This window comes from Hyla sarda, chromosome 4 (genome assembly GCF_029499605.1).
Source record: "Hyla sarda isolate aHylSar1 chromosome 4, aHylSar1.hap1, whole genome shotgun sequence".
In the NCBI taxonomy this organism is placed as follows: domain Eukaryota; kingdom Metazoa; phylum Chordata; class Amphibia; order Anura; family Hylidae; genus Hyla; species Hyla sarda.
In genome coordinates this window covers 66,075,825-66,364,182 of record NC_079192.1, presented here as the reverse complement: position 1 = coordinate 66,364,182, position 288,358 = coordinate 66,075,825, and the positions used below count along the sequence as shown (strand labels likewise).

The 288,358-nt window shown below is 46.2% G+C and overlaps 1 protein-coding gene across 2 annotated transcripts; it reads left to right on the top strand.

Annotated features, from left to right (window-relative positions):
* The first annotated feature begins 91,641 nt into the window (after positions 1 to 91,641).
* On the top strand, positions 91,642 to 252,824 carry LOC130368054 (uncharacterized). 2 transcript variants are annotated; one of them, XR_008892280.1, is made up of 10 exons: positions 91,642 to 91,774; positions 128,455 to 128,641; positions 134,772 to 134,918; positions 139,588 to 139,712; positions 144,595 to 144,862; positions 145,524 to 145,705; positions 149,543 to 149,754; positions 222,374 to 222,538; positions 223,408 to 223,532; positions 252,442 to 252,824. XR_008892280.1 is itself a non-coding variant. In XM_056571279.1 (7 exons), exons 2-7 carry the CDS (start codon positions 128,455 to 128,457, stop codon positions 149,543 to 149,545), a joined length of 912 nt encoding a protein of 303 aa, XP_056427254.1. In that variant the 5' UTR covers positions 91,642 to 91,774; the 3' UTR covers positions 149,546 to 150,029. The 2 variants fall into 2 exon arrangements, 1 of the variants encoding a protein (XP_056427254.1); XM_056571279.1 differs by lacking the exons at positions 222,374 to 222,538; positions 223,408 to 223,532; positions 252,442 to 252,824 and having other exon boundaries at positions 149,543 to 150,029.
* Positions 252,825 to 288,358: the final 35,534 nt, after the last annotated feature.

Sequence of the window (288,358 nt, the reverse complement as noted above, 5' to 3'; positions counted from 1 at the left end):
ATCAGTGTACCATATACCTATTTATAATAAGTGTACCATATACCTATGTCCTATAAGTGTACCATATACCTATTTATAATCAGTGTACCATATACCTATGTCCTATAAGTGTACCATATACCTATATCCTATAAGTGTACCATATACCTATGTCCTATAAGTGTACTATATACCTATATCCTATAAGTGTACCATATACCTATTTATAATCAGTGTACCATATACCTATTTATAATAAGTGTACCATATACCTATGTCCTATAAGTGTACCATATACCTATTTATAAGTGTACCATATACCTATTTATAATCAGTGTACCATATACCTATGTCCTAGAAGTGTACCATATACCTATATCCTATAAGTGTACCATATACCTATTTATAATAAGTGTACCATATACCTATTTATAATAAGTGTACCATATACCTATTTATAATAAGTGTACCATATACCTATTTATAATCAGTGTACCATATACCTATTTATAATAAGTGTACCATATACCTATGTCCTATAAGTGTACCATATACCTATTTATAATAAGTGTACCATATACCTATTTATAATAAGTGTACTATATACCTATGTCCTATAAGTGTACCATATACCTATATCCTATAAGTGTACCATATACCTATGTCCTATTAGTAGACCATATACCTATATCCTATAAGTGTACAATATACCTATGTCCTATTACCTATGTCCTATAAGTGTACTATATACCTATTTATAATAGGTGTACCATATACCTATATCCTATAAGTGTACTATATACCTATATCCTATAAGTGTATAATATACCTATGTCCTATTACCTATGTCCTATAAGTGAACTATATACCTATGTGCTCTAAGTGTACCATATACCTATGTCCTCTAAGTGTACCATATACCTATGTCCTATAAGTGAACTATATACCTATGTCCTACAAGTGAACTATATACCTATGTCCTATAAGTGTACTATATACCAATGTCCTATAAGTGTGCTATATACCTATTTATAATAAGTGTACTATATACCTATGTCCTATAAGTGTACCTTATACCTATTTATAATCAGTGTACCATATACCTATGTCCTATAAGTGAACTATATACCTATGTCCTATAAGTGTACTATATACCTATGTCCTATAAGTGAACTATATACCTATGTCCTACAAGTGAACTATATACCTATGTCCTATAAGTGTGCTATATACCTATTTATAATAAGTGTACTATATACCTATGTCCTATAAGTGTACCTTATACCTATTTATAATCAGTGTACCATATACCTATGTCCTATAAGTGTACTATATACCTATATCCTATAAGTGTACTATATACCTATGCCCTGTAAGTACCATGTTTTTTGTCAAGATTTTTATCCCAAAGTTTTTCACTGTGTTATTTCTTCTCCTGGTTTTGACTACAAAATACTACATGCGGTTGTGTTGCAGTTGGCCATATGCAGTAAATACTTTTGAAACGCTGCTGTTAGGATATATTCGGACATACTGTATCCTCTGCTGATTCGATGCTGTGTTCAACTATTTATTTATGATTTAACAGCATGAAATCCACAGCAGATCCGGGACGTGTGAATGTACCCATATAACCTGTTTTCTTTTTTTTTTAATACTTGCCAGTTTTTGCTATTAAACAATTCTGGTGTAATTGCTAAAACTAGCACATATTGATAAAACGCAGGTTAACAGCAGTATTTCTGAAGTCCTTACTGCAAACAGGCAATTGCAACGCAACTGCAACGTAACCACATCATTTGTTTTAACCTTTACCCGCCAACATTCTACAGATAAAAACAGGTATACTTTTGGGTGAGTTTTCTGCGTTCAGTCATCCATAAGAGTACACTGCTAGCTCTAGAGAAGACAACTGCTCCTTAGGCTGGGCTCACACTGTGGAATTTCTGCCAGAGATCAAGTTGGCGGCTATAGGACCACGCGGACTGCATTGTGCCGTCCCCATAGATGTCAATGCATTTCTGAGCAGACATCCCAAAAGATCCACCTAGAAATGCATTGCTGTCTATAGGGACGGCAATGCAGTCCTAGTGCCGCCGGCTCGATCTCCGGCAGAAATTCCACAGTGTGAACCCAGCCTAAGGTTAGGTTGACACTATGGAATTTCTGCCTGCACTTCTGCTTTGAAATTGTATAGTATAGTGAATGGGTTTCCGTTCATAAATTCACACTTCGGTATTTGTGAAGCTGAATTTGTGAACGGAAAATCTGTTTATAAATTTCAGCCTGAAGAATGGCGTTGCTCATTCATCAGACTGAAATACTCGGGGAACACATGGCAGTCTATTGGAGACTGCAGTGTCCGCGCGGTCCTAGTGCCGACTGATTCAGTTGGCGCTATCCGCATTCGGAATCTCCGGGTGGAAATTTTCTGCCCGGAGATTCCGTAGTGTGAACCTAGCCTAAGGGTCTAATCACACGGTAGAATTTCCACTTGCAGAATTCAGCCTCAAATTAACCCCTTAAGGACCAATGCAAATAAACCTGTACGCCCCTGAAAGACCAGGCCTGTTTTTTCAAATCGGGGATGTCTGTCTTTATTAGAGAATAACTCTGGTAACGTTTTGCCAATCACGATAATTCTGAGATTGTTTTTTTGTCACAAGTTGTCCTTCATGTACATAGTAAAAGTAAGCCGATATCATTTGCAGTTTTTTTTTACAATGCAAAAAATCATGACATTTTTACAAACAATTTAGATTTTTTGCTATTTTAACACTAATAGGTTCCATATATGTATACTTACTGACCAAATAGTTTATGAAACTTATACTTTCAGATGTCTAGTTTGTCTACTTTATTTTTACGTCATTTTTTTGTTTTTAATTGACATTTTAAATTAGTTAGAAGCCTAACAATTTAACTTGAAATTTAGAAAATTTAGAAAATTTGAAAAGTACATCTTTTTTTATGTGCTATGCAAGGTTTGCAGAAATTAAAAGGTAGTAGAACATAGGAACACCCCCCCCCCCCAAATGACCCCATTTTAAAAACTAGACCCCTCAAGATATTCGCTAGGGGGTACAGTGAGTATTTTAATACCATAGTTTTTTGGCAGTAATTATTACAAAGTCAGTGTTAAAAATTAGAAATTTGCAATTTTTAACAAATGCATCATTTGGGGGGCATATTTTTTGTACATCACTTCTGATATTGAAAGAAATGCACCCTATATTTTATTTAGCTGCTTGTCCCATGTTCGGAAATATCCCCGCTTAGGCCATATATGGTTCCTTGGCCGCGTGGTAGGACTCAGAAGGAGAGGAGCGCCATTTTTCTTTCAGGGCTGAACAGTACCCCCACCCCCACAAGTGACCCCATTTATATACCGCACCCCTACAAGTTACTGGCTGCACCAGGGACCTCTCTGATTGGTCCTTGGTCGGCTGGCAGTATAACGCGTCTGTCTGTGAAAGTTAAGGCTCCTGATGGATATATCCGCCATGTTGTGGGAATAAGCACCCGCTCATGGCGAATATATCCGTCACTGCTGCGGCTGGGTAGCTCAGTGTGTCCGCTCATGACTGCTGGCGGGAAATCCGCCGCTATGAGTGGACACACAAAGCTACCCAGCCGCAGCAGCGAGCTCATTACCGTGACTGCTGCATAATGTGTAGGATCACATGGTGGACATCCGCAGCATATTACATGCTCCGCCATGTCCGCCAATGCGATCCTACACATTATGCTTTTTTTTTATTAGATTCATTTAATAAATGTATTTTATATATATATATATATATATATATATATTTTTTTTTTTACACTTTTATTACATTTTTATTTATTTTTACACTTTTATTTTATTTATTTATTTTTACACTTTTTAATGCTTTGGAATACTTAGTATTCCAAAGCATTGCAGTTATATGCTGCCTGACAGTTTTCACTAGCAGGCAGCATATTAGGACGTGCCTCTGGCATGTCCTTTCAGGCAATATCCTGGCTGCCCAGGTATGCAGCAGCACCCCGCGATGCTCCGGGGTGCTGCAGGAGAGACAGAGGGAGCCCCCTCCCTCTGTCAGAACTCCTTACAGCGCGCGGTCACTTCTGACCGCAGCTGTAAGGGTTAAACTGTCAGGAGTGAAGTGAACTTCACTCCCGGCAGTGCGGCAGGTCCTGGCCAGCCGCAGCCACACACAGCACCCCGCGATCGCGATGCGGGGTGCTGCAGAGGAGACAGAGGGAGCCCCCTCTCTCTGTCATAACACTTACTGCCCGCGGTCATTTCCGACCGTGGCTGTAAGGGTTAAAACTGCCGGGACCGAAGTTTACTTCAGTCCTGGCAGTGCAGCAGGGTCCCGGCTGTGTGATACAGCCGAGTCCCTGCCGCGATCTCGTGGGTGCACTGGGCAGCACCCACAAGAATAATGGACGAGTATAGACGTCCAGGTGCGGGAACGGCCGAAAACCTGGACGTCTATACTCGTCCATGGTCGTTATCGGGTTAAAGCCCATAGACTTCTATGGGATTCCGCACTTCCATTCACACTACTGAATTTCCGCTTGCAGAAATCCGCAAGGGGAAATTCAGGAGTGCTGAATCCCATAGAAGTCTATAGGCTTTAATTTGAGGCGGAATTCTGCAAGCAGAAATTCTGCCATGTGAATAGACCCTTATGGAGCTTACACATTACATTATAAACTGCTAAAAAAAAAATAAAGGGAACACTAAGATAACACATCCTAGATCTGAATTAATTAACTAATCATATAAAATACTTTGGTCTTTACATAGTTGAATGTGCTGACAACAAAATCACACAAAAATTATCAATGGAAATCAAATTTATCAACCCATGGAGGTCTGGATATGGAGTCACACTCAAAATCCAAGTGGAAAACCACATTACAGGCTGATCCAACTTTATGTAATGTCCTTAAAACAAGTCAACATGAGGCTCAGTAGTGTGTGGCCTCCACGTGACCGTATGACCTCCCTATAACGCCTGGGCATTATCCTGATGAGGTGGCGGATGGTCTCCTGGACAGTCTGTGGTGCAATGTGGTGTTGGTGGATGGAGCGAGACATGATGTCCCAGATGTGCTCAATCGGATTCAGGTCTGGGGAATGGGTGGGCCAGTCCATAGCATCAATGCCTTCCTCTTGCAGGAACTGCTGACACACTCCAACCACATGAGGTCTAGCATTGTCTTGCATTAGGAGGAACGCAGGGCCAACCACACCAGCATATGGTCTCACAAGGGGTCTGAGGATCTCATCTCGGTACCTAATGGCAGTCAGGCTACCTCTGGCAAGCACATGGAGGGCTGTGCGGCCCCCCAAAGAAATGCCACCCCACACCATTACTGACCCACCGTCAAACCGGTCATGCTGGAGGATGCAGAAGGCAGCAGAACGTTCTCCACAGCATCTCCAGACTATGTCACGTCTTTCACATGTGCTCAATGTGAACCTGCTTTCATCTGTGAAGAGCACAGGGTGCCAGTGGCGAATTTGCCAATCTTGGTGTTCTGATGTACTGGCCTGTCTCCTGGTAGCGCCTCCATGTTCTGGACACTACGCTGACAGATACAGCAAACCTTCTTTCCGCAGCTTGCATTGATGTGCCATTTTGGATGAGCTGCACTACCTGAGCCACTTGCATAAAAAAATGACAAAAACATCAGCCAGGAAGCATAGGAACTGAGAAGTGGTCTGTTGTCACCACCTGCAGAACCACTCCTTTATTGGGGGTGTCTTGCTAATTGCCTATGATTTCCACCTGTTGTCTGTTCCATTTGCACAACAGCATGTGAAGATGATTGTCAATCAGTGTTGCTTCCTGAGCGGACAGTGTGATTTCACAGAAGTGTCATTGACTTGGAGTTACATTGTGTTGTTTGAGTGTTCCCTTTATTTTTCTGAGCATTGTATATCCAATTGTATTAATCATCATAGGTATTTAGAGAAGTCCAAGAAGGAATCTCATTAACCTGATGGCTTCTGGAATCTGAAGGAACCAGCTCTGCCAGTTCCTCGAATATGTGGAGAAGATCCCACATCTCAGCAGTAAAGTGCATACAGTTGGCCCAGCAGGAGGTATGTAGGCAGCACGTGTCCAATAACAACCACTTGATATTATTAAGGGTAGGTTTACACTATGTTAGTGCACCCATTAGTCATATCCACCAAAAATGGGATGCCGAATTATACTGTTAACGGGAGCATCGGATCCCATTGATTTCTATGGCCTAATGGAGTGACTCCAATTGGGCCCAATACACCCAATACACATTAGATGGTCAGTTGATCCTGTCAAAACTTGGATATTTGGCCAACATTAATCTATTGTGTATGGGCAGCTTTAAGCTTGTCATGCACATTAAAGTTGACCAATAGATTTTGGCTGGATTGGCCAACCATATCCTTTTTTTGGAGCCTCTCTTGACTCCCCCTACAGCAGATGTTGTGGAGAGAATGGTCAGTCATGTTAGATTTTAACTGCTCAATAATTTAGTAGTCCTGTAGGAGTCTGACAGAGGCTGTCTCCCTCTCCCCATTGACAAAACATACACACTTGGCTGAGCCGAACATGCATGTGTATGATATGGGGGATATCAGGATAGAAAGCCTTTGGGTATTAGCAAAAAAGTATTTAGTCAGCCACCAATTGTTCAAGTTCTCCCACTTAAAAAGAGCGAAGAGGCCTGTAATTTCCATTATAGGTATACCTCAACTATTAGAGACATAATGAGAAAAAAATTCATAAAATCACATTGTCTGATTTTTAAAGAATTTATTTGCAAATGATGGTGGAAAATAAGTATTTGGTCAATAACAAAAGTTAATCTCAATACTTTGTTATATACCCTTTGTTGGCAATGACAGAGGTCAAATGTTTTCTGTAAGTCTTTCCAAGGTTTTCTCACACTGTTGCTGGTAATTTGGACCATTCCTCCATGCAGATCTCCTCTAGAACAGTGATCTTTTGGGGCTGTCGATAGGCAACACAGACTTTCAACTCCCTTTATGGGATTGAGATCTGGAGACTGGCTAGGCCACTCCAGGACCTTGAAATGCTTCTTATGAAGCCACTCCTTTGTTGCCTGGGCGGTGTCATTGTCATGCTGAAAGACCCAGCCACATTTCATCTTCAATGCCCTTGCTGATGGAAGGAGGTTTTCACTTAAAATCTCACGATACATGGCCCCATTCATTCTTTCCTTGACACAGATCAGTCGTCCTGGTCCCTTGGCAGAAAAACAGCCCCAAAGCATGATGTTTCCACCCCCTATCTACATCAGTAGGTATGGTGTTCTTTGGATGCAACTCAGCATTCTTTGTCCTCCAAACACGACGAGTTGAGTTTTTACCAAAAAGTTTTACTTTGGTTTCATCTGACCATATGACATTCTCCCAATACTTTTCTGGATCATCCAAATGCTCTCTAGCAAACTTCAGACAGGCCCGGATACTGGCTTAAGCAGTGGGACATGTCTGGCACTGCATGATTTGAGTCCCTAGTGGCGTAGTGTGTTACTGATGGTAGCCTTTATTACTATGGTCCCAGCTCTCTGCAGGTCATTCTCTAGGTCCCCCCGTGTGGTTCTGGGATTTTTACTGACTGTTCTTGTGATCATTTTGACTGTGATTTTATGGATTTTTTTTTTTCTCATTATGTCTTTCATAGTTGAGGTATACCTATGATGAAAATTAAAGGCCTCTCATCTTTTTGAGTGGGAGAACTTGCACAATTGGTGGCTGACTAAATAGTTTTTTCCCCACTGTAAATTTTTGTTCAGCTCTATACAGGGACACATCCTATTGACATGAGAAATGGTCACATCCAGCTGTCTAGTTATTTGTACACTATCTTTTGTTCATATGGGGACTGGATCCAGCCAGAAATACTGTGGTTTTCAGACCGGCCAGAAAACTGGATATGGGGCAAAAATGGACCGACCGGAGTCACTATCGGCTTATTCAAATTAATTTGATGGGGACCGGGTCCGGCTGGGATACAGGAGCTCCCGGTTTTCCAATCCCCCAGCCAGATCCAGGCCCTGTATGGACAAAACATAGTGTGAACCCAGCGAAATGGCATAGAGTTCTCATAGCTTAACCAGTTGCCGTCCTAAGACGGCAATCGTTGTATGACTTGAGCCGGCACCATATCATCCGGCCCTCAGCTGATTCCTGTAGCTGGGGGCCAGCGATAATAGCAGATATGCAGCAGTGGGGTGGATCGACCCCCCCCCCTCCCCCCTCCCCCCCCCCCCCCGCAGCGCAATTGCTGTGGTAGCCAGAGGGCGATCCATTGCTGAGGTAGCCAGAGGGCTTTCCTCACGTCCTGTGCAGGCTGCTGCACTATGAATGATAAAGCCTGGCAGGACCAGGCTTTATCAATCGAGTGCAGAGCACACGGATCAATGTGATTCTATGAAACCACATTGATCTGTATGAGGAATCTAATGATTCCTCCTAAAAGTCCCCTAAGGGGACTAGAAGTGTAAATAAAAAGTTGAATAAAAAGTAAAAAAACTAAACAAAAAAAACACTTATTAACCCCTTCCTTATTAAACGTTTAAATCACCCCCCTTTTCCCAAATTCCATATAAAAAATATGTAAACATAATAAAAATAAATGTGGTATCACCGCATTCGTAAATGTCTGAACTATAAAAATATATTGCTAATTAAACCGCACGGTCAATGGTGTATGTGCAAATAAATCCAACCTAGCGGATTTTTGGTCACTTTTTATATCCTGAAAAAATTCATAAAAAGCGATCAAAAAGTCAGATCAAAACAAAAATGTTACCGCTAAAAACTTCAGATCACGCAGCAAAAAAATTAGCCCTCATACTACCCCGCACGTGGAAAAATAAAAATGTTAAAGGGGTCAGAATGACAATTTAAAACGTATTCATTATTTTTGTGCATGTAGTTATATTTTTCCAGAAGTACAACAAAATCAAACCTATATGAGTAGGGTATCATTTTAATCGTATGGACCGAAAAATGTACAGTGACCCCCCCCCCCCCCGACCTACGATAATTTCAACATGCGATGGCCTCTAAGAGGACATCGCATGTTGAAGGCAGCATCAACATACGATGCTTTTTTATGTCGGGGCCATCGCATAAACGGCTATCCGACAGGGCTGACTGCTTCAGCTGCCGCCGGATAGCTGTTTACGGTGCCCCGTGAGCTCCGGTGATGGTCACTCACCTGTCCTCGGGGCTCCAGTGTGTCCTCTTCGGGATCCCCTGCATCGTCGGCGCTCTTCATCGTCGTCATCACGTCGCTGTGCACGCCGTCCCATCATTCAAAAGGAGCGGCGTGCGTAGCGACGTGATGGCGGCGACGGAGAGCGAGGATGTCGCGGAAGCAGAGGCCTTGCCGGTGCGTCGGGGATACCTCGGGGATGCGGCGACAGCGATGGACGGCGACATCCAGGGCAGCGGTGGCGAGTGTTGATGGTCCGGAGCGGCGGGGACAGGTGAGTACAACTTCCTCTAATAGTGGTCTACAACCTGTGGACCTCCAGATGTTGCAGAACTACAACACCCAGCATGCCCGGATAGCCAATGGCTGTCCGGGCATGCTGGGTGTTGTAGTTTTGCAACATCTGGAGGTCCTCAGGTTGTAGACCACTGTCCTATACTTTACATTACACGGATCCCTCAACATACGATGGTTTCAACAAACGATGGTCCACTGTACTGCGTAGAAACGGAAGCCCCCAAAAAGTTACAATTCTTCAATTTCTTCAATTTTGTCGCACAATGATTTTTTTTTTTTTTGGGGGGGGGGGGGTTTCACCGTGGATTTTTGGGTAAAATGACTGTTGTCATTACAAAGTAGAATTGGTGGTGCAAAAAAATAAAATCAGCCATCATATGGATTTTTAGGTGCAAAATTTAAAGGGTTATGATTTTTAAAAGGTAAGGAGGAAAAAACGAAAGTGCAAAAACAGAAAAACGCTCGGCCCTTAAAGGGGTATTCTGCCCCTAGACATCTTATCCCCTATCCCCAAAGGATAGGGGATAAGATGTCAGATCGCCACGGTCCCGCTGCTGGGGACCCCTGGGATCCCCGCTGCGGCACCGCGCTCTCATTACAGCACAGAGCGAGTTCGCTCTGCACGTAATGATGGGCAGTACAGGGGCCAGAGCATAGTTACGTCACGGCTCCGCCCCTCGTGACGTCACGGCCCGCCCCTTTCAATACAAGTCTATGGGAGGAGGCGTGGCGGTCATCACGCCCCCTCCCATAGACTTGCATTAAGGGGATGGGCCGTGATGTCACGAGGGGCGGCGCCATGACGTCACGCTGCTCCGTCCCCCGTATCGCCCATCATTACGCAAAGAGCAAACTTGCTCTGTGCTGTAATGAGAGCGCGGTGCCGCAGCAGGGATCCCAGGGGTCCCCAGCAGCGGGACCGCGGCGTACTGACATCTTATCCCCTATCCTTTGGATAGGGGATAAGATGTCTAGGGGCGGAATACCCCTTTAAGGGGTTTTAGAGCTCCATTTTGAAAGTCCATACATACCTGTCCTAGAGGAGTATGGTGAAGCTGTGGGCACTGATATAGCAGTAATATTAGTCGCTGCTTGCAGTCTGCAGTGTTCCTCCAGGTGGATACATTATACCAGCGTACACAGGAAGATTACCGCTATTATGGCTGGGTCACTGTTTGGTATTGATGAGCTCTTAATACTTTAGTACATGAACAAACATGAAGTCATTGTTATTATACAGTTCCTCCTGGCATCCGTTTTACAGGGTTTCTCTGCAAATAAGCCGCTGTATACTTTTAACACATGAATGCCAAGTGTATTTACTTAGGCCTGTATCATTCTATTTGTCTATGGCAGTAATAATCGTATACGGCCTCCATAAAGGAGAACACATTGTCATGCACTGACTGCCGCAGCAATAATCCTTATCACTGTGTCACTAGTGAAAGTGACAGCTAGCAATGTAAACTTTCACCCTGCCAGCCGAGGTCATATGTAGTATATGTCACACCTGAAGAAGAATGAAGTGGAGCAAGTCATCTTAATAGAGGGGTTGTCTCACAAGAAGGAAGCATATGACCGCTAAGGACATGTGGACATACCAGTGGTGCAACCTGTGCCGCTACACAGTGGCCTTATAGGTAAGGAAACCTACTGCCATCTTAAAAGCAGCTTCCTGGTTATTAGATTACACGGAGGGGCCCAAGCTAATGGGTGTATAGCTCACGCTGTAAAACAGATTCTACTGAACAGCGCCATGCATGTATATTTACCTTCTTAGACTTACAAACTGCAACTTAAATAGATTTAAAATAGACTTTTACAATTTGATCAACAGAACACACATAGTACTTTAACCCCTTCATGACCCAGCCCATTTTCACCTTCATGACCTGGGCATTTTTTGAAAATCTGACCACTGTCACTTTAAACATTAATAACTCTGGAATGCTTTTACTTATCATTCTGATTCCGAGATTGTTTTTTCGTGACATATTCTACTTTATGTTATTGGTAAAATTTCACTGATATTTGTATCCTTTCTTGGTAAAAAATCTAAAAATTTCATGAAAATTTTGAAAATTTAGCATTTTTCTAACTTTGAAAGTCTCTGCTTGAAAGGAAAATGGATATTCCAAATAAATTACATATTGATTCACATATACAATATGTCTACTTTGTGTTTGCATAAAAAAATTGACAAGTTTTTACGTTTGGAAGACACCAGAGGGCTTCAAAGTTCAGCAGCAATTTTCCAATTTTTCTCAAGATTTTCAAAATCGTAATTTTTCAGGGCCCAGTTCAGGTTGGAAGTGGATTTTAAGGGTCTTCATATTAGAAATACCCCATAAATGACCCCATTATAAAAACTGCACCCCCCAAAGTATTCAAAATGACATTCAGTAAGTGTTTTAACCCTTTAGGTGTTTCACAGGAATAGCAGCAAAGTGAAGGAGAAAATTCTAAATCTTCATTTTTTACACTCGCATTTTCTTGTAGACCCAATTTTTGGATTTTTACAAGGGGTAAAAGGAGAGAAATCATCCTAAAATTTGTAACCCAATTTCTCTTGAGTAAGGAAATACCTCATATGCGTATGTAAAGTGTTCGGCGGGCGCAGTAGAGGGCTCAGAAGGGAAGGAGCAACAGTGGGATTTTGGAGAGTGAGTTTTTCTGAAAGGGTTTTTGGGGGGCATGTCCCATTTAGGAAGCCCCTATGGTGCCAGAACAGTGGACCCTCCCCCACATGTGACCCCATTTTGGAAACTATACCCCTCATGGAATTTAATAAGGGGTGCAGTGAGCATTTACACCCCACTGGCGTTTGACAGATATTTGAAACAGTGGACTGTGCAAATCAAAAATTTTATTTTTCATTTTCACAGACCACTGTTCCAAAAATCTGTCATACACCAGTGGGGTGTAAATGCTCACTGCACCCCTTATTAAATTCCGTGAGGGGTGTAGTTTCCAAAATGGGGTCACATATGGATATTTATTGTTTTGCGTTTGTCAGAACTGCTGTAACAATCAGCCAACCCTGTGCAAATCGCCTCAAATGTACATGGCGCACTCTCCCTTCTGGGCCTTGTTGTGCGCCCCCAGAGCACTTTGCGCCCACATATGGGGTATCTCCGTAGTCGGGAGAAATTGCGTTACAAATTTTGGGGGTCTTTTTTCCCTTTTACCTCTTGTGAAAATGAAAAGTATAGGGCAACACCAGCATGTCAGTGTAAAAAATTTATTTTTTTACACTAACATGCTGGTGTAGACCCCAACTTCACCTTTTCATAAGGGGTTAAAGAAGAAAAAGCCCGCCAAAATTTGTAAGGCAATTTCTCCCGAGTACGGCGATACCCCATATGTGTCCCAAAACTGTTGCCCTGAAATACGACAGGGCTCCAAAGTGAGAGAGCGCCATGCGCATTTGAGGCCTGAATTAGGGATTTGCATAGGGGTATTCTATGCCAATGATTCCCAAACAGGGTGCCTCCAGCTGTTGCAAAACTCCCAGCATGCCTGGACAGTCAATGGCTGTCCGGCAATACTGGGAGTTATTATTTTGCAACAGCTGGAGGCTCCGTTTTGGAAACAGTAGCGTACCAGACGTTTTTCATTTTTTGGGGGGAGGGGGGCTGTGTAGGGGTATGTGTATATGTAGTGTTTTTTACTTTTTATTTTAGGTTAGTGTTAGTGTAGTGTAGTGTTTTTAGGGTACAGTCACATGGGCAGAGGTTCACAGCAAGTTTGACGCTGGAAGTTTGAGCTGCAGCGCAAAATTTGCGCCATCTCAAACTTGCAGCACTCACTGTAAACCTCCGCCCATGTGAGTGTACCCTGTACATTCACATTGGGGGGAGGGGGCAAACATCCAGCTGTTGCAAACTCCGAGCATGCCCTTTGGCTGTCCGTGCATGCTGGGAGTTGTAGTTTTGCAACAGCTGGAGGAACGCTGGTTTGGAAACACTAAGTTAAGTAATAAACTTTCAAGTGTTTTGCAACCAAACTTAGTGTTTCCAAACCAGTGTGCCTCCAGCTGTTGCAAAACTACAACTCCCAGCATGCATGGTCTGCCAGTGCATGCTGGGAGTTATAGTTTTGCAACAATTGCAACAGCTGGAGGCACTGAGGTAGGAAACGGACAATGTTTCCCAACTAGTGTGCCTCCAGTTGTTGCAAAACTACAACTCCCAGCATGCCCAGACTGCCCAGGCATGCTGGAAGTTGTAGTTTGGCAATATCTGAAGGATCAGATGTTGCCGAACTACAACTTCCAGCATGCTTGGGCAGTCTGGGCATGCTGGGAGTTGTAGTTTTGCAACATCTGGAGGTCCACAGTTTGGAGACCACTGTATAATGGTCTCCAATCTGTGCTCTTCCAGATGTTAGAGAACTACAACTCCCAGCATGCCTGGACAGACTGAGCATGCTGAGATTTGTAGTTTTGCAACATCTGGAAGAGCACAGATTGGAGACCATTATACAGTGGTCTCCAAACTGTGGACCTCCAGATGTTGCAAAACTACAACTCCCAGCATGCCCAGAAAGCCAAAGGCTGTCTGGGCATGCTGGGAGTTGCAGTTTTGAAACTTTCAGAGGCAGCAGTGAGATCGCTTTACGGCGATCTCACTGCTGCCAATGAAGATGCCGCACTGCTGCCGGAAACTCACCTCCGGGACGCAGCGCAGCCAGGACCGCATGGAGGACGCCGGGACCGCTCGGGACACCGCTCGGACGGGTAAGTGACGCCGGGGGACGGGTCAGGGACACTTAGCAGAGCGGTGTGTGTCCCGATCCCCGTGATCGGGACTCACACACCGCGCTGCTAAGTATTTTCATAGCGAAACGCTGCTATCAGCTAGTCAGATTTGACCAGCTGATAGCAGCGATCGCTGGGGGGGGTGGGGGATGAAACCCCCCGTGGTCGCACGGTAAGATGGCTGGCTAGCAGTGATAGCCACCATCTTTCCGGGCGCTGCGGGATGCCGCGAGTAGCGGCAGTAATGTTCATGACGTACCTGTATGTCATGGGTCGGGAACACCTTGCCACCCATGACGTACAGGTATGTCATAGGTCGGGAAGGGGTTAAAAATGCAAAATACCTCTTATTGTGACACAATAATGAGAACAAAAAAGTTGACGTTTGTTGAATGCAAAAGTATTGACCTTACTGCAACTCAGCATACAAGAGAGAGAGCAGAGGTTCCACCCATGGCTTATATGGGGGTAACTCTGAGGAGTCCCATAGGACACCCTTAGGTCACATGGTCACTGATACCTCACTGGGTGAACAGGTTAACCACATGACAACTGGTCTTAAAGGCATAACACATTTCAGGTATAATACATTTATATAACAGGCAAATAACTTAATAGACAATGGAACAGGTGCAGGGGGGGGGGGGGGGGGGCCTGGGGACACTGTATGGAGGCTGCCTGACAGGGCAGCTAGGGTACAGGGGTGCAACTCCTGTACTGGTCCACCACAAAATCCCCTTCTCAACAACAGCCATCCTTGGCACTCAGTCCTTGAGGGAGGACGACATAAAAGGAGGACGACATAAAAACAGCATATAACACTAGTGCTGGTGATGGACAGGGACTGTGTGCCCAAACTTCTGCTATATTGTGCGTATGAGTCCCTGTGTCTCATACTAAAGAGGTGTACTATGTATATGAAAAAGACAAGAAGCGCTGAATGGGACTTAAATTAATATATTATTATAGCGTAGCTGTAGATAGTGGTGGCGTAAACAGGCGGTAGAAAAGTGAAAGGGTGCTTTTTTCAGTTTTTTTCTCTGTAACTGGAGAAACTTTATGTATAAATATATCAAGAAATAGCGTAAAGCTATAAAATTAGGAGAGTAATACTTCGGCAGATTCGAGGGAGTATGCTTCGGCCGGTGGCATCTCAACTGATGAAGGAGATCGTTGTACTGTCTCGAAACGCGTTGGAACACTTTTTGGTCCTCACCAGACCTCGTAGTGACGTCACTGCATAGCCGGAACCATCAGGCAGACTCCAAAGTCAGAGACACTGCGGTTGAGATGCCACCAGCCAGGGCGTAATCCCGCAAATCTGCCAAAGTATTACTCTCCTACACAGTGCCTGCCAGCACTAAGAAGATTACCGGATTGCAGGACTTCTGCATACACAGCGGATTTCAGGTACCAGGCGCACATGGAATTTAGATGCATGGTGCGCATATTATGCTATCCACGCGGAAAGCATCTGAGCGGATACTGATGCGCATACTGCTTGTCTCTTACCTAAATTGAGGATCGTTTCTTTATACTATAGGACTGCACCTCCTTTTAAAACATAATTTATAATTTTATAGTTTTATGCTATTTCTTGATATATTTATTTATACCATTTCTCCAGTTACAGAGAAAAAAAAATGAAAAAAGCACCTTGTCACGTATGCACTTTTCTACCGCCTGTTTGCTCCAACACTATCTACAGGTACGCTATTATTATATATCACATTAAGTCCCATTCAGTGCTTCTTGTCTTTTTCATAGACATAAAATTGGCCACTGGGGCCTGGTGATGCAAACAGTTCCTGGGGCATTGATATTGAATGTCATTCACAGGTCTGGTGTACAAATAGGAAAGAACTGGGGACGAGTCCATGTGGCATGAGTTGGCAATGTCCTTACATGCTCCTTTGTTTAGGGTATAAAGAACTGGCACCATAATATACACACATATGAGACCTTTTGACCTAGAAACTGCATACCTGAACACATTTAAAGGAGATGTCCGGTACGGACTATCCCTATTCCATCCTGCCTGGGCTACAAAAAAAAACAACAAAAAAAAAACTTTCACTTACCTTCCTACGTTCCCCCGGAGCTCCACAACAGCTGATCGGTCGGCTGGGCTGTCTACTTCCTACTTCCCTTAGCCCGGGACCTCACACGGTGCTTCAGCCTATCACCGGTGGCAGCAATGTCCCGGTTCGGCCGGTGATAGGCTGAAGCGCCGAGTGACGTCCCGGGCTTAGGGAAGTAGGAAGTAGACAGCCCGGCTGACCGATCAGTTGTTGTGGAGCTCCGGGGGAACATAGGAAGGTAAGTGAAAGTTTGTTTTCTTTTTTTTTGCAGCCGGGGCAGAATGGAATAGGAATAGTCCATACCGGACATCTCCTTTAAACACATTTGAACCAGATCGGGCTGCCGTAGGCTTTCTTAGCGAATGCCTTAGCTGCTGGGGCCCATTGGCAATAGCTACTTCTCCCCAGAAGACTATACACATTTTTAGACAATATTACAAGATTACCTTTATATGACAATTCTGTCACTACACATGTTTCACTTATGATTCAGGGGAACCCTCTGATCAGTAGAGTACCCTGTACACGATGGACAGGAAAAATGGTTAGACTTTTGACTATGTATGGAATATGTTTTGTTAGCTACAGTCCTAACTAGATATTACATTTGACTAGTTTATGCACAATACACTATGTACTCCATTAGACTTGACTGTACAAGATGACACTCAGCATTATCTATGCTAGACTGACTAAAAAAGGACTACATTTTTCACTAAATGTGACACCAGGGCATGGTTTATCTTCTACACCACCCGAAGGAATACCACTGGATCCTGGGCTAGGCATGGGGACAAATAATGACTCCGACGCCAAATTACGGAACAACGGCAGCTTTACTGGATCAGACAGGTGTAGCAGTCTATACAGCTTGGCTAGGCCCATGGAGGTGACCAGTGACTTCAGAGAGCTTAGGGCTTGCTGGGACTTATAGTGGACTTGGACTATTTGGATGCAGGCCACTCTGGCTTGAGACAGGATGACTTGGACTGACTTGACTATGACAGACTATGACTGACTTCACCCCTTCTGTAGCTTACCAGGCTTTGACTTGACCTGTGGGGCAATGGACTTGAGACTGACTGACTGACTTTAGGCCTCCCCTGGACTCCAGACACACACTGACAGGACCTGACCTCACTGCAACTCCGCATACAAGAGAGAGAGCAGAGGCGGTATCCAGGACTTATATGGGGGAGACTCTGAGGGGTCCCAATTTTGATCAAAGTAGGGGACAGGATAGGGTCAAGAAAAATTGAAAAAGGGAATTGATAAGATTTAGTTTTATTTTTGCGCATTTTCCTTTAAAGAAAAGGAATAGAAATGTTAAAAGGATCCTTTAACATGCACAAAAATGTAGAAGCAGAGATACAATCACTAGAACATGGGATGTACTGATAAGAAATTCTGATGTCAAAATTCTCTTAGGCATAGTGTTATCACCACTACAGTATGTGCAGATGCAAGTCACCAAAAACAATGATGTTCTCAGCCTCTGTACGTATAACAACTGTAATGTCCCAGTAGAGGATGTAACCCTGTACAATACTTAGGCCCTGTCAGGTTAAGTCCCTCAGTGTCCTGGGGGCTCTCCTGCAGTGTCTCCCCCATAGTGCAATCACTCTTGTATCTGTATAGTCATAATGTTATGTATAATGTATAGACAGTATAAAGGACCTTTGGAGGACTTCTGTAAATATATAAAGGACCTTAAGCTTGTCACATGTTTTGTTCACATGATCTGTTATGTTACCCAGAGAGCACCAGCTAAACACATGACCCGCAGCTTGACGAATGGGCTTCTGGCTCAGCCCCCCCCCCCCTTTATAAAGGAGGGGCAGCAATTACAATCTCTCTCTTGTACCATCATTGCTGCTAAGGAACAGCAAACACCAGAGATTTCAGTGCTAGTGTCCAGCTACCTGGAAGGCCTCAAATCTACAGCCACTTCAAGTAAGTCAAAGTCTATTTCTGCTACAGTCACTACAGTCTAATCAAGCCTACAGTCAACTATCTAAAGTCTATTACGAGTATAACTAGTCCCAGCAAGCTGCGAGGTCCTTCTGTGTTTCTGGCCACCTCTCTGGGATTCTGGCCTAGCTGTAAAGACTATAGCAACTGTCTGGCCTCCGTTAAACCATAATCTGGACTCTCATTTCACTGCCTAGCCATTGGGATACCGGAGATATCTTTCGTGTGGTTACCGATACCCAAAACCACACCCTGGCGTCACGAACATTAGGGGTTAATAACACCTTGCCCCTGGGGTTAATACCATCTTACCCCATCCACCTACACCGCTACACCCCGTGGTCCCGCCATTCATCGTGGGTCACCACACAAACGATGAAGGCTGTACAGAAGTGATCTTTAAATTGTGGACCTCCAGATCATGCAAAACTACAACTCCCAGCATGCCCGGACAGTTTTGTAGTTTTGCAACCGCTGGAGGACTATAGTTTGGAGACCACTGCTGTACAGCAACACAGTAAATAGTAAAAGTATTTGCATGGTTGGAATAAATTATCAAAGGCAATATGATATTCAGATGTCAAAACTTTTTTGGAAAGCTACCATTGCAGTTTTTGAGCCAAAGCCAGAAGTGTATTCAAAAGGCATGGGAAATATTAAGTAAGGCTTTCTACTACTTCCTCCTACTTGATCCGATCTGCCTTTGGCAGTTTTCAAAAAAGATGCCAGAAAAAAACAGCTTGGAAACCTAGCCTTGTGTAAACAATATGCCTGATGGTTTTAGGAACAGTATGGTTGGTACTGTTGTTAGGAACAGTGTTAAATGGGTTATCCAGGAATTAAAAAACAGAGAAAATTTCTTTCAACAACCGCTCCCTTTCTGTCTCCAGGTTGGGTGTGGTTCTGAAGCTCAGTTCCATTGAAGTGAATGAAGCCAAGTTGTAATACCGCACCCAAAGTGGAGACAGACAGGGAGCGGTCTTTGAAAGAAAATAGGTCAGTTTTTCAATTCCTGGTTAGAGCACTAAAATAATTTCTGTAAAAGCAAATAATCAAGTAAAGGCATAAGTGTGACGGGCACAAAGTTTTGAGATTCAGAGTGTCAAGGTGAGCCTGGCACAGTTATGAGGGCACTGTGTAAATCACTACTGTAAGTTACTTGCTCTGTTATCCGTGGGGGGACATATAAATGGAGTCTGAAATTGTGTTTAGGCTTAAAATGTCCCTGTTTATCCCAGTTCATCCAAATGATCGGTGGGTGTCCGAGTGTTGAGCCCCTGCAAAAAATATATTATAATGCTTATCATATAGAGATGGGCAAGCAGCATAACAACAGTCAGAGACAGTGACACTGTTCAAAGGCAGAGCTTCTCCTGCTCTCTATTGTTCCAAAACATAATATACAGCCGTATTCATACTGGCACAAAGTAAAAAAAAAAAACTGCTTGTCTAAACACTAAATACACATGTTATCTTGCCCTCACTTTACAGGTGGCTTACTACAGGATACCTGAAGAAAACAAACTTCAAATATATAAGTTGTGACTGTCCCAGAAGAGGCTAGCAGACTTCAGAACTCGACCTTATGTCAAGTTCCTTACAGCCTCTCAGTTCAGACTGCCTCAGATCATTTTAAGCCCAGTAATGAGCTGTCTTCAGCACCTGTGCTGATCTGGGAAACCTGGCTGGGCCCACAAAGGGGGGGGGGGGGGGGGGGTTTGAAAGGAACCACTACCAAACTTTCCTTTCATCCTATTAATCTAGGCCCAATAACAAGATTTACCAACATTGCTGGCAGCTATGGTCTGCTAGAAATTGACTTGACTCGATTTTCCCATATCTCACACAGTTTTCCCTGATGAGATAGTGTTTCTCCTGAATCCTGGTTGCTACATATGACAGCTACCTTGGGGAAATATCGCGATCTTAGACCTCCAATTCTGTCTCACACCACTTATACTATTGATTTGTTTAAAATTTGTTAAAAAGGTTAGTGACCATTTAAATATTCCAGAGCAAAAAGTGAAAATGAGGGGAGACCTAGGGATAGATGGGATGGATTGCTTTCTCCCCATGTGGAGCATGTGTGTTAACTGCCAAAGTACATTTCGATAGTTTGCAGTGATAACATTTATTTTACTTCTAAACTATGTATGTGACTGTGTCTGGAGGGGATGTGGTTAGAATTTTTCTCAACAGCCTTTATAGCCATTTCCTGCAAAGAAGATTGTGTAACACAAGCCCTTGGTGCTTTACATGCTTCACTTACTTGCTTCAATTTACTGACCAAACTTCCAAATTACATCATAAAAAGGGGAAATCATACTGGCATCACATTTATTCCAAGCGTCACACACTCTTCTTGGGTATGGCCTAGTGTTTCCCATACATCCCCAGACGGTCACGTGTTCAAGATTTTATTATATTTCATAGGTGTTAGCATTACTGTCAGTTCATCCGGCTCCTGGCGTATAACAAGCCCATAGGGATCAACTGGCCAAACATACCCCAAAACGTCCACAAGAGTAAGAACTAAGAACCGTTGTCATATCTATGGGGGAAGGACACCGGACAGCGAGGTATGATACTGGGTAAAGTCTCAACAGCTCATCCAGGGAAGCCACTGTGTGTAGAAAGCAGAATAAGTATATATTGTTACCATATGGCCTGATTGTAATGTGAACAGTGCTCAAATTGCCACAGGGGTTTGTGGTGAGGGTGTTGCAAGGGTAGATGTTGTTAACCCTTAGGGCTGATGGTATTAACCCCTAGTGTTCGTGACGCCAAGGTGTGGTTATCCTCTACATCACGCGAGGTATGGCCGCTGGTTCCTGGACCAGGTGCGGGGTAAATAATCACTAGGGAAGAAGGAGCTGACATTGGCCAGGTCAGTGCTGGTAACACATCATGTAATGTACTGAACTGGCTTAATGTAGAGATGGTACAAGGTAAGTTAAGTGATATAAATGTAAGCAAATCCCCAGGGCCGGATGGACTACACGCAAGAGTTCTTAGAGAGGTAAGTTCAGTAATATCTGTACCCCTGTTCATGATATTTAGAGATTCTCTGGTGTCTGGTATTGTGCCAAGGGACTGGCGCAAGGCGAATGTGGTGCCAATCTTCAAAAAGGGCTCTAGGTCTTCCCCAGGAAACTATAGACCGGTAAGTTTAACGTGCATTGTGGGTAAATTGTTTGAAGGTCTTATAAGGGATTACATACAGGAATACATAGGGGATAATTGTATTATAAGTGATAGCCAGCATGGGTTTACTAAGGATAGAAGTTGTCAAACCAATCTAATTTGCTTTTATGAAGAGGTGAGTAGAAGCCTTGACAGAGGAATGGCTGTGGATATAGTGTTTCTGGATTTTGCTAAAGCGTTTGATACTGTCCCTCCTAGACGTCTGACAGGTAAGTTAAGGTCTTTGGGTTTGGAAATTTTAGTTTGTAACTGGATTGAACACTGGCTCATGGATCGTACTCAGAGAGTGGTGGTCAATGATTCGTACTCTGATTGGTCCCGGTTATTAGTGGTGTACCCCAAGGTTCTGTACTGGGACCGCTGTTGTTTAATTTATTTATCAATGATATAGAGGATGGTATTAACAGCTCTGTTTCTATCTTTGCAGATGACACCAAGCTTTGTAGCACGGTACAGTCTATAGAGGATGTGTATAGGTTACAAGATGACTTGGATAGACTAAGTGTCTGGGCATCCACTTGGCAAATGAGGTTCAATGTGGATAAATGTAAAGTTATGCATCTGGGTACTAATAACCTGCATGCGTCGTATGTCTTAGGGGGGATTAAACTGGCAGAGTCACTGGTAGAGAAGGATCTGGGTGTACTTGTAGATCACAGACTACAGAATAGCATGCAATGTCAGGCTGCTGCTTCCAAAGCCGGCAGGATATTGTCATGTATCAAAAGAGGCATGGACTCAAGGGACAGGGACATAATACTCCCCCTTTATAAAGCATTGGTACGGCCTCACCTGGAATATGCTGTTCAGTTTTGGGCACCTGTCCATAAAAGGGACACTGCGGAGTTGGAAAGGGTGCAGAGATGCGCGACTAAACTAATATGGGGCATGGAACATCTTAGCTATGAGGAGCGATTAAAGGAGTTACAATTGTTTAGTCTTGAGAAGAGACGTTTAAGGGGGGATATGATAAACGTATATAAGTATATTAATGGCCCATACAAAAAATATGGAGAAAAACTGTTCCAGGTTAAACCCCCCCAAAGGACGAGGGGGCACTCCCTCCGTCTGGAGAAGAAAAAGTTTAGTCTCAAGGGGCGACACGCCTTCTTTACCGTGAGGACTGTGAATTTATGGAACGGTCTACCTCAGGAACTGGTCACAGCAGGAACAATTAACAGCTTTAAAACAGGATTAGATACATTTATGGAACAAAATAACATTAATGCTTATGAAGAAATATAAAATCCCATCCCTTCCCCAATATCGCGCCACACCCCTACCCCTTAATTCCCTGGTAGAACTTGATGGACATATGTCTTTTTTCGACCGTACTAACTATGTAACTATGTAACTCCGATGCAAGGCTACAGAACAACGGCACTTTACTGAGACAGACAGGATATTCAAGTCAGTTTAGGCCCAAGGAGATGCTCAGTGAACTTTAGGGAGCTTGTTGGCTTGCTGGGACTTGTAGTAGACTTGGACTGAGTTGTGCAACCCACGCTGGCTTTAATAAATGACACTTAACTATCTTGACTAGACTTCTCCCCTGTATTTGTGATTACCAGGCTTTGACTTTCACCTGCAGGGGTTACTGGTAGTAGCTGCATGGCTGCGTGATTAGGCCTTGGTTTCCCTCAGACAACTCTTGGGTCTTCACTTGATTGTACGTCAGCTAAGACTGCTCAGAACTCCACTGGCTCCCAGGTATATATGGGAGCAATTTGGAGCAATCCAATAGGTCACCAACAAGTCACCTGTTCCCTTACACCTTCCTTGGTTACAGAGGTCCTAACAACAATATTTAAAGGCACAAGTACTTCAAAAGAGTAACCAGCATATAATATAAGACATTATTAACACTTTAGAGTCTGTAGGAGGGATGTAGACCCAGGAGAACAATGAAAGGGAATCCGTCACTCAGGCCGGACAGGTGTACAGGAGGACAACTCCTGTACTGGGCCACCACAGGTTCCCCTTATAGTGTTGACCCCTTAAGGACCAGGGGTTTTTCCGTTTTTTGCACTTTCATTTTTTCCTCCTCACCTTTTAAAAATCATAACCCTTTCAATTTTGCACCTAAAAATCCATATGATGGCTTATTTTTTGCGCCACCAATTCTACTTTGCAGTGACATCAGTCATTTTACCCAAAAATCTATGGCGAAACGGAAGAAAAATCATTGTGCGACGAAATTGAAGAAAAAACGCCATTTTGTAACCTTTGGGGGCTTCTGTTTCTACACAGTACATTTTTCGGTAAAAATGATAAGTTATCTTTATTCTGTAGGTCCATACGATTAAAATGATACCCTACTTATATAGGTTTAATTTTGTCGTACTTCTGGAAAAAATCATAACTACATGCAGGAAAATTTATACATTTAAAATTGTCATCTTCTGACCCCTATAATTTTTTTATTTTTCTGCATATGGGGTGGTATGAGGGCTCATTTTTTATGCCATGATCTGAAGTTTTTAGAGGTACCATTTTTGTATTGATCGGACTTTTTGATTGCTTTTTATTCATATATTCATTATATAAAAAGTGACCAAAAAGAAGTTATTTTGGACTTTGGAATTTTTTTGCGCGTACGCCATTGACCGAGCGGTCTAATTAATGATATATTTTTATAGTTCGGACATTTACACACGCGCCGATACCACATATGTTTATATTTATTTTTATTTACATGGTGTTTTTTTTTATGGGAAAAGGGGGGTGATTTGAACTTTTATTAAGGAAAGGGTTAAATCACATTTATTAACTTTTTTTCTACACTTTTTTTTTCCAGTGTTATAGCTCCCATAGGGACCTATAGCACTGCACACACTGATTGCCAGCACTGTTCACTGCAAAGCCATAGCTTTGCAATGATCAGCGTTATCGGCGGTCGATTGCTCAAGCCTGAATCTCAGGCTTGGAGCAATCAATTGCCGAGGGGACACGCCGAAGGCAGGTAAGAGGACCTCTGCTCGTGTCCCAGCTGATTGGGACACAGCATTTTCACTGCGGTAGTCCTGATCAGCCCCGCTGAGCAGCCGGGCAGCTTTCACTTTCAGTTTAGACGCGGCCTTCAACTTTGAACGCCGCATCTAAAGGGTTAATAGCGCGCGGCACCGTGATCGCTGCCACGCGCTATTAGCCCCGGGTCCCCGGCATCAGATATATGCCGGGACCGACCCAATATGACCCCGCGTTATATCGTGGGAGCCGGCCAAGGACGTAAATATACGTCCTTAGTCGTTAAGGGGTTAAGGTACATGAGCACTGGCCTTTTAGACAAGCAGGACAACCTACACTACTAGCTTCATAGGTATATGTAGGTGTAAGTATTAGGTAATATACACAGTGCATTTTAGCTTCAGTATGGATCTACTTCATGTGGGGTACCATATCTTGGGTAAGATTTTCCTGAATAAGATGTGAAACACTGAAAGGATCTTGCTGTAGTTTTTTAAGCAGACCCCCACTTTGGTGTTATGGATCTTTACCCTGCCATGTTCAGGACAATAGAAATGTCTGGCAGCCACTTGTCCCTCTTATGTGTGTGGTTAGATCTAGAGATTTTTCATTAGTGTTTTTCAGACTTCCTAATAAATAATTTCTTACCCATCCCATTAGCTAAGCATTAGCTAGAATATAATCTTCCCCGGGACGTCCTCTGGCTCCATCTAGCTACGACCTCAGCTGTTGCTAGAACCTTTCACATGAGGACATGTAAGGTTTTAGTAATGTTCACACGCAGGAATTTTATTTTTGCAGACATTTTGACAATATAAAATCCATCCCACACGTTGGAGTCAGGTTGTTTCAGCAGCATGTGCATAGATTTTTGCAAGCTTTAGTCAGAGAAATGGGACAGCTTAGAAATTTCTACAACAAATCTGCCACATGTGAATACAATAAATGCTTATAGTTATTTATTCCTAGATACTTCTGTAGTTAGGAAATCTGATGGATGGTTTTAATGCATCAAGAACATGTTGTTAAAATGGAATTAAACTTTATGTACAGTATAAATGTAATGATGATATATGTACGTTACTACAATATTGCAGCAGATGAATACAATCATTGTAGAAAACTGTACAAGTAAAAGGAAGCGCTAGTAGCCTGGATACAAGATAAGGTACAGCTGGGAATGGAGGCTTACAGGTCCCATATGGCATCCAGTGGCACATTTGCCCAAAGATGTTACAGCCGGGCCTGTAGATCCTGCACACTCATAGGTTACAGAAGCTGGTGATTGAAGATAAATCTTGGGGACTGGACCAGGTAGGCAAAGGAAGGGTTGCAATCTGGTGAAAACATTCCTGGGAAACCCTTGCTGTTTGTGGACAAGTTTTATCCTACTGAAATATGCCAGCTGGAAGTCCTAACATGAGAAGCAACACGTGGCTGCAGGATGTCCCGCTAGATCGCTGACCGGTCAGTGTGCCTTGTATCACTACTAGGGGTGACCAACTGTTGTATGTGATGGCTGCCAGATAATCACACCAAAGAAAAAAAGGGAAAACAGAGCGCTCCAATGTGTAGGATGAATAATAGGAAGGGGAGAGCCCCTGGGTTTAAGAAGGACTCACCAGATAAAGTTGTGCGGCAAATAGAGGCACAACTCCCATAAACATGATCTCCTTTCGGAGGTGAAGGTGGATCCAATGTGGACTGCAGCTATTCCCGCCTAGGCAGCAGCGTGGGAAGACAAGGAAGCAAAAGTTCCCACCGGTCCGGTGCAAACAGAATGGGGATGTTTCACAGCGCTGTCCACACTCAGGTAAATGAAAGTTCTTTTAATTCTGTATTTCAGTACATGTAACGCGTTTCAAGGACGCTCCGTCCTTTTTGTCAAACATGTTTAAAATGGATAAGAACAGGGATTATATACTAACTGTCGGGCAAGACCGTAGGAACGGAAATTACCTCACAAATGATTTGCATAAAATAACGTCTTACATGTAGAATCAAAAATATTAAATAGTACAATAAAAAAATCAAAAAATGAATAATAAATGACAAATAGTAATAAATAAATACATAGAAATACATAACTTATTTCCTATATTGCTCCAAACATATTATTAACTAGTTTTTTCTATGGTCTCATTTAAACCCCTCGGCCACAACGTGTTGAGGGAATAAATCAAAAAAGATTCCCTATTAACTAGCTTTTGGAAGCGATCGCTATGTCCTGAAGAGATGCTTTCCAGGATGATCCATTTTAAACATCTGTGGTTACTGTTATGCTGAGCCATGGTATGTCTCGACACACTATGTAATACAAAATTATTTTTAATATTATACCTATGTTTATTTATGCGAGCTCGTACAGTTTGTATTGTACGGCCCACATATTGAAGGCCGCATCCACATATGAGGAGATATATAACAAAAGAATCGGAGCAATCTAATTTTTCTTTCAGAGAAAAAACTTTGCCCGTAGAAAAGGACGTTACAGAATCGCATGGAGGAACCGCAATCCATTCACAACACAAGCAGCGTTTATTGCCGCAGCGAAATGTACCGATCAAGGTGGGCTCACAGGAATTATGTTTACTAGCTTTATTTTTTAAATTACTTGGGGCTAAATGATTTTTTAAAGTTTTGGCTCGTCTGAAAGTTAAAAGGGGACGTTTTGGAACTAAAGGTTTTAAAATAGGATCCATCCTGATTATTGGCCAATGTTTACTTAATATATTTCTTATTTTATTTGTGGCACTATTAAAAGTGGTGATAAAATTTCATTTAGGTACATCATTTTCCTTTTGTTTTTCACAATATTTAATCAAATCAGTCTGTCTCAATCCCTCTACTTTTTTATAAGCCTTATTCAAGATTTTTCTGGGGTAATTTTTCTCCCTAAAACGTTTGTATAAAATTTTTGATTGTTCCTTAAAATCTTCAGGGAAAGTACAGTTTTTTCTTATCCTCCGGTACTGACCGTAGGGGATATTTGTAAGTCATTTTGAATAGTAACAACTGTCAAAGCCAAGGAAACTATTTACGTCCACTTTTTTGAAATGCGTTTTTGTGCATATTTTAAAATCCATATTTTAAAAAGTCGAGAAAAACTATAGAATTAAATGAAAAATTCATAGTAAAATTTTAACCCCAATCATTATTTTTTTTAAATTCCACAAAAAACCGTGTCCCCTTCCATAAAATAAATCATCAATAAATCTCTTGAAGTATATAATATCCCCCCAGCATTTTAATGGTAATATTTTATACTTCAAGAGATTTATTGATGATTTATTTATTTTATGGAAGGGGACACGGGAAGAAGCCTCGGTTTTTGTGGAATTTTTAAATAATAATGATTATTTTACTATGAATTTTTCATTTAATTCTATAGTTTTTCTCGACTTAGAAATCTAAAAAAATAAGGATTTCAAAATATGCACAAAAACCCATTTAAAAAAAGTGGACGTAAATAGTTTCCTTGGCTTTGACAGTTGTTACTATTCAAAATGACTTACAAATATCCCCTACGGTCAGTACCGGAGGATAAGAAAAAACTGTACTTTCCCTGAAGATTTTAAGGAACAATCAAAAATTTTATACAAACGTTTTAGGGAGAAAAATTACCCCAGAAAAATCTTGAATAAGGCTTATAAAAAAGTAGAGGGATTGAGACAGACTGATTTGATTAAATATTGTGAAAAACAAAAGGAAAATGATGTACCTAAATGAAATTTTATCACCACTTTTAATAGTGCCACAAATAAAATAAGAAATATATTAAGTAAACATTGGCCAATAATCAGGATGGATCCTATTTTAAAACCTTTAGTTCCAAAACGTCCCCTTTTAACTTTCAGACGAGCCAAAACTTTAAAAAATCATTTAGCCCCAAGTAAATTAAAAAATAAAGCTAGTAAACATAATTCCTGTGAGCCCACCTTGATCAGTACATTTCACTGTGGCAATAAACGCTGCTTGTGTTGTGAATGGATTGCGGTTCCTCCATGCGATTCTGTAACGTCCTTTTCTACGGGCAAAGTTTTTTCTCTGAAAGAAAAATTAGATTGCTCCGATTCTTTTGTTATATATCTCCTCATATGTGGATGCGGGCTTCAATATGTGGGCCGTACAATACAAACTGTACGAGCCCACATAAATATACATAGGTATAATATTAAAAATAATTTTGTATTACATAGTGTGTCGAGACATACCATGGCTCAGCATAAAAGTAACCACAGATGTTCAAAATTGATCATCCTGGAAAGCATCTCTTCAGAACATAGCGATCACTTCCAAAAGCTAGTTAATATGGAATCTTTTTGGATTTATTCCCTCAACACGTTGTGGCCGAGGGGTTTAAATGAGACCATAGAAAAAACAAGTTAATAATATGTTCGGAGCAATATAGGAAATAAGTTATGTATTACTACGTATTTATTTATTACTATTTGTCATTTATTATTCATTTTTTTATTTTTTTTATTGTACTATTTAATATTTTTGATTCTACATGTAAGACGTTATTTTATGCAAATCATTTGTGAGGTAATTTCCGTTGCTACGGTCTTGCCCGACAGTTAGTATATAATCCCTGTTCTTATCCATTTTAAACATGTCTGATAAAAAGGACGGAGCATCCTTGAAACGCGTTACATGTACTGAAATAAAGGATTAAAAGAACTTTCATTTACCTGAGTGTGGACAGCGCTGTGAAACATCCCCATTCTGTTTGCACCGGACCGCTGTGAACTTTTGCTTCCAGATAATCACACCAGGAAGGGACAGTATGTCTCTCCATAGCAAAAGCAGGATTTAAGTGCTTCCCAACACCTCCTAACAGCATGGTCAGAACGGCCTAGATGGTGGGAAGTTCATCGAAATAACCACCCGGCTTCTCTCAGCACAATAATGCACCCCAGTCAATGAACTCTCACCAAGAGGTTTACTACCCAAAAGTAACCTCTGAGAGTCTTTTTATAAGGCAGCATTGTACACACTTGTGGCAAGACCCAGTGTCTTATTAGACCACACCTGTAATAATTTATATATCTGCTCAAGTCTAAACTTTATGCTAAGGTTTGCACCACTCTGACACTTATTTCTGGGTGTCATGTCCAAGGTAGGGATCAGTGCAGACCTGATTCTCGCCAAAATTACCATCCATACCTACTTGAATGTGCTACCCAAAATGGTGGCCCCCAACAGGGCAATGGACAGGGCATCAGGGAAGTCAAACAGGCCAGGTCAGCAACACATGAGCAGACAACAGGGTAAACCAGGGACAAGCCAAAGAGTCAGGAACAATATCAGACTCAGAAACAGAATCAGGACAAGCTAGGGTCAAACCAGGAGGGAAGCATAGTGCAGTCAGCAGGCAAAGGCAGGGTCAAGTCACAGGCAGAGGGGAGGTCAGGTTAGGACACAGCAAACAGAAGGTACAAGTATGCAGGTGAAAGGAAGAATCCACAATCACGTGCATGGAATTTAAGCAGCTGAGAAGTTTATTTCTAAATCTTGTCTCCTCGTTGGCCAGATCAACCACGTCACAAGTGACAAACAGCCCTGCGACGTGTGGGGCCGCCTTCATGACAATGGAAGATGCTGCATGGTGCACCGAATGGAGCAGGTGCTGGAACCAAGCTGGGTGAGTTTATGACACTGGGTGTTTTTTTTTTTTTTTCAGTGAGTCAGGTAGGGGTTACAAGCATCTTCACGGTCATACCTAGATTTGTAATCAAGGAAAGAAACACTGAGGGAATCTCTGCCCGTAAGATCTTCAAGAGTCTTTAGAAAAAACAGATGTCTCCTATCTTAGTTTTATAAAATAACATAAGGTTTTTATCGGACAACGCAAGTCAAGGATCCAACTGTTTATCGTGGGCCTAATGAAGAGGGCTGGGCCCTTAAAAACGTGCTGTCTGATCTCTATTCTAATAAAACCTTTGTTATTTTATGTCTTGTCCAGACATAAGGTAAATGGGACATCTTTAAATCAACTCTAAATAACTATACAGCTAAATATATACCAAAGGGGAACAAATATAAACGATTAAAACTTAATCCTACATGGCTGACACATGATGTTAAAAGAGCAATAAACAACAAAAAAATAGCCTTCAAAAAATACAAATCTGATGGGTCAGCTATAACATTTAAACAGTACAAGGAGCTTAATAAAATCTGTAAAAATGTAATAAAAACAGCAAAAATTCAAAATGAGAGACAGGTGGCCAAAGAAAGCAAAACTAATCCTAAATATTTTTTTAGATATATAAATGCAAAAAAACCAAGGACAGAGCATGTAGGACCCCTTAATAATGATAATGGGGAGGTTGTCACGGGCGATCAAGAGAAGGCGGAGCTACTGAATGGGTTCTTTAGTTCTGTATATACTATGGAAGAAGGAGCTGACATTGGCCAGGTCAGTGCTGGTAACACATCATGTAATGTACTGAACTGGCTTAATGTAGAGATGGTACAAGGTAAGTTAAGTGATATAAATGTAAGCAAATCCCCAGGACCGGATGGACTACACCCAAGAGTTCTTAGAGAGGTAAGTTCAGTAATATCTGTACCCCTGTTCATGATATTTAGAGATTCTCTGGTGTCTGGTATTGTGCCAAGGGACTGGCGCAAGGCGAATGTGGTGCCAATCTTCAAAAAGGGCTCTAGGTCTTCCCCAGGAAACTATAGACCGGTAAGTTTAACGTGCATTGTGGGTAAATTGTTTGAAGGACTTATAAGGGATTACATACAGGAATACATAGGGGATAATTGTATTATAAGTGATAGCCAGCATGGGTTTACTAAGGATAGAAGTTGTCAAACCAATCTAATTTGCTTTTATGAAGAGGTGAGTAGAAGCCTTGACAGAGGAATGGCTGTGGATATAGTGTTTCTGGATTTTGCTAAAGCGTTTGATACTGTCCCTCACAGACGTCTGACAGGTAAGTTAAGGTCTTTGGGTTTGGAAATTTTAGTTTGTAACTGGATTGAACACTGGCTCATGGATCGTACCCAGAGAGTGGTGGTCAATGATTCGTACTCTGATTGGTCCCCGGTTATTAGTGGTGTACCCCAAGGTTCAGTACTGGGACCGCTGTTGTTTAATTTATTTATCAATGATATAGAGGATGGCATTAACAGCTCTGTTTCTATCTTTGCAGATGACACCAAGCTTTGTAGCACGGTACAGTCTATAGAGGATGTGTATAGGTTACAAGATGACTTGGATAGACTAAGTGTCTGGGCATCCACTTGGCAAATGAGGTTCAATGTGGATAAATGTAAAGTTATGCATCTGGGTACTAATAACCTGCATGCATCGTATGTCTTAGGGGGGATTAAACTGGCAGAGTCACTGGTAGAGAAGGATCTGGGTGTACTTGTAGATCACAGACTACAGAATAGCATGCAATGTCAGGCTGCTGCTTCCAAAGCCGGCAGGATATTGTCATGTATCAAAAGAGGCATGGACTCAAGGGACAGGGACATAATACTCCCCCTTTATAAAGCATTGGTACGGCCTCACCTGGAATATGCTGTTCAGTTTTGGTCACCTGTCCATAAAAGGGACACTGCGGAGTTGGAAAGGGTGCAGAGATGCGTGACTAAACTAATATGGGGCATGGAACATCTTAGCTATGAGGAGCGATTAAAGGAGTTACAATTGTTTAGTCTTGAGAAGAGACGTTTAAGGGGGGATATGATAAACGTATATAAGTATATTAATGGCCCATACAAAAAATATGGAGAAAAACTGTTCCAGGTTAAACCCCCCCCAAAGGACGAGGGGGCACTGCCTCCGTCTGGAGAAGAAAAAGTTTAGTCTCAAGGGGCGACACGCCTTCTTTACCGTGAGGACTGTGAATTTATGGAACGGTCTACCTCAGGAACTGGTCACAGCAGGAACAATTAACAGCTTTAAAACAGGATTAGATACATTCCTGGAACAAAATAAGATTAATGCTTATAAAGAAATATAAAATCTCATCCCTTCCCCAATATCGCACCACACCCCTACCCCTTAATTCCCTGGTTGAACTTGATGGACATATGTCTTTTTTCGACCGTACTAACTATGTAACTTCAGTATTTTATACCAAAATTCAGGACAAGAGCCAAATGATTCCGGACATGTGGAAATGATCAGCAAGTGCCTACAGGGCAGGACCGCTTACCCAAAATGACCACAGGGCAAAATTGATTGCCCCAAGTGACCACCTACCTAATAGGGGAAGGGGAGTTAACTACCTACCTACTGGGCTATCTAACTAATGGGGTCATTATGTACCTACTGGGGGCATGCACCTAATAGGGAGGATTACCTACTAACCACCCCCTAATCCACTTACCCTTCCCCCCCCCAACACACTTGCCTACTCACTCATACAATGTAGGGCACCAAGGGGGCATTTTTTGGGGGCACTATGGGTAGAAAAGACATGGGGAATGTGCTGGAAAAGTGCAGATCCCCAGATGTTTGTTGTCATGGTTGGAGACAAATCATGGTTGGAAGAAGTATTCATTACAATCTAAGCCAGATATAGAAGGAAAGAAAAGAGAAGGATGGTCTGAAGCACCTGTGTGGAGCTGGAGTCACCACTATATGATCACTGTATGGGGGCATATTGGTCTGTGTATAATGGTTTTTATTCAGTATTAGTATAGTGGTATTATTCATTCAGTGTCCCTCTTCTCCTTAAGCATCAGTGTGTCTCCAGCTGATTTTTGCACAAATTTCTGTGACTAGAAATATGTTCCTTTCCTCTGAATGGGGATACTTCAAATGAATAGGATGAAAGATGGACCAAAGTTTTTCTGCTGTTTTTGCTTGTGGACCATTTTTTCTTCTAGATAAACAGCTTAACCTGTTAAGGACACGGGGCGGACCTGTACACCCTGCGCCCGCTCCCTTGATATAACAAGGGGTCATGCTCTGACCCCACGTCATATCGGGTCGGTCCTAGCACCTAGCAATGGCTGGGACCTGTGGCTAATACCGGACATCACAGAGCACGGTATTAACCCCTTAGATGTGGCTGCATTGAAGGGTGGACTTATGCTGGGGTTTGGGCCTCAGTTACATAATCAAAGTTAATCGCCACGTCTAAAATAAAAAAAAATGCTTCCTGTCACCTTAGTCGGGCTGATCCGGATCACCGCGGTAAAACCGCGGTGTCCCGATCAGCTGAGGACACACGAGGAGGGTCCCTACCTTCCTCCTCGGCAACCCATTGGCAATTGATTGCTCCATGCCTGAGATCCAGGCTGGAGCAATGGAGCGCCGGTAACACTGATCAATGCTATGCTATGGCATTGCATTGATCAGTGTCTGCAATCAATGTATTGAATGTTATAGTCCCCTATGGGGGCTATACAAGTGTAAAAAAAAAGTGTGAAAAATTGTTAATAAATGTGATTTAACCCCTTCCCTAAAAGTTTGAATCACCCCCCTTTTCCCATAAAAAAAACTATGTAAATAAAAATAAATATAAACATATGTGGTATCTCCAATTGTGTAAATGTCTGAACTATAAAAATATATAATTAATTAAGCCGCACGGTCAATGGTCAATTCCGAAGTCCAAAATAACGTGTCTTTGGTCACTTTTTATACCATAAAAAAATGTATAAAAGGCGATCAAAAAGTCTGATCAAAACAAAAATGGTACCGATAAAAACATCACAGCACAAAAAATGAGCCCAAATACATTCCCATATGCGGAAAAATAAAAAAAGGTATAGGGGTCAGAAGAGGACACTTTTAAAGGTATAAATTTTCATGCATGTAGTTATGATTTTTACCAGAATTAAAACAAAATCAAACCTATATAAGTAGGGTATCATTTTAATTGTATGGACGTACAGAATAAATATATGCACTGCATAGAAATGGAAGCCTCCAAAATTTACAAAATGGTGTTTTTTTTTTTTTTTCAATTTTGTCCCACAAATATGACTTTTTTTTTTTTTTTGGTTTCGCCATAGATTTTTGGGTAATATGACTGATGTCATTACAAAGTACAATTGGTGGTGCAAAAAGCAAGCCCTCATATGGGTCTTTGGGTGCAAAATTTAAAGGGTTGTGATTTTTAAAAGGTAAGGATTTATTTTCCCATTATAATTTTTCTGTGTTGGCTCCACTCCTGGTTTTGGTTACAAATACTGACCAAAATACTATGTGTAAACTCTATCATTTTTTTCTTGTCTTGCAGTACAAAACATTCACCACTAGATGTCACTTGTGCTGTTTGGTTTGATACTAAACTGTATTTGAATACAAGATGGAAATTTTGTTCTTATTATTATGAAATTATGATCTTATTATTATACAAAAGATAGGGAATAAGATGTCTGATAGCGGAAGTGTGGCTTCTGGGACCCCCCGCGATCTCTGGAGCGGAACCCCAGTCATCTTGTGCATGGAGCAAACTCCACTCCGTGCCGGATGACAGGTGACCACAACCATCATGCCCCCTCTATTCATGTCTATGAGAGGAGGCGTTATCGGCTAGTACATAGCCTCCCATAGACATGAATATAGGGGGTGTGGCGTGATGTCATGGACACGGAAGCTCCAAACTTTCTTGTTCAGTCCGTTAGCGGAATTCCACAAGCAGAAATTCAGAAGTATGAATGGGAGTGCAGAATCCCATAGAAGTCTATGGGATTTAATTTGAGCCAGAATTTCACAAGGGGAAATTCTGCCATATGAATAGACCCTTAGGCTAGGTTCAGACTGCAGAATTTCTGTCTGCAGTTCCATTTTGAAATTGCAGGCAGAAATTCCGCTTACTAAAATGTATTATGCTTTCACACTTCTGAATTTTTGAAGCAGCATTTGTGAACGGAAAATTTGCTTTAAAATTTCCTCCTGAAGAATGGTGGTGCTCATTCTTCAGGCGGATCTACTCGTGGAACACATTGCAGTCTATTTGGGACTGCAATGTCCGTGCGGTCCTAGTGCTGACTGATTCAGTTGGCGCTGGCCACACTCGAATCTCTGGACAGAAATTTTCCGTCTGGAGATTCCATAGTATGAATCTAGCCTTAGGGTTGCTGCATTTTTCTGTGTTAGAGCTTATATACCGTACCCAGGTATAGCATTGGAGGGTGTTCTCTTTTAAAACCTGAAATAAGATCTGCGGGTGAGAAGGGTTCTACTTGATTCTATTAGGCCTCACACGTGTAACCATATAACATCACTGTTATATGTTTGACAGCTTCTGTGTTCATGGAATACAGGATTTTTATATTTTATCATAGGGAATGGATAGAACTTTGTGCTGGTGTTTATCCTAAAAAAAGGAATATGCAACTCAACCATATGAAAACATAAAATATGGTGGGTCGGTTGACATGTAAAGCCAATTATTTGTCAACAGCAGAGCTAGCATCAGCACAAGGAAAACCAGGGCAGATGCCAGGGTACACTGGGTTTTTAGTTGAGCATGTTAAACCCAAAATGCCCAAACAGACATTGTCAAGCCGTTGGCGTAAGGCCCATAATGATCTCAAGCAAGCCCAGTCAGGTCAGCCATGATCAGCTTTATTACAGGATAAAAGAAAGGTAATCAGTATTTAAACAACTTGAAATTTCTGGTCTTAATGCAAATTTGCAATAGGTCCCCCAAATACCACGTGCCAATGTAAACACCTCCTAGTGTCTTCTTATGTGGCAGAGGGCCTTTAGAGTCTCCTCAAGCACTGGGTCCTGAGTGCAATCTATACTTCTGTACAAAATACAGAAAAAGTAAAGGAAAACCTTGAAAAATCTAAAATAAATTTCGACGTGTTTCAAGCTTAGATAGCTCTTAATCGGGGGCCATGATTAAGAGCTAAGCTTGAAATGCGTAGGCATTTATTTTCATTTTTAGAGACATGTCTAAGTTTTTTTTTTCATTTTAACTATGATCTAATAAAGTTTTTCTTTTTTATATTACTTATGGTCTATTCCTTGCGGAATTACGCCTCAAATGAAAGCCCAATAGACTTCTTTGGGATTCCACACTTCGGAATTTCCGCATCAGTTCCTTGCTAAATCCGCACAAGCCAGAAACCACGCAAGGAAGCAAAAGCGGAATTGGTGCGTAAAGGTAAGAGAGTGCTTTTTTTTTTCTTTTTCTTTAAATAACATTTTTATTAAAGGAATAAGACTACACAAAATGATTCTAATAAAATATGAAACCAACAGATGGCACTAAATGCAGGAGTGTTCTTTGTTTTACTTATCTTCCCCCTGACCAGATAAAAAAAAAAGGGTTTTGCCCAGACAACCTCTTTAATGACAGATTGATGCAAACAGTCAGGATTTTTGAGGAATGTAAGTAACTACCATATGTGGACAGTAGATGGTGCACTCTCTCAGTATTACCTGAATGTATGCATTTTTTTATTTACTTTTTTTTATTTTTATTTTTTTTTAGCAATAAGTCAATGTCAAACTGGCATTACAGGACATCCTGTCTTTCATCATGGTCACAACAGGAAAAGTATACGTAGTGATCTAACGGTTTGGTATTATGGCGACAGAAAAAGTGCGCTGTGGTTACCCAGAGGATTTATTAATGATGCCAGGAAAGCGTGTGGTGTGATCAGTGGCGACTCCAGCTTTATTTATACATTTTTTTGTCTTGTGTAAGGCACAAGACAAAAATGGGAGGGGCAATTATAAAACGCTACATATACAGTGGGGATCAAAAGTTTGGGCACCCCAGGTAAAAAAATGTATTAATGTGCATAAAGAAGCCAATAAAAGATGGAAAAATATCCAAAAGGCATCAAATTTCAGATTAGACATTCTTATAATATGTCAACAAAAGTTAGATTTTATTTCCATCATTTAAACTTTCAAAATAACAGAAAACAAAAAAATGGTGTCTGCAAAAGTTTGGCAGCCATATACTGTATATGTCTGAAGGCTATATGTCTGTGGGGGAACTATACTGCACCTAATGTGAGGAACTATATTGCACCTAAGGTGGGGGAACTATACTGCACCTAAGGTGGGGGAACTATATTGCACCTAAGGTGGGGGAACTATACTGCACTTAATGTGGGGGAACTATACTGCACCTAATGTGTGGGAACTATACTGTGCCTAATGTGGGGGAACTGTACTGCGCCTAATTTGGGGGAACTATACTTCACCTAATGTGGGAGAACTATACTGCCAACCTAATGTGGACGGAACTATACTGCCAACCTAATGTGGGGGAACTATACTGCACCTAATGTGGGGGAACTGCATTGATATTTATATGAGTACAGGTCTGTTTATGTATGTGTGCATGCGAGCAAGAGTATGTTTATGTGTGTATATGTGTGTGTGTGTGTGTATGTATGTATATATACGCACGCACTCGCGCGGCGTGAGTTTGTGCTTTAGGGTGCACACCCTAATGCAATAGGCTGCGCACGCCTATGAACGCCAGTGCTAACATCTACCACTGACATGTCCTTCTTCTAGGAAATCCACCATGAAATTGCAGTTTTTTTAATTTGAACCCCATCTTGACTCACTCTTATACACTGCTCAAAAAATAAAGGGAACACTAAGATAACACATCCTAGATCTGAATGAATGAACTAATCGTATTAAATACTTTTGTCTTTACATAGTTGAATGTGGTGACAACAAAATCACACAAAAATTATCAACCCATGGAGATCTGGATATGGAGTCACAATCAAAATCAAAGTGGAAAACCACACTACAAAGTGGAAAACCACACCAACTTTCATGTAATGTCCTTAAAGGGGTAGTCCAGTGCTGAAAAACTTATCCCCTATCTTAAGGAGAGGGGATAAGTTTCAGATCACGAAGGGGGGGTCCAACCGCTGGGGCCCCCTGCAATCTCCTGTACGGAGCCCCAGCTTGCTGGCCAGATAGCAGGTGTCGACCACCATCCGAAGGCACACGACCACCACACGAAAGTGCTCCGGCTCTGCCATAGAGTTGTATTGAGGGGGCGTGTCAGCCGCCACTTCGTGCCGTGGTCAACACGCCCCCTTCCCGCAGGCTGCCGGGCCCTGTACAGGAGATCGCGGGGGGGAGGGGGGGGGGGGGGTTTGCAGCGGTCGGACCCCCCTGTGATCTGAAACTTATCCCCTATCCTTAGGCTAGGGGAAAAGTTTTTCAGCACTGGACTACTCCTTTAAAACAAGTCAAAATGAGGCTCAGTAGTGTGTGTGGCCTCCTTGTGCCCGTATGACCTCCCTGCAACGCCTGGGCATGCTCCTGATGAGGTGGTGGATGGTCTCCTGAGAGATGTCCTACCAGACCTGGACTAAAGCATCCGCCAACTCCTGGACAGTCTGTGGTGCAACGTGGCATGGTGGATGGAGCGAGACATGATGTCCCAGATGTGCTCAATCGGATTCAGGTCTGGGGAACGGGCGGGCCAGTCCATAGCATCAATGCCTTCCTCTTACAGGAACTGCTGATACACTCCAGCCACATGAGGTCTAGCATTGTCTTGCATTAGGAGGAACCGAGGGCCAACAGCACCAGCATATGGTCTCACAAGGGGTCTGAGGATCTCATCTCGGTACCTAATGGCAGTCAGGCTACCTCTGGCAAGCACATGGAGGACTGTGCAGCCCTCCAAATAAATGCCACCCCACACCATTTCTGACCCACAGCCAAACCTGTCATGCTGGAGGATGTTGCAGGCAGCAGAACGTTTCCTGAATCTCCAGACTGTCACGTCTGTCACATGTTTCAGTGTGAACCTGCTTTCTTCTGTGAAGAGCAAAGGGCGCCAATGGCGAATTTGCGTATCTTGGTGTTCTCTGGCAAATGCCAAATGTCCTGCACGGTGTTGGGCTATAAGCACAACTCCCACCTGTGGACGTCGGGCCCTCATGCCACCCTCATGGAGTCTGTTTCTGACCGTTTGAGTGGACACATGCACATTTGTGGCCTGCTGGAGGTCATTTTGCAGGGCTCTGGCAGTGATCCTCCTGCTCCTCCTTGCACAAAGACGGAGGTAGCGGTCCTGCTGCTGGGTTGTTGCCCTCCTACGGCCTCCTCCACATCTCCTGATTTACTGGCCTGTCTCCTGGTAGCGCCTCCATGCTCTGGACACTACACTGACAGACACAGCAAACCTTCTTGCCACAGCTCGCATTGATGTGCCCTCCTGGATGAGCTGCACTACCTGAGCCACTTGTGTGGGTTGTAGACTCCGTCTCATGCTACCACTAGAGTGAAAGCACTACCAGCATTCAAAAGTGACCAAAACATCAGCCAGGAAGCATAGGAACTGAGAAGTGGTCTGTGGTCACCACCTGCAGAACCACTCCTTTATTGGGGGTGTCTTACTAATTGCTTATCATTTCCACTTGTTGTCTGTTCCATTTGCACAACAGCATGTGAAATTGATTGTCAATCAGTGTTGCTTCCTGAGTGGACAGTGTGATTTCACAGAAGTGTCATTGACTTGGAGTTACATTGTGTTGTTTAGGTGTTCCCTTTATTTTTTTGAGCAATGTATAACACTATATATTGTCTATGTGACCACAAATACATTTATATGTGTTCTGTTTAAAGTGACATAAGAATCAAGACTCCTTGGCCACTTTATTAGGTATACCTGTTCAACTGCTCGTCAACACAAATCTTAGGGGAGGTTTATCAAAACCTGTACAGAGGAAAAGTTTCTGAGTTGCCCATAGCAACCAATCATACAACTTCTTTCATTTTTCAGAGGTCTTTTTAAAAATGAAAGAAGCTATCTTTTCCTCTGGACAGGTTTTAAGAAATATCCCCCAATGCATTTAGGGATGTAGACGTGGTCAAGACTACTTGCCGAAGTTCAAACCGAGCATAACAATGGGAAAGAAAGGTGATTTAGGTGACTAGAATGTAGTATGGTTGTTGGTGCCAGACGGACTGACCATAAGTATCTGCTGTTTCTGCTGTATCACTTGTTCGCTGACCATAATAAAAACACTGACAACTGTTTAACTTTTGCTGGACAACTGGAGGTCGGCCACAGCGTTTATTTTATGAACCATTTAAATAAACCATTTAGTTCCAACTTCTGTTTAGACACTCTCGGAGGTAAGCGGTCTGCCGGCCGCCCTCTTCGACGGGCATAACACTCTACCCCCCGGGAAATTCTTATCCCCAATTCTCCTCCACTACGGAGGATTCCGGCAACGAACTAAGCCGCACTCCAATGCCCACCGAGGAGAAATAGTGCCTGCTCCACCCCGTCCTGAAGCCCCGAAAAAACTATCGTTACCAATATCATTCAGATGAACACCATCCGGTATCCTGAGGTGGCGGTTATCACTTTCCAGTTGCCTATGACCCACAACCACACGCCCCCGTGACCTAACATATCTAGCAAGCCTGGAATTAACTGTGCGACAGGCCTTCTCTATCGCCTGGGCATCTCTAGCCCCCTGCCAGGTGACCCTGGGAACCATTTCAGACCAGACTATGACCAATTCCTGTATCCTCCCCACATCCGCCTTCATCAAAGTATCCTATTCAGCCATTCTCAAAGAACAAAGGTCATTGCCGCCTGCGTGAATGACTAACACCACTGGTGAAGTAGTCATCCGGGCAATACCCACCGCTTCCATGAGCACCCGAAGCCTCTTCAGGCCACCAATGCCCCTCCACTGTACATCGTTTGCAAAGTCCAGAGACTGCCCCCCTGGCCTGCACGCAGCTCTCTGACCGGCCCTGAAGACGAATGACCAAGAAACACCACGACAGGGGAACGAGAACCTGAAAAGGAAAAACAGTTAGAGCAACAATTCCCGGCGAACATAGGCACCCTGATTTCCAGCGACCAATCCTCCTTATCTCTGCCGCAGGCAGCCCCGCCCACACGGCCTCCGTAGCTGCCCCAATTCTAAAGGAATGTGTACCATATTCCCGTTCCAGAAAACCCAATGCCATGAGGCACTTCTTAAAAACAGATGCCAATTGGAAACGAGAAAGAGGAGAGCCCAATTCATGCAACAGAAAATGCAAACCCGCCTGGCACAACTTTAGAAAAGAGCCCACCAGCCGCACTGAGCAAGCCAGACCAGACACGGCACACAGAGACAACCACTCACCCCTGCCAAACATATCCGTCTTGGATCTCCGAACTCTATCCTGAACCACTGACTCAGTCAAGACCACATCCCCTTTCAACAAACCCCCAGAACCCCCAGATGACCTGGGAACCAACTCGCCCACCCTAAAAGCCCCAAAGAAACCAAGGAAAAAGCCACCTGAAACAAAAGGGACTCATAGAATGAATAACACACACCTTCCACCGCCACCATCAAGGAGAGCAGCAAAGAAAAAGAGACGTGTCTCCTGGAATCCTTAACTCTGGGGGCCCTGTCCCAACCCTTGAGGGCCTGCGTAATGCAAAACTTCTTAGTAACATCAACCCACCCCCTGAGTTTAAAATGAAAACTAAGTCCAGACAATCTACGCCTGGCCACCACCACTGATCTGCTAAACTCACGCATGTGCAGCAGATAATCCATAGTCACCCTCATTCCCAGCTACATCACGATCCCCAACCATCCACTCACCCCACGCCTTACCATGTCCGGACCATGTAGTGGGAGTCACTGACGAGGACACCAGTGGCATCAGACGCTGCTCACCACATCCCAAAGGAAAGAGGGGCACCGCAGGCCCTCCAAGGCTGCTCCTGAGCACAACTCCTGGAACTCCTGGAAACAAAATCAAGAGAGAGCATCAGCAATCTTATTCTCAACTCCTGGAAAATGGCACGCCTTAAAAAATACATTCAGCTCCAAACAACGGAGGACCAAGCGGCAGAGAAAGTTGATTGACACAATGAACAACACTGAGATTATCCGTCCAAAAACAAACCTTGTGATTCTGAAAACGATCCCCCCATAACTCCAAGGCTACTAATATGGGAAAAAGCTCAAGAGGGGTTAAATTGCGACAAAAACCATTGCTCTCCCAATGTACCGGCCACCGTTCAGCGCACCATTCCCCATCAAAATAAGCCCCAAGACCCACTGAGTCAGCCGCATCAGTGAACAGGGACAGATCAACACTAGAGACCAGTGGAGCCTGCCAGCAGGTGCAACCGTTGTACCGGGGCAGGCATGCCATCCACACCGCACAGTCAGCCCGCAGGGGGGAAGTGACCTTATTCTGTGCTCCGGCCTACGGACACCCCTGGTGGCAAGAGACAAATGCCTCGAAAAAAACCCGCCCCATGGGCATTATTCTACAGGCAAAAACCAACAAACCCAACAGTGATTGCAGTTGTAGAAGCGTGACCTTGCTGGCAGCACAAAACCCCGACAACAACTCACGAAGCCGGTTTCAATTTGTCCGCAGGCAAGCGAAAAACCATGTCCACGGTGTCGATTTCAATGCCCAGGAACGACAACTGCGTGATGGGGTCCTCTGTCTTATCCAGGGACAAAGGAACCCCAAACCTGCACATAAGGGAACTGAAACTATCCAACAGAAATTGACACTGGGAGGAATCCCCTGGGGCCACAAACAAAAAAATCGTCCAAATAGTGTATTATGGAAGCAGACCCAGTCTCAAAACGGACCACCCATTCCAATAAGGAACTGAACAATTTAAAATAATGGCAAGAGATCGAGCAACCCATTGGAAGGCAGGCATCAAAATAATACATGCCGTCCACCATACAGCCCAAGAGATGATAACACTCGGGATGGACTTGGAATAGCTAGAAGGCAGACTCGATATCCAACTTAGCCAAAAAAGCATTTCTGCCACCAACATGACCGCCTGATCAAAAGACACGTAGGAAACTGAGGCATCTTCCTTAGAAATGCCATCTTTCACCGATGTGCCCTTAGGGTGAGATAGGTAGTGTATCAAGCGAAAACTACCCACTTCCTTTTTCGGAACAACCCTGAGAGGGGACACCCGCAAGTTCTCATGGGGGGGGGGGGGGGGGGTTACGAAAAGGGCCCATAAAGCGGCCCAAATTCACCTCCTTCTGTACATTGTCTCTGAGAACCTGAGGGTGCTCCCTAGCAGACTTCAGGTTATTAGCCAACTGAGGAAAATGGGAGGGAACAAAAGGGATAAAGAAACCAAAAGAAAAACCCTCCAAAATATGTGTTGCAGCCACCCTGTCAGGGTACCTATTTAGCCACAGCAGCATCCCGTCCACCGACACCGGAGTCCTTGACCTCAACCGAACCTGGAGGCCTACCGATTGGCTAATTTTGTTTTGTACATCGCACTGCAGCGTGGGCACCCACACAAGTGGAGCACTCGTGCTTGAATTTACAGAGGCTGAAAAACTTACGGTGGCCCTCAGTTAAAACAACCAGCAGGCTCCCGGGTGTCGGACGGCCACTAAACCTAAGGCAGCCTGTTGCCCCCCAGTGGCCCGGACTGAAAGGGGGGAACCTTCTGTGACATCATCAGTCGTAACCAAACGTCAGTGGCTTTCACGCCCCAACCCAAATCTGGTTGCAACCTAAGGCAGTTGCGAAACTCCTCATTGTACTGCCACCATGCGTTGCCACCATAGGATTTGTGCGCATTATAGATAGCATCCATATACGTAAAAAGCTCTGAGCAACACTCCGGATGCCGTTGACTCACAACACAACCCAGAGCAGCGAATGCCTGGAGCCAATTCCCCATTGTCTTCGCTACCCGGGGTCTGCGGTTAACTAACCGGTCTTGCGTGTTGGGCCTACGTTCTCTATCCACCGCGTGCTGATCAACCGACACTTACAACCAAATATCAATGTACTGATTGGCCCAGATCTTTCCTCGCACTCCCTCATCAATATGAGCCCCCAGAGGACTGAGACCGCAAAAAACAGCCTCCTTGTCTAAACTGGCACGAGCTGGTGAAGCTTTCCTCTGCGGAGCGACGCAGGGTGGCACAGAGTCTGGGGATTCGAATTGAGACAGCAAGGCCTTAAGGGCCGGGATAAAACCCTGAACCCCCAAGCCCCAGTGAGGGTGCACTTACCAGACACAGGAACAGGAACCGGGACCGTAGGAGGAGCTACAGCCGCAGCTGGCACAGGAGCCGTACGGGACCGATTGTCTCCGCGAGTCGAACGATAGGATGACCTGGAGGCACCCCTCTGAGAACCCCGACAACTTGATCTCCTGTCCGGGCTCAGCGAGCTATCAGAAGAGTAATCCGAAGAAGAAGGTGACCTCTAGCGAGACGACCTGGAACGACAACCATAGCTGCAACACCTGGATTCGTGGCCCTTGCGACCACGGCGGCATCTCCCGGAACCGACAGCCTTGCCACGGTGTTCACAGGCAGAGCCCCTGGAGGACCTTGAGGAAGACCGCCTGCGCCCACTAGAGGGGCCAGCAACCGCCAGCTCCACCGACAGGGGTACCGGATTCGTCTGCTGTTTCATGCTTGGAGGCTAAGGGGGGGAGGGGGGGAGACAAGGAATCACTAGGAGCAGGTACAGCCGTCCCCTGATAAATAAGCCCCCCGACTACATCTAAAGGGGTGGGCAGGGGGTTAGGGGGAGCACTAGTAGGTGCCACAGGACTTGGCTGGGGGATCCCTGAGACAGGTTCATCCCCCTGCATTGACGAGGATGAGGATGCCTGCTGAGTGTTGCCCATAGCCACAGGGGTTAACTGCACTGCCAGGGAGCTATGGGAACGAGCATCCGCAATAACGGGACTGTGCACTGTCGCCACGTGTGTCTGAGCTATGATGGCAGGCAGCGGAGGGAAGGGGGCAGAGCCGGCACCGCAGCATGAATGGCCCGGGAACCACACACCCCTCCATGCCTTGTGCTTGCACTCTGTCCAGAGCGGCCTCGCCGCCTGGAAACAGGGAGATTGGGGCTGAGCCTGTTCGGCGCACCGATCCCGAACCCTCCGCCAAACAGACAGCTGACTCGGGGAGGCGTGAGGGAAAGGTTCCCCAGGCCAGTAAGCAGCCGGGTCAGGAAACCCTCCCCACGCATCACTCTCTCCCGGCATCTCTCATAGAGGTCGTCGGCCATTAAGCTACCTGCTGCACATAAGCTGTTCCCTCACTGCCGGTGACGCCACAAAGAGGCTGCCGGAAACCTAACCCTTTACTTTTATTAACCTTTCGCTCCACCTCTTCCTGCTGTCCCTGACCTATCACTAACCCTGGTACCTAAAAACCCACCTCCTATAGCCAGCTCCTGTTTAACTCTTTCTCTCCCTATTCTTAAACCCCACTGTCAGTCCGTGCCACCGCATCCTAGGCGACGCGGCGCCACACAGACTAGTCTGAGTATTTTAGAAACTTTTGATCTACTTGGATTGTCACACATAAATCATCTCTAGGGTTTACAGAGAATAGTCAGAAAATAAGAAAATATTCAATGAGTGGCAGTTGTGTGGATGAGAATGCCTTGTTGATGTCAGAGGACAGAGGAGAATGGGCAGACTGTTTCTAGTTGACATAAAGGCAACAGTAACTCAGGATAGTTTCACATCAGTGTTTCTGTGTTCCAATTATGTTATCCCCTCTGGACCCGGCCACACCCCATTCATTGAGTCAGACGGAGTCAAATAGTGACTTTTGTTGCTGGACTGAAAACCACAGTCTGCCACAGTTTTTAGACCAGCAACAAAACTGATACGATCCAAAAATCATCTGAGTCACTATCTGACCCTGACCGGCTCATTCAAATGAATGTGGTACGGGGGGGGGGGGGGGGTAGACGGCAGTGCCTGTTTTTCAAATTCTACTACCGGACTCGGCTGCCGTATCCACAAAGTGAGATGTGAACGCACCCTTATCCGGCAAAGTAAGAGAAAATAGACATGAACTGATCCAATTGATTTCAGAGGGTTATTTTAGTGACCAGTTTATCTCAGTTTGCTTCAGTTTCGTTTGCAGTCAGTTTCTTAGCACTAGTTTTGTTGGTATACCATTTTCATGTATGGTAAAATGGTATAAAAAATATTTCCTTTGCATCTGTTTGTGTCTGGTTTTTAAACTGGGCATGCTAAAATAAAATTGGATAGGGAATAAGATGTCATGGGGCGGAGTACCCCTTTAACACCTTAAGGACGGGGGTTTTTTCTATTTTTGCATTTTCGTTTTTTCCTCCTTACCTTTAAAAAATCATAACTCTTTCAATTTTGCACCTAAAAATACATCTGATGGCTTATTTTTTGTGCCACTAATTCTACTTTGCAAAGATGTCAGTCATTTTACCCAAAAATGTACGGCGAAATGGAAAAAATAATCATTGTGAGACAACATTTTTGGGGCTTCCGTTTCTACGCAGTACATTTTTCGGTAAACATGACACCTTCTCTTTATTCTGTAGGTCCATACTATTAAAATGATACCCTACTTATATAGGTTTGATTTTGTCGTACTTCTGGAAAAAATTTATACGTTTAAAATTGTCATCTTCTGACCCCTATAACTTTTTTATTTTTCCGTGTATAGGGCGGTATGAGGGCTCATTTTTTGCATCATGATCTGAAGGTTTTAGCGGTACCATTTTTGCATTGATAGGACTTTTTATTCATTTTTTCATGATATAAAAAGTGACCAAAAATGCACTATTTTGGACTTTTGATTTTGTTTGCGCGTACGCCATTGACCGTGCAGTTTAATTAATTTAATTATATATTTTTATAATTCGGACATTTCCGTATGCGGCGATACCACATATGTTTATTTTTATTAACACTGTTTTTTTTTTTAAATGGGAAAAGGGGGGTGATTCAAACTTTTATTAGGGAAGGTGTTAAATGATCTTTATTCGCTTTTTTTTTGCAGTGTTATAGCTCCCATAGGGACCTATAACACTGCACACACTGATCTTTTACATTGATCACTGGTTTCTCATAGGAAACCACAGATCGATGATTCTGCTGCTTGACTGCTCATGCCTGGATCTCAGGCACTGAGCAGTCATTCGGCGATCGGACAGCATGGAGGCAGATAGGGACCCTCCGGCTGTCATGTAAGCTGTTCGGGATGCCGCGATTTCGCCGCGGCGATCCCGAACAGCTCCCTGAGCTAACCGGCATTGTTTTACTTTCACTTTTTACTTTCACTTTTTTCAGAAGACTTATTTCAGCTGCAGCTAATTTCTTTTTGGAAAGATTGAAAATATATACGGTTTCCTATATTGACTTTTTGTTTGGTTGTGCGTTAGTTTTTTCCGTTCCTGTGTTCTTCCTTTTTTGGCCACCACAACAACCTCTTTTTCCTCTTCTTTTTTTCTATTTCCACTCTATGGGGAAAATAGATCCGGAATTTTGCGCATATTGACTGGACTGAATTCTAAAAAATATTTCTGTTGGTTGCCTGAAGTTGATGGTTGCTGACTTGATGTTGACAGTGATTTTATGGTGTTAAAAACAGCAGGGGCAGATGAAGCCTTACTAGAAAAATTTTCATCAAGATTAATCAGAGGACTAGGAGACGAAAAGGAATGATCGATGGTGGTATCTTCATTCATGGAGAGGTCGAAAGGCTCCAGAGTGAGATGTATGGATAGGGAGGATAGATCCAATGTAGAAGTGCAATACTTGTCAATACTTGGAGAAGAAATGTCCTTCTGTGCCAATGCAAGGGATGTGCAGGAACGGGAACTATCAAAGGATTTATTTACTAGACTGAGACGTTTATTGCACTCTAAAGTATGGATGTTCCTTCTTAGATTTTCACTGGCTTTTAGGAGAAGCAGTGCCGGTGATGCTGTGGGAGTATTATAATCTCAAGTATGATGTGAGACAGGACTCATTTGATGTGTTGATGATGATGATGACAGGTCAGTATGTGTAATGGAGGGTTTAGTAGGCATGGGATTGGAAGTGTGGTTGTTAGTAGTAACAACATTAGTGTGACTGTTGGTGGAGAACATAAAACTGCGTTTATATTTGGAATTGGGAAAATTCCTACCATTGGTGTTGGTAGGTGCCTGGATGCTATGGATATACTTGGATTTGGTGATGGCATCTGTATTGGTCTGATTTGTAGTGGATGGTTTGTGGTGAGAATGCCAGGACCACGGTTCACCTGTTGCTGATAAGTTCAGTCTCGAGCTTACGCAACCTGGCTGAGATGTTGTTGTTAATTTTATTGTAGTCAGTATGATGTAAGTACGTATTTAGTATTTGAGAAATAACAGATATTTGGTTATTCAAGGTGTCACATAAAATATAAGTTTTTTGCATAACATAGTCAACATTTTAAAAGAACAATCATCCCTTAGTTTGTACCATGGATTAGTATAGTCTGTATCATCTATAAAAGTGGAGTTAAATGTAAGTCTCAACTCCCTAGGGGTAATTCTCTCTGATAGGTAGAGATTTAAAAGGGTGATATCAATTTGGTGCTGTAGTTCTTCTTTTAAACAGTATTCAAGATCATGGAAAAGGGAAAGCATTACCTCAGTGTTCAGTTTCTTTGCTTGCCCCTCTGCTTGTGCATGTAATGCATTCTCAGTGGAGGTGAGCATGCAGGTCACGAATTTTGGGACAAGAAGGTCTCGAGGTAAAACGATTGGCATAATATTCCATGGTAATCTGTGTCGAGGGCTGCTACCGTGGACAATCTAGTCTCTTAGCCGGGAAAACCGTGCAGGGATTTCCGTAAATTACTGAATAGATAAAGATAAGAAAAAAGGATGCGCACCTCATGCAGATTACCAAGTGGGACAAGGTATATGGAAAAGAGCCATGTAGATGGCCCCTTACCTCTAGGAGTTATGTTAAGAGCATAAAATTTGGTAGAGCGTGGATAGGAGAACGCAGCCTCTGGATCCCTCCGGTGATCCTGGGATGGAAGCACGTTGCCTTCGTTGCCAGCAGATCACTCAGGGGCACACAGAATTCACATCATCCTCAACAGGAGAAAAGTTCCATATCAAGTTTAAATGGGCACTGTCACCAACTTTATTTTTTGATATGTTGTAGTACTTATGTACTACAACATATCTCTAATATACTTTTATTATTATTTTTTTCATTAAAAAGGTTTAATTTACATTTAAAAACCGGCCACTGAAAAAGGACTGATTTTGGAGTGGCAATCAGTCCTTTTTCAGTTAGGCTGCACTCGCTCCCTGCCTGTCAATCAGACAGGCGGGAGCGAGCGCATTGGCTCCCCGGCCACTGGCTGGGAGGTCACTCCTCCCGCACATCGCCACCGCCGCCGCCGCTGTCCCTGCACGCCCGCTGCCGGACTCTGCAGTAACTGCAAGTGTAATGAGGGAACGGGGTATGCGGGGCAGGGGGGAGGAGGGAACGGGCTAGTGGCGTAGCGGGGGGGGGGGGCTAGCAAAAAAAAAAAATAGGATGGTGGGAGCTACCCTTTAATCTTACCTGTCAGACAGATCATGTCATATATATATATATATATATATATATATATATATATATAATTCAATGCCTGAACTGTCCATTACAATATATAGGGCACTACCCGCCATTTACATTTACGACTAAATCAACATAGACAGAATATCAAAAATAAATACTTATTGCATGGAGTCTCCAAACATCTCGCTTTGATGCATCCTGATAGTGATCACTCCATTTTCATTACTCCGATTGACTTTGTTCCATCTACAGTAAATAACAGATTTGAACAATTCAAAAGGTTAGAGATGTTCTGGATATATAAAATGCATACCTTATCTCCTCATGGCCTCAATGAAGTGCGAGAAATCATCTCCTAATTCCTTGTCCATTTCTGTCGGCATCTCCTGCCTTCTTCTTTCCCCACATCAGAAATTATGAGACACCGTCATTCCATCCACATCCTACTTAGTCACTCCGGTCATTCTCTATATGCATCAACACGTATGCACCACCATACTATTCCTTATGTCCATGTGTAACACTTTCATTCATACTTTCATTTTACTGATCGCAAGCTCCGTACTGCGCATGCCCTACAATCAAAGCCACATACAGCACTCGTGAGATTTAAATGTATCTAATATTTTATGAATTCCCATTTTTTAACGCGTTCTAATTTTATGATTTCCCTTTAACCTACTGTTTTTAACCGACTATTTTTAGCCATTATTTATATATTACGATTATGTAACACTTTCATTCATACATTTTACTGATCGCAAGCTCCGTACTGTGCATGCTCTACAATAAAAACCACATACAGCACTCTAGTGAGATTTAAATGTATCTAATATATTATAAATTCGTACCATTTTGTAACATGTTATAATTTTATGATTTCCTTTTAACCTACTGTTTTTAACCGACTATTTTTAACCATTATTTATATATTACGATTATGTTACAATGCATTTCTGCTTCCGGTTTACAATCCTGGTGTATCCACCCGGAAGCAATCTAATTGTTGTTTTAAAATGTGTCATGATCTGCACTTTGTTACTGCCTGACAAGAGCCCGGTCCGGGCTGGAAACGGTCCCCAGTTTTAGCGTTTCACCTATCTCCTAATAAATTTTTGCACTTTCTCCATCATCCGTGAGTCCTGCGCCCTCATTGATGTTCCACCTTTTGGAAGTAATCTCCATCCCATTGTTCTGCTTTCACATCAGTCTTCCATCCCAGGATCACCGGAGGGATCCAGAGGCTGCGTTCTCCTATCCACGCTCTACCAGATGTTATGCTCTTAGCATAACTCCTAGAGGTAAGGGGCCATCTACACGGATCTTTTCCATATACCTTGTCCCACTTGGTAATCTGCACGAGGTGCGCACCTTTTTTTTCTTTCCTTTATCTATTCAGTAATTTACGGAAATCCCTGCACGGTTTTCCCGGCTAGGAGACTAGATTCTCCATGGTAGCAGCCCTCGACACAGATTACCCTGGAATATTATGCCAATCGTTTTACCTCAAGAGACCTTCTTGTCACTAAATTCGTGACCTGCACGCTCACCTCCACTGAGAATGCATTACATGCACAAGCGGAGGGGCAAGCAGAAAAACTGAACACTGAGGTAATGCTTTCCCTTTTCCATGATCTTATAAACTGTTTAAAAGAAGAACTACAGCACCAAGTTCATATCACCTTTTGAAATCTCTACCTATCAGAGAGGATTACCCCTAGGGGGTTGAGACTTACATTTAACTCCACTTTTATAGATGTTACCGACTATACTAATCAATGGTACAAATTAATGAATGATTGTTCTTTAAAAATGTCGATTATGTTATGGAAAAAGCTTAATATTTTATGCAACACCTTGAATAACCAAATATCTGTTATTTCTCATAAACTAAATACGAATTTACATCATACTGACTACAATTAAATTAACAACAACATCTCAGCCAGGTTGCGCAAGCTTGAGACTGAACTTATCAGCAAAAAAATGTTGTTGCGACAAAGAGTATTATGCCACAGGTGAACCGTGGTCCTGGCATTCTCACCACAAACCATCCCCTACAAATCACACAAATACAGATGCCATCACCAAATCCAAGTATATCCATAGCATCCAGGCACCTACCAACACCAATGGTAGGAATTTTCTCAATTCCAAATATAAACGCAGTTTTATGTCCTCCACCAACAGTCACACTAATGTTGTTACTACTAACAACCACACTTCCAATCCCGCGCCTACTAAACCTTCCATTACACATACTGACCTGTCATCATCATCATCAACACATCAAATGAGTCCTGTCTCACATCATACTTTAGATTATAATACTGTTACGCCTAGCGCTCCGGGTCCCCGCTCCTCCCCGGAGCGCGTACGGCGTCTCTCTCTCCGCAGCGCCCCGGTCGGTCCCGCTGACCGGGAGCGCTGCACTGTCATGGCCGTCGGGGATGCGATTCGCACAGCGGGACGCGCCCGCTCGCGTGTCGCATCCCAGGTCACTTACCCGTTCCCGTCCCCTGCTGTCATGTGCTGGCGTGCGCGGCTCCGCTCTCTAGGGCGCGCGCGCGCCAGCTCCCTGAGACTTAAAGGGCCAGTGCACCAATGATTGGTGCCTGGCCCAATTAGCTTAATTGGCTTCCACCTGGTCCCTGACTATATCTGACCTCCTCCCATGCACTCCCTTGCCGGATCTTGTTGCCCTTGTGCCTAGTGAAAGCGTTTTGTGTGTCCAAAGCCTGTGTACCAGAACTTCTGCTATCCACCCTGACTACGAACCTTGCTGCCTGCCCCGACCTTCTGCTACGTCCGACCTTGCTTCTGTCTACTCCCTTGTACCGCGCCTATCTTCAGCAGCCAGAGAGGTTGAGCCGTTGCTAGTGGATACGACCTGGTCACTACCGCCGCAGCAAGACCATCCCGCTTTGCGGCGGGCTCTGGTGAAAACCTGTAGTGACTTAGAACCGGTCCACTAGCACGGTCCTCGCCAATCCCTCTCTGGCACAGAGGATCCACCTCCTGCCAGCCGGCATCGTGACAGTAGATCCGGCCATGGATCCCGCTGAAGTTCCTCTGCCTTATATCTCTGATATCACCACGGTGGTCGCCCAGCAATCCCGACAGATCGCCCATCTAACCCACCAGCTGTCGGAAGTGTCCACCATTGTGCAGCAACTTCAGTCGCAACTTCAGCAGCAATCATCTCCTCCGCCAGCTCCTGCACCCCTTCCGCAGCGAGTGGCCACTCCTAGCCTCCGCCTGTCCTTGCCGGACAAATTTAATGGGGACTCTAAGTTTTGCCGTGGCTTTCTTTCGCAATGTTCCCTGCACTTGGAGATGATGTCGGACCAGTTTCCTACTGAAAGGTCTAAGGTGGCTTTCGTAGTCAGCCTTCTGTCTGGAAAAGCCCTGTCATGGGCCACACCGCTCTGGGACCGCAATGACCCCGTCACTGCCTCTGTACACTCCTTCTTCTCGGAAATTCGAAGTGTCTTTGAGGAACCTGCCCGAGCCTCTTCTGCTGAGACTGCCCTGCTGAACCTGGTCCAGGGTAATTCTTCCGTTGGCGAGTACGCCATACAATTCCGTACTCTTGCTTCTGAACTTTCCTGGAATAATGAGGCCCTCTGCGCGACCTTTAAAAAAGGCCTATCCAGCAACATTAAAGATGTTCTGGCCGCACAAGATACTCCTGCTAATCTGCATGAACTCATTCATCTAGCCACTCGCATTGACATGCGTTTTTCTGAGAGGCATCAAGAGCTCCGCCAGGAAAAAGACTTTGATCTCTGGACACCTCTCCCACAGTCCCCATTGCAATCTGCGCCTAGGCCTCCCGCCGAGGAGGCCATGCAAGTGGATCGGTCTCGCCTGACCCTGGAAGAGAGGAATCGCCGTAAGGAAGAGAATCTTTGTCTGTACTGTGCCAGTACCGAACATTTTTTGGTGGATTGCCCTATCCGTCCTCCACGTCTGGGAAACGCACGCTCGCACCCAGCTCTCGTGGGTGTGGCGTCTCTTGATGCTAAGTCGGCTTCTCCACGTCTCACGGTGCCTGTACGGATTTCTTCTTCAGCCAGCTCTTCCCTCTCAGCCGTGGCCTGCCTGGACTCTGGTGCCTCTGGGAATTTTATTCGGGAGTCCTTGGTGAATAAATTCCGCATCCCGGTGACCCGTCTTGTCAAGCCACTCCACATTTCCGCGGTCAACGGAGCCAGGTTGGATTGCACCGTGCGTTTCCGCACGGAGCCCCTCCTAATGTGCATCGGACCTCATCATGAGAAAATTGAGTTTTTGGTCCTCTCCAATTGCACTTCTGAAATTCTCCTTGGACTACCCTGGCTTCAACACCATTCCCCAACCCTGGATTGGTCCTCAGGGGAGATCAAGAGCTGGGGTACCTCTTGCTTCAAGGACTGCCTTAAACCGGTTCCCAGTACTCCCTGCCGTGACCCTGTGGTTCCTCCTGTATCCGGTCTCCCTAAGGTCGTTATGGACTCTGCCCGCCTTAAGAAGTGCCTCTCCCCCCTCCCAGTCCAGTCAGGCAAGCCTCGGTGCCTCCTCGTGTCCCTCGTCCTGGTGTCACACTGCCCCGTGCCAGGCCTCGCCCTCTGCCCTCCCTCCCCATTCCCACTCCTGCTGTACTGCCTGCCGTTGGGGAATCCCTCCATCCTTTCCCGGTGTCCTCATCCCAGGGGGGGCAGTTACCGGACAAAGAGAAGGGGAGACCTAAGGGGGGGGGTACTGTTACGCCTAGCGCTCCGGGTCCCCGCTCCTCCCCGGAGCGCGTACGGCGTCTCTCTCTCCGCAGCGCCCCGGTCGGTCCCGCTGACCGGGAGCGCTGCACTGTCATGGCCGTCGGGGATGCGATTCGCACAGCGGGACGCGCCCGCTCGCGAGTCGCATCCCAGGTCACTTACCCGTTCCCGTCCCCTGCTGTCATGTGCTGGCGCGCGCGGCTCCGCTCTCTAGGGCGCGCGCGCGCCAGCTCCCTGAGACTTAAAGGGCCAGTGCACCAATGATTGGTGCCTGGCCCAATTAGCTTAATTGGCTTCCACCTGGTCCCTGACTATATCTGACCTCCTCCCATGCACTCCCTTGCCGGATCTTGTTGCCCTTGTGCCTAGTGAAAGCGTTTTGTGTGTCCAAAGCCTGTGTACCAGAACTTCTGCTATCCACCCTGACTACGAACCTTGCTGCCTGCCCCGACCTTCTGCTACGTCCGACCTTGCTTCTGTCTACTCCCTTGTACCGCGCCTATCTTCAGCAGCCAGAGAGGTTGAGCCGTTGCTAGTGGATACGACCTGGTCACTACCGCCGCAGCAAGACCATCCCGCTTTGCGGCGGGCTCTGGTGAAAACCTGTAGTGACTTAGAACCGGTCCACTAGCACGGTCCTCGCCAATCCCTCTCTGGCACAGAGGATCCACCTCCTGCCAGCCGGCATCGTGACAAATACTCCCACAGCATCACCGGCACTGCTTCTCCTAAAAGCCAGTGAAAATCTAAGAAGGAACATCCATACTTTAGAGTGCAATAAACGTCTCAGTCTAGTGAATAAATCCTTTGATAGTTCCCGTTCCTGCACATCCCTTGCATTGGCACAGAAGGACATTTCTTCTCCAAGTATTGACAAGTATTGCACTTCTACGTTGGATCTATCCTCCCTATCCATACATCTCACTCTGGAGCCTTTCGACCTATCCAAGAACGAAGATACCATCATCGATCATTCCTTTTCATCTCCTAGTCCTCTGATTAATCTTGATGAAAATTTTTCTAGTAAGGCTTCATCTGCCCCTGCTGTTTTTAACACCATAAAATCAAGTCAACATCAAGTCAGCAACCATCAACTTCAGGCAACCAACAGAAATATTTTTTAGAATTGAGCTCGGTCAAGACACGCAAAATTCCGGATCTATTTTCCCCACAGAGTGGAAAAAGAAAAAAAGAAGAGGAAAAAGAGGTTGCCGTGTTGGCCAAATAAGGAAGAACACAGGAACAGAAAAAACTAACGCACAACCAAACAAAAGGTCAGTAAAGGAAACAGTATATATTTTAAATCTTTCCAAATACAAATTAGCTGCAGCTGAAATAAGCCTTCTGAAAAAAGGTTTGTCTTTCTGTCCCAATGCTAACAGCAACAAGTTTGATTTATATCTGGACCTTCAAAAATTCATTCGAAAACTTACCTTACAGCGCCACTTTGAAATCCCAAAAATCTAAAATCCTATTGCATCCAATAATTCCGGCTCATTTAATGATCCCAGCCTAACGGATTCTCAAGTTCCACCTGTCAGAATTAAACACCAATCAGTCAAAGCACCATCCAATTTCTACCTGATTCAATCGCAAGGATCACGTATTGAAATTTTTCATCAATTGGTCAGCAATGACCTAAATAGTAAACTGACAAAAAAAAACTAATCACATGAAAGATAATCTTACCAAGGAAGAGAGAATTGCCCTGAAAAACCTACAGACGAACACAGAAATTGCCATCCGCCTGGCGGATAAGGGTGGTTGGCTTGTTCTTCTAGATTACGACCAATACCACATGGAGCCATTATGTATTTTATCCAAGTGATTACTACAAGGTGGTTCAAACTGACCCCTTCAATAAGATAACAAGAGATTTGCATGAACTTGCCAGCAATGACAAGAAACAGAGCATCCTCAATAAGGACGAGTATAATTTCATTTTACATACAAACAATAATAAACCTTATTTCTATTATCTACCAAAGGTACACAAATCGACTGAAAATCCGCCGGGGAGACCAATCATTTCTTGCACGAACGGTTTACTCAGCAACTTGGCTCATTACTTAGACCTTTAACTTCAGGTCTATGTCACTAACCTCCCTAGTTATTTAAGGGACTTGTCACAATTAATCGAGCACCTTATTCCCTTACAATGGAAATCTAACTACATTCTCATTACTTGTGATGTCTCATCTTTGTACTCCAATATCCAACACAAATTGGGATTACCCTGCATTACGGAAGCCTTTGAAAATGATCCCTCCATCACCACATCCCAATGCACCTTTTTTTTTTATAGATTCCCTTTCATATATTTTACACAATAACTATTTTATATACGATGGTTCTATATACCATCAGCAGCTCTGGACCGCGATGGGCTCAAAAGTCGCACCCACTTGTGCAAATATTTTAATAGGGGCTTTCGAGTCTGAATACATTTGGGGAAACTGAACCATCATGGAAAATATAGCCACATGTTACAGATATATTGATGACCTCTTTTTTATATGAGAAAAGAAAGAAAAAAGCCGAAAGCAGCGCCTTGCGTATTCAAGCAATAAAGCTTTAAATTTTACTTGAGATCTACTCTTAGCCTTCTTTCTCCCATACTGATGACCGAACGGGCAGCGCCAGGACAACAAAGGTCTTTTTTCTTGCATCTGGACAGACTCTTTTTATATGGATAGGCCCCCAGGAGGCTATCCCAACATTTTTGCAACACTTGAACCAGAATTCCTGGGGTTTACATTTTACCTTGGAGTACAGCAGAGTGAGCATGCATTTTTTGGATGTTTGCATCATGCATGATGAAGAATCATTCCACACTTTTTTTAAAAGGTTGATGCTAACAGCTACTTGGATTTTAATAGCACTCATTTAAAAAAATGGTTATTAACCCCTTAAGGACACATGGCGTTCTCATACGTCTCCATGTCCGAGTCCTTAAGGACACATGACGTATGAGAACGTCATGTGTTTTGCCGGCCCCCCGCAACCATCTGGAGCGGAGCCGGCGCCCGATGCCTGCTGAAATCGATCAGCAGGCATTGGGGCATATCATGATGACCCCCCATGTCGGCGATCGCGGCGCATCGCTCGTCAATTCAGACGAGCGATGCGCTGCGATTCCGTTCCCCGCCACTCGCCGGGCGGGGATCGGAGCCGGATGTCTGCTGATTTCTATCAGCAGACATCCCGGCAGTGTGCCGGAGGAGGTCCGGAGGACCTCCTATACCGGCGATCGCTGCAGGACGCCGGTAACTACTAACCGGCGTTCTGCAGCGGTTCCAGGTCATCAGGGTCACGTATGACCCTGTGACCTGGATATAGATGGTGACTGGTGGTGTAGTATACACCACCAATCACCATCCATGCTGTACTGGGGGCTGGCATTGTGGCCACCCCCTCAGTACAGTTGTGACTGGGTGGCCAAAGTGGCCACACCAATCACATAGTAATGGGAGGGGATCTGGTGGGCTAGGAGCATGTTGCTCCGTTCTGCCCGCCATTTCACAGAGATCTGGTGTGCAGGACGGAGCCCCGTGCTGCCCACCATCCCCTTAGTTAAAAAAAGTGCCCCTTGCCCCCTTTCTGTGGCCCCTTGGCACAGAAATCCCAGGGATAGCTTTAGATTAGGTAGGGACAGGTTAGGGTTTAAAAAAAAAAATAGTTTTTAATTTTTTTTTTTTGGCGTACCTCAGTGGGTGTCCGTGGGTCCGTAGCACCTTTAGCTGCGTGACCCCGGCCCTGCTGGGTCGCTGCGGTCTGCCGTCAGCCTTTTTTTTTGGCGCAGATCTTTTTTTTTTTTTTTTTCACTAAGCGTGTGTGCGGACCCTCTTAGTTATAAAAGAGCGGTCCGCCACCGTTTGTTAAAGCCCACCCGCCGCTGATCAGTCCCATAGTACTGATCAGCGTTTTTTTTTGTGGTGCCGGCGCTTTTTTCCGGGTTTTCTAGCGTGTTTTTGCACCCATAGGCGGTCCGTGCCACCAGTAGCAGGCGTGTACTGTGTGGCTGGACCGTACCTGTGTGTGCGGCGTGCCTCACCGCTGTCAGTGATTTATCACTGATCAGCTTTTTTTTGTGGTAAAGGCACCTTTTTCGGTTAACACGGATTTTTTTTTGCACCCATAGGCGGTCCGTGCCACCAGTAGCAGGCGTGTACTGTGTGGACGGACCGTACCTGTGTGTGCAGCCTGTCCCACCGCTGTCGGTGATTTATCACTGATCAGCGTTTTTTTTTTTTGGTTCAGGCGGGTGCATTTTTTTCGGGGTAAAGCGTTTTTTTATTAAATTTTTCAGGTTTTTTGTGTGGGGGTCTGTGAACAAGCCACCAGCCACTGTCCTGGGCTGAGTGGCCGGACCCCCCACTGACTTCTGCGCCCCCTGCCGCCACAAGCGCTAATCAGTGCGCACACCACTGATTAGATAAGCGCTTATTTTTTTGGTGCAGGTTTTTTTTTGCGCTAGAAGTCCCCCTTTTTTTTTTAAAGTCCCCTTTTTATTTTATATTTTTTTCTGTTAGGCGGGTTAGTTTAGTTAGGTTAGGCTAGGGCGGGTTAGGGCGGGTTAGGGAGGTAGTATCGCACCACACGCAGCACACACACCAATAAAGTTTTCCCCCCCACACACACACATACCCGTATCCCCATTAGAGTAGGGAAATGGCCTGCAGAGTGTTTTCGGCGGAGGAGGCATATGACCTAATTGCCTCCGACTCTGAAAGCATCTCAGAGGACGATGAAGACCCCACCTTCCTTATTTCATCGTCCTCCTCATCATCTAGTTCAGATGATGAGCCACCAAGGCGTCGAACTCGCCGCCATGCGGTGCCGCAAACCTCCTCTGTCCTTGAGCCTGTGCCCCATGCTAGTATGAGTCCCCCTGGCGCTCATCCTAGTGAAGCCCCCCTGCCAAGGTCACTGGTACCTCGTACCGGAGAACTTGACTGGGCTGAGCCAGCGGACCACGAGCCCGTGATTCCTGAGTTTGTTGGCGACTCAGGAATCAAAATTAACATCGCCGGGTTCACTGAAAAGGACTTTTTCGGTCATTTTTTCAGTGACGTCTTTGTTAATTTGATGGTTGCACAGACGAATCTGTACGCCCAACAGTTCGTCGCCGCTAACCCGGGCTCACTTTTAGCTAGACCCGGCGGCTGGACTCCAGTCGATGCAGCCGAAATGAGGACCTTTTGGGGCCTTGCGCTGCATATGGGTATAGTTAAAAAACCCAGTGTCAGGCAATATTGGAGTGGGGACGTCTTTTACCAGACACCCCTCTACAGTATGGCCATGACACGTTCCCGGTTCGAGGCCATTCGGAGATGTTTGCATTATGCTGATAATGCGGCATGTCCCCCCCGAACTGATCCCGCGTATGACCGCCTGTATAAAATCAGGCCGGTCATCAATCACTTCGGGGCCAGATTTTGGGAGGCCTATGTCCCGGGGCGGGAGGTCTCTATTGATGAGTCGCTCATCAGCTTCAAGGGGAGACTCAGCTTCCGGCAATACATCCCGACCAAGCGAGTGCGGTATGGCGTGAAGATGTATAAACTTTGCGAGAGTACCTCCGGGTACACTTGCAAGTTTATGGTGTATGAGGTACGAGATTCCCCCATTGAACCCCCAGATTGTTCCCCCACTCTGGGTGTTAGCGGGAAAATCGTTTGGGGCCTTTTGCACCCATTGCTAGATAAAGGTTACCACCTTTACGTGGATAACTTTTATACTAGTATCCCTCTCTTTTCATCCCTCGCCGCCAGATCCACGGTCGCTTGTGGGACAATCCCGAAGAATCAAAGAGGCCTTCCGCCCCATCATTCCCTACATGCTCCTATCCCCCGGGGTGAGTCCCGTGCCTTTTCCCATGAGAACCTGTTGTTGGTCCGGTATAAGGACAAGAGGGATGTCCTTATGCTCACCACAATTCATGGGAATGGCAGCACCCCTGTCCCTGTGCGAGGTACCGCGGGACCGGTCCTCAAGCCCGATTGTATTCTGGACTACAATCGGTATATGGGGGGAGTTGATCTTTCTGATCAAGTCCTCAAGCCATATAATGCCATGCGGAAAACACGCGTATGGTATAAAAAGGTTGCGGTCTACATGGTACAGGTTGCCATGTGCAACTCTTTTATACTGTACCAGAATGCTGGCAACACAGGGACATACCTGGAGTTCCAAGAGGTAGTTCTAAAGGCCCTCATCTATGGTGATCGCCAAAGAGCGGGTCAGAGCACCTCTGGAACTTTAGGTCCCCGGATCGTCCCCGGCCAACACTTTCCAGGTGTGATCCCCAACACTGGAAGGTCGGGACGAACCCAGAAAAGATGCAGAGTGTGTCACAGGAAGGGGAGACGGAGGGACACCACCACTCAGTGTGACACTTGCCCCGATCATCCGGGCCTCTGCATAGGCTGCTTCAGGGAGTATCACACTTCCATGGAGTACTAAATTTTCCATCCTTTGCCCTAAATTTCATTCCCCAGAATTCGGCTCCAATGTACCAGTCCAGGGTACATTATCTTCCAAATTTTATACCAAAATACCCTACCCCCAAAAAATCAAACCCAAAACCTCTTTCCCAATGCCCCTCATAATATCTTTGTCCCCCAAAAATGGGTCATGGAACACAGAGTCAACAGCATTGGAGGTTTGCAGTTGCCTCAAATGCGCAACGCTCTCTCTCTCCACCTGAGCGGGTTGCGCATTTGAGGTAACAGAATAGGGACGGCCCCACACATCCCCTTCCCAGAATGATGATTCAGAGTATAGGGTTTGGGGCGGGCATCATTTTTACTTTTGGCTGTACTCTGGGTCATCATTCTGGGAAAATAATTGGCATATCAGTTCTAAAATTGCAATTTTTCCCCCCCCCCCATAGTACTCTTCATCCATTCCTGGAAAATAAATGAAGGGAACACCCGTCTGTTCCAAATCTCCACTTCACCCTATACACCTTCCCTAGGGGGTGTACTGTTTGTAATAGGCTCACATGTGGGTGTTCCTTTCTTGTATTTTCCTCTGAATGTATGTAACTGTTAGGTCCGTAACAAACATCCGCCTCAAATACGAAGAGTTCTCGCTGAGCTCTGTCGTATTTCCAGGCGACAATTCGGAGTCACATGTTAGTTGTTCCCAGAAAAATGAAGCAGAGTATAGGTTGAAAATTGCAATTTTCAAAAGCTACCCTTCATCCATTCCTGGAAAATAAATTTAGGAAACACCTGTGCATTAAAAATGTCCTCTTTACCCCTATACCCAATCCTCAGGGTGGGTACTTTCTGTAATGGTGCCACATGTGGGTGTTTCATTTTTGTATTTTCCTCGGAATGTATGTAACCGTCAGCTACTGATATGCCAAAGGTCACAAATACAAAGTGACCTCTATGACTTCTGAGCCTTGTTGTGCGCCCGTCCAGCACGTTACCCCATATGTGGATGTATTTTTATAGTCAGGGGGAAAAGCCCTCCAAAATGTGTAACCCAATTCCTCATATTACCCCTTGTGAAAATGTTAATAATTGGGTAACCCCAGCATTTTACTGTAAAAAAATCTAATTTTTCAATTTATGGCCCACTTTTCAAAAAACCTGTGAGGTGTAAGTACTCACTGTAACACTGTTACGTTCCCCAAGGGGTCCAGTTTCCAAAATGTATGCCATGTGTTTTTTTTTTTTTTTTACTGTCCTGGCACCATAGGGGCTTCCGAAATGCGGCATGTCCCCAGAGCAAAATTTGTAACTCCTCTTCTGAGACCTGTAGTGCGCCAGCAGAGCACTTTTCACCACCATATGGGGCGTTTTCTGAATCGGGAGAAATTGGGCTTCAAATTTTGGGGGGTATTTTCTGCTTTAACCCTTTGTAAAAATGTAAAATTTTAGGTAAAATGTATTCATTTTTTTTTGCATATGCCAAAGTCGTGAAACCCCTGTGGGGTATTAAGGTTCACTTTACCCCTTGTTACGTTCCCCAAGGGGTCTAGTTTCCAAAATGGTATGCCATGTGTTTTTTTTGTTGCTGTCCTGGCACCATAGGGGCTTCCTAACTGCGGCATGCCCCCAGAGCAAAATTTGCTTCAAAAAAGCCAAATGTGACTCCTTCTCTTCTGGGACCTGTAGTGCGCCAGCAGAGCACTTTCACCCCCATATGGGGTGTTTTCTGAATCGGGAGATATTGGGCTTCAAATTTTGGGGGGTATTTTCTGCTTTAATCCTTTGTAAAAATGTAAAATTTTTGGGAAACCAAGCATTTTTGGTAAAATTTTTTCTTTTTTTTTTTGCATATGCCAAAGTCGTGAAACCCCTGTGGGGTATTAAGGCTCACTTAATTCCTTGTTACGTTCCTCAAGGGGTCTAGTTTCCAAAATGGTATGGCATGTGGGCGGTTTTAGCTGTTCTGGCACCATAGGGGCTTCCTAAATGCAACATGCCCCCCAAAAACCATTTCAGAAAAATATACTCTCCAAAATCCCCTTGTCGCTCCTTCGCTTCTGAGCCCTCTACTGCGCCCGCCGAACAATTAACATAGACATATGAGGTATGTTGTCACGATCCCGGCTGGTAGGAGGTGGATCCTCTGTGCCAGAGAGGGATTGGCGTGGACCGTGCTAGTGGACCGGTTCTAAGTCACTACTGGTTTTCACCAGAGCCCGCCGCAAAGCGGGATGGTCTTGCTGCGGCGGTAGTGACCAGGTCGTATCCACTAGCAACGGCTCAACCTCTCTGGCTGCTGAAGATAGGCGCGGTACAAGGGAGTAGACAGAAGCAAGGTCGGACGTAGCAGAAGGTCGGGGCAGGCAGCAAGGTTCGTAGTCAGGGTGGATAGCAGAAGTTCTGGTACACAGGCTTTGGACACACAAAACGCTTTCACTAGGCACAAGGGCAACAAGATCCGGCCAGGGAGTGCATGGGAGGAGGTCAGATATAGTCAGGGACCAGGTGGAAGCCAATTAAGCTAATTGGGCCAGGCACCAATCATTGGTGCACTGGCCCTTTAAGTCTCAGGGAGCTGGCGCGCGCGCGCCCTAGAGAGCGGAGCCGCGCGCGCCAGCACATGACAGCAGGGGACGGGAACGGGTAAGTGACCTGGGATGCGATTCGCGAGCGGGCGCGTCCCGCTGTGCGAATCGCATCCCCGACGGCCATGACAGTGCAGCGCTCCCGGTCAGCGGGACCGACCGGGGCGCTGCGGAGAGAGAGATGCCGTACGCGCTCCGGGGAGGAGCGGGGACCCGGAGCGCTAGGCGTAACAGTACCCCCCCCTTAGGTCTCCCCTTCTCTTTGTCCGGTAACTGCCCCCCCTGGGATGAGGACACCGGGAAAGGATGGAGGGATTCCTCAACGGCAGGCAGTACAGCAGGAGTGGGAATGGGGAGGGAGGGCAGAGGGCAAGGCCTGGCACGGGGCAGTGTGACACCAGGACGAGGGCCATGAGGAGGCACCGAGGCTTGCCTGACTGGACTGGGAGGGGGGGAGAGGCACTTCTTAAGGCGGGCAGAGTCCATAACGACCTTAGGGAGACCGGATACAGGAGGAACCACAGGGTCACGGCAGGGAGTACTGGGAACCGGTTTAAGGCAGTCCTTGAAGCAAGAGGTACCCCAGCTCTTGATCTCCCCTGTGGACCAATCCAGGGTTGGGGAATGGTGTTGAAGCCAGGGTAGTCCAAGGAGAATTTCAGAAGTGCAATTGGAGAGGACCAAAAACTCAATTTTCTCATGATGAGGTCCGATGCACATTAGGAGGGGCTTCGTGCGGAAACGCACGGTGCAATCCAACCTGGCTCCGTTGACCGCGGAAATGTGGAGTGGCTTGACAAGACGGGTCACCGGGATGTGGAATTTATTCACCAAGGACTCCCGAATGAAATTCCCAGAGGCACCAGAGTCCAGGCAGGCCACGGCTGAGAGGGAAGAGCTGGCTGAAGGAGAAATCCGTACAGGCACCGTGAGACGTGGAGAAGCCGACTTATCATCAAGAGACGCCACACCCACGAGAGCTGGGTGCGAGCGTGCGTTTCCCAGACGTGGAGGACGGATGGGGCAATCCACCAAAAAATGTTCGGTACTGGCACAGTACAGACAAAGATTCTCTTCCTTACGGCGATTCCTCTCTTCCAGGGTCAGGCGAGACCGGTCCACTTGCATGGCCTCCTCGGCGGGAGGCCTAGGCGCAGATTGCAATGGAGACTGTGGGAGAGGTGTCCAGAGATCTAAGTCTTTTTCCTGGCGGAGCTCTTGATGCCTCTCAGAAAAACGCATGTCAATGCGAGTGGCTAGATGAATGAGTTCATGCAGGTTAGCAGGAGTATCTCGTGCGGCCAGAACATCTTTAATGTTGCTGGATAGGCCTTTTTTAAAGGACGCGCAGAGAGCCTCATTATTCCAGGAAAGTTCAGAAGCAAGAGTACGGAATTGTATGGCGTACTCGCCAACGGAAGAATTACCCTGGACCAGGTTCAGCAGGGCAGTCTCAGCAGAAGAGGCTCGGGCAGGTTCCTCAAAGACACTTCGAATTTCCGAGAAGAAGGAGTGTACAGAGGCAGTGACGGGGTCATTGCGGTCCCAGAGCAGTGTGGCCCATGACAGGGCTTTTCCAGACAGAAGGCTGACTACGAAAGCCACCTTAGACCTTTCAGTAGGAAACTGATCCGACATCATCTCCAAGTGCAAGGAACATTGCGAAAGAAAGCCACGGCAAAACTTAGAGTCCCCATTAAATTTGTCCGGCAAGGACAGGCGGAGGCTAGGAGTGGCCACTCGCTGCGGAAGAGGTGCAGGAGCTGGCGGAGGAGATGGTTGCTGCTGCTGTAGCTGAGACTGAATCTGCTGTAGCTGCGACTGGAGTTGCTAAGTCATGGTGGTCAAGTACGACAGCTGGTGGTCTTGTTGGGCAATCTGTCGGGCTTGCTGGGCGACCAGTGTGGGGAGGTCGGCGACAACTGGCAGAGAAACTTCAGCGGGATCCATGGCCGGATCTACTGTCACGATCCCGGCTGGTAGGAGGTGGATCCTCTGTGCCAGAGAGGGATTGGCGTGGACCGTGCTAGTGGACCGGTTCTAAGTCACTACTGGTTTTCACCAGAGCCCGCCGCAAAGCGGGATGGTCTTGCTGCGGCGGTAGTGACCAGGTCGTATCCACTAGCAACGGCTCAACCTCTCTGGCTGCTGAAGATAGGCGCGGTACAAGGGAGTAGACAGAAGCAAGGTCGGACGTAGCAGAAGGTCGGGGCAGGCAGCAAGGTTCGTAGTCAGGGTGGATAGCAGAAGTTCTGGTACACAGGCTTTGGACACACAAAACGCTTTCACTAGGCACAAGGGCAACAAGATCCGGCCAGGGAGTGCATGGGAGGAGGTCAGATATAGTCAGGGACCAGGTGGAAGCCAATTAAGCTAATTGGGCCAGGCACCAATCATTGGTGCACTGGCCCTTTAAGTCTCAGGGAGCTGGCGCGCGCGCGCCCTAGAGAGTGGAGCCGCGCGCGCCAGCACATGACAGCAGGGGACGGGAACGGGTAAGTGACCTGGGATGCGATTCGCGAGCGGGCGCGTCCCGCTGTGCGAATCGCATCCCCGACGGCCATGACAGTGCAGCGCTCCCGGTCAGCGGGACCGACCGGGGCGCTGCGGAGAGAGAGACGCCGTACGCGCTCCGGGGAGGAGCGGGGACCCGGAGCGCTAGGCGTAACATATGTGCTTACTCGAGAGAAATTGGGCTACAAACACAAGTAAAAAATTTCTCCTTTTACCCCTTGCAAACATAAAAAAATTGGGTCTACAAGAACATGCGAGTGTAAAAAATGAAGATTTTGAGTTTTCTCCTTCACTTTGCTGCTATTCCTGTGAAACACCTAAAGGGTTAATACACTTACTGAATGTCATTTTGAATACTTTGGGGGGTGTAGTTTTTATAATGTGGTCATTTATGGTGTATTTCTAATATGAAGACCCTTCAAATCCACTTCAAACCTGAACTGGTCCCTGAAAAATATTGAGTTTGAAAATTTTGTGAAAATTTGGAAAATTGCTGCTGAACTTTGAAGCCCTCTGGTGTCTTCCAAAAGTAAAAACTCGTCAATTTTATGATGCAATCATAAAGTAGACATATTGTATATGTGAATAAAATTTTTTTTTATTTTGAATATCCATTTTCCTTACAAGCAGAGAGCTTCAAAGTTAGAAAAATGCAAAATTTTCAATTTTTTCGTAAAATTTTGGGATTTTTCACCAAGAAAGGATGCAAGTTACCATAAAATTTTACCACTATGTTAAAGTAGAATATGTCACGAAAAAACATTCTCGGAATCAGAATGATAACTAAAAGCATTCCAGAGTTATTAATGTTTAAAGTGACAGTGGTCAGAATTGCAAAAAACGCTCCGGTCCTTAAGGTATAAAATGGCCTGGTCCTTAAGGGGTTAAACATTCCTTTTAGTCAGTATAACCGTATATGCAAAAATTGTACTAAACCTGCCATTTTTAACTGACAACAAGGGGTCCTGGCAGCTCCCATACACCATTATGGGGGACGCCAGGCGCCGTTATGAATATTGGGAGAAAAAGACAGCACAAGCAGTAATTTTTCTCCCACTATTCTGCCCAGCTCTCCCAACGGCCGTCACACTGCTGTGCAGGGCCGGACTGGCCATCGGGCATACCGGCCATTTTCCCGGTAGGCCAGGCTGTCCCCCTGCCTATCTTAAATACTGTGGAGCTGCAGCCCGAGGCTGCCACCTTAAGTGCTGGGGCTGCCACTTTAGAAGCTCTGCACAGAGAGAGAGAGAGAGAGGCCTGATCTCCTCCCTCTTCAGTGATCACGGAGCTGACATAAAGGAGAGACAGCTCGCCGCTGAGGAAGCTAGGCCGACTCAGTCTAGTCGTATCTCCTCTCTGGCTGCTCATGTGTTATTTAGAAGATTTGTTTATACCAGCAAGTTTAACACTTACACTGCCTGGCAGAGCAGCCAGTGAGGGGGGTAGGGAAACCTATAGTGCCATCAATGACACACAGTATGTTCCTTCTAAAGCCTTTTGTTCACCTCACCAAGCCCCCCTTGTCCTCTCTAGACCACTCTGTCCATCCCTGATCCCTCCATCCAACCATCCCTGATCTTTCTGCCCATCTGCGCTAACTTTCTGCCCAGTTACTGCGCTAACTGAGGCGCAAATCTACACCAGCCCTGACTTGGCTTACAGAACAAACTGCAAACAGCATTATTAAAAAGTTGCATATTTTGTTGCACAAGCTGAAAAGTTGCAGAGGGGTAACCATACAAATGGCATACTGAAGTCAAAGATGTGATCAGGTGCACCTCTTTTTACCCCATTAATTTGTGCGGTGGGAACTGTGTACCTGCACCAATTTTATCAAATGGCGCAGGACATGTGATAAATCTGGTGCTGATCAAATTTCTTACATCAGTACTCCACTCTGTATGGTGATTCCTCTACGTTTTGTAAGCTAAGTCAGGGCTGGTGTAGATTTGCGCCTCAGTTAGTGCATTTGGGCCAAAAGATGCAACATACTGAAAAGTCGCACATTATACTTTCTGACCACTGCATGATATGAACTAAAAATTATGGCTTGGTATGTTCTTTTTAAAAAACCTTCACAATGAAAAGTCGCTAAACTTTGGCACAAAAAAATTCTGTGCCACAGAAAAGCACCAAAGAACAGCAAAAAAAAAAAAAAAGTGGTAAACATATTCCCAAATTTCCCCCAGTGTGCACATATTTTTCATTACTTATCCTGTACTGGGCCTGAGTTATATCCTGTATTATACTCCAGAGCTGTGCTCACTATTCTGCTGGTGGGGTCACTGTGTACATACATTACATTACTTATCCTGTACTGGTCCTGAGTTATATCCTGTATTATACTCTTGAGCTGTACTCACTATTCTGCTGGTGGGGTCACTATGTACATACATTACATTACTTATCCTGCACTGATTCTGGGTTATATCCTGTAAATCTTTTATTAAAATTTTAAACATAACAATAAATAAGTACAAAACATAAACATACCATATCTGACAGAACATATCAATATAATGAATCCACCCAACACTCATTCCTCCACACAAATATATACAATATTTACAAGACATTTTCCTATAATACCCATAACATACTAATAAACTATATAATCTATGATTAAATGTGAATTCCCTGGCCCAGTTGCAATACCAAAAACCAAATAATTAAGCAAAACCCAATACCAAAATGAATAACAACAACAATAATAATACATACATACAAAAATAATACAAACCAACACAAACCAAATAACACCATTTTGTTTTGGCCCTGAGCTGGTCCCGCATCCCATGCCCCCAGTACATGTTACCAGACGTCCATGAACCAGTCCAGGATTTCTGTATATATATAAAAGTCCCATAGAACCCCCTCCCCCCTTTTAACCCACCACCCAACGTAAACGAAACCCAAACCCCAAGTGGCATCACACGATATATGCAATATTTACAGTACATAAAATATACACAGACTAACCAAATATACAGTACATAAGTATACATTACAACAATAAATACCATGACAAATACATATAACACTAAAAACCAAACAACAGAGAGGCTTTTCAGCCACACAAACCCCTAAAGTTCAAGTTCAGTGCCTGCAAGCCCTATATTACAATATACCTACAGCACAAAACAAAAAGACTAATGTGTCATCATCAGCCCACCACCAGGGGGAGACAACAGGCTAAGACACTCTAAAGGCAGAGCCCCTCCACAGACGAGAAGCCCTGCCAGCACCCAGCCTCCATGTGTAGTACCTGACCACTGAGCTAACTAGGAATAAAGTGCACTGGTCCCCGCCTCCAAGGTTTCTGAATGCCCCATAGGCCCATTCCACATAGGAGAGACTGGCCAGCCTAGGCCAACCAATGGAAGCGCCCACCCTGTTGTAAACCTCTGTGTTAAAGGGACAATGAAGCAGAAAATGCTCCATGCTTTCCAGCATGCCTCCACACTCTTCACAGGGACATCCCGGTCCTCAGAGCTCCTGCACTTCAGATTGTCCCTCACACACAGTTTCCCATGGAAGCAGCGCCAAGTCAAGTCCCAAAACTTCAAGGGGATCCAGATAGAATTCAAAATCCCTAAACCAACCTCCAGATCCCGACTTGGGCAATCCTTAAGCGCCAATGGCCTCTAGAAATGAGAAGACAGAACCCTCTTGTCAAGGAATTTCCTTGACAGAGTCCTAATCTCCCACATCCCCAGACCCCACCGACGAATAACCTTCAGAACTGGGGTAGCATAAGCCGGGAGATGCCCGTGTGGTGTGCGAAGATCCCTCACTTGTCCTCCTGTCTCCCATTCCTGGAAGAAAGGCCAAAACCATCCCCTACAGGAGGATACCCACGGAGGAGCCCTCTCTTTCCAGAGGTTTGCAATATTGGTCTTAAGAAAGGTATTCACTAGGAATACCACGGGGTTGACCATACACAACCCCCCTAGTCTCCTCGTACGGTAAGTAACCTCCCTCTTCACTAGGTTCAGTCTATTCCCCCATAACATTTGGAAGAACACACTGTAGACCCGGGTCCAGAGAGGTTCTGGCAACATGCATACACTTCCCAGATATATCAACAAAGGAAGCAGGAATGTTTTGATCAGGTTAACCCTTTCCCTGAGGGTCAAAGACCAACCCTTCCACTGATCCACCTTCTGAGCGGTGATCTTAAGCCTGCTGTCCCAGTTTGTTTGGGGTAATCCCCTAGGTCAAATTCGATGCTGGGGCTCTGGAAGGGTGTCCGGGAGATCAAAACCAGGATCCCCCCCTCCCTGCCAGAGACTCTCGCACTTATCCCGGGTTGATCTTGTACCCGGATGCCTCCGAGTAGCAGTCCACCTCAGACATCACCCATCGGCCCTCCTCTTGTGAGGAGACGAACAAGGTGACATCATCAGCATACGCGACTGCCCTCAGAGCCGAATCCGGCACCGCCAGGTCCATTCTCACCCCCGCCAACGGTCCACAATCAATCCGCTTAAGGAAAGGATTAATTGCAAACACTTACAGCAAAGGGCTCAAAGGACAACCCTGACGGACGCCAGATCCAACCTCAAAAGAGCGACCAATCCAACCATTCACAAGTGAGAAACTCTCTGCCCCTGCATACAAGGTCTTAAGCCAATCAACAAACCCCCCTGGCAGGCCATATCTCAGAAGAACAGACCAGAGGTACTCATAGTTAACCCGATCAAACGCTTTCGCCTGATCCAAGGACAGCAAGTACCCCTACCAGTGGCCAGCCCTACCCTGCTCCACAGCCTCTCGGACACTGAGCACAGCACTAAATGTACTGTGGCCTGGAACAGAGCAATGCTGAGCCCCCGAAAGAAGCTGGGGTGCAAACTCCACCAGCCGGTTAAACAGCACTTTTGCCAGAATCTTTCGGTACGCATTGAGAAGTGCTATGGGACGCCAATTCTCAATGCAGGACGGGTCTTTACCCTTCGACAGGATGATCAGCGCTGACCTCCTCATTGACTTCGGCAGCATGCCCGAGGATAAACACTCAATACCAAAGTGTCCTTAAAGGTCTTATAGAACTCAGATTTTAAGCCATCTGGACCGGGTGACTTCTTGAGGGCAAGCCCATCAATAGCCATCCTGACTTCCTCTTCCCGGATCATCTCTGTCAAAACGTCAAGAGAGGGGTTTACTCCTGGTTCAGGGACAGTTTCAGCCAAGAAAGCAGATACCTTATCTCGATCTAGATCCTTCCTTCCCAAGAGGTGCGAGTAAAAGGATCTGACGACCTCCAGGATCCCTGATCTGGACCTTTTATTAAACAGTGGTCCGAGAACTCCACCTCAACAACAGACACTGCTGAAGAGACGGCTTCCTCCTTCAAATAAAACCTGTCTATTCTAGACCTACAACTACCCCAATGATAGGTGAATCCCGCGTGGCCTGGGGTGTGCCGGATGTGGACATCCACCAGGCGAGCCTCACTTGCTACGCTATTAAGGGCGACGCTATCATAAGTCAGCTTGTCTCTGGAACCTCCCCTGTCTTGGGGCCTCGTAACAGCATTAAAGTCCCCTTCAAAGACCACCTGCCGACTTATAAAAAGATAGGGCTTGATCCTCATAAAGAGACACTTCCGGTCCCACTTAAACTGTGGGCCGTAGATGTTAATAAGGCGAAGTTCTTGTCCCTTCATGAGGACATCTAACCTCCCCATTTCTAACTCGATAACGCATCGGCATTCTACCGCTGCGGTAAAAAGGACCGCCGACCCGCTATACGGCGACCCTCCACTCTCTTTTAGCTTTATATATAGATGACATGTCTGTAAGCCTGGTCTCCTGCAAAAATAAACTATCAGCATTAATATGGGCAAAAAAATCATAGGCTGCAAATCGAGCCATATCTGACTTAATGCTGGCAATGTTAATAGATACCAGAGTCAACGGAGAGGGTGCCTCCATCAAGGGTGATTGAGTTAGACAGCTTTCTTTTTCCCACCATCCTTCTCATCCACCCCACCCCCTTCCTCATCAGATGATGGTTTACCCCTTTTTAGTGAGATGGATGTGTCCATTTTCCCATTATTTACATTTTCCTTGTCCCCTGACTCCAGACTATTTCCCCCCCTGAAGACATAGGTTCCACAGGGAGAGAGGACTCAGCATCTCCTGTGGGCCCAACCGCAACATCCAGAACCTCACCCCCAGCGTCCTCTTCCGAAGAGGAAATGTCGCGGAGGGCTTGGAAGCTGTTGGAGAGACCAATCAGAGGGGGGTCAGTTGTACCTTCCTTTGGCATCTGGCGGGTGGGAGAAGATCTTAAATTTCCCTTTTTCTTATTCCTCCGAGTACCCTGCTGTCCTCATCCGTGCTCTCACCATGGGAGGACAGTGAGGAGACGGCATCCTCCTCTTCGTGGATCCTCCCAAACTCCTCATCCAGTTCACTATCCCCCAGGGCCTCAGCAGTAAGACTGATCGCAGGGACAGGATCAGAAGTCACCTCAGTTGGCCGATGCTCCTGTGACTCCTGAACCTCCCTATCCCTTTGACGCTTCTTGAGATGCCTCAGTTGGGCAGGCGTCTTCTGCTTACTTTTCTTCCCTGGCCCCTGCACCCCTTCATCCCCGCCAGCCGTCCCCCCAGCAGAGTCCACCTCATGGTTTACCCCCACCGGGGCAACAACCGCGTTGACAAAGGAATGAGGGCAGCGACTGAATGGGTGACCTAAGTCACCACACAGGTGACACCTAATCTCCACAAAAGATTCAGCGAGATGGCCTATTTCCCCACACAGAGTGCACTTCTGCACAGTGCAACTGGCACTAAAATGTGTGGGGTCACCACATCTGTGACAGAGCTTCGGCTGACCCTGGTAGAAGATCTAAATACGATCTCTTCCGAGGAAGGTTGCAGATGGTATATGGGTAACGGTGTTTCATGAACGCCTAAGCTTGCCCATAAATGTCCAGGCCCCTGACCAGATGCCCAATTCATCCCCGTTCTTTTTTGGGACCTCCACCACCTCTCTATACCAACCTAGTCACGTCATGATGTCAATACAAGAGAGTGATTCGTTACGGGTTAAAACGGTCACTTTCTTGACATTGTTTTGGCGAGACACCGCCTGAACGGCAAAGTTTCGCCAGCCGGGCTCGTTCTTTACCAGCTCATAATTCGACCAGAAGAGCTAAAGCCCCTCCGGCCGAACAAAGCTGATATCGAACTCAGGGGTACCATAAGGATGTATCAAGGTGTAGATGTCAGCTGTCTTAAAACCCAACTTCAGCAGAAGCTCAACAACTTTAGATCTTGGAGGACATGTATCACTGCCTCTCCACCTCAGCCGGACCACATTCCTCCGGAGACCACCTGGCCCGGCTGTCGGGAGGGACCACACAGTATCCCCCCCTCTTTCCTCTCGGAAGGCTGAAAGACCATGTCTCTCTCTCCAAAAGGATAGATTAACCTCCCTACCATCTACATTGATTGATCTCTCCCCTCTCCTTAAGGCCCCCAGGAGACGCTGCTGCAACTTGCTCCCCCCAGAGCCAGAAGACGAAGAAGGTGCCCCCCTCCCCCAGCGGCAACATTTGCATAGCTGCGTACCGGTGCTGCTACCGCTGGGGGTGCAACTGGACCAGGCCCTACATCCCCACCACTAATCTGTGCCCCTTCACCACCCTCCTCCGCATAATCCATACTCATATCATTATTACCTGTTTTAGCTGATGTGCCGCCCATAACTCCACCCGTGCTACAGCCCATACCACCATTCAAAGCACCAGACAGATTTTTATTACCAGATACATTTTTTCGCACATTCACTCCTTCATTCACTCCAAAATTAACCTTCTCATTCATACTGGCTGGACCGGTGCATTCTGGTGCAGATATTGTATCGTCAGCATCACTGGGTACCAGAGCTGGAGCAACCGCCACAGGACAGGTCACCGGTCCCTTATACAAGGACCGGGAAGCCTGCCTAGCCTGTTTATTAGCAGCCCCAGCCCTGTTTTTACTGGTACCCTCTGCCTCATCACTACTGGAGTTTTCTGCTCCTGGGCGCCGCTGATCCGGATAAGCGGCGCCAATACAAAATAAAGGTTTAAGTCCAGTCTTTCTGGGAGGCAAAGACATCTTAGCCCCAGCAGCTTTTTCAATATGACACCGCTGCTCCAAAGGAGCAACAGTGCCAGCGCTCAGAGCCACCGGAGCTCACGCAGCCGACTCTGGCACAAAGCCCCCTCCAGAGCCTTTACTGCCCATCGCTGGGCCAATATTACTGTCCGACCTCACAGCCGATACATTGTCTGCTCCACTACTGTTACTGCAAACAGCGACAGAGCTCACAGCCACACTAGACTCCATACTCTCCCCACTCTCCTGCACCGAGTTCACAGCAGAACTCAGGCTGGGCTGAGAAATGGGGTTCACACAGTGAGCTGACCCTGGGGCCAGTCCGGGGGGCATATACAAATGTTACCTGCTTCTGGAGCTTGGTCTTCTTTAGCTTCTTCTTTTTCCTTCCCCCAGGTGCCTCCTCTGGTAACTCATTTCCACACATGAAGTCCTGGAGGCGACCTGGGGACTCCAGGAGCTGGATCTAGGCCATCAGCGCCCCTCCCTGGTGACTGGTGCTGCTCTCATCCACCGAACCGCCAGAGCCATGGCCAGATGACATTGCCACTTGCCCTGCAAGGAGCCCACTGTATAGGGTCAGATGTTGCAGACCCCCGGGTGGATTCGGCTCAACACTATTGGCCTCCGCAGCGTCTCCTTCCTCCTCCACCCGTGGCTGAAGCCCACTCAGCCGTCTCTGCTTCTCTCTCTCCATTGTCACAAAGCGGTCGTCATTAAAAAGTTTTTCTTTAAGTGGCCCACTGTTCTCTAAAATAAAAGTTCTCTTTTTCCCCAGATTCCAAATGTCATTTTTCAGCTGTTTAATCTTGGCTGACAGCTCAGCTTTCTTGCGTTTGGGCACAGTTTCAATCAAGGCTTTTGCCTCCCGTACCTCCTCCTGGAGCCTATACAAGCTGCTTCTTGCTTCCTCATACCCACGGATGTATTCTGCCACCTGGGAACTATGGGGGACTCCAGACTCCCGGGCCCTAGGCATTCCCCAATCCTCCTCCACACCTCCGTGGGCATTTAGCTTAGCTCCAGGACGAGTATCACAGTCCACATTGTCAGGCCTTGTTGTCACAGTACCTGTGCTTCCGTAACTTCTTGTACTTGTAGTCCCACAACTTGCCGGGCCAGCCTTGCGGCTGCTCTTTGTCTCTACAGGTTCAGGGGGGTCTGGAAATGCATCGCTGCCCCTCCTGGCAGAGCGCCTCAACCCGGAGACCTCTGATGTACTTCCTGAAGCTGATCCCTCCATAACTGGTCGCTGGCTCCCCCTGCCCCCCGTGGACCTGATTCGGGGGGGCAGGTGTTGGGGTTCTCCTCTCCTCGCTCATGCCCAAACACACGCTCTCCCTCTGGGGAAGGAAGAAAGTTGTCCGGCACAGATGTTCAGATGCAGAGCTCAGAGCACACACTCACCAGACAATTCACCAAACGACCCACACACCACACTCAGCAGACTTACAGGAAGATGCTCCCTCTAGTGGCCAGACTCCAGAGCTGGACTCACTATTCTGCTGGTGAAATCACTGTGTACATACATTACATTACTTATCCTGTACTGATCCTGAGTTATATTCTGTGTTATACTCTAGAGCTGTACTCCCTATTCTGCTGGTGAGGTCGCTGTGTACATATGCTACACTGTGGTCCACTGGTTGTTACAATGTGCCCGCTAACCACTGCCTGCCAGAGCTGCCACTGACGTAACAAGGAAGGTGAGAGCCTGCAGAGAGCACAGATTTGGAGGTACTTCTGGTTAGATATGTGGTGTCCCGATACAGGACATGTCCCTTTTGTCTGGAGTCCCCTCAGCCAGAGTCCTTCCATGCTAATGGGTTCTCCTGAAGGGCTAACCCCTAGTCGCCTCTTAATATGCAATATTCAATGTATATAATTATATATGTAATTACTCTAGGATTCCTCTGTATAGGACTTTAGAGGTCACGTGCCTTTAATTTTTGTTATGCTATGGTTTAAGGACCTTTGGGTCATGTGAGATACCCAGATTTCCAGAGGTCAGGACTGACAGGTTTGTCCCACCCCTTTGAGCTTTGTTCCACATCTTTAATATATAAGGTTCTGCTGCCACTTAATTCGCATTCTTGGTTCCAGATTATCATAGAAAGCACATCTCAGCACAAATCATCAATTCAAGCTAGGCCTGAAGCCTTTTCTTCCGCAGACACTAAACCGTGAGTCATCCAGCTCAAAACTACTAAAATCCTGTGTGACTACTACAACTCAATTATCTTCAAACCAGTAGCACAGTGGCTAGCAAATCAAAGCTCATTATACCTAGAAGTCCCAGCAAACCTGCGAGGAACCTGAACTACGGTCCTCTATAGAAAGACTGTTCTGTTTCCTGCAGTTGCATAAAATATGCAGTAAAGTTTGTTCTGGTTTTCATCAAATATCTGCTGTGGACAATCCATTATTTCTCTCTACTGTTTCTGAAATGGTTGGTGGTAGGACTATTACTATAAGGAAACCACACCCTGGGGTCACGACAATTAAGGGTTAAATACCAACATACCCTACACTATTACCTGCACCACCTAGTCACCACAGATAGAAGCGTATTCTTCCTTGTATACTGCTATTATTGCTAATATTGGTCTCAGTATACAGAATTTGGTCAGTAACAGTACGATGGTAATATGTAAGGTCGTAACCCTCCTTTGTTACTGGCATTATTGATAATATTGGTCGCAGTATACAGGATTTGGTCAGTAACAGTGCGATGGTAATATGTATGGTGATAAGATTCCTTCTTATATACTGATTTTATTGGTAATATTAGTCTCAGTATACAGGATTTGGTCAGTAACAGCATGATGGTAATATATATGGTGATAATATTCCTTCTTGTATACAAAGTGCCAGCTACAGATATCCTCCTAAGTGCCAGCCACAGATACTCCTCTGAATCCCTGGCACAGATCTCCCTCACAGTGCCAGTCACAAACAGGGCCGGACTGGGGATAAAAAGCAGCCCTGGAAATAATTTCCTACCAGCCCCACAGCATTGCGGCACTGTGGCAGCCGCCGCCAGGGCTGCGATCAGAAATTTCGGGGCCCCTTACACAGCTTAACCCGAGCCCTTTTTCACCTTAAGGACCGGAGCATTTTTTGAACATCTGACCACTGTCACTTTAAACATTAATAACTCTGGAATGCTTTTACTTATCATTCTGATTCCGAGATTGTTTTTTCGTGACATATTCTTCTTTAACATAGTGGTAAAACGTTGTGGTAACTTGCATCCTTTCTTGGTGAAAAATCCCAAAATTTTATGAAAAAATTGAAAATTTAGCATTTTTCTAATTTTGAAGCTCTCTGCTTGTAAGGAAAATGGATATTCAAATTAAATTTCTTTTTGGTTCACATATACAATATGTCTACTTTATGTTTGCACCATAAAATTGACATGTTTTTACTTTTGGAAGACACCAGAGGGCTTCAAAGTTCAGCAGCAATTTTCCAATTTTTCACAAAATTTTCAAATTCGATATTTTTCAGGCATCAGTTCAGTTTTGAAGTGGATTTGAAGGGTCTTCATATTAGAAATACCCCATAAATGACCCCAATCTAAAAACTACACCCCCAAAGTATTCAAAATGAAATTCAGTCAGTGTTTTAACCCTTTAGGTGTTTCACAGGAATAGCAGCAAAGTGAAGGAGAAAATTCCAAATCTTCATTTTTTACACTCGCATGTTCTTGTAGACCCAATTTTTGAATTTTTGCAATGGGTAAAAGGAGAAAATTTTTACTTGTATTTGTAACCCAATTTCTCTCGAGTAAGCACATACCTCATATGTCTATGTAAAGTGTTCGGCAGGCGCAGTAGAGGGCTCAGAAGGGAAGGAGCGACAAGGGGATTTTGGAGAGAACATTTTTCTGAAATGGTTTTTGGGGTGCATATCACCTTTAGGAAGCCCCTATGGTGCCAGGACAGCAAAAAAAAACCCACATGGCATACCATTTTGGAAACTAGACCCCTTGGGGAACATATCAAGGGGTAAAGTGAACCTTAATACCCCACAGGGGTTTCACAACTTTTGCATATGTAAAAAAAAAAAGAATAATTTGACCTAAAATGCTTGGTTCCCAAAAAATTTACATTTTTACAAAGGGTTAAAGCAGAAAATACCCCCCAAAATTTGAAGCCCAATTTCTCCCAATTCAGAAAACACCCCATATGGGGGTGAAAAGTGCTCTGCTGGCGCACTACAGGTCTCAGAAGAGAAGGAGTCACATTTGGCTTTTTTGAAGGAAATTTTGCTCTGGGGGCATGCCGCATTTAGGAAGCCCCTATGGTACCAGGACAGCAAAAAAAAAACACATGGCATACCATTTTGGAAACTAGACCCCTTGGGGAACGTAATAAGGGGTAAAGTAGACCTTAATACCCCACAGGGGTTTCACAACTTTTGCATATGTAAAAAAAAAAAAAAAAAATTACCTAAAATGCTTGGTTTCCCCAAAAATTAAAATTTTTACAAAGGGTTAAAGCAGAAAATACCCCACAAAATTTGAAGCCCAATTTCTCCTGATTCAGAAAACACCCCATATGGGGGTAAAAAGTGCTCTGCTGGCGCACTACAGGTCTCAGAAGAGAAGGAGTCACATTTGGCTTTTTTGAAGCAAATGTTGCTCTGGGGGCATGCCGTATTTAGGAAGCCCCTATGGTGCCAGGACAGCAAAAAACCTCCCACATGGCATACCATTTTGGAAACTAGACCCCTTGGGGAACGTAACAAGGGGTAAAGTGAACCTTAATACCCCTCAGGGGTTTCATGACTTTTGCATATGTAAAAAAAATAAAATAAAAAAAAAATTGACCAAAAATGCTTGGTTTCCCAAAAATTTTACATTTTTACAAAGGGTTAAAGCAGAAATTACCCCCCAAAATTTGAAGCCCAATTTCTCCCGATTCAGAAAATACCCCATATGGGGGTGAAAAATGCTCTGCTGGCGCACTACAGGTCTCAGAAGAGAAGGAGTTCCATTTTGGCTGTTTGGAAGCAAATTTTGCTCTGGGGGCATGCCACATTTAGGAAGCCCCTATGGTACCAGGACAGCAAAAAAAAAAAAAATCTAGACCCCTCCGGGAACGTAACAGTGTTACAGTGAGTACTTACACCTCACAGGTTTTTTGAAAAGTGGGCCATAAAAGTGAAAAATTTTATTTTTTTTGCACTATATTGATAGTGTTACCCCAAAAGTTTCATTTTCACATTGGGTAATAGGGCAAAAGGCCCCCAAAATTTTTAGAACAATTTTGTCCGAGAAAAAAAAATACCGCATATGTGGATGTAAATTGCTCTGTGGACGCACTGCAATGCTCAGAATAGAAGGAGTGAAAATTTTGTTGAAATTGAAGTCGGGGGTCATGTGCATTTATAAAGCCCCCAAAGGCAAAAATAAACCCACATGTGACACCATTTTAGAAACTACACCCCTCAATGACGTAACAAGGGATACAGTGGGAAATAACACCTCACAGGTTTTTTGAAAAGTGGGCCATAAATTGGAAAATTAGATTTTTTTACACTAAAATGCTGGGGTTCCCCAATTTTTAACATTTTCACAAGGGGTAATATGAGGTATTGGGTTACAAATTTTGGAGGGCTTTTTCCCCTGACTATAAAAATACATCCACATATGGGGTAACATGCTGGACGGCCGCACAACAAGGCTCAGAAGTCATAGAGGTCACTTTGTATTTGTGGCCTATAGCATATCAGTAGCTGACGGTTACATACATTCCGAGGAAAATACTAAAATGAAACACCCACATGTGACACCATTACAGAAAGTACTCACTCTGAGGAATGGGTATAGGGGTAAAGAGGACATTTTGAAAGCACAGGTGTTTCCTAAATTTATTTTCCAGGAATAGATGAAGGGTAGCTTTTGAAAATTGCAATTTTCAACCTATGCTCTGCTTCATTTTTCTGGGAACAACTAACATGTGACTCCGAATTGTCGCCTGGAAATACGACAGAGCTCAACGAGAACTCTTCGCATTTGAGGCGGATGTTTGTTACGGACCTAACAGTTACATACATTCAGAGGAAAATACAAGAAAGGAACACCCACATGTGAGATTATTACAAACAGTACACCCCCTAGGGAAGGTGTATAGGGTGAAGTGGAGATTTGGAACCGACGGGAGTTCCCTTAATTTGTTTTCCAGGAATGGATGAAGAGTACTATGGGGGGAAGAAAATTGCAATTTTAGTACTGATATGCCAATTATTTTCCCAGAATGATGACCCAGAGTACAGCCAAAAGTAAAAATGATGCCCACCCCAAACCCTATACTCTGAATCATCATTCTGGGAAGGGGATGTGTGGGGCCGTCCCTATTTTGTTACCTCAAATGCGCAACCCGCTCAGGTGGGGAGAGATAGCGTTGCGCATTTGAGGCAACTGCAAACCTCCAATGCTGTTGACTCTGTGTTCCATGACCCATTTTTTGGGGGACAAAGATATTATGAGGGGCATTGGGAAAGAGGTTTTGGGTTTGATTTTTTGGGGGTAGGGTATTTTGGTATAAAATTTGGAAGACAATGTACCCTGGACTGGTACATTGGAGCCGAATTCTGGGGAATTAAAATCAGGGAAAAGGATTAAAAATGTAGTACTCCATGGAAGTGTGATACTCCCTGAAGCAGTTTTTAATGCAGAGGCCCGGATGATCGGGGCAAGTGTCACACTGAGTGGTGGTGTCCTTCCGAATCCCCCTCTTGTGACACACTCTGCATTTTTTCTGAGATTGTCCCTTCTTTCCAGTGTGGGGGACCTCACCTGGAAAGTGTTGGCCGGGGACGATCCGGGGCACTGAAGTTCCAGAGGTGCTCTGACCCGCTCTTTGGCGGTCACCAAAGATGAGGGCCCTTAGAACTACCTCTTGAAACTCCAGGTATGTCCCTGTGTTGCCAGCGTACTTGTACAGTATAAAAGAGTTGTACATGGCAACCTTACCATGTAGACCGCAACCTTTTTATACCATACACGTGTTTTCTGCATGGCATTATATGGCTTGAGGACTTGATCAGAAAGATCAACTCCCCCCATATACCGATTGTAGTCCAGGATACAATCGGGCTTGAGGACCGGTCCCGCGGTACCTCGCACAGGGACAGGGGTGCTGCCATTCCCATGAATTGTGGTGAGCATAAGGACATCCCTCTTGTCCTTATACCGGACCAACAACAGGTTCTCATGGGAAAAGGCACGGGACTCACCCCGGGGGATAGGAGCATGTAGGGGATGGGGCGGAAGGCCTCTTTGATTCTTCCGGACTGTCCCACAAGCGACCATGGATCTGGCGGCGAGGGATGTGAAGAGAGGGATACTAGAATAAAAGTTATCCACGTAAAGGTGGTAACCTTTATCTAGCAATGGGTGCAAAAGGCCCCAAACGATTTTCCCGCTAACACCCAGAGTGGGGGGACATTCTGGGGGTTCAAAACGGGAATCTCGTCCCTCATACACTATAAACTTGCAAGTGTACCCAGAGGTACTCTCGCAAAGTTTATACATCTTCACGCCATACCGCGCTCGCTTGGTCGGGATGTATTGCCGGAAGCTGAGTCTCCCCTTGAAGCTGATGAGCGACTCATCAATAGCGACCTCCCGCCCCGGGACATAGACCTCCCAAAATCTGGCCCCGAAGTGATTGATGACCGGCCTGATTTTATACAGGCGGTCATACGCGGGATCAGTTCGGGGGGGACATGCCGCATTATCAGCATAATGCAAACATCTCCGAATGGCTTCGAACCGGGAACTTGTCATGGCCATACTGTAGAGGGGTGTCTGGTAAAGGACGTCCCCACTCCAATATTGCCTGACACTGGGTTTTTTAACTAGACCCATATGCAGCACGAGGCCCCAAAAGGTCCTCATTTTGGCTGCATCGACTGGAGTCCAGCCGCCGGGACTAGCTAAAAATGAGCCCGGGTTAGCGGCGACGAACTGTTGGGCATACAGATTCGTCTGTGTAACCATCAAATTAACAAAGTCGTCACTGAAAAAATGACCGAAAAAGTCCTTTTCAGTGATGTTAATTTTGATGCCTGAGTCGCCAACAAACTCAGGCTCGTGGTCCGCTGGCTGAGTCCAGACAAGTTCTCCGGTACGATGTACCAGTGATCTTGGCTGGGGGGCTTCACTAGTATGAGCGCCAGGGGGACTCATACTAGCATGGGGCACAGGGTCAAGGGCAGAGGAGGTTTGCGTCGCTGCACGGCGGCGTCTCCGCCGCCTTGGTGGCTCATCATCTGAACTAGATGATAAGGAGGACGATGAAATAAGGAAGGTGGGGTCTTCATCGTCCTCTGAGCCGCTCTCGGTGTCGGAGGCAATTATGGCATATGCCTCCTCCGCCGAAAACGCTCTGCGGGCCATTTCCCTACTCTAATGGGGATACGTGGTGTGTGTGTGTGTGGCTGCTCCAAAAAAAAAGCGTTTATCTAATCAGTGGTGTGCGCACTGATTAGCGCTTGTGGCGGCCGGGGGTGCAGAAGTCAGTGGGGGGTCTGGCCACTCAGCCCAGAACAGTGGCTGGTGGCTTGTTCACAGACCCCCACACAAAAAAAAACGAAAAATAAAATAAAAAACGCTTTACCCCGAAAAAAAATGCACCCACCTGAACCCCCCAAAAAACGCTGATCAGTGATAAATCACTGACAGCGGTGGGACAGGCTGCACACACAGGTACGGTCCGTCCACACAGTACACGCCTGCTACTGGTGGCACGGACCGCCTATGGGTGCAAAAAAAAAAGCGCGTTAACCGGAAAAAGTGCACCCACCTGAACCCCCCAAAAAACGCTGATCAGTGATAAATCACTGACAGCGGTGGGGCACGCCGCACACACAGGTAAGGTCCGGCCACACAATACACGCCTGCTACTGGTGGCACGGACCGCCTATGGGTGCAAAAAAACGCTAGAAAACGCGAAAAAAGCATCAGCACCACAAAAAAAAACGCTGATCAGTACTACAGGACTGATCAGCGGCAGGTGTGCTTTAACAAATGGTGGCGGACTGCTCTTTTATAACTAAGAGACACACGCTTAGGAAAAAAAATAAAAAGATCTGCGCCAAAAAAAAAAAAACGCTGGCGGCAGACCGCAGCGACCCAGCAGGGCCGGGGTCACGCAGCTAAAGGTGCTACGGACCCACGGACACCCACTGAGTTACACTGAAAAACAACAAAAACTTTTTTTTTAACCCTAACCTGTCCCTACCTAATCTAAAGCTAACCCTGGGGCCACAGAGAGGGGGCAAGGGGCAATTTTTTCAACTGAGGGGATGGTGGGCAGCACGGGGCTCCGTCCTGCTTGCTAGATCTCTGTGGAATGGCGGGCAGAACGGAGCAACATGCTCCTAGCCCCCACCATCCCCTCCCATTACTATGTGATTGGTGTGGCCACTTTGGCCACCCAATCACAACTGTACTGAGGGGGGTGGCCACAATGCCAGCCCCCAGTACAGTACGGATGGTGATTGGTGGTGTATACTACACCACCAGTCACCATCTATATCCTGGTCACAGAGTCACACGTGACCCTGATGACCCGGAACCGCTGCAGAACGCCGGTAAGTAGTTACCGGCGTCCTGCAGCGATCGCCAGTATAGGAGGTCCTCCGGACCTCCTCCAGCACACTGAAATCAGCAGACATCCGGCTCCGATCCCCGCCCGGCGAGCGGCGGGGAACGGAATCGCAGCACATCGCTCGTCTGAATTGACGAGCGATGCGCTTCGATCGCCGACATGGGGGGTCCCCCTGGGCGATATGCAGGGATGCCTGCTGACAGATTTCAGCAGGCATCCGGCACCGTCTCCCCTCCGGCTAGCGGCGGGGGCCAGGAATGCGCAGGGTGTATCCATACGCCCTGTGTCCTTAAGGACTTGGAAACAGGGGCGTATGGATACGCTCTGTGTCCTTAAGGGGTTAAGGCATGGGCCCCTCCACTTGACTCTCCCCCCCCCCCCCGCCCCCCCCAAGGGCTTGCCCGCTATTTTCCCCAATTATCAATAAAAAAAAATGTAAACCACCGGACAAGAAAAACAAGAGCCCTTTAGTTCAATGGAGAAAATGGAGAAATACGGAGGAAATATTATCACCATACATATTACCATCATATTGTTACTAACCAAATTCTGTATACTGAGACCAATATTACCAATAATTCCAGTATACAAGGAGGAATATTATCAGCATACATATTATCATCATACTGTTACTCACCATATCCTGTATACTGAGACCAATATTACCAATAACAGTATACAAGGAGGAATATTACCAGTATCATATCATACAGTATCATATTGTTACTGACCAAATCCTGTAAACTTAGACCAATATCACCAGTATACAAGGAGGAAATATTCCCCCCATACAGTGACCATATAGTGGTAGATATTAGCTCTACACAGGCTCTGCAGACCATATAAGGGATTACTTACAGTTACATCAGGTGACGTCTTCTCTGATTGGAGGCATTCACTTTCCGTTTTCTTCTCCTTCCGGCCCCCACCATCATGATGACTTCTTCCTTTCACAATTCGTCCACAGAACCTGCCAGACAAACATTTTAGGCTCCACACTTTTCCTGCACCTATAACGTTCCATACAGTAATATCAGAGTGGCTAGATAAGTGTGTTGGGGAAGAGTAGTTAGGGCCGCCCCCCATCCATTAGGTAGTTAGGTCGCTCCAGAAAGTAGACAGGTCCCTTCACATAGTTTCCCTCATTACACAGGTGCCCGGAGTAGGGAGGTACCACCTGTAGGTAGGTCCCCGTGTACATAGCTGCCCCCTGTAGATAGCTACACCCTGTATGCAGTAGAAGCCCCCTATAAGTAGGTGTTACCCGCTGTATGTAGATCCCCCTGTATATAGTTGCAGTCCGCCATATACAGTATTATCCTCCCCTTTAGGTGTTAGTAGCAGCCCCCTTTAGGTAGTAATAGCCAGCAGCATCCCCCTTTAGGTAGTAATAGCCAGCAGCAGCCCCCTTCAGGTAGTGATAGCAAGCAGCAGCTCCCTTTAGGTAGTGGTAGCCAGCAGCAGCCCCCTTTAGGTAGTGGTAGCCAGCAGCAGCTCCCTTTAGGTAGTGGTAGCCAGCAGCAGCTCCCTTTAGGTAGTGGTAGCCAGCAGTGCCCCCTTTATGTAGTGGTAGCCAGCAGTGCCCCCTTTATGTAGTGGTAGCCAGCAGTGCCCCCTTTATGTAGTGGTAGCCAGCAGTGCCCCCTTTAGGTAGCGGTAGCCAGCAGTGCCCCCTTTAGGTAGCGGTAGCCAGCAGTGCCCCCTTTATGTAGCGGTAGCCAGCAGTGCCCCTTTTAGGTAGTCGTAGCCAGCAGTGCCCCCTTTAGGTAGTGATAGCCAGCAGCAGCCCCCTTTAGGTAGTGGTAGCCAGCAGCAGCCCCCTTTAAGTAGTGGTAGCCAGCAGCAGCCCCCTTTAGGTAGTGGTAGCCAGCAGCAGCTCCCTTTAGGTAGTGGTAGCCAGCAGTGCCGCCTTTAGGTAGTGGTAGCCAGCAGTGCCCCCTTTAGGTAGTGGTAGCCAGCAGTGCCCCCTTTAGGTAGTGGTAGTCAGCAGAACCCCCCTTAGGAAGGAATAGAAGGAAATAAAACATATTTACCTGGCTCCCTCGTGGTCCATGGCCTCTTCTCTTCTGTCTTCTTCAGCACATGATGATGACCTCATTCATGTGCCGGAGCGCAGAGGATGGAAGCCCGGGCCTCTTGTCGGCGTCTTCACAATGTGGGCGGCCCAAAAGAGTGATTGACAGGGTGAGGAGCCAATGGCTCTTTGCTCTGTCAATCAGCCGAGCCCGAGCGCCGCATTGAACTATAGACGCATCTGTAAGACGCGCCTGTAGTTCACTGCGTCCTGGACCGGTAATGGAAGCAGGAGACTGCTGTGTATACAGCGGTCCCCTGCTTCTGTGCTGCGGCATCTGCAAGGGGGTGCAGCGGGGGCCCGGGACCCTTACTGGAGTACTGGCTGTACCCCCCCTAACGGCGGCCCTGGCTGCATACAAGGTCCTGATATTAGTATCAGGCCCTTGTATGCAAGTGTGCATGGGCAGCCCGACCGCGGTCCGATCTATAAGAACGGGTCAGGCCGGCCACTGCGGCCCCAGGGTGAGCGGCCTCCAGGTATTTTCCCAGTATCCCGGTGGGCCAGTCCAGCCCTGGTCACAAATATCCTTTACAGTGCTAGCAAGATATATCCCTCAGAGTATCAGCAATGCATAATGCTCAAAAGTGCCAGCCACAGATCTCCCTCACAGTGCCAGCCACACATCTCCCTCACAGTGCCAGCCACACATCTCCCTCACAGTGCCAGCCACACATCTTCCTCACAGTGCCAGCCACACATCTCCCTCACAGTGCCAGCCACACATCTCCCTCACAGTGCCAGCCACACATCTCCCTCACAGTGCCAGCCACACATCTCCCTCACAGTGCCAGCCACACATCTCCCTCACAGTGCCAGCCACACATCTCCCTCACAGTGCCAGCCACACATCTCCCTCACAGTGCCAGCACCAGATCTCCCTCACAGTGCCAGCACCAGATCTCCCTCACAGTGCCAGCCCCAGATCTCCCTCACAGTGCCAGCCACACATCTCCCTCACAGTGCCAGCCACACATCTCCCTCACAGTGCCAGCCACAGATCTCCCTCACAGTGCCAGCCACACATCTCCCTCACAGTGCCAGCCACACATCTCCCTCACAGTGCCAGCCACACATCTCCCTCACAGTGCCAGCCACACATCTCCCTCACAGTGCCAGCCACACATCTCCCTCACAGTGCCAGCACCAGATCTCCCTCACAGTGCCAGCCACACATCTCCCTCACAGTGCCAGCACCAGATCTCCCTCACAGTGCCAGCCACAGATCTCCCTCACAGTGCCAGCCACACATCTCCCTCACAGTGCCAGCCACACATCTGCCTCACAGTGCCAGCCACACATCTCCCTCACAGTGCCAGCCACACATCTCCCTCACAGTGCCAGCCACACATCTCCCTCACAGTGCCAGCCACACATCTCCCTCACAGTGCCAGCCACAGATCTCCCTCACAGTGCCAGCCACAGATCTCCCTCACAGTGCCAGCCACAGATCTCCCTCACAGTGCCAGCCACACATCTCCCTCACAGTGCCAGCCACAGATCTCCCTCACAGTGCCAGCCACACATCTCCCTCACAGTGCCAGCCACACATCTCCCTCACAGTGCCAGCCACACATCTCCCTCACAGTGCCAGCCACACATCTCCCTCACAGTGCCAGCCACACATCTCCCTCACAGTGCCAGCCACACATCTCCCTCACAGTGCCAGCCACACATCTCCCTCACAGTGCCAGCCACACATCTCCCTCACAGTGCCAGCCACACATCTCCCTCACAGTGCCAGTCACACATCTCCCTCACAGTGCCAGCCACACATCTCCCTCACAGTGCCAGCCACACATCTCCCTCACAGTGCCAGCACCAGATCTCCTTTAGAATGCCAGAAACAGATCTCTCACAGTCTCTGCCACAGATCTCCCTCACAGTGCCAGCCACAGATCTCCCTCACAGTGCAAGCCACAGATCTCCCTCACAGTGCCAGCCACACATCTCCCTCACAGTGCCAGCCACACATCTCCCTCACAGTGCCAGCCACACATCTCCCTCACAGTGCCAGCCACACATCTCCCTCACAGTGCCAGCCACACATCTCCCTCACAGTGCCAGCCACACATCTCCCTCACAGTGCCAGCCACACATCTCCCTCACAGTGCCAGCCACACATCTCCCTCACAGTGCCAGTCACACATCTCCCTCACAGTGCCAGCCACACATCTCCCTCACAGTGCCAGCCACACATCTCCCTCACAGTGCCAGCACCAGATCTCCTTTAGAATGCCAGAAACAGATCTCTCACAGTCTCTGCCACAGATCTCCCTCACAGTGCCAGCCACAGATCTCCCTCACAGTGCCAGCCACAGATATCCTCGTGGATCAGCTGATCAGTGCAGCAGTGGTACTTGAAATAAACAGCTTTATATAAAGCTCCCTCCAGTTATGGCTGTGCCACACAGCCTGGTGTCTGGAGGGTCAGACATTGGGACGCATCATCCCACAAACATATTCTGCCATTGGAGAGTATATACATTCCAGTGTACACTACAGTGTTTCCAAACCCGGGTGCCTCCAGCTGTTGCGAAACTACAAATCCCTGCATACTAGTCGAGTTTTTCATTTAATCTTTACTATAACTACAATAAAGGAGTTGTTAAAAATATGTTTTATCACCTATGTGAATGTAACATGAGACTTATTTGCTTCAATTTTTTATTTGTTATATTTGATATATTTTTGTTTTAGATTTTCTTGAAAATGTAATAAAAATTACTTGAACGGGGAAAGTATGAACGAGTGAAAGTATTTGCTGCACAAAAAAAGAGTTTACACAACCTCAAATATTTAATATTTACAACAAATAATATGAAACTATGGGGGGAGATTTATCAAAACCTGTGTAGAGAAAGAGTGGTACAGTTGTTCATAGCAACCAATCAGATTGCTTCTTTCCTTTTTCACAGGCCTCTGAGTCAATCAGAATCAATTTAAGTGCATGTGGCGGGGAAGGGGGGGGGGGGGGGGAATCAATTGAAATTACACCCACGGGGGATCAACTAAAATAGCACAGGAGGATTTGGGGGTATCAGAGGGGGGGGGGGGGGGACTGAAATGGCACAATGGCCCTATGTCATTTTAAAGGGGTACTCCGCCCCTGGCATCTTAACACCTATCCAAAGGGGATAAGATGTTAGATCACCGCGGTCCCGCTGCTGGGGACCCCCGAGGATCGCCGCTGCGGCACCCCACCATCATTACTGCACAGAGCGAGTTCGCTCTGTGCGTAATGACGGGCGATACAGGGGCCGGAGCAGCGTGACGTCATGGCTCCGCCCCTCATGACATCACGGCCCGTCCCCTTAATGCAAGTCTATGGCAGGGGGCGTGACGACCACCACGCCCCCTCCCATAGACTTGTATTGACGGGGGCGGGCCGTGATGTCATGAGGGGCGGAGCCGTGACGTAACGATGCTCCGGCCACTGTATTGCCCGTCATTACATGCAGAGCGATCTCGCTCTGCGCAGTAATGATAGCGGGGTGTTGCAGCAGCGATCCCAGGGGTCCCCAGCAGCGGGACCCCGGCGAGCTGACATCTTATCCCCTATCCTTTGGATAGGGGATAAGATGTCTAGGAGCGGAGTACACCTTTAATCCCCCTCTTTGATCCCCCCCCATGCCATTTTAATCCCATTTTGTTCCCCTTTGCCATTTCAATCTTCCCTTCTGATCACCCTGTGCCATTTTAATCCCCCATCTGATCCAACCTGTGCTATTTGAATCTTCCCTCTGATCCCCCCTGTGCCATTTCAATTGCCCATCTCTGATCCCCCCCCCACATGCCATTTTAATTCCCAGCAGCAGGACCCCCGCGATCAGACATTTTATCCCCTTATCTTATCTATCTTTTTAAGTCTACTATATTTTTATTTGACATAAGTAACATGTGACTAAGTTTCATAAAAATATTTTCAGCCATTTGAAGTTATGCTGGAACATAGACACATAAACACGTATGTACACACTCATGCATTAGGGGAGATTTATCACAACCTGTGTAGAGGAAGAGTGGTGCAGTTGCCCATAGCAACCAATCAGATTACTAGGAAAGAAGTGATCTGACTGGTTGCTATGGGCAACTGTACCACTCTTCATCTACATGGGAAGTGATGAATCTCCCCCATTGAGTTATATATATCTCACAGCCACACGTACATGGTTGTCGGCCTGTTTGGCTTAGATACGGTATAAGTAACTGGTATTTTTCTACACAACATGAAATCTTCTGTAGTTCTGTATTAATATAGCAATTGGATTAAAAAAGCCCATCCTATAATGTCATCATGTATAATGTGTATAATGTAGATACTAAGCCCAGTGCAGATACACATGATACTAAGGATGATAATATCTGTGTGTGCTGTGGCCACGCCCACTGATGTCACACATGTGATGTCATAACTCTATAGAATCTTGGGGCTAACAAAAACGGCTGGCGCCCTGACTTTGTTGAGGGAGTTGTATCACAGCAGTCATGGCGAGTAGTGGAAAGCGTATAGCAAAGCGGAAGTATGACCAGGTGACCCAGAACACCACCAGACCGGCTATTCTATTCCAGCCGACACCGGCCAAAAGATCTGCACCCGCTTTGGCTCCTAGATCAACCCCGGCTTCAACATCACAGCCGGAGGACATGGAGGTGGAGGGGAGACAATTCCCTGAGGATATTGAAATGTCTGATCCTGAGCCAAAGAGGGTGAAATTCGCATATGATGCCGATGGATCTTGTGTAATGGCCGATATGACCTGGATATGGAAGAGGAGAAGATAATATTCTATTTCTCCAGGAACATCAATAACATCTATTGGGGGACTCTCTAGAGGTAAGAACTTTACTTCAATGATCTCCTCTTCTCATACTCTTCTACTATTGCTCAAATACTAAATATGTCTTTATTTCTCTGCTTTCTATGTAGTTCCCCAATAACATCTATAACATCTGAGACTCTCCTGAAGACTCATCTGGTGAGGAGACCTCAGTGTAGTAGATTAGCAGCAGCCGGCACATCGGATACAGCGCTTTCCAGCCTCTCCATAGAGAAGACATCTCTGTGATCCAATCTGACAACATTTGAAGATACAGCGCCCTCCAGCCTCTCCACAGAGATGACATCACTGTTCTACAACCTCAGAAAATCTTACATTTTCAGATATTTGTTTAATTATAAACATATATATATATATATATTTTTTTTTTTACCAGATATTATTGTGTCTTATTGCATTATTACTAAGTCTAATACTCAGGGGACAATGTATAATGGCATGACATAGAAAAGTGACATACATTTGCACAAGGCTTGTTTAAGTGAAAATTTGCAACCAACCAACTTTTTGTGCAGGCCGGTATCTTACCTGCACAGCCAGTATTTTGGACTCCCTGCCGGTATGAATTACATTAAAATACCGGCAATGCAATGGCCATTATTTATCTAAGCCCTCTGCGCTGTGAGGGAGAGGAGAGATATTACCCCGCCCACTCACCTTGCCAGCTGAGCTGTGATTGGTGGAGACGTCTGCTAGCTGAGCTGTGATTGGTGGAGACTTCTCCCTCACACACAGGCCTGTCATCTGCCTGCACAGAGCTCAGCACAGTAGGGAGAGATTTATCAAAACCTGTCCAGAGGAAAAGTTGCTGAGTTGCCCATAGCAACCAATCAGATCGATTCTTCAGAGGCCTCTCCAAAAAAAATGAAAGAAGCGATCTGATTGGTTGCTATGGGCAACTCAGCAACTTTTCCTCTGTACAGCTTTTGATAAATCTCCCCCATAGTGAGAGAGAAGATGAACCCCTTCCTGGACTCCCTGATCCTACATTAAGTGACTGCAGCCCCCCCTGTAAGTACTCACACAGTCTCTGATAAGAATAAGAATGGGGGTGGGGGGGGGGGGGGGGCAGGAGGGGAGATGGCAGAGCAACAGAACATGTCTAAGTTTCTACTTGTTTTTTTGTCCTGGGTTTTTTAGTTTTTGAAAAAAAAACAAAAAAAAAAACGCAAGAAAAAAGCCTGAAAAAACGCCAGTGCAATTTCCTGCATTTTTCGCCCCTCACAAAATTTGATGGGTACCAAAAAAAAGTAAAAAAAAAGGATGCAGTAGTGATGGGGGAAAACGTTTTTTAACAAAATTTATATTTTTTATAATGAAATTTTTTTTTTTTTTTTTAATAAAGTGTGTGTGTGTGTTTGTTGAAATTTTTTAGGTAGTACTACTACTCCCAGCATGGAACAGACTGTTCAATGATGGGATTAGTAGTACCTGTGCTAATTGACAGATCGCCCGATGCGATTGTCCATAATATAGCAGAGATGCTGCTCTATACCGCGCTCACATCTCTGCACTATACTCCGGTAAGTTATGTGAATAGAACATTACTCATTCATATTTTCCGCCCAGAGTGGGGATTGGCCGGATGGTTGCAGCCAATCACAGCTGGGCGTACCAAGTGCGATTGGCTTCATCATCATCGAGTTGTGTCTGCACGTCACTGATATCCTCCTCATGTTCCTTAACAGTGTCTGCTTCAGGAACCTGAATGCTCGCAACACCGCCTCCCACGCCACTCTCCTCATCACTCCTTGCCCGCCTAGCTGGGGAAGTGGCGGATGTCTCCTCCACTTCTTGGCTGGGCAGTAGCTGTTGACTGTCCTCTAGTATATCGTCCTCACTAAAAAGTGGAGCTGAACCCACAGCATAAGATACTTCTGTGCGGGAGGGAACAGCATAGGACAGTGGCAATGGGAGGACACGGACTGCTCCCGGGCCATGCCAACTGAGGGTTGTGTCTGAGAAACCCACCGACTGTTGACTGGAGGTGTCAGATGTCACTTGTGATGAAGTGGATGACCGTCTTAACCAATCAATGACGGCATAACCAATCGATAACACGACCGCTAGCTGATACCGGGAGCTCAGGCCTCTCACTGCGACTCCTGTTCACCCCTAGTCTGCTGCGACCTCTGCCTGATGAACTTAGGCCTCTGCACTCCTCTGTGCACGTCTTGGCACTTCTCTTCCTGACATACTTAGTACGTATGTAATAGGAGTACAATATGCTCAACTACGCTTAAAACAGTATTTGTGTACAACACCAGCAGGTGTGTACTTTTGCCTGACCTTTCACAATAACTAGGCCCTTAACACTTTAACAGGAATAAAATAGTACACCACTTAGATGTGGTTATGTGGTGTGATATAGCGGGGTGTAATGCAGGGCAGATGTTGTAACCCTGGGGGCATATGTTATTAACCCCTTCTTGTTGTGACATCAGGGCGTGGTTTAGCCTTAACCACCCGAACGTAATACTGCTGGTCCTGGGCTAGGCACAGGGGCAATGAAGACACAGATGCCAAGTTACGGACAACGGTAGCTTTACTGAGGGTAGACAGGTGATACAGTCTATGCAGTACAGCCAATATCCCAAGGAGGTGACCAGTGACACAGGGGGACCTTGCAGGCTTGCTGGGACTTGCAGTATGTAGAGACACTTTAGTGCAGGCCACAGTGACTATATAAAATACTTGACTTGGCTCACTTGACAACTGACATGAAGATGACTTTGAGCTTACTTGAGCTTACTTTGTAGCTGCAGACTTTATTCTTGAGGCCTCCAATGCTCTGGACACACTCTGAGATGTCTTGACTGAACTGGACCTTAGAAACAAGAGCTAAGAGCTAAGAGCTCCAAGAGAGCTAAGAGCTCCAAGAGACAGATTGCAGCCCCTCCCCTGGTTTTTATAGGGGAGCTTAGCAAGGATCCCATAGGTCATTTGGGGGATCACCTGGTCACTAGTGCTTCCTGGGTATGATATTTAAAGCAACAGTACACTAGTAATACAAACATATATACAATAGGGGTTACACTGTAAGGGGGTCCTGGGGACATGGAGGGACTCTGCCTGACAGGGCATGCCTGACAGTGGTATGCACTTATGAGGGGAGGACAATGCACTCCAGTATGCTTAAAACAGTATTTGTCTACAACGCCAGCAGGTGTGTACTTTTGGCTGGCCTTTCACAGTATCTAGGCCCTTAAGACTTTAACAGGAACAAAATAGTACACCACTTAGATGTACGTATGTGATATGCACTTTAGAGGGGAGGACAATGCACTCCACTACAGTTAAAACAGTATTTGTCTACAACACCAGAAGGTGTGTACTTTTGCCTGGCCTTTCACAGTATCTAGAACCTTAAAGGGGTACTCTGCTGCTCAGCATTTGGAACAAACTGCTCCGAACGCTGGAGCCGGCGTCAGAAGTTTGTGACGTCATAGCCCCTCCCCCTCATGATGTCACACCCTGCCCCCTCAATGCAAGTCTATGGGAGGGGGCGTGATGGCTGTTTGTTTGTTACAAATGCTGAGCAGCGGAATAACCCTTTCAGACTTTCACAGGAACAAAATGATACACCACTTAGATGTACACACAGGTTACACTTAATAGAGGACTATATGCTTTTAGTGCTCTGCTCACCCCAACTGGCTGGCTACTATTAGCTTTTCAGTTGTTGTACACACTGCTCTCTGTCCCTCTCTCTCTCTTTGCAATATAAGGCTGAAGTGACTGGCTGCAAGATTGCTGCTGATTATATAGGGCTGTGACATCACAGGGGTGACTAGCTGCTAATAGGCTGCATGCTGCATATGATTCAGGGTCATCCAACCTACCCTTGTTCCCACTTCCCAGGATTCCTTGCCCCATGCCCTCACATGTGGATCTGCCATTTTAGATGTCCTGGAGCCTGGACCTCACTAAATGGAGTTTAATGAAGGGATTCGCGCGATCGAATCGCTGCGATATTCGCATTCGCTGTGAATTAAATTTTTTCTGAAATTCATAACAAATTCGGATTCATCAGATTTGATTCATTCATCCCTAGGTGCTAGGAAAGGACAATGCCAATGTCCACTGAGACACACATGCTGGACACTTCAGTGGTTAAGTAAAGTGCCTCAGACTGCTGTGTTCTCCCCCCTATCCCCCTACTTAAAAGTGTCCCATGTACAGTGGCCTATCAGGAATTTTAATTCTAGGCCAATCACAGTTTATCATAAGGTATATTACCCTCTGTTTTTCCTTGCTCCCTGTGGGCACGTAGGCAGACTTGCACCCTGGGAGTACGGGTGCATAACACTGTGTGCCCATGTTTACATTTGTATATATTTAATAAATAATTTATTAAAGCTGTGGCCCACCCCCACCCATCAAAGAAACAGTTGTTTGTGTGGTTACTGTATGTTAAAGGGGTACTCCGCCCCTAGACCTCTTATGCCCTATACATTTCGGCTGTGGCACCCCATACATCCGGTACACAGAGCGCACTTAGCTCCGTGCCGGATTACTGGCGATGCAGGACGGAGGCTCGTGACCTCACAGCTGTGCCCCGCTCATGACATCATGGCCATGCCCGCTCAATGCAAGTCTATGGGAGGGGCGTGATGGCCGTCACACCCCCTCCCATAGACTTGCAATGAGAGGGCGTGGCCATGATGTCACAAGTGGGGCATGGCCATGACACGAGTATCCGGCGCTGCACCCGACGCTCTAAATGAATGCCGGGTGCAGCAGGGAGATTTATAATATCTTATATCCTTTAGATAGGGGATAAGATGTCTAGGGGCGGAGTATCCCTTTAAGGTTTATAGTCATAAGAAGGTGCCTCCTTTTTATTTTCCCTTTCTCGTCCTAGTTTGTAAATCACAGCAGTCTAGATGGGCATTGGTTATTCTGTGCCAACCATAGGGAAACAGCCCACTGGAGACAAAGTGGTTCAACCATTCACCAGAGTGAATCTAAATATCGACGGGTAACAGTGGTTAGAACTCTTCCCATCAGTCGTTGGGATATTTTATACATGAGCTATTTTTTATTACTTTACAAAGCAGCACAATGCTGTATTTATGGATGAGGAACAGAAAAAAAACATTATAGTATGAAGCATTACATTTGTAGCATTTTATGACTGGTATTTGTTAATCAATACGAAACAGAATATAGAAGGGAAAAAAACACATGTTATAATAGGTAAACAGAATAGTATTTTCATTGTAAGGGATCAGTCTTGTTGGCTCACCTAACCTGTTAGATGGGAATATTTCTAGATATATTAGCTATTAAAGTGGAGATAGGTGCTGCTAAAGAAGTGAGTCACCCACTCTAAGAAATCACAGCAGAAGGAAGTATGAGTTGACGTAGATGCTGGGGAGTCCCCTGTTTCTCACAATACCCAACAATGAGCAGGATAGTGACACCATATGATTTTAGAGCTATACTTAGAAGGCTAGTATTTCATTTATCCTGGAAGATTTTATAATGCAGGCTCAGACTGGCCTACTAGAGAGCCAGAGGATTATCCATTAATAATGGAGTTCTACAATAAGAATGCCCCAAAGGTCCAGCAGAAGATGAGCCCTTAAGGAGGGTTAGTTTGGAGCCCAGCACTTGCAGATAACACAAATAGCCTATTCATCCTTATTGGTTATATATCCTGTGCGTACAAGTGAATTTGCACAGTAGGCCTATAGGATTATGTCATGACAAGCGTTCCGGTCTCTGCCTCTGGACTGAAGCGCTCGCCACCTGCTGCAGCTGTGCGCGCCCCGATTCTTCACCCTGACCGGGGGCGCAGTGTCCCTGTGGTCTCCAGCGGGGATGCGGGTCGTGTCGCGGCTCGTCCCCGCACGCGATCCGCATCCCAGTCTCATTTACCTCTCCCCGCTCCTGTGTACACCGGCCACGCATCCCTGCTCTCTGGGGCGCGCGCGAGCTATGTTAAGTTTAAAGGGCCAGCGCACCAATGATTGGTGCCTGGCCCAAATGGTTAATTAAGGGCCAAATTATAAAAGTACCCTGCCCCTTCCTACCCTTGCCGGATCTTTGTGCCCTTGTGCCTCTGAGAAAGTGTTCCCTGTAGCCTAGTATTGCCTTGCCTGTTGCTGAACCCGTTGCTACCGTCTAATCGCCTTTGAACCCTTGCCGCCTGCCCTGACCTCTGCTACGTCCGAATATGCTCTTGCCTGCTCCCTGTGTACCACGCCATATCAGCTGCCAGAGAGGTTGAGTTGTTACTGGGGGACACGACCTGGTAGTTACCGCCGCAGCAAGTCCATCCCGCTTTGCGGCCGACTCTGGTAAAGACCAGTAACTGCTTAGAACCGATCCCTCAGTACGACCCGTGCCATCGCCTCTCTGGTCTAGAGGATCCACTACCTGTCCTGCCGGTTCGTGACAGTAAGATCCGGCCATGGATCCCGCTGATGTTCCCCTGCCAAACCTAGTAGACCTCACCTCCATTGTGGCCCAGCAGGGTCAACAGCTGGCTCAACTGACCGCTATGATGCAGCAGCTTCTGCCTTCCCAGCAACAGCCAGCCCCTCTGTCTGCATCTGCTACTTCACCTCCGCCTGCTGTAACCACCGGTTCCAGAATCCGTTTGTCCCTGCCTGACAAGTATGACGGAGGTCCGAAGCAATGCTGTGGGTTCCTGTCGCAGTGCTCTCTACACCTCGAGCTACTGTCCAACCAATTTCCTTCTGAGCGAGCCAAGGTAGCCTTTATCCTCAGTTTGCTGTCCGGGAAGGCCCTGGCCTGGGCTACTCCGCTATGGGACCGCGCCGATCCAGCCACCTCTTCCGTCCAGAGCTTCTGCCAAGAGTTCAGGAATGTTTTTGAGGAACCTGCCCGGGTTACCTCCGCAGAGACTGCCTTATTAAACTTGACCCAAGGAAGTTCTACCGTGGCTGACTATGCCATTCAGTTCCGCACCCTAGCTTCTGAATTGAACTGGAACAATGAAGCCCTCTGTGCCACCTTCAAGAAGGGACTTAACAGCGAGATTAAGGACGTTCTAGCTGCACGTGAGCTACCTTCCACCCTTAGTGATCTCATCTTGCTGGCCACTAGGATAGACAAGCGTTTCACCGAGAGACATGAAGAACTCCTCCTGGAAAAGGAAAAGGCTTGTCCTAGACGCAACCCTCATCTGGCTCCTGTTTTTCTGCATCCAACTCAACCCGTTACTGGGCCTCCTGCAGTGGAAGCCATGCAGGTGGATCGGTCACGCCTGACTCCGCAAGAACGAAGCCGTCGCAGAGACAAGAACCTGTGTCTTTACTGTGCCAGTACCGAGCACTTCCTTAGAGATTGTCCTCTACGTCCACCGCGTTCGGGAAACGCTCGCACCTAATAAACGTGGGAGAGGCGCTGCTAGGTGTGGACTCTTCCTCTCCATGCCTCATCATACCCATGCAGTTGTCCCTCTCTTCCAAGTCCTCTTTCTCCGCTGCCGCCTTCTTGGATTCCGGTTCAGCTGGCAACTTCATCCACGCCTCCTTGGTAGACAAGTACCGTATTCCAATAGTCCGTCTACCCAAGCCGCTCTTCATCTCTACTGTTAACGGAGAGAGACTCTCTGCCACGGTGCAGTACCGCACCCAGCCTCTGCAGATGGGCATTGGGATATTTCATACTGAGACTTTGGAGTTCTTTGTCCTTCCCTTCTGCTCTTCCGAACTCCTCCTGGGCCTGCCGTAGCTTCAACGTCATTCTCCTGTCCTGAATTGGTCCACCGGGGAGATCTTGCGTTGGGGTTCCTCCTGTTCTGACCGTTGTCTCAAGTCTGAACTTGTCAAATGGGACCCGCAAGTTTCTCTGCCTCCTGGCCTGCCTGAGCCATACCACTCCTTTGCGGATGTCTTCTGCAAGAAACAAGCCGAGGTCCTTCCCCCTCACAGACCCTATGATTGTCCGATCGACCTCATACCCGGTTCTACTCCACACCGTGGCAGAATTTATCCTCTCTCACCTCTTGAGACTCTTGCCATGTCCGACTATATACGAGAGAACCTACAGAGAGGATTCATAAGAAAGTCTTCTTCCTCTGCCGGAGCAGGATTCTTCTTCGTTACTAAAAAGGACGGTACTCTTCGGCCGTGCATAGACTATCGGCGACTCAATAGCATCACTATCAAGAACCGTTACCCTCTTCCCCTGATTGCAGAACTCTTTGACCGTCTGCAAGGTGCCAAGTTCTTTACTAAGTTGGATCTTAGAGGGGCCTACAACCTCATTCGGATACGAGAGGGTGATGAATGGAAGACTGCTTTCAATACCCGAGATGGTCATTTTGAGTATCTACTCATGCCTTTCGGACTCTGTAATGCACCAGCCGTCTTCCAGGAGTTCGTGAACGACATCTTCAGAGACCTGCTCTATACTTGTGTGGTAGTTTACCTTGATGATATCCTAATATTCTCCTCTGATCTGGATCAACACCGTACTCAGGTTCGCCTTGTACTTTCCCGTCTTAGGAAGAATCGTCTTTATTCTAAATTTGAAAAGTGCCTGTCTGATCGTACTAGTCTCCCCTTCCTGGGGTACATCATTTCTGCCAAGGGACTACAGATGGATCCTGCCAAGCTTTCCGCAGTCCTGGACTGGCCTCGTCCCTCTGGCCTAAGCGCCATACAGCGATTTCTTGGATTCTCAAACTACTACAGACAATTCATACCACATTACTCTACCCTTGTGGCACCTATCGTGGCTTTGACCAAAAAGGGAGCTAACCCTAAGACTTGGCCTCCACAGGCTGAGGAGGCCTTTTGCACTCTCAAATCTGCCTTTGCCTCTGCTCCAGTCCTGTCCAGGCCCGATCCCTCCAAACCTTTCTACCTGGAGATAGACGCCTCCTCCGTGGGCGCCGGAGCTGTGCTCACGCAGAAGACTGAGAAGGGCAAGTTGGTTTCCTGTGGTTTTTTTCTCTAAAACTTTCTCTTCCTCTGAGAGAAATTATTCCATAGGAGACAGAGAACTACTGGCCATTAAGTTGGCTTTGGAGGAGTGGAGACACTTACTTGAAGGATCTCTACACCCCGTGAACATTTTTACGGACCATAAAAACCTATCCTACCTCCAGTCGGCTCAGAGACTGAACCCCCGTCAAGCTCGCTGGTCTCTATTTTTTGCCAGGTTTGATTTCCTGATCCATTTTCTACCTGCGAGCAAGAACATCAGAGCCGATGCACTTTCTCGCTCCTCAGATATCACTGGAGAAAAGGTCAAGCCCCAGCACATCTTACCTCCTGAGCGGTTGGTCACTGTGGCTCCTGTGGACTTGCAAAATCTCCCTCCAGGAAAGACCTTTGTTGCCCCTCGTCTCCATTTGAGAGTACTTTAATGGAGACATTCATCCTTGGTTGCTGGCCATCCAGGAATCCGTAAGACTATGCAGTTGATCTCCAGAAGATACTGGTGGCCTTCTATGGAAAAAGATGTGGCTGATTTCGTCAAGGCTTGCTCTGTCTGTGCCCGAGACAAGACCCCTCGCCAAAAGCCGGCAGGGTTGCTTCAACCCCTTCCAGTTCCTGAATCTCCCTGGTCCCATATCGCTATGGACTTTGTGACGGATCTGCCTCCATCCCACAGTAGAACTGTTCTCTGGGTGGTCGTGGATCGCTTTGAGCTCTCTACCTTCTGCACCATTGCTGGCTAAACTATTTCTACGCCACATTTTCCGCCTGCATGGACTGCCTTCTCACATAATGTCCAACAGGGGGGTACAATTTGTTTCTAAATTCTGGAGGGCCCTCTGTGGACAACTAAGGATCAAGTTGGACTTTTCATCCTCCTATCATCCCCAGCCCAACGGCCAAGTAGAGAGGATTAACCAAATCCTGGTAGATTACCTCCGACATTTTGTCTCCTCCGGACATGATGATTGGGTCGACCTTCTTCCCTGGGCGGAGTTCTCCTACAACCACAAGGACTTTTCTGCTTCTAATAAGTCACCGTTCTTCGTGGTGTTTGGTCGTCACCTGTTGCCACCCCTGCCCATCTATACTACTTCTGGAGTACCTGCGGTGGATGATCTGGTACAAGATTTTGCTTCCATCTGGCGTGAGACGTGTCACTCCCTCTTATTGGCCTCCTCCCGCATGAAAATCCAGGCCGATAAGAGACGTCGGGTTCCTCCTCTCTATGCTCCCAGGGATAAAGTCTGGCTTTCCTCAAAATACATTTGTTTCAGGGTAGCCAGTTATAAATTGGGCCCCCGTTTTCTGGGACCCTATAAAGTCAAGAGGAGAATTAATCCTGTTTGCTTCCAGCTTCATCTCCCCTCCACTCTAAGAATTCCTAATTGCTTCCATGTTTCCCTCTTGAAACTGGCAGTTTTTAATCGCTTCTCCCCTAAGGACAATTCCCCTGCTCCAGTGACCAGGACTTCGGACATCTTCTCCGTGAGGGAGATCTTGGCTTCTAAGTTTGTCCGAGGGAGAACATTTTTTTTGGTCGACTGGGAGGGCTGCGGTCCCGAAGAAAGATCTTGGGAGCCAGAGGAGAACATCCTGGACCGCAGTCTCATCCTCAAATTCCAGGGTACCAAAAAGAGGGGGAGGCCAAAGGGGGGGGGGGATACTGTCATGACGGGCGCTCCGGTCTCTGCCTCTGGACCAGAGCACTCGCCTCCTGCTGCAGCCATGCGCGCCCCGGTTCTTCCATGTACTGGTGAATTGCACCAATCAGAATCGCCACGCCCCCTGCCCACATAAGGGAGCGGCGGCCATCTTCTCGCTCTCTTTCTCCTGGCTCTTGATGAAAGAAGACCTATATCGCAGTAATCGCAGTGAGTTAGGCCTGAGCCTTGCGGCTGAATGATCTAAATTATAGAGTGTGTCATCTCCTAAGCACTCTGCAGTATCCCCGGACCCAATATTTCCCCTAAATCAAGACGGATCTGCACATCAATCCCTAAATTCAGAGACTATAAGTTTAATGCAAGGTCCGCAACTTCTTCCAGTCGCTAAGCAACCTAAGAACTGTTATATGAGACTGTTACTACGCATTGGATATTGCAAGCACTGCAGTAAAGTTATTCAAGTTCAAGTTAAATCTGCTTGTGGACCTTCAGTCATTTCATTGCACCTATCGCTTCTGGGAAGGGCGGCGATAGGCCGGAACATAGATTCAGCATACCAGCCCTCCCCCTGGCATCACGAGTGACAGGGTTAATATTAACCCCTCATATATCCACACCATACCATCCCTACCATACACCCCCCAAGGGCTACCACAAAGCCTTTTTGGCATTGCACGAACAGGATTCTGGTGTGTGCCTACCTTTGCCACTAGTGAAAGTGTACTCCCCCCTAAGAAGTGAACTTTATTAATGTACTGTGACTTATACTCCGGAGTAAGGGGTTGCGTGCACGGTGCTGTGTGGAGGAAGTGCGCATGTAAAGTAAGGGGGGAGGCGAACAGTACTGCAGAGTTACAAGTCAGCGCGGGACATACCAGCGCACGTGATCCAGAGACCCCGCCCACCGAAGCCCTCGGTGCCGCGGTGGCCATTTTGTCGGAGCCTAGGGCCAGAAACCAGCAAAGAAAGACAGCCCAGCACGGGAAAAGGCGCAGAGTGCGCCAACAGAGGCTAGAAGCTGTGAAGAACCGGAGCAGTACTGGACTCTGAGACATCAGATTACCGAATTGAAGTCCTGCATAGAATCGCTCCAGCTGCCGATCAACGCACTCAAATTCCAATTAAAAGCTGTTGAGTTTCAGGTCACCGCTCTCAAGTTTGAAATCTACGCTCTCAAGTTCCAGATTAAAGAACAATTGCGTATTTCACTGGGACCTAGGAATCCAAGGTCTATTTAAAGGGCCAGTGCAACAAATACGAAAATGTCGGAACCTGCAGTCCCACAGTCCCCACCTGAACAGCAAGGGGGCGATGCTCCAGCCAACAGGGTCTCCACCCTCAGCTAGAAGAATATTGTCACCCTCACCAGCACTCTCGATCTCCCAAGGGCATGCCCTGCCTGTGATGCCGGCAAGACCTCCAACACCGGCAGAACAGGAACCAACCAGTCCACCCTAAGTCTCTCCCTATGTGTTGGGAGCCCCAGTTGCTGCACCTGTCTTCTTGGGGAATCCTGTACTTCCCACCTACAATGGTGACCCTTTTACACTAAGAGGGGGAAATTTATCAAAACCTGTGGAGAGCCAAAGTTGACCAGTTGCCCATAGCAACCAATCAGATTGCTTCTTTCATTCTAAACAAGGCCTGTGAAAAATTAAAGAAGCGATCTGATTGGTTGCTATGGGAAACTGGTCAACTTTGCCTCTCCACAGGTTTTGATAAATCTCCCCCAGAGACGTTAAAGAGAAATTCTACAGCCTCTTTGCATTTTATGCACTTCCCCCTCATCAACAAGTACAACTGCTTCTGGGACAACTCCAGGGACCCGCCTTGGAAGAACTTCGCACCTGGCCAGTGGCCGATAAGTGGGACAGATTTTTGAAGGACTTTCTCAAGTGTTTGAATCTCACTCCCCCTCAGAGGTACGCCTCCGACTCTAGGAATGATGCCAGAAGCCAGGTGAGACCCTCCGAGCATATGCAGTGGCTTTGCAGAGCTTATTAGAGGCAGTACAGAAGTTGGACGGCATCACGCCCGATCAGGGCAATCGAGTACTGATGGACCATTTTATAGAGGGGGCGCTAAACAAATGGGACAAGGCCCAACTTAGGATGCTGGCCGTACAGAATCCCGACATGGCCTTCCCAGCCTTTAAGAGACTAGCAGTGAAAGTAATAGAATCGGGGCCTCAGACAGAAGAAATTTGTGTCCCTACTACAGATTGTCAGGGTCCTTCGCCCCAACCGCCTGTCCCTTCTCAATCTGCCCCACCAACATCTAATCCTAGCCCTTGGACAACTTACTTACAAGACATTAAACAGTTAGCCAAGACTTTCAAATAAATGGCAGTATGGCCAAACCCTTCCAGATCTGCAACACCATCACCTAAGAAGGCTGACCCTCGCCCTGTCACACCACCTAGTGTTCCTCCTGTGAGACCACCTGGAAGCCAAAGACCTGTTTGCAGTTATTGTAACAAGAATGGACACTGGAAGAGCCAATGCTGGGCTTTAAACGGGCGTCCCCTGGGGTCGAGGACCGCACCCCAGGAGTAGAGATTGAAGGTCCAGAATCAACCAGCGACAAGAAAGGACTATCTATGTATGTAGCTGCTTGCCCCTATGTACAGGTGATGATTGAAGGTGTCCCGTTACAAGCTCTGATAGATACGGGGTCTCAGGCATCCACTATCCCACAGGAGGTTTTCTATAAGTACTGGGGCCCAGAAAGGTTGTGTGACCCTCAGGAAGCGGACTTCAGAGTAATTGCAGGGAAAACATGTGTTAGGAAGGTGGGAAAACATGTGTTAGGAAGGCAAGGGGTGATTGTCACAAATGTCAGAGATGAGGGAGCGGCCGATTTCATTTTAGGCATGAATATTATGAGGCACTGTTTTGATGATATTGTCTGTGCACTGCATGCATCTCTCCCTCACTTGTCACCCCCAGGCCGGCGAGCTGCCCAACACCACCTCAAAACCCTTCAAGCAGAACAGAAGTTCGTGAATCATCATGGAGAAATCTGCCGAGTAAGGACTCAAGATATCCGAGCCATTAGCCTACAGCCACAGACAGAGACAGTTATTTGGTGCCGTGCCCGACCCGGGGTGAAAAATCAAGATTACCAAGCGCTCTTGGAGCGATGGCTGCAAGTTGAGTACCCCTGGCCTAGGTCTTATTTTCGGGGCAGGGCTTATATTGCAGCCCACCCCGATAATCCAGCTAGGGCTTATTTTCGGGGTAGGGTGTATTTTCGGGGAAACAGGGTATCAGGAACACCTGGATCACCTGAAAGAAGTTTTCCAAGTTCTTATCCGACATGGACTCAAGGTTAAGCCTTCCAAATGTCACTTACTAAAGCCTCAAGTGCACTACTTAGGACATGTCGTCAGTGCTCCAGGAGTCCAGCCTGATCCAGACAAAGTGAGTGCTGTGAAAGAGTGGCCTACACCCAGGACGGTGCGAGACGTCCGAAGTTTCCTGGGGTTTGCTGGATATTACCGGCGTTTCATCCCTCATTTTGCTCAAATTGCCGGACCCTTGACCGAATTACTGAGAGGGACTGCCCAGGATAATTACAATGGGAGGCTTCCCATCCAGTGGGCTGAAGAACAAGAGGATGCCTTCCGAGCCCTGACGTACCTCCTCACGGAACCCCCCATATTGGCATATCCTGACTACAGCCTGCCGTTCCGCTTATACACAGACGCTAGCTTTGAAGGTCTGGGGTCGGTCTTATCTCAAATGCAAGATGGCAAGGAGAGGGTGATTGCCTATGCCAACCGGCATCTTCGAGGTGCTGAGAAGAATGATGCTAACTACAGCTCCTTCAAGCTGGAACTCCTGGCCCTGGTTTGGGCTTTTACTGAGAAGTTTAAAGACTATCTGGCTGCTACTCCCTTCACGGTCTACACTGATAACAACCCCTTGGCCCATTTGAACACTGCTAAGTTGGGAGCTCTTGAACAGCGTTGGGCCTCTCGGTTGGCCAACTATGACTTTAACATCAAGTACCGCAGCGGAAAAACCAATGTCAACGCGGATGTACTTTCTCGCATGGCCCCGGGAGAAGCACCTCCTGCTGAAGATGTGTGCGAAGATGTAGAAATGCCTCCCTTCTACCGAAGGTTCGTGAGCCAGAATGCTCTAACTACCCAGGCGGGTGACGGACCTGAATCTCCCAAGGCCTCTGAAGATTTGTCTACCTGGAAGACGCTTCAGGAGGAGAGCAGAGTTATCGGGGACCTCCTTGACTATTGCCTCCACAAGAAAGTGCCTACTCGGATGCGCAAGTAAATATACATCCTGCGTCGTTAAGGGGTTAAAGCGCAACTGTCATGAAATCTTGGTGCAATAACCTGCACGCAGCCTTTGAACTGTGTGCAGGTGGTGTCTATAGCAATGTTTTTACCTGATATTTGCAGGCTTGTATGATGCCAAAAAATGTTTTAATCAAAGCCACTGACGGTCAGATTGGCGTGGTGCGAGGTACGGATGCCCCGCCGCCGCCACCACGCCCATTCCCACACCTTCCCAGTATGTCAGCACTGGGACCGCTGTGTGATTGACACACAGGTCCCAGCGCATGTGCCCTTCAGCTAATCTAACGTCCTTGTTGCTGTGTGTCATCCAGCGAGCGCTTGCTCCCACCCTCGTCTTCCTCCTTAGTCTGCCTGCACAGTGCTGGGTGCAGAGAGCGCACTTCCTCTCTGCACCTAGTATTGAAAACTAACCTGATTGCGTGCTGCTCTGTGCAGGCGCATTGAGGAGGAAGACAGCGGCGGGAGCGAGCGCCAGAGGCTTGTGAAGTCATCGACACGCCCTGCTGGTGATGTCACAACCTTGCCCCCTCAATGCAAGTTTATGGGAGGGGGCGTGATGGTCGTCATGTCCCCTCCCATAGACTTGCATTGAGGGGGCGTGGCAGGGCATGATCATGACCTCACGAACCTCCGCCCCACATCGCCAGTCATCCGGTGTGGAGCGAAGTTCGTTCTGTACACCGGATGTCTGGGGTGCTGCAGCCATCTCTGGGGTCTGGATGTCTGGGGTGCTGCAGCCAACGATCAGACATCTTATCCCCTATCCTTTGGATAGGGGATAAGATGTCTAGGAGCGGAGTACCCCTTTAAGTATGAAGGATGTTCTTCACCTCCTGGAATCTTTTCCCTGCAAACTGTGATCATCCAAAAAAAAGGGAACCAACAAGTTATTAAGTGTTTCTAATGCAGTCAGTGTTCAGTGTATATGTATGTATATGTTTATTAGGCAGTCATAGACAGGTATTAGTGAGGGGAGGACATGCATGAAGAAACAACTGAAATTCTGCAGAGTGCACTAGATGTAGTTTCACTTTATTTTGTAAGAACAGGCAAACATTATAAAGCCATAATGGACTTAAAACGATTGCCCAGGGACAGAAAACATTTTTGTAATATGGCTGGGTGCATTTCAGGAATCCCAGGCCCCATTCATTTCCCCTTATTCTTGGTTCCTATTGGCACATCGTCTCACCAGGAACGGCCCCACTCAGCGAGTCACTGGCCATGGTGGTGTCCTGCTTCACACAGAGATTGGCTGATCCTTTTTTTTAGGGGAGCAGGGGGGGGGGGGATATAGTAAAGAGAGACAAGTAGATTAGGAGCTCCAAAAGTTGGAATCTCGACTTAAGTGACCAAGTTCTTGAAATGCGTGTTGCATGAGGTATGTTGAGATTTCAGACAAGGCAGAACCACAAATTGTCTAATCTGGATGTTGCACAACCTGAACTAAAGGCCAATTGAAAGAAGGCAGGAGATGGGAAAATCATGGGAGTATAAAGCAATGAATCATGAGTGGTGTAATCTTCCTCTTATTTCTAGGAGGGGTTAAGTGGTTTAGATCAAGTGGTAATTCCTCGAAAGACATTAATACAGTGAAAAGTATTTATCAACAACTTGTTTTATCAGATTCCATCAAGCTAGGTGTCAGTCAGCCATGAATGATGATATTTGGAAAGCTCTATAACTGCAGGTTGTTGAAGTGACTACAATCTAATGTATTGGTTGTAAAGAAGAGGCATTAGAGTACATAAGGCTATGTTCACACTATTCAAGTGTCCTACACTGGGGATATACATCAACATGCTCCCAAAGGGGTTTGCTTGTATTCAGTATGATTTTTTTTTTCAAATACAGTGATCCCTCAACATACGATGGTAATTCATTCCAAATGAACCATCATTAGTTGAAACCATCGTATGTTGAGGGATCCGTGCAATGATAAGTATAGGAAGCTATACTCACTTTTCCCCGCCGCTCCAGACCGTCACCGCTGCCCTGAATGTGGTCTCCCCATCGCTGTCGCCGCGTCCCCGGGTGTCCCCGCCGCTCCGGATCATCACTGCTGCCTGGGATCATCGCTCACGTCACTGCACACGCCGCTCCTATTGGATGACGGGACGGCGTGCGCGGCGACATGATGACGACGAAGGAGAGCGACGGCAATGCAGGGTATCCTGAAGAGGACGGTCCGGAGCGCCGGGGACAGGTGAGTAGTCATCACCGCAGCACACAGGGCACCTTAAACGACTATCTGGCATCAGCTGAAGCAGTCTGCTCTTCCGGATAGCCGTTTTTGCGATGGCCCTGACATACAAAAGCATGGTATGTTGATGCTGCCTTCAACATGCGATGGCCTCTGAGAGGCTATGATCGTATGTTGAAATTATCATATGTCGGGGCCATCGTAGGTCGGGGGATCACTGTACTATAAATACTGTATGTTAAAGTCAACATAGCGTTACACTATTTACTCAGTTTAATAATACTGTATACCTCAAAATAATAGTCATAAAATTACAAAATAATACCAGTATACAAAAAACAAATATCACCATGCTGTTACTGAAGAAATTCCAATATACAAAACCAGTATTACCAATAATACAAGGGGCAAATAAACCCCCCAAACTATGGTATCCCCTCCCCACCCCCCTAAACTATTGTATCCCCCCCTCAAAAAAAATTTATATTTTGGGGAAAACAATCTTGAAATTTTTGGGGGTTTAGTTTTTATGTTATGCACTTTACAGTAACACTGACATGTTTTTTTTGGACTTTAGTATTGTTTTGCATTTACACCATTCACTGTATGGGATCAATAATGGTACAAATAATTCAACATATGGTGATACCAAATATGTTTATTGTCATCTTTTTTTTAAGGGGGGGGGCAGGGGGCTGTCACTCACTGCCTAGAAAGCGAGCGAAGCTCCTGCACATACTTCATAAAACTGCACAGGTGTGACTTAAATGTACAGCGTTACATTTACGTCAGATGTCACCTCGGGGTTAATGTCCAAATGATCAAAACTACTGGACAAGGATCTCACGGGAGGTGAACGTGGTAAAATGTAGAAATGCCGACTAAAGACTTCACTACACTTACTTTTGTGGAAAACTCTTACACAACCCTCGGAGAGGCATATCCAGGAGAAGTCTCCTTGACTTGTCAGACAGGTTGGAACTGGTCTGACCAGAGGCCACAAGAGAAACCAGTGAAACAAAAGCAAGGTCCTTGTTCAGCTCTCTACTTGCTAAACTTCTTAATGAAGTGCAAAATGCTGAAATATTCTTGCAGCAGGACTTGGGCTAAGTTCAGAAACTATTTACTTGCAGACAGGAATAGTGACTGATATGTGGCCTATACGTAGGAGGTATGCCTGACATTAGCAGTGCCTAGGCTCACTAGAAAGTTTGGTCTCCTCATGAACTGACAGAATTAAGGAGAATGGCATTTGCTCCTGGCCATAACCAGGAAGTAACTTGAAAAAGGATCAGCCTCTTCTCCTAGGCTAGGGGAGTGGAGTTGCAGCTAAAACAGGTGGAAAAGCTGTGCTGGGCCACCACACAAGTGTCTTGGTCAAAGTTAGTGATGTAATTGGCTTTGTTGTTGTTGCTTTTTTGTGTTCAGTTTTTTTTTACAGTTTGCTGTTATTTGTGTTCATATTTGGCTTCTTATTAAGAAGGGCATTGCAGGTGAAGAAATAAACTTGGCACTCCACGGACAGTGGGTGATGCATTTAGCGGGTGGTGCATGAAAGAAAATCTATATCCGGCATCTCAGGGGTGCACTTACATGGATAAAAAGGTAACATTACGGCATTCATAGAAGAAAAAGAGTAATGCACTCACCTAGGTATGATACAATAACAGTGCTCTTTATTTCATAGTCCTGTGTACAGTAACGGGGAGGGGAAGAAAAGGAAGATCAGGAGATTGTGGGTCTGACAGTCCCATTTTGTGGGTGATCCACTTGGTCACGCCCCTCATTTAGAAGGGCCATGTATTTTCTTCATCTAAACTACTTGCTAATCTAGGGGGGATTTATGCTATCTCTTTATCCAGTTCCAACTCTTAAAAGGGTGCTCCGGAGGAAAAATGCTTTCAAATCAACTGGTGCCAGAAGGTTATACAGATTTGTAAATTAATAGAAAAAAGTTGCCCGGACCTTCTAAGTGAGTAAATAATAGTATGGATATTAAATGAGAAATATTAAATGAATGATTGTCTGGATCGTGCTTCAATGATAATAGTATAAACAATTTAATAAAATAGGATAAATAGACTGTAGTTAGTTACTTCTCACAGGGCCCATGTGAGAAGAACATATACAATAAAAACAACCTTTAGGTAATAATGTACATGAAAATGTAAAATGACAATAATACCAAAAATTAGAATAATGTTAATGGCATAATAATATCACTGGCATATAGTGAGTGCAGCTGGTATTTAACCGCTGATATCTAGGCACCCACTGCGCAATATGTTCAACAATTTATGACAGTTTCAAATGAGTGTTACCGGTCCTTTAGGTAGCAGCCTGGGTAAAAGGCGCTGTTTTCACAGTGTGTAGATGGTGCCGGCACACTGCGTCCTCTGTGCAACGTTCCAGATGGTGTTGGTAGAGTCCAGTAAGGTCCTGGCGAGAGCGGAGGCGATTGGCGCTGGCAGGCGCCGGTGATCGCAGATCGCCGGGAGGACGTTGGCGCTGGCAGGCGCTAGAGATGGTAAGTCCTCACCGCTGGTTAGATGGAATCAGGGCCATACACTGGATACGAGGAGCTCACCTCGTGTTGTCGGCGTGTGACGTCAGCTGCTGCTGGAGCCGAGTTCGTTGCACTGGAGGTAGTTGGCAATAGTGGACCGGACTGATGTCGGACTGGATGTCCTGATGGTCTTAGTGGTTTGAAAGCGATAAACCAGCCTTGGTGGATATGCACAATATATAAAATTGATATGCCAGTGATCATGCCCAAGTGGACTAGACGCGTTTCAGGGTTATTTAATGTAACCCTTTCCTCAGTAGTCAAGAGGAAAGGGTTACATTAAATAACCCTGAAACGCATCTAGTCCACTTGGGCATGATCACTGGCATATCAATTTTATATATTGTGCATATCCACCAAGGCTGGTTTATCGCTTTCAAACCACTAAGACCATCAGGACATCCAGTCCGACATCAGTCCGGTCCACTATTGCCAACTACCTCCAGTGCAACGAACTCGGCTCCAGCAGCAGCTGACGTCACACGCCGACAACACGAGGTGAGCTCCTCGTATCCAGTGTATGGCCCTGATTCCATCTAACCAGCGGTGAGGACTTACCATCTCTAGCGCCTGCCAGCGCCAACGTCCTCCCGGCGATCTGCGATCACCGGCGCCTGCCAGCGCCAATCGCCTCCGCTCTCGCCAGGACCTTACTGGACTCTACCAACACCATCTGGAACGTTGCACAGAGGACGCAGTGTGCCGGCACCATCTACACACTGTGAAAACAGCGCCTTTTACCCAGGCTGCTACCTAAAGGACCGGTAACACTCATTTGAAACTGTCATAAATTGTTGAACATATTGCGCAGTGGGTGCCTAGATATCAGCGGTTAAATACCAGCTGCACTCACTATATGCCAGTGATATTATTATGCCATTAACATTATTCTAATTTTTGGTATTATTGTCATTTTACATTTTCATGTACATTATTACCTAAAGGTTGTTTTTATTGTATATGTTCTTCTCACATGGGCCCTGTGAGAAGTAACTAACTACACTATCCTATTTTATTAAATTGTTTATACTATTATCATTGAAGCACGATCCAGACAATCATTCATTTAATATTTCTCATTTAATATCCATACTATTATTTACTCACTTAGAAGGTCTGGGCAACTTTTTTCTATTGGCTTGTCTTTTTGTGCAATTAGGGTATAGTTGCATGCCCTAGCTTGACCTCAGTGTGTACTATTATTGTGAGCTACACATACACCCCTTTTTTCCTTTTAGATTTGTAAATTACTTCTATTTAAAAATCTTAACCCTTCCAGTACTTATCAGTTGCTGTATGCTCCACAGAAAGTTGTGTAGTTCTTTCTAGTCTGACCACAGTGCTCTCTGCTGACACCTCTGTCCATGTCAGGAACTGTCCAGAGCAAGAGCAAATCCCCAAAGCGAACCTCTTTTAATATTTTAATCTTGATTCTATAACCTTGGAAACACACACAGTAGCTGTGCATATGAGCTGTGTACACAAAATAGAAGTAGAAATTCAACTGCATAAAAGTTTCATTTCTATATTCATTTTAGATACTTTGAAGGGGTTAAAAAAAACACTTTCTCTTTACTATGTCTTGTCTGGTCTACTGGCAGAAAAGTAGCTGATTTGTGCAATATATACAGTACAGCCCAAAAGTTTGGACACACCTTCTCATTCAGAGTTTTCTTTATTTTCATGACTATGAAAATTGTAGATTCACACTGAAGGCATCAAAACTATGAATTAACACATGTGGAATTATATACATAACAAAAAAGTGTGAAACAACTGAAAATATGTCATATTCTAGGTTCTTCAAAGTAGCCACCTTTTGCTTTGATTACTGCTTTGCACACTCTTGGCATTCTCTTGTTGAGATTCAAGAGGTAGTCACCTGAAATGGTTTTCACTTCACAGGTGTGCTGGTGTGGAGGAGGAGGTGTGATGGTGTGGGGGTGCTTTGCTGGTGACACTGTTGGGGATTTATTCAAAATTGAAGGCATACTGAACCAGCATGTCTACCACAGCATCTTGCAGCGGCATGCTATTCCATCCGGTTTGTGTTTAGTTGGACCATCATTTATTTTCCAACAGGACAATGACCCCAAACACCTCCAGGCTGTGTAAGGGCTATTTGACCAAGAAGGTGAGTGATGGGGTGCTGCGCCAGATGACCTGGCCTCCACAGTCACCGGACCTGAACCCAATCAAGATGGTTTAGGGTGAGCTGGACCGCAGAGGGAAGGCAAAAATGGCCAACAAGTGCTAAGCATCTCTGGGAAATCCTTCAAGACTGTTAGAAGACCATTTCAGGTTACTACCTCTTGAAGCTCATCAAGAGAATGCCAAGAGTGTGCAAAGCAGTAATCAAAGCAAAAGGTGGCTAGAGCCTAGAATATGACATATTTTCACACTTTTTTGTTATGTATATAATTCCACATTCAGTGTTAGTGTTAATTCATAGTTTTGATGCCTTCAGTGTGAATCTACAATTTTCATGTCATGAAAATAAAGAAAACTCTAATATGCAAATTTTGCTCCCTATTGTGTGACACAACATTCTTTCGACTGTGACCAAAGTTTGGATTTTAATTTTAGATTGTTAAAGAAATTTACAGGAACTTATAAAAAAAAAAAAAGACAAGTCAGCTGAACTATAAGAGGAACTTCATTTTTCCCTTATGGTAAGCAATTAAACCAATTAATATATTATCAAAAAGAATTCTCAAAATGTGTGGACTCATTCCGTGTTAGAACTTATAAAATTTCCTGCACAAGAATTTATGTATGTGTACACAATGTATAATGATGTTTAAAGGGGTACTCCGGCGCTTAGACATCTTATCCCCTATCCAAAGGATAGGGGATAAGATGTCTGATCGCGGGGGTCCTGCACGCCGCACCCCGTAAAAATCAGTCCCAGGAGCTTGTTCGCTCCGGGTCTGATTACTATCGATCACGGGGCCGGAGCATTGTGACGTCACGGCTCTGCCCCCTTGTGACATCACGCTCCGCCCCCTTAATGCAAGCCTATGGGAGACTTGCATTGAGGGGGCGGGGCCTGATGTCACAAGGGGGCGGAGTCGTGACATCACGACCTTCCTTTCCTGTGGTTGGGAGCCAAAACCTCCAGCGCTGCCGGAAGCAGATACAGGTGGGTGCTGCATGCTATATTGCGGGGTTCCCCAATGGCAGGACCCCAGCGGCGGGACCCCCGCGATCAGACATCTTATCCCCTACCCCTTTAAGCCAATGATATGAAATGCTCACTATATTGAATTGTACTCTGCCTTCATCCTATAGCACAAAATTCACATGAAAATATTTATTGCGGTGCATGTGCAAAAATACTCCTGGAGAAGTATACACTAAATGCAGGTGGTAACATTTGTTTAGTAACAGCATGGTGATATTTGCTTTTTGTATACTGGTATTATTTTGTAATTGTATTGCTATTATTTATACAGTACTATATAAAAAAAAATATTTACTTTAACTTTAGAATAATTTAACTTGTCCCTGTCATTCCAAAAAAAATAAATCTTCTGAATGGTCGGGGTCTTACCACCGATCAGCAGAAAAAAAAAAACAAGTGGAAACTTAGCCTAACAGAACTGCAAGAGATATGACAGATACATATTCTTTTCACACTAAACACAATTCTTAAAGGGGTTATCAAGGAATAGAAAAACAAAGCTACTTTCTTTCAAAAACTGCTCCCTGTCTGTCTCCAGGTTGGGTGTGGTTCTGCAGCTCAGTTCTATTAAAGTGATTGGAGCCAAGTTATAAAACCACACCCAACCTGGAGATGTGGAGCTGTTTTTGTAAGAAATTAGCTGTGTTTTTCTATTCCTGGATAACCCCTTTTAACCCCTTGTGCTACACCAAACACTATACAATTTGGAGTTTTAAAGTCCATAGGGATAAATTATTGTATTTAATATGAAAAGAATGTCCCTGGTTATTCTACTGTTTTCTGTTCTGACCCGGCTAGACAACCATGCTACATGCTGCCAGGGCCTCTGTGATAGTTTGCAGCCTGCTGTCAATAGTGCATCTATTCTCCATCTCAGTGCTCCCAGCTAGTAAGCCAAGGCCGTCCAATGCCAGGGAAGGCCCCAGTAAAGTCACAGGGGTAGCCTTAGGCCAGGTTCACACAATAGAATTTGCTGTAATTCAGGATCACACCCACACCTATCATTACATCAATTAGCCACAGACAACCTATAGAATTATTTCAGACTTTTCCTTGTTTCTAAGCTATTTTATCATATCTATATCCTGGATTACATGTACATTCAGCAGGTAAATTTCAGTTCGTGTAAAGATTTACATATCTGTGTAAGTCATTGTTGGTTACACTAAACATAAAGCAGGAAGGAATATCAGTGAATCACAGGCATCTAAAAATACAGTATCTGGAGGTTGAGTATCATAGGCATCTTGTGTCACTAAAAAAATTGTTGTATGGAAAGACTTCTTTGTAGATGTTTGGTGTTCACCATTTCCTTTATATGACTCATTGTGCAACCTACTATAGTAGACGAAAATAGCTAAAATATCATGAAAAACCTGCCATCAAGGCTGCCATCAGAAATGCTGGGGCCCCTTACACAGCTCAAGGCTAAGGCCCCCCAGTCCACCCCCAGGGCCCACTCGCTAACTTACCCATCGTCTATGAAAACTAAAAAACATTTTAAAACACAGGACAGAGCCTTTTAGTTAATTAAGGAAGGAAGGAGGATTATTATCACAATACATATTACCATCATACTGTTACTGACCAAATCCTGTATACTGAGATCAATTTTACCAATAATACCAATATACAGGGAGGAGTATTATTACTATACATATTACCATCATACTGTTACTGACCAAATCCTGTATACTGAGACCAATTTTTATGTAACACTCACGTTTCAAAAGACAGGAACCCCGGTGGATGTGGATCCGCTGGACCTGTGTGGCAGATGACTCGGACCGTACCAGGGAGCGGAGTCTAAGGTGCCGCTGGTTTTCACCAGAGCCCGCCGCAAAGCGGGATGGACTTGCTGCGGCAGGCAGCACCCAGGTCGCTACCCCTGGCATGGTTCGACCACACAGGTGGCTGAGGAGATGCAAAGGCACAGGATGGATAAGGCAGCTCGTAGACTGGATAGCAGAAGGCCAGGGCAGACAGCATGGTTGCGTAGTCAGGACGTAGCAGAAGGTCAATAGGCAGGCGGCAGAGAAGCAAGCGAAGGATCAGATACAGGGCAAGGCAGAAACAGGAATGCTTTGTCTCAGGCTCAAGGCAACAAAGATCCGGCAGGGGAGTGAGGAGTGTGGAGGAATATATAAATGAGCCACAGGTGAATCACACTAATGAGCGCACTGGCCCTTTAAATCTTAGAGCTGCGGTGTGCGCGCGCCCTAGGGGACGGGGACACACACGCCAGAGCGGTGAGGCAAAGGCTGGTGCAGGAGAAGCACCAGGTGAGTGACGGACTGGGGCTCGCATGCAGGAGCAACCCGCAATGCGAGTCCCAGCCCCGCCGGCAGCAGCAGGTAACGGGCCCATGTGCTCATGGCCAGCGTGTGCGGCCAGGGCGCATTACATAACAGTACCACCCCCCTTTGGTCTCGCCTTCTGTTTTTGACTCAGAAAACTTCTGAGAAGGTCACGGTCCAGGATATTCTTCTCAGGCTCGACCCAAAAATTTTTTTTACCTCTCACAGTTTTTGTAGCAAGAATCTCTTTAACCTTGAAGATGTCAAAAGAGCCGGAGACAGGTGCGGGGACAAGATTCTTCTGAGAAAACCGGTTTATGACAAAAGGCTTGAGGAGAGAGACGTGGAAGGAATTAGGAATATGTAACGTAGCAGGTAGACAGAGTTTGTAGGAGACTGGATTGATTTTTTGTAGAATCTGAAAGGGACCAAGGTAGCGAGGACCGAGCTTGTAAGAGGGGATCTTGAAGCGGATGTATTTCATGTCACCAGGAGAGAAGGACGGAGGAGGTCTTCTACTTTTATCCACATGTGCCTTCATGCGTGAAGAAGCCTGGGATAAAGACTGTCGGGTCTGTTGCCAGATAGTAGAGAAGTCACGGACCAGCTCATCAACAGCAGGCACATCGGAGACTGGGAGAGGAAGAGGAGGACGGGGATGGAGTCCATAGACAACGAAAATGGGAGATGACCTTGTGGACTCGGAATCCTTATGATTATATGAGAATTCTGCCCAGGGAAGAAGGTTGACCCAATCGTCTTGGCGAGCTGAAACAAAATGGCGAAGAAAAATCTCTAGGATTTGATTAACCCTCTCCACTTGACCGTTGGACTGAGGGTGGTAGGCCGAGGAGAAGTCCAGATTGATGTCCAGACAGTTACAAAGGGCTCGCCAGAACTTAAAACCGCACACCTCGGTCCAAAACGATATGCTGAGGAAGACCACTGTTAGGATTTGGCAGGCTGGATGTGGATCCTCTGCATCAGCGAGGGATTGGCGTGGACCGTGTTGGTGGACCGGTTCTAGGTTGCTACTGGTATTCACCAGAGCCCGCCGCAAAGCGGGATGGACTTGCTGCGGCGGTAGCAACCAGGTTGTATCCTCCGGCAACGGCTCAACCTCGCTGACTGCTGAGAAGGCGTGGGACAGAAGGACTAGACAGAGGCAAGGTCAGATGTAGCAGAAGGTCGGGGCAGGCGGCAAGGTTCGTAGTCAATGGAGATAGCAAGAGGTCAGGAACACAGTTATGGAAAACACAATAAACGCTTTCTCAAGGCACAATGGCAACAAGATCCGGCAAAGCAGTGAAGGGGAAGTGAGGTTATATGAGCAGGGAGCAGGTGGAGGCTAATTAGACTGATTGGGCCAGGCACCAATCATTGGTGCACTGGCCCTTTAAATCTTAGAGAGCTGGCGCGCGCGAGCCCTAAGGAGCGGAGCCGCGCGCGCCAGGACGTGACAGCCGGGGACCTGGACAGGTGAGTGACTTGGGATGCGATTCGCGAGCGGGCGCGTCCCGCTATGCGAATCGCATCCCCGCCGGCAGTAACAGAGCAGCGCTCCCGGTCAGCGGGTCTGACCGGGGCGCTGCAGAGAGAGGAACGCCGCGAGCGCTCCGGGGAGGAGCAGGGACCCGGAGCGCTCGGTGTAACAACCATGTAAACGAAAGACAAGAAGTACTTCGCCAGCTGTAGGGCAGAAGGAAGACCTGGTAGAGGAATGAAATGAGACATCTTGGAAAACCTATCTACAATGACCCAGTGTTATTATGAGATGGTGGCAAATCGTTGATGAAATCCATGGCGATATGGGAACAGGGAGTCTCTGGAATTGGTAAAGGCTGTAAGAGTCCTGCAGGTCTCTGTCGAGGAGTTTTGTCGCGGGCACAAGTTTCACAGGAACTAACAAAATTAGAAACATCATGTTCAAGATGGGGCCACCAGTAATGCCGGGAGATAAGAAGTAGAGTCTTGCGTATTCCAGGATGTCCTGCTGTCAAGGAAGAATGACCCCATTTCAGGACCTTGCATCCCAATCTGGCGGACACAAAGGATTTTCCAAACCAATGACGTCAGAGGACATGGAGAGAGCATCAGCTCTGATGTTCTTGTCTAATGGACGGAAATGAATGAAGAAGTTGAACCTAGAAAAGAATAGTGACCACCTTGCCTGGCAGGGGTTCAAACACTGAGCAAACTGAAGGTATAGAAGATTTTTATGGTCGGAGTAGATGCTGACCGGATGAGAAGAACCTTCCAATAAATGTCGCCATTCCTCCAAAGCTAGCTTGATAGCGTGGAGTTCACGATCTCCAATGGAGTAATTCTTCTCAGCAGGAGAGAAGGTCTTGGAGAAGAACCCACAAGTTACAGTCTTGCCCTTGGCGTTTTTCTGAGTAATAACGGCACCTGCTCCAATAGATGAGGCATCAACCTCCAAAGCAAAGGGCCTCTCCGGATCAGGTCTTGTAAGCACGGGAGCAGAAGCAAATGCAGACTTTAAAACGGGAGAAGGCCTCTTCAGCCTCTTGATGCCAAGACTTAGGATTAGATGCCTTCTTAGTGAGAGCCACAATTGGAGCAACCAAGGATGAAAAATGTGGGATAAATTGACGATAATAGTTTGCGAACCCCAGAAAGCATTAAATGGCACGTAGACCCGAAGGACAAGGCTAATCCAATACTGTAGACATTTTATCTGGATCCATCTGTAGGCCCTGGTGATAGACAATGTAGCCAAGAAACGGAAAGCTAGATTTCTCAAACAGGCATTTCTCCAGTTTGGCATAGAGATGATTCTTCCGTAGTCGCTGAAGAACCAGACGAACATGAATATAATGCTCCTCTAAGTTGGAAGAGAAGATCAGGATGTCATCTAGTTAGTGACAACACAGGTGTAGAGAAGATCACGGAAGATATCATTGACAAACTCTTGAAAAATGTCTGGAGCATTACAGAGACCAAATGGCATTACTAGGTACTCAAAATGTCCGTCACGAGTATTGGAGGCCGTTTTCCACTCATCTCCCTTGCAGATAAGAATGAGGTTATACGCTCCACGTAAGTCCAATTTGGAGAGGACCTTGGCACCACGTAGATGGTCAAAAAGTTCTGAGATAAGAGGTAGAGGGTAACGGTTCTTGACCGTGATTTTGTTAAGTCCCCTGTAGTCGATGCATGGACGGAGTGAGCCATCCTTCTTTCCTACAAAGAAGAAACCTACTCCAGCAGGAGAAGAGGACTTATGAATAAATCCCTTTTGGAGATTCTCCTGGATATACTCAGCCATGGCTTTGGTCTCAGGAACCGATAGAGGGTATATCCTCACACAAGGAGGAGTGGCACCAGACTGAAGATCAATAGGGCAATTGTAAGGACGATGTGGAGGCAGAGACTCAGCCTGTTTCTTGCAGAAAATGTCAGAGAAATCTTGGTAAGGTGGTGGCAGGCCAGGTAAAGGAGGAAGGAGAGAAACAACTTTATGCAGACCTGGTTGGAGACAAAGATTTTGACAGGATTGACCCCAGTGAATTATTTCTCCAATCCAGTTGCGGGGAATGACGTTGCAGCCAAGGAAGGCCAAGAAGAATCTCTGAAGCACAGTGTGGCAGAACATAGAATTCAATCTTTTCTTTATGCAATACACCCACTTGCATGACAAGAGATTCAGTACAGAAGTGAACAATACAGTCCATTAACAGAGTCCATTAACAGAGGAGATGAACAAGGGCTTGGCAAGGTGAGGGACAGGAAGATGATACTTGTGGACCAAAGAAGCATCAATAAAGTCACCTGCTGATCCAGAATCCAAAAATGCTGTAGCTCTGAAGGAAAACTTGGCAGAAGCGAAGACTTGTACAGAAATAGTTAAGCGAGGAGAGGTGGTATTCACACTTAAGGACGCCTCTCCTACGTGCCCTAGGTACAAGCGTTTTCCCGGATACTGTGGACGAATAGAACAGTCTTTGAGGAAGTCTTCGGGGCTAGCACAATACAAGCACAAATTCTCACTGTGTCGTCGTGATCTCTCCTGTTGCGTAAGACGGGAATGATCCACTTGCATAGCCTCTTCGGCATGAGGCGTAGGAAACTGTAGAGGTGGACGTTAAAACACGGGTACCAGGTGAGGGTATCTCCATGTTCGGGCAGGTGCCATCTCTATGCGCAATTCTTCCGGCCTCTCAGCAAAACGCACATCAATACGTGTGGCCAGGTGGATAAGTTCAGTCAGAGAAGAAGGAAGATCACGTGCAGCAAGGGCATCTTTAATCCTGCTAGACAGTCCTTTTTTGAATGTGGCACACAAGGCCTCATCATTCCAGGCCAGGGTGCGGAATTGAACCGCGTAGTCACCAACGGAAGAATTCCCTTGACATAGGTTCAGCAAAGCTGACTCGGCACGTGCGGGTTCCTCAAAGACACAGAGAAATTCTGCCAGAAAAGCAGTTAAGTTGGAAGCTACTGGATCACCGCGGTCCCAAAGGGGCGTAGCCCAGGCCAGGGCTTTGCCGGACAGTAGGCTAATGACAAAGGCCACCTTCACACGTTCCATCGGAAACAGTTCAGACATGAGCTCCAAGTGCTTTTCAGCACTGTGTAATGAAGCGTTTGCATGACTTGGAATCCCAATCATACTTGGGAGGTAAAGTCAGGCGTAGCTTGGAGCCAGAAGAAACTGCAGGAGCTGGTTGTGGGAGTGGGCCAGGTTGCGGTACCTGCTGCTGTTGCAAGGTCAAACGCTGTCGCATCATAGCTGAAAGTTGAGAAAGTTGCTGCGCCTGTTGGGACAACTGCTGTGACTGACGTACCACAACGGAGGAGTACCTCAGCGGGATCCATGGCCGGATTTTACTGTAACACTCAAGTTTCTGAAGACAAGAACCCCGGTGGATGTGGATCCACTGGACCTGTGTGGCAGATGACTTGGACCGTGCCAGCGTACCAGAGAGCGGAGTCTAAGGTGCCACTGGTTTTCAACAGAGCCCGCCGCAAAGCGGGATGGACTTGCTGAGGCAGGCGGCACCCATGTCACTACCCTTGGCACAGCTCGACCACACAGGTGGCTGAGGAGATGCGAGATACTGGAGGGATAAGGCAGTTCATAGTCTGTATAGCAGAAGGTCAGGATAGTTGCGTAGTCAGGACGTAGCAGGAGGTCAATAGGCAGGTGGCAGAGAAGCAAGGTCGGGTAACAAAGCGAAGGATCAGACACACGGCAAGGCAGAAACAGAAATGCTTTCTCTCAGGCTCAAGGCAACAAAGACATGGCAGGGGAGTGAGGAAGGTGGAGGAATATATAAATGAGCCACAGGTGAATCACACTAATGAGCGCACTGGCCCTTTAAATCTTAAAGCTCCGGCATGCGCGCCCTAGGGGACGGGGACACACGCGCCGGAGCAGTGAGGGAGAGGCTGGTGCAGGAGAAGCATCAGATGAGTGACGGACTGGGGCTCGCATGCGGGCGTGTCCCGCGATGCAAGTCCCAGCCCCGCCGGGAGCAGCAGGTAACAGGACCATGCGCTCACGGCCAGCGTGTTCGGCCGGAGCGCATAACCTAACATTTTACCAATAATACTGATATACAGGGAGGAATATTATCACCATACATATTACCATCATACTGTTACTGACCAAATCCTGTATACTGAGACCAATTTTACCAATAATACCAGTATACAAGGGGGGAATATTATCACCATATATATTTTACCATCACACTGTTACTGACTAAATCCTGTATACTGGGAACAATATTACCAATAATACCAGTATACATGGAGGAATATTATCACCATACATATTACCATCATACTGTTACTGACCAAATCCTGTATACTGTGACCAATTTCACCAATAATACCAGTATACCTGGAGCAGGGGTGTTCCTAGAGCATTTGGCACCCGGGCGGACCCTTTGTTTGGCACCCCCCACCCGGGGTGGACCCTGTGTTTGCCCCATCCCCCCAACCCAAGAAAGTAAGAAACCACGCACAAACTTTTTAAAGTGTTTTCAATAATATTTATTGCACAAATTTGTAAACTCTATATCAACTTGAAAAAACTAGAACTATGAAAAATTAATTAACTTAGAAATAAATTAAACTTAAATAATTGATTACTGAACAGCTAATACGCTTTCTAGAAACAAAAAAACACAGATCCAAATGACCATCTTGGTGTCTACTCAGCCGAGATAATTTGAAAGGATTTAAATCCTGCACCCCCCTTAATTACACCCCTCCCCCTTAATTACACCCCCTCCCTCCCCCCCTTAATTACACCCCCCTCCCTCCCCCCCTTAATTACATCCCTCCCTCCACCCCCTTAATTACACCACCTCCCTCCCCTCCTTAATTACACCGCCTCCCCCCCTTAATTACACCCCCTCCCTTCACACAGTATTATTTACTCACATTTTGATGATGCCTCCATCCAACCGCTGTTGATGGATCTTTCCGCTCCTTCAAAAGATCCATGAAGGCGGCATCGGCGTCGTGATGTCACATTGCGCGCCGCCTCAACACTCCTCCCCCTGCTGCTCTGACTCCACAGATGCAGGCACTGGGCGGAAAATCAGCGGTCTGGGTATAGCAGTGGATGGGGGGGGGGGGGGGCGACTCAGTTATGGCACCCCTCTTGTGAGTGGCACCCGGGGCGGGCTGCCCCTGCCCCTTGGTACGCCACTGACCTGGAGGAATATTATCACCATACATATCACTATCATACTGCTACCAACCAAATCCTGTATACTGAGACCAATTTCACCAATAATACCAGTATACATGAGGGAATATTATCACCATACACATCGCTATCATACTGCTACTAACCAAATCCTGTATACTGAGACCAATTTTGCCAATAATACCAGTAAACATTGGTCTGGGTCTGACCAATGTCTATGATGACGGAAATGTCTGCATGGTCAAAGCAGATTTTTCCTTTGGCTGTCAGGCATGCTGGGAGTTGTAGGTTTGCAACAGCTGGAGACACACTGTTTAGAAAACACTGGCCTATGGGATCATCTCTGTCCTCTAGCAATCTGTCATTCGCATTCATGCTACTTACAGTTTTATTTAACTACATTTCTACTGTTTCTAATATGTCAACCTCTATAAGGTATACAGTACACTGTTCACATTAACCATTTAAAATGCTTTTAAAAATGTCCCATTTAGCTTGTGTATTTTTACATGAAAATATATCGGAACTGTGTTGGAACACTGCAGAACATTTCATAATACAATGAATAAGCTTTAGTTACATCAGACAGTAACACCTCTTTTAATACCGAGCCATCCATTAAAGCATTAAACATTTTTGGAGAGTGATGTTATACATTGAAGTGCGTACCGCCCACTTCAGGACAAATAAATCGGCTGAGAGACACAAAGACTCAGAGACTGAGAGACACAAAGACACAGGAGTCCAGGGAGCGAGAAGCGAGAAGGAGCAGGTAAGTTGCTGGGATGGGCGTCTGTGATACATACTTCTGGTTTCAGTCAACAATAAAGTCAGAACCCTGAGGGTACATTCACACGTGCATATTTTCTGCTGTAGATCTCCTGTAGCAGATTTTTGCTACACATTGAAGTCATTAGGGTCTGCGGCGGATTTTCAACAGCGGAGATTCCGCTGGCGAAAATCTGCTGTGGGTAGTGCACAGAGACTCTGTCCCTTTTCAAACTCGCAGCGGGAGATCCACTGTGAGTTTGAAAAGAAATCAGCTTGTGTGAACGAGCCCTAAGGGTTCGGTCCCATGTGCCGTATTTTGCTGGTATTTGCTGCTGCGTATTTTCCTACCCATTGAAGTCAATGGCAAGCAAAATACCTAACTGATTTTGCTACCCATTGACTTTAATGGGTAGGGAAACACGCAGCATCAAAATACAGCATGTGTGACCCTACCCTGAGGATATGTTCACATGCGCTGATTTTATAGCGGGTTTTCCGCTGTGTATTTGAAAGTGGGCGGGCTATTCTCGGCTGTCCGCAGCAGATTTTCCACAGCGTAAATTCCGCCGTGGAAAAACTTCTGCTGGCAGCGGAGAAGAGCTCGCCCACTTTCAAATACGCAGCAGAAAACTAAAAAATCTGCTTTCGTGTGAACATACCCTAAGGGTTTATTTACCACGTACAGTATTTTGCGCATATTTGATGTACAGGATTTAAAGCTGCAGATTTGATGCTGAAATCTGTGCACCAAAATGCGCAGGATACTAAACGTGTGAATAGACCCTAAATGTGAGCTTCATGAGAAACCGTGATTGAAATCTGAACGTGTGCTGGTTCATGCTTTGTTTACATAATGTATATTTGCTTGTTTTTTGGCTACTACTAAGAAATTCTGTTGAACTCAATAGTAAAACCACAGTTAGGGCACACAAATTATTTTAGGGACATAAATTATTAGACTTTTTATTTTTTTACTGGTTATGGACAAAAAATAGCTTTTTGTATTTGCAAAAGAATACTGTTTTTCATCGACAATTTTTTCCCAGCTATTTTTTTTCATTAACATGACTGAAAATATCAGCTATAAGCACTATGGGGGAGCTTTATCAAAACCTGTGCAGAAGAAAAGTGCTAAAGTTACCCATAGCAACCAATCAGATTATTTCTTTATTTTTAAAGAGGCCTGTGAAAAAATGAAGGAAGCGATCTGATTGGTTGCCACGGGCAACTGCACCATTCTTCCTCTATGCTGGGTTTGATTGAAGGACTATTCTGAAGTTTCCTCCTATGAGCCCTGATCTGAATCCTAATGAACATCTATAGAAGGAGTTGAAACCTGCCGTCTGGAGCAGACACCTTCACACCTGAGACATCTGGGGCAGGATCTTATGAGGAGTGGGCCAAGATATCTGCAGTCTGGAGAAGACACCATCACACCTGAGACATCTGGAGCAGTATCTTATGTGGAGTGGGCCAAGATATCTGCAGTCTGGAGAAGACACCATCACACCTGAGACATCTGGAGCAGTATCTTATGTGGAGTGAGCCAAGATACCTGCAGTCTGGAGAAGACACCTTCACACCTGAGACAGCTGGAGAAGGATCTTATGAGGAGTGGGCCAAGATACCTGCAGTCTGGAGAAGACACCTTCACACCTGAGACATCTGGGGCAGGATCTTATGAGGAGTGGGCCAAGATACCTGCAGTCTGGAGAAGACACCATCACACCTGAGACATCTGGAGCAGGATCTTATGAGGAGTGGGCCAAGATACCTGCAGTCTAGAGAAGACACCTTCACACCTGAGACAGCTGGAGAAGGATCTTATGAGGAGTGGGCCAAGATACCTGCCGTCTGGAGAAGACACCTTCACACCTGAGACAGCTGGAGCAGGATCTTATGAATAGAGGGCCAAGATACCTGCCGTCTGGAGAAGACACCTGAGACAGCTGGAGCAGGATCTTATGTGGAGTGGGCCAAGATACCTGCTGTCTGGAGAAGACACCTTCACACCTGAGACATCTGGAGCAGGATCTTATGAGGAGTGGGCCAAGATACCTGCAGTCTGGAGAAGACACCTTCACACCTGAGACAGCTGGAGAAGGATCTTATGAGGAGTGGGCCAAGATACCTGCCGTTTGGAGAAGACACCTTCACACCTGAGACAGCTGGAGCAGGATCTTATGAGGAGTGGGCCAAGATACCTGCAGTCTGGAGAAGACACCTTCACACCTGAGACATCTGGAGCAGGATCTTATGAGGAGTGGGCCAAGATACCTGCAGTCTGGAGAAGACACCTTCACACCTGAGACAGCTGGAGAAGGATCTTATGAGGAGTGGGCTAAGATACCTGCCGTCTGGAGAAGACACCTTCACACCTGAGACAGCTGGAGCAGTGTATTATGAGGAGTGGGTATAGATACCTGCAGTCTGGAGAAAACACCTTCACAACTGAGACAGCTGGAGCAGGATCTTATGAGGAGTGGGTATAGATACCTGCAGTCTGGAGAAGACACCTTCACACCTGAGACAGCTGGAAGAGGATCTTATGAGGAGTGGGACAAGATACATGCAGTCTGGAGAAGACAACTTCACACCTGAGACAGCTGGAGCAGGATCTTATGGGGAGTGGGCCAAGATACCTGCAGTCTGGAGAAGACACCTTCACATCATAGACAGCTGGAGGAGGATCTTATGAGGAGTGGGTATAGATACCTGCAGTCTGGAGAAAACACCTTCACAACTGAGACAGCTGGAACGGTATCTGATGAGGAGTGGGCCAAGATACCTGCAGTCTGGAGAAGACACCTTCACACCTGAGACATCTGGAGCAGTATCTTATGGGGAGTGAGCCAAAATACCTGCAGTCTGGAGAAGACACCTTCACACCTGAGACAGCTGGAGGAGGATATTATGAGAAGTGGGCTAAGATACCTGCAGTCTGGAGAAGACACCTTCACACCTGAGACAGCTGGAGCAGGATCTTATGAGGAGTTGGCCAAGATACCTGCATTCTGGACATGACACCTTCACACCTAAGACATCTGGAGCAGGATCTTATGAGGAGTGGGCCAAGATACTTGCAACCTATAGAAGATACCTTCACATCTGAGAAAGCTGGAGCCGTATCTTATGAGGAGTGGCCAAGATACTTGCAGTTTGGAGAAGACTCCTTCACACCTAAGACAGCTGGAGCAGTATCTTATGTGGAGTGGGCCAAGATACCTGCAGTCTGGAGAAGACTCCTTCACACCTAAGACAACTGGAGCAGGATCTTATGAGGAGTGGGCCAAGATACCTGCAGTCTGGAGAAGACACCTTCACATCTGAGACATCTCAAGCAGGATCTTATGAGGAGTGGGCCAAGATACCTGCAGTCTGGAGAAGACACCTTCACACCTGAGACACCTGGAGCAGTATCTTATGAAGAGTGGGCCAAGATACCTGCAGTCTGGAGAAGACACCATCACACCTGAGACAGCTGGAGCAGGATCTTATGAGGAGTGGGCCAAGATACCTGCAGTCTGGAGAAGACACCATCACACCTGAGACAGCTGGAGCAGGATCTTATGAGGAGTGGGCCAAGATACCTGCAGTCTGGAGAAGACACCATCACACCTGAGACAGCTGGAGCAGGATCTTATGGGGAGTGGGCCAAGATACCTGCAGTCTGGAGAAGACACCATCACACCTGAGACAGCTGGAGCAGGATCTTATGAGGAGTGGGCCAAGATACCTGCAGTCTGGAGAAGACACCATCACAACGGAGACAGCTGGAGGAGGATATTATGAGGAGTGGGCCAAGATACCTGCAGTCTGGAGAAGACACCTTCACACCTGAGACAGTTGGAGCAGGATCTTATGAGGAGTTGGCCAAGATACCTGCATTCTGGAGATGACACCTTCACACCTAAGACATCTGGAGCAGGATCTTATGAGGAGTGGGCCAAGAAACTTGCAACCTGTAGAAGATACCTTCACATCTGAGAAAGCTGGAGCCGTATCTTATGAGGAGTGGGTATAGATACCTGCAGTCTGGAGAAGACTCCTTCACACCTAAGACAGCTGGAGCAGTATCTTATGTGGAGTGGGCCAAGATACCTGCAGTCTGGAGAAGACTCCTTCACACCTAAGACAGCTGGAGCAGGATCTTATGAGGAGTGGGCCAAGATACCTGCAGTCTGGAGAAGACACCATCACACCTGAGACAGCTGGAGCAGGATCTTATGAGGAGTGGGCCAAGATACCTGCAGTCTGGAGAAAACACCTTCACACCTGAGACAGCTGGAGCAGGATCTTATGAGGAGTGGGCCAAGATACCTGCAGTCTGGAGAAGACACCTTCACACCTGAGACAGCTGGAGCAGGATCTTATGAGGAGTGGGCCAAGATACCTGCAGTCTGGAGAAGACACCATCACACCTGAGACAGCTGGAGCAGGATCTTATGAGGAGTGGGCCAAGATACCTGCAGTCTGGAGAAGACACCTTCACACCTGAGACAGCTGGAGCAGTATCTTATGAGGAGTGGGCCAAGATACCTGCAGTCTGGAGAAAACACCTTCACACCTGAGACAGCTGGAGCAGGATCTTATGAGGAGTGGGCCAAGATACCTGCAGTCTGGAGAAGACACCTTCACACCTGAGACAGCTGGAGCAGGATCTTATGAGGAGCGGCCAAGATACCTGAAAACAAGTGCAGAAGACTCATTGAGAGTTACAGAAATTTCCTGGTTGCAGTGACTGCCTCAAAAGGTTGTGCAACCAAATATTAAGTTCAGGGAACCATAATATTTGTCAGGGCAGTTTGCTCAACCACAATTCGTAAGCAATGTCTGATTTATTTTCAGTACATTTTTTATTCATTATTACTTGTGAGTATCAAGTTATTTCAGGGGGTCTTGTGGGTATTTCTGTGTTTAATGGAAGGGTACCAACAATTTTTGTCCACGTCTGTATGCACGTCACTGCCATACACAAACACAAGTGAATCTTAGGGTGGGCAATTAATTCAAGGACCATAAAAGACCATCACTTGTCAACATTATATAACATTTTCTTTTTTTTGTGTATTTCAGATGAGGAAGAATCTAGACATGTCACCAGTGATGAACCATTACTCCTTTCGATCTTTCATTCCTGTAAAGCAAATCATTTACCCAATACCTCCGTACATGAGCATTAGAAGGGATGGGATTGAAGTGTTCAAGCTGCCAGTGTCAAGGCGCAGATTGATGGATATGATCAAAAAATTTGATCCAAATGGTAAGAAATTATATAATTACTGGAAATAATTGGCTTCAATGAACCTATTCCTGTATATTAGAAGTTAGAATATTGTGGTAGCCTGGGGTTGTAGGGTATATGGGATGCAGCTGTGCGGTAATTAAAGGGTGCTTGTTTATCCCTTATCACTCTTGACGCCAGGGTGAGGGCTCCTCTGTATATCGCCACCCGTCCCAAGAACGATAGGGAGGTATAATAAATGATTGCCCACAATAGGAGGTTTTCAGAAAACTGTCGGAACCTTTACTGCAGCTTTTATGCAACATTTAACAGGAAACAGTCTTTGTACAAGAGTCTATTTGGAGTTTGACAGTTGGTTGGGACTAGAGATGAGCGAATTTACAGTAAATTCGATTCGTCACGAACTTCTCGGCTCGGCAGTTGATGACTTTTCCTGCATAAATTAGTTCAGCTTTCAGGTGCTCCCGTGGGCTGGAACAGGTGGATACAGTCCTAGGAGACTCTTTCCTAGGACTGTATCCACCTTTTCCAGCCCACCGGAGCACCTGAAAGCTGAATTAATTTATGCAGGATAAGTCATCAACTGCCGAGCCGAGAAGTTCGTGACAAATCAAATTTACTGTAAATTCGCTCATCTCTAGTTGGGACCTCGTGAGTTCTGAGCTTAGAAAAGGAATAAGTGCTGTTCCGCTGGATTTAGGGGATTGAGTTTAGGTTCAGCAGTCACACTAGCTTTAGCAATGATTGATATCGTAACTCACGATTAGATTCAGGCTGAGGCTGGCAATCTTCAGGCCTAAGCTTGTCTTTGTAGGTAACATGGAACTCCTCTCTCTCTGATTGTCTGGCAGCCAAGAGAGCGATCATAGGTTGCAGCTCCCTTATATGGGCAGGGGCTGGCCTTGAGCTCACTGGTCCATACCATCTGTCATTCACTTTTACAAGGAATTATGGTCTAACCATGTGACCACACACAAGACCTCCAAAGGTCCTTCAACATACTTTACTAGAATGTGACCTAAGGTCCTGCGACACTATATAGCCAATTAAACCTATAATTATTTATACATATAAACATCACAGATTTGCATAAGAAAGAGGCAACTAGGGGCTATCATATCAGGAGGATCCTACTGGAACAAAGTAACTCTGACTTTGGGGACCACCACACAAGGTACGGTATGCAATACGGTACCGGACACCACAATATCAATGATAGCAAAAGCATATAGGAGAATTGTATTCTAGGCAATTTTATATTATACGGCTCCAGCTCCCCTAGTGAGAACCTGTTAGATGACTTGTGTCCTAGCACCATGAATAACACATCTAAATCTGTAACATCACTCTGCTGGGGTTCTGGACTACATTCCTCATTTCAGTTTCCCTCCTCATCTTATGATGTACACCTTCGTATCCAAGCCACGGCGTGGAGATTTCTGTTCCTTAATGTATTATTACTTTTAATATAAATAGGTGTTACGCCTAGCGCTCCGGGTCCCCGCTCCTCCCCGGAGCGCTCACGGCGTCCTTCTCCCTGCAGCTCCCCGGTCAGCGCTGACCGGGAGCGCTGCTCTGCCATGGCCGTTGGGGATGCGATTCGCACAGCGGGACGCGCCCGCTTGCGAGTCGCATCCCAGGTCACTTACCCGTTCCCGTCTCCTGCGGTCATGTGCTGGCGCGCGCGGCTCCGCTCTCTAGGGCGCGCGCGCGCCAGCTCCCTGAGACTTAAAGGGCCAGTGCACCAATGATTGGTGCCTGGCCCAATTAGCTTAATTGGTTCCCACCTGTTCCCTGCTTATATCTAGTCTCCTCCCTTGCACTCCCTTGCCGGATCTTGTTGCCTTAGTGCCAGTGAAAGCGTTCTTTGTGTGTTTATACCCTGTGTACCAGAACTATTGCTATCTCCCCTGACTACGAACCTTGCCGCCTGCCCCCGACCTTCTGCTACGTCCGACTTTGCTTCTGCCTACTCCCTTGTACCTCGCCTATCTTCAGCAGCCAGAGAGGTGCCGTTGCTAGTGGATACGACCTGGTCACTACCGCCGCAGCAAGACCATCCCGCTTTGCGGCGGGCTCTGGTGAAAACCAGTAGTGTCTTAGAACCGGTCCACTAGCACGGTCCTCGCCATCCCTCTCTGGCACAGAGGATCCACCTCCTGCCAGCCGGCATCGTGACAGTAGATCCGGCCATGGATCCCGCTGAAGTTCCTCTGCCTGTTGTCGCCGACCTCCCCACACTGGTCGCCCAGCAAGCCCGACAGATTGCCCAACAAGATCACCAGCTGTCGTACTTGACCACCATGACTCAGCAACTCCAGTCGCAGCTACAGCAGATTCAGTCTCAGCTACAGCAGCAGCAACCATCTCCTCCGCCAGCTCCTGCACCTCTTCCGCAGCGAGTGGCCACTCCTAGCCTCCGCCTGTCTTTGCCGGACAAATTTAATGGGGACTCTAAGTTTTGCCGTGGCTTCCTTTCCCAATGTTCCCTGCATCTGGAGATGATGTCGGATCAGTTTCCTACTGAAAGGTCTAAGGTGGCTTTCGTAGTCAGCCTTCTGTCTGGAAAAGCCCTGTCATGGGCCACACCGCTCTGGGACCGCGATGACCCTGTCACTGCCTCTGTACACTCCTTCTTCTCGGAAATTCGAAGTGTCTTTGAGGAACCTGCCCGAGCCTCTTCTGCTGAGACTGCCCTGCTGAACCTGGTCCAGGGTAATTCCTCCGTTGGCGAGTACGCCATACAATTCCGTACTCTTGCTTCTGAACTATCCTGGAATAATGAGGCTCTCTGCGCGACCTTTAAAAAAGGCCTATCCAGCAACATTAAGGATGTTCTGGCCGCACGAGAGACTCCTGCTAACCTGCATGAACTCATTCATCTAGCCACTCGCATTGACATGCGTTTTTCTGAGAGGCATCAAGAGCTCCGCCAGGAAAAGGACTTAGATCTCTGGACACCTCTCCCACAGTCTCCACTGCAATCTGCGCCTAGGCCTCCCGCCGAGGAGGCCATGCAAGTGGATCGGTCTCGCCTGACCCTGGAAGAGAGGAATCGCCGTAAGGAAGAGAATCTTTGTTTGTACTGTGCCAGTACTGAACATTTTCTGGTGGATTGCCCAATCCGTCCTCCACGTCTGGGAAACGCACGCTCGCACTCAGCTCTCGTGGGTGTGGCGTCTCTTGATGCCAAGTCGGCTTCTCCACGTCTCACGGTACCTGTTCGGATTTCCACTTCAGCCAGCTCTCCCCTCTCAGCCGTGGCCTGCCTGGACTCTGGAGCTTCTGGGAATTTTATTCGGGACTCCTTTGTGAATAAATTCCGGATTCCGGTGACCCGTCTTGTCAAGCCACTCCACATTTCCGCGGTCAACGGAGCCAGGGTGGACTGTACCATACGTTTCCGCACGGAGCCCCTTCTTATGAGCATCGGATCTCACCACGAGAGGATTGAACTTTTGGTCCTCCCCAATTGCACCTCGGAAATTCTCCTTGGACTTCCCTGGCTTCAACTTCATTCCCCAACCCTGGATTGGTCCACTGGGGAGATCAAGAGTTGGGGGTCCTCTTGTTCCAAGAACTGTCTAAAACCGGTTCCCAGTAACCCTTGCCGTAACTCTGTGGTTCCTCCTGTATCTGGTCCCCCTAAGGTCATTAAGGACTCTGCCTGCCACAGGAAATGCCCCTCCCCCCCTCCCAGTTCCATCAGGCAAGCTTCTGTGTCCCCTCATGGCCCTCGTCCTGGTGTCACACTGCCCCGTGCCAGGTCCCGCCCTCTGCCCTCTCTCCCCATTCCTACTCCTGCGGTTCTGCCTGCCGTTGAGGAATCCCTCCATCCTTTCCCGGTGTCCTCATCCCAGGGGAGGCAGTTACCCGATAAAGAGAAGGGGAGACCTAAGGGGGGGGGTACTGTTACGCCTAGCGCTCCGGGTCCCCGCTCCTCCCCGGAGCGCTCACGGCGTCCTTCTCCCTGCAGCTCCCCGGTCAGCGCTGACCGGGAGCGCTGCTCTGCCATGGCCGTTGGGGATGCGATTCGCACAGCGGGACGCGCCCGCTTGCGAGTCGCATCCCAGGTCACTTACCCGTTCCCGTCTCCTGCGGTCATGTGCTGGCGCGCGCGGCTCCGCTCTCTAGGGCGCGCGCGCGCCAGCTCCCTGAGACTTAAAGGGCCAGTGCACCAATGATTGGTGCCTGGCCCAATTAGCTTAATTGGTTCCCACCTGTTCCCTGCTTATATCTAGTCTCCTCCCTTGCACTCCCTTGCCGGATCTTGTTGCCTTAGTGCCAGTGAAAGCGTTCTTTGTGTGTTTATACCCTGTGTACCAGAACTATTGCTATCTCCCCTGACTACGAACCTTGCCGCCTGCCCCCGACCTTCTGCTACGTCCGACTTTGCTTCTGCCTACTCCCTTGTACCTCGCCTATCTTCAGCAGCCAGAGAGGTGCCGTTGCTAGTGGATACGACCTGGTCACTACCGCCGCAGCAAGACCATCCCGCTTTGCGGCGGGCTCTGGTGAAAACCAGTAGTGTCTTAGAACCGGTCCACTAGCACGGTCCTCGCCATCCCTCTCTGGCACAGAGGATCCACCTCCTGCCAGCCGGCATCGTGACAATAGGTCTAACATTCCACTATCCTAATATATATTTTGGGTACGGTCCCATGTATTTAAAGGGGTATTCTGGCTTTATACATCTTATTCCCTATCCAAATCCCCGCCTCCAAATCTCACTGAGCACACAAGGCTACAGCGGGGGAAGTCTTATGTGTATGCTCATTGAAGAATATGCAGTGTATTTTCCGCTGCCCAAAAGATTTTGTGCAGCGTGAAATACGCTGAGTAAGCGCTATGCGGGACCGTACCCTTATAGTGATTAGAGCTCCATTTATCTGATACCACATACTGGGGCAGACTTACTTTTTCAAATATGCCAGGATTCTGTTGCAATTTGAACCAAAAAAAATAAGTGGACATGTTTTACACTACATTTATTATGTGTTTTAGTTATTTTTAAACACTTTTGTGCCCCGCTCGATAAGGAGTTTGGCCTCACTAGAAAGGGGTAAGGTTTAGGCTAGGTTCCCAAAGTAATCTTCTTTGACAATCCATTATAACGACTGGAGTTTAAAGGAGTACTGTTTGGAACAAAATGTTCCGAATGCTTAGAGCCGGAGTCGGGAGTTTGTGATGTCATAGCCCTGCCCCCTCATGACATCACACCCCGCCCCCTCAATGTAAGTCTATGGGAGGGGGCGTGATGGCTGTCACACCCCCTCCCATAGACTTGCATTGAGGGGGCGGGGCGTGACATCACGAGCTCCCGTCGCCGGCTCCAAGCATTCGGAACATTTTGTTCCAAACGCTGAGCAGCGGAGTACCCCTTTAACGAAGAAATAAATTGTGCATGTCCTATTTTTTTTCTCCAGTAAACTACTGGATCCCCAGAGCACATCGGCAATGTTTACACTGTGTAACAACTAGACAGTATGAGACAAAAACTGTCTGATTTTCCCAAAACCACCAATCACAGTTCAGTTTCTATTTTTCCAGCCATCATTTACATGTGAACGCTGAGCTGTGATTGGTTGTTATTGGCAAATCGGACAGTTTGATAAATCTGGGCCAATGTGTTATCTCCAGACTGCAGGTTCATGGTCCATATAAAGCATCAGATTCTATAGGACAGTATTCTCAGCATGTCCTGGTGGTGAGAAAATAAGGACATTTAAGCCCAACTTCTGAGGCTTCTAAGGGAACCCACCTGAAATGGCCAGAAACACTCTCTTTTGGGCAAAAGCTGCACAAAGTATGGCCCTTTTGGAATCAGGTTTCTAGAATTGTCCAGGTAAAATCAGGACTGTTACAAATATACAGGAAGTGTCCTCCTATTATAAGACATAAAATCTATTTTTTATATTAATGGTGACAGTGAAAAAAGATAACCACCAAAATGTGAAAAAATAAAGACTATGGGCAACTTTATGCTTAGGAGTTACAATTTTGCAACAGTTGGAGAGCTACAGGTTGGGCATCACTAACACAGACGACTTTACTTATCATAATGAACCATTGGGGCTCTATGGTTGGTGGCCCCCTGGATCTCCTCTTCTCTGCCATAAAGTAATAATTGCTGTTTGTTTCCTTTCAGATATCACGTACATCGATGAAAGCAGTTACACACGTTTCTCAAAAGTAGACAACACCTCCATTCGAGATCATTTGAATAAGTATTTTGTCATAAATAATGACACTGTGTGGGCAAAGCATTTGGCAGGTGAAAATGAACAGCTCAAAGGTATGGACTATATATATATATATATATACTAGCTGAGTACCCGGCGTTGCCCGGTTTTTCCTTCCTAATCCTTGTTGGGGAGGAAAATCAACAAAGAAGGAAGCTTTTGACTTCATATCCTATCCTCATATATTGTTGTCATATCTCAACCCCACATCCTGTTCCCACATCCCGACCTCATATCTCAACCTCATATGTCATCCTCATATCCTGTCCACATATCCCGTCCTCATGTTCTGACCTCCTATCCCGACCTCCTATCCTGACCTCATATCCCGACCTCCTATCCCGTCCATCTATCTCGACCTCTTATCCATCCTCATATCCCATCATCATATCCCGACCTCATATCCCGTCCTCATATCCCATCCTCAGGTGGGACTGATTTGTGATGAAGATATTGTAAGCTGAAAATAGAAGGGGATGTGGCTTTGTGGGACTGGGCGTGATTTGCAAGCCAGACCGATGCACAAAAAGGGTAGATAATAAAAGGGGTGGAGCTTAAACATTGGGCATGTCTTTGTGAGATGGGGTGTGGCTTTCAAGCCGCATTGACATATTCAACAGGAGATGCAGAGCGGAGCTTGTGGAGTAAGGTACTGGAAGTCCCATATACTTGCATAGGACTTGAAACAAAAACCCATTTTTTATATAAGGGTGTAGGTAAGGGTTAATTTACCTATCATATCTTTTATTTGACATATAAGTAATATGTGTACCAGGTATTATTGAAATATCTCCAGCCGTACGGAAGTTATATGGGAACATACATTTCCCATTGATTTGCATGGGACTTTAAACAAAAACCCCGACCCTCACAAATGGGGGTGAGTAAGGGTTAAATTACCTATCCTATATTTTAAGTGGACATATAAGTAACATGTGACCAAGTATTATCAAAATATCTCCAGCCGTTTGGAAGTTAGGCAGTAACATAAATTTCCCATAGACTTGTATGGGACTTTAAACAAAAACCCCGACCCTCACAAATGGGAATGGGTACGGGTTAAATTACCTATCCTATGTTTGTTGTTGACATATACATAACATGTGTGCCAAATTTCATGTTAATATCTTTAGCCGTTTGGACGTGATGCTGGAACATACACACTAGACATGTGCAATTCGTTTCGTAACGAACACGGAACGAAACGAATTTTCCCGTTTTCGGATGTTCGTTACGAAAAGAATGCACAAAAAAAAAATTACAAAATCCCCAAAAAGCATACGAATACGAATATACAGTTTTTTGGTTCTGCACATGTCTAATACACATTGGGGGAGATTTATCAAAGGATTTAGACTGTTTTTTCCTGTCTAAATCTGTCACACAGAAAGTCGCCGTCTAAATATGTGCAACTTTTTTTGCGACTTTTGCTCTAGAGGATTTTTAGAACATAATGCATTCCAGTCTATTTTAGATGGAAATGCATTGGAAAATGCATTGGTGCTGAATTTATCAATAGTGACTTTTCTGCAACAAGTCGCATTGGCTGAAAGTACGCCGAAATGTCAGACCATGCTGGAGCAGGTTAAATACAGTCTAAAGCATAGATCACGAAGTCCGTGCGCAGGATTTATCAAGAGCCGTGCGCCTTTTGATAAATTAGGCGCACAATAGACCAGCCTAACCCTCTGTAGTTTGGTCTATATTGATGCGGGAAATAGACAGCTTTGATTAATCTCCCCCATTGAGTTTTATTTACAGTAACCCCCCAACATGCGATGGCCCCGACATATGATCAAATCGACATACGATGGCCTCTCAGACATACAATGCTTTTATATGTCGGGGCCATCGCATTAACTGCTATCCGACAGCGCAAAATGCTTAAGCTGCTGTCGGATAGCAGTGTAAGCATCCCCGACAGGTTCACTTACCTATCCCCGCTGCACCGGGTCCACTTCGCGATCCTCCGGCATTTTCTGCATCTTCTCTGGGGTCCGGGCCTCGCTTTCTGGCGTCGTTATTACGTCACTGCACACGCCGTCCCGGTGCCGCAACATAATGACGTCACCAGAAAGCGAGGCCCGGACACCGGAGAAAATGCGGAAAAAGACAGAGGATCCTGAAGAAGACGAGACAGCATCGGGAGCCCCTGGGACAGCATCGGGAGCGGTGAGGATGCGGTCCGAAGCGGTGGGGACAGGTGAGTATAACTTCCTACACTTTACATTGCATAAATCCCTCAACATACGATGGATTCGACAAACGATGGTCGTTTGGAACGAATTACCATCGTATGTTGAGGGACCACTGTATATAGATATATCAAATCTCCCTTAGTGGACACCTTCCAATAGCAAACAGTATTTAATTCCCCGGCAGAGTCCCATAAGACTTAATGTATTTGCACTCTCTGAATAGGGGACACTCCCAATAGCGGACACAGACACACCCGAAAGGGGACAAAACCCCCCCATTAGGGGACAGAATACTCCCAATAGGGGACAACCAGGCTTATGTGCCGGTCATACCTTGTACACAGGGCCGCCGTCAGGGGTACAGCCAATACCCCAGTAATGGGCCCAGGCCCCCGCTGCACCCCCCTGCAGAAGCCCCAGTACAGAAGCAGAAGACTGATGTTTATACAGTGGTCTCCTGCTTCTACACATCTGCCGGCCACATCACTCACTCCCCTCCTTCCCTGATCCCTTGTGCCACTTTATTTCCCTTGTGCCAAATCACCCCCCCCCCCTTTATTATCCCATGTGCCAAATAATTTCTTCTTGATCCACCCCCCCTGTGCTATTTCATTCTCCCTTTATTACCCTTTGTGCAAATTCATTGCCCTTTCTTTACCGACCCCCCCCCTGTGCCATTTCATTCCCCCTTTATCCCCCTGTGCCACTTCATAAAGAGGGGGTGATGAATTTAGACAGAGGGTGATAAAGGGGGAATGAAATAGCACAGGGGGATCAAGGGGAAATGATGTGGCACAGGGGGTAAGGGGGGGATAATTTGGTACAAGGTACAGGGGGAATAAGGTGGCACGGGGTATAATGGGGGGGAAGAAATGGTACAGGGGGTTGATAAGGGATGGTTAAACATCACTGGGAGATACTACTGTAATATTCCTTTTTATCATGTTTTATAGGTAATTACACTCTGGAGTGACTACAGAACAGTATTCGGTCATTTAGAAAGATCTTTGAGCCTTTTTTCCCAATAGGGGACATCTCTCAATATCGGACCCTTTTTTATTCCCTTTTTTATTCCCCGTGAGTGTCTGCTATTGGGAGATACACAGTACAGACCAAATGTTTGGACACACCTTCTCAATCAGAGTTTTCTTTATTTTCATGACTCTGAAAATTGTAGATTCACTCTGAAGGCATCAAAACTATGAATTAACACATGTGGAATTATAGACATAACAAAAAAGTGTGAAAATATGTCATATTCTAGGTTCTTCAAAGTAGCCACCTTATGCTTTGATTACTGCTTTGCACACTAATTCTCTTGATGCCTTCAGTGTGAATCTACAATTTTTATGGTCATGAAAATAAAGAAAACTCTGAATGAGAAGGTGTGTCCAAACTTTTGGTCTGTACTGTATATATATATATGCTTGAGAATGGTGTTGTGAGGACACCGAAACATTGCACCAAGTTTTGTTCATGGAATAAAGACAATTTTCTTTTTTAATCTATGGAGTGCTGCGGTCATCCCTTCTGTTTTATGCTATATATATATAATTATTATTTTTTTCTCTTTATTTATTTTTTTATTATTATTCTTATTTTTTTATTCAGTACATTATTCTTGGATTATATATTTTATGAGCCTGTACATGTTGTTGTTATCATTGGTAACTGAACTTATCATCAAAGTCTTATAAGTATTTTATGAATCAACCTATAAGGCTAGGTTCAGAGTACAGAATTTCCGCAGGAATTTTCGCTTTGAAATTTCCGGCAGAAATTCCGCTTACTATAATGTATAGTGTAGTGAATGGTTTTCCGTTCACAAATTCACACTTCGGAATTTGTGAAGCGGAAAATCCGGATAAAAAATCGGTTGCCCTTTCTTCAGGCGGAAATCCTAGCGGAACACATAGCAGTCTATAGGAGACTGCAGTGTCCACGCGGTCCTAGCGCTGACTAATTCAGTCGGCGCAGGCGGAACTCGGAATCTCCGGGCGGAAATTTTCTGCCCGGAGATTCCGTAGTCTGAACCTAGCCTAAGAAATAGGCCCAAGTGATGAGTGATTGTTTCCAAAGGCGTCTCCAAATATAGTCTTCTTCTCATCCTTTGGGGCCCATTACTGTTCAAAAAACAGCCACACAAGAGCGGTAGTCCCCCACCCAGTCCTCAAGGCCCACCAAGATTCAGAGTCTTTTCAGTTACACCACCGGGACAGAACAGGAAAACATTGAAATCTTGGACTGTTGGTGGGCCTTGAGGACTGAATTGGGGACTTCAGCACTAGAGGACACTGTGATGGGCCATTCTGATTCTGATGACAATCCCTGCAGTTGATATAATGGGGGCCATTCAAATGTTTTGCCAACCATCAGGAAATGGGGTATATTCTATAACTACTAAGATCATAAGGAGACATAAAGTTATTTTTTAAAACAAAATATCCCTTTACAATAATCTTATTGTGTTGTCTTTTTTTTATTTATTTACAATATGCAACTTTTTGTATATTCAATTTCATAGCACAATTTAAGATTCAAGTACACGTCAAATGGAACCCAGCAAAGCCTCCCATTACTCTACAAGTCCAAAACCAGGACCTGTATCTCTCATATGATCCTAATGCAGAAAGACAGCTAAAATTGTTGGTGAGTTTTTGGTGGACTTGCATTTTCCATTTTCCATATGTGGGGAGCCTGTAGTTTTGGTTGTTAAGAGGAGAAATGAATGGGAACTGCTGAATGTTCTGAATGACAGAGTTCACTGGGACCATCTACATAAAATGATGGGGAATTTTCAATCCAGTCTATTTGCAGAAATTCTTTATATTTTTACATGCAATAAAGCTGTTCAATAGTGTGCATAACCTGTAAGTACTCATTCTACACAGGTCACGAAAACTTTGGTCAGATGTGTGTGGTTTGACAGATGAAGGCCATAAAGCATGTCATATATAGAACGGACCACTGGGCCAGGGGTTCATGCCAAATTTCTCTGGGTTGGTGGCTTAGGGTGGGATCACATGACGGTTTTACCATCCTACTTTTCCTCACGATTTTGTACCTTCAAATCCTATAAAACTTATTGCCAAATCGTATCTATTGACTTCCATTGAGTAATCATATCTAACAGATGCATCAGTTTTGATCCGCATCCGATTTTGCACAAATTTAAGTCGGGGGGGGGGGGGGGATTGGGGTTGACCACGATTTTTTGCCCAGATTTGAAATCGGTCTGAAATTGTGTCCAATTTATAGTATTTGCAAATCGTATTGAATCGCGTTACTGTGCGATTTCATCACATGCGCAGTAGCCTCGGAATACTCTGGAAAGTGCTGGAAACTTCAAGATTCTTCCTCCTGCTACATACAAGTATTTTAATAATCGGGTGAAAAAGCTTAACATTTTCTACTATACGGTTTTTGGATATGATTTTAAATAGGATGCCGATACGATTGTATACGATTTCATGGAATCAGTTTTTGTCCGATTTTACTGTTTGTTAATCGGATGGTAAAATTGTGATGTGAACCAAGCCTTATCTCTCTAACAACAAAATATTTAGGCACTTGAAATCAAACATATCCAATCATCATCTGTTGGAGGGAGAGTTTGGAGTAGGGATGAGTGAATCAAATCTGATGAAAATTTCAGGAAAAATTTGATTCGTAACAAATGCGAATATCGCCGCGATTCGAATCGCTTCATTAAACTCCATTTGATCCGGGTGTGTATATGTAGTGTTTTACTTTTTATTTTGTGTAGGTTTAGTGTAGTGTTTTTAGGGTTTATTCACACGGGCGGGGGTTTACAGTGAGTTTGACGCTGGGAGTTTGAGATGCGGGGGAAAATTTTGCACATGTCAAACTTGCAGCAGAAAACTCACTGTAAACCCCCACCCATGTGACTGCACCTTGTACATTCACATGGAGGGGGGGGGGGGGCAAAAAACATATGGGGTACTTGGGAGAAATTGCATTACAAATTATGTTTTTTTTTTCTCTCCTTTTACCTCTTATGAAAAGGTAAAAATGGGGTCTACACCAGCATGTTAGTGTAAAAAAATAAAACATTTTACACTAAAATGCTGGTGTTGCCCCACACTTTTAATTTTTACAAGTGGTAAAAGGAAAAAATTACCCCCAAAATGTGTAACACTATTTCTCCTGAGTATGGAAATACCCCAATTGTGGATGCAAAGTGCTCTGCGGGCACACAACATGGCTCAGAAGTGAAGGTGCACCATGTACATTTGAGGTCTAAATTGGTGATTTGCACAGGGGTGGCTGATTTTACAGCAGTTCTGACATAAACACAAAACAATAAATACCCACATGTGACCCCATTTCAGAAACTACACCCCTCAAGGCGTGTAACAAGGGGTATAGTGAGCCTTTACACCCCACAGGTGTTTGACGAATTTTTGTTAAAGTTGGATGTGAAAATGAAAAAAGAAATTATTTTTCACTAGAATGCTGGTGTTACCCTACATTTTAAATTTTCATTAGGGAAAATAGGGAAGAAAGACCCCCAAAATTTGTAGCCCCATTTCTTCTGAGCATGGAAATACCCCATATGTGGATGTAAAGTGCTCTGCGGGCGAACTACAGTTCTCAGAAGAGAAGGAGCGCCATTGGGCTTTTGGAGAGAGAATGTGTCCGAAATTGAAGGCCATGTGTGTTTACAAAGCCCCCATAGTGCCAGAACAGTGGACCCCCCACATTTTGGAAACTACACCCCTCACAGAATTTAATAAGGGGTGTAGTGAGCATTTACACCGCACAGGTGTCTGACAGATTTTTGGAACAGTGGTCGGTGCAAATGAAAAATAAAAATTTTCATTTGCACAGCCCACTGTTCCAAAAATCAGTCAAACGCCTGTGAGGGGTGTAGTTTCCAAAATGGGGTCATATGTGGGGGGGGGGTCCACTGTTCTGGCACCACGGGGGCTTTGTAAACACACATGGCCCCGACTTCTATTCCAACCAAATTCTCTCTCCAAAAGCTCAATGGCGCTCCTTCTCTTCTGAGTATTGAAGTTCACCCGCAGAGCACTTTACATCCACATATGGGGCATTTCCTTACTCAGAAGAAATGGGGTTACAAATTTTGGGAGGCTTTTTCTCCTATTACACATTGTGAAAAGTGTAAAGGTTCACTGTACCCCTTGTTACACGCCTTGAGGGGTGTAGTTTCCAAAATAAGTTTAACTAATTTTTTTTGCTGTTCTGGCACCATAGGGGCTTCCCAAATGTGACATGCCCCCCAAAAACCATTTCAGAAAAGCTCACTCTCCAAAATCTCATTGTCGCTCCTTCCCTTTTGAGCACTTTACTGCGCCCGCCGAACACTTGACATGCACATGAGGTATTTCCTTACTCAAGAGAAATTGGTTTACAAATTTTTGGGGGGATTTCTCTCCTTTTACCCCTTGTAAAAATTCAAAAACTGGGTCTACGATAACATGCGAGTGTAAAAAATGAAGATTTGGGATTTTCTCCTTCACTTCGCTATTCCTGTGAAACACCTAAAGGGTTAACACGCTTTTTGAATGTCATTTTGAATACTTTGAGGGGTGCAATTTTTATAATGGGGTAATTTATGGGGTCTTTCTAATATGAAGGCCCTTCAAATCCACTTCAAAATGGAACTGGTCCCTGAAAAATTCAGATTTTGAAAATTTTTGTGAAAAATTGGAAAATTGCTGCTGAACTTTAAAGCCCTCTGATGTCTTCCAAAAGTAAAAACATGTCAACTTTATGATGCCAACATAAAGTAGACATATTGTATATGTAAATCAATATATCATTTATTTGGTATGTCCTTACAAGCAGAGAGCTTCAAATTAAAAATAAGATGCAAAATTTTCAAAATTTTCATGAAGTGTTAACATTTTTCACGTAGAAATTATAGTTACATAGTTAGTACGGTTGAAAAAAGACATACGTCCATCAAGTTCAACCAGGGAATTATGCAAGTATTGATAAAAATTTACCACTATGTTAAAGTAGAATATGTCATGAAAACACACTCTCTGAATCAAATTCATAAGTAAAAGCATCTCAGAGTTATTAATGCTTAAAGTGACAGTGGTCAGATGTGCAAAAACTGCTCTGGTCCTTAAGGTGAAAATGGGCTTTGTCCTTAAGGAGTTAATATAATTTAAATAAATAATTGCTATACAAACCGTATACGGGAACCGTATTTAAGAAAACGTGGTGTGAACCCAGCCGAATGAAAAGAAACTCTTACCACATTCTCATAGCATGAAGGACATTTCCAAAAGAATCTGAATAACAATATTTCACTAACACAGCACACACCCTATGCATGTTAGCACAAGGCAAAGGGTTCTACACCCCTACTGAGGCTCTCTGTAGGCAGAAATAGCCGTTTTTAATAGCAATTCATCGCAAATAAGTTCAGACCGAAACAAATTTTGGGGGAAAATTTGGCGAATCGTCCGAAACGAATTTTTCAAAAATGCGCTCATCTCTAGTTTGGAGGCCTGATACACATTAGATGGTTGGAGAATGCTGCAAATATCTAGGGGGATTGGGATTCATGGGTATGGAGGCTTTTTAAATCAGTGTGCTCTGGTTTTTCAGTTGATGGCATCTTATTATGAGTAAATAATTAATAAAGGGGTTTCCCAGCGAAAGAAACAAAAAGCATAATAAATAAAGATACTAATATAATGTTATTAGCCATGCTGCACAGATCTTCCATATGAGCTGAGTTGTCTGGTTTGTAGCTGTGACTTCCCATCCCACTTTCTGAATGCAGTGGGTCCTGTCCCTACTCCCCCTCCCTTCCTGTTGGCTGAGGACCAGACCATTTATGCAAGAAGGGGAGTTCATATTACTGCTCATTAGATTTTAAGGTAGTAGGAAGGGTTTTTCAGATATGACAGCAGCAAGTCTGTTCTAACTGAAACTACTGTGATTAAGAACGGCTTCCTTTTGCCTTAAATTCTAATATAAGCTGGAATATGAGCTCCCCCGCCACATTACTGGTCTCTCCCTGGGCAGACAGGAGGGAGGGGAGTGCATGGAGGGGAACTCTGTGTGAAATAATGTCACAGCTACAAGGGAGGGAGCAGAGCTGATGTGGAGAGATCTGTGCAGTATGGCTAATAACATTATATTACTAAGTTGCTTTATTATACTTTCTGACACCAAACACAAGTTGTTTCTTTCACCGGACACCACCTTTAAGATCATCTTAAATGAACAGTAAGATAAGACATGGTTTTGCCTCCATACAGTAATCACAATAAAGCATCCGTCCCCCCCCCCCCTGTCTTGTAAGTTATAGTTCCGAGACAGAAGTGGAGCGCCAGGGAGTATGGAAAGGTAATACCTCGTTTGTCTCCTGGATAACCCCTTTAAGGATAGATAGAGGGTATTGCATCTTAATGTACTGTAGATGTTTTTGATCTTTCTCTCATTGATTATTGTATTTGCTATTTATTTTGCATTCTCAGTGTTAGTTTGATCAGTGAGCTAACAGTTTTGCACTTCCATTCAGCCTTTAGGACAGAGAGCTCTTGACTTCACAAACCCAGACACCAAGCGTTTTTTCTTCTACATTACTCCAGTCGCCAACAGAAAATATTCATTTGAGCCAGTGATGGCATCGGGCTCTCTCCTCAGCACTTCCAATGACAGCACCAGCCGGGTAACTGTGGAACCCGCATCTAACACCTACTACACAGACTTTGCATTTGATGCAGCTTTTAATATGGGTGTTATGAATAGGCCCAGCTTTGTAGGACCTGACATAGAGAAAACATCCGGTAAGTTATAAATGTCTAAATATCTCTGCCCAATGATTCTGTATATCTGTGTGCTAGTTTAAAACTTCAGTCATATTGATAGACACTGCACATCCCAAAGATCCCAAAAGATCTGGAGGCACCTCATAGTAAGTTCTCCTTTTGCTCCTATTTTCAAAGGGGTTATTCCACCATAAATACTGCATTTTTTCTGCAGCTGATTTTACTACCCATTGCAGTCAAGACGTCAGTTACGCTCCCTCCCATAGACTCCCATTGAGTGGGCGTGGCCGTGACATCACGAGTTGGCGTGGCCGTGATGTCACACACCTCCGGCGCTGCACCCGAAGCTCTAAACAAATGCTGGATGCAGCAGAAAGATTGTGGGGGTCTGCCACTGGATAAAGGATAAGATGTCTATCCTTTGGATAGGGGATAAGATGTCTTAGCGCCGGAGTACCCCTTTAAAGAGTATTATCATTTGGGACATTCATAGCCTATCCATAGGATAGGCCATTAATGTTCCATAGATACCAGTACCACTTCTGGTACCTATGCATATTTCTAGAATGAGGTCTGTTTGCAGCCTGAAATGAATAATGAATTGTTAGCTTTTAATTTTCTGTGATATGGTTATCTGCTATACCCGTTGCCACCATTGTCCTCCTTTTTTCTGTTTTAGAAGATGATACCACGTTTTACAGTAACCAAGACAAATTATTCCAGGACAGATACCAATCCATTCTAGCACAAGAGGATTATTTAATGGATGTAACTTCCCTGGCACTGAAGAGTCCATACCAATGGTTTAGACAACACAATAACTATCAAAGTAGTTACCTAGGACGGCAATACATGTGCAAGGTCAGTTCAAGGGCAACATTTCAAGACTGAAGCAAAACGTTGTTTAGACTGGAAATTTACCTGATTTCGACAACTATATTGTAACTTAATTTTCATGGGAAATTTATAAAGAGATTAGGAATATGCGGATATGTTGCTTTATTACTTAATCAGAAAGATTGTAAAGAAAAAGTGTAAAAACCCCCTTTACTGACACAGGGCAGAGTTTTTCCACCGGATTGCACTCGCACGTTTCATTGTGTGAACATGGCCTAAGGGAATGTGTTGTGCTGTAGACGATCTTCTAGTACAGGGGTGTTCTAGAAGTTCTAGGATGTCAAGCCCGGATGCCTTCACAGACCCCTGGCTGCCATGTTAAAGAGTACCTGTCACCAAACTAAAGTTTTTTTTTTTTTTTTTTTCAATAGTAAGATTTATTAAAGTTTTGCACAGTAATAAAGCAAAAACACAAATACAAACAGATGCCAAGACACTCGTGGGTGTCTGGGCTCAGCATCCCCATAGTTAAGGTGATAGCAATATATCCTAGTTCCAAGGTGGAGAGTCAACAAGACGGTTCTACAGTGTATTCTGTGGCATATCTATTAGTATGTGCGAACCATGACTACAATAAGTCCAACAAGAGTAGGATAATAACGGATGTGGAGCGTGGTTAGGGAAAGCGGTAAGGGGGGAGAAAGAAGAAGGAGGAAAAGAAAGGGGCGGGGTAAAGAAGAGGAGACATGTGAAGGTATACCTCTCCGTAGGTCGTGCGGGTCGGACTCTCAGGTGTGGTGTGTTGGCATCAGGTGGCAACCGTATACAAGAAGCAGTATGAGGGGTCGAACACCAACCGATCAGCCTACATGTAAGGAATCAGGAGGGGGTCAGGTGTAGGTCTCTGTATTCAGTGGAGGAGATAAAATTTATCCACGGGCCCCAGATGCGATGGTGTTTGTCCATCAGACGTCTGGAATCCGCAATCAGTTCCTCCATCCTGTGGAGGTGGGAGAGTTCTTGGAGCCACGACGTAAGTGATGGAGGGGTAGTGTTTTTCCACAGCCTGGGGATGACCGTCCTGGCCGCCAGTAACATAAATCTAGCGAGACAGGCCGGCCATCTGGGTAGGTGGGGGGGAAGGATGGATAATAGTAGAGGGGCCGGCTCGATCTCTAATCTAATGGACGTCAGGCGTTGGAGTATGTCCAAGACCTGTGTCCAAAAATGCCTCAAAAGAGGGCATCGGATCCAAATATGAGACATGGTTCCGCCAGGTTCGCCACATCTCCAGCATATGTCAGGGACCCCAGGGTAGAATTTGGATAGGAGAGCCGGGACCCGATACCATCTGGTTAAAATTTTGAAATTTGTCTCTTGGGCTTTACAGGAGTTAGAGACTCTATGGCAGTAGCGAATCGCTTGATTCCAGTCCCCGTCCGAGAAATCGGTCGCCAATTCTCTCTCCCATCCCCGTTTATACGGCAGAGGGTCGCTGCCAAAATTATCAAGGAGGAGAGAGTAGATACTGCTGATCGGGCGAAACGGTCTGGAAGTGGTGGCGCACAACTTCTCGAACGGGGACAAGGGGCGATGTAGGCGCAGTCTACGGTGGTGTTTCGAATAGAAAAATTTCAGTTGTGAGTATTGGAAGGAGTGCATAAATATGGGGGGTGTGTCGCCCAAGATATCTTCTAGAGGGCGAAGGGAGGTCTGTGTTAGGAGGCTAGCAAAAGTAGGCGATGAATGTTTTGTCAGTCCCAGGAAGGAGGGAGTGGAGGCGGTAGCGGGGAATAGAGGGTTGCCAAACAACGGGATTAATGGGCCATCCGGGGTTAAAAGGCCAATGGTTGGTAAGTAAAGGTTCCTGACCTGGGCTAACGTGGCCAGCACTGGAGGTACAAACTAAAGTTTTAATATATTGTTCCTTATGTAATTATAAGACACTTTACTGTTTACTTGCTGTTAAAATTCTCAACCTTTATATGTTTTTATTGTGATTGAAAAAACAGCCACTAGGTGGCTCTGTTCCTGCACAAGTCAAAAAGTTAGTTTGGTCTCCTCCCGGCCTGGCAGGAGACCAAACTCAGGAAGTGAGGCACAGCTCTCGCAGGCTTCAGTGACATCACGCCTGCTGGGGAATGCCCACTTTCTCCTGCCGGGAGCGCACACAATGTGAGCAAGGGGAAAGGTATGATTAAGAGCTTTTTAAAGCTCAGAAACATTTTTAAGGGCAGGAGGGGTGTTAGGAGTAGATAGGAAATGTGGTCTGAGTTAGTTTAGAAAACATGGTTTGATGACAGGTACTCTTAAAGTATTTAGCGCCCTGCAGTTGTGATACGGGGGGGGGGGGGGGAAATTGAATGACAGGGACCCACTCTGTCTATCATCTAGATGGCATGTTCGTGGTCGGCTCCGACTGGGTATGGAGCAGGCTCATCTCTAAAGCCATACGAACTTTCCTAATATCTGGACATACATGTATGTCACATCTCAGGGAGGGGTTGCAGAGGATGCAAAGAATATGGCAACTTTCTTTAAAAAAAAAAAAACACTGTGTTACAACTGCCTGCAGTTACCAGATGCATCCCATAGACAGGAAGAAAGTAGCCATGCTTTTCAAGTGTTTTTTCAGTCAATAACATGAATCTACAATCCGGGAGATAAATGTAAGCTATCCATGGGTTGTCTACAAGCTCCCCCACTGATCTCTAGAATAAGATGTACACTGCTCTAAAAAATAAAGGGAACACTTAAACAACACAATGTAACTCCAAGTCAATGACACTTCTGTGAAATCACACTGTCCACTCAGGAAGCAACACTGATTGACAGTCATCTTCACATGCTGTTGAGCAAATGGAACAGACAACAGGTGGAAATTATAGGCAATTAGCAAGACATCCCCAATAAAGGAGTGGTTCTGCAGGTGGTAACCACAGACCACTTTTCAGTTCCTATGCTTCCTGGCTGATGTTTTGGTCACTTTTGAATGCTGGCTGTGCTTTCACTCTAGTGGTAGCATGAGAAGGAGTCTACAACCCACACAAGTGGCTCAGGTAGTGCAGCTCATCCAGGATGGCACATCAATGCGAGCTGTGGCAAGAAGGTTTGCTGTGTCTTGACAGAGGTAGCCTGACTGCCATTAGGTACCGAGATGAGATCCTCAGACCCCTTGTGAGACCATATGCGGGTGCGGTTGCCCTGGGTTCCTCCTATTGTAAGACAATGCTAGACCTCATGTGGCTGGAGTGTGTCAGCAGTTCCTGTAAGAGGAAGGCATTGATGTTATGGACTGGCACCACAGTTGCACCACAGACTGTCCAGGAGTTGGCGGATGCTTTAGTCCAGGTCTCACCTCATCAGGAGCATGCCCAGGCATTGTAGGGAGGTCATACGGGCACGTGGAGGCCACACACACTACTGAGCCTCATTTTGACTTGTTGTAAGGACATTACATCAAAGTTGGATCAGCCTGTAGTGCGGTTTTCCACTTTGATTTTGAGGGTGACTCCATATCCAAACCTCCATGGGTTGATAAATTTGATTTCCATTGATAATTTTTGTGTGATTTTGTTGTCAGCACATTCAACTATGTAAAGACGAAAGTATTTCCTAAGATTAGTTCATTCATTCAGATCTAGGATGTGTTATCTTAGTGTTCCCTTTATTTTTTTGAGCAGTGTATAAAGCGGTGGCATGGAAGCATGTGCATGGCCTCTCCATACAACTCTATAAGAGTTATTATTATGCAACCTAAATATCAGTAGCCTATACAAGTCAACTGGTCCAGAATTAATCTGATATTATCCAGCAGTTATTTAAACTCTAACAATGTCTACAATTTTTCTCTACAAACAGTGAAGTGACGATACCAGCTGTCCATAGAAAGGAAACAAGTCTTTAGCCAACAAATACCAAGGAATAATTTACTTCAACCCATGTGAACAATGTGCCCATTTCAAGGGTGGCAATAGAAATAAGGAACTTTTTATACACCCCCCTCCTGCTGTCCAACACTAATATTCTTCAAAGTACGACCATTTTGAAGCTGAACATTTCAGAAGATCAAGGTACCCTTTCCGAGAGTTCACCAATTCTCATACGTATCAATGTGTACAATATAATGGATGTCTCCAAGGAACTGCACTTGCCAACATTTCACACACTTTGCCAAATCTTTTCTATGAAGAAACAAAACATTTGGAAAAATATAATTAACTTAAAAGCTTTTTAATTTTTCTGTTAATCTCCCCCACCACCACGATGGTACTGACGGTTGTAAGAAGAAAGATGCTTCCATCCAGTTAGCTGTTATATGGTATTATTGCTTATATAAGGCACTTATTATAACTTAGGGAACACTTTGCTTTGCTGACATTAAAGGGGTATTCCGGGCAAAAATATCTTATCCCCTATCGAAAAGATAGGGGATAAGATGTCTGATCGCAGGGGGCCTGCCGCTGGAACCCCCCGCGATCTCCCTGCAGCAGCCCGCATTCTATGCGTAGCTGCGTCTGAAGTTATGGAAACCTCCGGGCTTCCGAGACGGGGACGTGACGTCACGCCACGCCCCCTCCATTAAATTCTATGGGAGGGGGCGTAATGGCTGCAACGCCCCCTCCCATAGACATGAATGGAGGGGGCATGGGGTGACATCATGTCCCCGTCTCTGAAGCCCGGAGGTTTCCGAAACTTCAGATGCAGCTACGCATAGAATGCGGGCTGCTGCAGGGAGATCCCGGGGGGGTCCCAGCGGCCGGCCCCCCATGATCAGACATCTTATCCCCTATCCTTTCTATAGGGGATAAGATGTTTTTGCCTGGAATACCCCTCTGACCTCTTAAGGACGCAGGGCGTACCTGTATGGCCTGCGCCCGGTCCCGGTGTTTAAAATGGGGTCACGCCGTGACCCCGCATCCCACTGGGTCGGTCCCGGTTGCTATTAATAGCCGGGAACCTGGGCTAATAGCGCGCTGCAAAGTTGATCGCCGCATCAAAATGAAAGTAACAGTTTCCCGGCAGCTCAGTCCGGCTGATCGGGACTATCGTGATAAAATCGCGATGTCCCGATCAGCTGGGACGCGAGCGGAGGCCCCCTTACCTTGCTCTGTAGCATACGATGGGCATTTGATTGCTCCAAGCCTGAGCTACAGACTTGAGCAATCAACCCCCTATTACGCTGATCCATGCAAAGCTATGGCTTTGCAGGGATCAGGGTAAAAGATCAGTGTGTGCAGTGTTATAGGTCCCTATGGGAGCTATAACACTGCAAAAAAAGAAGTGAAAAAAAAAAGTTAATAAAAGTAATTTAACCCCTTCCCTAATAAAAGTTTGAATCACCCCCCTTTTCCCATAAAACAAAACTGGGTAAAAAAATGTATAAATAAATAAACATATGTGGTATCGCCGCATGCGTAAATGTCCGAACTATAAAAATATATTGTTAATTAAACCGTACGGTCAATGGCGTGCACGCAAAAAAATTCCAAATTCCAAAATAGCATGTGGTCACTTTTTATATCATAAAAAAATTAATAAAAAGCGATCAAAAGGTCCAATCAATACACAAATAGTACCGCTAAAAACTTCAGATCATGGCACAAAAAATTAGCTCTCAAACAGCCCCATATACGAAAAAATAAAAAAGCTATAGGGGTCAGAACATGACAATTTTAAACGTATACATTTTCCTGCATGTAGTTATGATAAGTGCGACAAAATCAAACCTATATAAGTAGGGTATCATTTTAATCGTATGGAGCTACAAAAAAAAGATAGGGTGTCATTTTTACGGAAAATGCACTGCGTAGAAACGGAAGCCCCCAAAAAGTTCCAAAATGAAATTTTTTCTTCAATTTTGTCGCACAATTATTTTTTTTTCCGTTTTGCCGTGGATTTTTTTGGTGAAATGACTAATGTCACTGCAAATTAGAATTGGTGGTGCAAAAAATAAGCCATAATATGGGATTTTATGTGCAAAATTGAAAGCGTTATGATTTTTAGAAGGTGAGGAAAAAATGAAAATGCAAAAACTGAAAAACGCTGAGTCCTTAAGGGGTTAACTATGGGGGAGGGGGGGTAATTTGCATGTTACATTTTATATGACATACTTGTTATATACTGTAGATATTGTATGTACGTTTATTATGTTATATGATACTACATATCGGTAGTCTCACACTACCAATGGTTGTCTTTATCACATCATGGAATAAAACCCCTTATTGGACTATAGGGGTTTAGTGTGCATCATCTATATTCTCTTGTATGGATTATTGAACCAGAGGACCGAGGTTCCAGTTGTCCAATACCCTTGTGTCACTTTTATATTTCTATTGATGTGCTGCTTCTATTTGGACATATATATATATATATATATATATATATATATATATATATGGCCAATTTTTATTATATTTAATAAACTGCACTTTTTTTGTTATACCTTCACTTGTGATTTATTGTGAATTATAGTCATTGGCTTGGGAAAGCACATATATAATAGATATTATATGACCAGTCCTCAAAGGATAGTAAAGAGAAGAGGCGAGATGGAGAGAAATAGAAGAAAAAGAAAAAAGGAAGGGAAAAAGAGAAAAAGATAGAAAAAATAAACTTACTTAATATAATGTAGTAAATGTAGATAGTAAAATTATAGAAAACCTGAATCTAGGTTAAGAATAATATGAACAATGTTGAATAGTATTAATATCAGGCAGGGCAGGGCCCTTGCACCAGATGTTTGCATATAAAACCATCTGAAAATATGAATACAACAACCACCTAAAAGATGGGTACATAAAGATGGCCTGAAAATGTCCGTATATATAGAAAAAAATTGTGAATGTCCGTATATTTGAAAGTTCAATGATATGATATCACGGTAAATTGCAGTGTGATTCGTTCAGGGAGAGGTAGTTTGCAATATACTTGGTATTTTCGATAGTATTCGATAGTACCTGTAAGCCGGGATATAGTTCACTTACTGACAATATGCGGCCAGTATTCTCGAGAGTGGCAGTCTCAGAGTGAGGGCAGGTATCGGCGCTGGCACGGCAGGTATCAGCGCTGGCACGGAGTGGCGTCTGGCCTCCGTACAGGTAAGCAGTCTCTGTGAGGTAGATGATCCCGGCAATGTGGAGGCTGGAATGGAGAGCGTCCGGCCAATTGAGGTAGATGTAGCAAGGTGATAGGTAAACCGCAGTCCCTGGTATCTTCGTGTTTTGGAGGAAAGAGGATCGCACGCAAGATCAGCAGTGGTCCGATAAATGGGGTACTGCAGCGCTGCCCAGACAAAAAAAAACGGGCTATAAAATCATATAAAAGGTGGCTGTTATAAATAGCTGGTTAAAATACAAGGCTAAATGCATTTTAAGACGGTGCATTGCCGTGGAATGAGATTTGCCATAGAATGAGATGGTCCGCCTCCATCACATCCTATTGGCTCTCTCTTGTCACGTGACATATTTAAAGGTCACGCATCGATGCGCACAGCAGTGTCAGTTTGGCTATCACAGGGAGAGGATCTCCTCACCCTGTGATAGCTGAAGCTGTACGGAGCTCTCATGGCCTCTGTGGCCCGACAGAAGTTCACACATGTACGCAGCTCATACGGCTGCCTCATATACATTTACTGTTGATCCACAGCGCTATCGGGATCCCGATGCCCGATGGCGCTGTCATCAGTGTGCGTCCGCGCGAGCGCCCCACGCCCGCAGCTCTACTCCCCGTCCTCCGCCCCCCGCAGCTCTACTCCCCGTCCCGTTAACGCTCAGGGAGCGGGGAACAGAAAGTAGAGCATCGGGCGCAGGTTAAGTTATTCGCGTAGTGCTGCGCATGCGCAGTACTACTTTACCTGCGCCCGATGCTCTACTTTCTGTTCCCCGCTCCCTGAGCGTTAACGGGACGGGGAGTAGAGCTACGGAGGGACGGGGAGTACAGCTGCGGGCATGGGGTGCTCGCGGGGACGCACACTGATGACAGCGCCATCGGGCGTAGGAATCCCCATAGCGCTGTGGATCGCTCCCTGAGCGTTCACAGGGGACGGGGAGTAGAGCTGCGTAGGACGGGGAGTAGAGCTGCGGGGGACGGGGAGTACAGCTGCGTAGGACGGGGAGTAGAGCTGCGGGGGACGGGGAGTAGAGCTGCGTAGGACGGGGAGTAGAGCTGCGGGGGACGGGGAGTAGAGCTGCGGGGGACGGGGAGTAGAGCTGCGGGGGACGGGGAGTAGAGCTGCGGGGGACGGGGAGTAGAGCTGCGGGGGACGGGGAGTAGAGCTGCGTGGGACGGGGAGTAGAGCTGCGGGGGACGGGGAGTAGAGATGCGGGGGACGGGGAGTAGAGCTGCGGGGGACGGGGAGTACAGCTGCGGGGGACGGGGAGTAGAGATGCGGGGGATGGGGAGTAGAGCTGCGGGGGACGGGGAGTAGAGATGCAGGGGACGGGGAGTAGAGCTGCGGGGGACGGGGAGTACAGCTGCGGGGGACGGGTTGTAGAGCTGCAGGCGTGGGGATCCTGATGACAGCGCCATCGGGCATAGGGATCCCGATAGCGCTGTGGATCAACAGTAAATGTATATGAGGCAGCCGTATGAGCTGCGTACATGTGTGAACTTCTGTCGGGCCACAGAGGCCATGAGAGCTCCGTACAGCTTCAGCTATCACAGGGTGAGGAGATCCTCTCCCTGTGATAGCCAAACTGACACTGCTGTGCGCATCGATGCGTGACCTTTAAATATGTCACGTGACAAGAGAGAGCCAATAGGATGTGATGGAGGCGGACCATCTCATTCTATGGCAAATCTCATTCCACGGCAATGCAACGGCTGTCTCATTCCTAAGTAGCCATAAAATGTGCTCTCTGCCGACACCTCTGTCCATGTCAGGAACTGTCCAGAGCAGGAGAGGTTTGCTATGGGGATTTGCTCCTGCTCTGGACAGTTCCTGACCTGGACAGAGAAAATAAATTCAAAAAGAAAAGAACTTTCTCTTTATTATACAGCAACTGATAAGTATTGGAAGGATTACGATTTTTTTAATAGAAGTGATTTACAAAACTTTCTGGCACCAGAAAAAAAAAAAAAGTTTTCCACCGGAGTACCCCCTCAAGGTGGCAAGGAAGGTTCTTCGAAATTTCCCTTATCCTGTGTTCTCATGCCAACACCTGGCAGGAAGGGGTTAACACCCTTTGTACACTGCTTTGCAGCTAATTCTGAAGTCTACTGTTCAGCTTTGAGCTGTCTGCCCAAAATTTTATTCAGGAAGAAAAGTTTTTTGGGTTGGATTCACATGTAGGAATTTGTTCTCATTTTAGTCAGGATTTTAGGGAAAAAACTGTAGTAGGTTCAAATACAGAAAAAAATATAATGGGAAGATTTGCACCTTTTTGCTCTCTTTAGGCTTAGTTCACTCCAACCTTCAGGTCAGCCGTTGGTCTCAGGGTCTGTTCAGTATCCTGATCTGGACAGTTCCTGACATGGACAGAGGTGTCAGCAGAGAGCACTGTGGTCAGACAGAAAGGAAATTCTAAAAGAAAAGAACTTCCTGTGGAGCATACAGCAGTTGATAAGTACTGGAAGGATTAAGATTTTTAAATAGAAGTAATTTACAAATCTGTTTAACTTTCTGGCACTAGTTGATTTAAAAAAAAAAAAAAATATATATATATATATATATATATATATATATATATATATATGTGAGACATGTGAGCTGTGGAAAGAAATATTAATCAGTTTACTGTTCATACTCCAGTGACCAGTGTAATAATACAGTACAGAATGTTTTTTATATGGTTGGTGACATGGAAAAAAACAAAAAAAAAAAAAAATTCTGATTTCTCAAATATTATGTAATTTCCTGGTCATACATTTTATTGAATGCTGCCAGGTTCCTCAAAGTCCATGTAAAGTTTTATTGTGACTTTAATTAGGCATGCCGGGAGAATGGCTCATCGCAGAATATCCTTGTGTAATATGACAAAGGTCTAAGACTCTTATACGGCTTGTGCTCCTCCTAAACCACAGTTTCCTGCCTGACACTTGCTGCAAGTCTGACCACAAGAAATCAGTTTCCATGGAGATAAGTACACCTACCTCAAATGACTGAAACCAGGGCCGGCCTTAGGTGTTCAGGCGCCCTGTGCGAGCTAACCTTGTGGCGCCCCCCCCCCCTATTACCCCATAAACACACACAGAGGAAAAAAATCTTTGTAACAAATTTTTTTTTTATATATTTCATTCCCCTGCCCCCTTAATCAGTCCCATGTCCCCATTCACCAGTCCCCTGCCCCCTTAATCAGGTGCCATATAGTTCCCCCACATTAGGTGCAGTATATAGTCCCCCACATTATGTGCAGTATAGTTCCCCTACATTAGGTGCAGTATAGTTCCTCCACACATTAGGTGCAGTATAGTTCCCCTACATTAGGTGCAGTATAGTTCCCCTACATTAGGTGCAGTATAGTTCCCCTACATTAGGTGCAGTATAGTTCCCCTACATTAGGTGCAGTATAGTTCCTCCACATTAGGTGCAGTATAGTTCCCCCACATTAGGTGCAGTATAGTTCACCACATTAGGTGCAGTATAGTTCCCCCACATTAGGTGCAGTATAGTTCCCCCACATTAGGTGCAGTATAGTTCCCCCACATTAGGTGCAGTATAGTTCCCCTACATTAGGTGCAGTACAGTTCCCCACATTAGGTGTAGTACAGTTCCCCCACATTAGGTGCAGTATCGTTCCCCACATTAGGTGCAGTATAGTTCCCCACATTAGGTGCAGTACAGTTCCCCACAGGAGGTGCAGTATAGTTCCCCACATTAGGTGCAGTATAGCTCCCCCACATTAGGTGTAGTATAGCTCCCCCACATTAGGTGTAGTACAGTTCCCCCACATTAGGTGCAGTACAGTTCCCCGACATTAGGTTGGCAGTATAGTTCACCACATTAGGTGCAGTATAGTTCCCCACATTAGGTGCAGTATAGTTCCCCACATTAGCTGCAGTATAGTTCCCCCACATTAGGTGCAGTATAGTTCCCCCACATTAGGTACAGTATAGTTCTCCACATTAGGTGCAGTATAGTTCCCCACATTAGGTGCAGTGTAGTTCCCCACATTAGGTGCAGTATAGCTCCCCCACATTAGGTGTAGTATAGCTCCCCCACATTAGGTGTAGTACAGTTCCCCCACATTAGGTGCAGTACAGTTCCCCGACATTAGGTTAGCAGTATAGTTCACCACATTAGGTGCAGTGTAGTTCCCCACATTAGGTGCAGTATAGCTCCCCCACATTAGGTGTAGTATAGCTCCCCCACATTAGGTGTAGTACAGTTCCCCCACATTAGGTGCAGTACAGTTCCCCGACATTAGGTTGTCAGTATAGTTCACCACATTAGGTGCAGTATAGTTCCCCACATTAGGTGCAGTACATTTCCCCCACATTAGGTGCAGTATAGTTCCTCCACATTAGGTGCAGTATAGTTCCCCCACATTAGGTGCAGTATAGTTCACCACATTAGGTGCAGTATAGTTCCCCACATTAGGTGCAGTATAGTTCCCCACATTAGCTGCAGTATAGTTCCCCCACATTAGGTGCAGTATAGTTCCCCCACATTAGGTGCAGTATAGTTCTCCACATTAGGTGCAGTATAGTTCCCCACATTAGGTGCAGTATAGTTCCCCACATTAGGTGCAGTGTAGTTCCCCACATTAGGTGCAGTATAGCTCCCCCACATTAGGTGTAGTATAGCTCCCCCACATTAGGTGTAGTATAGCTCCCCCACATTAAGTGTAGTACAGTTCCCCCACATTAGGTGCAGTACAGTTCCCCGACATTAGGTTGGCAATATAGTTCCCCACATTAGGTGCAATATAGTTCCCCCACATTAGGTGCAGTATAGTTCCCCCACATTAGGTGCAGTATAGTTCCCCCACATTAGGTGCAGTATAGTTCCCCCACATTAGGTGCAGTATAGTTCCCCACATTAGGTGCAGTATAGTTCCCCACATTAGGTGCAGGATAGCTCCTCCACATTAGGTGCAGTATAGTTCCCCACATTTGGTGCAGTATAGCCCCACATTAGGAAGAAGCAGGTTTCCCACATTAGGTAGTAGCAGGTTCCCCAAATTCGGTTGCATTGTCGTTCCCCCATCCCCCCCCCCCCCCCCCCCGACTGACACACACACACACAGATAGGCATGCGCACACACACAGACAGACAGATAGACAACCACACATGCACACATACACAGACAGGCAACCACACATACACATAGACAACTTTACCTGTCCTGCGCTTCTCTTCTCTCCGGTGGCGCCCTGACGATTTACTTCACTGACGTCCTGTGTGGGTCTGCGGAGGGACGTCACATGCGTGACGTCGCTCTTCAGACTCCGTCCGCCAGCCAACCGGAGACGCGGAGGAGGGCGGGGTAAGTGAAGCCTTCCAATGTAATGAAGAAAACTGTGCCCTGAAGCGGAATGTGACCCTCCGCATAGGGACACAGTTGAGGGAGGGTAGTGGGAAAGGAATGAGAGGGAGCGGCCTGCAAAGCAGAAAACTGTGTCCCTGTGCGGAGGGTCACATTCTGCTACAGGGCACAGTTTTCTTCATTACACTGGCATTTAGTGCTGCTTACCCGAAGCAGGGCTAAATCCCGGGCGCCGGGCAATACAAATTATATATACTTGGTGCGAGTTGTGTCGGCCGCCCGGCGCCCCTGTTGCTATGGCGCCCTGTGCTGCCGCACAGCTCGCACCCCCCTAAGGCCGGCCCTGACTGAAACAAAAACTGCATGTGTGAATTCAGCCTTATACCTGGTCCTGCTCTCAGCAGAGAAGTGAATATAATCATTTCCAATGTAAATAATGCTCTGTGAGCTAAATAGCCTGAATTCCAGAATTATCAAAGTGATTTTTGCAGCTGCCGCTGATATTTTTTGCTCACAGAGCATTGTTTTGGTTGAAAGAATTATATTCACTTGCACAGTTACCCAAAAAATTTTAAGACAAAATCAGGACATTTAAAGTGTTCCTCCAGTGCTTTTATAAAAAATGATACTATACACCATAAAATATATCATAAGTCACATGGTCTTATGCTACAGTGTATGGGTGGAGAGCAGGGTGTAGTGCTATAAACACCCACTGCAGCATAGCCATACCCCCTGGAGACCATGTGACTTATAGTGTCACTGTCGACATGGAATGCTGGGAAGGGTCAGGAACAACAGTAAAACAAAAAACACTTGCACTACAGCACTTCCAGGTGTGAATCCCATGGATGAAAATGGGAAAAACCAGCGCACAAAGGTGATATAGGCCGATTACACAGTATTATAATTTGGCATCATGGACCAAATACCCTTTTAAGGGGGTTGAATCATGAAGACAACCCTTATGAAAACAGGGGAAACCTCATTTAGACATATTGGGGGAGATTTATCAAAACCTGTGGAGAGGCAAAATTGCCCAGTTGCCATAGCAACCAATCAGATTGCTTCATACATTCTTAACAAAGCTTCTAAAAATTTTAAGAAGCAATTTGATTGGTTGCTATGGGCAACTGGACAACTCTGCCTCTCCACAGATTTTGATAAATCTCCCTCATTATCCCTACATTGGCTGCAAATTAATGGCTCATAGCAGAAGTCTTTTACAGTGTTTGAGCACATGAAAAGTTGTTGCGCTATGCAACAGCTACTTGCTGTGGGTAAGTTGTTACATGTAATATGGTACATTTCATAGAAGCAGTTCTATAACCACATGTCAGCTTGGCGTTATCCACATAGTGGCCTCTAGATGTACCTATACTTTTAAAGGTGCTAGAGATGTGTCCCGTGATTATGAGATGACTCTGCTTATCCTATCCCAGTCTACACAAAAAAGCTGAAATGTGAGCAACAGAGAACTGGTAATATTAGCCTACTGTGTGTACTCCAGTGGTCACTGTGAGGATATGATTCAGAATATGTATTTTATATGGGTGATGACTTGGGAAAAAATAGAATGCTAATGAAAAACAAACAGAAAATGTTTCCAGCATTCTGGAATTTATTATTATTAATATTATTATTAATAATGCTTTGCTTATACAGTGCAGCATAGGTTATTATTAAAGAATAAAGTAGAGGTTTGTTTATGCCTTTAGCTTACCTCTTTTTGCTGATGTGGCAGGCATGGGATAGGCTCCATTTTGGTTTACAAATGTGCAATGATGTGGATTCAGCTTACATTTCCCTTGATTCCTCTGTATGAGGGTCAGGTGTTTTATCACTGCACCTGGTCATCTAATTAGGCTGTGCTGGGCTTTGCTGTGCTGGAAGTTACCCAAGTGAACTCATGAAATTCATAAGTGGGTTTGGGTCAATTGACATTACATGCATTACAGATGTGTTTTCTTATTCAAAGTGCGTGTTTAAGAGAAATATTGGCATAAGGCAAAAGTGATTTGACATATAATCACAATTGAGGTGTTTTATGAAGATTTTAGTTGAATTGTTGATTTTTTTTACTGCAGTTTTTATGTTTTTACTGCATATTGGCAGTTTCTGCTGCGATTTACAAAAATCATGATAATAATGACCCTTTTTTAAATAGCATGTTTTTTCTGCCACAATTTTGAGAAACTCCTATCAAGAACATTAAACAAAAAAAGCAGCAAACAATGTAATGTGTGGACACAGCCTCAGGGGAGTTTGAGCTGGGACAGGAGAGATCTGGAAGGTGATGATGTTATTTTTTAAGTTATAGGAAGTCAGACCCATAACTAAAATCCTGTTCTGATCATTAAAATGATGTTCTGGTGGAAAACACTTATTTTCAAATCAACTGGTGCCAGAAAGTTAAATAGATTTGTAAATTACTTCCATTTAAACATCTTAATCCTTCCAGAACTTATAAGCAGCTGTATACTCCAGAGGAAGTTAAAGTTGTTCTTTTCTGTCTGACCACAGTGCTCTCTGCTGACACCTTTGTCCATGTCAGGAACTGTCCAGAGCAGGAGAAGTTTGCTATTGGGATTTGCTCCTACTCTGGACAGTTGCTGACATGGACAGAGGTGTCAGCAGAGAGCACTGTGGTCAGACAGAAAAGAACAACTCAACTTCCTCAGGAGCATACAGCAGCTGATAAGTACTGAAAGGATTAAGATTTTTTAATAAAAGTAATTTACAAATCTGTTTAACTTTCTGGAGCCAGTTGGTATGAAAAACCTTTTTCACTGGAGTACCCCTTTAAGAACTGGAAGAATTGGAGAGTCAGACTGATGATCACATGACCATATTACAGTAATGGAAGACATGGATGCAGCTGTGCTGGAATAAAACAAATGGCGCTGTAGACTAGTGATTGGGCAAAAATATACTTCTTCAAATATTAGGTAATTTTTTTGATGATACATTCTATTTGATGTTGTCAGATTCTTAGAAGTCTATACGAAACTATATTGTAACTTCAGTGAGGCACTACTGAGACTGAGTCATCTCTAAATATGAAACAAATCTCTCTTATACGGCTTGCGCAATACTCCTAAATGACAATTTCCTGCGTGACACTCGCTTCCAGACCGGAAGGAATCTATTCCCATGGAGCTATGCGCAGCCACCTACAGTAGACTGACTGAAAATACCTCAAGGCTGGATTCACACAGAGCATTTTTTTTTTCTATGGTATTATATGGTCAAAATGCTGAATCCAAATATATGTATAGAGAATAAAAGAAAACAATACATATAACGAGTTAAGGATTGTAGCATGTTATTAACCTGTTGAGGACATTGGGTATAAATGTACAGCCAGCAGTGTTAAGTGACTTTAAAGTGAGTGTCGGAACTCATAGTAGCCGACACTTACCGCTAATGACGGGGAGCGGCGATCCTTCCGCTCCCCATCATTTACCCATTAGATGGCGTGATCAATGCCAATCAGAGCATCTAAAGCATTAAATCATATATGTCGGTTAGCTCAGGGGGCTCATCAGACCCCTACGACATGATGTCAGGACTCTGATGAGCTAACATGTCGGTGAATCACCGATTTATTGATGCAGCCTGGCTCAGCCAGGATGTATTAGTGGAGCATTGATCACACAGTATAATGCTATGCAATAGGCATAGCATTATACAGTAAATACAATCTAGGTATTAAAAAGACTTAAAATGTGTATAATAAACAATTTTTTAAAATGATATAAAAGCCCCTCCCCTAATAAAAATAAAATCCCCCTTCTTTTCCCCTATTAACCCCCACCTCAAAAAAATAAAAAAAATAGAAAAATAAAATAATAATAAACATATTTGGTATAGCCCCGTTCAGAATTGTCCAAACTATTTAAATATAATGTTTATGATCCCGCACAATGGGTAAACAACATAAGTGCAAAAAAAAATATCAAACACCAAAATATTATGATAGCATAAAAAAAAGGAATCAAAAAGTCCCATTGAAACAAAAATGGTACCAATAAAATCTACAGATCACAGTGCAAAATATAAGTCCTGTAAAAATAATTTTTTGGGTTTGCCGTACATTTTATGGTAAAATAAGAGATGTCATTACCAAGTACAATTGTTCACGCAAAAAAACAAGCCCTCATATGGGTCTGTGGATGGAAATAATAATAAAAAAAGTTATGGATTTTAAAAGGCGAAGATGAAAAAACTAAAATTCTAAAATAAAATTGGCCTGGTCCTCAAGGTCAAAATGGGCTTGGTCCTTAAGGGGTTAAGTGCAGAGTGCCAAATCAAACCCCCAAAGAGTTGCAGTATTCTTTTCAATCCCCCCCCCCACGAATAATATATTTTTTCATTTCACCATACATTTTATAGTAAAATGAAAGCTGCCATTACAAAGTACAATTGGTCCCTCAAAAAACAAGCCATTGTATGGGTCTGTGAAAGGAAAAATGAACAGTTATGTCTCTTAGAAGGTGGGGAGTAAAAAAAAAAAGCGAAAAATAAAAAAAATTAAATTAGCTGTGTCCTCAATACCAAAATGAGTCCTTAAGGGATTAAAGTTTTTTTTGTTTTAGTTTTTTGCTGGTATTTTTCTTCTCATATTTTTTCTCTATAGAACTTGAAACACACCAGGCTGTCTATGTCTATCACCTTTAATTCTAGAATTATAAGATTTGTGTAGCTGCTGCTGATGTACAGTATTTAGCTCATAGAGCGTTGCCTAGAATATTTAAGATCCACCTCTGAGACAGACTTCTTAGAGTACCCCTTTGAGCAGTGGTGAGGTTATGCTGGGAGTTGTAGTTTCACTCACCATAACTGTAGAACTGACAAGCGACTACAGCTCTGATAGGACACAGTGAGGAGAATGTACAATGATATCAGCGACTACAGGTGACGTCTTCTCTATAGTGAGCAGAATACACAATGATATCAGTGACTACAGGTGACGTCTTCTCTATAGTGAGGAGAATACACAATGATATCAGTGACTACAGGGGACAAACTTCTGTGTGTAGAATGTGACACACAGACGTCTCCTCACTATGTCAGCGCATTCTCATCCTCTATATGAAAACAAGTATTATTATAAACCTGACAGACACTGTATCCTCTAAATATAATACTACTATACACTATACTCTTTGATTATAAACCTTCCATACACCATACCCACTGAATATAATACTACCACACACTGTACATTCTGAATATAATACCAAAACATACTGTACCCTCTGAATATAAATCTGCTACATACTGTACCCCTGAATATAATACCGCCATACACTGTACCCTCTGAATATAAATCAGCTACATACTGTACCCCTGAATATAATACCGCCACACACTGTACCCACTGAATATAATACTACCACATACTGTACCCTCTGAATATAATACTACCACCCACTGCGCCCTCTGAATATAATACTACCACCCACTGCGCCCTCTGAATATAATACTACCACACACTGTGCCCTCTGAACATAAATCTGCCACATACTGTACCCTCTGAATATAAATCTGCCACATACTGTACCCTCTGAATATAATACTACCACAAACTGCGCCCTCTGAATATAATACTACCACAAACTGCGCCCTCTGAATATAAATCTGCCACATACTGTACCCTCTGAATATAAATCTGCCACATACTGTACCCTCTGAATATAAATCTGCCACATACTGTACCCCTGAATATAAATCTGCCACATACTGTACCCCTGAATATAATACCGCCACATACTGTACCCTCTGAATATAATACTACCACCCACTGCGCCCTCTGAATATAATACTTAGAGATGAGCAAACTACAGTAAATTCAACTCGTCACGAACTTCTCGGCTCGGCAGTTGATGACTTATCCTGCATAAATTAGTTCAGCTTTTAGGTGCTCCCGTGGGCTGGAAAAGGTGGATACAGTCCTAGGAGACTCTTTCCTAGGAATGTATCCACCTTTTCCAGCCCACCGGAGCACCTGAAGGCTGAACTAATTTACGCAGGATAAGTCATCAACTGCCGAGCCGAGAAGATCGTGACGAACCGAATTTACTGTAAGTTCGCTCATCTCTAATAATACGACCACAAACTGCGCCCTCTGAATATAATACTACCACCCACTGCGCCCTCTGAATATAATACTACCACAAACTGCGCCCTCTGAATATAACGTTGCCATACAGTGCACCCTCTGAATATAATACCACAACCGCAGTAACACCCCTCAACATCCGTTAGCTGATGCTATTACCACGGGAGGGGGGTATTGGTGGTGTTGCTAGTGGATGATGGGGGTGCTACTACTGGGGGGGGTGCTGCTGGAGGATGATGACGGTGCTACTGGCCATCCCATCGGCAGGATCGTCCTCCTGGCAGGAGCACCTCCATCATCCACCATCAGGATCTGCTGATGGAGGTGCTGCTGGGGGGGGGGGGGTGTTGCTGGTGGATGATGAGGGTGCTACTGCTAGGGGGGGGGAGCATTAGGTAGGCAGCAGTTCCCCCACATTAGGTAGGTAGCAGTTTCCCCACATTAGGTAGCATCTTTTCCCCACATTAGGCAGCATAGATTCCCCACATTTGGTACCAGTTCCCCCACATTAGGTAGGTACCAGTTACCCCACATTAGGTAGCAATTTCCCCACATTAGGTAGCACAGATTCCCCACATTAGGTAGCAATTTCCCCACATTAGGTAGCACAGATTCCCCACATTAGGTAGCAGTTTCCCCACATTAGGTAGCATAGATTCCCCACATTCGGTAACACAGATTCCCCACACAAGGTAGCATAGACTCCCCACATTAGGTAGCATAGATTCCCCACATTCGGTAGCACAGATTCCCCACACAAGGTAGCATAGACTCCCCACATAAGGTAGCATAGACTCCCCACATTTGGTAGCACAGATTCCCCACATTAGGTAGCATAGACTCCCCACATTAGGTAGCATAGACTCCGCACATTTGGTAGTAGTTTCCCCACATTAGGCCGCAGGTTCCCTTGCAGGTTCCCCACAATGGATCAAAGTCTCCCCACAATAGATCGCTGGTTCAACCCCCCCCACACACACACACAAAAAAAAACACATACAACACAGAGAGACAAAAACACACACAGTCAGAGAGACACACACTCACAGACAGACACACACACAGAGTCCCCGCCGCTCCCGACCCGTCACCGCTGCCCTGGATGTCGCTCCATCGCTGTCCCCGTTGCTCCGGAACGTCTCTGCTGCTGGCCGGGTATCCTTGCTCTCCGTCACCGCCATCACGTTCTTACGCACGCCGACGCACGTACGCGACGACGTGATGACGAGGAAGGAGAGCGCTGGCCATACAGGGGATCCCTGAACGGAGAAGACACCGAGGAGGCAGGTAAGGTCCCTCCCAGTGTCCTGTAAGTACTAACCCGGCTATTCAGTCGGGCTGTTCGGGACCGCCGCGGTGAAATCGCAGCGGTCCCGAACAGCCCGACTGAACAGCCGGGTTAGTGTCACTTTCCCTTCAGACGTGGCGGTCAGCTTTGATCGCCACGTCTGAAGGGTTAATACAGGGCATCACCGTGATCGGTGATATCCTGTATTAGCCGCGGGTCCCGGCCGTTGATGGCCGCAGGGACCGCCGCGATAGGGGTGTATTCGCCGTATAAGACGCACCGACTTTTTCCCCCCAGAAGAAAAAGTGTGTCTTATACGGCGAAAAATACAGTAGATCAAAATACAAATGGTGGATGTGCAGCTATGTTTCTCTATTTGTGTTGTACTTTTGTTTATGTGCCTGTTGGTGCTGCGCTGTCTTCCTTCCTGATGTAAACTTCGGCCTCAACGCAAGACTCCGCCCACCAACGTCACAAAATGCTGGCTCAAAAATTAAACAAAAAACCCTCCAGAGTACGGATATTCATGGTGCAGCATAGTATGTTTTTCATATTTTCTTTATTTCTGAGGAGGGTGGATGGGTTGTTGTGGGATAGTTGGAGTGCAGCTATTTAGTGCCAGGCAGGCCAGTCAGGGTGTCACCCGATGTGACGATGTAGACCATATTAAATTGCCTTTTGCCCCATTTAGATCAATGGGTGGAAAAAAAAAGGATTTTTAGACTGAAATCTGCAACAGATATCACTGGCAGCAGATTGAAATTTCTTTCTAGAATCCATCTTTAGCCACATGGGAATCGAATATTTTAGTGCAGAAAATGCAGGACAATTTTGCCTTAAAATGTGGACGATGTGGAATGTGATGAGCACTCCCCATAACCCAGAGGATGAGGACCATGCAGTAAAGCGTTGACCTTTTTATCTACAGAACTGCCCAAATGCAGTAATTGTGGGATTATAACAATTCTATGAAAACTCCAAAGAAAGAAAATTTGGCAATCTAAATGGCGTAATTCTGTGGTTGCACAATGATAGTGATGTTAACATCAAAATAGGTTTGTGTTCGTGAATAGATGAGCTTCCTATATTATACACTCTTCAACAATAAAATTGTAACGCAAAGATGGAAAAGTTGTGCAATTATGGAAATTGCAGAACTAAAAGATGCGATAATGATATGCAAATTATAAAAAAAAAAAAAAAATATTCAAGACATCTTGATTTATTCAGTATAGAGCATGTGTAGTTCACACAGAAACTAACATGCCTAGGCAGCTATCAATAAGATTATTAATGGTTGTCTGAGATATGTTCTGCAACGCTGAATGAACTTAGGCAAGCATACAATCAAGATCTGCTGGTGGCAGCTCCCTTTGCAATTGCCGACTGATGACATCCTAGATGAGCTCGTTGGATACCAAAGATTCTGCAGGTTATGGTAGTTCAGGCTGCCCACAAAAGCATAAGCAGCATGTGGCATGGCATTGTTGCAATGAAAAACGTCTCCTGTGAGTCTTTGGAGAAATGACCGTGTCCCCTGTTCCACTACCAAATTAAAGGAGTACGCCGCCCCTAGACAACTTATCCCGCTGCTGGGGACACCCACGATCTCCCTGCTGCACCTGGCATTCGTTTAGAGCGTCGGGTGAAGGCCGTCACGCCCCCTCCCATAGACTTGCATTGAGGGGGCGTGGCCGTGACATCACGAGCCTCTGCCCCGCATCGCCAGTCATCCGGCACACAGCGAACTTCACTCTGTGCACCGGATGTCTGGGGTGTCGTAGCCGAGATTGCTGGGGTCCCCAGCAGCGGGACCCCTGTGATCGGGCATTTTATCCCCCATCCTTTGGATAGGGAATAAGATGTCTAGGGGCAGAGTACCCTTTAATGTAAAGCCAAGCTGTTAGTGTAGCTAATATGACTAGACTGGAGGGATCAAGCTGGTGTGGAGGGGTAACCATCTCAGGTATGGCCTCCTGGTGTGGAGGGGCAACCATTAATTTTGTCCTGATATGTATTTTGCTATAGACCTTCCACCATTTTTCTAGCCTGTCTTTGGACCCATTCTGTTTCATCAATATCGTTTTGTAGGTGACGCCTCCAGAACGAAGTACTCCAGACTTGGTCTCACTAGATCTCTATACAATAGGATCACAATCTCCCTACTGGTGATACCTCTAGTTATGCAGTAAAGCGCTCTTCTTGTCTTCCCTACCGTCTGACTGCACAGATATGACAGCTGACAGATCAGTTAGTTATCTATTCGTCATTGGACAATTCCATGTCATAATTTCTCATGGTTTAACTGCATATAAATTTGCTTTTCTAATATCTGGAGGATATATCAAATATTTCGAATTGTCAATGCTCAAACTCCACCACACTCTGAAGCTATTTGTGTCCCAGGATTCAATGTGTAGTATGCATTAGCTGCAAAACATTATCAAAGTAAAGAGATCAAGGCCGCTGGTGCTTCCATAAGATATAATACTGGTGCACCAACAGATAATCTGTTGAGCACCTTCTCCTATCTTAAAGGTGTTATCCACCATAAGGTTACTTTAGTACTTACCTGCCAGACAGTAATGGACATGTTTAGGAAGGATCTGTGCTTGCCGTGGGGCTAAATAGCTGTGTTGTGAGTCCACCATAACTCTACTGCTTTTTTTTTTTTTTTGTGAAATGGCTATTTTCTGTTGGAGTTCCCTCCCTCCAACTACAAGTCTCAGGATCCTTGTTTATAAGTGTGAGGTCATTTTCCTTCCTCCCACACATTAGCCACCCCACATATTGAAGCACACCTGGAACAATTCCCTGCAGCCCTGTAGAGAATGATCTCCTTTTCACCCAGCGGTCACTCCATCCATTGAAGCAGACAGGCTCCCTTTTAACACCTGACTAGTGATGTCATGTCTCGGGCTGCACTACAACCTGGGAGAACGTGAGAGACATTTTGTATGCTGTCAAAAATAAACATTGGGGCAAAGATCACATAAGAATTGCAAGACCACCGTCACACACAGGTACAGACACTATATTATGAACTACACTAACTTTACAGCCCCTGTAGCATAGTCAAATAAAAAAAATTCCTTACGTTCTGGCAGAAGACCCTATTAAAAGGTGACTTTGGAGCCAATCACTGGCCCCGGTGTCTAATTATGATTGGTTAAGTCATTGACTTGTACTATCTATATTACCTGTACAATCTATATTATCTGTATTATCGATATTCAGAAAGGTGTGAAAACCAGTTTCTCTATCTGATTCAGGCTCTGTGCAATGTGGTAATAGCTGCCTATAGATGAATATTTCTAGGACCATCACACATAAATGCTGACTCACAACCTTATACTCCTCTCTTGTACTTTTGCCAATAAATTAATGGACCCATCCACCTCAGTTATGACTGATGTGCCTTACAAGCTATTACCATCTCCAGGACCATTATTTTTTGTGGCACAAATGCATCTAAAATTAAAACTTTGTGATATGTTTCCTATTCTTTTATTTCTACAGCCCCTATGCAGACCTATTTGTCTCCATGGTAACAGACAACAAGCTTTGTGTAGTCTGATCCTGCAGTCATAGGCTGCTTTCACACTATAACATTTATGATCACCAAAAAGATTGTTTAAGGCCTATAATGATACTATCTGTGGTCATATCAGAATATTAACACCAAAAAAATAAACCACATGATGATAATGAATGTCAATTAATAACAAACTTTATTGATTAAATCCAAAGAACAAAAACAGAATACATAGATACAAAAACACACATATAAAAGTGTGCTCAGGCACGGCTATTGGCACAAACAGAAAAAGAGAGGGATGTCTACAATAATATATAGATATTGGGGTGCAATGTCACAGATATATAAATATAGGAATATACAGCATACGAGGGAAAGCAAACATGAATTGCATAAATGAAAAGGGCTGCCTACCTACACATTAAATAAAACCAATGAAAGGAATGTACTGTGCACCTAATGGAGAGATATCTCACCTCCAGCCCCAAATGCGCATTTTCGCCCTGTGCTTCGTCAGGGGGCGTGTGTATCTGTTTTAAAGATCCGTTCAATGTTCCGTTATAAAAACCCTGAAAATCGGCCATTAAACGGGCGTTACCAAATCCGATACGGCCATTAGAAAATCCCATTATAGTCTAGGGATATTTACATTATCCGTTTTAACCTGTTATAGCCCATTGTTAATAACGGACGTTATTTTGTGACAGAAGATAGTAACGGGAGAAATAGTGCATGCACTATTTCTTCCGTTCATTCTCCCGTCACCCCTCTGAAGGCCGCTCCTCCTGCAGCTTAGACAGAAAACAAGCGCAGGGGCTGATGGTTTGTGTCATCCTTTGCAGTTCCCAAAGGCTGTTTGTGGGGCTATGGGAGTCCCATTTTGAAACAAATCAGCTGGGATGCCTTGTGGACTTATGGTGAGCATATACCGTATTTATCGGGGTATACCACGCGCCGGCCTATTACACGCACCCTCATTTTACCAAAGATATTTGGGTAAAAAAAGTTTTTACCCAAATATCCATGGTAAAATGAGGGTGCGTGTGTGCGCGTGTATACCCCGATACACCCCCAGGAAAGGCAGGGGGAGAGAGGCCGTCGCTGCCCGCTTTTCTCCCCCTGCCTTTCCTGGGGTCTAGAGCCCTGCTGCCGGCCCTTCTCTCCCCCTGGCTATCGGCGCCGCTGCCCGTTCTGTCCCCCTGACTATCGGTGCCGGCGCCCCATTGCCGGCGCCGATAGCCAGGTGGAGAGAAGCGGCGCCGACAGCCAGGGCGAGAGAAGGGGCAGCGGCACCCATTGCCGGCGCCGCTGCCCCGTTGCCTCCCCCCATCCCCGGTTGAATAATTACCTGTTGCCGGGGTTGGGTCCGCGCTGCTTCAGGCATCCGGTGTGCGTCCCCTGCGTCATTGCTATGCACTGCACGGCGCGGCGCCGATAGCCAGGGGGAGAGAAGGGCCGGCAGCAGGGCTCTAGACCCCAGGAAAGGCAGGGGGAGAGAAGCGGGCAGCGACGGCCTCTCTCCCCCTGCCTTTCCTGGGGGTGTATAGGGGTATAACATGCACATAGACTTTAGGCTAAAAATGTTAGCCTAAAAAGTGCGTGTTATACGCCGATAAATACGGTATATAGTTACGTTTTTATTTTTACCACTTTCGGCTGGATATTGCCTTTAACTGTTGCCATCCTGAAGTGATTTGTATTGACTACCAGGATGAAATGGCACCAAGGAGAAGTGAGACACATGGCACTCCATGACAATCTGCTTCGGTCATCGCTATGAATGAATGAATATGCGTCACTCAATACTGTAACAATGATTCCCAGCCTGCCATAATTATAATGACTGTTGTCTCAAGGAAGTATCTACACAACCTGATATTGCAGTTCCAGTATGGGCAGATTTACATGTTTATATGCCTATATGCCCATACCGAATGGTGCAAGTATAGCTGATCATATTTGACAGGCATTACACAAATAAAGACGGACGCTTTAACGCTCGGTAACACAGGTAAGAGACCAATCTTATCTTTAGATTCTACTCCAAACATTTATCTGTCCTAACATGTAAACTATTTTTCTCAGTGTTTGACATTTCCCTTCCCTACACACCTGTACCACGAAATCATTCACCCAATACTTTACTATTCATACATGCCCAGTTTAGTTAAAGTGATATGTGTATGCATACAGAACAAGGTGTGTATAAGCCTAAATAGTGTATTTGTAGTCCTTCTGTCCCACGCCTTCTCAGCAGTCAGCGAGGTTGAGCCATTGCCGGTCCGGTGCAAGTCCATCCCGCTTTGCGGCGGGCTCTGGTGAATACCAGTAGCAACCTAGAACCGGTCCACCGGCTCGGTCCACGCCAATCCCTCGCTGACACAGAGGATCCACATCCAGCCTGCCGAATCGTAACAGTAGATCCGGCCATGGATCCCGCTGAGGTGCCACTGCCAAGTCTCCCTGACCTACCCATGGTGGTCGCCCAGCAATCCCAACAAATCGCCCAACAAGGACAGCAGCTGTCGCAGTTGACCGCCATGCTACAGCAACTTCTGCCACAGCTACAGCAGCAACCATCTCCTCCGCCAGCTCCCCCTGGCTATCGGCGCCGCTGCCCGTTCTGTCCCCCTGACTATCGGTGCCGGCGCCCCATTGCCGGCGCCGATAGCCAGGTGGAGAGAAGCGGCGCCGACAGCCAGGGCGAGAGAAGGGGCAGCGGCACCCATTGCCGGCGCCGCTGCCCCGTTGCCTCCCCCCATCCCCGGTTGAATAATTACCTGTTGCCGGGGTTGGGTCCGCGCTGCTTCAGGCATCCGGTGTGCGTCCCCTGCGTCATTGCTATGCACTGCACGGCGCGGCGCCGATAGCCAGGGGGAGAGAAGGGCCGGCAGCAGGGCTCTAGACCCCAGGAAAGGCAGGGGGAGAGAAGCGGGCAGCGACGGCCTCTCTCCCCCTGCCTTTCCTGGGGGTGTATAGGGGTATAACATGCACATAGACTTTAGGCTAAAAATGTTAGCCTAAAAAGTGCGTGTTATACGCCGATAAATACGGTATATAGTTACGTTTTTATTTTTACCACTTTCGGCTGGATATTGCCTTTAACTGTTGCCATCCTGAAGTGATTTGTATTGACTACCAGGATGAAATGGCACCAAGGAGAAGTGAGACACATGGCACTCCATGACAATCTGCTTCGGTCATCGCTATGAATGAATGAATATGCGTCACTCAATACTGTAACAATGATTCCCAGCCTGCCATAATTATAATGACTGTTGTCTCAAGGAAGTATCTACACAACCTGATATTGCAGTTCCAGTATGGGCAGATTTACATGTTTATATGCCTATATGCCCATACCGAATGGTGCAAGTATAGCTGATCATATTTGACAGGCATTACACAAATAAAGACGGACGCTTTAACGCTCGGTAACACAGGTAAGAGACCAATCTTATCTTTAGATTCTACTCCAAACATTTATCTGTCCTAACATGTAAACTATTTTTCTCAGTGTTTGACATTTCCCTTCCCTACACACCTGTACCACGAAATCATTCACCCAATACTTTACTATTCATACATGCCCAGTTTAGTTAAAGTGATATGTGTATGCATACAGAACAAGGTGTGTATAAGCCTAAATAGTGTATTTGTACTGTTTTTCTGTAGATCATACAGTTTGATGGATAATATCATTGTCTTATCCCTGTATGGTGATATTATTTCCAGGCAGTATATAAAAATGGTATAATGTATATACCATGTAAACATTGAACATTTCTGTACTGTAATATGGTGGTATTGGGCATTGGTATTATTTGGGCATTTTATAGTAGTCTTATTTCAGAACTGTACTGTACAGGAAAGTATCTTAGCCTCTGTAAAGCAATAGTCCCATACTTTATAATGGTATTTGGCATTGCTCCAGTATGCTACTCAGTTCAGGCTATGCTGTCTGTAGTTAAAGGGGTACTCCAGTGGAAAACGTTTTTTTTTATCAACTGGTGCCAGAAAGTTAAACAGATTTGTAAATTACTTCTATTAAAAATTCTTAATCCTTCCGGGACTTATTAGCGGCTGTATACTTGTTACGCCGAGCGCTCCGGGTCCCTGCTCCTCCCCGGAGCGCTCGCGGCGTTCCCCCCTCTACAGCGCCCCGGTAAGACCCTCTGACCGGGAGCGCTGCACTGACACTGCCGGCGGGGATGCGATTCGCATAGCGGGATGCGCACGCTCGCGAATCGCATCCCAAGCTACTCACCTGTCCCGGTCCCCGGCTGTCACGTCCTGGCACGCGCGGCTCCGCTCCTTAGGGCGCGCGCGCGCCAGCTCTCTAAGATTTAAAGGGCCAGTGCACCAATGATTGGTGCCTGGCCCAAATTGGTCTAATTAGCTTCCACCTGCTCCACGTCCATATAACCTTACTTCCCCTTCCCTGCTTTGCCGGATCTTGTTGCCCTTGTGCCTTGAGAAAGCGTTTCCATTGTTTGCCATACAAGTGTTTCCCGAACTTCTGCTATCACCATTGACTACGAACCTTGCCGCCTGCCCTGACCTTCTGCTACGTCTGACCTCGCCTCTGTCTAGTCCTTCTGTCCCACGCCTTCTCAACAGTCAGCGAGGTTGAGCCATTGCCGGTCCGGTGCAAGTCCATCCCGCTTTGCGGCGGGCTCTGGTGAATACCAGTAGCAACCTAGAACCGGTCCACCGGCTCGGTCCACGCCAATCCCTCGCTGACACAGAGGATCCACATCCAGCCTGCCGAATCGTAACAGTAGATCCGGCCATGGATCCCGCTGAGGTGCCACTGCCAAGTCTCCCTGACCTACCCATGGTGGTCGCCCAGCAATCCCAACAAATCGCCCAACAAGGACAGCAGCTGTCGCAGTTGACCGCCATGCTACAGCAACTTCTGCCACAGCTACAGCAGCAACCATCTCCTCCGCCAGCTCCTGCACCTCCTCCGCAGCGAGTGGCTGCTCCTAACCTCCGCTTGTCCCTGCTGGACAAATATGATGGGGACTCTAAACTCTGCCGTGGTTTCCTGTCTCAATGTTCCCTACATTTGGAGATGTTGTCGGACCAATTTCCCACAGAACGGTCAAAGGTGGCTTTCGTGGTTAGTCTCCTGTCTGGGAAGGCCTTGTCATGGGCCACACTGCTCTGGGACCGCAACGATCCTGTCACTGCCACTGTTCAGTCCTTCTTCGCTGAGGTTCGTAGTGTCTTCGAGGAACCAGCCCGAGCCTCTTCTGCCGAAACAGCCTTTCTGAGCCTGGTCCAAGGAAATTCTTCTGTAGGCGAATACGCCATCCAATTTCGTACCCTCGCCTCTGAATTATCTTGGAACAACGAGGCTCTCTGCGCGACCTTTAAAAAAGGCCTATCCAGTAACATCAAGGATGTGCTGGCCGAACGAGAGATTCCTGCCAACCTGCATGAACTTATCCATTTGGCCACCCGCATTGACATGCGTTTTTTTGAAAGACACCAGGAGCTCCGCCAGGAAAAGGACCTTGATCTCTGGGCTCCTCTCTCCCAGTATCCTTTGCAATCTACCCCTGTGCCTCCTGCCGAGGAGGCTATGCAAGTGGATCGGTCTCACCTGACCCATGAAGAGAGGACTCGCAGCAGAGATAAAAATCTATGTCTGTACTGTGCTAGTACCTAACATTTCCTAGTGGATTGCCCCATTCGTCCTCCACGTCTGGGAAACGCACGCACCCAGCTCACGTGGGAGTGGCGTCTCTTGGTGTGAAGTCTGCTTCTCCACGTCTCACTGTGCCCGTGGGGATTTCTCCTTCTGCCAACTCCTCCTTCTCAGCTGTGGCCTTCTTGGACTCTGGTTCTGCGGGAAATTTTATTTTTGCCTCTTTTGTTAATAGGTTCAACATCCCTGTGACCCGTCTCGTCAAGCCGCTCTACATTTCCTCGGTCAACGGAGTAAAATTGGACTGCACTGTGCGTTACCGCACAGAACCCCTGCTCATGAGCATTGGATTGCATCACGAAAAAATTGAATTTTTTGTTCTGCCCAACTGCACCTCTGAAGTCCTCCTCGGTCTGCCATGGCTCCAACACCATTCTCCTACCCTTGACTGGACCACCGGGGAGATCAAGAGCTGGGGTACTTCTTGCCACAAAAAATGCCTCACGTCTGCTTCCAGTCCCGTCAGTCAAACCTCAGTGACTCCTCTTATACCAGGTCTCCCCAAGGCCTGTCAGGACTATGCCGATGTTTTTTGCAAAAAACGAGCAGAGATTTTGCCTCCTCATAGCCCCCTTCCTGGTAACACTCTGCCCCGTGGCAACCTTCACCCTCTACCCCCCCTCCCCATTCCCACTTCTTCTGGACTGCCTGCCATGGATGAATTTACCCAGGACTTCTCTGTCTTCCAGAATGAAACTCAAGTATCGCTCCCAATGGCCTCGTCTCATGGGAAGCGACAAGCAGACAAAAAGAAAGGGAGACCTATGGGGGGGGGGGTACTGTTACGCCGAGCGCTCCGGGTCCCTGCTCCTCCCCGGAGCGCTCGCGGCGTTCCCCGCTCTACAGCGCCCCGGTCAGACCTGCTGACCGGGAGCGCTGCACTGACACTGCCGGCGGGGATGCGATTCGCATAGCGGGACGCGCACGCCCGTGAATCGCACCTGTCCTGGTCCCCGGCTGTCACGTCCTGGCGCACGCGGCTCCGCTCCTTAGGGCGTGCGCGCGCCAGCTCTCTAAGATTTAAAGGGCCAGTGCACCAATGATTGGTGCCTGGCCCAAATTAGTCTAATTAGCTTCCACCTGCTCCACGTCCATATAACCTCACTTCCCCTTCCCTGCTTTGCCAGATCTTGTTGCCCTTGTGCCTTGAGAAAGCATTTCCAGTGTTTGCCATACCAGTGTTTCCCGAACTTCTGCTATCACCATTAACTACGAACCTTGCCGCCTGCCCCGACCTTCTGCTACGTCTGACCTTGCCTCTGCCTAGTCCTTCTGTCCCACGCCTTCTCAGCAGTCAGCGAGGTTGAGCCGTTGCCGGTGGATACGACCTGGTTGCTACCGCCGCAGCAAGTCCATCCCGCTTTGCGGCAGGCTCTGATGAATACCAGTAGCAACCTAGAACCGGTCCACCGGCTCGGTCCACGCCAATCCCTCGCTGACACAGAGGATCCACATCCAGCCTGCCGAATCGTAACAATACTACAGAGGAAGTTCTTTACTTTTTGGATTTCTTTTCTGTCACAACCACAGTGCTCTCTGCTGACACCTCTGTCCATTTAAGGAACTGTCCAAAGCAGCATAGGTTTGCTATGGGGATTTTCTCCTGCTCTGGGCAGTTCCTGACTTGGACAGAGGTGTCAGAAGAGAGCACTGTGGTCGTGACAGAAAATAAATTCAAAAAGTAAAGAATTTCCTGTGTAATATACAGCAGCTGATAAGTACTGGAAGGATTAAGAATTTTTAATAGAAGTCATTTACAAATCTGTTTAACTTTCTGGCACCAGTTGATAAAAAAAAAAAAAGTTTTCCACCAGAGTACCCCTTTAAACCACAGACCTGCTTTGTGTGCCTATGGAGTCTAGCATAAGGGTTTATCCACACGGCAGAATTTTTGCTTGCGGAATTCTGCCTCAAATTAAAGCCCATAAACTTCTATGGGATTTTGCACTCCCATTCACACTTCTGGAGATTTTTTTTTATAAAAGTAATTTACAAATCTGTTTAACTTTCTGTAGCCTGTTTATATGAATTATTTTTTTTCATGGAATACCCCTTTAATTTGAGGCGGAATTCTGCAAATGGAAATTCTGCCATGTGAATAGACCCTAAGGAGCTTTTCAATGATGACTTGTCTTGTCAAATCTGACCTGTCTATGTTCTCTTTTCCTATCCAGCTTATCCCTCTCAACTAAAATCCACTAAAGCAGGGATTCTGTGTCCTGGATCGTGGATCCGAGTTAACACCAAAATAAGGAAAAAGCAAATCCAGCAGATGCAGTAGTTTAAAACATCATTGTTTACTTCAAGCCATTAAAAATATAACAAATCACATTACTGACAATACAAACTGACTAATTTCTAGCACTTTACGCACCCTTATAAGAAGTCATGTCCTCAGTCTATTACTGCAATGACTGTTACAGAACATACCCCACTCCCCCTTATCTATTACTCCGAGAGATCATGGGACCTCGTCCAAAAACTTTAATTGTAAGGCTATGGCTTGACAGAGAAAAGGAATTGCAAGGTAAGGTAATGAGTGTTTTCTTATGCAAGAGTCTATAAAATAATAAGATACATGACATCCTAAGGGTTTAATCCACACCCATGCTCTGAAGTGCAGGCATTGTGTGTGTCTGTGGGGAGTTTGAAGGTGCAGCCAGTCCTGCAGCAGCAGCAGGCCTGTCCATAAGTCATGGACAAGACTGCATGAGCAGACACACCAATCCCCTCCCACCACCACAAGGAGGGGCACGCACCTCCCACCCCACACCAATCGCCTCCCACCAACACAAGGGAGGGCATGCCCCCTTCGCCTGTGAGGATTTCTAACACTGTGAGCTACTAAAAAGAAAGATTTTTATTACAAATATAGGTGATATAGTAATTGTTACGCCGAGCGCTCCGGGTCCCTGCTCCTCCCCGGAGCGCTCGCGGCGTTCTCCCTTCTGCAGCGCCCCGGTCAGAACCGCTGACCGGGAGCGCTGCACTGACATTCGCGATGGGGATGCGATTCGCATAGCGGGACGCGCCCGCTCGCGAATCGCATCCCAGGCCACTTACCCGTCCCGGTCCCCGGCTGTCATGTTCTGGCGCGCACGGCTCCGCTCTCTAGGGCGCGCGCGCGCCAGCGCTCTAAGATTTAAAGGGCCAGTGCACCAGTGATTGGTGCCTGGCCCAATCAGTCTAATTAGCTTCCACCTGCTCCCTGTGTATATTACCTCACTTCCCCTGCACTCCCTTGCCGGATCTTGTTGCCTTGTGCCAGAGAAAGCGTTAGTGTTGTCCAAAGCCTGTGTTCCAGATCTTCTGCTATCCACATTGACTACGAACCTTGCCGCCTGCCCCGATCTTCTGCTACGTCTGACCTTGCCTCTGTCTAGTCCTTCTGTCCCACGTCTTCTCAGCAGTCAGCGAGGTTGAGCCGTTGCGGGTGGATACGACCTGGTTGCTACCGCCGCAGCAAGACCATCCCGCTTTGCGGCAGGCTCTGGTGAAAACCAGTAGTAACCCTAGAACCGGTCCACCGACACGGTCCACGCCAATCCCTCGCTGACACAGTGGATCCACATCCAGCTAGCGGAATCATAACAGTAATTTTTTTGTGGGATCTGACAGGTACGCTTTGAAGTGGAAATCAGTGCAGTGTTCACAAATGGACATGTCCTTATATTATATAAGCAACCTTTCTCTTTCTGGGGTAACCTCCCGTGGGGTTAACCCCAAATAAGAATCCATCCTAAAAGCACACATATATTGTTATAATTTAAACAATGTGCTATACTGAGAATTGCACTGGGATACGCTAAAAGCACAGAGTCTGTGTCAAATAAGGTATTTAAATGTTACTAATCCCCTCTTGGGGTTAGTGAGTGTAGATATTCTACTAGTATTGGCCACTTATGCATGTATCCACTGAGTCTACTGTATTGCACTTCTAGTAACAATCCCTATCTAACACAGTCTCTGCTGTTTAACCTCAAGCCCTTGACAAAGCTAAGGATTACTGGCGAAACGTCGGGGAGGTTACCAACAAGTTATTAAACAGCAGAGTTCATGTGTAGGTAGAGTATAGACACTTGCACCAAAGCCTTTATTTTAGACGTGCATAGGAGATTGTAGGAAAGTTGCAATTCATGCTTAAACAGATATTTTAGCTGAATGGCCCGTATATAGTGTTCATAGGGTGGTGCTCACAAGCAATGAAAGTTCATATAAGGCTACTTTCACACTATGGTTCATAAATCCGTTATAAAACATCCGTTATATTCAATTCTATACTGATTTAACAGACGTTATATAACGGATGAATAAAACTATTTTAACGGATGAATAGATTTCTAAAGTCCGTTAATTAAACGGATAAATGTTTATCCGTTATTATCCGTTAATACCTTATTATTAACGTCCGTTATATTAACCTTTGTTTGACCTCTCCCTACCTGCACACCTTGCAACAACTGAAGCTCCTCCTCCTACCTGAAGGGGAGGGTATAAAAGGATGCCACAATGATCCTGCCGCAGTCTGCATTTCATTGCAGGAGGGTGCACTGCTCTGGTTCTTGGGCTGTTAATAGAGCGCTGTTGAAGTGCTATCAGGGGTGCTATCAGGCGGATGGCGGCGGATGAATACGGATACCCAGAACAGACTCCTACTGCTGCCTCCTGCTGTCTGACCAGGAAGTAGAGGGGAGTGTGACAGGGGGAGTGAGCACTACTCAACTTTCCCATGTGACTTCAGGAGTGTGAAGTATCTACTGAGCATGCTCAGTAGCACTAAAGGACGTTAAATTAACGGACAATAACGGGTGTATTTTGTAACGTCCGTTACGCCATAGGCTTCAATGTTAATAATTAGCGGACATTCAATGATCCGTTAATTAAAAACGGGAAAAAAATACTGCATGTCCGTTCTATACTTCCGTTATGATTAACGGAAGTTTAAGGATCCGTTATAAAAGACCTTATAACGGAATTTCATAACGGATCTTTAAACGGAAGAACTTTATAGTGTGAAAGCAGCCTAATAAATCATAGAGGATATGGAAGAAATTGAAGCACTCACCCTTTAACTTGAACTTACTTTTATTTCATCGTTCAATTGGAGCGGAATGTACGGGTGCGGACAGGAGGCTGCGGGAACAAACTGGTGGGGGAGCAACAAATGTTTCACGCTGTATAGCGCTTCCTCGGGCTCCAACCATCTATTAAACAGCAGAGACAGTGTTTAATAGAAATTGTGATTCATAATTGGGATTTATCCCACGGGGGGAGGGGGGGGGGGGGGAATGGCTCACCCTCAAAAAGTTGCTTATATATTGTTCTGCCCAGGAACACTCTTGGGATTTTGTTTGTTTGGTTACATAGTTACATAGTTACATAGTTACATAGTTAGTGTGGTTGAAAAAAGACATACGTCCATCAAGTTCAACCAGGGAATTGAAGTAAAGGGTGTAAGGGGATAAGGGGAAGGGATGTAGTTTTATAATTCTGCATAAGCATTAATGTTATTTTGTTCCAGGAATGTATCTAACCCTGTTTTAAATCTATTAATTGTTCCTGCTGTGACCAGTTCCTGAGGTAGACCGTTCCATAAATTCACAGTCCTCACGGTAAAGAAGGCGGGTCGCCCCTTTAGACTAAACCTTTTCTTCTCCAGACGGAGGGAGTGCCCCCTCGTCCTTTTGAGGGGTTTAACCTAGAACAGTTTTTCTCCATATTTTTTGTATGTGCCATTTATATACTTATATACGTTTATCATATCCCCCCTTAAACGTCTCTTCTCAAGACTAAACAATTGTAACTCCTTTAATCGTTCCTCGTAGCTAAAATGTTCCATGCCCCATATTAGTTTAGTCACACATCTCTGCACCCTTTCCAGCTCCGCAGTGTCCCTTTTATGGACAGGCGACCAAAACTGAACAGCATATTCCAGGTGAGGCCGTACCAATGCTTTATAAAGGGGGAGTATTATGTCCCTGTCCCTTGAGTCCATGCCTCTTTTGATACATGACAATATCCTGTCGGCCTTGGAAGCAGCAGCCTGACATTGCATGCTATTCTGTAGTCTGTGATCTACAAGTACACCCAGATCCTTCTCTACCAGTGACTCTGCCAGTTTAATCCCCCCTAAGACATACTACGCATGCATGTTATTAGTACCTGTTACGCCGAGCGCTCCGGGTCCCCGTTCCTCCCCGGAGCGCTCGCCTCATCCTCGTTGCTGCAGCGCCCCGGTCAGATCCACTGACCGGGTGCGCTGCGGTACCGCCTCCAGCCGGGATGCGATTCGCGATGCGGGTGGCGCCCGCTCGCGATGCGCACCCCGGCTCCCGTACCTGTCTCGCTCTCCGTCGGTCCTGTCCCGGCGCGCGCGGCCCCGCTCCCTAGGACGCGCGCGCGCCGGGTCTCTGCGATTTAAAGGGCCACTGCGCCGCTGATTGGCGCAAGTGGTTCTAATTAGTGTGTTCACCTGTGCACTCCCTATGTATACCTCACTTCCCCTGCACTCCCTCGCCGGATCTTGTTGCCCTTGTGCCTAGTGAAAGCGTTCCCTTGTTTGTTCCTAGCCTGTGTTCCAGACCTCCTGCTGTTGCCCCTGACTACGATCCTTGCTGCCTGCCCCGACCTTCTGCTACGTCCGACCTTGCTTCTGTCTACTCCCTTGTACCGCGCCTATCTTCAGCAGTCAGAGAGGTTGAGCCGTTGCTAGTGGATACGACCTGGTCACTACCGCCGCAGCAAGACCATCCCGCTTTGCGTCGGGCTCTGGTGAAAACCAGTAGTGACTTAGAACCGGTCCACTAGCACGGTCCACGCCAATCCCTCTCTGGCACAGAGGATCCACCTCCTGCCAGCCGGCATCGTGACAGTACCCAGATGCATAACTTTACATTTATCCACATTGAACCTCATTTGCCAAGTGGATGCCCAGACACTTAGTCTATCCAAGTCATCTTGTAACCTATACACCTCCTCTATAGACTGTACCGTGCTACAAAGCTTGGTGTCATCTGCAAAGATAGAAACAGAGCTGTTAATACCATCCTCTATATCATTGATAAATAAATTAAACAACAGCGGGCCCAGTACAGAACCTTGGGGTACACCACTAATAACCGGGGACCAATCAGAGTACGAATCATTGACCACCACTCTCTGGGTACGATCCATGAGCCAGTGTTCAATCCAGTTACAAACTAAAGTTTCCAAGCCCAAGGACCTTAACTTACCTGTCAGACGTCTGTGAGGGACAGTATCAAACGCTTTGGCAAAATCCAGAAACACTATATCCACAGCCATTCCTCTGTCAAGGCTTCTACTCACTTCTTCATAAAAGCAAATTAGATTGGTTTGACAACTTCTATCCTTAGTAAACCCATGCTGGCTATCACTTATAATACAATTATCCCCTATGTATTCCTGTATGTAATCCCATATAAGTCCTTCAAACAATTTACCCACAATGCACGTTAGACTTACCGGTCTATAATTGCCTGGCGAAGACCTAGAGCCCTTCTTGAAGATTGGTACCACATTCGCCTTTCGCCAGTCCCTTGGCACAATACCAGACACCAGAGAATCTCTAAATATCATGAACAAGGGTACAGATATTACTGAACTTACCTCTCTAAGAACTCTTGGGTGTAGTCCATCTGGTCCTGGAGATTTGCTTACATTTACTTTACTTAACTTATCTTGTACCATCTCTACATTAAGCCAGTTCAGTACATTACATGATGTGTTACCAGCACTGACCTGTCCAATGTCAGCTCCTCCTTCTTCCATAGTTTATACAGAACTAAAGAACCCATTCAGTAGCTCCGCCTTCTCTTGATCGCCCGTGACAACCTCCCCATTATCATTATTAAGGGGTCCTACATGCTCTGTCCTTGGTTTTTTGCATTTATATATCTAAAAAAATTATTTAGGATTAGTTTTGCTTTCTTTGGCCACCTGTCTCTCATTTTGAATTTTTGCAGTTTTTATTAAATTTTTACTGATTTTATTAAGCTCCTTGTACTGTTTAAATGTTATCGCTGACCCATCAGATTTGTATTTTTTGAAGGCAATTTTTTTGTTGTTTATTGCTCTTTTAACATCATTTGTCAGCCATGTAGGATTTAGTTTTAATCGTTTATATTTGTTCCCCTTTGGTATATATTTAGCTGTATAGTTATTTAGAGTTTATTTAAAGATGTCCCATTTACCTTCTGTATCAGTATTTGAGAACCCCTCCCCCCAGTCTATGTCCTGCAGTGCAGCCCTCAACCCAGGGAAGTTTGCCTTTTTAAAGTTATATGTTTTTGCTTTCCCCGTCTGTCTTTGTTTTCTACATTTTAAGTCAAAAGTAACTATATTGTGGTCGCTATTACCAAGGTTTTCCCGCACAGTTACATTACCAACCAGCTCTGCGTTGTTGGAAATGATCAGATCCAACAAGGCATCACTTCTTGTTGGTTCCTCCACAAACTGGCCCATAAAATTATCCTGCAATAAATTTAGGAATTTTCTCCCCTTTGTAGTTTTAGCCAGTCCCCGGCCCCGATCTATATCTGGATAGTTAAAAGTATATAAGTATGCTTATATCGACTCCAGAACCCCTAAACATCATGAAAGTCTGAGAATGAACAGGTCTATAGACCCTACAGTCTGGTCTCTGGTTCAATCATTGGCTTTCTTAATATAGAAAAAAAACATTATTTAGATTTTTTTTAGATTTTTCATAAAGGCAAAAAATGTGGTTACATTACTGTAAACATTTAAAAAGTAAGCCATAAACTAAGAAATCACAAAAATGCAACTTTCAGAATTACCCTCTTCTCCTGTCATGTTGCTAAAGCTTAAAGGGGTACTCTGCTCCTAGACATCTTATCCCCTATGCAAAGGATAGGGAATAAGACGTGTGATGGTGGGGGTCCTGCACTGGGGACCCCCACGATCTCAGCTGCGGGACTCCAGACATCCGGTGCATGGAACGAGCAGACTGGCGATATAGGGCAGAGGCTCATGACGTCACGGACATGCCCGCTCGTGATGTCATGGTCACGCCCCCTCAATGCAAGTGTTACGCCGAGCGCTCCGGGTCCCCGCTCCTCCCCGGAGCGCTCACGCTCCCGCTGACCGGGAGCGCTGCATTGACATTGCCGGCGGGGATGCGATTCGCATAGCGGGACGCGCCCGCTCGCGAATCGCATCCCAAGTCACTTACCCATCCCGGTCCCCGGCTGTCATGTGCTGGCGCGCGCGGCTCCGCTCTCTAGGGCGCGCGCGCCAGCTCTCTGAGATTTAAAGGGCCAGTGCACCAATGATTGGTGCCTGGCCCAATTAGCTTAATTAGCTTCCACCTGCTCCCTGGCTATATCACCTCACTTCCCCTGCACTCCCTTGCCGGATCTTGTTGCCTTGTGCCAGTGAAAGCGTTTAGTGTTGTCCAAGCCTGTGTTACCTGATCTCCTGCTATCCTTATTGACTACGAACCTTGCCGCCTGCCCCGACCTTCTGCTACGTCTGACCTTGCCTCTGCCTAGTCCTTCTGTCCCACGCCTTCTCAGCAGTCAGCGAGGTTGAGCCGTTGCTAGTGGATACGACCTGGTTGCTACCGCCGCAGCAAGACCATCCCGCTTTGCGGCGGACTCTGGTGAACACCAGTAGCAACCTAGAACCGGTCCACCAGCACGGTCCACGCCAATCCCTCGCTGACACAGTGGATCCACAACCTGTAAGCCGAATCGTGACAGCAAGTCTATGGGAGGGGTATGATGGCCGTCACACCCCCTCCCATAGACTTGCAGTGAGGGGGTGTGGCCATTATCTCACAAGCGGGGCGTGACCATGACATCATGAGCCTCCGGCGCTGCACGTGACGCTCTAAACAAATGGCGGGTGCAGCAGGGAGATCGCAGGGGTCCCCAGCGGCGGAATCCCCCCCCCCCCCGATCAGACATCTCATCCCCTATCCTTTGGATAAAGAGTTAAGATTTCTAGGGGCAGATTACCCCTTTAAGGGTAGAAGGGTACAACTTCTGTACAGAGGTTATTTCAAATGATAAGTTGCCCATACCCTTTAGACAGCTGTCCATCCATTAGGCCAACAGCCATTTCTCCCGGTCCCCACAAATGTGCTGGATAGGGAGAAGGAGAAAGCTACAGTCCTACGTTTCCCCAAAAATAAACAGCGTGTTCAAATACATGTGCCTGATTCTTCTCTTGTTGACATATTCCCTGAGAATAGCATTAGGAGGCTCCATATACATTAGATGATGGACTCAAAGTGCAACGTTCTAACCCATTAGGAAGCATGTAGGTCATTGTCAGTACTTGACAAATCAAAAAAGCAAAGAGAGAGAGCTCCATAGCGTTGAATGATCAGTACAAATAGATTTATATAACGGAGGGGTGGGATACGCTTACCCCAAATGGTTGTGTACCCCATACACAATCATGGCAGAGCATGAAAAAAGACGGTTGTTCTGCAGGATTTTTATCATGAATCAGGATTTTTATTATGAATAGTGGTAAAGTGACAAGAAACACTATGTAACAGATATCTTCGCTTAACCCCTTAAGGACCAGGCCATTTTACACCTTAAGGACCGGAGCGTTTTTTGCAATTCTGACCACTGTCACTTTAAACATTAATAACTCTGGAATGCTTTTAGTTATCATTCTGATTCCGAGATTGTTTTTTCGTGACATATTCTACTTTAACTTAGTGGTAAAATTTTATGGTAACTTGCATCCTTTCTTGGTGAAAAATCCCAAAATTTGATTAAAAAAAATGAAAATTTTGCATTTTTCTAACTTTTAAGCTCTCTGCTTGTAAGGAAAATGGATATTCAAAATATATATTTTTTGGGTTCACATATACAATATGTCTACTTTATGTTTGCATCATAAAATTTATGAGTTTTTACTTTTGGAAGACACCAGAGGGCTTCAAAGTTCAGCAGCAATTTTGAAATTTTTCACAAAATTTTCAAACTCACTATTTTTCAGGGACCAGTTCAGTTTTCAAGTGGATTTGAAGGGTCTTCATATTAGAAATAGCCCATAAAAGACCCCATTATAAAAACTACACCCCCCAAAGTATTCAAAATGACATTCAGTAAGTGTATTAACCCTTTAGGTGTTTCACAGGAATAGCAGCAAAGTGAAGGAGAAAATTCAAAATCTTCATTTTTTACACTCGCATGTTCTTGTAGACCAAATTTTTTAATTTTTGTAAGGGGTAAAAAGGAGAAAATTTTTACTTGGATTTGAAACCCAATTTCTCTCGAGTAAGCACATACCTCATATGTCTATGTAAATTTTTCAGCGGGCGCAGTAGAGGGCTCAGAAGGGAAGGAGCGACAAATGGTTTTTGGGGGGCATGCCGCATTTAGGAAGCCCCTATGGTGCCAGGACAGCAAAAAAAAACACATGGCATGCCATTTTGGAAACTAGACCCCTCAGGGAACGTAACAAGTGGTAAAGTGAACCTTAATACACTACAGGTGTTTCACGACTTTTGCATATGTAAAAAAATATATCTTTTTTTTACCTAAAATGCTTGGTTTCCCAACATTTTTACAATTTTAAAAAGGGTAATAGCAGAAAATACCCCCCAAAATTTAAAGCCCAATTTCTCCCGATTCAGAAAACACCCCATATGGAGGTGAAAAGTGCTCTGCTGGCGCACCACAGGTCTCAGAAGAGAAGGAGTCACATTTGGCTTTTTGAAAGCGAATTTTGCTCTTGGGGCATGCCGCATTTAGGAAGCCCCTATGGTGCCAGGACAGCAAAAAAAAAAAACACATGGCATACCATTTTGGAAACTAGACCCCTCGGGGAACGTAACAAGGGGTAATTTGAACCTTAATACCCTACAGGTGTTTCACGACTTTTGCATATGTAAAAAAATATATATATTTTTTTACCTAAAATGCTTGTTTTCCCAAAAATTTAACATTTTTAAAAAGGGTAATAGCAGAAAATACCCCCCAAAATTTGTTAGGCAATTTCTCCCGAGTATGGCGATACCCCATATGTGACCCTAAACTGTTGCCTTGAAATACGACAGGGCTCCAAAGTGAGAGCGCCATGCGCATTTGAGGCCTAAATTAGGGACTTGCATAGGGGTGGACATAGGGGTATTCTACGCCAGTGATTCCCAAACAGGGTGCCTCCAGCTGTTGTAAAACTCCCAGCATGCCTGGACAGTCAGTGGCTATCTGGCAATACTGGGAGAAGTTGTTTTGCAACAGCTGGAGGCTCCGTTTTGGAAACAGTAACGTACCAGATGTTTTTCATTTTTATTGGGGAGGGGAGGGGGGCTGTGTAGGGGTATGTGTATACGTAGTGTTTTTTACTTTTTATTTTATTGTGTGTTAGTGTAGTGTAGTGTTTTTAGGGTACAGTCACATGGGCGGGGGTTCACAGTAGTTTCTCGCTGGCAGTTTGAGCTGCGGCAGAAATTTTGCCGCACCTCAAACTTGCAGCCGGATACTTACTGTAATCCTCCGCCCATGTGAGTGTACCCTGTACATTCACATTGGGGGGGGGGGGGGGGGGACATCCAGCTGTTGCAAAACTACAACTCCCAGCATGTACGGTCTATCAGTGCATGCTGGGAGTTGTAGTTTTGCAACAGCTGGAGGCACACTGGTTGTGAAACACCGAGTTTGGTAACAAACTCAGTGTTTTGCAACCAGTGTGCCTTCAGCTGTTGCAAAAGCTACAACCCCCAGCATGTACGGACAGCGGAAGGGCATGCTGGGTCTTGTAGTTATGCAACAGCTGGAGGCATACTACTTTGGCTGGGGATGCTGGGGATTGTAGTTATGCAACAGCTGGAGACACACTGGTTTGCTACTTAACTCAGTGTGCCTTCAGCTGTTGCAAAACTACAACTCTCAGCAGTCACCGACAGCCAACGGGCATGCTGGGAGTTGTAGTTATGCAACCACCAGATGCACCACTACAACTCCCAGCATGCACTTTAGCTGATTGTGCAAGCTGGGAGTTGTAGTTATACAACAGCTGAAGGTACACTTTTCCATAGAAAGAATGTGCCTCCAGCTGTTGCAAAACTACAAGTCCCAGCATGCCCATAAGGGAATGCTGGGAGTTGTGGTGGTCTGCCTCCTGCTGTTGCATAACTACAGCTCCCAGCATGCCCTTTTTGCATGCTGGGAGCTGTTGCTAAGCAACAGCAGAAGGCTGTCACTCACCTCCAACTATCCTCGCCGCACAGGTCAGTCCCTCGTCGTCGTCGCCGCCGCTGCTCCTGGGGCCCCGATCCCAACAGGGGCGCCGGGGATCGGGGTCCCCAGCACCCGGGGTGTAAATCCCGCACCCGCTCACGTCCTCCGGAAGAGGGGCGGAGCGGGTTGCGGGAGTGACACCCGCAGCAGGAGACCCGATTGACCCGGAATCCGCCGCAGATCGCTGGACTGAATTGTCATCATGACCCCCCTGGGCGATATGCCCTGATGCCTGCTGAACGATTTCAGCAGGCATCGGGCACCGGCTCCGCTCCAGTTGATTGCGGGGGGACCAGTAAAACACATGACGTTCTCATACGTCATGTGTCCTTAAGGACTCGGAAATGGAGACGTATGAGAACGTCATGTGTCCTTAAGGGGTTAAAGGGGTACTCCGGTGGAAAAAAATTTTTTTTAATCAACTGGTGCCAAAAAGTTAAACAGATTTGTAAATGACTTCTATTTTAAAATCTTTACCCTTCCAGTACTTTTTAGCGTCTGTATGCTACAGAGGAAATTATTTTTTTCCACCGTGCTCTCTGCTGACACTCTTTTTTATTATAAAAGTACAAAACACAAAACAAGTTCATTTCACTGTAACAAAATTAACAAAACTTAACATAAAAACAAACTATCCGTCTCAAAATAACAACTTAAACCTTCCTAACCGGCCAGCCCAGATAAACCAAAAATAAATGAATAAATAAATCATTACCTACTATAGTCCAACACACACACATACCTAATGAACATAAATAAAGCTTTCCTCGCTTGGATCAAAAACTAAAAATATCCAAACTAGGAAACATAACCACACTCCCCCCCCCCCCTAAAAACAAAAATATGGCTAGCTGCCTTAACAAAAATAATATAATACTATAATAACTGAAAACTGGTCTGACTGCCTTTCTCTCAAAATAATTATGACATTATATAAATAATAATAAAAAAAAAAAAAAAAAAAAAAAAATTTAAATAAAAATACAAAAAAAATTCCCACTATACATAAAACCATACAGAATATACATACCAAAAAAAAAAAAAAAAATAAATAAATAAATAAATAAATAAATAAATCAAAAAAAAAAATACATTTATAACACAGAAAAACAACCTATACTAAACTATCCCACCACCCCCTCTGGACATGGGTCAGAGTCCATAGGTCACAGTTTTTGTCCACAACTGACCCATACCAGACCCCCAAAATAGTACCCAATGCAACAGTCCAGTCCTGGGTACACACCACCACCACCACCCCCCCCCCAAAAAAGAAACCCCACCCAACCTAAAATACACCCCTACCCACCTAATGTAAACAGAACAATATATACAAAACAATATATACATACTCTACAACAAAGCAATGTTAACAGTACAATACACCAAAACCACAAGGCCCAAGTTTGGTTGCCTGCAATCCCTTTACAATCCATCCATAGAAAACAAAACAAAAGGCTAAGGTGACATGCATAGCCCCCCACCAGGAAGAAGGATGGCAATCCTGATAAAATTAAATTTAAATTCCTCTCCCTATCAACCTCTAACCCTATCATTATCCCTTCATTAAACTGACCCTATACTCACCCTAAGATATATACACTATCCCTGGCCAAAATAAGGTACTTCACCTTAAGGGCCTAGTACCTAGGGCACATCAAAAGAAAAACCTCTCCATAGGAGAGAAGCCCTACTGGTACCAAGACTGCCATACTCCAAAGACCTGATCTTCCCGAGGTCACCAGTGATGTTCCTACAGACCTCCACCTCGGAGAGGACTTTCTGTTGGGCCGATACTAAGCACCGTGCATTCCACGTGTAGTACCTAACCACTAAACTAACTAAGAATAAAGTGCCCCGGTCTCGGCCACCCAGGGACCTGAATGCCCCATAAGCCCACTCCGGATAGGTAAGGCCGGCAAGTTGACTCCAGTTGATGGAAGCGCCCACCCGGTTGTAAACCCCTATATTAAAGGGACAATGAAGCAGGAAGTGGTCCATGCTTTCCAGCGTGTCCCCGCACTCTTCTCGGGGACATCCCCGGTCATCAGAGTTCCTACACTTCAGGTTGTCCCTTACATATAGCTTCCCCTGAAAGCAGCGCCAGGCCAAGTCCCAAAACTTCTGGGGGATCCTTTTCATGTTCAAAAGATACAACCCCACCCTCAGATCCCGACCTGGGCAGTCCCTGAGCGCCAGAGGCTTCTGGAAGTGGGTCAACAGAACCCGTTTGTCAAGGAACTGCCTTGACTGGGTCCTGATCTCCCACACTCCCAGACCCCACCGGCGTATCGCCTTCAAAGTCGGGGTAGCGTAAGCCGGAAGATATCCATGGGGTGTACGGAGGTCCTTCACTCGCCCTCCTCTCTCCCATTCCTGGAAGAAAGGCCGAAACCATTCCCTGCAGGAGAGTACCCACGGAGAAGCCCTCTCTGACCAGAGGTTTGCGATGTTAGCTTTCAAGAAGGTGTTCGTAAAGAACACCACAGGGTTTACCATAGATAAACCCCCTAGTCTCCTCGTGCGGTACGTAACCTCCCTCTTGACTAGGTTCATCCTGTTCCCCCATAACAGTTGGAAAAACAGGCTGTAGATCCTAGTGTAGTAAGCCTCTGGCAAGATACATACACTGCCCAGATAGATAAACAAGGGGAGCAGGTATGATTTGATCAGGTGTACCCTTTCCCTGAGGGTCATAGACCAACCCTTCCACTGGTCCACCTTCTGAGCGGCATCCTGGAGCTTACCATCCCAGTTTTTGGTGGGATAATCATCTTGGCCGAATGTGATGCCTAAGACTTTTGCTGACTCTTGGGGCCCTGGAAGGGTGTCCGGGAGATCAAACGTGGGGTCTCCCCCTCCCAGCCAGAGACTCTCACACTTATCCCGGTTGATCTTAGACCCGGATGCCTCCGAGTAGCGGTCCACCTCCGACATCACCACATCGACCTCCTCTCTTGAGGAGACGAAAATAGTGACATCGTCAGCGTACGCCACCACTCTCTGGGCGACATCCAGCTCCGCCAGACTCATCCCGACTCCCGCCAACGGCCCACAATCTACCCTCCGGACGAAGGGATCGATTGCGAACACGTATAAAAGCGGGCTAAGAGGACAACCCTGACGGACTCCGGAACCCACCACAAAAGAGCGGCCAGACCACCCGTTCACCAGCGGGAAACTCTCTGCCCCTGCATACAAGATCTTAAGCCAATTAACAAAAGTAGTTGGTAAGCCATATCTCAGGAGGACGGACCATAGGTACTCGTGGTTCACCCGATCAAATGCTTTGGCCTGATCCAAGGACAGCAAGTACCCCTTCCAGAGACCTGCACTACTCCGCTCCACTGCCTCCCTGACACTAAGGACAGCACTTAAGGTGCTTCGGCCTGGAAAAGAGCAGTGCTGAGCCCCAGAAAGGAGCCGGGGTGCAAACTTCACCAGCCGATTAAACAATATCTTAGCCAGAAGCTTCCTGTCCGTATTGAGAAGAGCTATGGGTCTCCAATTCTCAATACGGCTAGGATCTTTACCCTTTGACAGAAGAATCAGGGCTGACCTCCTCATTGACTTTGGCAGAGTGCCCGAGGAGAGACACTCATTGAATACCTCAGTCAAGAGGGGAGCTAAAGACTCCTTAAAGGTCCTGTACCACTCGGATGTTAAGCCATCCGGACCTGGCGACTTCTTAGGGGCAAGCCCCTCGATCGCCATTCTCACTTCCTCTTCCCTGATTTCTTCTGCCAAAACATCAAGAGAGGGGTCTACCCCTGGCTCAGGAATGGTTTCAGTCAGGAAAACCGACATCCTGTCTCGATCTAGATCCTTCCTTCCCAAGAGGTGCGAGTAGAAGGATCTGACAACCTCCAAGATCCCTGATCTGGACCGATTCAGAGATCCTGTACTATCAATCAGTCCTGAAATGACTTTACTACTCACTGACATCTTACAGTTTCTGTAAGGGTCGGGCGAGCGGTACTTCCCGAAATCCCTCTCAAAAACCAAAGATGTGTGCCTATCGTACTGACACCTCATCAGCAAGGACTTCACTCTGGAGATATCCTCTCGGTTACCTCCAGTCGAGACGAGAAGCTCGAGTTTCCTCCTCAGACCCTGATACAGGCGGTACCTGTTCAGGGACCTGAGGCTCGAGAGCTGGCGGAAGAACCCCGCAACCCGCTTCTTGAATATCTCCCACCACTCTGACTTACTACTACATAGGCCCAGTAAAGGTACCTGGCTCTGAAGAAAATCCTCAAAGGACTGTCTTACTTCCGCTTCCTCCAGGAGGGACGAATTCAGCTTCCAATAACCTTTTCCCATCCGGGGGGTCTCTGAAACATTCAGGGAAAACAAAATCATACAGTGATCGGAGAACTCCACCTCAACCACGGACACTACGGAAGAGACAGCTTCCTCCTTTAAATAAAACCTATCTATCCTAGACCTGCGACTACCTTGATGATAGGTGAAACCCGTGTGGCCTGAGGGGCTCCGGATGTGGGCGTCCTCTAGGCGAGCTTCTCTAGCTATGCTAATCAGTGCCACACTATCGCAAGTCAGCGGACCATTGGAGCCTCTCCTATCTTGGGACCTCGTGACATTATTGAAGTCCCCTCCAAAGATCACTTGCCGACTCGTAAAAAGAAAGGGCTTAATCCTCATAAAGAGATCTTTACGGCCCCGCTTAGTTTGCGGGGCGTAGATGTTAATGAGCCGGAGCTCTTGTCCCTTCATGAAGACATCTAAGATCAGGCACCTCCCCATTTCTAATTCAATAACCCGTCGGCATTCAACAGGAGCGGTAAAAAGGACCGCCACCCCACTATACGGCTCAGCCGCAAGAGACCAGTGGGAGGGACCGCGCCTCCACTCTCTTCTGGCTTTTACCAGAGAGGCTAGATCTGACAACCTGGTCTCCTGTAAAAGGAAAATGTCGGCTTCAACACGGCCGAGAAAATCAAAGGCTGCGAATCTAGCCGTATCTGACTTTATACTGGCACAGTTAATAGATGCCAGCGTCAATGGGGTGAGTGCCGCCATACAGGGTGATTAAATTAGACGGCCACACCCTTTACTTTCTCTTTCCCTTCTTTTTTGCCCCCTCATCCCCCGAAGAAGACGAGAGGGCAGGACCACTCTTGGATCTTTTTTTACACTCCGATTGATCCATATGGTCCCCGTCTCTGTCCGGCTCCGGTCTAGCCCTGCCCTCTGAGGAAGGTGCCTCAACAGGACAGGGCCCAGTTCCCCCCAGAGGCTCCTTCTCCCTAGGCACCCCGTCCTCACCTTCCCCCTCCAAGGAGGGGGAGGAGATGGTATCGAGGACGAGGTATCGGTTTGACAGGTCAATCAGAGGGGGGGCAGTCAGGCTTCCGTTTTGGACCTGGCCCGTAGTACAAGGAACTTCAGAGGGCTCTGACCTCTTCTTTCTCCCTTTCCTTTTGCCCTTATCTTTCTTTTTGGGCCTCACCCCACTTTCCTCATCCACACTTTCATAGTGGGAGGAATCGGAAGGGTCGGCCATATTGCCTTTCTCTCTGTGAAGTCTCCTGATCTCCTCATCCAGCACGTTCTCTTCTAGGGCTTCAGCGGTTACAGGGCCAGCTTCAGGAGCAGGGGCTGAAGCTACCCCCGTCACCTGGGCACTCTCCAGCTCCCTACTCCTTCTACGATTTTCCTCTCGCCTTAGTTTGGCGGGGCCCTTTTTCCTCCTCACTAGCCCTGTTGCGCCCCCATCCCTGCCTGTACCCTCCCCAGCCGAGGCAACTTCGCAGCTCTCCTCAGCCGGAGCGGCCGCCGCACGGGCGAAGGCGCTAGGACAACGGCTAAAAGGGTGCCCGAGGACACCACACAGGTGGCACCGGATCTGCCTACAGGATGCGGCCAGATGACCCACCCCACCACACAAAGCGCAGACCTGAACAGTACAGGCTGCGCTAAAGTGGGTGGGGCTGCCACACCTGTGACAGACCTTGGGTTGCCCCTGGTAGAAGACCTGGATCCTATCGCGTCCAAGGAAGGCGGCTGACGGAATGTGGGCAACTGTACTCCCTGAACGCTTGAGTTTGACGGAAAACGTCCAGGCCCCGGACCAGATCCCGTGCTCATCCAAGTTTTTCTTGGGCATATCCGTCACATCCCCATACCGACCAAGCCAGGTCATAATGTCATAACAAGAAAGTGACTCGTTACGGGTCAAAACGGTAACTTTCTTGACAGAGTTCTGACGGGAAATCGCCTTGACGGCAAAATCCCGCCAGCCGGGCTCGTTCTTTGCCACTTCGTAGTTTGACCAGAAGAGTTCGAGACCCTCTGGCCGTACGAAACTGACATCAAACTCGGATGAACCGTAGGGGTGAATGAGGGCAAAGATGTCACTTGCCCTGAATTCCATCTGAAGGAGGAGCTCAACCACTTTAGAGCGAGGTGGGCACGCATCCTCGCCCCTCCAAATCAGACGGACCACATTCCTACGGTTACTGTCCTGCCCGGTTGTTGGGAGGGACCAGACCACCTCCCCATTCCGCTCTCGGAAAGCCCCCAAACCGTGCCTCTCTATCCAGAAAGACAGGTCGACCTCACCCCTTCCCTCTACCTGGATCGACCTGTCACCCCTGCGTAAAGCCTCCAGGAGGCGCTGTTGCAAGTGGCCTCCAGAGCCGGACAGAGATGGGGACCCCCCTGAACCCCCGGCAGTGACATTGGCATAGCTCCTAGAAGCAGTCACTACCGGGGGGGCAGCCAGACCAGACCCAGACCCAGAACCGTCAGTACAGCCACTCACACCACTACTCCCATCTTTATTTCCATTCATACCCGACTTTCCACTCTTACCACTACTAGTCCCACCATCATTCACTCCACTTACACTCCCACATGCACTCCTCTCATCCACAACACTACTACACTCAGCATTCTCACATCCTCCACTCATTACCTGCCTAACAGATTCTGGGCTGGCTGGGACTTGTAGTATAGCTGGTTTAATAATGTTCTTTGCTGTCTTAGCTGTTGCTGGGGTTGACGCCAAGGGCTCCTCCTCCATGGGCGATATCCCTTCTGGAGTCTGGAGCTGCCCCCCCGGGCGCACCCCAGCTCCGCCCACACTCTCTGACACGCAGGGAATCCCCACCATGCCAGCTGTGCCCGTCCGCACGGGCTCTGCAGCAGACTCTGACGCCCGGACACTCCCCTCCCTCACAGAGGAGTGCCCCGCAGCGCCCACAGAACATATAGTACTCGGAGGACCGCCCCCTGAGCACCTGGACCCACCATTCTCTGCCAACGGCGCCTGGACACTCCCCCCCCTCACAGGGGAGTGCCCCGCAGCGCCGGTAATGCCCACAGCACTCGGGGAACCGCCCCCCGAGCACGCGGCGGCATAGCTTGCCTCGCCACTTCCCACCATGAGCCCATCCTGCCCCTCCCTACCGGCAGGATGGGTGGGCTTCACATCTATTGCGCCTACAGCCTTTTCAGACGCCATGCTGTACCCCCCTTGCTGGCCCCGGTCCATGACAGGAACGGGGTCTGGCAGTTTGGGGGGCCCAGCAGCCTGAACCAACTTCACAGCTGGCCCAGACTGCTTGAATGAATGAAAAACAAAAGATACCGTTTCCTGAACTTTCTGCTTCTTCCTTTTCTTCACTACATCATTCTTGCCAAGATCTTCACCAAAGGCAAAATCCTCAAAGCGGGTAGGTGACTCCTGCTGCACAATAGCTCTCAGCAAACCCCCACTAGCTGCGTCCTCTTCACAGCTATCCTCCATCTCCCCATCACTGGAAGGTAACGCCACTTGATAGGGCTCTGGGTAGCTATCTTGGGGGGGCTGGGGGTCACATGCACCAGGGGCAGCATCCCCCTCACTCTCCACAGCTTCACCTGACTCTCCATCACCTTCCTCCTCTCCATCTTCCTCCTCACTGCTGTCCTCATGGCTGTCTGCACATGCATGCGGGTTTTTAAATCTTTCATTGTTAGCAAGTTTTTCCTTAAAGAACCCTGCATCCTCAGCAATGTTCCTTCTGGCCTCCTCCACCTCAGCCACCTTTGCCTTAAGAGCCCGCACCTGAGCAGTAAACTTCTGCCTCTTACCTGCAGAGGCATTGTCAGCCTGGTAGCGTGAAAAGTTCAGGTCTTCCCTCAGGCTCCTAAGTTTTCTTCCCAACTCTTCATACTCCGCCATCTTGGATTGGATCCGTGACCCATACATCTCCAGAGACTCCCTTGGACCCCGTACCCCCCATTGCTGGGGTTCAGGGGTAGCAGAAGGTCCGCTGTTCTTGGCTGTAGCCTTGCGTCCTTCGGGTTTGGACGGGGGAGCGGGCTCCGCATTTCTGCGGGCCCTGCTGGAACGCCTCACCCCGACCTTGGAACCGGCTGTAGATGCTATCTTCCCCCCTCTCGCCAGCCGGGAACGAGAGGTAGAAGCCCGAGACTCCCTTGGCTCCATGCAGGAAAGCTCTCCCCAGGGGCCTGCCACACCCCTGGGAAGGCAGGTGAAAAACGCTGCTTCTCTCTGTGTGGAAGTCTGGAGCTCAAAGGAGACACACCCGACAACTTCACACACTGAAACTGCTGTGTTCAGAGGATGTGCTCTCTGCTGACACCTCTGTCTGTGTCAGGAACTGTCCAGAGCAGGAGAGGTTTGCAATGGGTATAAAATCTCCTGCACTGGACAGTTCCTGATACGGGCATCAGGTGTCAGCAGAGAGCACTGTGGACAAGACAAAAAAGAAAAGAATTTCCTCTGTAGCATACAGCTGCTAAAAAGTACTGGGAGGGTAAAGATTTTTTAATAGAAGTCATTTACAACTCTGTTTAACTTTCTGGCACCAGTTGATTTAAAACAAAATGTTTTCCACCGGAGTACCCCTTTAAAGTTGGATCTATGTGATCCAACATTAAGGGAGGATATTTGTTATTAGTGTTTATCATCACTTTACTACTATTCATAATAAAAATCCTGAATCTTTGCAGTTGACGATTTTGGAGACAATTCCAAAGGAGTGTCTGAATAAGTGTCAAAAGCTTGTTAACCGTGAATTCTTTTGGAAATTCAGACTCTCTACTGTGTTTCTATGTGGTCTAAATGAGACTACAGAGACTGTCTAACTAAGATTAATAACTGAATAAAATTATAAATAAAACTAAACTAAAGTTAATACGAATGATGGTTGTATTTTAGATTTTTTTTTTATAATACTTTAGGGAAGTTTGGCACTTTATGAATATTTATATATTTTTATATTGTCTGCATTTTTTGTATGTAATTTAGCATCTTTGCATTTTTTGTGAATGTCATATAGGTGTCATATATTTTAGGACATCTATTCTTGTTATGCATGTCACGATGCCGGCTGGCAGGTGGTGGATCCTCTGTGCCAGAGAGGGATTGGCGTGGACCGTGCTAGAGGATCGGTTCTAAGTCACTACTGGTTTTCACCAGAGCCCGCCGCAAAGCGGGATGGTCTTGCTGCGGCGGTAGTGACCAGGTCGTATCCCCTAGCAACGGCTCAACCTCTCTGGCTGCTGAAGAAAGGCGCGGTACAAGGGAGTAGACAGAAGCAAGGTCGGACGTAGCAGAAGGTCGGGGCAGGCAGCAAGGATCGTAGTCAGGGGCAACGGCAGAAGGTCTGGAATCACAGGCAAGGAACACACAAGGAACGCTTTCACTGGCACTAGGGCAACAAGATCCGGCGAGGGAGTGAAGGGGAAGTGAGGTGATATAGGGAAGTGCACAGGTGTAAACACTAATTGGAACCACTGCACCAATCAGCGGTGCAGTGGCCCTTTAAATCGCAAAGACCCGGCGCGCGCGCGCCCTAGGGAGCGGGGCCGCGCGCGCCGGGACAGAACTGACGGGGAGCGAGTCAGGTACGGGAGCCGGGGTGCGCATCGCGAGCGGGCGCTACCCGCATCGCGAATCGCATCCCGGCCGGAGGTGGTAACGCAGCGCCCCGGGTCCGTGGAACCGACCGGGGCGCTGCAGTGAGGGAAGTGTAGCGAGCGCTCCGGGGAGGAGCGGGGACCCGGAGCGCTCGGCGTAACAGTACCCCCCCCCTTGGGTCTCCCCCTCTTCTTGGGGCCTGAGAACCTGAGGATCAGACTTTTGTCCAGGATATTGTCCTCAGGTTCCCAGGACCTCTCTTCTGGACCACAACCCTCCCAATCCACTAAAAAAAAAGTTTTTCCTCTGACCTTTTTTGAGGCTAAGATCTCTTTGACAGAGAAGATGTCCGAGGAGCCGGAAACAGGAGTGGGAGGAACAGATTTAGGAGAAAAACGGTTGAGGATGAGAGGTTTAAGAAGAGAGACGTGAAAGGCATTAGGGATACGAAGAGAAGGAGGAAGAAGAAGTTTGTAAGAGACAGGATTAATTTGACACAAAACTTTAAAAGGACCAAGATAGCGTGGTCCCAACTTATAGCTCGGGACACGGAAACGGACATATTTAGCGGAGAGCCATACCTTGTCTCCAGGGGAAAAAATGGGAGGAGCTCTTCTTTTCTTATCTGCGAATCTTTTCATGCGAGAAGAAGCCTGTAAGAGAGAATTTTGGGTCTCTTTCCATATGGTGGAAAGATCACGAGAAATTTCATCCACAGCGGGCAGACCAGAGGGCAAGGGGGTAGGGAGGGGGGGAAGAGGGTGACGGCCGTACACCACGAAAAACGGAGATTTGGAGGAAGATTCAGAGATTCTGAAATTATACGAGAATTCGGCCCAAGGTAGAAGATCTGCCCAGTCATCCTGGCGGGAGGAAACAAAATGTCGTAAATAGTCACCCAAGATCTGGTTAATTCTCTCTACTTGTCCATTGGATTGAGGATGGTATGCAGAAGAAAAATTTAATTTAATCTTGAGTTGTTTACAGAGAGCCCTCCAGAATTTAGACACAAATTGGACGCCTCTATCCGAGACGATCTGTGTAGGCAACCCGTGAAGACGAAAAATGTGTACAAAAAATTGTTTAGCCAACTGAGGCGCTGAAGGAAGACCAGGAAGAGGGATGAAATGTGCCATTTTGGAGAATCGATCAACGACCACCCAAATAACAGTGTTGCCATGGGATGGGGGTAAGTCAGTAATAAAATCCATACCAATCAGAGACCAAGGTTGTTCGGGGACAGGTAGAGGATGAAGAAAACCAGCGGGCTTCTGGCGAGGAGTCTTATCCCGGGCACAGATAGTGCAGGCTCGCACAAAGTCCACCACATCAGTCTCTAGAGTCGGCCACCAATAGAAGCGAGAGATGAGTTGCACAGATTTCTTAATGCCCGCATGACCTGCGAGATGGGAGGAGTGACCCCATTTGAGGATCCCAAGGCGTTGGCGTGGAGAAACAAAGGTCTTTCCTGGAGGAGTTTGCCTGATGGAGGCTGGAGAAGTGGAAATCAGGCAGTCAGGAGGAATGATGTGTTGAGGAGAGAGTTCAATTTCAGAGGCATCTGAGGAACGAGAGAGAGCATCGGCCCTAATGTTCTTATCAGCAGGCCGAAAGTGAATTTCAAAATTAAATCGGGCAAAGAACAGAGACCACCTGGCCTGACGAGGATTCAGCCGTTGGGCAGACTGGAGGTAGGAGAGGTTCTTGTGATCGGTGTAAATAATAACTGGAAATCTTGATCCCTCCAGCAGATGCCTCCATTCCTCAAGTGCTAATTTAATGGCTAGAAGCTCTCGATCCCCGATGGAGTAGTTCCTCTCCGCCGGAGAGAAGGTCCTGGAAAAAAAACCACAAGTAACAGCATGCCCGGAAGAGTTTTTTTGTAGAAGGACAGCTCCAGCTCCCACTGAGGAGGCATCAACCTCCAATAGGAAGGGTTTAGATGGGTCAGGTCTGGAGAGCACGGGAGCCGAAGAAAAGGCAGACTTGAGTCGTTTAAAGGCGTCTTCCGCTTGAGGAGGCCAAGACTTGGGATCGGCATTTTTTTTTGTTAAAGCCACAATAGGAGCCACAATGGTAGAAAAATGTGGAATAAATTGCCTGTAATAATTGGCGAACCCCAAAAAACGTTGGATGGCACGGAGTCCGGAGGGGCGTGGCCAATCTAAGACGGCAGAGAGTTTATCTGGGTCCATTTGTAGTCCCTGGCCAGAGACCAAGTATCCTAGAAAAGGAAGAGATTGGCATTCAAACAGACATTTCTCTATTTTGGCATAGAGTTGATTATCACGAAGTCTCTGAAGAACCATACGGACATGCTGGCGGTGTTCTTCAAGATTGGCAGAAAAAATCAGGATATCGTCCAGATATACAACAACACAGGAGTATAGGAGATCACGAAAAATTTCATTAACAAAGTCTTGGAAGACGGCAGGGGCGTTGCATAGACCAAAGGGCATGACCAGATACTCAAAGTGTCCATCTCTGGTGTTAAATGCCGTTTTCCATTCATCCCCCTCTCTGATGCGGATGAGATTATAAGCACCTCTTAAGTCCAGTTTGGTAAAAATATGGGCACCTTGGAGACGATCAAAGAGTTCAGAGATGAGGGGTAGGGGGTAGCGGTTCTTAACCGTGATTTTATTGAGACCGCGGTAGTCAATGCAAGGACGTAGAGAGCCATCTTTTTTGGACACAAAGAAAAATCCGGCTCCGGCAGGAGAGGAGGATTTACGGATAAAGCCCTTTTTTAAATTTTCTTGGACGTATTCAGACATGGCAAGAGTCTCTGGGACGGACAGAGGATAGATTCTGCCCCGGGGTGGAGTAGTGCCCGGGAGGAGGTCAATGGGACAATCATAAGGCCTGTGAGGAGGTAGAGTCTCAGCTTGTTTTTTGCAAAAAACGTCCGCAAAGTCCATATAGGCCTTAGGGAGACCGGTTACATGAGGAAGCACAGGGACACGGCAAGGTTTACTGGGAACCGGTTTTAAGCAGTCCTTGGAACAAGAGGGCCCCCAACTCTTGATCTCCCCAGTGGACCAATCCAGGATTGGGGAATGGAGTTGAAGCCAGGGAAGTCCAAGAAGGATTTCAGAAGTGCAATTGGGGAGGACCAACAGTTCAATCCTCTCATGATGAGATCCGATGCACATTAGAAGGGGCTCCGTGCGGAAACGTATAGTACAGTCCAATCTTTCATTGTTTACACAATTGATGTAGAGGGGTCTGGCGAGACTGGTCACCGGGATGTTGAACCTGTTGACGAGAGAGGCCAAGATAAAATTTCCTGCAGATCCAGAGTCCAAGAAGGCCACAGCAGAGAAGGAGAAGGCAGAGGCAGACATCCGCACAGGCACAGTAAGACGTGGAGAAGCAGAGTAGACATCAAGGACTGTCTCACCTTTGTGCGGAGTCAGCGGACGTCTTTCCAGGCGGGGAGGACGGATAGGACAATCCCTCAGGAAGTGTTCGGTACTAGCACAGTACAGGCAGAGATTCTCCATGCGGCGTCGTGTCCTCTCTTGGGGTGTCAGGCGAGACCGGTCGACCTGCATAGCCTCCACGGCGGGAGGCACAGGAACAGGTTGCAGGGGACCAGAGGAGAGAGGAGCCGGGGAGAAGAAACGCCTCGTGCGAACAGAGTCCATATCCTGGCGGAGCTCCTGACGCCGTTCGGAAAAACGCATGTCAATGCGAGTGGCAAGATGGATGAGTTCATGTAGGTTAGCAGGGATTTCTCGTGCGGCCAGAACATCTTTAATGTTGCTGGATAGGCCTTTTTTAAAGGTCGCGCAGAGTGCCTCATTATTCCAGGATAATTCTGAAGCAAGGGTACGGAACTGTACGGCATACTCGCCAACGGAAGAATTACCCTGGACCAGGTTCAACAGGGCAGTCTCAGCAGAAGAGGCTCGGGCAGGTTCCTCAAAAACACTTCGAATTTCCGAGAAGAAGGAGTGTACAGAGGCAGTGACGGGGTCATTGCGGTCCCAGAGCGGTGTGGCCCAAGCCAGGGCTTTTCCAGACAGCAGGCTGACTACGAAAGCCACTTTAGACCTTTCGGTGGGGAACTGGTCCGACATCATCTCCAAGTGTAATGAACATTGGGAAAGAAAGCCACGGCAAAACTTAGAGTCCCCATCAAATTTATCCGGCAAGGATAGTCGTATTCCAGAAGCGGCCACTCGCTGCGGAGGAGGTACAGGAGCTGGCGGAGGAGATGATTGCTGGAGCTGTGGTAGTAACTGTTGTAGCATAACAGTCAGTTGAGACAGCTGTTGGCCTTGTTGCGCAATCTGTTGTGACTGCTGGGCGACCACCGTGGTGAGGTCAGCGACAACTGGCAGAGGAACTTCAGCGGGATCCATGGCCGGATCTACTGTCACGATGCCGGCTGGCAGGTGGTGGATCCTCTGTGCCAGAGAGGGATTGGCGTGGACCGTGCTAGAGGATCGGTTCTAAGTCACTACTGGTTTTCACCAGAGCCCGCCGCAAAGCGGGATGGTCTTGCTGCGGCGGTAGTGACCAGGTCGTATCCCCTAGCAACGGCTCAACCTCTCTGGCTGCTGAAGAAAGGCGCGGTACAAGGGAGTAGACAGAAGCAAGGTCGGACGTAGCAGAAGGTCGGGGCAGGCAGCAAGGATCGTAGTCAGGGGCAACGGCAGAAGGTCTGGAATCACAGGCAAGGAACACACAAGGAACGCTTTCACTGGCACTAGGGCAACAAGATCCGGCGAGGGAGTGAAGGGGAAGTGAGGTGATATAGGGAAGTGCACAGGTGTAAACACTAATTGGAACCACTGCACCAATCAGCGGTGCAGTGGCCCTTTAAATCGCAAAGACCCGGCGCGCGCGCGCCCTAGGGAGCGGGGCCGCGCGCGCCGGGACAGAACTGACGGGGAGCGAGTCAGGTACGGGAGCCGGGGTGCGCATCGCGAGCGGGCGCTACCCGCATCGCGAATCGCATCCCGGCCGGAGGTGGTAACGCAGCGCCCCGGGTCCGTGGAACCGACCGGGGCGCTGCAGTGAGGGAAGTGTAGCGAGCGCTCCGGGGAGGAGCGGGGACCCGGAGCGCTCGGCGTAACAATGCAGATGTTATAATTTTATGTTATCTACTATAGTACTGCAGCGTATGTTGTTTTAACTATGGATGTTTTGTTCATGAGTGGGTTAATTCTGAAGTATTTAATGGACACAGGTCCACCATCCAATATCAGTTGGCATCAGCCTCATAAGGGTTTTTGCCTTCTTCTGGATTAACACAGTAGGGATAATATGAGGATATAGGTTGAACTTGTTGGACTCTGGTCTTTTCCAACCTAAAGAACTATGTAACTGTGTAGCCAGATGAAGCAGCCAAACTTGTGTTAGTCTTTACTAGGGATGAGCGAATCAAATCTGACGAATTCTAATTTGTTACGAATTTCAGGAAAAATTTGATTTACAACGATTGCGAATATCGCCGCAATTTGATTGCGTGAATCGCTTCATTAAATTTCATTTAGTGCAGTCCAGGCTCCAGGGCATCTAAAATGGCGGATCCACATGTGAGAACATGGGGCAAGGAATCTTGGGAAGGCGGGAACAAGGGTAGGCGGGATGACCCTGAATCAAATGCAGCATGCAGCCTATCAGCAGCCTGTCACCCCTGTGATGTCACAGCCCCGTATAATCAGCAGCCATATTGCGGCCAGTCACTTCAGCCTTTCACTGCAAAGAGAAAGATAGGGACAGACAGCGTTTTTTTTTTCAGCAGCGATTCACCTCCTAGTCAAGTCAGCGTTCTGTTGCACAGAGAGAGGAACAGAGAGCATTGTGTTGCACAGAAAACCATTCTTACTGCAGCAATTCATCTCCCAGTTACTGTCTACAGCGTTCTATTACAGAGAGGGATAGAGAGCAGTGTGTTGCACAGTGTGTTGCACAGAACAGCAGCGATTTAACTCAAGCACAAATCCTGCCTAGAAGCACTGATAGGGAAGGGAGTGATATTGAGAGAGAAAGTGCAATTTCGGGTGTAGTACACAGCGACTGTGTGATGCAGCACTTGTGTGTACTGCTGGTGTTGTGCACAAATACTTTTTTAAGCGTACTGTAGCGCCTCCCCTCATAAGTGCATACCACATACATACATCTAAGTGGTGTACTATTGTGTTCCTGTTAAAGTCTCAAGGGCCTAGATACTGTGAAAGGCCAGTCAAAAGTAATCACCAGCTGGTGTACAAAAATATACTTTTTTAAACGTACTGTAGCGCATTGTACTCCCCTCATAAGTGCATACCACATACGCACATCTAAGTGGGGTACTTTTTTTGTTCCTGTTAAAGTCTCAAGTGCCAAGATACTGTGACTGGCCAGGTAAAAGTAATCACTGGCTGGTGTTGTACACAAATACTTTTTCAAGCGTAGTGGAGCGTATTGTACTCCCTTCATATCCACACCAGGAATGTCAGGCAGAGAAGTGCCAGGATGTGCACAGAGGAGTGGCATAGGCCTAAATTCATCAGGTAGAGGTCACAGCAGACTAGGGGCGAGTGGCAGCAGGAGTCGCAGCTAGAGGCCTGAGCTCCCGGTTTCAGCTAGCGGTCGTGTCTTGACCAGCAACCCATCTGCCGTCATCGATTGGTTAACACGGTCATCCACTTCATCACAAGTGACATCTGACACCCCCAGTCAACAGTCGGTGGGTTCCTCAGAGACAACCCTCAGTTGGCATGGCCCGCGAGCAGTCCCTGTCCTCCCAATGCCTCTGTCCTATGCTGTTCCGTCCCCCACAGAAGTATCTTATGCTGTGGGTTCATCTCCACTATTTAGTGAGGATGATCTAGAGGAAAGTCAGCAGCTACTGCCCATCCAAAAATTGGAGGAGACATCCGCTGCTTCCTACGCTAGGCGGGCAAGTAGTGATGAGGAGAGTGGCGTGGGAGGTGGTGTTGCGAGGGCCAGTCCTTGAGTCTGTCAGTGTGTACCAAAGTGCTCGGCAGCACCAACGTGTGGAGCTGTAACTACGGTCAGGGACAATACATGTCCTTTACAGCCCACTGGGTGAATGTGGTTCCTGCACAGCCACTACAACAGCAACTTGGACAGGTCACACCGCTTCTGCCGCCACGCTCTCAGGCCGTTAGTCCTGTGACAGTGTGCGACTCTGCCTCCTCATCCTCCACCGTGTCCTCAGTAATGATGTCGCGAACATAAAATTTTCGGTTCGCGAACCGCGAACACGGACTGCCGCGAAAGTTCGCGAACCGACGAACCGGGCGAACCGCCATTGACTTCAATGGGCAGGCGAATTTTAAAACCCACAGGGACTCTTTCTGGCCACAATAGTGATTTAAAAGTTGTTTCAAGGGGACTAACATCAGGACTGTGGCGTGATGGGCAAAACTCCCATGGAAAATTACATAGTTGATGCAGAGTCTGGTTTTAATCCATAAAGGGCATAAATCACCTAACATTCCTAAATGGTTTGGAATAACGTGCTTTAGCCCCCTTTAGGCAGCATATAGACGGATGCCGAGCTACTCATGTCCCGTTCCTCGTCCTCAGTGATGTCAGGGAAGGTATCATCTTCTTCCCCCCAGCCACGTACAACACCAGGGGAACCAGATAGGTGACAAGGAGCACTCTGGGATGCCTGCTGTGATTGGTCTTCCTCCTCCTCTTCAAAGCCACATTCCTCCTTTGACTCCTCTTCCTCACAATCCTCTTCCAGCATTGCCGCAGGTCCAGCAAGCGATGCTGATAAGGCTGTTTCTGGTGGTGATGGTGTCCACAACTCTTCCTATTCACGCTCATCTACTGCCTGATCCAGCACTCTTCGCAGGGCACGCTCCAGGAAGAAAACAAACAGTATGATGTCGCTGATGGTGCCTTCGGTGCGACTGACCAGGTTTGTCACCTCCTCTAAAGGACGCATGATGTCCTAGCACCCCGGTCATACAAATATTCGTGTGACTGCTTTTTCTTGTTGGAGCAGGAGGTTGAACATTAGGAGTGTTGAATTCCAACGTGTCAGGCTGTCGCAAACCAAGTGCCTCACTGGCATGTTGTTTCGCAGCTGGATATCTGACAAGTGCCAATATATACAATATAACCGAGTTATATAAATTCTTTGTGTGTATGAACACTGCCCATACAACAGAGCTCCAGCCTCTCTGCTCAACAGTTCATAATTAGACACACGTGTATAGGGCACAATTCCAGCTGACACGCCGGCAACTACGACTTAGGTGAGTGTACACATATCATAAGTGACTCACTGTTTAGTAGAAAATTTATTTTCGGTTTATTCAAGTATTTTCAAGTGATTCGTTGTCTTGCGAAATGAGATAGAAGAAGAGAGAGAAAAAGTAAGGAAATTAACAAGGGAACAACTTAGGACTAGATCAGTCAAAAAAGAGAAGGATATTAAACAGATTCCAAATGTAGGCACATATGACAAAAGAAGTAAGATGGTGAAAAATACAATTAAAAAATACTGGGGTCTCTTGAAAAATGATGAAAAATATGGACAGGTGTTTAGTACATTTCCGATGTATGTACATAAAAAAGGTAAATCTATAGGAGACCAACTAATTAAGAGTGACATTGCTAAAAAGAAAAAGGATAGACAGACTTTTTTGGCTGCAAAAAAACTTGGCACATACCCCTGCCTTTCGTGCTCCAATTGTAATAATATCATCAAGGGTGACACTGTCACACATCCAAGTAAAGGTAATAAAAAAAAAAGCAAAGGCTTTTATATGTGCAATTCTGACAATGTGGTTTATTTGTTAAAATGCCCGTGTGGCAAGGGGTATATTGGCCAAACCTCTAGGAATATAAAAATTTGAATTACTGAACATAAATCAGCCATTAGAAAAATGTTGCAAAAAAACATTCAAGATGCACCAGACTTTGCTTCCACTAAATATGGAGAAAGCACTGTAGCTCGGCATTTTAGAGAGGCTGAACATCAAATTTCAGAGCTTAGATGGCAAGTGCTAGCACAGGTCCCTATTCAGACTAATGACGATTTAAACTGCAAACGGCTATTACAGCAGGAAACATTTTGGATAACAGAACTTAACACATTGGCACCGAAAGGTATGAATGAATGTTGCAATTTTAATGTATTTCTGTAGCAATGTTACAGCTGAACCCGATTTATAAATATTTATGTGCATATTAACAAATCGTTGAAAAGGTTAACATTCACAGCTGTGGCAATCCTACTGTTATGATTCGGCAAGCCGGAGGTGGATCCTCTGTGTCAGCGAGGGATTGGCGTGGACCGCGTCGGTGGACCGGTTCTAGGTTGCTACTGGTATTCACCAGAGCCCGCCGCAAAGCGGGATGGTCTTGCTGCGGCGGTAGCAACCAGGTCGTATCCACCGGCAACGGCTCAACCTCGCTGATTGCTGAGAAGGCGTGGGACAGAAGGACTAGACAGAGGCAAGGTCAGACGTAGCAGAAGGTCGGGGCAGGCGGCAAGGTTCGTAGTCAATAGCAATAGCAAAAGGTCTGGAACACAGGCTTTGGACAACACTAAACGCTTTCTCTGGCACAAGGCAACAAGATCCGGCAAGGAAGGGAAGGGGAAGTGAGGTTATATAGACGGGGAGCAGGTGGAAGCTAGTTAGACTGATTGGGCCAGGCACCAATCATTGGTGCACTGGCCCTTTAAATCTTAGAGAGCTGGCGTGCGTGCCGCCCTAAGGAGCGGAGCCGCGCGCGCCAGGACGTGACAGCCGGGGACCGGGACAGGTGAGTGACTTGGGATGCGATTCGCGAGCGGGCGCGTCCCGCTATGCGAATCGCATCCCCGCCGGCAGTGTCTGTGCAGCGCTCCCGGTCAGCGGGTCTGACCGGGGCGCTGCAGAGAGAGGAACGCCGCGAGCGCTCCGGGGGGGAGCAGGGACCCGGAGCACTCGGCCTAACAGTACCCCCCCTTAGGTCTCCCCCTCTTTTTGTCCGGTAGTTGCTTCACGTGGGACGAAGACATTGGGAGCGATAGTAGAGTTTCCTTCTGGAAGACAGAGAAGTCCTCATCAAAGGCAGGCAGTTCAGAAGGAGTGGGAATGGGGAGGGGGGGCAGAGGGTGAAGCTTGGCACGGGGCAGAGTGTTACCAGGACGGGGGCTATGAGGAGGCAAAGCATAGTCCTGATAGGCCTTGGGGAGACCAGGTGTAGAAGGAGGCACTGAGGCTAGCCTGACGGGACTGGGAGCAGATGTGAGGCATTTTTTGTGGCAAGCAGGACCCCAATTCTTGATCTCCCCGGTGGTCCAGTCAAGGGTGGGAGAATGACGCTGGAGCCATGGCAGACCGAGGAGGACTTCAGAGGTGCAGTTGGGCAAAACAAAAAATTAAATTTTCTCGTGATGCAGTCCAATGCTCATAAGCAAGGGCTCTGTGCGGTAACGCACAGTGCAGTCCAACTTCACTCTGTTGACCGAAGAAATGTAGAGCGGCTTGACGAGACGGGTCACCGGGATGCAGAACCTATTAACCAAAGAGGCCAGAATAAAATTTCCAGAAGAACCAGAGTCCAAGAAGGCCATAGCTGAGAAGGAGGAGTTGGCAGAAGGAGAAATCCGCACGGGCACAGTGAGACGTGGAGAAGCAGACTTCGTACCAAGAGACGCCACACCCACGTGAGCTGGGTGCGTGCGTTTCCCAGACGTGGAGGACGAATAGGGCAATCCACCAAGAAATGTTCGGTACTAGCGCAGTACAGACATAAATTTTTATCCCTACGGCGAGTCCTCTCTTCATGGGTCAGGCGAGACCGATCCACTTGCATAGCCTCCTCGGCGGGAGGCACAGGGATAGATTGCAAAGGATACTGTGAGAGAGGTGCCCAGAGATCAAGGTCTTTTTCCTGGCGGAGCTCCTGGTGTCTTTCAGAAAAACGCATGTCAATACGGGTGGCCAAATGGATAAGTTCATGCAGGTTGGCAAGAATCTCTCGTGCGGCCAGCACATCCTTGATGTTACTGGATAGGCCTTTTTTAAAGGTCGCGCAGAGGGCCTCGTTATTCCAAGATAATTCGGAGGCGAGAGTACGAAATTGGATGGTGTACTCGCCTACTGAAGAATTAGCTTGGACCAGGTTCAGCAAGGCAGTCTCAGCAGAAGAAGCTCGGGCTGGTTCCTCGAAGACACTACGGACTCCAGCGAAGAAGGACTGGACTGTGGCTGTGGCAGGATCATTGCGGTCCCAGAGCGGTGTGGCCCAAGACAAGGCCTTTCCAGATAGAAGACTAACTACGAACGCCACCTTAGACCGTTCTGTAGGAAATTGGTCCGACAACATCTCCATATGTAGGGAACATTGAGACAGGAAACCACGGCAGAGTCTAGAGTCCCCATCAAATTTGTCCGGCAGGGACAAGCGGAGGCTAGGAGCGGCCACTCGCTGCGGAGGAGGTGCAGGAGCTGGCGGAGGAGAAGGTTGCTGCTGTAGCAGTGGCAGAAGTTGCTGTAACATGGCGGTCAACTCCGACAGCTGTTGTCCTTGTTGGGCAATTTGCTGAGATTGCTGGGCGACCACCGTGGGTAGGTCAGCGAGACTTGGCAGCGGCACCTCAGCGGGATCCATGGCCGGATCCACAGTTATGATTCGGCAAGCTGGAGGTGGATCCTCTGTGTCAGCGAGGGATTGGCGTGGACCGTGTCGGTGGTTGCTACTGGTATTCACCAAAGCCCGCCGCAAAGCGGGATGGTCTTGCTGCGGTGGTAGCAACCAGGTCGTATCCACCGGCAACGGCTCAACCTCGCTGACTGCTGAGAAGGCGTGGGACAGAAGGACTAGACAGAGGCAAGGTCAGACGTAGCAGAAGGTCGGGGCAGGCGGCAAGGTTCGTAGTCAATAGCAATAGCAGAAGGTCTGGCACACAGGCTTTGGACAACACTAAACGCTTTCTCTGGCACAAGGCAATAAGATCCAGCAAGGAAGGGAAGGGGAAGTGAGGTTATATAGACAGGGAGCAGGTGGAAGCTAGTTAGACTGATTGGGCCAGGCACCAATCATTGGTGCACTGGCCCTTTAAATCTTAGAGAGCTGGTGCGCGCATGCCCTAAGGAGCGGAGCCGCGCGCGCCAGGACGTGACAGCCGGGGCCCGGGACAGGTGAGTGACTTGGGATGCGATTCGCGAGCGGGCGCGTCCCGCTATGCGAATCGCATCCCCGCCGGCAGTGTCAGTGCAGCGCTCCCGGTCAGCGGGTCTGACCGGGGCGCTGCAGAGAGAGGAAAGCCGCGAGCGCTCCGGGGAGGAGCACGGACCCGGAGCGCTCGGCGTAACACCTACTTATACGTTCATGTTCCGGTCAGTCATTGCGCATGACTAAGGGGGCTTGCCCCTGAAACATTGGGCCATGACTGAAGGGAGCACAGAGCGTGTTTTCACCTATGCTACTTTGATGTATTGCTGCTAACCTGATGTCCTGCGAGACAAGGAATCACTTGAAAATACTTGAATAAGCCGAAAATAAATTTTCTACTAAACAGGGAGTCACTTATGATATGTGTACACTCACCTAAGTCGTAGTTGCCGGCGAGTCAGCTGGAATTGTGCCCTATACACTTGTATCTGACAAGTGTTCCATGGCCGTGTAGGAACGCCTGAAATGGCCACACACCTTCCTGGACTGCTTCAGGACATCCTGTAAGCCTGGGCACTTGAGTACAAAGCATTGTACAATCAGATTACACACATGTGCCATGCACGGTACATGTGTCAACTTGCCCAACCTCAATGCCGCCAACAAATTTGTTCCATTGTCCCAAACCACCTTGCCGATCTCACGTTGGTGCTGAGTCAGCCACTGGTCCACCTGTGCGTTCAGGGCCGACAGAAGCGCTGGTGCGGTGTGACTCTCCGCTTTGAGGCAAGTTAACCCCAAGATGGCGTGACACTGCCGTATCCGGGATGTGGAATAGCACCTGGGGAGCTGGGGGGGGGGGGGGGTGCCGGTGATGTGGAGCAAGACGCAGCAGTGGAAGAGGACTCGGCCGAGGATGTTATGGAAGAGGATGGAGTAGGAGGAGTAGAGGAGGTGGCAGCAGGCCTGCCTGCAAGTCGTGGCGGTGTCACCAACTCCTCTGCAGAGCCACGCATTCCATGCTTGGTAGCCGTCACCAGGTTTACCCAATGTGCAGTGTAGGTGATATACCTGCCCTGACCATGCTTTGCAGACCAGGTATCAGTGGTCAGATGGACCCTTGCCCCTACACTGTGTGCCAGACATGCCATAATTTCCTTTTGCACAACAGAGTAAAGGTTGGGGATTGCCTTTTGTGCAAAAAAATTTCGACCGGGTACCTTCCACTGCGGTGTCCCAATGGCTACAAATTTTTTAAAGGCCTCAGACTCCGCCAGTGTGTATGGTAAAAGCTGGCGGGCTAGCAGTTCCGACAAGCCAGCTGTCTGACGCCGGGCTAGGGGTCTTCTTGCGCTCAAACATCTCCTTGACACGTGACTGTGGGCAGATGAGCAGGAACTGCTCAAGGCGAGAGATGGAGAGGCGGATGGTTGAGAGGGGGCAAGGAAGGCAGCAGTGGTTGACCTGGCTGAAGATGCTGGACCAGGAGGAGGATGGCGGCTTTGACTTTGTGTGCTGCTTGTACTGACGTGTTGATCCCATAGGCGTTTGTGATGTGACATCATGTGCCTTCGCAAAACAGTTGTGCCTAGGTGGGTGTTGGACTTCCCACGACTCAGTTTCTTCTGGCACAGGTTGCAAATGGCCTCGCTGTTGTCAGAGGCAGACACCCAACACTGCTGAGCTCTGCGATGACGGCATTCTGGTGGTGGCAACAGCATGCGTTGATTGGCGTCCCGTTTGGCTGACCCCGGGTGCCGATGCCGATGTCTGACTGTGCCACTAGCTCCTTGTGACGACCTCCCCCTGCTTCCAACTCGTCTCCTCCTCCTCCTCTCTGTCTCCCCATCTGAACTTTCCCCCTCTTCTTCTCTTCTAGCGGGCACCCACGTGGCATCCACAGACACATCGTCATCAGCAACACCTTCACCTCTATCTGACACCTCAAGAAAGGAAGCAGCAGCGGGTACAACATCATCATCACACCGTATGTCCATGTGTGTAATGCTGCCTGACTGAGACATATCCCTGTTAACTACATCCTCTGGCAATAATGGTTGCGCATCACTCATGTCTTCAAATTGATGTGTAAATTACTCCTCTGACGGATCAAGTAAAGCTGCTGAGGTGCTAGTGTTGGTGGTGGCGGCAGGCGGGCAAGTGGTAGCATGAGAGGTGCCCGAAGCTAAGCTAGAGGAGGAGAAGGATGGTGCGTCAAGGTTCCGAGCGGAAGCTGTAGTAGATTGGGTGATAGCCAGTCAACTAAGTCCTCAGAACTTTGGGGGTTCAGGGTACGTGGCCTCTGAACACTGGCCATTTTAGGGCCAAAGGGAATCCCAGCACCATAAAGCCTTCCTCTGCCTGTAATTTTTTGGGTTAAATTTGCACAAGTGTCACACCAAATGTGATTTGCACTAGGGTGACACAATTTGCCCTGCAGGCAAAAAAACTGGTAACTTTGACGTGAACTGACAGTGACGACTGGTTTTATTTAACAGCTAAAAAAGGTGTTTTTTTTTTAATTTGCACAACTGTCACACCTAATGTGATTTGCACTAGGGTGACACAATTTGCCCTGCAGGTAAAAAAAACTGGCAACTGTGATGTGAACTGACAGTGACGACTGCTTTTATTTAACAGCCAAAAAAGGTTGTTTTTTTTTTCAATTTGCACAACTGTCACAGCTAATGTGATTGGCACTAGGGTGACACAATTTGCCCTGCAGGTAAAAAAAAAACTGGCAACTGTGACGTGAACTGACAGTGATGACTGGTTTTATTTAACAGCCAAAAAAGGTTTTTTTTTTTTCAATTTGCACAACTGTCACACCTAATGTGATTTGCACTAGGGTGACACAATTTGCCCTGCAGGCAAAAAAACTGGCAACTGTGACGTGAACTGACAGTGGCGACTGGTTTTATTTAATAGCCAAAAAAGGTTTTTGTTTTATTTGCACAACTGTCACACCAAATGTGATTTGTACTAGTGTGACAATGAGCAAAAAAGCTTTTAAGCAGTGGTCCCCAACCAGGGTGCCTCCAGCTGTTGCAAACACACAGACTGATATATTTCAGCCCTTTGAATACTGTAGTTAATTGCTTTAAAGAAAAAAAGCTTGCCAGCGGAGTTCCCCTTTTAAGCAGTGGTCCCCAACCAGGGTGCCTCCAGCTGTTGCAAAACACAAGGACTGATATCTGTCACGATTCGGCTGGCTGGAGGTAGATCCTCTGTGCCAGAGAGGGATTGGCGTGGACCGTGTCGGTGGACCGGTTCTAAGTTGCTACTGATTTTCACCAGAGCCCGCCGCAAAGCGGGATGGTCTTGCAGCGGCGGTAGCAACCAGGTCGTATCCACCGGCAACGGCTCAACCTCTCTGACTGCTGAGATAAGCGCGGTACAAGGGAGTACACAAAAGCAAGGTCGGACGTAGCAGAAGGTCAGGGCAGGCAGCAAGGATCGTAGTCAGGGGCAACGGCAGGAGGTCTGGAACACAGGCTAGGAACACACAAGGAAACGCTTTCACTGGCACAATGGCAACAAGATCCGGCAAGGGAGTGCAGGGGAAGTGAGGTATAAATAGGGAAGTGCACAGGTGAAGGTACTGATTAAAACCCATGCGCCAATCAGTGGCGCACCGCCCCTTTAAATCGCAAAAACCCGGCGCGCGCACGCCCTAGGGAGCAGGGCCGCGCGCGCCGGGACAGCACAGACGGGGAACGAGTCTGGTAAGTGGGTCGGGATGCGCATCGCTGGGAACATTATCTCAGCAGGTCTGACCAGGGCGCTGTGAATGGGAGAACGTTGTGAGCGCTCCGGGGAAGAGCGGGGACCCGGAGTGCTCGGCGTAACAGTACCCCCCCCTTGGGTCTCCCCCTCTTTTTGGTACCTGAGAATTTGAGGATAAGGTTCTTGTCAAGGATGTTGTCCTCGGGTTCCCATGACCTCTCCTCTGGGCCGCAATTCTCCCAATCAACAAGAATTTTTTTTTTACCTCTGACCGTCTTGGATGCCAGAATTTCTTTCACCGAAAAGACGTCAGAGGACCCGGAAACAGGAGTGGGAGCAACAACCTTGGGAGAGAAGCGGTTAAGGATGAGTGGTTTAAGGAGAGAGACATGGAAAGCATTGGGAATACGGAGAGAAGGAGGAAGAAGGAGTTTGTAAGAGACAGGGTTGATTTGGCACTTGATTTTGAAAGGACCAAGATAACGTGGTCCCAGTTTATAACTGGGGACACGAAAGCGGACATACTTGGCGGAGAGCCATACTTTGTCTCCGGGAGAAAAAATGGGGGAAATTCTTCTTTTTCTATCGGCACGTTTCTTCATCCGGGATGAGGCCTGTAGGAGAGAATTTTGAGTCTCTTTCCAGATGGTGGAGAAGTCCTGAGTCACCTCATCAACAGCGGCCAAACCAGAAGGCATGGGAGTGGGAAGGGGGGGGGAAGAGGATGACGGCCGTACACCACAAAAAATGGGGATTTAGTGGAAGACTCAGAGACTCTGAAATTGTTCGAGAATTCGGCCCATGGTAAAAGATTGGCCCAGTCATCCTGGCGGGAGGAAACAAAATGTCGCAAATAGTCACCCAGAACCTGATTAATTCTTTCCACTTGCCCATTGGATTGGGGATGATAAGAAGACGAGAAGTTTAATTTGATTTTAGTTGATTACAGAGGGCCCTCCAGAATTTTGACAAATTGAACGCCTCTATCCGAGATGATATGCGTAGGAAGCCCGTGAAGGCGAAAAATGTGTATAAAAAATAGTTTCGCCAACTGAGGCGCAGAAGGAAGAAATCTGAGGCGCACCAATAAAATCGAGAGATGAGCTGGATGGATTTTTTGATGCCAGCATGGCCTGCGAGGTGTGAGGAGTGTCCCCACTTGAGAATCCTGAGGCGCTGGCGTGGAGACACGAAGGTCTTCCCTGGAGGAGTTTGTCTGATGGAGGCTGGAGAAGTGGAGATCAGACAGTCCGGAGGAATAATGTGTTGCGGGGAAGCTTCCACTTCAGAGGCATCCGATGAACGAGAGAGGACGTCAGCCCTAATGTACTTGTCAGCAGGGCGAAAATGAATTTCAAAGTTAAAACGGGCAAAGAACAACGACCACCTAGCCTGGCGAAGGTTCAGCCGTTGGGCAGACTGAAGATAAGAGAGATTCTTGTGATCAGTGTATATAATAACTGGATATTTGGATCCCTCCAGCAGGTGCCTCCATTCTTCAAGCGCCAATTTTATGGCCAGTAGTTCTCGATCACCAATGGAGTAGCTTTTCTCCGCTGGAGAGAAGGTCCTAGAAAAGAAACCACTAGAAAGTAACAGCATGTCCGGAAGAATTTTTCTGTAGGAGTACTGCTCCAGCTCCCACCGAGGAGGCGTCTACCTCCAGCGAGAAGGGTCTAGATGGATCAGGTCTGGAGAGTACGAGAGCAGAAGAAAAGGCAGTTTTGAGATGATTGAATGCATCTTCCGCTTGAGGAGGCCAGAACTTAGGGTTGGCGTTTTTCTTGGTTAGGGCCACGATAGGGGCCACAATAGTGGAAAAGTGCGGAATAAATTGTCTGTAATAATTGGCAATCCCCAAAAAACGTTGGATAGTTGGAGGCGTGGCCAATCCAATACGGCTGATAGTTTGCCTGGGTCCATTTGGAGTCCCTGGCCAGTATCCTAGGAAGGGAAGAGATTGACATTCAAAGAGACATTTTTCCATTTTGGCATATAATTGATTGTCCCGAAGTCTCTGAAGAACCATGCGGACATGCCGGCGGTGTTTTTCTAGGTTAGCAGAAAAAATCAAAATATCGTCTAGGTAGACCACAACATAGGTATATAGAAGATCACGAAAAATTTCATTTACAAAGTCTTGGAAGACGGCAGGGGCGTTGCAAAGCCCAAAGGGCATAACCAGATATTCAAAGTGTCCATCTCTGGTGTTAAACGCGGTCTTCCACTCGTCCCCCTCCCTGATGCGGATGAGATTATATGCACCTCTTAAGTCCAGCTTGGTAAAGATGTGGGCGCCTCGTAGGCGATCAAAGAGTTCCGAGATAAGAGGTAGGGGATAGCGGTTTTTTACAGTGATTTTATTAAGTCCGCGGTAATCAATGCAAGGACGTAAGGAGCCGTCTTTTTTGGAAACGAAGAAAAATCCAGCTCCGGCAGGGGAGGAAGACTTGCGGATAAACCCCTTTTTTAAATTCTCTTGGATGTACTCCGACATGGCTTGTGTTTCCGGAGCAGACAGAGGATAGATTCTGCCCCGGGGTGAAGTAGTACCAGGGACGAGGTCAATAGGACAGTCATAAGGCCTGTGAGGAGGCAAAGTCTCTGCTTGTTTTTTGCAAAAAACATCAGCATAGTCCAGATAGGCCTTGGGGAGACCAGGTATCGGAGGAGCCACAGGGTCTTGACTGACAGTACAGGGAGCAGGCTTAAGACAGTTCTTGTGGCAAGTAGTACCCCAGTTCTTGATCTCCCCGGTGGTCCAATCAAGGGTTGGGGAATGGCGTTGAAGCCACGGTAGTCCAAGAAGAATTTCCGAAGTGCAGTTAGAGAGGACCAGAAATTCAATCTTTTCGTGATGGGGTCCAATGCACATTAAGAGGGGTTCCGTGCGGTAACGCACAGTACAGTCCAATCTTTCATTATTAACAGAGGCGATGTAGAGGGGTCTGGCGAGACTGGTCACCGGGATGTTGAACCTGTTGATGAAAGAGGCCAAAATAAAATTTCCTGCAGATCCGGAATCCAAGAAGGCCACAGCTGAGAAGGAGAAGGTAGAAGAATAAATCCGCACCGGCACAGTAAGACGTGGGGAAGCAGAGTTCACATCAAGAGCTGTCTCACCTTTGTGCGGAGTCGGAGTGCGTCTTTCCTGACGTGGAGGTCGGATAGGACAATCCTTCAAGAAATGTTCGGTACTGGCACAGTACAGGCAAAGGTTCTCCCTGCGGCGTCGTGTCCTCTCTTGAGGTGTCAAGCGAGACCAGTCAACTTGCATAGCCTCCACGGCGGAAGGCACAGGAACGGATTGCAGTGGACCAGAGGGGAGAGAAACCGCCTCGTGCGAACAAAGTCCATATCCTGGCGGAGCTCCTGACGCCTTTCGGAAAAACGCAAGTCAATGCGGGTGGCAAGATGAATAAGTTCATGCAGGTTAGCAGGGATTTCTCGTGCGGCCAGCACATCTTTGATGTTACTGGATAGGCCTTTTTTAAAGGTCGCGCAGAGGGCCTCGTTATTCCAGGACAATTCGGAGGCGAGAGTACGGAATTGGCTGGCGTACTCGCCAACAGAAGAATTACCCTGGACCAGGTTCAGCAGGGCAGTCTCGGCAGAAGAGGCTCGGGCAGGTTCCTCGAAGACACTTCGAATCTCCGTGAAGAAAGAGTGTACAGAGGCAGTGACAGGATCATTGTGGTCCCAGAGCGGTGTGGCCCATGACAGGGCTTTCCCAGACAGAAGGCTGACTACGAAAGCCACCTTTGACCTTTCAGTTGGAAATTGGTCCGACATCATCTCCAAATGCAGGGAACATTGTGAAAGAAAACCACGGCAAAATTTAGATTCCCCATCAAATTTGTCCGGCAATGATAAACGGAGGCTGGATGCGGCCACTCGCTGCGGAGGAGGTGCAGGAGCTGGCGGAGGAGATGGTTGCTGAAGCTGTGGTAGAAGCTGCTGTAGCATCACGGTCAGTTGAGACAGCTGGTGGCCTTGTTGCGCTATCTGTTGCGACTGCTGGGCGACCACCGCGGTGAGGTCAGCGACAACTGGCAGCGGGACCTCAGCGGGATCCATGGCCGGATCTACTGTCACGATTCGGCTGGCTGGAGGTGGATCCTCTGTGCCAGAGAGGGATTGGCGTGGACCATGTCGGTGGACCGGTTCTAAGTTGCTACTGGTTTTCAGCAGAGCCCGCCGCAAAGCGGGATGGTCTTGCAGCGGCGGTAGCAACCAGGTCGTATCCACCTGTAACGGTTCAACCTCTCTGACTGCTGAGATAAGCGCAGTACAAGGGAGTAGACAAAAGCAAGGTCGGACATAGCAGAAGGTCAGGGCAGGCAGCAAGGATCGTAGTCAGGGCAACGGCAGGAGGTCTGGAACACAGGCTAGGAACACACAAGGAAACGCTTTCACTGGCACAATGGCAACAAGATCCGGCAAGGGAGTGCAGGGGAAGTGAGGTATAAATAGGGAAGTGCACAGGTGAAGGTACTGATTAAAACCCATGCGCCAATCAGTGGCGCACCAGCCCTTTAAATCGCAAAGACCCGGCGCGCACGCGCCCTAGGGAGCGGGGCCGCGCGCACCGGGACAGCACAGACGGGGAACGAGTCTGGTAAGTGGGTCGGGATGCGCATCGCGAGCGGGCGCGTCCCGCATCACGAATCGCATCCCGGCTGGGAACATTATCGCAGCGCACCCGGTCAGCAGGTCTGACCGGGGCGCTGTGAATGGTAGAACGCTGTGAGCGCTCCGGGGAGGAGCGGGGACCCGGAGCGCTCGGCGTAACAATATCTTTCAGCCCTTTGAATACTGTAGTAGTTAGTTGCTTGAAGGAACTTAAGTTTGATTCTGGAGTACCCCTTTTAACCAGCGGTTCCCTCCCAACCAGGGTGCCTCCAGCTGTTGCAAGACACATGGACTGATATCTTTCAGCCCTAAAAAGGGCTTTTTTTGGGTGCTGTCCTTAAAGCAGATGTTACACTAGTGCTTTAGGAGTAAACTGGACCCTGAATACAAAACCTAGCAGCAACCTAGCTATCGCTTTCCCTATACAGCAGGAGCAGCTTCTCCGACCCTCCACTTCCTAAGCCTGCAGCATGCTGAATGAGGGTAAAATGGCGTCCGTGCAAGAGGTAGTAGGGTCTGGAAGGCAGGGACTGCTGCTGATTGGCTGTAATGTGTCTGCTGACTCTCCCTGACAGGGTCAAAGTTTACTGCAATGTTAAAGTATAGGGGGCGGATGGAACTTCACATATGTTTGCCCGGCGATGCGAACTCGAACATGCTAAATTCACCGGGAACTGTTCGCCAGCGAACAATTCGCGACATCTCTAGTCCTCAGCCTCTACTGCACGGACAAGTCTCAGTGCCCCTCCAGCATACCATGTGTATAGGGCACAGCAGTGTCATTCAGCCACTATGTGGTCTCCTCATGCTGCCACCAACTCCAGGCTGTGTCATTCAGCCACTATATGTTCTCATGCTGCCGCCACCTCCATGCTGCGTCATTCAGCCTCTATATGTTCTCCTCAAGCTGCTGCCACCTCCACGCTATGTCATTCAACCACTATATGTTCTCCTCATGCTGCCACAAACTCCAGGCTGTCATTCAGCCACTAGATGTTCTCATGCTGCCGCAAACTCCAGGCTGTGTCATTCAGCCACTATATGTTCTCCTCATGCTGACGCAAACTCCAGGCTGTGTCATTATGCCGCTATATATTCTCCACATGCTACCGCCACCTCCACGCTGTGTCATTCAGCCACTATATGTTCTCCTCATGCTGTCGCCACCTCTATGCTGTGTCATTCAGCCACTTTATGGTCTCCTTATGCTGCCGCCACCTCCACGCTGTGTCATTCAGCCACTATATGTTCTCCTCATGCTGCTGCCACCTCCACACTGTGTCATTCAGCCCTTATATGTTCTCCTCATGTTGCCGCCAACTTCTGGCTGTGTCATTCAGCCACTATATCATCTCCTCATACTTATGCCACCTCTAGGCTCTGTCATTGTGCCACCATGTGACTCCTTGTTAGATTTGGTCTTTTGTAACCACACTATTTATTCAAAGTAAATGCCAGGGCCCAGCACATTAATCTTGGGAGTGTAATATTAAATTTAACCCCTTAAGGACGCAGGGTTTTTCAGTTTTTGCACTGTCGTTTTTTCCTCCTTACCTTTTAAAAATCATAACCCTTTCAATTTTCCACCTATATATCCATATCATGGCTTATTTTTTGCGTCACCAATTCTACTTTGCAGTGACATTAGTCATTTTACCCAAAAATCCACGGCAAAACGGTAAAAAATCATTGTGCGACAAAATCAAAGAAAAAACTCCATTTTGTAAATTTTGGGGGCTTCTGTTTCTACGCAGTGCGTATTTCAGTAAAAATGAAACCTTATCATTATTCTGTAGGTCCATACGTTTAAAATGATATCCTACTTATATAGGTTTAATTTTGTCGTACTTCTGGAAAAAATCATAACTATATGCAGTTAAATGTATACGTTTGAAAATGTCATCTTCTGACACCTATTACTTTTTTATTTTTCCACGTACGGGGCGGTATGAGGGCTCATTTTTTGTGCCGTGATCTGAAGTTTTTATCGGTACGCTTTTTGTTTTGATCTGACTTTATGATCAGTGACCAAAAATACGCTTTTTTGGACCATTGACCGTGCGGTTTAATTAACGAAATATTTTTATATTTTGTACATTTACGCACGTGGCGATACGTTTATTTTTATTTACACTGTTTTATTTTTTTAATGGGAAAAGGGGGGTGATTCAAACTTTTATTAGGGAAGGGGTTAAATGATCTTTATTAAAACAATTTTTTTAAACTTTTTTTTTGCAATGTTATAGCTTCCATAGGGGCCTATAACATTACATACACTGATCATTTACACAGATCACTGGTGTGTATTAACATGCCTGTGATCAGTGTTATCGGCGCTTGACTGCTCCTGCCTGGATCTCAGGCACTGAGCAGTCATTCGCCGATCGGACACCAAGGAGGCAGGTAGGGTCCCTCTCGGTGTCCTGTAAGCTGTTCGTGATGCCACCATTTCACCGCGGCGGTCCCGAACAGCCCGACAGAGCAGCCGGGATAGTTTCACTTTTTCTTCAGACGCGGCGGTCAGCTTTGATCGCTGCGTCTGAAGGGTTAATACAGGGCATCACCGCAATCGGTGATGTCCTGTATTAGCCACAGGTCCCGGCCGTTGATGGCCGCCGGGACCGCCGCGATATGACGTCATATCGCGGGAGCCGGCGCAGGACGTAAATATACGTCCTTCATCGTTAAGGAGTTAAATGTCAAAATCTTAAATTTAAATTTCTAAAAATCAATGTAATCTTTTCAAGCCCTATGGTCGTCAACGTCATATATTAGCTGTGGAATTACCACAAGAATCCAATGAAACAGGTTGGAGCAATAACAATGAACCATAACTGATTAAATGAAACATTTACAGTTACACAAAGAGTAAGACAGTGGGGGGGGGGGGGGGGGCTGAGAGGCACAGGCTGGAACAGGTGGTAGCTCACCTCGCGGCGGACCGCCAGCTCAATGCTCACCAGAATGGGTACTCAAAAAATTTCAATAAATTAAAATTAAATTAAATTTAAATTAGATAAAAAATCACAGACCTTCATAAAAATGAAAGAGGCAAGCTGATTGGTTGCTATGGGTAACTGGGCACGTTTTCCTCTGCACAGGTTTTGATAAATCTCCCCCGATGAGTCAAAAAAGTTCCAAGCTGGACTACCCCTTTTAATTCTGTAAAAACTGTCTACGGTTTTGTGTGTACAGCTGCTATAAAGACCTATGTGTTTCCATTATAACAGACTACAAACAAACCTGCGTAGTCATGTTGCCATCTATCTGTAAGATACTTCTTGTTAACTTATGAACTGTAAGGGTATGTTCACACTGAGGAATTGGGGCAGAAATCAAGCAGAAATTTTCTGCCTCAAAATATTGTTACTTAATATTGTTACACAGAGATTTTGCGTGGAATTTCGTGCAGAATTGGAGCGGAATTGGCACGGAATTCCACATGCGGAAATGAAAATTCCGTGCCAATTCCGCGCCAATTCCTTGTGGAAATGATTCTGACTGAAGAAAAAAATTAACATTGATCTCTATGGGAGTAAGACGCTGATTCCGCCTGAAAGAAAGAACATGTTCTTTCTTCAAGCGGAACAGACTTCCTCATCAGAATTCTGCTTGAGGAAATTCCTCAGTGTGAACTGAGGGGCAGAAATTCTGTACTGCTTACTGCTGAATGATTTGGAGAGGAAAAAGCGAGCAGGATAACTCGTGGAAATTCCTCTCCAATTCCTCAGTGTGAACATACCCTAAGAATACGGGATAAATGGAATGGAATAAGAAGGAAGGATCAGTCTTCACAGCGTTTGTTTGTACTTATGTTGGAGCCGGAAACTGCTTTTTAATTACTAATATTTGTAAAAACTGCTTTACTGTTACTAGGCTGTGAAGGTGGAAATAGCGTTTACCTGCTAGTGAAAAGCTGACATATGCTTAAAGGAATATTGTAGTTTACTCTTTATTTTTACAATACTTTGTCTCATATGTGCTTTATGTTTGCTGTCATTTAAACAGCTTTTCAAGAATTTCAAACATTAAAAAACCTAAAAGAACCTTCTACACAAAATAACATTGAAATTGTAAGCATCAAGGACAGGAACAACAAGGTTTTAATGTATGATGCAACCTCCAAAAAGATCTTTGCAAAGCCACTAAAAGGTGAAAATGTTAAATACAGGGGTAAGTAGTCTGTAAAAAAAAAAAATCTACAAAAAAAAAAGTGTCTTGTATGATGTGATCTTAGGTGCTGAAATGTTATCGTCAGGCTATGGAATAAAACATTTTATACTAAAGGGAATCTGTCATCAGTGTCACACTGTTGGTACAGGTATGTAGTGGGGGTGACACTGATGATAATGATACTTACCTATCCCTGATCATTCGCTCCCCCGTTATCTTTCTCATTCGGGCGGCAGACTGATTGCACAGGTGGCACTCCAGGAGCACGATGACGCCAGTTTGCAATTTCAACAGGGCAACTCTTAAAGGGGTACTCTGCCCCTAGACATCTTATCCCCTATCCAAAGGATAGGGGATAAGATGTCTGATCGCGGGGGTCCTGCTGCTGGGGACCCCTGCGATCTCCCTGCTGCACCCAGCATTCCTTTAGAGCGTCGGGTGCAGCGCCGGACGCTCGTGATGTCACGGCCACGCCCCGCTTGTGACGTCATGACCATGATGTCACGAGCCTCTGCCTGCATCGCTAGTCATCAGGCTTGGAGCGAAGTTCGCTCCGTGCACCTGATGTCTGCGGTGCGACAGCCGAGATCGCGGGGGTTCCCAAGCATTGGAAAGGGGATAAGAGGTCTAGGGGCGGAGTACCCCTTTTAAAGAGTTATCTTTTATTTCAGCAAGCTATAACTAGCAGATTGCTGAGAGCCCAACTGCTGTGACCCTTCATTGAGCCCGAGAATGCAGGTTTGGAGCGGCCATCGCCCACTTCTTTCTCGAAAGGCTTCTGAACGTTGCTGTGCACTGCCAAAATGTCTTTGCCTATTTTTTTCCATATGGCGCATTATAACATTATGTCTTATGTTAACATTTTGCAGCCATCTTTGAAATAGTTTACTATATTCCAATGAAGGTATTACATCCTGAAATTGCAACCACCTTGAAAATCCGCAATACAAATCTCTACCTCTCCTGTAGACCGGAAGGTGAACTGATAGCACAGGTGAGTCCTATGAGTGTTTTGAGCGGGTTGAGAATGAGAGGGCATAACAGCAAAGCCACTTATGCCACTTGTTGATGGATTGAATTCGGCTGTTCTCTCTTCATGTGAGTAAATAAAGCTCCCGAGCTCAATTGTGAAACCTGCATAAGAACCCTGCAGCTTTTATATTACCGGTGGCTTGCATGGCAGATGGGCTATTACCTGTGCATCACCTATTGATACATTCTTGCTGTGGTTATATTCTCTGCCATAATCCCATTGCCCTATGACAACAGTTCTAACCATTAATCCACAAGCCCATATCGGTGATCTAATGAAATAAATGTAGGATCAAAGCAATGACCCTGTAATCAGTTGACAGAATTTTAAATAGCATTCCTAAATCTAGACATTGAATTTAAAGGAATACTATGGTGCATTTTATTACTAATCCTCTGTGCCCGAACTGCAAAATGAAATATAACAAACTTTAAAGGGGTATTCGACTCCCCAGCATTCAGAACATTTAGTTCCGAACACTGGTGCGGGCTTCAGGGTCGCCACGCACCCTCGTGACGTCACGCTCTGCCCCTTGTGACATCACACCCCGCCCCCTCAATGCAAGTCTATGGGAGGGGGTGTGACTGCCATAAGAAAGGCGACCTGAAAACACAGCCTATAGTCGTTGGAGTGTCAATGTTTTTATCATGCCTTTCTCATGGCAATGCAGCCATTCATTTCTATCTGCACAATCCTCCGCAACAATCTGGATTTCTGATGAAGTCCAAATGGACTGAAATGTCATAAATATCACCCATTCCGCTAGTTGAGTGTCAAGTATTTTTGCTATTGGATATGTGGGCCCATCCATTGTCCTTGTAGCACCGTAATGGAGACATACCTTTTATTGTGTAATCGTTGGCTTTATGACTGTAACAACTGCTTTTATTCGGAGTCATGAACAGTCGGAGAGGCGGGGAGGGGGGTGGTCCGCAATGCCACGTCTCTCTTGAACAACTTTACAACATCTCATCCGTGTGAGCCATACACAGCTCCTCCCCACATGGTCTCTGACCAATAGGGGCAGAGAGCTTGCTCACTCCCTGCCAAGCGCCGTAATGGTCACAGATGGCACATGCATGGAGGAGCTGTATATCGCTCACACGGCAGATATGCTGTAACATTGTTCAAAAGAGGTGTGGCATTGCGGACCCCCCAACTGTGCATTACTCTGAATAACAAAAGTTTTTACAGTCACAATGCCAACAATTACACAATAAAAGGTATGTCTCCTTTTACATGCTGTGAATAGCTTCAGGGGGTAAATTTTTATGACAGTTTTTCTTTAAAGGAGTAGTCCAGTAGTGAACAAGTGTTGAACAACTTATCCCCTATCCTAAGGATAGAGGATAAGTTGCAGATCGCGGGGGTCCGACCGCTTGGGCTCCCTGCGATCTCCTGTATGGGGCCCCGGCAGCCCGCGCGAAGGGGGCGTGTCGACCGCCGCACAAAGCAGCGTCCGACACGCCCCCCCAAAATACAACTCTATGGCAGAGCCGGAGCGCTGCCTTCGGCAATCTCCGGCTCTGCCATAGCGATGTATTGAGAGGGCGTGTCAGCCGCCGCTTCGTGCGGGGGTCGACACCCACTATCTGGCCAGAAAGCCAGGCCCCCGTACAGAGAGATCGCAGGGGGCCCCAGCGGTCGGACCCCCTGCGATCTCAAACTTATCCCCTAACCTTAGGATAGGAGATACGTTTTTCACCACTGGACTACCCCTTTAAGTTGTTCTGTCCCATTAGCAGAAAAACACCTACAAAGCATAATGTTTCCACCTCCATGTTTGACGGTGGGGATAGTGTTCTATGGTGGTGCAGCAATTCTCCTCCTCCAAATACAGCGAGTTGAGTTGATGTCAAAGAGTTCAATTTGGTCCCATCTGATTTAAACACCTTTACCCAGTTCTCTGAATGATTCCGATCTTCATTGGTAAACTTCAGATGGGCCTGTACATGTGCTTTCAGGGGGACCTTGTAGGCGCTGCAGCATTTCAGTCATGGTGTAGTGTGTTACCAGTGCTGGTTTTAGACTAAGTGTGGCCCTGGGCAAAATTAAATATGGGGCCCCCGAATTGCATGACCAAACAATTTCCTGGTTTCCTCTGTTTTGTGATACAGAATACACAGCACTAGGTTATTGATCACGCACCATGTGAAATGTATCAGGGTTCAAATCTAAGATCTATAGTAAATATTTTCTGTGTTTAAGAGAACGTTCACACGTTCGTAACTAGCAGTAGGTTTCCACTGCGAGTTACGCTACCATGCACTTGTTTGGGCACATGGACAGTCCGTAATAGTGGCAGGTTTGCAGACCCAAGCGTAACCCTCACAGGTTTTTCTGCAGTGGGAAACCGGCTGCTAGTTACGAGCATGTGAATGTACCCTAAAGGAGAACTTCAGTAAAAAAAAAATTATTATCCACTATGCCGGGCTGCCAAAATAAAAATAATAAACTTTAACTAACCTTTCACCACTCCCCTGGTGCTGCCAATATCGCAGTCCTGTCCTCCAGTCCTGGTCTTCTTCTGGCTTTTGGTGCCCAATTAAAATAATATATAATGTTAATGATCCCGTACAGTGAACGGTGTATACGTAAAAAGAAACAAGCAACCTCAAATTGCTGCTTTTTGGTCACATTATTTATTTCAGAAAATAAAATAAAAAGTGATCAAAAAGTCGCATATACGCAAAAGTGAAACCAATAAAAACTACAGATAACAGGGGTCAGAATAGGGCAATTTTACTGAAACTGATTTTGTTAAAAAGTATGAGGGTTTTTTAAACCAGTACATTAATAGTAAAGCCTGTACCCATGGGTATCATTTTAATCACATTGACCTACAGAATAAAGAAAATATGTACTTTTTAATATAAAGTGTACTGCTTAAAAATTTCCCCACAAAATTATAATTTTTTGGGTTCGCTGTACATTTTATGGTTAAATGAGTGATGTCATTACAAAGAACAATTGGTTACGCAAAAAAAACAAGCCTCATATGGGTCTGTGGATGGAAATATAAGAGTTATGACTCTCAGAAGATGAGGGGGAAAAAAACGAAAATGCAAAAATAAAACCCGGCGTGTCCTGAGTGGTTAAAATATTAAATCACACTACCACTCCCCATAGTGTAACTATACACTGCTCCCTATGGCACTCCCCATCCTTTCCCCTTACCTTCTACTCTATCTCCTATGTTTGTTAAACCCATAGACAACATACACAGACTTACTATGTATCTTCCAAGACCTAGGATGACTCCTATTGGCTTAGAGTCCTGATGATGTCACCAAAGGTCCTAGAAGCTCCAAATTAAGTGTGTGTGCTGTCTAGGGGCTCTTCTCACTACTGTATTCAGGGCCGGACTGGGAATAAAAACCAGCCCTGGAAATAATTGCAAACCAGCCCTACAGCCACAGGCCTCGGGGCACAGACGTATTCCTCTTTTTTTTTTTTTTTTTGTGTGGATATATATATATATTTGGGGGACACGTTTTGATCAAAAAGTGCGCTAAGAGCCTCCATTTTGTTGACCAAGTGTGCTGCTGCCATTTTCTTTTTTTACATGTTTTGTACTTGCCACAGCAGCGTGCACCCGTGTATTGGGTTTAGGTGCTGGCTACATTTTCAGTTTTTTTTTTTTTTTCTTTGCTGTGCAAATTTGGGGGGAGTGGCTCCCTCTGTAGCCGTGCATCCCCTCCCCTATTTTCACAGGAGGTGGTTTGGATCGTTAGTGGATCCAACATGTCACCCAGCCTGAGGTAGGTGAGTGTTTAGGGACCCATCCGATAAGAGGCCACCTCTGCGTGGTGGATGGGGGACACGTTTTGATCAAAAAGTGCGCTAAGAGCCTCCATTTTGTTGACCAAGTGTGCTGCTGCCATTTTCTTTTTTTACATATATATATATATACATACACACTGTCTAAATCCAGTATACAGAGACCAATATTACCACCACTAATACTAGTATACTTAGCAAAAGGATTGCAGCCAGTGACCGGAGCGGGATATCGGAGGCACCACGGGAGCGCTGGGGGTATGTAAAAGTTTATTTTTTTCATATAAAACATAGAATGGGAATGCTTCAAGAAAAACAAAACCCTCCATCTGGATAATCCCTTTAACCCCTTAACGACGCAGGACGTATATTTACGTCCTGCGCCGGCTCCTGCGATATGAAGCGGGATCGCGCCGCGATCCCGCATCATATCGCGTCGGTCCCGGCGCTAATCAACGGCCGGGACCCGCGGCTAACACCACACATCGCCGATCGCGGCGATGTGCGGTATTAACCCTTTAGAAGCGGCGGTCAAAGCTGACCGCAGCTTCTAAAGTGAAAGTGAAAGTGACCCGGCTGCTCAGTCGGGCTGTTCGGGACCGCCGCGGTGAAATCGCGGCGTCCCGAACAGCTGATCGGACACCGGGAGGGCTCTTACCTGCCTCCCCGGTGTCCGATCGACGAATGACTGCTCCGTGCCTGAGATCCAGGCAGGAGCAGTCAAGCGCCGATAATGCTGATCACAGGAGTGTTAATGCACGCCAGTGATCAGCATTAGAGATCAGTGTGTGCAGTGTTATAGGTCCCTATGGGACCTATAACACTGCAAAAAAAATGTAAAAAAAAAGTGTTAATAAAGGTCATTTAACCCCTTCCCTAATAAAAGTTTGAATCACCCCCCTTTTCCCATAAAAAAAATAAAACAGTGTAAAAAAAATAAAAAATAAACATATGTGGTATCGACGCGTGCGTAAATGTCCGAACTATAAAAATATATCATTAATTAAGCCGTACGGTCAATGGCGTACGCGCAAAAAAATTCCAAAGTCCAAAAAAGCGTATTTTGGTCACTTTTTATATCATTAAAAAATGAATAAAAAGTGATCAAAAAGTCCGATCAAAACAAAAATCATACCGATAAAAACTTCAGATCACGGCGCAAAAAATGAGTCCTCATACCACCCCATACGTGGAAAAATAAAAAAGTTATAGGGGTCAGAAGATGACATTTTTAAACGTATACATTTTCCTGCATGTAGTTATGATTTTTTCCAGAAGTGCGACAAAATCAAACCTATATAAGTAGGGTATCATTTTAACCGTATGGACCTACAGAATAATGATAAGGTGTAATTTTTACCGAAATATGCACTGCGTAGAAACGAAAGCCCCCAAAAGTTACAAAATGGCGTTTTTTTTTTCGATTTTGTCGCACAATGATTTTTTTTTTCGGTTTCGCTGTGCATTTTTGGGTAAAATGACTAATGTCACTGCAAAGTAGAATTGGCGACGCAAAAAATAAGCCATAATATGGATTTTTAGGTGGAAAATTGAAAGGGTTATGATTTTTAAAAGGTAAGGAGGAAAAAACGAAAGTGCAAAAACGGAAAAACCCTGAGTCCTTAAGGGGTTAAGCCCCCTGTGCTCCATATACATCACACCAAGACTATATAACACCACCATGCCATGAGTACACAACACCACCATTCAGTGATTCAGGTAAAAACAACTATAGGAATACCAATATTGCCACAATGCTGAGACATGATACACATACAATATAGCAATATCAGATGGCACATGTTGGCCTGTAGAGTCACCACAATCAGTGCTGGATAAATTAATATATTGCTGATCAGACAAATTCAGAGGCAGAATAATCTTCTCTGTTAGGGTCTATTCACATGTACAGTATCCTCTGCATATTTGATGCACAGGATTTGAAAATGCAGATTTTAAGCTGTGTTCAATTAGTTTACATTGAAATCTGCAGCAAAAAAAATCTAATGCAGCTTCAAATTATGTGGATCAAATATGCGCAGGATAATGTTAGTGTTAATACTCCCTCAGGAGTTATTTTCTTTTCCCATCTTCTCCCTCCACCCCAAACCGCCATGATGACTACAAAACCTCTGAGTTTGCAAAAAGAAACCAAAATAATATTTTTTATGATTTATTTTAAAATCAGCACCTAAAAAGCCAAACAGTAAGATTTCTCCTGGATGCTTTCAGCTGTATATCGCTGTGCCGTGTAAGAAGTTACCACTGCGTCTCCATAGGACCCATCTCCAGTGAGGAGAACCAGCATAATGTAATTCTACAGCACTGGCTCTCATCACTGGAGATGGGTTCTATGGAGACGCAGTGGTAACTTCTTCTTACACGGCACAGCGACATACAGTTGAAAACATCTAGGATTAAAGCTTACCGTTTGTTTTTTAGGCGCTGATTTTAAAATAAATCATATTAAACAAATGAATATCATGCACAGTGCTGCGTCATAGTCATATGTTAAAAAGAACTCTAGAGGTACAATTTATTATACAACATAGGACTACAACTCCCAGTGTGGTCTTCCTGTCTGTGCCTTCTCCCCCAGCCTTAACCCCTTAAGGACCGGAGGTTTTTCCGTTTTTGCATTTTCGTTTTTTGCTCCTTGCCTTTAAAAAATCATAACTCTTTCAAATTTACACCTAAAAATCCATATGATGGCTTATTTTTTGCGCCACCAATTCTACTTTGTAATGACGTCAGTCATTTTGCCCAAAAATCTATGGTGAAGCGGGAAAAAAAATCATTGTGCGACAAAATTGAAAAAAAAAACGCTGTTTTGTAACTTTTGGGGGCTTCCGTTTCTACGTAGTACATTTTTCGGTAAAAATGACACCTGATATGTATTCTGTAGGTCCATACGATTAAAATGATACCCTACTTATATAGGTTTGATTTTGTCGGACTTCTGGAAAAAATCATAACTACATGCAGGAAAATTAATACGTTTAAAATTGTCATCTTCTGACCCCTATAACTTTTTTATTTTTCCGTGTATGGGGCGGTATGAGGGCTCATTTTTTGCGCCGTGATCTGAAGTTTTTAACGGTACCATTTTTGCATTGATAGGACTTATTGATCACTTTTTATTCATTTTTAAATGATATAAAAAGTGACCAAAAATGCACTATTTTGGACTTTGGAATTTTTTTGCGCGCACGCCATTGACCGAGCGGTTTAATTAATGATATATTTTTATAATTCGGACATTTCCGCACGCGGTGATACCACATATGTTTATTTTTATTTTTATTTACACTGTGTTTTTTTTTTTATTGGAAAAGGGGGGTGATTCAAACTTTTAATAGGGGAGGAGTTAAATGATGTTTATTCACTTTTTTTTTTCACTTTTTTTTTGCAGTGTTATAGGTCCCATAGGGACCTATAACACTGCACACACTGATCTTCTATGTTGATCACTGGTTTCTCATAAGAAACCAGTGATCAACGATTCTGCCGGATGACTGCTCATGCCTGGATCTCAGGCACGGAGCAGTCATTCGGCGATCGGACAGCGAGGAGGCAGGTAGGGGCCCTCCCGCTGTCCTGTCAGCTGTTCGGGATGCCGCGATTTCACCGCGGCTATCCCGAACAGCCCACTGAGCTAGCCGGGATGCTTTCGGTTTCACTTTAGACGCGGCGTTCAACTTTGAACGCCGCGTCTAAAGGGTTAATAGCGCGCGGCACAGCGATCAATGCCGCGCGCTATTAGCCACGGGTCCCGGCCGTTGTTAGAGGCCGGGCCCGACCCGCTATGACGCGGGGCCACGCCGTGGCCCCGCGTTATAGATCGGGAGTGGACACATGACGTTCCAGTACGTCATGTGTCCTTAAGGGGTTAAAGGGATGTGGTGAGTAATTACATATGCCACACAGAAAGACCACACTGGGAGTTGTAGTTTATGTTGTACATTTACAGTCTGATTCTTCTGTACTGTAGCTCATGTTGGACTAATAGACTCAGCCTAATGCAGCAGGCTTCTGGGAGTAGTAGTACTAGAAGGGCTGACAGTGTGTCCTCCCCTCCCCATAAGGACAATTTTCTTCCATTTAATCACAGGCGACAGTGTCAAGTACTTCCATCCATCACTGTCACTGCTTGCAGTCTGGCTCCTCGGTGTGGGGCAGTCCTCACACTTCCTTTCTCCTCAACGGTGCCTGTGTTAGCTGACAGGATGATAGCACTGTGTAACTTGTAAAGAGCAGAGGGAGAAGAGTTGTCATCTCCCTCTTGCTCTGCAGGGGCTCCTCAGCACTCCTCTCTTCTTTGTGTCTCCCCACAGACTGCACTGGTGACCTCTGAGATCCGACACAGAGGGTGCAATGAAGAGATTACATCCTGCTGCCGGTGTTGGACCTGTGACGTCATCAACACGCTCCTGCAGGTCTAAACCAGCCTGTGGCCATAGAGCATAGAGATGTAAGTGTGGCCATGGGTCCCATAGCTGCTGCCAGTCAGGGTTGTAATCGGCCCTGAAAGTGCCTGAAAAATGACAAATCCGTCCCTGACTGTATTTTGCCATGAGTTGCGCAAAATCGTGGCAAAATACAGTATTGTGAGTATGGATGTAAATATGTTCAGGAGGCCCTCTTTTGGATGGGGGCCCTGGGCAACTGCCCAAGTTTCCCCGCCCTAACACCGACCCTGTGTGTTACCGATTGTTATTTTTGGTGACTATGGTCTCAGCCCCTCCGCCTCGAGACAGCTTATCTTCTATCCAAATGTGGTAGCGGGATGTGATGAGGGCAGATGTTGTTACCCTAGGGGCAGATGGAATTAATTCCTTGTATTCATGACACCAGGGCATGGTTTAGTTTAAAACCACCCGAAGTTATACCGCTGGATCCTGGGCTAGACACGGGGGCAATAAAAACTCTGACGCCAAGTTACGGACAACGGTAGCTTTACTGAGGGTAGACAGTTGGTAAAGTCTATATAGTTCAGCCAGGGCCCAAGGAGGTGACCAGTGACACAGAGACCTTAAGGGCTTACTGGTACTTGTAGTAGGATTGGACAATTGAATGCAGAGCACGCTGACTTGACAGATGACAGGGACTAACTTGACTTGACTCATAAAGTTGTGACTTTAGCTTATTTGAATTGATGGTGGCTGCAGGACTTGACTTTGAGGCCTCAACACTCTGGACACACACACTAGGCACAACTACACTAGGCACAACTGCACTGGACCTCAGCAGGAAGCAAGAGCTCTAAGAGAGAGAAGCTAGCTCCACCCAGGGCTTATATGGGGGAGACTAGCAGGGAGCCCATAGGTCACTCTTGGGATCACCTGGTCACTGGTACTTCCTGGGTAACAATCACATGACATAACTCTTAAAGATACTGTCATGTCTGTCTTGGTCTGTGTTCACACACAGCTATTGGATTTGCTGTGGGTGAACAATTTTATGTTCTCTGGGCAGGGAATAGTTAAATTCTCTGGCTTTTTCAGCCTAAGCCTCTGTTAGCCAATAGCCTTAAGGGTGTGTCTATTTAATGTCAGCCCAGTCTAGCCTCTGGGCTGGTGATTGAGATCATGACTTCATTTCATCCTGACTTCATTTGGACTTCATTACATCTTGCTTCTGCCATGCTGATAATGGAGGCTTGGTGAAACACTCTTTGTTTGAGCTTTTAATCTACTTTCTCTGTTTTAGCATGCACCTTGTATGTTTTGGTTTTAGCCATGTTTAGGTGGCATGCTCGTAGGGGATTTTAAGCTGTGTTTGTTTTTCGGTTTTAGGATTGTTTATTCTTTCTGCTATGTGTCTGTTCACACTGTGTTTTCTCTTGTATCCGTTTATGTAAAGTTCTGTGTTTTATATTTCTGTTTTCCTACTGGGTCAGCTTCTGACCACACTGGTGAGTGTGCCGCTGGCCAGTAGTCTATTTGGGTTTATTATTAATGGCTAATCCTATAGTGGAGTGGAGTGTCCAGTTTGTGTGTCCAGTGTGAACAGTGTCCTATCTTAGGCATCCCTGTTTGTGTTCCATGGGGACAATCCTGTCTGCTGGAGGTATTCTGAGGGATTGCGATTTCTGTCTTGTGTTCAGTGTGAACAGTGTTCTATAAATATATCCTGTGTATCTGGCATCCCTATTACCTGTCCATGGGGACTTCGTGACTACTGGAGGTTTTGCATAGGGAATCCGTATATTGCTGATTAGCGATAGATCTCTGGTCCATGGGGACATTGTGTCTACTGAATGTTCTGGGGGATTATGCTATATTCCTGTCTGTTCCTAAAGTCAGTTGACTTATTCATTTTCCTGTCTGGTGTTTTGAACTCTATTTTTATTAGTTCTTGATTTCGGATGTCTGGAGTTCTGTACATGTTTACTTATCTATAGTGTCCTCTGTTCACGACCACGGATCTATAGTGTCCTCTGTTCATGACCACTGAGTCCTCTGTTCGTGTCCGCTGATCTATAGTGTCCTCTGTTCATGACCGCTGATCCATAGTGTCTCCTGTGCTGCTCACTGATCTGTGTCCTCTGAACTTAATCTGTTTTAGAGTTCTATGTTCCTGTTATGTTTCTGGTTTGTGACCGACTATTTATTAGTATGTGTTTTTATTAGGCCCCTGCACTTTAGTTCAGGAAGGGACCAGCGCCCAGTTGTCGATCCACCGGTTAGGGTGGATGGGCAAGTAGGCAGGGAGAGCGGTTTTAGGGTCAAGTTAGGACTCACTCTCCCTGTCCCCCTCCGGTCGGTCCCTGACAGATACAACACATTTTATAATACAATACAGGGGTGAAACAGGTGCAAGGGGCCCTGGGGACACTAAAGGAGGCTGCCTGACAGGGCAGCAAGGGTACGGGGCAACATCTCCCCTACAGGGCCACCACACAAAGGATGGGCATAAGATGTCTGATCGTGGGGTCCCACCGCTGGGGACCCCCGCGATCTTGACTGCTGCACACCAGACATCCAGTTCTCGGAGCGATCCTCATTCTGTGCTGGATGACTGGCGAAGTAGGGCGGAGGCTCGTGATGTCACCGCACGGCCCGCTCGTGACATCAGGGCCACGCCCCCTCATGCCCCCCATAGACTTGAACTGAGGGGGCGTGGCCTTGACATCACGAGTCTCTGGCGCTTAACACGACGCTCTAAACGAACGCTGGGTGCAGCAGGGAGATCTGCTGGGGACCCCCATGATCAGACATCTTATCCCCTATCCTTTGGAAAGGGGAAAAGATGTCTAGGGGTGGAGTACCCCTTTAAGGTCATTGACAAGATCCTCCCGTGTAGTTCTGGGCTGATTCCTCACTGTTCTCTGAAATTCCACAGTAATGATCAACTCAGGAATCAACAGATTGTTTTTCAATGCTTGACAAACTTTATTGGATGACAATCCATAGACAGAAATTCCACGAGATTAGATCTTGCATGGAGCCTCCAACCGAGGGAGATTGACAGGTATTTTGTGTTTCTTCCATTTGTAAATAATGGCACCAACTTTTGTAAACTTCTCACCGAGCTGCTTGGCAATGGTTGTAGCCCATTCCAGCCTTGTGTAGGTCTACAATCTTGTCCCTGACATCCTTGGGCAGCTGGCACCAAAGTCACCAAGAAAACAAATGTAAATAAATTATACTCTTTGCTTCCTATTGCCATCTCATTGTCACGATTCGGCAGGCTGGAGGTGGATCCTCTGTGTCAGAGAGGGATTGGCGTGGACCGTGTCGGTGGACCGGTTCTAAGTTGCTACTGGTTTTCACCAGAGCCCGCCGCAAAGCGGGATGGTCTTGCAGCGGCGGTAGCAACCAGGTGGTATCCACCGGCAACGGCTCAACCTCTCTGACTGCTGAGATAGGCATGATACAAGGGATAAGGCAAGAGCAAGGTCGGACATAGCAGAAGGTCAGGGCAGGCAGCAAGGATCGTAGTCAGGGGCAACGGCAGGAGGTCTGGAACACAGGCTAGGAACACTCAAGGAAAGAATCCGTAGAAAAGAGAAAAGAAAACCAGGGCAACTCACCAAATACGTAAACTTCAAGCTTCTTTATTGATCCATGAAGGGTATAAACAGTGCAAGACACGGGTGGACAAACAACAGGGGGACGTTCGTTCGGGGCTACGGTGCCGTTTCGCAAGATATGCTTCAACTGGCCCACATCGTCTTCCAGCCGGAAACACATTTAAATAACCCTCCCCTCCGTTGCCATAGAAATGAGCCAAACAAAAGGTAAGTGCAATTAAAAATGTTAAAAACAACTGTGTGATACTCCTAAGATTTTCCTTTATGTTAGTAATGCACTGAGCTCAGTACGTTCATTGAGACCTAAAGGCCCCATTGCTTCCAGCCGAAGAATCCATTTAGTTTCATTTCTTAACAGTATTTCTTCTCTATTTTTCCCAGCAATACCATGTTCGATCCTTTCAAGTCCGGCAAAACGGAATCCAAATTTTTCTTTAGAATGAAATTCATTAATATGTTGAATAAATCTAGTGGCTCCGATGCCGGTTCTGAGGGATCGAACATGTTCGCGGATTCTGTGAAATAAGGGCCTTTTTGTCTTCCCAATATAAAATAATTTACATTTGCATACCAATGCGTAAACCACATGAGAAGATCTACATGTAATACATTGTTTCACATTAATAGTATTACCTGCTAATTCTACAATTCTACATTTCATATTTAGAGAGCAAAACGAACATGAACCGCAAATAAAATTCCCTTTTGGGCGTAATTCAGACAGCCAATTCTGTCCCGCTGCGTTTTTTCCTTTTTTCAATAAATCTCCAACTGTTTTAGTTTTTCTATATGTAACAATCGGTTTTTCATTAGTAATTACTGCTATATCAGCATCTTCTTGTAAAATATACCAATTATTCGTAATAGCTTTTTTCACTACATTATTAATAGGAGTATTTGAAAAAGAAAAAACGCAACGTTTGTTATTTTTTCTGTCTTTCGTTTTCAGCAAAACTTCTCTTGGTATTCGATCTATTTTCTTTCTTGCATCTACAATTAAATTAAGAGGATAACCTCTCTGTTCCAAACGATACTGTAAGTCATCTGCCTGTTTTTGAAACAGTATAGGACTGCTGTTAATTCGTTTTAGTCTGACAAGCTGACTGTATGGGATACTATTTTTGACCTAGGGGGGATGGGATGATTGATAATGTAATAATGAATTTTTAGCAATCGATTTTCTAAAACCAGATGTCACTATATTGCTATCCACAATATCTATCTGTACATCTAGAAATTCAAGATGTTGATCTCCAAATACATATGTAAAAAACATATTAACTCCGTTCACTTGATTAAGATATTCAACAAAAGCAGCAAATTCCTCCTGTGAACCATCCCAAATAATAAAGAGGTCGTCTACATATCTGAGAAAAAGTTTAATTTTACCAATAAAGGGGTTCTTGGATGTGAACACCCACTTGTCTTCCAACATGGAGAGGAAAATATTGGCATAAGCACATGAGGTGGGAGACCCCATGGCTGTACCATGTGTCTGTCTATACCAATCCCCTCCAAACTGGAAGACATTATTATTTAACACGAATGTAAGGGCTTCAGTAACGAATTCAATAAAGTCAGGTGACTTGCCCGTTTTCCGTAGGATAGTGGTCATAGCCTCCACACCCGAATCCAAAGGGATTCGGGTGTATAGGCTCTCCACATCCACGGAACACAGTTTTAACCCAGGTTGCCAATGAAAATTATTCAAAATTTTAATTAAATCTCCGGTATCCCTGAGATAAGAAGGTAATTCTCTCAATAGAGGCGACACTAACCAATCAATATAACTGGACAAATATTCTGTCGGTGACCCAATCCCAGAGACAATAGGACGCCCCGGGGGCTGGGTCACCGACTTATGGACTTTCGGCAAAATATACCAAGATGGTTTTTTAATGTTCCTAGGGAGGAGACGTTCAGCACTTTTTCTACTGATAACCCCTTTTTCATGAAATTTCCGAAGTAGCGATCTCAAGTTATTGATTATTTGTGGACAGGGATCTTTTTTTAATTTACAGTAGGTGTTCTCATCTCCTAACTGTTTAAGAGCCTCTGTGTTATAGTCAGTAGTTTTCCACAAAACAACACCCCCACCCTTATCAGCCTTGGTAACAACAATATCTTCCCTTTTTCTTAATTTGTCTAGGGCTATTTGCTCTCTATCTGAGATGTTGCTCTGGACCTTCGGGTAAATGAGGGCTTTAACTTCTTTTAAGACTGACTTCTGGAATATATCAAGTGGACTCCCTGGTGTAACAGGAGGATTAAACACCGAGGGATTACCTCCTGAAAAAAACTTATCACTAGTACTATCTGTTCTGTCAGACACCTGATCATTAATATCAGCAAGGAAAGTGACTAAATCCCGCTCCTCATCATTAAATTCGCTAGGTACACAAAATCCTAACGGTCCTATTTTACAGCTAGTTTCACCTTCGAGTACGATTACATTTTTATTTTCATTATTTACTGCAGAAAAAACTTTTTTTAAATTTAATTTACGGACACCCTTGAATAAGTCCTCTTGGAACTGGACATAGTCGAATTTTTCTCTAAGACCAAAGTTCAATCCTTTGTTTAATAGTGAGATCGTGTCCTCATCTAACTCTTCATCCGTGAGGTTCACTACTATATTTTCAGAAATTACTTGCGCCAAGTTACCGTATATACTCGAGTATAGGCCGAGTTTTTCAGCACGATTTTTCGTGCTGAAAACACCCCCCTCGGCTTATACTCGAGTGAACTCCCCCACCCGCAGTGGTCTTCAACCTGCGGACCTCCAGAGGTTTCAAAACTACAACTCCCAGCAAGCCCGGGCAGCCATCGGCTGTCCGGGCTTGCTGGGAGTTGTAGTTTTGAAACCTCCGGAGGTCCGCAGGTTGAAGACCACTGCGGCCTTCAACATCATCCAGCCCCCTCTCACCCCCTTTAGTTCTGAGTACTCACCTCCGCTCGGCGCTGGTCCGATCCTGCAGGACTGTCCGGTGAGGAGGTGGTCCGGTGGGATAGTGTTCCGGGCTGCTATCTTCACCGGGGAGGCCTCTTCTAAGCGCTTCGGGCCCGGCCTCAGAATAGTCACGTTGCCGTGACAACGACGCAGAGGTGCGTTCATTGCCAACGTAATTCTGCGTCATTGTCAAGGCAACGCCTCTATTCCGGGCCGGAAGCGCGGAGAAGAGGCGCCCCCGGTGAAGATAGCAGCCCGGACCACCTCCTCACCGGACCACCTCCTCACCGGACAGCCCTGCAGGACCGGACCAGCGCCGAGCGGAGGTGAGTACTCAGAACTAAAGGGGGTGAGAGGGGGCTGGATGATGTTGAAGGCCGCAGTGGTCTTCAACCTGCGGACCTCCGGAGGTTTCAAAACTACAACTCCCAGCAAGCCCGGACAGCCGATGGCTGCCCGGGCTTGCTGGGAGTTGTAGTTTTGAAACCTCTGGAGGTCCGCATGTTGAAGACCACTGAGGGCGAATGATGAGAAGAGGATGATGAAGGGGGGGTGTGGGGATGATGAAGGGGGGTGGGGATGATTACAAGGGGATGATGAAGGGGGGATGTGTGGGATGATAAGGGGATGATGAAGGGGGGATGTGCGGGATGATAAGGGGATGATGAAGGGGGGATGTGTGGGATGATAAGGGGATGATGAAGGGGGGATGTGCGGGATGATAAGGGGATGATGAAGGGGGGATGTGTGGGATGATGACAAGGGGATGATGAAGGGGGATGTGTGGGATGATAAGGGGATGATGAAGGGGGGATGTGTGGGATAATGACAAGGGGATGATGATGAGGATGTTAATGACGGGTCTGGATGATGACAGGGGGGATGAGGTATTTCCCACCCTAGGCTTATACTCGAGTCAATAACTTTTCCTGGGATTTTGGGTTGAAATTAGGGGTCTCGGCTTATACTCGGGTCGGCTTATACTCGAGTATATACGGTACATTCTTGCGTTTGGGTATGCGTTTTCTCAGAATTCTTTGATTTTCCTCTCCCTCTTCGGGTTCTGGGTCCAAAGGGATTCCGGCAACTTTTTGTTTGATGTTCCCTGCATCTCCAGTCGATTCTGTCGAACCACTGCTGTCTGTGTCAGTTGTCATAAAATCCGAACTTTTCTTTTTATTTTTATTCCTGCTTAAATTTGACTTCGCCGGGACATTTTTTGAGACTTTTCGATTAGCATTAAACTTTTTATTCCAGGTGAAGACCTGATGGTTCTCAAAGTCTTTTTTGTCTCTTATAAATTTGTGCCGTTTTATAATCTTAATTTTTTCTTGTATTAGACCCAATTTTTTCTCCAAATTATGCAGGAAAGTATTAAATATCGATTCAGAGAGTCTTGTTCTTAATTCACATTTAGCTTTGCAAAGGTCTGCTGTTACCATTTCATATTCAGTTTTGTTTCTCTCCAGTACTAACTTCTGGATTTCCAGAGAATGTAGTAAATGTAACTCATCCCATGCTTTTATAAATTCGGGATCATCTGTATACTGTGAGGGAGTTTTGTATACACGCAATCCTCTGGGAATACGTAAATTGGTCACATAAGCTTCTAAGGAGTTAATAGTCCAAAAGAGCCTAGTCTCTTTTTCAGCCAGGGATTGAACTTTGAACTCCAGTGATTTGGTGCTTAACAACGAAATTTCATCTTTGTATTCACAAGACGCGAAGAACATCCCCACGTCCACCCGGCCTGCACTGATCGCCGTCTCTGAGGCATTATTAGGAGAATCCATCTCCATAGTGGAATGTGCTATTATAGCGGCTGTAGCGTGCTCAGAGTTTAGAAACAATAGTCCATAGACAATATTAACTAGTAGAAAAGAACAAACTCGGCACTGCTTCCTTAATTGTTAGCACCTGACATCCAATGCCTCTGCTGGCTTAACCACGTCTGATGGTGCTCACTGGTAATAGCAAAGTCCAATGCAAACAATCCGTAGAAAAGAGAAAAGAAAACCAGGGCAACTCACCAAATACGTAAACTTCAAGCTTCTTTATTGATCCATGAAGGGTATAAACAGTGCAAGACACGGGTGGACAAACAACAGGGGGACGTTCGTTCGGGGCTACGGTGCCGTTTCGCAAGATATGCTTCAACTGGCCCACATCGTCTTCCAGCCGGAAACACATTTAAATAACCCTCCCCTCCGTTGCCATAGAAATGAGCCAAACAAAAGGTAAGTGCAATTAAAAATGTTAAAAACAACTGTGTGATACTCCTAAGATTTTCCTTTATGTTAGTAATGCACTGAGCTCAGTACGTTCATTGAGACCTAAAGGCCCCATTGCTTCCAGCCGAAGAATCCATTTAGTTTCATTTCTTAACAGTATTTCTTCTCTATTTTTCCCAGCAATACCATGTTCGATCCTTTCAAGTCCGGCAAAACGGAATCCAAATTTTTCTTTAGAATGAAATTCATTAATATGTTGAATAAATCTAGTGGCTCCGATGCCGGTTCTGAGGGATCGAACATGTTCGCGGATTCTGTGAAATAAGGGCCTTTTTGTCTTCCCAATATAAAATAATTTACATTTGCATACCAATGCGTAAACCACATGAGAGGATCTACATGTCATACATTGTTTCACATTAATAGTATTACCTGCTAATTCTACAATTCTACATTTCATATTTAGAGAGCAAAACGAACATGAACCGCAAATAAAATTCCCTTTTGGGCGTAATTCAGACAGCCAATTCTGTCCCGCTGCGTTTTTTCCTTTTTTCAATAAATCTCCAACTGTTTTAGTTTTTCTATATGTAACAATCGGTTTTTCATTAGTAATTACTGCTATATCAGCATCTTCTTGTAAAATATACCAATTATTCGTAATAGCTTTTTTCACTACATTATTAATAGGAGTATTTGAAAAAGAAAAAACGCAACGTTTGTTATTTTTTCTGTCTTTCGTTTTCAGCAAAACTTCTCTTGGTATTCGATCTATTTTCTTTCTTGCATCTACAATTAAATTAAGAGGATAACCTCTCTGTTCCAAACGATACTGTAAGTCATCTGCCTGTTTTTGAAACAGTATAGGACTGCTGTTAATTCGTTTTAGTCTGACAAGCTGACTGTATGGGATACTATTTTTGACCTGGGGGGGATGGGATGATTGATAATGTAATAATGAATTTTTAGCAATCGATTTTCTAAAACCAGATGTCACTATATTGCTATCCACAATATCTATCTGTACATCTAGAAATTCAAGATGTTGATCTCCAAATACATATGTAAAAAACATATTAACTCCGTTCACTTGATTAAGATATTCAACAAAAGCAGCAAATTCCTCCTGTGAACCATCCCAAATAATAAAGAGGTCGTCTACATATCTGAGAAAAAGTTTAATTTTACCAATAAAGGGGTTCTTGGATGTGAACACCCACTTGTCTTCCAACATGGAGAGGAAAATATTGGCATAAGCACATGAGGTGGGAGACCCCATGGCTGTACCATGTGTCTGTCTATACCAATCCCCTCCAAACTGGAAGACATTATTATTTAACACGAATGTAAGGGCTTCAGTAACGAATTCAATAAAGTCAGGTGACTTGCCCGTTTTCCGTAGGATAGTGGTCATAGCCTCCACACCCGAATCCAAAGGGATTCGGGTGTATAGGCTCTCCACATCCACGGAACACAGTTTTAACCCAGGTTGCCAATGAAAATTATTCAAAATTTTAATTAAATCTCCGGTATCCCTGAGATAAGAAGGTAATTCTCTCAATAGAGGCGACACTAACCAATCAATATAACTGGACAAATATTCTGTCGGTGACCCAATCCCAGAGACAATAGGACGCCCCGGGGGCTGGGTCACCGACTTATGGACTTTCGGCAAAATATACCAAGAAGGTTTTTTAATGTTCCTAGGGAGGAGACGTTCAGCACTTTTTCTACTGATAACCCCTTTTTCATGAAATTTCCGAAGTAGCGATCTCAAGTTATTGATTATTTGTGGACAGGGATCTTTTTTTAATTTACAGTAGGTGTTCTCATCTCCTAACTGTTTAAGAGCCTCTGTGTTATAGTCAGTAGTTTTCCACAAAACAACACCCCCACCCTTATCAGCCTTGGTAACAACAATATCTTCCCTTTTTCTTAATTTGTCTAGGGCTATTTGCTCTCTATCTGAGATGTTGCTCTGGACCTTCGGGTAAATGAGGGCTTTAACTTCTTTTAAGACTGACTTCTGGAATATATCAAGTGGACTCCCTGGTGTAACAGGAGGATTAAACACCGAGGGATTACCTCCTGAAAAAAACTTATCACTAGTACTATCTGTTCTGTCAGACACCTGATCATTAATATCAGCAAGGAAAGTGACTAAATCCCGCTCCTCATCATTAAATTCGCTAGGTACACAAAATCCTAACGGTCCTATTTTACAGCTAGTTTCACCTTCGAGTACGATTACATTTTTATTTTCATTATTTACTGCAGAAAAAACTTTTTTTAAATTTAATTTACGGACACCCTTGAATAAGTCCTCTTGGAACTGGACATAGTCGAATTTTTCTCTAAGACCAAAGTTGAATCCTTTGTTTAATAGTGAGATCGTGTCCTCATCTAACCCTTCATCCGTGAGGTTCACTACTATATTTTCAGAAATTACTTGCGCCAAGTTACATTCTTGCGTTTGGGTATGCGTTTTCTCAGAATTCTTTGATTTTCCTCTCCCTCTTCGGGTTCTGGGTCCAAAGGGATTCCGGCAACTTTTTGTTTGATGTTCCCTGCATCTCCAGTCGATTCTGTCGAACCACTGCTGTCTGTGTCAGTTGTCATAAAATCCGAACTTTTCTTTTTATTTTTATTCCTGCTTAAATTTGACTTCGCCGGGACATTTTTTGAGACTTTTCGATTAGCATTAAACTTTTTATTCCAGGTGAAGACCTGATGGTTCTCAAAGTCTTTTTTGTCTCTTATAAATTTGTCCCGTTTTATAATCTTAATTTTTTCTTGTATTAGACCCAATTTTTTCTCCAAATTATGCAGGAAAGTATTAAATATCGATTCAGAGAGTCTTGTTCTTAATTTACATTTAGCTTTGCAAAGGTCTGCTGTTACCATTTCATATTCAGTTTTGTTTCTCTCCAGTACTAACTTCTGGATTTCCAGAGAATGTAGTAAATGTAACTCATCCCATGCTTTTATAAATTCGGGATCATCTGTATACTGTGAGGGAGTTTTGTATACACGCAATCCTCTGGGAATACGTAAATTGGTCACATAAGCTTCTAAGGAGTTAATAGTCCAAAAGAGCCTAGTCTCTTTTTCAGCCAGGGATTGAACTTTGAACTCCAGTGATTTGGTGCTTAACAACGAAATTTCATCTTTGTATTCACAAGACGCGAAGAACATCCCCACGTCCACCCGGCCTGCACTGATCGCCGTCTCTGAGGCATTATTAGGAGAATCCATCTCCATAGTGGAATGTGCTATTATAGCGGCTGTAGCGTGCTCAGAGTTTAGAAACAATAGTCCATAGACAATATTAACTAGTAGAAAAGAACAAACTCGGCACTGCTTCCTTAATTGTTAGCACCTGACATCCAATGCCTCTGCTGGCTCAACCACGTCTGATGGTGCTCACTGGTAATAGCAAAGGGGTTATCAGTAGAAAAAGTGCTGAACGTCTCCTCCCTAGGAACATTAAAATACCTTCTTGGTATATTTTGCCGAAAGTCCATAAGTCGGTGACCCAGCCCCCGGGGCGTCCTATTGTCTCTGGGATTGGGTCACCGACAGAATATTTGTCCAGTTATATTGATTGGTTAGTGTCGCCTCTATTGAGAGAATTACCTTCTTATCTCAGGGATACCGGAGATTTAATTAAAATTTTGAATAATTTTCATTGGCAACCTGGGTTAAAACTGTGTTCCGTGGATGTGGAGAGCCTATACACCCGAATCCCTTTGGATTCGGGTGTGGAGGCTATGACCACTATCCTACGGAAAACGGGCAAGTCACCTGACTTTATTGAATTCGTTACTGAAGCCCTTACATTCGTGTTAAATAATAATGTCTTCCAGTTTGGAGGGGATTGGTATAGACAGACACATGGTACAGCCATGGGGTCTCCCACCTCATGTGCTTATGCCAATATTTTCCTCTCCATGTTGGAAGACAAGTGGTTGTTCACATCCAAGAACCCCTTTATTGGTAAAATTAAACTTTTTCTCAGATATGTAGACGACCTCTTTATTATTTGGGATGGTTCACAGGAGGAATTTGCTGCTTTTGTTGAATATCTTAATCAAGTGAATGGAGTTAATATGTTTTTTACATATGTATTTGGAGATCAACATCTTGAATTTCTAGATGTACAGATAGATATTGTGGATAGCAATATAGTGACATCTGGTTTTAGAAAATCGATTGCTAAAAATTCATTATTACATTATCAATCATCCCATCCCCCCCAGGTCAAAAATAGTATCCCATACAGTCAGCTTGTCAGACTAAAACGAATTAACAGCAGTCCTATACTGTTTCAAAAACAGGCAGATGACTTACAGTATCGTTTGGAACAGAGAGGTTATCCTCTTAATTTAATTGTAGATGCAAGAAAGAAAATAGATCGAATACCAAGAGAAGTTTTGCTGAAAACGAAAGACAGAAAAAATAACAAACGTTGCGTTTTTTCTTTTTCAAATACTCCTATTAATAATGTAGTGAAAAAAGCTATTACGAATAATTGCTATATTTTACAAGAAGATGCTGATATAGCAGTAATTACTAATGAAAAACCGATTGTTACATATAGAAAAACTAAAACAGTTGGAGATTTATTGAAAAAAGGAAAAAAATGCAGCGGGACAGAATTGGCTGTCTGAATTACGCCCAAAAGGGAATTTTATTTGCGGTTCATGTTCGTTTTGCTCTCTAAATATGAAATGTAGAATTGTAGAATTAGCAGGTAATACTATTAATGTGAAACAATGTATTACATGTAGATCCTCTCATGTGGTTTACGCATTGGTATGCAAATGTAAATTATTTTATATTGGGAAGACAAAAAGGCCCTTATTTCACAGAATCTGCGAACATGTTCGATCCCTCAGAACCGGCATCGGAGCCACTAGATTTATTCAACATATTAATGAATTTCATTCTAAAGAAAAATTTGGATTCCGTTTTGCCGGACTTGAAAGGATCGAACATGGTATTGCTGGGAAAAATAGAGAAGAAATACTGTTAAGAAATGAAACTAAATGGATTCTTCGGCTGGAAGCAATGGGGCCTTTAGGTCTCAATGAACGTACTGAGCTCAGTGCATTACTAACATGAAGGAAAATCTTAGGAGTATCACACAGTTGTTTTTAACATTTTTAATTGCACTTACCTTTTGTTTGGCTCATTTCTATGGCAACGGAGGGGAGGGTTATTTAAATGTGTTTCCGGCTGGAAGACGATGTGGGCCAGTTGAAGCATATCTTGCGAAACGGCACCGTAGCCCCGAACGAACGTCCCCCTGTTGTTTGTCCACCCGTGTCTTGCACTGTTTATACCCTTCATGGATCAATAAAGAAGCTTGAAGTTTACGTATTTGGTGAGTTGCCCTGGTTTTCTTTTCTCTTTTCTACGGATTGTTTGCATTGGACTTTGCTATTACCAGTGAGCACCATCAGACGTGGTTGAGCCAGCAGAGGCATTGGATGTCAGGTGCTAACAATTAAGGAAGCAGTGCCGAGTTTGTTCTTTTCTACTAGTTAATATTGTCTATGGACTATTGTTTCTGAACTCTGAGCACGCTACAGCCGCTATAATAGCACATTCCACTATGGAGATGGATTCTCCTAATAATGCCTCAGAGACGGCGATCAGTGCAGGCCGGGTGGACGTGGGGATGTTCTTCGCGTCTTGTGAATACAAAGATGAAATTTCGTTGTTAAGCACCAAATCACTGGAGTTCAAAGTTCAATCCCTGGCTGAAAAAGAGACTAGGCTCTTTTGGACTATTAACTCCTTAGAAGCTTATGTGACCAATTTACGTATTCCCAGAGGATTGCGTGTATACAAAACTCCCTCACAGTATACAGATGATCCCGAATTTATAAAAGCATGGGATGAGTTACATTTACTACATTCTCTGGAAATCCAGAAGTTAGTACTGGAGAGAAACAAAACTGAATATGAAATGGTAACAGCAGACCTTTGCAAAGCTAAATGTGAATTAAGAACAAGACTCTCTGAATCGATATTTAATACTTTCCTGCATAATTTGGAGAAAAAATTGGGTCTAATACAAGAAAAAATTAAGATTATAAAACGGCACAAATTTATAAGAGACAAAAAAGACTTTGAGAACCATCAGGTCTTCACCTGGAATAAAAAGTTTAATGCTAATCGAAAAGTCTCAAAAAATGTCCCGGCGAAGTCAAATTTAAGCAGGAATAAAAATAAAAAGAAAAGTTCGGATTTTATGACAACTGACACAGACAGCAGTGGTTCAACAGAATCGACTGGAGATGCAGGGAACATCAAACAAAAAGTTGCCGGAATCCCTTTGGACCCAGAACCCGAAGAGGGAGAAGAAAATCAAAGAATTCTGAGAAAACGCATACCCAAACGCAAGAATGTAACTTGGCGCAAGTAATTTCTGAAAATATAGTAGTGAACCTCACGGATGAAGAGTTAGATGAGGACACGATCTCACTATTAAACAAAGGATTGAACTTTGGTCTTAGAGAAAAATTCGACTATGTCCAGTTCCAAGAGGACTTATTCAAGGGTGTCCGTAAATTAAATTTAAAAAAAGTTTTTTCTGCAGTAAATAATGAAAATAAAAATGTAATCGTACTCGAAGGTGAAACTAGCTGTAAAATAGGACCGTTAGGATTTTGTGTACCTAGCGAATTTAATGATGAGGAGCGGGATTTAGTCACTTTCCTTGCTGATATTAATGATCAGGTGTCTGACAGAACAGATAGTACTAGTGATAAGTTTTTTTCAGGAGGTAATCCCTCGGTGTTTAATCCTCCTGTTACACCAGGGAGTCCACTTGATATATTCCAGAAGTCAGTCTTAAAAGAAGTTAAAGCCCTCATTTACCCGAAGGTCCAGAGCAACATCTCAGATAGAGAGCAAATAGCCCTAGACAAATTAAGAAAAAGGGAAGATATTGTTGTTACCAAGGCTGATAAGGGTGGGGGTGTTGTTTTGTGGAAAACTACTGACTATAACACAGAGGCTCTTAAACAGTTAGGAGATGAGAACACCTACTGTAAATTAAAAAAAGATCCCTGTCCACAAATAATCAATAACTTGAGATCGCTACTTCGGAAATTTCATGAAAAAGGGGTTATCAGTAGAAAAAGTGCTGAACGTCTCCTCCCTAGGAACATTAAAAAACCTTCTTGGTATATTTTGCCGAAAGTCCATAAGTCGGTGACCCAGCCCCCGGGGCGTCCTATTGTCTCTGGGATTGGGTCACCGACAGAATATTTGTCCAGTTATATTGATTGGTTAGTGTCGCCTCTATTGAGAGAATTACCTTCTTATCTCAGGGATACCGGAGATTTAATTAAAATTTTGAATAATTTTCATTGGCAACCTGGGTTAAAACTGTGTTCCGTGGATGTGGAGAGCCTATACACCCGAATCCCTTTGGATTCGGGTGTGGAGGCTATGACCACTATCCTACGGAAAACGGGCAAGTCACCTGACTTTATTGAATTCGTTACTGAAGCCCTTACATTCGTGTTAAATAATAATGTCTTCCAGTTTGGAGGGGATTGGTATAGACAGACACATGGTACAGCCATGGGGTCTCCCACCTCATGTGCTTATGCCAATATTTTCCTCTCCATGTTGGAAGACAAGTGGGTGTTCACATCCAAGAACCCCTTTATTGGTAAAATTAAACTTTTTCTCAGATATGTAGACGACCTCTTTATTATTTGGGATGGTTCACAGGAGGAATTTGCTGCTTTTGTTGAATATCTTAATCAAGTGAACGGAGTTAATATGTTTTTTACATATGTATTTGGAGATCAACATCTTGAATTTCTAGATGTACAGATAGATATTGTGGATAGCAATATAGTGACATCTGGTTTTAGAAAATCGATTGCTAAAAATTCATTATTACATTATCAATCATCCCATCCCCCCCAGGTCAAAAATAGTATCCCATACAGTCAGCTTGTCAGACTAAAACGAATTAACAGCAGTCCTATACTGTTTCAAAAACAGGCAGATGACTTACAGTATCGTTTGGAACAGAGAGGTTATCCTCTTAATTTAATTGTAGATGCAAGAAAGAAAATAGATCGAATACCAAGAGAAGTTTTGCTGAAAACGAAAGACAGAAAAAATAACAAACGTTGCGTTTTTTCTTTTTCAAATACTCCTATTAATAATGTAGTGAAAAAAGCTATTACGAATAATTGGTATATTTTACAAGAAGATGCTGATATAGCAGTAATTACTAATGAAAAACCGATTGTTACATATAGAAAAACTAAAACAGTTGGAGATTTATTGAAAAAAGGAAAAAACGCAGCGGGACAGAATTGGCTGTCTGAATTACGCCCAAAAGGGAATTTTATTTGCGGTTCATGTTCGTTTTGCTCTCTAAATATGAAATGTAGAATTGTAGAATTAGCAGGTAATACTATTAATGTGAAACAATGTATTACATGTAGATCCTCTCATGTGGTTTACGCATTGGTATGCAAATGTAAATTATTTTATATTGCGAAGACAAAAAGGCCCTTATTTCACAGAATCCGCGAACATGTTCGATCCCTCAGAACTGGCATCGGAGCCACTAGATTTATTCAACATATTAATGAATTTCATTCTAAAGAAAAATTTGGATTCCGTTTTGCCGGACTTGAAAGGATCGAACATGGTATTGCTGGGAAAAATAGAGAAGAAATACTGTTAAGAAATGAAACTAAATGGATTCTTCGGCTGGAAGCAATGGGGCCTTTAGGTCTCAATGAACGTACTGAGCTCAGTGCATTACTAACATAAAGGAAAATCTTAGGAGTATCACACAGTTGTTTTTAACATTTTTAATTGCACTTACCTTTTGTTTGGCTCATTTCTATGGCAACGGAGGGGAGGGTTATTTAAATGTGTTTCCGGCTGGAAGACGATGTGGGCCAGTTGAAGCATATCTTGCGAAACGGCACCGTAGCCCCGAACGAACGTCCCCCTGTTGTTTGTCCACCCGTGTCTTGCACTGTTTATACACTTCATGGATCAATAAAGAAGCTTGAAGTTTACGTATTTGGTGAGTTGCCCTGGTTTTCTTTTCTCTTTTCTACGGATTGTTTGCATTGGACTTTGCTATTACCAGTGAGCACCATCAGACGTGGTTGAGCCAGCAGAGGCATTGGATGTCAGGTGCTAACAATGAAGGAAGCAGTGCCGAGTTTGTTCTTTTCTACTAGTTAATACACTCAAGGAAAGGCTTTCACTGGCACAAGGGCAACAAGATCCGGCAAGGAAGTGCAGGGGAAGGGAGGTAAAATAGCCAGGGAGCAGGTGGAAACTAATTAGGGTGATTGGGCCAGGCACCAATCATTGGTGCACTGGCCCTATAAATCTCAGAGAGCTGGCGGGCGCGCGCCCTAGAGAGCGGAGCCGCGCGCGCCAGAACATGACAGCCGGGGACTGGGACAGGTGAGTGACTTGGGATGCGATTCGCGAGCGGGCGCGTCCCGCTATGCGAATCGCATCCCCGCCTGCAATGTCAGTGCAGCGCTCCCGGTCAGCGGGTCTGACCGGGGCGCTGCAGAGAGAGGAACGCCGCGAGCGCTCCGGGAGGAGCAGGGACCCGGAGTGCTCGGCGTAACAGTACCCCCCCCCCCCCCTTGGGTCTCCCCCTCTTTTTGGGACCTGAAAATTCTTTAATCGGGAAGACATCTGAGGACCCGGAGACAGGAGTAGCTTCCTTTAGGCACTTAACTTCAAAGGGTCCAAGATAACGTGGTCCCAGATTAAAACTGGGAACACGGAAGCGGATATAGTTGGCGGAGAGCCACACAAAAACAGGAGGAGTTCTTCTTTTTTTGTCGGCATGCTTCTTCATCCGGGATGAGGCTAGTATGAGGGATTTTTGAGTCTTTTTCCAGACGATGGCGAAGCCCTGGGAAACCTCATCAACAGCGGGCAAACAAGAAGGCGTGGGAGTGGGGAGGGAGGGAAGAGGGTGAAGCTTGGCACGGGGCAGAGTGTTAACAGGACGGGGGCTATGAGGAGGAGACACAGCATAGTCCTGATAGGCCTTGGGGAGACCAGGTAAAGGAGGAGACACTGAGGTTTGACTGACGGGACTGGGAGCAGATGTGAGGCATTTTCTGTGGCAAGAAGCACCCCAGCTCTTGATCTCCCCGGTGGTCCAGTCAAGGGTAGGAGAGTGGCGTTGGAGCCATGGCAGACCGAGGAGGACTTTAGAGGTGCAGCTGGGCAAAACAAAAGGTCCAATTTTTTCGAGATGCAGTTCCATGCTCATGAACAGGGGTTCTGTGCGGTAACGCACAGTGCAGTATAGACGTAAATCTTTATTTCTGCGGCGAGTCCTCTCTTCAGGGGTCAGGCGAGACCGATCCATTTGCATAGCCTCCTCGGCGGGAGGCACAGGGGTAGATTGCAAAGGATACTGTGAGAGAGGTGCTCCGAGCGGTGTGGCCCATGGCAGGGCCTTCCCAGACAGGAGACCACAGCAGAGTCTAGAGTCCCCATCAAATTTGTCCAGCAGGGACAAGCGGGGGTTGGGAGCGGCCGCTCGCTGCGGAGGTGGTGCAGGAGCCGGTGGAGGAGATGGTTGTTGCTGTTGCAGCTGTTGTGTCTGTGACTGAAGTTGCTGTATCTGCGGTAGCAGCTGCTGTATCTGTGACTGAAGTTGCTGTGTCACGGTGGTCAAGTACGACAGCTGGTGATTTCGTTGGGTGATCATTAGGGATTGCTGGGCGATCACCGTGGAAATGTCGGCAAGACTTGACAGCGGCACCTCAGCGAAATCCATGGCCGGATCTACTGTCACGATTCGGCAGGCTGGAGGTGGATCCTCTGTGTCAGAGAGGGATTGGCGTGGACCGTGTTGGTGGACCGGTTCTAAGTTGCTACTGGTTTTCACCAGAGCCCGCCACAAAGCGGGATGGTCTTGCAGCGGCGGTAGCAGCCAGGTCGTATCCACCGGCAACGGCTCAACCTCTCTGACTGCTGAGATAGGCATGGTACAAGGGATAAGGCAAGAGCAAGGTCGGACGTAGCAGAAGAAGGTCAGGGCAGGCAGCAAGGATCGTAGTCAGGGGCAACGGCAGGAGGTCTGGAACACAGGCTAGGAACACTCAAGGAAAGGCTTTCACTGGCACAAGGGCAACAAGATCCGGCAAGGAAGTGCAGGGGAAGTGAGGTAAAATAGCCAGGGAGCAGGTGGAAACTAATTAGGGTGATTGGGCCAGGCACCAATGATTGGTGCACTGGCCCTATAAATCTCAGAGAGCTGAGCCGCGCGTGCCAGAACATGACAGCCGGGGACCGGGACAGGTGAGTGACTTGGGATGCGATTCGTGAGCGGGCGCGTCCCGCTATGCGAATCACATCCCCGCCGGCAATGTCAGTGCAGCGCTCCCGGTCAGCGGGTCTGACCGGGGCGCTGCAGAGAGAGGAACACCGCGAGCGCTCCGGGGAGGAGCAGGGACCCGGAGCGCTCGGCGTAACACTCATGGTCATTATACATTAATGCCACATTTTGCACCAAACGGTCCGATGGTTATATATATAATACGATAATCAGACTGGAATACCCTGAATCCTAACTTGAAGCTATGGGTCCCAATGCTAAATCTGTAATAAATCCCCAAATACTATTTGCCATTTATAATAGTGGTGCCTTCTTCCATGGCAGAGGGGCCTTTGGACACAGAGTTACTACTTCCCCTTGACCCCATATCGCTGCACCCCTGGGAATATCCTATCCATTTCTGGGATCTCACTATTTCAGATGTTTAATATGTGAGAATTTGTTCGCTGACATCCCGACAATTGTAATAAACAATATATTTTCTTTCTTTTATTTAGGAGAATGCTAAATTTGATGGAAAAAATTTTGAAATGGACGACACTAACAAACAATTCTTCTTCATCAGAAAACAAAAAGGGAGCTATATTACATTTGAGTCAGCCATGTATCCAGGGCACTATATCAGTACCATGGATGTGGATGACATGCCTGTGACGGTAACAAATGATAATCGAGGAATCCAGGAATTTGTTGTGGACGTTGTATCAACAATGACAAATCAAGCAATGTCTGATACAACCACTAGCATATATGATCCCTATGACAGGTTTTGCTTCCAAGCAAAGGTGTATCCTTATTTAGTGCACAGTCCTTATTCATATCTTTAAATGGGCACTATCATTAAGACTAATTTTTGCTATTGAACCCCTTATGGTAAATAAAAAAAATCTTTCTAATGTACTTTGATTAAAAAAATGAAGTTTTATTTGTGTTTAAAAAGGCTGCCACTAGGTGTCTCCCTACTTGTCCAGAGCACATTTTCCCCCATCTCTTGCACAGACTTTGGACTCCTGCTGGCCTGGCAAAAGTCCAAAATCAGGAAATGCAGTCTGGAGTGCTGAGGGGGTGTGTGCAGCCTTAGCCAATCATAGCTCATCTCATACTGAACTGCTCTGGGCTGTGTGTAGCAGAGTGAGGGAGGAAGTTCTCCCCTGTATGGCTTCAGATGATGTCACGCCTGCTGGGGAACGCCCCTTCCCAGTCTATAAATCTGACTGAGACTGAGCAGAAAATACAGAGCAATATCAAGGAAGAAAACTAAAAAATAATAAAAATAAAGTCAGGGGGTGGTTTATCATGATGGGGGCAGTGAACTGGGAGGATTATAACATTTAACAAGATCATGAGAGGTACTCTTTAAGTGAAGGGAATGGCACTAGGAATGGTGGAAGTCCCAAATGCCGGACCTGCAGCAAACAGACTTACAGTATATTTCCTTATGTTTCCTTTTGGTGTAGGCATGTAGACCAGTGGTCTCTAACTGTGGCCCTCCAGATGTTGCAAAACTTCAACTCCCAGCATGCCGGACAGCCAACGGCTGTTTTTGCCGCAGCCTTGTCAGCTTGTTATCTCTTCCATACATGGCCATTTTGTCAATGACATCATACCAATAATAAAACAACATACAATCAATAGCAATCTCTATATCAAACTCAGTCTTCGCAGGGGCATTAACAATGCATTGAAATTTCTTTAACAGATTGTTACATTACTGTTTATGTAATACTTAAAGGGGTTGTCCACCATCAGGGGATTTTAGTACGTACCTGGCAAACAGTAAGGACCAATCACAGTGATAGCTGACCAGGACCATCCACAGATGGTCCTGGTGGGAGCTTGCAGAAGTTGTCCCCCGCTGGTAACAGCGGGTCTTCTGCCAGTTAACCCGCGCTGCGCATCGCCTGGTTAACTGCATGTCATATATAAATGTCATGATGCATATCATGACATTTATATATGTCATTCTGCGGGAACAGGTTAATTACACGATTTAGGTGGCCGCGAGGCCTCTTTTAGCAAGAGGGCTTAGGCGGCCGCCTAAATCGCCTAATGAGAGAGCTGCCTCTGTCGTCGATTGATTGCTCCCAGCCGGAAATCCAGGCTTGAGCAATCAATCCCCAATAACACTGATCCCTGCCATTGAATGCAATGGCAGTGATCAGTGTATTGAATCAATGTACTGCATGTTATAGTCCCCTATGGGAGCTATAGCATTGCAAAAAAAAAGTAAAAAAAAAAATTATTAAAGATCATTTAACCCTTTCCCTAATAAAAGTTTGAATCACCCCTCTTTTCCCATAAAAAAAAACTGTGTAAAAAAAAATAAACATATGTGGTATCGCCGCATGCGGAAATGTTCGAACTATAAAAATATATAGTTAATTAAACCTCATGGTTAATGGCGTACACGCAAAAAAAATCTAAAGTCCAAAATAGCGTATTTTTGGTCACTTTTTATACCATAAAAAAATGAATAAAAAGTGATCAAAAAGTCAGATTAAAACAAAAATAGTATCACTAAAAACTTCAGATCACGGCGCAAAAAAATGAGCCCTCATTCTGCCCCATACGTGGAAAAATAAAAAAGTTATAGGGGTCAGAAGATGACATTTGTAAACGTATAAATTTTCCTGCATGTAGTTCTGATTTTTTTCAGAAGTACGACAAAATCAAACCGATATAAGTAGGGTATCATTTTAATCATATGGACCTACAGAATAAAGAGAATGTGTCATTTTTATCGAAAAATGTACTGCGTAGAAACAGAAGCCCCCAAAATTAACAAAATGGCGTTTTTCTTCCATTTAGTTGCACAATGATTTTTTTTCCGTTTTGCTGTAGATTTTTGGGTAAAATGACTGATGTCACTGCAAAGTAGAATTGGTGGCGCAAAAAATGAGCCATCATATGGATTTTTGGGAGCAAAATTTAAAGGGTTATGATTTTTAAAAGGTAAGGAAGAAAAAACGAAAGTGCAAAAACAGAAAAACGCTCCATCCTTAAGGGGTTAAAATAAACTTTGGGGCAAAAATCACATAAGAATTGTGAGACCACCGTGAAACACAGGTACAGACACTATATTATAAACTACACTAATTTTACAGCCCATGTAGCATAGTCAAATAAAAAAAATTAAAAAATCCAGGAATACCCCCTTTAAATATAAAGTTTTAGCAAATTCCAAAAATGAGGTCTCTGCTTTCAAATAACTTGGATTTACCATATTATGAAAGTATGGTCTTACACGGTCTCGCTAGAAGCTGCCATATTGAACTCTACATTTCAGGTTCATGTCCTTGAATATCCCCAACTTCCTTCTGTTGTGTTCTACGTGCTTGTTAAGGAGCTTCTTGGAAAACCCAGATATGAGAAGTAAAGAAATTTCACATCTTGCCTTTCAGACTTCCACTTTTATAAACAAAAATAGTCATATCATGTTGTATTAATAATGTACTTATCTGATCTCTGCTTAACCTATTACATGACATAAAGGCAGAATGTACTGTTTACAAAACCATATTGACAGGACGGACTGGCCTACCGGGATACCGGGATCTATCCCGGTGGGCGGCTGGGCCTGGGGCCGCTTTGGGGCCGGATTAACGTAGGAGCTCCAGGCCCCTACATGAAAATAGGACCAGCGGGCTGCACAGGTGGCCGCATAGGCCGCCTGCAGGCCCGGCTCTATAACTAGGTGGACCAAGCGCCCGCTTAGGGGGGGGGGGCTGAAAATTTGCTGCCCGCTCCGGTCTGTGTCCGCCTGCTCTGTCTGCCACCCTGTCCAGCCCTGGGAGTGCAGGGGAGTCACGTGCGACGTCACGTGCGGCGTCATTCCCCCCTGCGTCTTCACGCCGTTAAGCTGGGAGCCCGGAACTGCTGCCGAGCGCAGGACGGATCTGCGTGTGATTAAGGTAAGACTGAGGAGAGGGGGGTGTTGTATATGTATTATTGATGGGGGGGAGGCTGGGGGTGACGAACAAGGAGGAAGGGGTGTATAATTATGATTGATGGGGGAGTGTCACGATGCCGGCTGGCAGGTAGTGGATCCTCTGTGCCAGAGAGGGATTGGCGTGGACCGTGCTAGTGGATCGGTTCTAAGTCACTACTGGTTTTCACCAGAGCCCGCCGCAAAGCGGGATGGTCTTGCTGCGGCGGTAGTGACCAGGTCGTATCCACTAGCAACGGCTCACCTCTCTGGCTGCTGAAGATAGGCGCGGTACAAGGGAGTAGACAGAAGCAAGGTCGGACGTAGCAGAAGGTCGGGGCAGGCAGCAAGGATCGTAGTCAGGGGCAACGGCAGGAGGTCTGGAACACAGGCTAGGAACACACAAGGAAACGCTTTCACTGGCACGATGGCAACAAGATCCGGCAGGGAAGTGCAAGGGAAGTGAGGTGATATAGGGAAGTGCACAGGTGATCAGACTAATTGGAACCACTGCGCCAATCAGCGGCGCAGTGGCCCTTTAAATCGCAAAGACCCGGCGCGCGCGCGCCCTAAGGAGCGGGGCCGCGCGCGCCGGGACAGGACCGACGGAGAGCGAGTCAGGTACGGGAGCCGGGGTGCGCATCGCGAGCGGGCGCTACCCGCATCGCGAATCGCATCCCGGCCGGAGGCAGTATCGCAGCGCCCCGGGTCAGTGGATCTGACCGGAGCGCTGCAGTGAGGAGAGTGTAGCGAGCGCTCCGGGGAGGAGCGGGGACCCGGAGCGCTCGGCGTAACAGTACCCCCCCCCTTGGGTCTCCCCCTCTTCTTAGAGCCTGAGAACCTGAGGAGCAGACTTTTGTCTAGGATATTGTCCTCAGGTTCCCAGGATCTCTCTTCTGGACCACAACCCTCCCAATCCACCAAAAAAAAGGTTTTCCCTCTGACCTTTTTTGATGCCAGGATCTCTTTGACGGAGAAGATGTCCGAGGAGCCGGAAACAGGAGTGGGAGGAACAGATTTGGGAGAGAAACGGTTGATGATGAGTGGTTTAAGAAGAGAAACGTGAAAGGCATTAGGAATACGAAGAGAAGGAGGAAGAAGAAGTTTGTAAGAGACAGGATTAATCTGGCACAAAATTTTGAAAGGACCAAGATAGCGTGGTCCCAACTTGTAGCTAGGGACACGGAAGCGGACATATTTAGCGGAGAGCCATACCTTGTCTCCAGGGGAAAAAATGGGAGGAGCTCTTCTTTTCTTATCCGCGAACTTCTTCATGCGTGATGAAGCCTGTAAGAGAGAATTTTGGGTCTCTCTCCATATGATGGAAAGATCACGAGAAATTTCATCCACAGCGGGCAGACCAGAGGGCAAGGGGGTAGGGAGGGGGGGAAGAGGGTGACGGCCGTACACCACGAAAAATGGGGATTTGGAGGAAGATTCAGAGACTCTGAAGTTATACGAGAATTCGGCCCATGGAAGGAGATCTGCCCAGTCATCCTGGCGGGAGGAAACAAAATGTCGTAAATAATCACCCAAGACCTGGTTAATTCTTTCTACTTGTCCATTGGATTGGGGATGATATGCAGAAGAAAAATTTAATTTAATCTTGAGTTGTTTACAGAGAGCCCTCCAGAATTTAGACACGAATTGGACGCCTCTATCCGAGACGATCTGCGTAGGCAACCCGTGAAGACGAAAAATGTGTACAAAAAATTGTTTAGCCAACTGAGGCGCTGAAGGAAGACCAGGAAGAGGGATGAAATGTGCCATTTTGGAGAATCGATCAACGACCACCCAAATAACAGTGTTGCCACGGGAAGGGGGTAAATCAGTAATAAAATCCATACCAATCAGAGACCAAGGCTGTTCGGGGACAGGCAGGGGATGAAGAAAACCAGCGGGCTTCTGGCGAGGAGTCTTATCCCGGGCACAGATAGTGCAGGCTCGCACAAAGTCCACAACATCCGTCTCCAGAGTCGGCCACCAATAGAAGCGGGAGATGAGTTGCACAGATTTCTTGATGCCCACATGACCTGCGAGATGGGAGGAGTGACCCCATTTGAGGATTGCGAGGCGTTGGCGTGGAGAAACAAAGGTCTTTCCTGGAGGAGTTTGCCTGATGGAGGCTGGAGAAGTGGAAATCAGGCAGTCAGGAGGAATGATGTGTTGCGGAGAGAGTTCAACTTCCGAAGCATCCGAGGAACGAGAGAGAGCATCGGCCCTAATGTTCTTATCGGCAGGCCGAAAGTGAATTTCAAAATTAAATCGGGCAAAGAACAGAGACCACCGGGCCTGGCGAGGATTCAGCCGTTGGGCAGACTGGAGGTAGGAGAGGTTCTTGTGATCGGTGTAAATAATAACTGGAAATCTTGATCCCTCCAGCAGATGCCTCCATTCCTCAAGTGCTAATTTGATGGCTAGAAGCTCTCGATCCCCGATGGAGTAGTTCCTCTCCGCCGGAGAGAAGGTCCTAGAAAAAAAACCACAAGTGACAGCATGCCCGGAAGAATTTTTTTGTAGAAGAACAGCTCCAGCTCCCACTGAGGAGGCATCAACCTCCAATAGGAAGGGTTTGGAAGGGTCAGGTCTGGAAAGCACGGGAGCCGAAGAAAAGGCAGACTTGAGTCGTTTAAAGGCGTCTTCCGCTTGAGGAGGCCAAGACTTGGGATCGGCATTTTTTTTGGTTAAAGCCACGATAGGGGCCACAACGGTAGAAAAATGTGGAATAAATTGCCTGTAATAATTGGCGAACCCCAAAAAGCGTTGGATAGCACGGAGTCCGGAGGGGCGTGGCCAATCTAAGACGGCAGAGAGTTTGTCTGGATCCATTTGTAGTCCCTGGCCAGAGACCAAGTATCCTAGAAAAGGAAGAGATTGGCATTCAAACAGACATTTCTCAATTTTGGCATAGAGTTGATTGTCACGAAGTCTCTGAAGAACCATACGGACATGCTGGCGGTGTTCTTCTAGATTGGCAGAAAAAATCAGGATATCGTCCAGATATACAACAACACAGGAGTATAAAAGATCACGAAAAATTTCATTAACAAAGTCTTGGAAGACGGCAGGGGCGTTGCACAGGCCAAAGGGCATGACCAGATACTCAAAGTGTCCATCTCTGGTGTTAAATGCCGTTTTCCATTCATCCCCCTCTCTGATGCGGATGAGATTATAAGCACCTCTTAAGTCCAGTTTAGTAAAGATGTGGGCACCTTGGAGGCGATCAAAGAGTTCAGAGATGAGGGGTAGGGGGTAGCGGTTCTTAACCGTGATTTTATTAAGACCGCGGTAGTCAATGCAAGGACGTAGGGAGCCATCTTTTTTGGACACAAAGAAAAATCCGGCTCCGGCAGGAGAGGAGGATTTACGGATAAAGCCCTTTTTCAAATTTTCCTGGACGTATTCAGACATGGCAAGAGTCTCTGGGGCGGACAGAGGATAAATTCTGCCCCGGGGTGGAGTAGTGCCCGGGAGGAGGTCGATAGGACAATCATAAGGCCTGTGAGGAGGTAGAGTCTCAGCTTGTTTTTTGCAAAAAACATCCGCAAAGTCCATATAGGCCTTAGGGAGACCGGTTACTGGAGGAACCACAGAGTCACGGCAAGGGTTACTGGGAACCGGTTTTAGACAGTCCTTAGAACAAGAGGGCCCCCAACTCTTGATCTCCCCAGTGGACCAATCCAGGGTTGGGGAATGAAGTTGAAGCCAGGGAAGTCCAAGGAGAATTTCCGAAGTGCAATTGGGGAGGACCAAAAGTTCAATCCTCTCGTGATGAGATCCGATGCTCATTAGAAGGGGCTCCGTGCGGAAACGTATGGTACAGTAAAAATCTTTCATTGTTTACACAATTGATGTAAAGGGGTCTGGCGAGACTGGTCACTGGGATGTTGAACCTGTTGACTAGAGAGGCCAAAATAAAATTTCCTGCAGATCCAGAGTCCAAGAAGGCCACAGTAGAGAAGGAGAAGGCAGAGGCAGACATCCGCACAGGCACAGTAAGACGTGGAGAAGCAGAGTAGACATCTAGGACTGTCTCACCTTTGTGCGGAGTCAGCGTACGTCTTTCCAGGCGGGGAGGACGGATAGGACAATCCCTCAGGAAGTGTTCGGTACTAGCACAGTACAGGCAGAGGTTCTCCATGCGGCGTCGTGTCCTCTCTTGAGGTGTCAGGCGAGACCGGTCGACCTGCATAGCCTCCACGGCGGGAGGCACAGGAACGGATTGCAGGGGACCAGAGGAGAGAGGAGCCGAGGAGAAGAAACGCCTCGTGCGAACAGAGTCCATATCTTGGCGGAGCTCCTGACGCCTTTCGGAAAAACGCATGTCAATGCGAGTGGCTAGGTGAATGAGTTCATGTAGATTAGCAGGAATTTCTCGTGCGGCCAGAACATCTTTAATGTTGCTGGATAGGCCTTTTTTAAAGGTCGCGCAGAGGGCCTCATTATTCCAGGATAATTCTGAAGCAAGAGTACGGAATTGTACGGCATACTCGCCAACGGAAGAATTACCCTGGACCAAGTTCAACAGGGCAGTCTCAGCAGAAGAGGCTCGGGCAGGTTCCTCAAAGACACTTCGGATTTCCGAGAAGAAGGAGTGTACAGAGGCAGTGACGGGGTCATTGCGGTCCCAGAGCAGTGTGGCCCAAGACAGGGCTTTTCCAGATAGAAGGCTGACTACGAAAGCCACCTTAGACCTTTCAGTGGGAAACTGGTCCGACATCATCTCCAGATGCAGGGAACATTGGGAAAGAAAGCCACGGCAAAACTTAGAGTCCCCATCAAATTTATCCGGCAAGGATAGGCGTAGACCAGGAGCGGCCACTCGCTGCGGAGGAGGTGCAGGAGCTGGCGGAGGAGATGATTGCTGAAACTGTGGTAGTAACTGCTGTAGCATAACGGTCAGTTGAGACAGCTGTTGGCCTTGTTGCGCTATCTGTTGTGACTGCTGGGCGACCACCGTGGTGAGGTCAGCGACAACTGGCAGAGGAACTTCAGCGGGATCCATGGCCGGATCTACTGTCACGATGCCGGCTGGCAGGTAGTGGATCCTCTGTGCCAGAGAGGGATTGGCGTGGACCGTGCTAGTGGATCGGTTCTAAGTCACTACTGGTTTTCACCAGAGCCCGCCGCAAAGCGGGATGGTCTTGCTGCGGCGGTAGTGACCAGGTCGTATCCACTAGCAACGGCTCACCTCTCTGGCTGCTGAAGATAGGCGCGGTACAAGGGAGTAGACAGAAGCAAGGTCGGACGTAGCAGAAGGTCGGGGCAGGCAGCAAGGATCGTAGTCAGGGGCAACGGCAGGAGGTCTGGAACACAGGCTAGGAACACACAAGGAAACGCTTTCACTGGCACGATGGCAACAAGATCCGGCAGGGAAGTGCAAGGGAAGTGAGGTGATATAGGGAAGTGCACAGGTGATCAGACTAATTGGAACCACTGCGCCAATCAGCGGCGCAGTGGCCCTTTAAATCGCAAAGACCCGGCGCGCGCGCGCCCTAAGGAGCGGGGCCGCGCGCGCCGGGACAGGACCGACGGAGAGCGAGTCAGGTACGGGAGCCGGGGTGCGCATCGCGAGCGGGCGCTACCCGCATCGCGAATCGCATCCCGGCCGGAGGCAGTATCGCAGCGCCCCGGGTCAGTGGATCTGACCGGAGCGCTGCAGTGAGGAGAGTGTAGCGAGCGCTCCGGGGAGGAGCGGGGACCCGGAGCGCTCGGCGTAACAGGGAGGCTGGGGGGTTAGGACCAAGGATGAGGAGGAGGAGGGGGGTGTATATTTATGATTGATGGGGGGAGGCTGGGGGGTTAGGACCAAGGATGAGGAGGGGGGGGTGTATATTTATGATTGATGGGGGGGGGGTTGGGGGGTTAGGACGAAGGATGAGGAGGGGGGGGTATATTTATGATTGATGGAGGGAGGCTGGGGGGTTAGGACCAAGGATGAGGGGGAGTGTATATTTATGATTGATGGGGGAGGCTGGGGGGTTAGGACCAAGGATGAGGAGGAGGGTGTATATTTATGATTGATGGGGGGGGGAGGCTGGGGGGTTAGGACCAAGGATGAGGAGGGGGGTGTATATTTATGATTGATGGGGGGGAGGCTGGGGGGTTAGGACCAAGGATGAGGGGGGGGTGTATATTTATGATTGATGGGGGGGGGGCTGGGGGGTTAGGACCAAGGATGAGGGGGGGGTGTATATTTATGATTAATGGGGGGAGGCTGGGTGGTTAGGACCAAGGATGAGGGGAGGGTGTATATTTATGATTGATGGGAGGCTGGGGGGTTAGGACCAAGGATGAGGGGAGGGTGTATATTTATGATTGATGGGAGGCTGGGGGGTTAGGACCAAGGATGAGGGGAGGGTGTATATTTATGATTGATGGGGGGGAGGCTGGGGGGTTAGGACCAAGGATTAGGGGGGTGTATATTTATGATTGAAGGGAGGGAGGCTGGGGGGTGTTGGTCAGGATTACAAGGATGGGGGGTTTGGGGAGGTGTGAGGCTGAGGAAACCAAGGATAAGGGGGGAGGTGTATATGCATGATTGATAGATGCGGGGTCCAAAGAATATGGGATAAGTTATAGATTGTGGGGGGGTCCAAGCGCTGGGACCACCGCGATCTCCAGTACGGGCCTTGGCAGTCAGCTGGAAAAGAGGTATGCCGACCCCGCACGAAGTGTCGGCCGACACACCCCTCCGTATACTCCATAGAGATACATGGAGGGAGCGTGACGACCACGGCTTCCTGTGGGGTCAGACGTCGGCTTCTGGCATAATGACTGGGCCCCCGTGCAGGAGATCGTGGGGGGTCTCAATGCTTGGACCCCCCGCAATCTATAACTTATCCCCTATCCAAAGGCTAATCCAAAGACTAATGGCAGTATTATGTTTAGGGCGCAGTGCATGGCAGTATTATATTCAGGGCGCAGTGTATGGCAGTATTATATTCAGGGCGCAGTGTATGGCAGTATTATATTCAGGGCGCAGTGTATGGCAGTATTATATTCAGGGCACAGTGTATGGCAGTTGTTACGCCGAGCGCTCCGGGTCCCCGCTCCTCCCCGGAGCGCTCGCTACACTCTCCCCGCTGCAGCGCTCCGGTCAGATCCACTGACCCGGGGCGCTGCGATTCCGCTTCCAGCCGGGATGCGATTCGCGATGCGGGTAGCGCCCGCTCGCGATGCGCACCCCGGCTCCCGTACCTGACTCGCTCTCCCTCGGTCCTGTCCCGGCGCGCGCGGCCCCGCTCCCTAGGGCGCGCGCGCGCCGGGTCTTTGCGATTTAAAGGGCCACTGCGCCGCTGATTGGCGCAGTGATTCCAATTAGTGTCTTCACCTGTGCACTTCCCTATATCACCTCACTTCCCCTGCACTTCCTTGCCGGATCTTGTTGCCATCGTGCCAGTGAAAGCGTTTCCTTGTGTGTTCCTAGCCTGTGTTCCAGACCTCCTGCCGTTGCCCCTGACTACGATCCTTGCTGCCTGCCCCGACCTTCTGCTACGTCCGACCTTGCTTCTGTCTACTCCCTTGTACCGCGCCTATCTTCAGCAGCCAGAGAGGTGAGCCGTTGCTAGTGGATACGACCTGGTCACTACCGCCGCAGCAAGACCATCCCGCTTTGCGGCGGGCTCTGGTGAAAACCAGTAGTGACTTAGAACCGATCCACTAGCACGGTCCACGCCAATCCCTCTCTGGCACAGAGGATCCACTACCTGCCAGCCGGCATCGTGACAGCAGTATTATATTTGGGGCGCAGTGTATGCCAGTATTATATTCAGGGCTCAGTGTATGGCAGTATTATATTCAGGGCGCAGTGTATGGCAGTATTATATTCAGGGTGCAGTGTATGGTAGTATTATATTCAGGGCACAGTGTATGGCAGTATTATATTCAGGGCTCAGTGTATGGCAGTATTATATTCAGGGCACAGTGCATGGCATTATTATATTCAGGGCACAGTGCATGGCATTATTATATTCAGGGCACAGTGTATGGCAGTATTATATTCAGGGCGCAGTGTATGGCTGTATTATATTCAGGGCTCAGTGTATGGCTGTATTATATTCAGGGCGCAGTGTATGGCAGTGTTATATTCAGGGCGCAGTGTATGGCAGTATTATATTCAGGGCGCAGTGTATGGCTGTATTATATTCAGGGCTCAGTGTATGGCTGTATTATATTCAGGGCGCAGTGTATGCCAGTATTATATTCAGGGCGCAGTGTATGGCAGTATTATATTCAGGGCGTAGTGTATGGCAGTATTATATTCAGGGCGCAGTGTATACCAGTATTATATTCAGGGCGCAGTGTATGGCAGCATTATATTTGGGGCGCAGTGTATGGCAGTATTATATTCAGGGCGCAGTGTATGGCAGTATTATATTCAGGGCTCAGTGTATGGCAGTATTATATTCAGTGGGTACAGTGTATGGCTGTATTATATTCAGTGGGTACAGTGTGTGGCAGTATTACATTCAGTGGGTGCAGTGTGTGGCAGTATTTTATTTAGGGCACAGTATCTAGCAGTATTATAATGATTATTGTTGTCATACAGAGGATGAGGATCTGCTGACATAGTGAGGAGACAATGAAGTTTGGGCCTCAGACTCTGAAGAGAAGATGGAGCTGGAAGAAGACCTGGCGTCTGGACCAGAGGAAAAGGAACGACAACAGAGAAGACATCACTCAGGTCAGTGATATCATTGTGTATTCTCCTGACTGTCCCATCACTGCTGTAATTTGTAAGTTCTGCAGTGATGATGGGGACGCTGTACTCCAATCTGTGGCCTTTAGCTGTTACAAAACTGCATACCATAATGCCTGAGGCTCCAGACATGATGGGAGTGGTAGCTTTGCAACAGCTGGAGAGCAACTTGAAGCAAGGTGATTGGTGGAGGTCCCAGCATTCAGATCCCCCCCCCAAAAAAATGGACTGCTTATTCTTAAATGTCAGAGTGTATTTTTGGTCCCAGTCCAAACCCCCTTAAAAAAAAGTCGCAAATTTAAGCCAGACCTGGCTTACAAGACCTGGCTTACAAGACGTGCTGTAGCATTTTAAAAAAAGGTGCACAAAAAGTCGCAAACTGCTACTTTTTGTACAACTTTTTGTGAAGCTCCGCTCCCCGGCCATCTGCCCACATCTACCTCCCACTGGCTAGCTGGTAGAACTACAACTCCTAGCATGTCCTCACTGTAAGAGCATGCTGGGAGTTTAGTCTTCCAATAGCTAGCTGGCAGGTATGAGATGCGGGCGGGGGGGGGGGGGGCTTTGTTTTTCTACTTGAGGATTGGGGGGGGGGCTGTCCTCAGTGTACAGAGCCCTGCTTGTCCTCAGTGTACAGAGCCCTGCTTGTCCTCAGTGTACAGAGCCCTGCTTGTCCTCAGTGTACAGAACCCTGCTTGTCCTCAGTGGACAGAGCCCTGCTTGTCCTCAGTGTACAGAGCCCCGCTTGTCCTCAGTGTACAGAGCCCTGCTTGTCCTCAGTGTACAGAACCCCACTTGTCCTCAGGTACAAAGCCCTGCTTGTCCTCAGTGTACAGAGCTCTGCTTGTCCTCAGTGTACAGAGCACTACTTGTCCTCAGTGACTGCACCTAATGTGGGGAACTATACTGCACCTAATATGGGGACTGTACTGAACCTAATGTGGGGAACTGTACTGCACCTAATGTGGGGGGAATTGTACTGCACCTAATGTGGGGGGAACTGTACTGCACCTAATGTGGGAGAACTATACTGCACCTAAAGTGGGGAGCTATACTGCACCTAATGTGGGGGAAGTATACTGCACCTAATGTGGGGGAACTATACTGCACCTAATGTGGGGTGAACTATACTGCACCTAATGTGGGGGGAACTATACTGCACCTAATGTGGGGGAAACTAATATGCTTTAAAATGCATGATCTTACCTTTTATGAACAAGAAAATGGCGACGTGCTGGTATAATGATGCAACACTCTGGGGCTGGTATGTAATTTTTTCCAGGGATGGTTTTCACACCCAGTCCTGCCTGGCATATTGACCTCCACTGGGGGGGGGGGGGGTCTGCAATCCTCATTCCTTATGTCCAGGTCAATGAGGCTGTATGTAGATGGAATATGGACATTGGGAGAAGTGGCTGTAGAAATTGTAAACTGGAACTTCCTGGGCCATTGGTGCCTAGTATTGTTTTTTTTTTTTTTTTTTGCTCTTCCTATGTGTTGAAGGGTGACATTTCCAGTTACAGAGGCAAGGTATAAAAAATAAATATAAGGTTCCAATGTCTTTGAAGGGTCCCTCATGGCCTAATCTATTAAAACATAATTTAACATAACATTAAAAAATAAATACATATATAAATTAAAAAGAAAGAAACATAACAAAGACTGCAACCTCCAGTATAAATCATAGTGTTACCCATGTCCCAATGACTTAAAACGTCGACGTGCCTTATGACTTCATAATGTACAGCACAGAAAAAGCAGATAGGGCCTATAGAAGAAAACTCGATTGTGGCCTGTAAACCACACAGTAGACACTATATGGAGGGGGCCGCCATGCCCCCTCCATATAGCTCTATGGGAGAGCAATCTTTGGCAATCTTCGGCTCTCCCATAGAGCTATATAGATGGGGCGTGGTGGCCCCTGCCTTGGGAGAAGGTCGTGACGTGATGAGCCGGGGCTCCAAACAGGAGATTGCGGGAGGCCCCAGAGCTCGGATAGGGGATAAGTTTTCTTACATGATACTTCTTTAACATGAAGGTTTTCTTTGATGGAGAAAATGTGGGACCAGGATGGTATCTGGTCCATGGCTACTGTCATGTCTGCAAGGGGTATAACATTATCCCATAACACGCTCCTGTTATATTTTCCACCAGTTGTAGTCTATTGATTCAGGATATTTTGTTCAAGTCTTCTTATCAATGCGACATAACGAGTGCCATATCTATTTGTGGTGGCCCAGCACAGCCGTACCAGCTGCTATGCTGAACTAAGTTTGTGGTCTTATAAGGTTAGCTGGACAGTCAAATATATGTCTAGAGTGCTAAGGCCTTTGTCTCAGGAGTAAAGTGAAGTTTACAGTTGATTTTCCAAAATCCCTTGCTAAAGAAGTCTTTTTTTCTGGCACTGGGGAACAACTTTATTTAAAAAAAGTGTTTGTTGGGATCTACAGAAGGACATAAGAGTTGCACCACTCAAGAATGAAACCATTAGATCAAGACGTATAAAACAAATTCTTCTATCCTACTGCATTTTATTTGACAAAAAAAAAATATTGCTTGATGTCTGAATATGCACTTCATAGAGGTTATAGTCAGACCTCAAGTACTGCAGATTTGCATAGGAACTGAGTTCCTGCACTTTTTCCACCGCAGGAACACCATTCCCATTAGCAGGAGTCCTTCAGGACCAGCCCTTGAGGGGAAATATTGGGTGAGTTCCCACACTTTTTCCCCAGGACTTGACCCCTAGTTATAGACCCTTTTCTAGGGGACATAATATTCATTATCCTTATCTGAAAACCCTGAACAATGGTGCAATAACTTGTTTACTTGTCATTTTTTTAGTGGTATTATTCATTAATGCAACAATTTTATCAGAGCTTCCTCATTTTTTGTACATTTTGCAATTCTCATGCTTTACATATGATGTAAAAAAACAACAGTGAATAAACAATATCTGAAGTAATTTAAGGGGAACCCGTCAGAATGATTATGCTGCCCTACCTGAAGATAATATGACTTAGGGTAGGGTCACACAGGGCGTATTTTTCTGCGTATTTGCTTCTGCATATTTTCCTACCCATGACTGGATGGGAATTAAGATACATCCCTTCCTGCTCTAAACCTACCCCCAACTGAATATAACCCTCCTTTCCCAAAAAAGGACACTTACACATATTGTGGAAAAATGGGCAGTATGGCCCGTTTATTTAACAGCCAATAAATAACAGTGAAATATCTTATACATATAAACATAAGCAAAGTTCACTGAACTTAAGCCCATTGCCCCTAAGCATTCCCCTCCCACAACCAGACTTGTGCACCATGCTCTTACCCCTGAACGCGACCACCTGGTCAGGGGCACCCAGGTAACCTTCTGCACAATCCCTCAAACTCATGAGGCCCAGAACCACCACCAGGAGGCCCATCTCAACAAAGAGAACAATCTCAAACATTTAACTCTCAAACTACTACCTCCCCCAGGACCCTCTCACACGCCACAGATGAAAGATAGTGACACCTTACTAACTTTCATTCCGCCACACACTCAAAGCAAGCTCAATACCCCCTTGCAAAGCCAACGCCCACAAGTCCATCCTGATGGCGTTCAAATGTACACCATCGGGATCCAAAAATTCCCCGGGCTCCCCCTCCAGGTCAGTGTGCCGAACCACTACTCCCCCATTCCTATGAACAAACCGACCCACCTCTTTGTTCAGCTTGACCCGCGCCTTATTCAGCCGATCCACCGACCAGGCGCGACTCCACACACGCCGCGCCACCATGTCACACCAAACAAATAGACCTGGAAAGATAGACCGCAATATCAAAATGTCAAGTTTAATGTCCCTAATCAACTCCCGAGACGGCTGAAGGCCCAAATCGTTGCCCCCGGCATGCACCACCAATATGTCTGGGGGGCGGTCTAAAGAAGCGTGAAATTGTATCTCCAAGCACCCGACCCCACAACATGCCGCCTATTACAATCCATCGTAACACCGCTAATTCCCTCGAAAAACCCAACTGTCACCGGTCACACCTCACAGCAGCCTGGACCGCTCCACGCCAGACATAGGAGTGACCGAGAATCCACACCAAACACTGTTCGCGAACTGAAAAACACAAAAGAAGGCATAACAAACAACCAACATCATCACACTCTCACAACAAATGTGGACGGACATACAGATGAAAACGAGCAGACTCCCAGCAACCAATCTACCAAATTGCTTCCTCACCCATCCCCCACCGAGCCGCCTCAGAAGCAGCACCAATCCAAAATGAATGAGAGCTACAATTATCCGGTGCCAAGCCCTGAGCCACCAAGCACCTGCGGAAAAACAACACAAACTGAAAGCGAGAGAGAGAGAAGACCCGTCCCTATGCACCAGTAAAGAATCCACACCTCCCGGCCGCACCAATAAAAATGGAAGCAAACATCGAACCGGGCACACCAACGCCCCCCAGCAACTCCCCTAAAACCACCTAACAACCCCGACCACTCTGATCACTTTTAGACCTGCTCAAAAAACACTGAACCCCACATCCCTGAATAACAAACCCCCAACCACCGACCGACTCCGAGCCACCAGTTCAGAAATCAAAAGAAACCGGGCGACGTCTATCAGGCCAAGTCCCACCCCTCCAATAGCCCTGAAGGGCGCGACGCACCAAAAAATTCTTAGTCGCATCCCCCAGGCCCCGTAACAAAAAACAAAAAGCCAGCCAGACACCCCCGACTCAAACAGCATCCCCACAAAATACAGCACCACAGTCACCCAATCCTCGAGACCAACACACCTCTGCAACAACGCCTCCCATTCACACCAAACCTTCGAATACGCAGACCAAGTGCGAGCACTCAACGACCTCCTGATCAACTGCGCCGCTGCTCCCAAACCACGTTCCACAGCCGATCAGGGCAAGGGATCACGCACCGCTCCGCCTCTGGTGCCAGCATGCGAAACCTGTCCCACTGTGAACAAGAAAGAGAATCAGCGACAGAGTTGACAACACCCGGAACATGCACCGCCACAAACTGCGCATTCAACAGCAAGCCCCGTACAGGGCCGCTATCAGGGGGGTACAATCCATACTCCTGTAAGGGGCCTGGAGCTTCAGGGAGGCCCGGCCGACCCTGTCCTTTTTTTTTTTCGCTTGTCAGTGAGTGACTGTGTCTGTCACTCACTGACCGCTGGATGCCCGCCACTGTACACTGCATGCTGACTGATGAACTGACTACATACAATCAGCCAATCAGTCAGAATGCAGCAGCTCGCCTCTGCCACACATACCTCCAGGGCCGGCGGCCACTGCCTCTTTAAATCTGCAGTGGCTGGCGGGAGGTCCCCTCCCCATCGCCCGCCTACTCGCCGGTAAAAAAAAAAAAAAGCACAGTTCAAACTGCTGCTGTCCAACTTCCTCCTGCCACCAGCGCCGCTCTGAGCTGTGTACAGTTCAGAGCAGGCCATGACCTCTGCCCCGACGCAGGTGCAGATGACATCAATCATCAACGCCTGCCCTGTGGAGAAGATAGGACGCGACTCGAAGATCGCTGCGTGGGACAAGGTGTGTATCTTTTTTTTGTTATTTTTTGTACGCGGGGGCAGGGGGATCGGGGTGTATGTATTGGATGGAACCACACACATCATGTTACACTAGTGTGCCTCCAGCTGTTGCAAAACTACACTCCCAGCATGCCCAAAGGCTGTCAGGGCATGCTGGGAGTTGTAGTTTTGCAACAGCTGGAGGCACACTGGTTGGGAAATACTGTCCTAGCCTATTCAGCATACACATCATGTTACACCAATGTTTCCCAACCAGTGTTCCTCAAGTTGTTGCAAAACTACAACTCCCAGCATGCCCAAAGGTTGTCAGGCATTCTGGGAGTTGTAGTTTTGCAACAGCTGGAGACACACTGATTGGTAAACACTGTTCTAGCCAATTCAGTATTTCATAAACAAAGAGCAGTGTTTCCCAACCAGGGTGTCTCCAGCTGTATCAAAACTACAACTCCCAGCATGCCCTGACAGACTTTGGGCATGCTGGGAGTGTAGTTTTGCAACAGCTGGAGGCACACTGGTTGGGAAACACTGTGCTAGCATATTCAGCATACACATTATGTTAAACCAATGTTTCCCAACCAGTGTGCCTCCAGCTGTTGCAAAACTACAACTCCCAGCATGCCCAAATGCTGTCAGGGCATGCTGGGAGTTGTAGTTTTGCAACAGATGGAGACACACTGATTGGTAAACACTGTTCTAACCAATTCAGCATTTCACAAACAAAGAGCAGTGTTTCCCAACCAGGGTGTCTCCAGCTGTATCAAAACTACAACTCCCAGCATGCCCGGACAGCGTTTGGCTGTCCGAGCATGCTGGGAGTTGTAGTTTTGCAACAGCTGGAGACACCCTGGTTGAGAAACACTGTATTACCCATGCCACTTTCTGAGAGTTTTATTCCACCACCTGCTGCCTACCTACCTGTGTGTATTCCCACCTACGTATCTACCTGTCTTACTACCTACCTACCGGTCAACCTAGCTAACTACCTACCTACATGTCTTCATACCTACCTGGCAATCTATCTATCTACCTACCTGGCTATATCTACCTGTTTTTATATCTGACTACCTACCTGGCTATCTTTCTACCAAACTACCTGCCAACCAAGCTACCTACCTATTTGGCTACCTGGCTATCTTTCTACCAAACTACCTGCCAACCTAGCAACCTACCTATTTGGGTACCTGGCTATTTCTCTACCTAACTACCTGCCAACCTAACTGCATACCTACCTGGCTGTCTTCCTTCCTACCTACCTACCTAACTGGCCAGCTACCTACCACACTACCCAGGGAGATTTTTAGCATCGAAGCCCTGTGGTTTCAAGCTACACCCCTGGGGAGCAATATGAGGGGGGTAATATAGAAAGGGGGGCAATATCAGGGGGTAATATAGAAAGGTGGTGCATTATGAGCAGCATAATATACAATGGGGACAAAATGAGAGGGGATAATATACAATGGGGGCAATATGAAGGGGATAATATACAATGGGGGTAATATGTGGGGATAATATACAATGGGGGCAATATGAGGGGATAATATACAATTGGGGGCAATATGAGGGGGATAATGTACAGTGAAGGGCAATGTGAGGGGCATAAAATACTATGGGGGCAATATGAGGGGCATAATACCCTATGGGGGCAATGTTTGGGCCTGCTAATCTATAGGGACAATGTTGGGGCCAATACTATACAGCTGCACAGAGGGATCTAATACTATCTGGGGCCGTATAATACATATAGGGGGTTTGTATAGAGTTGAGGATTGTGCTGTAGCGAGGAGCCTAAAATGTTTGTCCGGCAGATTCGGTGAAGACGAATTGTGATCAGGAGAAATCTTCATGATGACCCAGGACAGATGGAGAAGAAAGAGAAAAGTGAACGACACCGATCAGAGAAGACGCCCCTGTGAGTATGTAACTATAATGACTTATATGGTCTGCAGCCCCTGTGTACAGCCGGTATCTATTTCTGTATGGTCACTGTATGGGGGATATTGGTATTTGTATAGTGGTAACCTACCGAACACTTCGGTAAACAACTCTAACTCAGCATCATCAACCACCTCCGCCATCCACATGGACCTACCATTGTAGACAGACAAAAAGGAGTCCCAGACCTCCAAGTCCACCCGCTCCTCCCTAGACAGGCAAACGTAGTGATGCGGAACTGTCTTATCTGGCGCCAGCAGGACCCCAAAACGCTGTGCAACCGCCTCCATAGTATGCAACAATAGTGTTGCTCGCGAATATTCGCAATTCGAATATTATTCGCGAATATCGCATATTCGCGAATTCGCGAATTTCGCGAATATAGCGCTATATATTCGTAATTACGAATATTCTTTTTTTTTTTTTTTTTTTTTTTCTTCACAGTACACATCACAGTGATCATCCCTCTCTGCTTCCAGCTTGTGTGGTGTAAAGAAGGCTCTAATACTACTGTGTGAGACTGGCGTGCGAAAATTCGCATATACGAAAATTAGCATATGCTAATTTTCACATATGTTAACTTTCGCATACGCGAATTTTCACATATGCGAAAATAAAACGAGAATATAACGAATATGCGAATATTCGCGAATATATGACGAATATTCATCCATATATTCGCGAATATTCGCGAATTCGAATATGGCCTATGCCGCTCAACACTATGCAACAATACCGAACAAAGCTGAGAGACCTTCGGCCCCAAAAATAGAAAGTCATCAAGGTAGTGCTTCACCGAGGACCATCCGGCCTCCTGCCTCACCACCCATTCCAAAAAACAACTGAAAGCTTCAAAATACGTGCATGAAATTGAACAGCCCATCGGCAAGCAACAACCAACATAATACTTACGCTCCCAACGAATCCCCAAAAAATTGAAATTATCCGGATGGACTGGCAGCAATCGGAAATCTAACTCCTCATTCGTCTTGGTCAACAATGCCCCCTGCCCAAACATGCGAACCACACTGCTGTGTCAAAGAAAGTATAGGTCACCACACAAACCCCCTCCGCAATTCCATCATTCACTGTAGCCCCAGCCGGGTAAGACAAATGATGCATCAACCTGAACTTTCCTGGCTCCTTTTTAGGCACCAGGCCAAGCGGCAAAACCACCATATTCGCCAACGGTGGGTCCACTCCCTGCCATCCGACCCAATGCCACCTACCCCCTAGCTTAGCCGTAACCACATGCGTATGGCCATAAGCCATTACCAAATTGTGACCCCCCAGCTCCCGTAGCAACTGTTGAACTTGGAATAACAAAACCCAAACTAAAACCCCCCTCCAACAAAACCGCTGCCACCCTATTTGGGTAACGTCTTAGAAAAGGTCGCATCTCGGCCACCCTCACCGGAGTCACCCCGGGATGCTGAAGCCTCAGCTCCCTTTCCTTTTCCTCGCCTTACAGAACGGGAGAAACTGTGATCCCCACTGCACCCCGAGCACTCGTGTTTGAATTTACAGTCAGCAAGGAAGCGACAATGTCCCTCATTGTACTGCCAACAGCAGCCACTTCGTGCACCTGCCAACTGTCCGGCCACTGAGAAACTGCCGGCCGCCCCCTGAAAGGGCTGAGACCCCCCCCCCCCCCCCCACGAGGAGTGGCCATAAGGTGCATCCATAAACTGAAGTCCTTATGATCCCACCTCAATGATGGCTGAACTGTTTTGTGCTGATGAAAATGCTCGTCATAATGCAACCACATCACTCCCCCATACACCCGATAAGCCTCCCCAATGGAATCAAAATAGCAGAATAGCACCGAACAATGTTCAGGTGCCTTCTCGTTCTTCCAGATCTTCTCCTTCTCCTCTGGTTTCAAGTGAGCCCCCAGCAGCCCCTCAAAACAAAGGAAATTTCCCACTTCGCTGTTTCCGCACGTCCTCAACTACATCCTTAGCTACCACCGCAGCTCCCGCCACGCCTTCGCCAGACCCCTTCCTCGCAACCCCCTCACCAGGCTGACCTGAAGCCGATGCCCCAGCTGTTGTCTGCACCCTGGAACTGCCAGCCGCTCTCCTGCTATCCAATGCCGACGAGGGACACATGGAAGGCCCCGCCATTTCAACTCCATGCACCCTTCGCCGACTGGCCCCCTCACAGGTCGCCATCTGCTCCGGCTCCACCAGCTCCTCTTTATCATCTGTGTCAAGATCAGACAAGGATGAAGCATCAGGAGAACAGTCCCTAGCTTCAGCACCAATCCTGCTATGCAGTTCACTTCCACAAGGGGGCGCACTCCTCTCTCTGTGGCACTCAGGATCCTGCAGTCCTCAAGCGAGACCATCATCCCTGCCAGGCAAGGAGACGCCAGACCGAGCCGCCCCCGCATCCACAGTACTCCCAGGCCGCACTCCCCCCAGGAGTAGGGGAGCCGGCCGTTCCACTGCTGCCTCCAGGCTGTCCACACCCCGCTGCACCAGGAGTAATCTATGCGGCCCAATGCCCATGTCCAAAATTGTACGTGGGCAAGACGGCGAACTACGGCGAAGGATATCTAAACATGTCAGCACTATTAACACTCAGATGGATACTCCTCTATCGAGACACGTCAGAGAAGTCCACAGTGGAAATGCTATGATGCTCAAGTTTTGGGGCATTCAAAAATGCAATTTGGGTCCAAGACGTGGCAACTTAAATCGGAAACTTCTGAAAGAAGAGGCCTTTTGGATTTTCAAATTGAAATCCAGAAGCCCATTTGGCCTAAATGAAGGCTTCACTTTTTCAGCCTTATTATGAAATTTTCTTGTTCTCTCAACCATGACAGTGATATTCAAGATGCATAAAGTAAACACATATATTTCCCCCCCCCCCCTTGTTTTAGGGGTTAAGAATTACTTTTTTGAAAGAGCTGAGGCCAACTTTTGCATTAAGGAACAACACTCCCCTTAACGTCTTCACAACCTCCATCCTTACCTAACCTCTTTCCTCCAGTGTTAATCTACATACTATAATCATCTATATAGAGTTTTAAGTGTCTTTGAACACTAGGATTTACATAATGAGTGATATTCTATTAATGATAATCCATTGGTATGGTGTCATTGTGAGGTGAAAAACCTATATAGATGGGGACCCAAAAATCGTAATATGACAAGTTACCAAGGAGGCCTCATTCATGGAGAACGAGGGAAGGCCATCATTCATGAAGTAACAAGGCATCATTCATGAAGTAACAAGGAAGCAAGACTGATGAAGAAAGCCAAGCTAAGGAGGAAGGAGCCATCCTGACCAAACCAGTATGAAGAAGGAGGAAGCCATCTTAGATGAACTTTCCATGATGGATCCAGTCCACACAAACCTGTTGGTGAGACTATTCCATGGACATGCCTATACTTCCTAATGAACTTATTGCAATGCTTATGCAACTGTTATTTATATGAAATGTACTAATTTGTTCTGTCTGCCGTATTTGTCTATGAGCCTATAATAAATGCATAATTGTTTATTTAATCCAAGTAAAGTATTTAATTCTCCAATGGTGACCTTGTCATTCAATATGATCGGTATAATTATATAACATATAACGCACGTTATGGGGCTACACGTCTTTAAGTTGTTATGAGGTTATACATATTTAAGTCATCAATTAGCATAATAGAAACAATACATACAATTAAGTTTGAGAATTGACTATAGAATGGCATGACATGCCCAATAGGATGCATCCTTTAACCCCTTAAGGACCAGGCCATTTTACACCTTAGGACCAGAGCGTTTTTTGCACATCTGACCATTGTCACTTTAAACATTAATAACTCTGGAATGCTTTTAGTTATCAATCTGATTCCGAGATTGTTTTTTCGTGACATATTCTACTTTAACATAGTGGTAAAATTTTGTGGTAACTTGCATCCTTTCTTGGTGAAAAATCCCAAAATTTGATGAAAAATTTGAAAATTTAGCATTTTTCTAACTTTGAAGCTCTCTGCTTGTAAGGAAAATGGATATTCAAAATATTTTTTTATTTTATTCACATTTACAATATGTCTACCTAATGTTTGCATCATAAAATTGACGTGTTTTTACTTTTGGAAGACACCAGAGGGCTTCAAAGTTCAGCAGCACTTTTCCAATTTTTCACAAAATTTTGAACCTCGCTTTTTTTCAGAGACCAGTTCAGGTTTGAAGTGGATTTAAAGGGTCTTCCCATTAGAAATACCCCACAAATGACCCCATTATAAAAACTACACCCCCCAAAGTATTCAAAATGACAATCAGTAAGTGTTTTAACCCTTTAGGTGTTTCACAGGAATAGCAGCAAAGTGAAGGAGAAAATTCACAATCTTTATTTTTTACACTCACATGTTCTTGTAAACCCAATTTTTGAATTTTTACAAGGGGTAAAAGGAGAAAATGTATACTTGTATTTGTAGCCCAATTTCTCTCGAGTAAGCACATACCTCATATGTCTATGTAAAGTGTTCGGCGGGCGCAGTAGAGGGCTCAGAAGCGAAGGAGCGACAAGGGGATTTTGGAGAGTAAGTTTTACAGAAATGGTTTTTGGGGGCATGTTGCATTTAGGAAGCCCCTATGGTGCTAGAACAGCAAAAATAACCCACATGGCATACCATTTTGGAAACTAGACCCCTTGGGGAACGTAACAAGGAATAAAGTGAGCCTTAATACCCCACAGGTGTTTCACGACTTTTGCATATGTAAAAAAAATAATTATTTTTTTCACTAAAATGTGTGTTTCCCCCCAAATTTCGCATTTTTGCAAGGGTTAATAGCAGAAAATACCCCCCAAAATGTGTAACCCCATCTCTTCTGAGTATGGAGGCACCCCATAAGTTGGCATGAAGTGCATTACGGGCGAACTACAATGCTCCGAAGAGAAGGAGTGATATTTGACTTTTTGAGAGCAAATTTTGCTCGGGGGGCATGTCGCATTTAGGAAGCCCCTATGGTGCCAGAACAGCAAAAAAAAACACATGGCATACCATTTTGGAAACTAGACCCCTTGAGGAACGTAACAAGGAATAAAGTGAGCCTTAATACCCCACACGGGTTTCACGACTTTTGCATATGTAAAAAAATATATATATTTTTTTCACTAAAATGTGTGTTTCCCCCCAAATTTCACATTTTTGCAAGGGTTAATAGCAGAAAATACCCCCCAAAATTTGTAACCCCATCTCTTCTGAGTATGGAGGTACCCCATAAGTGGACCTGAAGTGCACTACGGGCGAACTACAATGCTCAGAAGAGGAGGAGCACCATTGAGCTTTTGGAAAGAGAATTCGTTTGGAATGGTAGTCAGGGGCCATGTGCATTTACAAAGCCCCCCGTGGTGCCAGAACAGTGGACCCCCCCCCCCCCACATGTGACCCCATTTTGGAAACTACACCCCTCACAGAATTTAATAAGTGGTGCAGTGAGCATTTACACCCCACTGGCGTTTGACAGATCTTTGGGACAGTGGGCTGTGCAAATGGAAAATTACATTTTTCATTTTCACGGATCACTGTTCCAAAAATCTGTCAGACACCTGTGGGGCGTAAATGCTCACTGCGCCCCTTATTACATTACATGAGGGGTGTAGTTTCCAAAATGGGGTCACATATGGGGGGGTCCATTGTTCTGGTACCATGGGGGCTTTGTAAACACAAGTGGCCTTCAATTCCGGACAAATTTTCTCTTCAAAATCCCAATGGCGCTCCCTCTCTTCTGAGCATTGTAGTGCACCCATAGAGCACTTTACATCCACATATGGGGTATGCTCTTACTCAGAAGAAATTGGGTTACAAATTTTGGGGGGCTTTTTTTTATTTTCCCTTGTGAAAATGAAAAATTTAGGGTGACACCAGCATTTTAGTGAAAATTTTTTTTTTTTTTCATTTTCCCATCCAACTTTAATGAAAATTTGTCAAACACCTGTGGAGTGTTCAGGCTCACTATACCCCTTGTTACGTTCCGTGAGGGGTGTCGTTTCCAAAATGGGGTCACATGTCTGTATTTATTGTTTTGAGCTTATGTCAGAACCGCTGTAAAATCAGCCACCCCTGTGCAAATCACCAATTTAGGCCTCAAATGTACATGGTGCGCTCTCACTCCTGAGCCTTGTTGTGCGTCCGCAGAGCATTTTACGCCCACACATGGGGTATCTCCGTACTCAGGAGAAATTGCGTTACAAATTTTGGGGGTCTTTTTTTCCTTTTACCTCCCGTGAAAATAAAAAGTAAAGGACAACACCAGCATGTTAATGTAAAAAAAAAATTTTTTTTACACTAACAGGCTGGTGTAGACCCCAACTTTTCTTTTTCATAAGGGGTAAAAGGAAAAAAAGCCCCCAAAATTAGTAACGCAATTTCTCCCGAGTACGGAGATACCCCATATGTGGCACTAAACTGTTTCCTTGAAATACGACAGGGCTCCGAAGTGAGAGAGCGCCATGCGCATTTGAGGACTAAATTAGGGATTGCACAGGGGTGGACATAGGGGTATTCTACGCCAGTGATTCCCAAACAGGGTGCCTCCAGCTGTTGCTAAACTCCCGGCATGCCTGGACAGTCAGTGGCTGTCCGGAAATGCTGGGAGTTGTTGTTTTGCAACAGCTGGAGGCTCTGTTTTGGAAACACTGCCGTACAATACGTTTTTTATTTTTTATTAGGGGGACAGTGTAAGGGGGTGTATATGTAGTGTTTTACTCTTTATTATGTGTAAGTGTAGTGTAGTGTTTTTAGGGTACATTCACACTGGCGGGTTTACAGTGAATTTACCGCTAGGAGTTTGCGCTGCGGTGAAAAATTTGCCACAGCCCAAACTTAAAGCAGAAAACTTACTGTAAACCCGCCAGTGTGAATGTACCCTGTACGTTCACATGGGGGGGGGGGCAAACCTCCAGCTGTTTCAAAACTACAACTCCCAGCATGTACTGACAGACCGTGCATGCTGGGAGTTGTACTTTTGCAACAGCTGGAGGCACACTGGTTGGAAAACCTTCAGTTAGGTTCTGTTACCTAACTCAGTATTTTCCAACCAGTGTGCCTCCAGCTGTTGCAAAACTTCAACTCCCAGCATGTACTGATCGCCGAAAGGCATGCTGGGAGATGTAGTTATGCAACAGCTGGAGGGATCGCAACTACAACTCCCAGCATGCCCAGAGAGCTGTTTAGGCTTGCTGGGAGTTGCAGTTTTGCAACATCTGTAGAGCTATAGTTTAGAGACCACTGCATAGTGGTCTCCAAACTGTGGACCTCCAGATGTTGCAAAACTACAACTCCCAGCATGCCCAGACAGCAAACTGCTGTCTGGGCATGCTGGGAGTTGTAGTTTTGAAAGATCTGGAGGTGCACAGTATAGAGATCACTTTGCAGTGGTCTCAAACTGTAGACCTCCAGCTGTTGCAAAACTGCAACTCCCAGCAAGCCTAAACAGCTCTCTGGGCATGCTGGGAGTTGTAGTTTTGCAACATCTGGAGGGTTACAGTTTAGAGACCACTATAGTGGTCTCAGACTGTAGCCCTCCAGATGTTGCTAAGTAACTCACCGGCTTCCGTTGAATCCAGGGAGCTGCGTCGCGGTCCTCTTCTTCCGCCGATCGTCGCCTGCTGCCGCCGCTGATCGTCGCCGCTGCCGTCGCCGATGGGTAAGTGGATCTTCGGCGCCGGTCCCTGTCGGTTTCCCCGTCCTGCCCCGCCTATTGTGGGAGGGCAGGACGGGGAAACCGAAAGTAAACCCCTCCGCCCCCGATCTGCTATTGGTGGTCGCGTCTACCACCAATAGCAGAGATAGGAGGGGTGGCAACTCTGCCACCTCACTCCTATCGCTACAGGGGGATCGTGGGTGTCTAGGACACGCGCGATCCCCCTTCTATTCCGGGTCACCGGGTCACCATAGACCCGTATGACCCGGAATCGTCGCAAATCGCAAGTGTGAATTCACTTGCGATTTGCGCCGATCGCCGACATGGGGGGGTCTAATGACCCCCCTGGGCATTTGCGCGGGGTGCCTGCTGATAGATATCAGCAGTCACCCCGGCGCGATCCCCGCCCGGCGCGCGGCGGGGACCGAAATTCCCACGGGCGTACAGGTACGCCCTTGGTCCTTAAGTACCAGGGAGCAAAGGCGTACCTGTACGCCCTTGGTCCTTAAGGGGTTAAGAACAATTAAATAAATACAAGGTACACAAAATCATTTTCACTTTTTATAGGCATAGGCATTTTAGCACTGTTATAACACACACTTACCTGTAAAATGGTTCATTCCTATATAATGTCAATAACACCTTTAGAACAATGAATATAGATGGTACCTATTAGTATGAAGCAGATATCGTCAAAAATTTCCTGCATGTGCATTGCAAAAGACTTGCGCAGCATTCCTCTGTTGAGACGGAGGTGATAATGAAGGACACGTGGGCAGTATTCAAGGGCATGCGCCGCAATAGCCTTGTGACGTCATTTTGTTTACATCCGAGTACGTGTGCGCTGATTCAGGCGCACGCGTACACCACGCAGTTGGGAGGGATCGGCGGCACCGCCGAAATTACGAAGTTCCGGGGAAGGAGGTAGAGAATTGACCAATCTCCCTCGGATGACTGGGACGCAGATCCCTTCGGATTACTAGCTTTTCAACCTAAGAAGTCACGTCCAGAGGAAGAAGTCTACATGCCCGAGGCGCCTGCTTTGGCTCCACAGTATCTACCCCAGTTGTCTGTGGATGTGCCAGGCTTACTCCTGTGGTCGAGGAGGTTTGGCCTAACCAGCGGGCACCAACTGAAGTGCCTCGGCCTACTGCCACAGAGGAGGCCCAACAGGCACCAACCGTTGTTCCCCCAGTGGCACAAGCTGCTGCAGTTCAAATTGTGGTTACTAACAGCCCCACCATTAAAGAGTCCACCTTGTCACGGGTGAACTGGACCACCCACGTGAGTTCCATGGAGGGAGCACAGTCCCGTGGACCCCGCTACATGTCCCAGCCTCTGAAGCAGTCCGACCGGCGAGGCTGGGATGGCAAGTTTCCAGGATGAAGAATCTATTTGGCTGTAAATAACTAACTTTCTTTGTGAAGTACTTTTGTTCTCCACAGGTTGTGTAATATTCAAGAAAAGTGCCTGACGAACTTGTCAAGAAGTTAATATGTAACCATTTGCGTAAGTGTACATGCCCGGCTTTTAGCTGTGATTCTTTACTAAGAACTCTAAAGTGTATTAGAACTGTGGAGCAGTACTAAAAAAAAAGTATATACTGTCAGAGTAATATATTTTTGCTCATTACCTTTGCTACTATATAATGGTTGTACTATCCTGTAATAATACGTAGAAAAGAGAAAAGAAAACCAGGGCAACTCACCAAATACGTAAACTTCAAGCTTCTTTATTAATCCATGAAGGGTATAAACAGTGCAAGACACGGGTGGACAGAACACAGGGGGACGTTCGTTCGGGGCTACGGTGCCGTTTCGCAAGATATGCTTCAACTGGCCCACATCGTCTTCCAGCCGGAAACACATTTAAATAACCTTCCCCTCCGTTGCCATAGAAATGAACCAAACAAAAGGTAAGTGCAATTAAAAATGTTAAAAACAACTGTGTGATACACCTAAGATTTCCATTTATGTTAATAATGCACTGAGCTCAGTACGCTCATTAAGACCTAAAGGCCCCATTGCTTCTAAACGAAGAATCCATTTCGTTTCATTTCTTAATAGTATTTCTTCTCTATTTTTCCCAGCATAACCATGTTCGATCCTTTCCAGCCCGGCAAAATGGAATCCATATTTTTCTCTAGAATGAAATTCATTAATGTGTTGAATAAATCTAGTGGCTCCGATGCCGGTCCTGAGGGATCGAACATGTTTGCGGATTCTGTGAAATAAGGGCCTTTTTGTCTTCCCAATATAAAATAATTTACATTTACATACCAATGCGTAAACCACATGAGAGGATCTGCATGTAATACATTGTTTCACATTAATAATATTACCTGCTAATTCTACAATTCTACATTTCATATTTAGAGAGCAAAATGAACATGAACCGCAAGTAAAATTCCCTTTTGGGCGTAATTCTGACAGCCAATTCTGTTCCGATGCGTTTTTTCCTTTTTTCAATAAATCTCCAACTGTTTTAGTTTTTCTATATGTAACAATCGGTTTTTCATTAGTAATTACTGCTATATCAGCATCTTCTTGTAAGATATACCAATTATTCGTTATTGCTTTTTTCACTACATTATTAATAGGAGTATTTGAAAAAGAAAAAACGCAACGTTTGTTATTTTTTCTGTCTTTCGTTTTCAGCAAAACCTCTCTTGGTACTCGATCTATTTTCTTTCTTGCATCTAGAATTAAATTAAGAGGATAGCCTCTCTGTTCCAATCGATACTGTAAATCATCTGCCTGTTTTTGAAACAGTATGGGGCTGCTATTAATTCGTTTTAATCTGACTAGCTGACTGTATGGTATACTATTTTTAACCTGGGGGGGATGGGATGATTGATAATGTAACAATGCATTTTTGGCAATCGATTTTCTAAAACCAGATGTCACTATATTTACTATCCACAATATCTATCTGTACATCTAGAAATTCAAGATGTTGATCTCCAAATACATATGTAAAAAACATGTTAACTCCATTCACTTGGTTAAGATACTCAACAAAGGCAGCAAATTCATCCTGTGACCCATCCCAAATAATAAAGAGGTCGTCCACATATCTGAGAAAAAGTTTAATTTTACCAATAAAGGGGTTCTTGGATGTGAACACCCACTTGTCTTCCAACATGGGGGTGGGTGTTCACATCCAAGAACCCCTTTATTGGTAAAATTTAACTTTTTCTCAGATATGTGGACTACCTCTTTATTATTTGGGATGGGTCACAGGATGAATTTGCTGCCTTTGTTGAGTATCTTAACCAAGTGAATGGAGTTAACATGTTTTTTACATATGTATTTGGAGATCAACATCTTGAATTTCTAGATTTACAGATAGATATTGTGGATAGCAATATAGTGACATCTGGTTTTAGAAAATCGATTGCCAAAAATGCATTGTTACATTATCAATCATACCATCCCCCCCAGGTTAAAAATAGTATACCATACAGTCAGCTAGTCAGATTAAAACGAATTAATAGCAGCCCCATACTGTTTCAAAAACAGGCAGATGATTTACAGTATCGATTGGAACAGAGAGGCTATCCTCTTAATTTAATTCTAGATGCAAGAAAGAAAATAGATCGAGTACCAAGAGAGGTTTTGCTGAAAACGAAAGACAGAAAAAATAACAAACGTTGCATTTTTTCTTTTTCAAATACTCCTATTAATAATGTAGTGAAAAAAGCAATAACGAATAATTGGTATATCTTACAAGAAGATGCTGATATAGCAGTAATTACTAATGAAAAACCGATTGTTACATATAGAAAAACTAAAACAGTTGGAGATTTATTGAAAAAAGGAAAAAACCCATTGGAACAGAATTGGCTGTCTGAATTACGCCCAAAAGGGAATTTTACTTGCGGTTCATGTTCATTTTGCTCTCTAAATATGAAATGTAGAATTGTAGAATTAGCAGGTAATATTATTAATGTGAAACAATGTATTACATGCAGATCCTCTCATGTGGTTTACGCATTGGTATGTAAATGTAAATTATTTTATATTGGGAAGACAAAAGGGCCCTTATTTCACAGAATCCGCAAACATGTTCGATCCCTCAGGACCGGCATCGGAGCCACTAGATTTATTCAACACATTAATGAATTTCATTCTAGAGAAAAATATGGATTCCATTTTGCCGGGCTGGAAAGGATCGAACATGGTTATGCTGGGAAAAATAGAGAAGAAATACTATTAAGAAATGAAACGAAATGGATTCTTCGTTTAGAAGCAATGGGGCCTTTAGGTCTTAATGAACGTACTGAGCTCAGTGCATTATTAACATAAATGGAAATCTTAGGTGTATCACACAGTTGTTTTTAACATTTTTAATTGCACTTACCTTTTGTTTGGTTCATTTCTTTGGCAACGGAGGGGAGGGTTATTTAAATGTGTTTCCGGCTGGAAGACGATGTGGGCCAGTTGAAGCATATCTTGCGAAACGGCACCGTAGCCCCGAACGAACGTCCCCCTGTGTTCTGTCCACCCGTGCCTTGCACTGTTTATACCCTTCATGGATTAATAAAGAAGCTTGAAGTTTACGTATTTGGTGAGTTGCCCTGGTTTTCTTTTCTCTTTTCTACGGATTATTTGCATTGGACTTTGCTATTACCAGTGAGCACCATCAGACGTGGTTGAGCCAGCAGAGGCATTGGATGTCAGGTGCTAATAATTAGGCAAGCAGTGCCGAGTTTTTCTCTCTACTATTGAATATTGTCTATCCTGTAATAAGATGTGTATAAAATGTTTTGTACGGAATTGTTTATGTGTACAGTGTCTTTTATTCATGGCAATCTATATGGGAGGAATCCTGACCCAGTAAGGAAAAGCGTAGCCACTACCTCACCACCAGGTCAAATTCCCGCAAGGTACAAAGATTAACTCACAATATAGTGTGTAAAGTTTTGTACCACACATAGTCCATATAAAATCAAAATAGTCTACAAGTCTACACTTATGTAAATATCTAAGTTAGGACTGTAACATTACTTGAGGTCTCAGTCCCCGTATATATCAAGTATGTATATGTCTAACATTTTCTCCTGTCCATATGTACAGGGTGCTCTACTGGCCAAAGGGTTCCCCTGCAAGATAAGATAAACACGTATAAGGGCAGAGTACAAGTTGTAAAGTTAACACTGTTGTATTGCATAAGAATGTATATTGAGTTCTGGGGAGAAGTGTTGCAATACCGAAGTGCCCCAGCAGCCAAGGCATTGGGCAGATAGCCTTGGGCAACCAGTGAATTAAAGTGTTTAAAGAATGTTAGCAGTGCAGTTACAAGCCAAAACAATCCCACATGTTTACCCTGTTACTCTAAGTAAAGACCCTGTATGGACATTTACCAGTGCTACATGGACTCATTTCTGTTTTGTTCCATAATCAGACCTGAGAAGGACATTCTGTGCTAAAATGCCCCAGGAACTTTCATTGGGCCCCAGTGGCCACTTCGGTCATCCACCCTCCAGGACTGGGTGTCGAGGACATCTGTATTTAAGAGGGGGAGTTTGTGGTGGCCCAGTACGGGAGGTGTTACCCCGTACCCTTGCAGCCTCCCTTCAGTGTCCCCTGGGCTCCCTTGTACTTGTTTCCCCCCTGTACATATGTTCTGCATTGTAATGTATTATAAAATGTCTTGTTGCTTTAAGAGTTGTACCATGTGATATGTCATGTGATTGTTACCCAGGAGGTATCAGTGACCAGGTGACCCCAAGAGTGACCTATGGGCTCCCTGCTAGTGTTCCCCATATAAGCCCTGGGTGGAGCTGGCTCGCTCTCTTTGGAGATAAGTCTGAGATCAGTTGTGCCTAGTGTGTGTGTCCAGAGTGTTGGAAGCCTCAAAGTCAAGTCCTGCAGCCACCATCAAATGCAAGTAAGCTACAGTCATAGCTTTGTCAGTCTTCAGTCAAATCAGTCCCTGTCAGCGTGGCCTGCATTAAATTGTCCAGTCCTACTACAAGTCCCAGCAAGCCCTTAAGGTCTCTGAGTCACTGGTCACCTCCATTGGCCCTGGCTGAACTGTATAGACTTTACTATCTGTTTACCCTCAGTAAAGCTATCTACTGGCCAAAGGGTTCCCCTGCAAGATAAGATAAACACGTATAAGGGCAGAGTACAAGTTGTAAAGGTAACACTGTTGTATTGCATAAGAATGTATATTGAGTTCTGGGGAGAAGTTTTGCAATACCGAAGTGCCCCAGCAGCCAAGCCATTGGGCAGATAGCCTTGGGCAACCAGTGAATTAAAGTGTTTAAAGAATGTTAGCAGTGCAGTTACAAGCCAAAACAATCCCACATGTTTACCCTGTTACTCTAAGTAAAGACCCTGTATGGACATTTACCAGTGCTACATGGACTCATTTCTGTTTTGTTCCATAATCAGACCTGAGAAGGACATTCTGTGCTAAAATGCCCCAGGAACTTTCATTGGGCCAAAGTGGCCACTTCGGTCATCCACCCTCCAGGACTGGGTGTCGAGGACATCTGTATTTAAGAGGGGGAGTTTGTGGTGGCCCAGTACGGGAGGTGTTACCCCGTACCCTTGCAGCCTCCCTTCAGTGTCCCCTGGGCTCCCTTGTACTTGTTTCCCCCCTGTACATATGTTCTGCATTGTAATGTATTATAAAATGTCTTGTTGCTTTAAGAGTTGTACCATGTGATATGTCATGTGATTGTTACCCAGGAGGTATCAGTGACCAGGTGACCCCAAGAGTGACCTATGGGCTCCCTGCTAGTCTTCCCCATATAAGCCCTGGGTGGAGCTGGCTCGCTCTCTTTGGAGATAAGTCTGAGATCAGTTGTGCCTAGTGTGTGTGTCCAGAGTGTTGGAAGCCTCAAAGTCAAGTCCTGCAGCCACCATCAAATGCAAGTAAGCTACAGTCATAGCTTTGTCAGTCTTCAGTCAAATCAGTCCCTGTCAGCGTTGCCTGCATTAAATTGTCCAGTCCTACTACAAGTCCCAGCAAGCCCTTAAGGTCTCTGAGTCACTGGTCACCTCCATTGGCCCTGGCTGAACTGTATAGACTTTACTATCTGTCTACCCTCAGTAAAGCTACCTTTATCCGTAACTTGGCGTCGGAGTCATTATTGCCCCAGTGCCTAGCCCAAGATCTAGCGGTATAACTTCAGGTGGTACTGAGAATAAACCACGCCCTGGCGTCACGAATACAAGAGGTTAATGCCATCTGCCCTCATCACACCCCGCTACCACATATCTTTGTATAAGTTGAAGACTCCCAAACATTCAGGACCTAATTCGCACAGGATTTCTCTACCCTCATTCGCCTTCATCAGGCTCCAATATTGAAGCTGTTTTCAAACTCCATTACATTTTTAAAAACTATTTACAATGTTGTGCAATAACAAAAGGAGAAACACTCACCTTACCACTCCCCTGCTACTCCCATAGTGATACCCCCTGTCTCTGTTCACCTTAAAGGGGTACTCCGCCCCTAGACATCTTATTCCATATGCAAAGGATAGGAGATAAGATGTCTGATTGTGGGGGTCCGACCTCTGGTGGCTGCCACACCCCCTCTCATAGCCATGAATGTAGGGGGATGTGACGTTACGTCAGAACCACGACCTCCCTCACCAAGCGTTCTGAACATAATGTTCAGAATCCTGGGTGCTGCTAGGAGATCGCGGTGGGGGGGAGGGAGTGTAACCTGAAACAGTATCTTAATTCGGTGAATCTATGTGATTAAAAAGATACCCATGGTTACAAAGATGTTCATTATAATACTGCTTTTACAAAAAGGAACTTTTTTGAAAAAAATTGTATGTTCAAAACTGCCCTATTCTGACCCCTATAACTTTCTTATTTTTCTGTATATAGGGTCTTATGAGGGCTAATTTTTTGCACTGTGATTTGTACTTTTGCACATATGTGACTTTTTGAATACCCCTTTAAAAGCATAGAGCCATGCCTATTTTATCATTTAATCCTATTGGTCCTGTAGCTTGTGTTTTAATAATCCAATGTATTTCTCTTTGCAATAACTGTATATCTGCTCTGGTACCTGGTACAGCTTGTACTTTTTCTATCCCTGCGAATTGAAGCACTTCTGGTTTCCCTCCGTGAGCTCTGTTCACATGGGATATAAGGCGAGGAGCTCCTTTTCCAGATCAGAAAGAATAGAAATGTTCTCTTATGCGGATGCGTAATTGCCCTATCGTTTTCCCAATGTAAAAAAAAGCCACAGGGGCAAAAAATGACATAAACAAAATTTTTTGTTCTAAATGTAATCAGTTCATTAACAGTGTGTTTAACCTGTCCCATTCTAAATGTTCTAGCTCCTGAATTACACCTGCAAAAATTACGACTTCTGCACGCATAATTGCCTTGTGGAATAGCTTCTTGTAACCATGTAGTTTTAGAGATGTGTTTTTGATTTTTTAACATGTCACCAATCGTACGATTTTTCTTATAAGCGATCAAGGGTTTCCTAATCGCTATTTGTCTCATTTCATTGATAGCCAGCACGGCACTGCATCCCTTTCTAAATATGAAACAATAGGAGAATGGCAGATTTGGACTTAAAAATGCTGAAGGTGGTGCTCTGATTGACAATAGTGCAGGGAGACGTCTTGAAAGAGCAGAATAAAAAATCGTCAACGC

Excerpts from the sequence above, each read along its gene's own strand:
- LOC130368054 (XM_056571279.1), top strand. The coding sequence starts at position 128,455 with ATGAGGAAGAATCTAGACATGTCACCAGTGATGAACCATTACTCCTTT. Across the intron at positions 134,919-139,587 it reads TGAAAATGAACAGCTCAAAG|CACAATTTAAGATTCAAGTA; the intron begins GTATGGACTATA and ends TCAATTTCATAG. Across the intron at positions 144,863-145,523 it reads TGACATAGAGAAAACATCCG|AAGATGATACCACGTTTTAC; the intron begins GTAAGTTATAAA and ends TTTCTGTTTTAG.